Source organism: Dipodomys merriami, unplaced genomic scaffold, assembly GCF_024711535.1.
Source record: "Dipodomys merriami isolate MVZ:Mamm:240054 unplaced genomic scaffold, mDipMer1.0.p SCAF_57, whole genome shotgun sequence".
NCBI classification, from domain to species: domain Eukaryota; kingdom Metazoa; phylum Chordata; class Mammalia; order Rodentia; family Heteromyidae; genus Dipodomys; species Dipodomys merriami.
In genome coordinates this window covers 1186685-1460528 of record NW_027206146.1, presented here as the reverse complement: position 1 = coordinate 1460528, position 273844 = coordinate 1186685, and the positions used below count along the sequence as shown (strand labels likewise).

The window sequence follows — 273844 nt, the reverse complement described above, 5'->3', positions numbered from 1 at the left end:
CACTTGCCTTAAGCTGAAGAACTGAGGGATAGTGCCCAGGCCCAGAGTTCAAGCCCCACAACCGGAAAAAAAAAGAAAAAAGAAAAAAAATATTGCCTCTTTTTTTCTTTTTGAAGGATGACTGGATGGACAAAATGAGTGATGATCAGAGGAAGAATGGATGGATGGACAGATGATGATGATGATGATGGATGATGGATGGATGATGGATGGTGGGTGGTGATTGATAGGCAATGCATGTTTATGTATGCTAGATGGATAGATCATGGATGGATGGATGTCTGATGGGTGATGGATAAATGATGAATGGATAGATGAATACTTGTTGGGGGATGAATGATGGATGGATGATGGGTGGATGGATAAATGATTGATGGGTGATGGAAGGATAGATGATTGATGGGTGATAGATGAGTGATGGATGGAAGATGGATGGTGGATAATTGATGGAAGATGGATGGGTGGATGGATGGATGATTGATGGGTGATGGATGGATAGATGGATAGATGATGGATGGGTGATGAACGAATGAGAGATGGAGGATGGAAGATGGAAGGATTACAGATGAGGAGGATCTTCATTGTTACCAACCACTCTGATCTCATAGGACCTCGGGGCTGTGCAGTTGCTCCTGCACTCTAATGGAAGACTGCGTACACCTCCCGCTATGGGCAGTCATGCATTGGATGTGAAACTGCTGAGAGGAGGGGTTGATGGGTGAGCAGAGTGCTTTGTCCCACCTTATGGAGAGTGAAGAGGATGAAATGAGAAGAGAGACAGACAGACAGACACACACAGAAGCAATAGTCCCTATGTCCTATAGAACTGAAGCCAGGCATGAGGAGGCCTGTGGAGTTCCCTGCAGGGCAGGGGCCCAGTGGGCAGAGCTTCTTGAAGGGAGGCCATCCCACTCCTCTGCCCCTGACTCCTCTCCTTCCTGGACTCCAGGCCATGCTCCAGGCCCTGTGAAGGTGCATGCTGCACTGCATGCCCAGGCCTGTTCCGGGCCCTGGCTCTGGGAACGAGCCAGGGTCAGAGGCATTTGGAGCACAGCGAGCCACAGCCTGGGATTGGGGCTCAGTGAGCCTTAGCTCTCAGCTCTGACGATTGTGAATTTACTGGAATAAATATGAGAGAAGACCCGACAAGTCTAGCACAGTTGTCTCCAACACCAAGGACCTCATGAGAGGCAGGGGAGGGGGGAGGAAGGGTGGGGAGACCCCAGGGTGTGAGGCAGGGGAGGGGGGAGGAGGGGTCGGGAGACCCCAGGATGTGAGGCAGGGGAGGGGAAGAGAGTGGGGAGACCCCAGAGTGTGAGGCAGGGGAGGGGGGAGAAGGGCAGGGAGACCCCAGCGTGGAAGGCCAGGGTGCTGTGGCCATGCTTCAGAAATGGATCCAGGGGCTGGGAAGGTGGCTCAGAGGTAGAGCGCTTGCCTCGCAGAAATGGATCCAAAGCCTGGAAAATTCCAGCTTCCAGGGCCCCAGCCCCAAACTGCAGTTTCCATGGTGATAGTGGAGCCTGTCTCTGTTGCTGAGGAAGGGGAGATGCATGGCTCTGGGCCTGTCCTCCCCTTTCTGAGAGAGGGGGAGAGGGAGGACGGAGAGGGAGGGAGGGGGAGGGAGAGAAGGGAAGGAGGTGGATGGAGGGGAAAGGAGGGGGGAAGAGAGAAGAGGGTGGGAGGGAGGGGAGAGGAGGAGGAGGAGGGGGAGGAGCATGGGAGGGGGAGGGAGGCCTCAGTCTGCACCAGTGCTCCCCATGCTGCCCGTGAGAGGTGTGAGAGGCCTGAGTGGAGGTCTTGCAGGTGCTCTGGCGCAGCTTGGTACACAGTGCTTGTCTCTCACGCAAGGCCTTGGTTCCATCCCCAGCACCACAGTAAAATCATATGCATGTGGGAAGAACATTTACATCTTACTCCTTCACGCGCACACGTGCGCACACATGCACACAAACACTCCCCTGTGCTTGGCATCCCCTCTAGCCTGAGCCAACCCAGGAATCCATGTGATTTCGAGTTGGGCACAGACTGAGCCCTGGCAAAGCCTGCCACCAGCATGGGCAAATCCAGTCGGGGGGTTCCAGGGCATTCCTTCACATGTCCACTTGTCCAGTTCATGGAGATGCTGGGCTGGTGGCCTGCATGGCATTGCCTGTCCAGCTGTCTGTAAACACACACCGTGGTCCCTTGGGAACTTGTGGCTTTTCACTTATGACCTCCCCTGGGAACGCATGACAAGCCAGCATCGTGCCCGCAGTGGCTGGGGGCCATTATGAAGCGCAGTGGCTGTGGCGGTGTCGGACGAGGGGGGGGGAGAGTAGGGGAGGGCTGAGGCGGGTGAGGGTTGGGGTGGGCACAGGTGGCTTTCTGCAGGGGGCTGAGTGCTATGCACAATGCAAAATGAGGAAATTCTTCATTGCTGGGACTTTAACTCTCCTTGAGCTGAGCTGTGGCATTGGCCACAGGTCATGGACCCTCAGAGAGCACGGGCACTGGCAAGGGGGCTTCACCCGTGCTGATACAAATTGCATGTATTTGGTAAGTCAGGTGGCTGGGCGTGTCCCAGGCCAAGACTTGGGCCGGCACGTGTGGACAGCGTGTGCACAGGACCGGATGCTCTCGCTCTGGGGCGCGGGCAGCCTGGATGCCTGTTTGGCCAGCAGACGCCTGGCATGGGGGTCTGTGCCTTGGCAGATGGCAGCCCCATGTTCGTGGTAGGGGATTATAAACTGACATTCTGCATGCTCAGGTTTATTTTGTTTGTTTGGTCAGTCATGAGACTTGAACTTGGGGTCTGGGCGCTGTTCCCTCTTGGTACTCAAGGAGAGTGCTCTACCACTGGCTCTCACAGCGATCCTCTCAGATCTCAGTCTCCGGAGCAGCTAGGATGACAGGTGTGAGCCACTGGTGCCCAGCTTCAGGTTAAAGTTCAGACCATCAGCTGGGGATGGTAGACAGCAAATGGGACTTTGGATAAGAACGAGTGGGGAGGGAGGGGGGGCATGACCCTGGGCGGGGCTGGGGAAGAGACACCGGCCCACCAGTGGCTGGGATGAGTTGCGTTGTCAGAACAAGTCCTCCAGGCAACCCTGTTAGGTGGTCTGAGAGCCACCCTCAGCCTTGTGTGTCTGTAGGCCGAAGATAGACCCTGGGCTCAACCCTGAGTCTGCACGACTTTACCAGGCAGGCTGATCATGGGAGGTTTACGAAAAGTGCGATCCCACGAACGGGGATGCCTGCTCCAAGAGCCCATGCTTCCATTTTTTCAGAAACCATGGGTCATGAGAGGGACTCGAGGGTTTTCAGTCCATGTTCCACATCTGATGCACCATTCCAGAATATTCCTTCCATCCTTCGGGGCTCTCGGCTGACTTTCAGGCCCCTCCGCTTCCTCATCCTGGCAGAGGTTTCTGTGGCAACAGATTGAGCTTGCCTGGGTTGCTAGGCAACCAAAAAGCCCAGAGGAAGGACCAGGATGGAACCTCTGCCCTCAGTCTAGCCCAGCCCACTGCGGCTGCAGTATCCCAGCCATGGTCCACACGCCTTCATACTAAGAGTTATATTTTTATTATCTTTGAGCAGTTATACAAAGAGATTACATTAAACATATCAACATCACCCCTTTGTCATGCCTCCATTTATTTGGCGGGGGGGGGGGGGGTTAGTCCTGGGGCTTGAACTCAGGGCCTGGGTGCTGTCCCTGAGCTTTTGTGCTCTACTGTTTGAATCACAGTGCCACGTCTGGCTTTTCTAGTGAGTCATTGGAGATCAGAGTCTCATGGACTTTCCTGCCCATGCTGGCTTTGAACTACAAACCTCAGATCTCAGCCTCCTGAGTAGCTGGGATGACAAGAGTATAGTTTTCTGTGTCTCTGGCTCTGGTATACCTTGGTTAGAATGCTGCCAGGGCTTGCCTCTGCCTAAAATGTTGACGTTGTGTTTTTCATGTTTTTTTTTTTTTTATCACTCTGTGTGTGTGTGTGTGTGTGTGTGTGTGTGTGTTGGCATTGCATTAAAGCATGAGGTGAGGCTGTGATTCTGTCAGTTTAATCCCACACCAACCACAGCAGTCAGGTTTTCTTTTTTTTCCAAGGGATGGAGCCGTGGCTGGTGACTTGTGCATAGGCACGCACGATTCCACCGGGGCTGACCTCAGGCCGGACAGGGGGCCAAACAGCTTTTCTTCCCTTGTCCGGGTGCCTCAGGGAGCCGGTCACCCTACCCCGGAACCCGGTCACCTCACTTTAGGTATGCCTCAGGAGGGTGAAGACACCCTTTGGACTATGCCTGACCCTGACCAGACATCATAAAAATGCTTTGTTTTTTGACTATGAAAATGGCCATGGCCTGTCACCCCAAACTTGACCCTGTGTTTTTAAGATGAAGAGATGTGTTTTGTTTCTTCCCTATCTCAGTTAAATAGCTCTACTGTCCCAAACACATTCCTGCTGTCTCTCCTCAGGGCGCCCTCCCTCACTCCAGCCTCCTGATCTGCTCAGGGCCTCATGGTCACCTGGCCCCAGGGCCCTGAGAAGATGTTTCTCTGAGTTTGCTTCTGTGTGACTATCAGCTTATCTCTCTCTCTCTGGGGTTCTTTCTCTCTCCCAGGGGCTCCTGGTCTGCAAAACATCACAAGACTGGGCTGCCTCTGTGCCCTGGTTATCTCTTAGAATGTTCTGGGAAGCCTGGCTAGAATGAGCAGTCAGTTAATTTAGATGACAGCATCCATCTTGACAGTTCTAGTGACTGGATTCTAAATCTCCGAGCATGTTCTCTGGGCGCTGTGTGATCGGTCTGCCCTTCTTCGCCTCCTCGCCTGTTGTCCTGTCCCCCTAGCAATCAATAGCAGGAGGCTGGACGCGTGCATACCAATGCTCAAGGTCAAGCAGGCCGTTGGGGAAGTTTAACACACATGGCCAGGTTTCAGTAAAGATGGTTTTGTTTCCCAGGGCATGCGTTTATGGGGTGTGGAGTGGCCGCGCCTGAAGCCCCTCCTTCCCCCCCTCCCCACCCTGCATGTGCCCAGGTCAAACCCCCCAGCGTCTCCAATACTTCCACATGACTCTTTTCTTTGTGCTGGGAGTCTTGGACCTTTCCACCATGGCTGTCCCACCTCATCCTGGGTCTCTGCGGACTTCATGCCCAGCAGGGCAGCACTGGGCAGAGCCGCTGGGTAGCCGCTCGGCTGTTGCTATGGCAACCCCAGCTGACTATCTCCCATCCCCCCAGAGATTCAGCTCTGCAGGTGAGCAGCACCCAGTTCAAAGCGCCCAACACGCGAGCCCAGCACATTTGTCAGTTATCCTAGCTCCTCATGAGGCTGAGATCTGAGGGTGGGAGTTCGAAACCAGCTGGGGCACGAGATTCCACTTCCCCATTAAGCACCAAAAATGTGGACGTGAGCCATGGCTCTCATCATAGAGCGCTAACTAGCCCCGAGCACGAAAAGCTCAGGGATGGCACCCAGGCCCTGAGTTCAAGCCCCAGTGCCCGCAAACAAAACAAAACAAAAAGGCAGCAACGACAAAAGCACCCCACACTCAGGGCAGACAACAGGAGCTGTACCAGCCTGTCCCTCTGTCCCCATCTCCTCTCCAATCAACTCCAGACATGGACCTGTGGGAGTCTGAGAAATTACACCCTGGTCCTGGGGCTGGGAGGGTTGCAATGAGCAAAACTCAGCCCTGGAATCGCCAAGCTCTGAGAGTAAATACAGGAAATGACGTCCACTGCTCATGTACCCTGGGAAGAGACCAGGGCTGCCCCCGACTCAGAGGCCTCTGGACGTGGGGTGGTGTGTGTGTGTGTGTGTGTGTGTGTGTGTGTGTGTGTGTGTGTGTGTGTGTTAATTTTAGATGAATACAGGAAAGTAGACCCTGCAGGCTTCCTGTGGCCTCGTAAGGAGAGGCAGGGCCATCTGTCTCCCGCTCTTGGTCCACTGCCCCGCACCTCTGCCTCACTTTTTCCTGGGGTCCCGGGCAGTCACTGGCTGTCCTATGGGTCCCTGGGGAGACACAGCCCCCGGGGTCCCCTGCAGCTGGCATTCAGGGCTCTTAAGACAAGCGGTGGGGAAGCCACAAGGACACGATCGACAATCGGGGAGACGGAAGGAGGAGACCCTGGGGGGAGTGGGGGACAGAAAGGCGCAAGGCCTCCATGCTGCTGATGGTACAGCATGATATTTATGAACATCAACTCCGGGGAACGGACACAGGTCTTTTTCTTTGCCGTTTTCTTTCTGTCTTGTTTGCTAGTATGCCTGTCTCTGGTTGGGTAAGGGGAGGCACAGAAACGGAGGAACAGAGGGCAAAGAAATGCTAACGCGGTCTTCACTGGACACTGAGTGGGAAATGAACTCTACAGCTGGAGGCAGGGACGGGTGGGAGGAGTCGGGGCAGAGCGAGGAAGGGGCAACGCTGTGCCAAAAGACACACACTCCTTACCTGACTCAAGTAACGGCCACCCTCTGTGCATCACTTCTATAAAAACAACCAAAAACAATGTAAAAAGCCGGGCAGGCTGCTGTTCCTTCGCCTGAGAGCCAGCCCTGCGTTACTCACTCCTCCTGACCTTCAGCCCTGCTCTGGACCCAGGGCCGGCTGTAGGGCAGATTCCAGCACAGGAATTGCTGGGTCAAAGGATGAGCATGCTCCAGGCTTTGATACACAGGGCTGGGCCCAGTGTGAGGATGGGTGGGCACACCTCGGGCACACTGTGGGCATGAGGCCCCAGCCCTGCCTCAACCCACTGCACACGGCCCCACACTCATCCCGGCGCAGTTTTGCTCTCCAGCTCTTGGCATGCACAGAAGGGTCACGTGGCGCGATGTGGGGGCTTCTTACTTTATGAACAAGCTCCCTGCACTCCCCGTTTCCTCCCCTCTGCGTCCAGCCTTTCCCTCCCCAAAGTGAGTGGCATTCATGCCTTTGACTATCAGGCTTGTGGCCATAAATCCCCCAGTGGTTGTGTTTATTTCCCCCCAATCTTTTCAGACTTGAGTCTTTCTGCCCTGTGTGTGTGTGTGTGTGTGTGTGTGTGTGTGTGTGTGTGTGTGTATGTGCATGAGTGTGTGTGGGTGTGCCTGTGAGTGTGTGTTCAGATGCACAGCAGGATGGAGGAATGCCCCCTCTCCTCACCCCCGCCCCCCCCCCCCGTGCTTCTTTGCTGAAATTACACAAGAGCTGGGAGCAGGAGGAAGCCACAAGTCTGTTCATTTTACACTGGGGATTCACAGCACCGAGGTCAGGCGTGATGCTCACACCTTAGGCAGGGCACACACAGGGGCTGGGCCAGGCGGCCGGGAGTCCAGAGTTGAGCAGGGATGACCTCAGCCTCAGCCAGTGTTTCCTGGGGCTGCTGTGGCCCAGTTCCTGTGTCTGCGGTCATAGCTTCTCAGCTCTTGGGGTTCCTGTCTGGAGTCACGGCTCCCCAGCTCTTGGGGTTCCCTGTCTGGGGTCACGGCTCCCGGGTCTTGAGGTTCCCTGTCTGCGGTCACGGCTCCTGGCCTTGGGGTTCCCTGTCTGGGGTCATAGCTCCCGGCCTTGGGATTCCCCATCTGGAGTCACGGCTCCCACTCTGGGTTCCCTGTCTGGCATCATGGCTGTTGTCTACTGCACATAGCAGTCCCAGGCTCTCCTGCAGCCCAGGCCCTGCAATGGCTCAAGGCCATTGACATCTGACGTGGCGTGTCTGCCGCATTTTCACAGGTGGCGTTTACTCTGCCACCGGGCGCTCCCTGGTTAAGTGCACAAGTCTCCACACCTGCTCTCCTCCGGGTCACAAGACAACTCTACTAGAGGCAGGGTCTCAGGAGGTAGCCGGGCGGGTCTCGAATTCCCAGTCCTCCGGTCTCAGCCTCCCGAGTGCCGTGCCGGGATGACGGGCAGGAGCAGCGGCTCCCCACGGGTGTTTATTGGCACTCGTGAGGCGATCAGTTAGCAGAGCTGCCCCAGTGCCTCAATGTCTCTCTTGTGCTTGTGTGGCTTTGTGTCAAGCCCCTCCCCCGGAGCCAAACAAGCGGGGCAACCAGCAGCCCTCCCTCCCCACACTCTCCACGGGGCGCTGGACCCCCTCCAATGTGAAGGGCTCCTGTGGGGGAGAGGCCCCGTCCAGGCTCTTCTGGCCGCTCTGGGCTGGACACTGCACTCTGGCTGGGTGGCCGGGAGGAGGCCAGCGCCCATGCCTCGCCCACTTGGGAACGGGGAGGAAATGACTTTCTTGGAAGCAGTGGAACCTGGCAGGGCTTGGGAGTGGGAAACAGGCCTGGCACTGGCTGTGCTTGTTCCCCACGTGCTCCCGCGATCTTGTGGGTTCAGACACCACCGCCGCACTGACTGGAGCTGGGAATCCATGAAAACCAGTCGCCAAGTAAAGCCAGGGGCGTTGATTGCGGATGGTCACAACCCTCCCGCAGGTGGGGGGCTCGGGGTTCACAGCTGGGTACGGCCCCTGGGGAAGCTCCAGTCTTTTCCCATGAGGTCTGATGTCTGTGGGGATGGGGTCAGGGTGGGGGCCATGGGGGGTCAGCATGAAGTCATGTGGGGTGCTGAGCGGGGGGGGGGGTCGGCGTGGGCACACGAATGGTCACAGTGGCACCTACTAAGGTCTCCCTGATCCCCAGAGGGAGGAGTGGAGTGGGGTTCCAGAAGCTCCCCGCGGTGGGAGGAGGCGGGAGGCCTGCAGCCCTTCCTCCACTTTGGGTTGATTCATTATCTCGGTGCTGGAGTTGAATGCAAGGCCTGCCCTGGCCTGGCCCGCAGGGCCATCAGATCACAGGGAAAGTCAGCAGCCCCAGCAGCGGAGGGCTGATGGAGCTCTTGAGAAATCAGCCATGTGATGGTCTGAGGGAGGCTGTCCTGGGCAGGCCTCAGTCCGTGCAAAGGTCCTGGGGCTTGTGCAAGCATGGCGTGTGCACAGAGCAGGAAGAAGGGCAGAGGGGAGGGGAGGTGGTGGTGCGGGGCATAGGGGCTGAAGGGCTGTGAGGAGGGGGCTCACGTTTCATAGTTTGTGGGGTGTAAGGAGTTGCCTGGGTGTGGTTTGTGGGGCATGAGGGGTCTCCTGGGTGCACTGTTGAGGTCACAGTGAAGGTAAGTTGGGGTCAAGCACACCAGGACCATTGCCTGCACACTTAGCCATGAGCCCTCCCTTGGGGCCAGGCACCCACAGGCCTGGCACACACACACACACACACACACACACACACACACACACACACACACACAGAAAGCAAAAGTCAGCAGTTCTTTTTTACCACTTGTGAGATCAAGGCTTCTGTGCTACGGTGCAAGTCTTATTTATGCAACACGCTCTGTGTCTTCCGGCTTCCGGGCTGCTCACCAAGGCAGGTTCTGGCTCTACCCCGCCTCGGTGTCAGAGGCCCCATGGCGGAGGGTCTCGGTGGACATTTCTAGAAGGCGAATCAATGGGTCAGTGTGTGGATGGTGTTTGCTGGCATTCAGGCGCCTGCGTTATTTTTAACCAAGCGTTTGCTTGTGTAGCATTTCCCGGCACGCTCACCGCGCGTGCGGGGTGCTCACCACGGTGTCTGTTTACCTAACGCGAGCCGGGGTGGCCACCCTGGACAAGGAGTCTCTGTCTCTGGGCTGTAAAAATCCTGGAGTGGTGCAAGCCGTCTGTGTCCTGGGCCCACGTGCCCCAGCTCCCCCCGCCCCCAGCCAGGCTCGTGTGCGTGGCTGTGGGCAGAGGTTGGGGGGGGGGGTCAGAAGGCTGCTGTCCATCCCCGTCGCAGCTCTGGAAGGCTTCCCAGCCCTCACCGCAGCCCCGCAGACCAGTTTGATTTTCAAGTTCATTTCTTTGCAGGGGGTGGGGGGATCACAAGGAAAAGAGTTGGGGGCCATGGCTCCCATGGCTCACATACACGCCTAGCAGAGCAGAGTGCCTGAGTTCAAACCCCAGCACCACTGAGAGAAAGAAAGGCAGGAGCCACAAAGCATGGCTTCCAACATGTCTCTTGCCCCATATGTCCAGGAGCACCAGCCTCGCACACAAATCCTCCCCGGGGGGCCCAGACTACCTGAGACTGCATGGCAGCAGCAGGGAACCCCAGGCCCAGCAGCATCACTGCATCCCCACTAGACACGGGAGCGTTTTGTGTCTCCAGGCTTCCCGCGGGCCCAGCCTGACCCAGACGCCTCCATGAGACAGGAACGATCATCTTTGGTCCCCATGTTTCAGCTCAGAAGACATTTGGGAAAGTCATTTTAAAAAAATAATAATAAAATATTGCTCCAGGTGCTGGTAGCTCACATCTGTCATCTTAGCTACTCAGGAGGCTGAGATCTGAGGATCACAGTTCACAGCCAGCCCCGGCAGGAAAGTCCTTGAGTCTTTTTGATTGCTTGTTTGTTTTGCGGATCCTGGGTCTTGAACTCAGGGCCTGGGCATTGCTGTCCCTGAGAATCTTTGTCCCCAAGACGAGCGCTCCACTTGAGCCACAGCACCACTTCTGACTTTTTCCCAGTAGTTTATTGAGATAAGAGCCTCACAGACTTTCCTGCCCAGGCTGGCTTCAAACCATGATCCTCACCTCAGATCTCAGCCTCCTGAGTAACTGGGATGACAAGTGTGAGCCACCGGTGCCTGGCTCTGCAAGACTCTTATCTCTAATAAACTACTCTGAAAAAGCCAGAAGTGGTGCTGTGGCTCAAGTGGTAGAGCTCAAGCCTTGGGCACAAAGAGGCTCAGGGACAGCAGTGTCCAGGCCCTGAGTTCAAGCCCCAGGACCAGCAAAAATAAATAAATAAAAATAAAAATAACATTTTGCTTTCATGTCTACAAAGAATGGCATTCTCTCTCATGGTTGGGGAAACATGGCGTGGTTTATGACTGTTCATCCCAACCGGCACCCAGGGAAGTCCCAGCAAAAAGCTGGAGAGACCCCATTTCAATCACTCAGCCAGACCTACAACCCTGGCCACGGAGGTGGGGGGGGCACAGGAAGGAGGATCGAGGTTAGAGGCTGGGAGTGAGGCTCAAGAGGCAGCGTGCCCTCCTAGTGAGATAAAGGCCTGAGTTCAAGCCCCAGCTATGCCCCCCAGCTGCTGATCTTCCAGACAGGGTCTTAAACCATATAGCTCGGGTTGGTCTGGAGCTTGCAATGGGGGTGCTGGCTGCTGCTGCTACAGGGTGAGTCTGCCCCTCCTCCCCTCCTCCCTCCCTTCCCCCTGCTGCCTCCTTCTCTTCCTCCCTCCCGGGGCTGGTTTGTTTTCCGGGGAACCATTACCTGGTCTAGAAGATGGAAGGAGGTCCAGGCGGTTGTCATGGTAACAGCAGCTGGCTCAGAGTGTGGGTGGGTGGGCGCCCCCCCCCCACTGAAAGACTGGAATTTTCCAGGCCCTGACAGCTTCAGGGCTGGGGGAGAGGAGGTGCCAGCAAGCCGCCTAGGCCTCTGTGCTTCGTAAATGCTGAAGAAGGAATGAATGGCTTCATTCATTTGTTCTCCCAGCCTGTTTCTCCCCCCTCCCCCACCATGGCCACTTGTCCCAGAGGGAGATGTCCATTTCCCCGGGAGGGCTTTACGAAGAGAGCCGGGGGGGGGGGGGAGTGGGAGGGGGCTTGCTGCCAGCAGGCAGGCCTCGCCAGACACACGCCTTGTGAACTCAGAGAACGTTCTGGATGTGTCTGTTTGGGAGTAGGGGCAGGGGGGGACAGGATTTCGAAGCTGTCCCTCGAACCCCTGGTTCTTCCCTGGGGCGGGCATGGAGGGGGCGGGCACGGCCGCACCCCTGACCTCTGCCCTGGCCACCCTGGCCCAGTCCCCACGGGCAGCCACAGCTCCAAGTGTCACCAGACGTCCCCCGGGGACCTCATATGTGCCTGCCACGCAACGCCACCCGCAACTGCATTTCCTTGGTGTTTTTTTTACTTATTATTTTCATTTATTTATTCCTGGGGCTTGAATTCAGGGCCTCCTGCTTGCTGTACTGCTGAGTTACATCTCCAGTTCTGTGTGTTTTATTTTTGACACCGTTATTCTTGAGATTGCATCTAGGGAGCCTGGCACCTGTCATTGTCCTCAGCTACCTCGGCTGGGATGCGGGGCATGACCCCCCCCCCACTCACCACCCTCCCCTCCCCACCCACCCCCCTGTCAGTTCCGCCCGAGTCTGTTTCAGTGCAAAGGGCCTGTGGCCACATTCCTTCTCAAGGCTGATGGGGGCAGGGAAGCCGGTGCCCTGAGCAGAGGACCCCTGGCCAGAGGGACAGGGACCAATTGCTAAAGCCCATGGCGGGGATGGAGCAACTCTGGTTTCACAACCAGCCTGCAAGCATCCAAACCCTGCCCATTAAAAGAAAAAACTCTGTTTCTGTCTGAACGGTAGTGGACTGCTCTGCTCATCTGTTAGTTATGTATTCTGTCCATTCTTTTCTTTCCATTTTTACCTTGCCAGGGGTCGAACCCAGGGACTTGTGGGTGCTGGGCAGACACCACACCAGAGTTCGAGTGCCCAACCTCATCCTCAGGTCTCCTATTAAGCTTGTTTCGACAAGCCAAGTGTGGCTTGCTCCCGGAATCTCAGCTGCTCAGGAGGCAGGACTCAGAAGGATCAGGGTTTGGGGGTAGCTTGGAGGGGGAAACATCATTAAGATCCCATCTCAATCAATGCGCCAGGCATGGTGGGACACATCTGCAGCGGCAAATACTCAGGAGACAGGGCATAGTGATCCAGGACAGGTCCCAGGCCAGAAAGACCCTCGACCCCACTTGAAAAACAAGTGGCAAGGGTGAGGAGTGGCTCAAGTGGTGGAGTGCCTGCCTAGCAAGCGTATGAGGTCCTGAGTTCAAACCCCAGTCCCACAAAACAGAAAAACGTTTGGCCGTGAGCTGCATGCAGATCTTTGCATCTTCCCCCAGCTTCATTCCTCCTTCCATACCTGTCCATCACCAGCTCTCCTCTCCAGCCCCCATCCCTCCAACCTCTTGCTCTTTGTGTACCATTTCTGTACGCATTGACCGCTGTGCATCTGTGTATGTGATTTCCTGTTCTTGTGTGTGTGTGTGTGTATGTGTGTGTGACAATTTCCTTGTTTCCTGTATTTTTAGTACAACTATGGAGTCAAACCTCAGGTATTTCTTTTCTCGTTGATGGTACAGAGGTTTGAACTTAGGGATTTATGTGTGCCAGGCATGGCTCAAGTGAGGTGTGTCACCGGCCAGGCCCAAGGCCCCACCCCTATACCACCAGGAAGGAAGGAATGGAGGGAAAAGGGGAGAGAAGGAAGGAGGAAGGCAAGGAAGGAGGGAGGAAGAACAGAGTTCAAGAGAGGCTGAACAGCTCCTCAGATCTGGATAGGAGCTGCCAATGGGCATGCTCCGGGGTAGGCAGGGTGGGCACGCTCCATGGAGGTCCTCCCCGCATTGCCTATCCCAGGCCAACAAAGAGGCCGCATGGCAATGCATGTGTCTGGAGCTAACAAGCAGCCGCCTGGCTGGAGAAGTTCCAAGAGTGTCCACACATGGAGCAGACACAGTGTCCATCTGGAGGACAGCCAGACTGAGACCAGCAGCTCCTCCTGGCCTTCTGCAAGGCTGTCTCGGGAGAGGCGGGCTCTGCTGGCAGGAGCATGGGTCAGGCCTCTATGGGGTGGCCTTCCTGCCTCCCCTAAGTCGAGAGTCTCCAGGAAGTTTCATGTCCCACCTGTGAGAACCACAGAACTTGCCAGGGAGATGAGGATGGATGAATGGATGGGTGGATGGATGGGTAGATGAAGATGGATGGATAGATGGATGGATATGTGGATGGATGGGTAGATGAAGATGGATGGATAGATGGGTGGATGAGTAGATGGATAGATGGATGGGTGGATGGATGGGTAGATTGATGAATGGATGGATGGGTGGGTGGGTGGATGGAGAGATGGGTGGATGGGTGGATATATGTATGTATGTATGTATGGATGGATGGATATATGGATGATGGATGAATGAGGATGGATAGATGGATGCATGGATGGATGGATGATGGATGGATGAGGATGGACAGATGGATGGATGGATGGATGAGGATGGATGAGTGGGGAGGGTGGATGGTGAATGTGTTATGGAGGATCTGTGATAATGGACAGACAGGGGGGGTGGATGATGGTGTGGCTAGGGAATCATGGATCTTTGCATTGTGATATTTCATGTATCTGACACCGTCAGAGCCCCTGAACCAGCTGATCCTACCACAAGACCATGCCAGGGTGGTTTGCTGCCAAGGGGTGATTCCCGGTGTTCACGGTGGTGAAGAAGGTGGACAAAGCTCCTGGCGTATACTACATCATGACTTCCTGGGTCATGGTCTGGTCTCTTCAGGAATCCCAGTCCATGGACGGATTCTTGCAGAAGGCTCCCAGCCATGCTGACACCCACTGGAAACAAGGCCCCAAAATGCAGGGATCCCACACAAGACATGGGCAGCCTGCTGTGGTCAGGATCCGAGGACTGGTTCCTTAAGCTGATAGCGTGGCGGCGACCCCCACCACACACTCAAAGGTATCTCTGTGGGTGAGCTGCAGACGGGCGCAAGTACAAGCGCGGTGTGACAGTGTAAGTGAAGGTCAGCACGCCTGGGCCTTTGGTGGAAATCACTGTGGGAAATGGCGCAGCAGAAGAGAAGGCGCAGACACCTGCCTAACTTGGAATGGCCTCCTCTTGGACTCAGCTTCCCGGGTTCTTTCTAGGGAATCACCGGGATAGGGGCAGATGTGGACAGAGGTTGGGCATCTGTCTGCCTGAAACAGGGACACACACACACACACACACACACACACACACACACACACGAAAACCAAAGATTTGTAGGCACTTCAAAAATATAGAAATAAATAAAAAGCAAAATCATGGTGATGATAAGAAGTAGAATCGCAACATCCAAAAAAAGATAAAGAGAGAGGAAATGAAAACCACCATGGGAGGTCTTTTTTTTTTTTTTTGTAATGATAAGAGCCAGATCTTCTCCTAAATCGGAAATGAAAAGCAGAAGGGGCAGGAAGCAAGAGCCAGAGCACAGCAATGTCGGGGGCAATCTAGCGTGGCCGAGCATCCAGCGTGGCCGGGTGTCCAGCGTGGCCAGGTGTCCGGTAGGCCTGATGTCCAACATGGCCTGGTATCTGCAATCCCCTGCCAAGGGCCTCCCGCTGGTCCTGACTGGCCCAGGAAGATTTGCTATCCAAATACAAGTGCACTCGACCACACACAAAGAAATATTTGTTCTGGAGATAAGCAGAACAGAGTCGTGGGGACTCGAGTGTCACCAAGCAAGGGCACGCGGGAGAAAAAAAATAATCCAGGTGAGAAAACAGAAGTGAGCTGCGTGAACAGCACTGCTAAGGAGGTCTCACTCACCACCTGAGGGGAATATTCGCCAGGGAAGGGGTGACGGCTGTGCCCAGACTCCAGCTGCACTTGGCTTTGGGATCTGAGACTGAGCCACATGGAGCAGGCCCAGCCCAGGGGACTTTCTAGAAAAAAACCTGAAAAACCCATGGGAAGCTTAAAGGAGCTCTTCTGCATACCCAAGGCTTCTGTCTGAGATATTTCCCCTCAGTGTTAAATTCTGGGCTCCTGAAACCATTCAATCGTGTGTGTGTGTGTGTTTGTGTGTGTGTGTGTGTGTGTGTGTGTGCGTGTGTGTGTGTGTGTTGTTGTTGTTGTTAAATGTGAAGCAAAGTCATAACAGTGGCAAACTTTCCTAGACATCAAACAACTTGTGATAAACTCTTTTCTTTTCTTTTTTTTTTTTTTTTTTTTTTTTTTTGCGGTTGTGGGGCTTGGACTCAGAGGCTGGGCGCTATCTCTGAGCTCTTTGGCATAGGGCTAGCGCTCTACCATGTTGAACCACAGCGCCACTTCCAGTTTTTGAGTAGCTAATTAGAGATGAGAGTCTCACAAGGACTTCTCTTTCCTGGATGGCTTTGAACCATGATCCTCAGATCTCAGCCTCCTGAGTAGCTGGGATGACAGGTGTGAGCCACCGGTGCCTGGCAGGATGCATTTTCTTTTCCAGTTCATCCCCTGGATGGAGTACTACAATTGTTTGTTTGTTGGTTGGTTTGAGATAAGGTCTCACTCTATAGCCCTGGGTGGGCCCAAAACGCACAATCCTCCAGCCTCTACCTCCAGAGTTCTGAGATTACAGGTGAGCACCACCAGGTCCCAGTCGGGGGTGATTTAAATCTAGGAGATTAACCTAGGTGGTAAAGTACCTGCCTTCAGTCTTTCTGATGTGAGGCTGGAGAGAGGCAGGCAGAGCCACACTGTTGTGTGATTACTGGCAGGATCATCCAGTGTGCTCTCTCTCTCTCTCTCTCTCTCTCTCTCTCTCTCTCTCTCTCTCTCTGGTGTGTGTGTGTGTGTGTGTAAATATATAAAAAATTTTTGGCTTGCAAAGCTAAAAAAAATCTGTTCCCATGAAAGTCATTCCTGTCTCCTCCCCGCCCCACCAGGCCCCGAAACCCACCATTCTACTTTTCATGCTTCTGCCTCTGAAGGTGCTGGATACCCCCCCAAACTCCACCCCACCCCCCCAAGAGTGGAACCATACAGTCCCGTCTCCAAGTCCACCCTCCTGGCACCATGTCAGAATCTCAGCCCTTTTCAGGGCTGTGTAATGTTCAGTTGTGTGAACCGACACAACCTGTCCATCCATTTGCCCGTGGGTGGACACAGGCCACCTCCACCTTGGATGGCTCTGAAGCCGCCACGCTGTGCACTGCTTCAGTGCTGGTATCTGTATTTTTTCTTTCTTTCTTTTTTTAAAGAGTGATTAATTTCATCGAATTCCATTATGCCCGAAAGGATGTTCTCTGCCAAAGCTGGATGTCAGTCTGGAAGAAAGATTTGTGGGCGTTTCAAAACAGAAATACATAAAACATTGTTGCTCACAATCATGCTGATAAGAAGCAGCAGTGTGAACTCTGAAAAGAGAAAGAGAGAGGAAATGAAAAACACTGCAGGAGACTTCTCTCGGGAGGGGTTGGGGGCTCATGATAAGAACCGAGATTCTTCCAAGTAGGAAATGAAAAGCGCACAGCAGGCGCCTCCTCGGGAGCAGGGAGGCCGGTGAGCTTCAGCCCAGTGGAGCGGGCAGGGGCTGTGAGGGGCTGGGCCGGCCAGGCATGGCCACCCTGGCTGTGCCAGGACCTCGATTTCCCTGCTGTGTGAGAGAAAAGCGGATGGATGGATGATGAGCTGAGCACACAGTGGAGAGAAGCCCTGGGGCTCATAAACTTCTGAAAGTCATCATCATCATCATCATCATCATCTCAATGTCACCCACCACCCGGGAATGCAGATCCAGGCTACGCAGGCCCAGCACACAGGCCTCCCCTCCCACCAAAGGGCCACAGAAGATGCTAGACAGAAGGGCTGGACTCATCCCAGAGCCAGGACTGAGGTTTCTCACGCCACACACGGGGCTGGGCAGAGTCCGACATGGCATTTGGCATCAAGAGCACTTTCTCCGGAGCCAGCCGTGACCTCTCCCCCACTCAGGCTGGGCTCAGCTGTGGGGCCTGCGCCTCCCCAGGCAACCACGCCCGTGACCATGTCTGCCCTGGTGGCACAAGGTCTCCACATGCAGCTCAGCACGCAGGACAGGAAGGGCAGCCGGCTCCTCAAACGCTGAGACCACCATAGGAGAGACTTCACGTACCGCCATTCGGACACGCTGACGCCCACCCACAGTCCTCACTGCTCAAGAGGCCCAGGCAGGAGGACCAAGGCCCAAGGTCAGCCCAAGGCAAAAGCAGAGACTTATCCCACCAACCTTGAAAGCATAAAGGGCTGGGAGACTTGGTTCAAAAGGTAGAGTACCTCCCTGAAATGGTGAGGCCCTGAATTCAAATCCTGTTGCCCTCCTCTCTCTCTCTCTCTCTCACACACACACACACACAATTCAGTAAAAATATCACAGCAAGCATGCTCAGAAAAGGTCAGTGAAGGTCAGATACTAAACAAAGAGAGTGTGGAGAGCTCAAAATAGAGGGCTGGGAAGGTGGCTCAGTGGTAGAGTGCTCGCCTCACATGCACAAGGCCCTGGGTTCGATTCCTCAGCACCACATAAGCAGAAAAAGCTGGAAGTGGTGCTGTGGTAGAGTGCTCGCCTTGAGCAAAATAAAACACTCAGAGGGGTGGGGGGACTGTATGGGAAGGGATGAGAAGGGGATACAAAGGAGGAGGCAACAATGCTTGATAAGAAATGTGTTCATTATCTTGCCCAGGTAATTGTAACCCCTCTGTACGGTATTCTCACAATAAGAAAAAAATAACTTAATTAAAAAATAAAATAAAACACTCAGGGACAGTGCCCAAGCCCTGAGTTCAAGCCCCAGGACTGGCAAAAACTAAGCAAATAAAATAAGGATTCAGGCCAAGGCTATGTGTATGTGCACACGTGCACACACACACACACAGAGGAAGTGAGCAGCAAGAAGTAAGTTTCAAACCAGGTGCCAGTGGCTCAAACCTGTCATCCCAGCTACTCATGAGACTGAGATCTGAAGATCACAGTTCAAAGCCAGCCAGGCAGGAAAGTCCATGAGACTCTGATCTCCCATGAATCACCAGAAAACTGGAAGTGGTGCCATAGCTCAAGTGGTAGAGTGCTTGCCTTGAGCTGAAGAGCTGAGGGACAGCGCCCAGGCCCAGAGTTCAAGCCCTACAAATGACAAAACAAAAAACAAAAAGAAGTTTCAAGGGTGCCTGAACCAAGCCGGCAAAGAAGAGTGACCCCTGACAAGGAGCCCTCAGAGCTGGAGGAACGCACACACCACATGACACACACACACATGTGCATATGATACACACGTGACACATGTGACACATAATGCACATGTGCCACACACAACAAGATGTGTCACACACACACAGGACACACAGGACATGCACAGCAGTGACCCCTGACCCCACCAGGGGCTTTTGGGGAAGACCGAACACACCCTACTCTGATTTTTTAGTTGAAACAGCTCATGAGTCCAGCCGTCTGTCCTGCCATCCATCCAGCTGTGACTCAGAAATCTAACGCAAGCCACAGACTCGGCTGAACATTCTGTCGTGGTCACACCAAGGGACAGCGAAGGAGATGGGTCGGTGTAATGGCGTCTTTCACGGAGTCTGGCGTGTGGAAGGTGTTTGGTTTGGGGGGTTGCTTCCTGCTCACAGTGTGGTGTTTTTGGGACTCCTGAGCTGGGCCACAGGTGGCTGGCAACTAGCAGGTCAGCTGAGGGGGAAGCAGCTAGCAGGTCAGCTGGGGGGTGGGGACGGGAGCCCCGGGGTCTGCATAGCCCTCCCAACCCACCCCACCGCCCTGGGGCCATCTTGTGAAAACCAGCTCCACAGCCATGTTGAACTAAAGAGAAGAGTCTAGGACTCAAGTGTCTACACAGCGTCAACTGGCCTTGAATTAAAAAAAGGCTGCACGATTTTTTTTTTCTGGCCTTTTCCTCCACAGCTTCACATGGAATCTGTTAGCACAATTCCCTGGAGCCCCACACACTCAGCAACTCCAGAAGGATCCTCTCTCCCCCACCCTTACCCCACCCCCAGCCCCTGTCCCATCCAGGCCCAAAGGTCGCAGGAACCTGAGCCCAGAAAGGAGGCCCAAGAGCCCGAAAGCTAGCGGAAGGATTTCTCACTTGGGCAAGGCATGGCAGGAATGGGCGGAAGGAGTGGCTGAATTCATTGAATGGGGTTTCCTTCCCAGACTCCAAGGGCAAACCACCAGAGGGACAGACTCTAGCCCACTTGAGAAAACTGGAAACCGCCAGTCTCCTGAATGAAGAAGACCAAGCTAACGTTAACAGCCTGTTTTGGTTGTTAACAAACTGCACAATAAGTTCTCAGCACTCTGTCCTTGTGGCCCAGAGCAGAAGAAACTAAAGGGGGGGTCCTCTCCTCTCCATCCCGCTTCCCTGATATCATTCCCTCCCTCCCTCCCTCCCTCCCTCCCTCCCTCCATCCTTCCCTCCCTCCCCCCTTCCTTCCTCCCTCCTTCCCTCTTCTCTCCCTTCCTTCCCTCACCCCTCCCTCCCTCTCTCTCTCCTTTCCTCCCTCCCTCCCTTCCTCTTTCCTTCCTTCTGCTTGTGTGTTTATTCCTTTTGGTGAAAGCGCCCTGGGATTTGAACTCAGGTCCTCACATCTGGTAACAGGCTCTTTTCTCTCTTTTTCTGACTTCGTAGTGAGTCTCCTGGGGCCACTTCCCTGTGTGCGCCCCATGCGCTGCCACGTGCTCACCCCTCCTCCACCTTGGAGACCCAGAGCTTCACAGCATTAGTGCTTGAAGTTCCCCTACCAGACAGCACGGTGACCCCCCAAAATCCACTCACACGCAGAACTCAGAAAGGAGCACCATTTCCGTGCCCGGCATTGTGAGACGCCCTAACTAGCAAGGTCTTTCCCACCCTGTCCCTTACGGTCACCTGAGGTCCGAAAATTCTAGCCCCAGCCTGGCACAGCGGCTCATTCCTGTAATCCCACTATGTGGTACCTGATTTCAGACATCAATCTTGGCTGAGGGGGACAAGAAGGGAGGGGAAAAAATCAAGACTGTGTCTGAAAAAAACAACTAGAACAAAAAGGCACGGGGACATGGTTTCAGGAGCAAAGTGCAAGGCTCTGAGCACAAACTCAGATGTTGACAAGAAGACCAGGAAGGAAAAATATTAACTGGAAAAGTCCCAGACACGGTTCAGCTTTCAACCATCCTGAGGCCCACTGATGAGGGTCTGCAGCTCCATCTACAGTTCCACAGCGGCCTGTTCCGGCTCTGACTGTCTCTGGAGGGAGGGAGGAGGTCCACTGCCCCCCCCACCCCCCGCCCCCATCCGCCTCACGCCACTTCCTTTCAGAGGGAGGCTGGGGTCCAGCAGACAGGTCAAGCAAGCTGGGGTGTGAGTGGTGTGGAGCTGGCGGAAAGATGGTGGGGAAGGTGGGGGGTGCAGGGGAGAGATGGGGGTGCAGAGGGGACTGGCGTGGGCAGAGGACTCCTAGAACTGGCAGCACTCAGGCCGTGTGTGTGTGTCTGTGTGTGTCTGTGTGTGTGTGTGTGTGTGTGTGTGTGTGTGTGTGTGTGTACGCGTGCGCGCGCGCGCGTGTGCATGCGCTGACGGATCATCTGAGCCCTCCCACAAAACCAGATCAGTGTGCAAAAGGCCATGGCAGTCTACACACCCCAAGACCACCACTCCCCCCCACCCCAGACCTCTGTCTGCCCTCCATACCCAGGCCTGGCATGGGCTGCTCAACGGCTTGCCATGCCATGCTACGCTGCGCCGCCCACTGCTCCAGGGCATCATGGGAAGAAGCGGCACTTGAGCAGGAGCCCAAGGCACTATGGGAACAAAAGAGGCTGAGATCAGAGCATTTGCCTTTTTAAATCCTTTTTTTTTTAAATTGTGAAAATACTGTACAGAGGGGTTACAATTACATGGGCAAGATAATGAGTACATTTCTTATCAAGCATTGTAGCCTCCTCCTTTGTTTCCCCTTCCCATCCTCCCCCTCCACCCCGCAATCCTCCTCCCTCCCCCCAATCCTTTTTTTTTTTTTGGCCAGTCCTGGGGCTTGAACTCTGGGCCTGGGCGCTGTCCTTAAGCTTCTTGTGCTCAAAACTGGCGCTCTACCACTTGAGCCACAGCGCCACTGCCAGCTGTTTCTGAGTTGTTTATGGGAGATGAGAGTCTCACGGACTTTCCTGCCCTGGTTGTCTTCGAACCTCGATCCTCAGATCTCAGCCTCCTGGGATGAACAGGCATGAGCTGCCAGCACCTGGCTCCAACCTTTTTTTTTTCCTTTCCCCATTTTGCTTTCCAGGTGTGGTCTTTGCTTTGGGCCAGGCTTAGACCTCTGTCCTTGCACACTTCTTTCTCACGGGGATGGGTGTGGGAGACTCTTCTGTGTACCACACTTGGTTTGTCTGATGAAGTGGGGATAGCCTCATTCTTCCCCTAGCCTGGCCTGAACCCCCATGAGGCCTTCTGAGTCTCTGGGATGATGGGCGTGGGCTGTCAAACCTGCCGTCCCTCACCCAGTGTTTTCCCATTTCAAGTCAATGTCATTCACGTGGCCACCCCTGGCATGTCGAGTTCTACTCCATGCCCTTCTCTACATCAGTAGGACTGCTCATGGGAATGTGTGTGCTGCAGGTTCTGCAGAGCCCAGTGCACACTGTCCTACACACACACACACACACACACACACACACACACACACACACACACACACACACACACACACACACACACACACTTGTACAGAGGGCCGGGCCTTAATTTTCTCCCAGCACAGTGCCATGTGCCCACCCCACCCTCACCAATCTGGTCAGAGCCGGGCACCAGTGGCTCACACCTGTCATCCTAGCTACTCAGGAGGCTGAGATCTGAGGATCATGGTTCAAAGCCAGCCCGGGCAGGAAAGTCCGTGAGACGCTTATCTCCAATAAACCACTAGAAAACCAGAAGTGGTGCTGTGGCTCAAGTGGTAGAACATCAGCTTTGAGCAAACGAGCTAAGGGGCAGTGTCCAGGCCCTGGGTTCTAGCCCTAGAGCCCACACCAAACACACCAAGGGTCAGTCTGCAGGTGATGTGGACAGCCATGCAATGTGGACAGCCATGCAATGTGGGCAGCCATGCTGTCCTCCCCGGCCACTCGAGGGCCCAGCCTGTCTCCTTGCTTCCCGGGCCTCGCCTCTTCCCACCTGGTTTGCCCATCTGTCATCTCCGCTCTGGTGCTCTGGCACTGACCCCGGTGTGTCGGGTCTTCTCCGCAGACCCAGCATCACCAAAACAGGACGTGACAAGACGGCGGTCATGGAGGGACAGGCACGAGGTGTGCCAGGCTACAGAGCTGGGGCCCACGCCTCCTGTCCATCTGGACCCCGGTGGCCGGGAACACTAACCGCTTTGTGCTCCTTCCTGGAGCCCCGTGTTGCCGGGCGACGGGCAGTGTGTGTGGGGGCTTGGCAGGCCGCCCAGCCCTGGAGCGCGGAGGAAAATTCCAGGGTGGGATTCGAGCAGGGCGCAGGGTGGCCTGGTGCGGCCTGCGTGTTAACCCCTTCCTCCAGCCTGGCTGTGGGGGGCCCCTGGCTGCGCACTCCGGCCTCCGGCTCTCGGCTCTCGGCTCTGCAGACCACGTGCCCAGTATGGATGCAGAAGTCCTGGGCCTTGAGCCAGCCTCAGTGTTTCTGGACACTGGGATGCTCTGGTGTGGAGGCCTCGGGTGCTGGTTCCCCTCCTCCGATGGCAGAGAATGGGGTAGGGGGAAGGAGGGGTGACAGCAGCAAGGTCTGCTTGTGTAGACCATGCGGGGTATGGAGGAGGAGCAGGGAGAGCGGGGGATGGGAGGGAGGGGACAGAAGAGTAGATGGAGGATGGAGGACAGGGGGAGGAGAAGGGGATGAGGGATAGCCTATCAGGGAGATGGGGAATCCAGTGGGGACCCGGCTGGCTATGGAGGCCCATGTTGCCCAGTGTCGCCCAGCGTTGCCCAGCGTTGCCCAGTGTCACCCCATGTCACCCAGCATTGCCCCGTGTTCCCCCCACACCCTTGCATCACCCTATGTTGCACCACATCTCCCCATGTCACCCCACATTGTCCCACGTCCCCCCACATCTCCCTACACCTCCCCACATCTCCCCATGTCCCCCCACCTCTCCCCACATCTCCCCATGTCCCCCCACATCTCCCCACATCTCCCCACGTCCTCCCACATCTCCCCATGTCACCCCACATCGCCCCACATCCCCCTGCATCTCCCCACATCTCCCCATGTCCCCCCACATCTCCCCACATCTCCCTACATCCTCCCATATCCCCCACATCTCCCCATATCTCTCCACATCCCCCCACATCTCCCCGTGTCCCCCATATCTCCCCACCTCTCCCTTCATCTCCCTGCATCTCCCCACATCCCCCCACATTTCCCCAAGTCTCCCCACATCTCCCCACATCCCCCTGCATCTTCCTACATCCTCCCGCATCCCCCCACATCTCCCACATCTCCCCATGTCTCCCTATGTCCCCCCACATCTCCTCGCATCTCCCCACATCTCCCTGCATCCCCCCGCATTTCCCCACATCCTCCCGCTTCCCCCCGCATCCCCCCACATCTCCCCGTGTCTCCCCATGTCCCCCCACATCTCCCCATATCTCTCCAAGTCCCTCCACATCTCCCCACATCTCCCTGCATCTCCCCACGTCTCCCCACATCCCCCCACATCTCCCCACATCTCCCCGCGTCTCCCCACATCTCCCCCACGTCCTCCTGCATCTCCCCACATCTCCCCTCGTCTTCCCACATCCCCCTACATCTCTCCGTGTCCCCAACATCTCCCCGTGTCCCTCCACATCTCCCATATCTCCCCACGTCTCCCCACTCTGACAGCCATCAGGTTTGTGACCATGAATCACCCCAGTGGTTGTGTTTATTTTCTCCCAATATATTTAGACTTGAGTCTTTCTGCCCTGTGTGTGTGTGCGTGTGTGCGAGTGTGTGCTGTGTGTGCATGCGTGTGTGTGTGCATGTGAGTGTGTGTTCAGATGCACAGCAGGATAGAGGAATGCCCCCCACCCAAGCCTCCCCTCCCCACCCCATGCTTCTTTGCTGAAGTTACACAAGAGCTGGGGGTGGGAGGAAGCCACTTGTCTGTTCATTTTACACTGGGGATTCACAGCACCAAGGTCAGGCGTGATGCTCCCACCTCAGACAGGGCACACGCAGGGGCCGGGCCAGGTAGCCGGGAGTCCAGAGCTGAGCAGGGACAACGTCAGCTTAAGCCGGGGTTTCCTGGGGCTGCTGTGGCCCAGTTGCCATGTCTGGGGTCATGGCTCCCCAGCCTTGGAGTTCCCTGTCTGGGGTCATGGCTCCCCAGACTTGGGGTTCCCTGTTTGGGGTCACAGCTCCTTGGTCTTGGGGTTCCCTGTCTGGGGTCATGGCTCCCTGGCCTTGGGGTTCCCTGTCTGGGGTCACAGTTCCTTGGTCTTGGGGTCCCTGTGTCTGGGGTCACAGTTCCTCGGTCTTGGGGTCCCTGTGTCTGGGGTCACGGCTCTCCAGTCTTGGGGTCCCTGTGTCTGGGGTCACAGCTCCCGGCCTTGGGGTTCTCTGTCTGGGGTCACGGCTCCCCGGTCTTGGGGTCCCTGTGTCTGGGGTCACTGCTCCCGGCCTTGGGGTTCCCTTTCTGGGTTCACGGCTCTCCAGCTTTTGGGGTTCTCTGGGGTCACAGCTCCTGGCCTTGGGGGTTCCCTGTCTGGAGTCACGGCTCCCTGGCCTTAGGGTCCCTGTGTCTGGGGTCACAGCTCCCAGCTCTTGGAGTTCTGTGCCTGGGGTCATGGCTCCCGGCCTTGGTATGGAGGGTGTTCCCCCCTGAGGAATGTCTATGGCGGTGGCTGCACGTAGCAGGCCCAGCCCCAGGGCAGCCCGGCCCCGCCACGGCAGCTTGAGGCCATCCCCAAGCAGAGCAGTGCGCTCTGACCCAGCAGGACTTCAGCTTTTCCACCTTTGCACTTAAAATCTTTTAAGCCAGTTGCTGACAGCTCTCGGCTCACGCTTGTAATCCCAGCTACTTGCTCAGGAGGCTTCAATCTGAGGATTTCAGTTCAAAACCAGCCTGGGCAGGACTGTTCGAGAGACTCTTTATCTCCAATAAGCTATCAAAAAGCCAGAAGTAAGGCTGTGGATCAAGTGGTAGAGCACCAACCAACTTTGAATGAAAAAGCTCAGGGACAGAGCCCAGGACCAGCACACAAAAATATTAGATTCAAGGCAGGAGCCAGTGGCTCACACCTGTCATCCTAGCAACTCAGGAGGCTGAGATCTGAGGATCTTGGTTCAAAGCCAGCCCAGGCAGAAAAATCCGTGAGACTCTCTTATCTCCAATAAATCACCAGAAAACCAGAAGAGGTGCTATGGCTCAAGCAGTAGAGCACTCACCTTAAGCTGAAGAGCTGTGGGACAGCGCCCAGGCCCAGAGTTTAAGCCCCACGACTGACCAAAAAAAAAAGTTAGATTCAATGCATCCACTGTGTTGGCTCATGCCTCTAATCCTAGCTCCTGGCAAGGCAGAGCTGGGGAAGATCATGGTTCAAGGCCTGCTCATGCCAAAAACAAAACAAAACAAAACAGGGCCATTCCCCCTTCTCAACCAACAAATGGGTCTTGGTGGCAGATACCTGTAACCTGGCTATGTGGGAGCCTTATATAATAGGAGGCCCCTGATCCGAGGCCAGCGCCAGGCAAAAATGGTCAGAAAACAGAAGACACAGCATTGCAAGCCTTGTGGTCCTGTGGTTCTTTGGCCTGATGAACTCCGGTTGAACATGGCAGGTCATCCTCTGCCTCCCCCTGAACAACAGGGCTGGGCCGGCCCGCCCAGGCCTGGACAGCAGGAGCTCGGGGAGGGGGGGCGGGCCTCAGCCCTGGCTGTAAGAGGAGCGGGTGGATCCCTTTTCCAAGGCAAGGAATGGATCCTGCGACCTGCACTCTCCCCCTGGGCTGGGGCCTGCCTGCCGGCCTGCAGGGGTCCCAGGGATCCCTGTTCAAAGGTCACAGCCCCACACCCTTCAGACCCCCTGATTGATTTGGGAGCCTCGGGGCCTCTGGCCAGCACCAACTCCCTTGGGAGGTCGCTGGCAGCAGAGCCAGACTTGGGGACTCCAGGAGCCTCTTTGCCTTAATCCTTCCAGCTGCCGGCGGGAGGCCCCGGTGGGGGGCCAGGAAGCCAGCCAGCTCCCCTGACCCTCCTCCTCACTCCACCATGGGCGGGGAGGGGTGTGGGTGCAGGGTGCAGGAGCCCCGCGCCCCCCTCCCCCGGGATGGGGCCCCCAGGAGTTGTCTCTCCAGGGAAGGCCACTGGCCTGGAAATGGCAGCTCCCATGTCCCAAAGGGACAACGCAATGCCACTTAGGTGACACACAGCAAGGCAGACGGACAGGTTTCCTGAGGGCCTGGGGTCCCATGGCCAGTGGGGGCCCGGCTCCCCAGCGGGGTGTGCAAGGCCAGGCAGGGCCCCCTGGAAGATGCTCACCCACATCTCCACACATCTGCCGGTGGACACCCACAAACGTGGTTGCGTGGGCGTCTGCTGGCACAGCGTGGTCCTGGCGGCTCCAGCTCTTTTTCAGGGGCCCCATGCAGATCCCCACCGTGGCTGTGTGGGGTTTGGGGGGTGCCACCTGGGCCTGTGCAGGGCTTCCCACAGAGAACAAGGCTCCCCGGGCTGGGAAGGTGGCTCAGTGGTAGAGCACTTGCCTTGCATGCATGAGGCCCTGGGTTCAATTCCTCAGCACCACATAAGGAAAAAGAAAAAAGCCAGAAGTGGCGCTGTGGCTCAAGTGGTAGAGCGCTAGCCTTGAGCTGAAGAGCTGAGGGATAACACCCAGGCCCAGAGTTCAGGCCCCACAACCGGACCCAAAAAAAAAAAGAGAGAGAGAACAAGTCCCCCTTGTTGGCACCCAAGTAGATGGAATGAGAACCCTCTGTGGCACGAGCCACAGGCCAGGAGAAAGCTGAGAGCCACCTGTCTTCCTCTCACTCGTGGAATCTTGCCTGAGTGTGAATGGTGGGAATGCTCAACGGGTCCCATTGGGGCCCAGGCACCAGCAGTGGGAGGGGAAGACACACGGACCAGGAAAACAGTGACAAGGCTGCAGAAAGACTGTGGCTTGTATGCACAGAAGCACCAGTGTTCCGCGTGGACAGTGGACAGATACTAATACATAGACGAAAAAGCAAGCACTGAGCAGGGGGCACACACCTGTCATCCTAGCTGCTCAGGAGGCTGAGATCTAAGGATCGCAGTTCAAAGCCAGCCCAGCCCATGAAATGCTTGTGAACACAGCGTTGTCACAGTTGTATGAAGCAGTGGCTTCACCATGGCGTTTTCACCCTTGTTTGTGCTATGATCCATTCATGCCCCTCCCCCTCAGGACTTCCCCCTCCCCCCCCCCCACCTCCCTGGTCTCCCTGGTGACTTCCTCAGCTTTTACGTCTTTTTTTTTTTTTTTTTTTTGGGTCCGGTCATGGGGCCTGAACTCTGGGCCTGGCCGCTGTCCCTCAGCTCTTCAGCTCAAGGCTAGCGCTCTACCACTTGAGCCACAGTGCCACTTCTGGCTTTTTTCTTTTTGCTTATGTGGTGCTGAGGAATTGAACCCAGGGCCTCATGCATGCAAAGCAAGTGCTCTACCACTGAGCCACCTTCCCAGCCCCTTGTCTTTTTTTTTTTTTTAAAGTCTAGAGTTCACACATGAGAGAAAGCAGGCAACATTTGTCTTTTCCGTTTATTTACTCAACACAAGGATCTACCCACTCTCCTGAAAGTCATTTCTGCCTGGCTGGTCTTACGAGGTGCAGCCCAGTCCGGGTTCAGGTTCCATACATGTGAAGAGGTTCTGGCAAGAGAGGGTCCCCGTTTTGAAGGAGCTCAGTGAGGTTGTAACAGGATGGACGTTGTCCGGAAGCAGCAAGAAGAGCCAGCCTTGGCTGCAGACTTCAAACCTGGCTTCGGAGCTCCATGGCGGGCACAGCCCAGGGGCCATCCATCCCTGCCGGCTGGGTGTATGCCAAGGGGGAGAGCAAGGGCCCTGAGTTCAAACCGCAGTAGTGCCAAAGAGAGGGAGGGAAGGGAAGGAAGGGAGGGAGCACATTGCCCACTGACGTTGAGGGCATAGAAGGGGTGCTGGCCAGTCCTAAACCAGGGGTGTTGTGGTCAGATTTTGCTCTTGCAAAGACACCCCCTTTCCCTGGCTAGTAGTACAGAATGCACGGGACCTCACACCAGAGGAGGGGGGAAGGGAGGGGGAAACAATCGCAAAAACAGGGCGAGGAGCAGCAGAGGTCCCGGGCAGGGAGGAGCCACTGGACAGAACTCCGAGGGGGCTTCGCGCACCACATGGCTGAACCAGGGCCTTGGCCTGGCCCGGGCTGGAGCATGCGCAGATGAAAACGGTTGTCAGTTGCCGGGCAGATATCTCGGGGCCTGGCGGGGAGGGGGTGTGTGCACGAGTTCTCCTGTGTGCTGAGCCCGCAGATGTGTCTTGGATCACATGACAGCTGGGAGTGGAGGGGGGACGGGGGGGGGGGGGAGGACTGAGTCGGGAAGGGGCCTGGGGTAACTCATGCCGGCCCCTAATCCCACACAGGTGCTGCTGCCGGCAGAGACCTGAGACCCAGCCAGCTCCTGCTGCTCCCCTGCGATGTGGGCTGGCTTCATCCCTCTCCTGACTGTAGGAAGGAAGTAGGCATCCATTGTGGGTTCAGAAATCACAGAAGACACAACAGGGGGAGAAGGGTGAAAAGTCACCTACACACAGAGACACCCCGACCCCCGCCAGACAAGTGAGAGACATGGCGGAGGTTTCTTTGCACCCGCAGTTGTTCTGTTTTCAAGGCAGACCTAGTCCTAAAAGCCCGGGCCTGCCAGGAGGTGCCTGGGACCCAGCAGAGAAAAAAAGAAACAAATACCACAATCTCCCCTTTGCGGGCTTGTGCTAGGCCAACATGCACGTTTGCCTTCCGCTTTCCCTGTGGTGCCATTGTCCCCCACACCACTCCGAGCTCCCAACAGCCCCCTCTCAGAACACACCGTCCTGGAGCTGGACCCTGAGTTTATTTCTTCCTTGGTTACACTGGAAGAACTGGCACAGAGCTTTCCCCTAGGCCGAGTCTTGCCTGTCTGGAGGGGCTGACACGGGTTTTCATTTTAGAAAGGTCACCGGGGTGGCTGAAGGGTATGGATGCCCAGGAAAGCCAGGCCCAGCTCCCGGCAGCCCTCACCATATTGGATGCGATGAGGTTGAGTCTGATGAAGGAGCTATTTCAGGCAGCAGGACTGGCAGGTGGAAGAGGGGAGGTGCGGGGAGCAGCAGGGACAGCACCTCTAAGAAGAAGTGTGGCTGGGTGTGTGTTGATGGGGGGGGGGGCAGGGCCTTCTGCACTGCCAGGACCAGGGTTCTGAGGAGTTCTAGAAGCAGAAGAGCCAAGCTGGTGGGGGCAGGGAGGTGATTTCTTCATTAATTCCTGAAAACAAGGCTGGCTGCTGCGTCTGCAGGATCCTGGCCAAATCAGAATGCCTCCTAAAAGAGATGTGCACCCAAGGAGCTTAGGATTTTTTTTTTACTTATTTTGTTTTATTTTTTTTAACTTATTTTTATTGGTTGTGGGTCTTGAACGCTGGGCCTGGGCGCTGTCCCTGCGCTCTTCAGCTCAAGGCAAGCGCTCTACCACTTGAGCCACAATGCCACTTCTGGTTTTCTGGTGGTTTATTGGAGATAAGCGTCTCACAGACTTTCCTGCCCCAGCTGGCTTTGAACCAAGATCCTCAGATCTCAGCCTCCTAAGTCGCTAGGATGACCCGGCACACAGCTTTTTTTTTCCTTTCTTTCCACCAAAACCTAAGTCACCAGGAAAACAGACGTCAGACCTGTTTTGTTCACTACTGCATCCACTTGCTTGCCATCATACCTGGCCCGAGTAGCCGTTGAGGGTGGAGTTGCAGTGTTTCACTTGCACTCACACCCAGAGCCCCTTCCTGTTCATGGCTCCTTGAGTTGGGTAACATTTGAGGTGACATGTCACTAGAATTGACAGCAGCTATGGAGGACAGGAATGGGGAGGGTACCACGGGACCTGCAGAGTGACCTCACAGAAGGACCAGCTTTTTGTAGTTTTGTGGGTACCTCGCCCTCACCCACAGACAAATTCAACACGCACAGAATTCTTGCAGGAACGAGGAATGGAGGAGCCAGAGGCTTCTCCCATCCCCCAGCCCAGCCCAGCCCAGCGGGTCGATGTTCCTGGGCGGGCGGGCGGGCGGGGCCCCTTCCAGCATCAAGGGCCCCTTCCAGCATCAAGAGCTCTCAGTGCTGCCGGGCTGCAGCACGGCTGGGTCTGTTACCATGGAAACCACAGCTGGCGTGGGGAAAGGAAGAAAAGCGGAGGAGTGGGCAGAGATGGAAATCCTATGGCTCTGGAGGCCCAGCCAGGAACCAAAACCCCACCCGCTTGCCATCAGCTCCCACTCAGTATTTGGGGTGTGTGCGTGTGATTTGATGGAAATGTAAGAGAAAAAAAATTAATGATCACCATGAAGAGAGGTTTGGCGAAGAGGAAGCACAGTGCAGCCTTAGCCATCCCCCCTTTAACTGTGGCCTTCCTGTGGACGGGAGGGGGGACACATTTCAGGTGTTGTGTTCTTCCTCCCCTTCCTCACTGTCTGAGAGTGGCTGACAGAACACAGGACGGCGGGGGGCACCTAGGGGAGACACACATAATAGTAAAACGACAACCCCCTCCCACCACATTCAACAGCTTATTGGAAATTCAAGTTGGACCGGGTTCATCCTGTATTTCTTTTTAACCAAATCTGACAGCATTGGTTCTCCCACAAGGCTATCCAGTGGCAAATGCAAAGTCTGTTTTATCAAGTAATTCATCTATCAGCTAGCTCCATTTACAGTGACCCTCCCCATCCCGGGTGCCCCTTCGACTTCTGCCCGCCCAGTCACGTGACCCACCCCACAGGTGAAGGAGACCTGGTCCTCATGCGGGCCAGTGCCCGGGCCTCACTGCTTCACTTCCAGCTACACAACAGCCTATCTTATACACATTTGAATACACCTAACCACCGTTCAAAAGCAAAGACTCGGGGCTGGGAAGGTGGCTCAGTGGTAGAGCACTTGCCTTGCATGTATGAGGCCCTGGGTTCGATTCCTCAGCACCACATAAGCAAAATAGAAAAAAGCTGGACATGGCACTGTGGTGCAAGTGGTAGAGCACAAGCCTTGAGCTGAAGAGCTGAGGGACAGCGGTCAGGCCCAGAGTTCAGGCCCCACGACTAGACCCCCCCCCCAAAAAAAAAAACAGAGACTCTCCCTGAAGAGCTGATGATCTCATTGCTTCCATCACCATGTGAAAGCACTGTGAGCAGAAATACCCGGGCCCTGGGAATGGCTGAGGCGTGCCTACGGCTCTGGGATCCCACCCCGTCCAAGTTGAGGAGATGAGACTTGAAAGCCCCTGGGATGGTGAGGCTTAGAGCCAAAACATCAGCGGAGGGGATTGTTTCCTGACTTTGTGGAGGAACCAGCCACTGGCCACAGTGGTGGGAACTCAGTGAGGCCTGGCTGGGCCTACACTAGAAGCCAGGGCTGACCCCTGCACAAGGGCCATCTGCCCGGCCCCATCTGAACCCTGTGAGAGCAGACCAGGTGGGTGCACGTGGTGGGCCTTCTCATCCCCAGAGACACCCCCCCACCCGACCTCCTACCCCCCCCCCCCCCGTGCCGCCCTAGAGTCTGAGTCAGCCATTTTGCAGTCTCGATCACAACTGAGTCAGACATACTCTCTTTCCCCAAGTCTCGCCGCGGACCCCCACTCCCTGCCAAACCACCACGCAAGGGACCCAGCACCCCTCAAGGGTTTGTAACAGAGCAGAGGGCCTGCCAAGAGCAGGCAACACCTGGTGCGGCCCCCACCTGGCTCTCCTTTTCTACACCAGGTGTGGTGCTTTCTGATGGTCAGCCTCCACCTCAGCCTCAGTGATCGTCTGCTGGGCTCCTGCTGCTCTGAGCAACGTAGCTCACGTCCCCTGTACCCAGAGCATTCTAGCATGTGTGTGGAGCTGTGCAGCCTCCTCTTCCATCACTCCTTCACACACACACACACACACACACACACACACACACACACACACACCTGTTGGTGGTAGGTTGAGCCTCCCCACTCAGGCAACACCAAGCAGTCTCTTTAGATCTCCCTTCTCTGAATGTTTCATGAAAATGGAATCTCCGGATTTGTCTAATGCTTTTGAAGTTCATCTGTATTTTAGCATTTATCTGGAGTTTGGTCTCACCTTTCTTTCTTTCTTTCTTTCTTTCTTTCTTTCTTTCTTTCTTTCTTTCTTTCTTTCTTTCTTTCTTTCTTTCTTTCTTTCTTCTTTCTTTTTTGTCAACCATAGGGCTTGAACTCTGGGCCTGGGCACTGTCCCTTAGCTCTATGGCTCGAGCCACAGCGCCACTTCCTTTTCTGTGTGTGTGTTCACACGTGTGTGCTAGTCCTGGGGCTTGAACTCAGGCCCTGGGCACTGTGAGTTCTTTTAACTCAAGGCTAGTGCTCTACCATTTACACTACAGCTTTACTTCCAGGTTTTGATGGTTAATTGGAAACAAGAGTCTCACAGATTTCCCTACCTTAGGTTGGTTTTAAACCATGATTCTCAGATCTCAGCCTCCTGAGTAGCTGAGAGGATGGGCGTGAGCCATTGGTGCCTGGTTCGGGTCTTACCTCTTTTAAAGGTACTTTTGGCTGTGAACAGGGTTTGGGAGGTTTAGGGGAACCCTGCAGATAGCTGACTTTGGAGAGTGTAGGTTCGCCTCCCCCACCCCAGCCCTCACACCTGTTTCTCCCTATTTCACTTTTCCCTGGGGTTAAACGAGGTCTGGATTTTCGGCTGTTGAAATCTCCTGAGGATGCTGGTTTTGTGGACTGCGTGGTGTGGCCTTGGGTCTGAACCCTTTGGCTTGTCAGTTGAGTGACTGCACACACCTTAGAGTTTAGGGGCCTGGGTTCACTTCCTCTGCTCCTGCATGAAACACATTATTGCAAAGGGAGTGATCAGAACACGGAATAACAGCCAGAAAGGCAAGCTGGCCTCCCAGGGACCCTCAATCTGGGGAGAAGGAATGGTGGTTTGGAGAAAGAATCAAAGGCGCTGATGGCCTCCTAGCCTAGACTATTACAGTCTGCTAGGAAGCCCGTTTTTATGACCTGAATGAACCTGTGGCACATCCTTGCTTCTTGGGAGTCTCCAGGGCGTTTACGATCCGCCCCCTGCAGCACCAGCCTGGTTTCTGCTAGTTTTGGAACTTATACTTAGTCAGGAAACGATGCATTTCCTGAATATCCGCAGGTTTATTAGATTAAAATTAAACTGGTAGGGTGTGAAGGGCGGAAGCGCCGGTGGAGAGGCCTGGGTGCTTTCGCATGCCGCTTTACCTCCCCAGGTCCTGGCCTCACCCACGGAGAGGAACAGGGCACGGATGGCCCAACAGATGCCAGCGGCTCCCCCCTCCAGGGCTGCCAGAGGATGACATGGAAATCTCTCCTTCCTTTGCCCACACTGGCAGCATGGGGATAGCTCTGTCGGCTCTTTGTTAGTTTCATTACGCAGAGTTCTTTCCAAGAAAAACAGCCTGGGGATCGCAAACCCCTGAACCAGTTCGTGGAAATGGACTGGAGGCCTCCACTGATGTCCAGGCCCTGGCACACCTGCCAGAAAAGGGGAGAGAACACACACGTTCCTTGAAAGCCGGAAGCAGGTTTCCATTCCTGCCCATCACCCTTGAAAGCTGCACTTTTTCTCTTTTGTTGTTTTTTTTTTTTTGGGGGGGGGGGGAGAGTATATTTTTGTCAGTCGTGGGGCTTGAACTCTAGGCCTGGGCACTGTCCCTCAGCTCTTCAGCTCAAGGTGAGCAGTCTACAACTTGAGCCACAATGCCACTTCTGGTTTTCTGGTGGTTCATTGGAGATAAGAGTCTCATGGACTTTCTTTCCCAGGCTGGCTTTGAACCGCGATCCTCAAATCTCAGCCTCCTGAGTAGCTGGGATGACAGTATGAGCCGCTGGCTTCTGGCCCCACCATTTATTTCAATGAGGACTTTTGTTGGTGGTGGTGGTAGTCCGAGGGCTTGCACTCGGGGCCTGGGCACTGTCCCTGAGCTCTTTTGCTCAAGGCTAGTGCCCTACCATTTTGAGCCACAGCACTGCTGCTGGTTTTCTGGTGGTTTATTGGAGATAAGAGTCCCAAAGGGACTTGTCAGCCTGGGTTGTTTTGAACTGCAATCCTCAGATCTCAACCTCCTGAGTAGCTAGGATGACAGGTACGAGCCACTGGTGCTCAGCTCATATTGTTTTTTGAGAAGAGGTTTAGTTAGAGAGTGGAGCTGGATGAACTGGGTTTTTTGTTTTTTTGTTTTTTTGGGGGTCCGGTCGTGGGGCCTGAACTCTGGGCCTGGGCGCTGTCCCTCAGCTCTTCAGCTCAAGGCTAGCGCTCTACCACTTGAGCCACAGCACCACTTCTGGCTTTTTCCTTTTTGCTTATGTGGTACTGAGGAATTGAACCCAGGGCCTCAGGCATGCAAGGCAAGCTCTACCACTGAGCCACCTTCCCAGCCCTGAACTGGGTTTTAATCCTGGCCAATTACTAGCCCTTGTGCCCTTGGACCTGTCAACCATCCGGTCTGTGGGTCTCCTTGTCTGTAAAACAGGAATTATTATTACATGTCCCTTTCTTGGACCATTATTCCAAACATTTAATAAGCTAAAGTGAAAGTGCTTAGAAACATTCCTGGCACATGCATCTCTTCCATTAAAACTAGCTGTTCCTGCTTCAAAATGAGGTATATTTGGGGTTGGAAAAAAAAAGTGCTTTTCTCAAAACTTATAAAGCCACAAGGGTTACTGGTTAGATGCCTGAGGAAGCTGTCTGTAAATGGTGATGCATGTGGCAAAGGATCCAGTGGTTTCTGAGGAAAACACTCTCTTGACATTTGCCAAGTTTTATATTCCCTGCCTTCCTTTCAAGAATGATTCATTTCATTATGGCTTTCACAGTTAATAGCTGAGCAACGTTCCCCAGCAGCAGGGGTGGCTGAGAGCTTCTCGGGCACCTCCTGGCAGGTTTGGGTTTGATACGCAGAGCCGTCCACCACACTGGCTTAGGACCTGGACAGACGCAGTGCTGTCTGGCTCTCCTCTGGTCGGGCATGCACTGAAAGTTGCAGCAGCCACCTCTGTCACACCCTTATAATCTGCACGTCTTACATAAAACACCCTGCACCAGGCCCGGCTTACACATTGTAAAAGTTTTATGAGGGATAGATATTATTATTATTATTATTATTTGTTTTTTAGTATGCCTTGGGCACTCTCAAAGTCAAGAAAGACCCATATGAGATCAAAAGCCACTGGCTGAGTTCTTAAATGTCACCACGGCCCTTACTCTGGGGTTTGAAATAATAACGCCGTAGGAATTATTTGTTCTTAGGAGGTGGCTTTTATGAACTGGTTAGTCATGGTGGAGAGGAAGAAAGTAAATCTGCCTGGCACTGTCTCAGAAAGCCACAAGCCACCAGGCAGAGGCAAGGGACTATCTGAACCGATCTGTTCCCACTAGTGGTAGATTCTCTAGATTTTTTCTTTTTCTTTTCCTTGCCTTGTCTTTCCTTTTTTTTTTTTTTTTTTTTGTGCCATCCCCTCAGGCTTGAACTCAGGGCCACTGTCCTTGATCTTTTGTGCTCAAAGCTAGTGTGTTACCCCTTGAGCCATAGCTTGATTGTGTTACCCCTTGAGCCATAGTTCGACTTTGGGCTTTTTTTTTTTTTTTTTTGTACTTAATTGAAAATAAGAGTCTCATGGACTCTCCTCTTTGGGCTGTTTTTTATTTTTAATTTTAATTTTTTTTTTGTCAGTCATGGGGCTTGAACTCTGGGCCTAGGCACTGTCCTCAGCTCTAAGCCCAAGGCTAGTGCTCTACCACTTGAGCCACAATGACACTTCCTGTTTTCTGGTGGTTTACTGGAGATGAGAGTCTCATGGACTTTCCTGCCAGGCTGGCTTTGAACTGCAATCCTCAGATCTCAGCCTCCTGAGTAGCTGGGATGACAGGCTTGAGCCACCAGCACCTGGCCCAGATATTTACATCATCTCTCTATCTATGTATCTATCTATCTATTTACTTTCCAGTCCTGGGACTTGGACACAAGGCCTGGGCACTGTTCAAGGCTAGCACTCTACCACCTGAGCCACAGCACCACTTCTGGTTTTTTCTGTGTATGTGGTATTGAGAAATCGAACCCAGGGCCTCAAAAGCCTGCTAAGCAAGCACTCTACCACTGAGCCACCTTCCCAGCTTAATAACAACTTTCTCAAGGTATAATTCACTTACCTACAATGCGCCATGTAAAGTATGTGACTCGGTAGTATTTAGTATATTCCCACAGATGTCACATCACTGTGGATAATAATTTAAGGACTTTTCAGTACCTTGCAAAAGAAACCTTTGGCTAGGCTGGTCCTCACACCTGTCATCTTAGCTACTCAGGTGGCTGAGATCTGGGGATTGTGGTTCAAAGTCAGCCCAGACAGGAAAGTCCCTGTGAGATTCTTTTTTTTTTTAATTTTTTTAATTTTTATTTTTTGTGAACATACTGTACAGAGGGGCTACAATTACATGGGCAAGATAATGAGTACATTTCTTATCAAGCATTGCAGCCCCTGTGAGATTCTTATCTCCAATAAACCCCCAGAAAACTGGAAGTGGAGTTGTAGCTTAGGTGGTAGAGCACTAGCCTTGAATGAAAAAGCTCAGGCCTAGGTCCTGAGTTCAAGCCCTATAACTGACCAAAAAGGAAAGGAAAGGAAAGGAAGGAAGGAAGGAAGGAAAGAAACCTTCAGCTCTCCATTCCCCTACCCCCTGCTGTAAGTAGCCATTAATTCTAGCTTGTGTCCACTGATTTACTTATTCTGGGCATTTCATGTACATGGAATAATAGGGAATCATATAAGCTTTGGTGATTGTTTTTTTTTTTTTTTCACTTCTAAGTTCATCCATGCTGTATTTTTTATTGTCATATAGTATTCTGTTGTGTGGACGTACCACTTTGACTTAGCTCCTTATAGATTCCCATTTGGGGGTCGTGAAGAAGCCTGCTGCACCAGCACTCCCTCATATACGCTGGTGTTGACATATGTTTGCATGTCACCTAAGAGTGGAATGGCTCTGTCAGGTGGTGGCACTTATGTTTAACCTTTTGAAGAACAGCAGGACTATTTTCCAAGCACCACCAGTTCTTTTTTTAAAACCCTTACCCCAGAGCTTGGCACAGAATGGGTGCCTGGTACACGGTATTTATTCTCGGAGCATGGTTTCCTTGTAAGAAATATGTTCTCGAAAGCCACTATTCTAATTTTATTAAGTGAACTGGCAAGCTTTTCTGTCTGTTTCAATGCCCAGGAATGATTCGTGTGGACTGAGAATAATTTGTTCTTGGGCATTTGAAGGATATTTCCAATCACACTGAGATGTCAAGTTATTCTGCCTTCCCTAAAAATGTGTGTGCGTGCGTGCGTGCGTGCGTGTGTGTGTGTGTGTGTGTGTGTGTGTGTGTGTGTGTGTGTGTGTGTGTGTGTGTGTATGTATGTGATTAGGTTTCCCCAGTTTCCTAGTGCAGAAGTGTGTGTCTTCTACCTGGCGGAAGACCTGACCTCTCGAGTTCTTGTCAGGGGTCCTGACAAGGAGCACAGTGAGGCCCAGTTGCAAATCCATCCATAACTGCCTCTGAGTCAATGCACAAGCACATAAATGCTGGTTCTTAGCTCACAGACACTGTATCTGGGGAGCCTCTTGGGTGCTATGCACCTGTTCAGTCACCACGCTACTTTCCTAAAAGGCAGTGTATACATGAGTGCTTTTTTTGGGGGGGTGGGGAGGTCCAGTCATGGGGCCTGAACTCTGGGCCTGGGCGCTGTCCCTCAGCTCTTCAGCTCAAGGCTAGCGCTCTACCACTTGAGCCACAGTGCCACTTCCAGCTTTTTTCTTTTTTGCTTATGTGGTGCTGAGGAATCGAACCCAGGGCCTCGAGCATGCAAGGCAAGTGCTCTACCACTAAGCCACCTTCCCAGCCCTGTTTTTTGTTTTTCTGAGACAGGGTCCCACAAAGCAGCATGGCTGTCTTCAACTTGACATCCTGCTGAGTCAGCTGAGGCTAGCTAAGTGCTGAGATTACAGTAATGCACCACCACACCCAGCCTGCTTGCTTTCACTATTTTCTTTTTCTTTTCCTTTTTCCAGTGTTTATGAGGGTTTAAAATCAGAACCTGGCCCTTGCTTTGCTTGTTTGGTTAGTGCTCTACCATGAAGCCATGCCTCCAGGCCTGTTTTCTGCTAGTTATTTTAGAGATGGCGTCTCATGGCCTTTTCTTTTCTTTTTTTTGGTCAGTCATGGGGCTTGAACTCTGGGCCTGGGCGCTGTCCCTCAGCTCTTCAGCTCATGGCGAGCTCTCTACCACTTGAGCTACAGCGCCACTTCCAGTTTTCTAGTGGTTTATTGGAGATAGGAGTCTCACAGTCTTTCCTGCCTGGGCTGGCTTTGAACCTGGATCCTCAGATCTCAGCCTCCTGAGTAGCTAGGATTATAGGCATGAGCCACCAGTGCCCGGCTTGATGGGCTTTTCTGTCTGAGTTGGCCTTGACCCACGCTCCTCCACATGTCAGCCTCACTCCTGTGTATTTCGGGCCAATCAGTGCCTGATTTGTCTTGCTTTAATTCCCAACAGGCAGTGTTGTTCAGGAAGAGTGTGGGGTGAAAACTCCCTTCACGAGTCCCATCCCTTGGCCTCCAGAAGGAGACCCTTCCCCCGCCCCCCCCCCCCCACAATCTGCATGGGTATTTCTCCAAACTTGTTCCATGCCTATAGAAGCAAGTGTGACTATTACGCATTTCTTTTCATCTGATAAACAGTGTGTGGCAATTACTGCTCAGCGCCTTGGGTTTTCATTTAGCACTGTTTCTTGGAGATTATTCCATTTTCTTTTTTTTTTTTTTTCATTTCCTTCTGGTGGTCCTGCAATGCATGTGCCATATTTTATCCAGCTAGTCCTCTCTTGTTGACTATTTTGGTCATCCCGAGGATTATTTTTTTTAATCTATTTTTCTTATCTGCAGCTGTTTTTCTGCCTCTGACTCATGCTTTACTTCTGTCTCCCTGATTGTCTTTCCCCTACTCTCTTTAGATTTATCTATGGTGCAATCCGATAGGAATGTATTTTTCTCCTGGCCAGATCTGCATTGGGGAAGCCAGATTCTTCTGCTTATTCGCTATCGCTGGTATCCTGAGGCAGTGGCATGCCATGAGTCCCTTGTGACATTCCTCAAAGCCCTGGGTGAGATGTGGAAGCCATGGGGAAGGAACCCTGCAGTGTGCTAGAGGTTGCCTGAGAGCTTCAATCTACAAGCAACCTGCAGGGCCCAAGCCTCCCTCCTCTCTGGCCTTTATCTTATGCCCCTCTTGGCTGCCCAGGTCCCATGGTCCCTCTTTTCTTGTACCCCAAGTGCCCCGGACCCCGCTCACTGGCAGCAAAAAAACGTATCTCTCCTCATGTTTATTGTTGGCGACTTGGAGCTATTTCTGTGGTTGCCGAGTTTAACAAGTGCCATAGGCCAATCTGCATTCAAAGGATTCTTTCTACCTTCCTTCTTCCTTCCTTCTTCCTTCCTTCCTTCCTTTCTTCCTTTCTCTCTCTCGTTTTCTTTCTTTCTTTCTGTCTTTCTTTCTGTCTGTCTGTCTGTCTTTCTTTCTTTCTTTCTGTCTTTCTTTCTTTCTTTCTGTCTGTCTGCTGTCTTTCTTTCTTTCTTTCTTTCTTTCTCTCTCTTTCTTTCTTTCTTTCTCTCTCTTTCTTTCCTTCTTTCTTTCTTTCTTTCTTTCTTTCTTTCTTTCTTTCTTTCTTTCTTTCTTTCTTTCTCTCTTTCTTTCTTTCTTTCTTTCTAGCTTATAAGCTGGGGACCCTAAACACATTCCTTAATGCCACCACTAGACATACAGCACAGAACTGGAGTCCAGGGAAGTGTGTGGGGTATACTCCCAAGAGTCTTGGGAGGCAAATGTACAGCCTTAAATGCCTGTGTTAGACATTAAGAAAGAGCCGGGTGCCGGTGGCTTACTCCTGTCATCTTAGCTACTCAGGAGGCTGAGATCTGAGGGTCCAGGTTCAAAGCCAGCCAAAGCAGAAAAGTCCGTGAGACTCTTATCTGCAATAAATCACCAGAAAACTGGAAGTGGTGCTGTGGCTCAAGTAGTAGAGCGCTCGCTTTGAGCACAAAGAGGCTCAGGGACAGCGCCCAGGCCCTCAGTTCAATTCTCCCAATCACCACCAACAACAAAAAGAATAAAAAAAGAAATGAGATAAATATACAACTGAAGAATCTAGGAACAGCAACTCCCAGAAGTAGAAAGGAAGAATAAATTAAACAGAAAAGAAGAAACAAACAAACAACCATGTACTCAACACACTAAAAATTCACTTTAAAAAGATGTCATCAAAGTTATCAAATCTTTAGCAAAACTAAAGTGAGACACAATCCTCCCTGGAGGAATACACTGTGGGATAGCCATTCTTTTATAAGGCTAGTGTAACCTTGCTACCAAAACCAAACACAGATGACATAATTTTTTTTAAAAAAGTGAACAAAAGTAAAATGTAACTCTGGTATCCAGCTGCCGGATCACCAGCAAGGAAGGCTTAGGATTGCAAACAGGTTTCAACATCAGAAAATCAGCCCTAAATCCGGTGCTGGTGGCTCATGCCTATAATCCTAGCTACTCAGGAGGCTGAGATCTAATGATCTCGGTTCAAAGCCAGCCAGGCAGGAAAGTCCATGAGACTCTTCTCTCCAATGAACCACCAGAAAACTGGAAGTGGCACTTGGCTCAAGTAGTAGAGCACTAATCTTGAGCTGAAGAGCTGAGGACAGCTCCCAGGCCCAGAGTTCAAGCCTGGTGACTGACAAAAAAAAAAAAAATCTGCCCTAACTCACCTCCTTATCAGATGAGGTGCACAGGGCTGCAAAATGTCTTCTCCACAGATGAAGAGAGACAATGTTTTAATCTCTTCAATAACACACACACACACACACACACACACACACACACACACACACACACACACACACACACACACACACACACAAGCCTGCAGCGAGTTTTTGGGGTTCTAAACACTGCAAAAAGTGCAATTGTTACCTGGAGCTTTAAAATCCTGTCATTAATGAAGGTGTTAGCATGATTCAAAAAAAATTCCAGGAAAGCCAATTGCAAACTATTAGAATAAAAATCGCAAACTATTAGAATAACAAGGCAAGCCGGTAAATCAGTGTATAAAAAACAGCAAGAGTGGGCTGGGAAGGTAGCTCAGTGGTAGAGTGCTCGCCTAGCATGCATGAAGCCCTGGGTTCGATTCCTCAGTACCACATACACAGAAAAAGCCGGAAGTGGTGCTGTGGTCAAGTGGTAGAGCGCTTGCCTTGAGCAAAAAGAAGCTTAGCACCCAGGCCCTGAGTTCAAACTCTAGGACTAGCAAAATAAATAAATAGATCATCAAGACACTCTTCTCAAATACTCCTTGCCCAAGTCAGGTCATCAGAAAATCACAGAGCAACCCAAAATGCTTTACTTAAAACACACATACACACATACACAAAACCCTCCTTACTTCTGTACTACCCCTCAAAACCGCCAGTGTCACGGGAAACCAGGAATGCAGAGAGGCGCCTGGACCCCGGAGGCGGACATGCAATCGCTGGTGCAATGTCCTGTTCTAGATGGGACTTGATAGGAGGACATGTGTGGAAAGCAGGCGACACCTAAGTGGAATGTGCGCCTCAATACTTCCGGGCTGCTAGACATTCCTTTTGACAATGTTCCATCCCGAGGGCCTGCAAAATGTGAATGGCTGGCTGAGGAATCTCACAACCTTTGCAAATGTTGTTTAAATTGGAAATTATCTTTAAAATAGACAGTTATGCCAGGTGCCGGTGGCTCACGCCTGCCATCCTAGCTACTCAAGAGGCTGAGATCCGAGGATCACGGTTCAAAGCCAGCCCGGGCAGGAAAGTAAAGTCCACGAGACTCTTATCTCCAATAAACCATGAGAAAACCAGAAGTGGTGCTGTGGCTCAAGTGGTAGAGCACTAGCCTTGAGCAAAAGAAGCTCAGGGACAGTGCCCAGGACCTGAGTTCAAACCCCAGGACTGGCAAAACAAAAAACAAAAAAACCCCCAGAGATTATGATAGATACAATAAATAGGATAAAAAATACCCTAAGTTCAAATAAAAACTTTTTTTTGGCAGGGAGGAGGATATATGTTATATTGTTGTTGTCTGTAGGATTCAATACTGACACCCGATGTCCGAGGGGTCAAGTCTTGGCCTCAGATGCCTGCTTCTTTTCAATTGCTCTCTGGATTTAGTTAAAGACCCTGATGGAGATCTCAGTGGGCATTTCCGTCAAACATGACAAGTGGATTTGAAAAGTGATTCAAAAGCTAAGAAGAGTCAGACCCTTGAGGAGGAATAAAAAACAAACCCAAAACCAAGGTAAAGCAGTTTTCCTCCAGGGGCCAAGATGGCTGCAGGACCTGCCGGGCTGTGGTAGTAATTGCGCAATGTCAATGCAGAGAGAGTTGCAAAGGGACCAGTGGGACAGACCCGAGAACTCACCAAGAGTCCACTTGTGGACATCTCAGGGTTGGAGCAGGGGTTATATCCCCACCACAGGACAGACACAAGGATAAACGTTAAAAACTAAAACGCGCGATGATTGGAATTCGTGTGACCTTGTTGTGTGGAGGGCTTTTCTTCAGGAAGGCATGACATCCAGAGTCCTGAAGGAGGAGATGATAACATGTTATAGCACCATGATAACATATACATAAATACATGTATGTCCAAGACAAAAATATAACCATGGCTCTTGCTGACTCTGTGGTGTTCAGGGCTGAGGGAAGGAGGTAATCCATGCCGGAGCCTGACATCATTTTGGCCTTGGGAGCTCAGTCCCACACCATGAGGGGAATGTCAGGGCAAGGAGGGAGGAGTAGAAGGAGGTTATCTGGGGAGGATTATTGGGGGAAGGGAAAATATGGGACACATTCAGGGTGTGTCTTGGATGTAAAGTCAGCAAGCTGATATTGATGGAATTGGAATTGAGAAGCAAGCACAATTGTGAGAATTTTGCCTTCAGCAATGGGTGTCTGCTACAGAAAGGGAGGAAGGGGAAATGCATGTTTGTCTTAAACGTGTGAGTTGCTCATTAGACTTCCAACCGAGGAATCAAGGATCAGCTGTTAAGTGGATGGCTGCCTTCGTTCTGTGGCAGTGTTGGCAGAGGGGTGACTTGTGAGCCGTGAGCCTCCATGAGGAGGGGAGGCTACCTTAGGGGAGGAGGTTCACAGTGGAGGCCTTGGCATGCTTGTGTTGACTGCACACAGGAAGAGCAGGCCATGACAGAGAGCCTGCTAGGGGGAGGGGGACTCAGGAGGGAGGGAGGCCCAGAACCATGAAGCATTCCCACAAACAGGAGAAATTATCATGAGGTTTTGTTTTGAAGAGGTTTTAATTCAGATACCAACTGCCAGCATAGGCAAAGACATGTTTCCTAGTCACCAAAGGACTGGTGAAAATGGTCAGATTTCAGGGAGGCCGGTGTGTGTGTGTTTGTGTGTTAGCTAGAGGTGACATGCAAGCAGTCAGGGTCATGGCCGTGGGCTGGCTTGGAAGCTGTGTGGTGGGGACAGGTAGGTGGGTACTGAGCCACAGGGGTTCACAGGCCACGTGGGATTCACTGGGAAATGAGGTACCCAGGCATTGCAGACAGACACCTTTGGGGAAAGAAAGGGTTCCTACCTGTCCTTAAAACATGCTAAAATCACCCCCAAGACCTCCGCCAGACATTGGGATTTCTTGGGAGCTCCAAAACCAGAATTTCTCAGCAGAACCCAACTCAAAGCCACTCTGGGGGTCCTAGAAACCCCCCATTGTCTTAGCAGCTCCCAGGGAAGGCAAAACCTAATGAATAGCCAGATTCGAAACATTTTTGACACGAGCTAGTCATACATTCACCTCCAGTGTCCTGGCAGCCTGTTTTGAAGGTGTGTTTGTTCGCATACTTAGCACAGGGTTTCTATTCATATTTTATTTTTAAGTGGCATGGCTGGAATGTGTGGGTAGTGTGAAACTCACAACCTGCCTGGCACTGAGGCTTCTCAGGAGCAAGGACCCCCTTGGCAACTCGTTCCTTATTATAAATATAAAATGTAATTTGGGATATGGCATTCTGTGTGCTCTCCTAGGTAAACTGCTTCCCTCCTCCTCGACCCTCCCCCTAAAAAATCCATGTCTCAGGAATTTTTTCCCCTTTAAAATTAAAATCACAACTGTGACTTTTTGTGCCTGATAAAAACATTGTATTGTTTTCATTTCTAATAGACGACATTAAAAAAAAATCACAGCATATGGATTTTTTTTTTTCCAGAACACAATCCAGTTCTCTTCTAAGAAGTATGTTTCTGATGATGGCCAGAGATCGCACCCCAGGAGTCGATAGTGACCAGAGAGAGGTCGTACCCCAGGAGTCGGTGGTGACCAGAGAGGGGTTGCACCACAGAAACCCCAGGAGTCTGTAGTGGCCAGAGAGGGGTCGCACCCCAGAAGTCGATGGTGACCAGGGAGGGGTCGGCACCCCAGAAGTCGGTGGTGGCCAGAGAGAGGTCGCACCCCAGAGTCCCCAGTGGGCTCAACCTTATTCTCTGCCTTGAGTTCCGGTCCTTTTGCAGGAGTGGTTGGCCACCGGGATGAAGGTGAGCTCCTACCAAGTCACCCATTTCCTTTCTCTTTTTGTCCCAGCAGAAAAGAGCTGCGAAGATCATCTACAGTGGGACGGGAGGCCAGGGAGATGTTCTCCAGGGCCTCCTCTCTCTGGCCTCCATTCCCGGGCCTCCGTTCCGTGAGGGGATCAGCTTATAGGGTCGTGCATGGTGCGGCCGATGCCTGGCACGATCGCCGCCGCCGCCGCCGCCGCCGCCGCCGCCGCCGCCGCCGCCGCCGCCACCGCCACCGCCACTGCCGCCGCCGCTGTTCCGGCGGATCCTGCGCCCGCCCGGGTCTCCCCGGTGACCTGTGCCGTGACAGCAGTGGGAGGCTGGCGGCCGGCTACGCGTGGTGGGGCTGGCTGGCGTGTCCCCCCCCCCATGATCGGGCTGGCTGGGGTGTGCCCTCCACAATCGGGCTGACTGGGGTGTCCCCCCACCATCGGGCTGACTGAGGTGTCCCCCCAACGATCGGGCTGAGTGGGGTGTCCCCCCAACGATCGGGCTGACTGGGGTATGCCCCCCACGATTGGGCTGACTGGAGTGTGCCCCCCACCATCGGGCTGGCTTGGGTGTCCCCCCACCCCCCCGTAGATGGACCGGCAGCCCGTCTATTTCCCACACCCTATCCCGCTCGGACGGTCTCGCTGGGGCCCCGGGCACGTGGCGGGTGCGGACAGATGGAGTCGCCACGCGTGTCCGTCCTGTGTGCGCCTTCCCCAGGCTGGAGTTGTGAGGCGTCAATTCATGAAATGAAATCATTAAACATACGAATTAATGATTTCACTGCTCCCTTGGACAAGTGCACGCGCCCCGGTTATCGACCTGCGCGCCCCAGGGTTGTTCAGACAGGCCCTTCCCCATCCCGGCCCCGCGCCTCCGGGCTGTCACCCCTCACCCCCTTGTCCCCGCGCCCTCCCCCCGACCCTGCCCCAGGGCCCCCGGCGCGGGCTCCGCTGACGTCAGCCCCGGCCTCCGCGCCAAGCGGTTGGCATGGCAACGGCGGACTGATTGGCACCGTGTTGGGGGCCAGGCGGGGGTCCCGGGGGGGCGGGGTAGCCTCTGATTGGCCGACGCTCTGGCCCCGCCTCTGCAGAGGAGCCTGACAAGGAGGCGTCTCGCGGTGCTCGCCGCAGTCGCCGGAGCAGCGGGGAGGACCAGGCCGGAGCCGCTGGAGGACGGAGACAGGACGACCATGTCCACCCTGGGCTGGTAGCGCCACTAGGCGCTCAGTGCGGTGCGGGCTCACTAGACGGAGCGCGCTGCGGGGAGGTAAGTCGGCCACCCGCCCGCCGGCTGGCGCCCACCCTCGGCCTCTGCCCACGCTGCGCGGCAGTGTACAGGGAGCGCGCTGCGGGGCTGGGGTGGCCGCCGCAGGGGCCGCGTTGCTGCAGAGATGCAGCCAGACGAGGAGGCGCTGCGGCATGCGCCCAGTGTCCCGGCGACACAGCCGCGTTGTTGGGGGCCCCGTGTCACTCCCACTCTCGCCCCCGGGGTCCCCGTGTCTGGGTGGCGCGGCCGCGTTGCCGCGGGCCTTACGTCTCCCGTGTCCCCTCATGTTGAGGCGTCCCGGCCGCGTTGCCGCGGGTCCCCGCGTCCCCCGTGTCGGGGTGTCCCAAGCCCCTCATGGGCCTCCTCGTCTCCCCTGCCCGGTGTGGGCGGGGCGGGCGCTGGATGGCCACGCTTCCCGTCATCGCGAATCCACATAGGGCATGCCTGGCGCCGTCCCTGAGGGTGCTGTCACTGAGGCGTCCCTTCTCCTCAGCAGGGTCTGGGGGTGGTGGGAACGCGGGGCCCTGTCCTGGGGTGCTGGGCTGACCGGACCCCCGTTGCCCGCCGGGTGCCTCAGCGCCACCTCTGGGGGCGGGGCTGTTTTTGCCGCAGTGGCGGTGGGCGGGGCCAGGGCTGCAGTGGGGCAGGGCCAGGGCTGTCCTTCAAGCTCCGCCCAGCCCGCAGTACTTGGCTGGTTGCCATGGGGTTGCCGCGCAGGCGCCGCCCTGATTGGCTGTTGGAGGGCTGGGGCGGGGCCAGGGCTGTCTGTCAATCTCTGCCCGGCCTGCAGTACTTGGCTGGTTGCCATGGGGTTGCCGAGCAGACGCCGCCCTGATTGGCTGTTGGAGGGCGGGGGCGGGGCCAGGGCTGTCCGTCAAGCTCCGCCCGGTCTGCAGCACTTGGCTGGTTGCCATAGGGTTGCCGCGCAGGCGCCGCCCTGATTGGCTGTTGGAGGGCTGGGGCGGGACCAGGGCTGTCCGTCAAGCTCCGCCCAGTCCGCGGCACTTGCCTGGTTACCTTGGGGTTGCCGCTCAGGCACCGCCCTGATTGGCTGTCAGCGGGGAGGGGCGGGGCCAGGCTGTGTGATTGCTGCGCGGCTGGCCAGGGGCGGTCTTGTCAGGTCCTGCCTGACCAGCGCCATATTGGTGGCGCTTGTCGCGCAGGTGCGGCCCGGGCTGGCTGGCGCTTTGGTTGCCTGTGGCCTTGACCGAGAGGGGAGGTGGCGTGGCGCTCTCCCCTGTGCTCTTTCTTTGCTGGCCGGGCAGCAGCAGGGCTGCGCGGATGGTGTTTGCGGCCTCCGATGGAGCTGAGCGCAGGGTCGCGGGGCCCCCTTTGCGGCAAATGCGGCCACCACAGCATTCTCATCTGAAAATAGTGATTCAGTCTGTAACGACTGGGGCCGTAAGACCGCACCCTGCCATTGTCTAGCTTTTGTGCCATACGATGCACCTGGCCTAATTTTGTGGGGTGCCAGGCTGGGAGCGGATGAGACGTTTTCCAGGCACAGAGGGGTTGGGTTGGGGGCGGGGTTCCAAGAGTGACTGACAGGTAGAGCAGCAGGACCTCCCCCCGCCTCCCCGTGGTCTAGCGGCCGCTGCTTTCTGGTGAATGACAGTTGGGCTGGACAGGGGGAAGGAGGCAGGGGGAGGGCGGGGCGCCCATCCCCAGGGAGGGGGCGCTGAGTCCCGCCCACCCTGGCCGCGCAGTCAGTGCTGGCACCTGGGGGCGCCGGATGTACACTGCGCAGGCGCCATCGTGAATGACAGTGGCTCCCAGGGATTGGCCTGGGGGGAGGAGCTACCATCTTAGTGATTGGGCCAGAGCCCCGCCTACTTCGATGACATCTTTGCAGCTGTGGGGGGGGGAATGAAGAGGGGTGACATGTAGCTCAGGTGATGTCTGAATGGTAGTGGCTCTAAGGGATGGGCCGAGGGTGGGGCTGTCCTCCTGAGTGACAGGCCTTGAGCCCCGCCCACTGGCGCCATCTTTGCTGTTTGCTGTGAGCTATATGAATGACAGCACCGGCAGAGGGCGGGGCCAGGGCTCCTTATAGGGCCGGAAGCCCCGCCCCCCAGCGCCATCTTTGCAGGTTGCTGTACGAACTGCATGCATGACTGTGCCGGCAGAGGGTGGGGCCGGGCTCCTGTTGAGTGATAGGCCCATGAGCCCCGCCCTCTCTGGTGTAATACTTGCTGAGGGTGTGCTTGATATTCATTCTACATTCAGTAGATGAATGACAACTATAGAGGGGCAGACCCGAGGGCGGGGCGCCCTGTGTGACGTGATGGGCACTTCCGCCCTGTCGTCATCTTCGCTGTTCACCTACGGAGGTACGTCATGACGAAATGACACTGCTCGCGCTGTGGGGGGGGCAGGGGGCGGGCCCTGGGTGGGGCTGGCATGGTGACCAATGGGCCCTGGGCCCTGCCTATTGGCGCCATCTTCGCTGGGGAGCCAGGGAAGGTGGACCGGAGGTGGGCCTGACAAGGTGAGGGATGGGCCAGAGGCCCCACCCACCGACGCCATCTTTGCTGGGGAGCCACGGAGGGCGTGCCCGGGGCAGGGCTGACACGGTGAGCGATGGGTCCAAGGCCCCGCCCAGCGGTACTATCTTTGCGGAGGAGCCAAGGAGGGCGGGCCCAGGGTGGGGCTGACTTCTGTGGCTTGTGGCAGCTCGAGCCCTGATCATCCCCCTGGCGGCTGTGCGGGCACTGTGCAGGTGCCGTGTGGAGTGACAGCAAGCTTGGCTCTCGCTGTGGCCCGGGGCTGGGCCAGGAGTGTGGAAGGCGGCAGCGAGACCCTGCCTGTCACCCTCTGGGAGGCCGCAGCCCTGCTCGCCCTCTCAGTCGGAACCTGGGGACCCACGGGGGCCGCTGCCGTGCAGACAGCGGGCCTCATAGGTTCGGGGAATTGAGCTTACGTGTTCAGCTCGGGATTCCCCAGCCCAGGGAGATTCCCCAGCTCAGAGATCCGGACCTGGAGGCTGGAGCAAGGGGTGGGGCCCAGATGCACGGGGCGCATAGGCTTAGGGGAGAAGGCCAGAGCCGTCCTGGGGACCTGAGACGTGGGGTCTTCACGACCCGGAGAACATGGAAACATTAGAAACTTTACGCAAAATCCTACGTTTCAGAACAATCCCTAGACAGACCCGGGGGCGGGGCCTAGGCAGCGGGAGGGGCAAGGCCTGGGCCACTGGGGAGAGGGGCGGGGCCCAGACACAGATGACCGGATGCCATTCTCTTGGGGAAGCAGTGGCGCAGCTGTCAGTCTAGGGGAGGGGGCATGAGGACGCAGTTGTCAGTCTAGGGGAGAGAAGGGATTACACAGCTGTCAGTCTAGGGGAGAGGGGCGGGAGTACACAGCTGTCAGTCTAGGGGAGAGGCGGGATTACACAGCTGTCAGTCTAGAGGAGAGGGGCGGGAGTATGCAGCTGTCAGTCTAAGGGAAGGGGTGGGATTACATAGCTATCAGTCTAGGGAAGGGGGCGGGATTACACTGTCTAGGGGAGGGGGCGGGAAGATGCAGCTGTCAGTCTAGGGAAGGGGGCGGGAGTACACAGCTGTCAGTCTAGGGAAGGGGCGGGAGTATACAGCCGTCAGTCTAGGGGAGGGAGCGGGAGTACGCAGTTGTCTAGGGGAGGGGGCAGGATTACCCAGCTGTCAGTCTGAGGGAGGGGGCGGGAGGATGCAGCTGTCAGTCTAGGAGAGGGGGCAGGAGGACTCAGCTGTCAGTCTAGGGGAGCGGTTGGGAGTACACAGCTGTCTGAGGGAGGGGCGGGAATACACATCTGTCAGTCTAGGGGAGGGGGCAGGAATGCACATCTGTCAGTCTCGGGGTGGGGGGGGCGGGGTAAGCAGCTGTCAGTCTGAGGGAGGGGACAGGAGTACACAGCTGTCAGTCTAGGGAAAGGGGCAGGAGGACGCAGCTGTCAGTGGGGGGGGAGGAGCGAGCCCTCCCTCCTCACCTCCTCCCCCCTCCCCCCCCCAAGAACCCATATGTGCAGAACCACTAGAGGGCTGTGCAGCTGCAGAGGCCAAGGCTTGGGGCGAGGGAGGGGAGGGGAGGGGAGCAGGGAGGCCTGGAGGGAGGTGGAGATCTCTGCCCTGTCTCCACTAAGGGAAATTCTAAGGCCCTTTTTAATTTTTCCAGGCTGGGAAAGTAATGCACGGTAGTCGCGCTTGCTGCTTAGTACTAACTGAAGTGCACACTTGAGTGGCAGGCGGTAGCTTTAGCCATGGCTGATGCTTGCGCAGCATCAGTAATGGTGCAGACTCCCTAATGCATGAGCTGTTTAACCTGTCCAAAATGCACTCATCGACCCCAGGAGCAGAAAGAGTCATGCTCTTTAGATTATGTGCCCCAAGAACCTGCAGAGGCCTGACTGTTTGCTCTGGGGTCTAGTGTGCTGGTAGTCCACCAGGAGAATGCCAACAGTCGCCAAAGCACAGCACCTGTAATGAAAAGACTCATGGTCCTGGTCCAGCATGCCCTGGCAGAGCGGCTCCCACCACCCTCCATCTTGAGATGTCTCACATTCTCCTTTCCTCCCACAGCTCTGCCTTCTTGATTTTCACCCTTTTTGACCTTGATCTTCACCCTTCTTGACCTTCACCCTTCTTGGAGACAGACTGGCAAGAGGAGGAGGGACTTCGTCCAAACGCTAGGTGGCTGGGTCCAGGTGAGTTGCACTAACTCCTCATAGTTTCACAACTTGAGAGCAAACACTGTCCTTGTTCGCTTCAACACTGCCTTCCTGGACATGTGTCACACATGGCTGCAAGGGCACCGTTGGTGCTGCACTCACACTGACCTGCCTGGTGGCCAAGCAGTTGCTAGGGAGACCCTTCTTGGCTGCACCCCACCCTTCCCAGTCTCCCATGGCTCTTCTAACTCGCAGATACTCTCAGCCCTCTCTCTTTTTCTTACTGGGTGATTTAAGAAGCATTGAGATATTCAGCTGATCTGCTGATATTGACCAAGTGCTTACTTTGTGCCAGGTACTGGGAACATAGTCCCTAATGGCAAAGGAAGTATTTTTCTAACACGCATACAATCTTATGGGCAGATATAGTGTAGAAAACACAATTGTGTGATTTATGCCTTTGAAAGAGAGTATGTACTACAGGCAGCTAACGTAATCTCAGAGAGGACACACAGGACCTGCCTGAGGTCACTGGGGGCCTCGGAGGTGAGCCCCGAACCCTTGTGAGTGGGGATTGTAAGGGAAGAATAATCCCAGCAGAGGGGACAGAGATGTCCCAAGGGACATAGAAAGAAGAGCCACAGGAAGAGCCGGTGATAGCCGACTGAGGCGAGAAAAGGTAAGTTTTTTAATTCATTGTGAAATGTCCTCAAATTGCTGGTATTTGGGCTTCCTGAAGTGACACAAAGAATGTTCATGTAAAAGCCATGCGACAGTCACATCGATCATCTGGCTGCAAGATACAGGAGGCCAAGGGTACAGAGAGACACAGGGGGCTCTGGGAGATGATGGCTTGGCTGGGATGAAGTAGGGTGCTGAGAGGGAGACTGGGAAGACCCTGTCTGGTTTGTGTTTGCTGGTGGGTTCCGTTGGCACCATGAGTCACATGGTATGGGGAAGTGTGGGGACCAGGCAGACCTTGGTCCTGGGGAGCAGGCGGGGTCATCTCTGCCTCATTGTCTACTACATGAAGCGCAGACTCTGGGAGGCTTTTTTTTTAATACAGAAATACTTTCTTCTTATTTTATTTGGGTAGTCCTTAATTAAGTTATTTCAACATTTTGATTTCTTCCCTGGGATTGTATTTTCATCTTCCTGTACTATTTTCTTTCAAAATTTGTGGATTTTCTATCTGACTGTTGAAGATCATAGATCTTACAGTGTTCACCAAATGCGTCAAATACATACCTATTAGAGAGTGAAATTCATATCTATGATGAGATAAAAATCTTATAAAAGAGAATGATAGTCTTATCTCCTCTTTTTACTGTATCTTGGCTAGAACTCCATTGAATAATGTCCAATATTATCAGCCTGAAGGCTTTCATTTCTAGGGCCAGAGGTATAGCTTAATTGATAGAGCTTAGCAAGAGCAAGACCTGAGTTCAAATCCCAGTAGACTCAGTAAAAAGAAAAACACCAAAAAATAAAAAATAAAAAATTTAAAATAAAAATAAAAATAAAAAATTTAAAATAAAAATAAAAAAAATTAAAAAAAAAGAAAAACACCAGAACCATTCACTTCTGCCTTCCTGAATAAATTTGGTACATGAATTACCAGTGCTGACTTTGACTTGGGATTTGAAGTCAAGAGAACCGGAAGCCTTATTCCTCAGCCCTGGTTTGGTCTTGTGGCTTGGGAATGGCTTTTTCTGAAGATGGAGGAGGCCGAACTCCAGCACCCTCCCTGGTCCTGGACATGTGTGCGATGCTTCTCTAACACTTTTACATTTCTTCCATTTTTTCTTAGTGCACGTATCTCTTCCTTTAAACTGTTTGCAGGTGCCTACGATTTGACTTGGTTCCTGAGGTAGCTGCTTGGTCTGACGTTCCAGGAAGGATTCTATTCCCAGACAGGTGATTATACACCTGAGGGCATCTCTGTGCCAGCAAGGAGGGTCAGGGCTGTGCTGTTCTGGAGTGTGGAGGTTGAAGAGCAGGGTCTGGGGCCCATGCCCCGCCTGTCCCCCTCCTGGATGGAGGATGCTGCAGCCAGCTTGGGCACATGACACTGACCACATCTCCCCTTAAAGTGCTGCATGTAGCACGTCCCAGCACTTTTCCATCTTCCCGTCAGTGTACTGAGGTTCCCGAGCCCACCAGGGATGCATTCCAGTTAGCTCCCAACTCACTGGCTAGTCCTTAAGTTATTTTTTCAGTCATGGGGCTTGAACTCTGGGCCTGGGCGCTATCCCTCAGCTCTTCAGCTCAAGGTGAGTGTTCTACCACTTGAGCCACAGCCCCACTTCTGGTTTTCTGGTAGTTTATTGGAGATAAGAGTCTCACAGACTTTCCTGCCTGGGCTGGCTTTGAACCACAATCCTCAGATCTCAGCATCCTGAGTAGCTAGGAAGACAGGCGTGAGCCACCAGCGCCCGACTTTAGTCCTTAAAATATTAAGCACAATAAATTGTTATTAATTACATTGCTGTGCAAGAACTGAGGCAGGATGGGTACAGATACAAAGGGGAGAAGGTGAAGGGGAATTCATGCCCCAGAATGAATATTCTTACGGAATTTCAGTTGGAAAGATAATTTGAGGTAAGAAAGTTGAGCCCAAGATATTCTGTCTCCCTAGAAACAACCCATCCTGCTGTTGGCATTCACTGATACTCTCTCTGTGCATTCAAGCCCAGTTTGCAGTGTGTCACAGCAGTGCTAATGTCCCACTTTGTGTCAGACATTGCCACTGGGGAGTGCAGTGACAGGGAAACTCCCTGGTGCTTCTACACAAGGTCCCAGATGACCCCTGGGAGGCCAACAAATAACCCCAAATAAATAGACCCTTGAGAAGGGCACCCAGCCTCCCTGCAAGCCTGATCAGGCCAAGGGAGGTGAGCATGGGGATGTTCTTCACATCCCACCCGGTGGCCACCAGCCCCTGAACCTGCTGGGCACTTGCAGTGAACTTGTGCAGATGAGGAGCTAACTTTTCAGTTGATTGCCTTTCTAATGGCAATCGCAGCGTAGGGCCAGCACAGGACCATGGACGGCACAGGTCTGGAGAAATGGACGCTTGTGACCACAGCACTCCCAGCTGTCCATGCTTGCATTTGGATTCTGTTTTCCAGTAGTTATGTTGAGGAAATGAATGGCAGGACTCACTCCCACTCTCCGTGGCTTCCCTTCCCTTTGCCTACAAAAAGCCTCACACCCACTTTTTTTTTTTTTTTTTTTTTTTGGGTCCAGTCGTGGGGCCTGAACTCTGGGCCTGGGCGCTGTCCCTCAGCTCTTCAGCTCAAGGCTAGCGCTCTACCACTTGAGCCACAGTGCCACCTCTGGCTTTTTTCTTTTTGCTTATGTGGCGCTGAGGAATGGAACCCAGGGCCTCAGGCATGCAAGGCAAGCACTCTACCACTGAGCCATCTTCCCAGCCCTCACACCCACTTTTAGTAGGAACATGTTCCCCGTGCTTTGAGTTGGCAGGGGAACCACGGGGTTCCCTAGCTTCCTGGAGCTTCGTGGGTCTCAACAGAATGTGGGTGCCATGGTGCCCCTTCTGCAGGTTTCCAGGGTTGTCAGCGGAGTGGCCAGCTGTCACACTGCCATGTCAGAGCACAGGTCTGTGTGTGTCTGTGCAGCCCTCTGTGCAGAAGCCATCCTTGCATCCTGCATGTGCGTGTGCATGTGTGCATGTGTGTGTGTGTGTGTGTGTGTGTATGTGTGTGTTAGTGCACCTCTTATCCCAGAGTCTGTGGGCAGCCTGGGTAGGGCTGGTTCTTGACCTGTGGGCCATGTGTGAATCTCCTTACAATCCGCAGTTGCTCCAGTACTGACTGTCACAGGCTGCCTTGTCTTTCCTGTTGACTCATGTTTGGTTCCTCCAGTGGGGACCTTGCTTAGAGAAATGCTACCTCTAAATCACTCACTCACCACCTACCCTGAAAAGTACTGGGCCCCAAATCTCTATGAGCTAGACAGTGACCTGGCTAATGAGCCGGATGCCATCCTAGGAGAATTGTCTCACAGATTTCGGAACTTACTCTATGTGGATTCTGTTGGGCCTCAGAGGACCCTGGTCACACTCAGAAAACTCTGCCTTGATTGGTTATAGCCGGAGATCACACCAAGGAGATTATCAGGCTCTTGGTTCTTGAGCAGTACCTGAGAAGCTCAAGCCTTGGGTGCGAGCTCGACAGCCAGACAGCTGTGAGAAGCTGGTTGCACTGCTGGAGAATCCCAGGATGTACCAGCGCGAAGGTGAGACGCTCTCAATGCCCCAAACGTGTCTCAAAATGTGTTCAAAGGGCCCCTGATGGACAGAACACCCTTGGCTGAGAACTACACCTGAGCAGAAAGAAGAGATACTTACATTTAGAGGAGTGGGGTTGGCAGATGGCCCCCTGGGTGGGGTCCTGCCACCGACCAGGCAGTCAAGTGGCCAGAGTGGAGGGTCTGGAGGGAGGAGGGAGTTCCCGTCTGTGGGGGGAGCAGGGGTGAGGGAGAAGGGAGGTCCTGTCTCTCAGTTACTGGGGGGGGGTCAGAGAAGGGAGGTCCCATCTCTCTGTGGGAGGGATAGGGAATGGGGGGAGAAGGGAGGTCCTGTCTCTCCGTGATGGGGGGGGGGGTTGGTCTCAGGGTAGAGTGGAAGAGGCAGCTATAAGCCTGTATCTGCTGTCCACAGACGACGCCAACAGCAACGGCGACATGAGGTGGAACCGAGGAGGAACACCCCCGGCCCGCCCAGCGCCCTCCTTCAGCAGTGAGTAGCCCAGTCAACTGCCTTAACACACCCCACCGCAGAGCACTCTGCCCAAGAGCACCCCACCCTGCCCCAGAACACCCCGCCACACCACAGAGCACCACACCCCAAAGCACCCACTCCACCCCAGAGCACCCCACCACAGCTACCTCACCACAGACACCCCACCACAAACACCCCACTACAGACACCTCACCACAAACACCCTACCACAGACACCCCACCACAGACATCCCACCACAGACACCCCACCACAGACACCCTACCACAGACACCTCACCACAGACACCTCACCACAGGACACCCTACCACAGACACCTCACCACAGGACACCCCACCACAGCCACCCTACCACAGACACCCTACCACAGACACCCCACCACAGACACCTACCACAGACACCCCACCACAGGACACCCCACCACAGATACCTCACCACAGGACACCCCACCACAGATACCCCACCACAGAAACCCTACCACAGACACCCCACCACAGCTACCCTACCACAGACACCCTACCACAGACACCCCACCACAGACACCCCACCACAGACACCCCACCACAGACACCGCACCACAGAAACCCTACCACAGACACCTCACCACAGACACCCCACCACAGACATCCTACCACAGACACCCCACAACAGACACCCTACCACAGACACCCCACCACAGACACCCTACCACAGACACCCTACCACAGATACCTCACCACAGACACCTCACCACAGATACCTCACCACAGACACCCTACCACAGCCACCCCACCACAGACACCTCACCACAGCTACCCCACCACAGCCACCCTACCACAGACACCCCACCACAGACACCCTACCACAGCCACCCCACCACAGCTACCCCACCACAGACACCTCACCACAGCTACCCCACCACAGCCACCCTACCACAGACACCCCACCACAGGCACCCTACCACAGCCACCCCACCACAGCTACCCCACCACAGACACCTCACCACAGCTACCCCACCACAGCCACCCTACCACAGACACCCCACCACAGGCACCCCACCAGACACCCTACCACAGCCACCCCACCACAGCTACCCCACCACAGACACCTCACCACAGCTACCCCACCACAGACACCCCACCACAGGATACCTCACCATGGGATACCCCACTACAGGATACCCCACCACAGACACCCCACCACAGGATACCTCACCACAGGGCCATCTCCAGCTGCCTCCCAGGAGACCCCTATGCAAACTACTCTTCATGGTCAGCATCTCTGAGGTCTAAGGGAAAAATAAGTGAAAGGCAACTTTTTATATCAAACTGCACACTGGTTTCTGTGGTCTTTTACACAGCAAAATGTTTAAAGCTACTTGGTCTCTGCTCCAAGTTGTGCCAGCTTCCCGGGACAGTTTGTGGAAGGAACGTCCATAGAACCTTTCAGAGAGGGCAGTGTGTCCTTTCCTTAGGTCTGGTTCTTCACAATAGAATAATGTGTACTTGACGGCCCAAGGCCAACATGGAACTCAGGACTTGACCCTTAGGAATGGGAGGCAGTGGAGGCCCAGCAAAGGGAATAGGCTTTCCAGTCTGAGCAGGGAGGGTGTAGCCCTCAGATTCAGATCCCTTCTGGAGGAGACGTAACCAGCCTCAGTAAACCCCCACTAAACACAGGGCCTTCTGACTCTCCAGGCGACCGGGACCGGGACCGGGATCGGGACGGGGACTGGGACCGCAGGGGCAGAAGCAGGGACGTGGAGCCGCGTGACCGCTGGGCACACAGCAGGAGCCCCAGAGGCAGTAAGTCCATGGCTGCTGCCTCCCACACGTGCTGTGTACAGACTCGGGGGAAAAGTCCCCACTGCTCAGTCCACACAGTCCAGGTCCTCAAAGCATAGGCTGAAGCTCGGGCTTCATAGTCCTCAGTGGTGCTGCCTCAGCAGTGTGTGCCACAGACACTGTTTCCCCCGCGCTGCTGTGTGCTCCACATTTTTCTTAATTAGGCAGCGGGATGTCCTCAACTTATGGTCAAGAAAAGGCTTCAAGGGGCTGGGAAGGTGGCTCAGTGGTAGAGTGCTTACCTTGAATGCATGAGGCCCTGGGTTCGATTCCTCAGCACCAAATAAGCAGAAAAAGCCGGAAGTGGCTCTGTGGCTCAAGTGGTAGAGCGCTAGCCTTGAGCTGAAGAGCTGAGGGACAGCGCCCAGGCCCAGAGTTCAAGCCCCATGACTAACAAAAAAGAAAGAAAAGGCTTCGAAGACTCCCACCTAGTGATATTCACTGCTACTGTGTGGGCCGGGGCTGTTTGCCAGCTAAGCCAAACCTCAGTTTCCTCATCTGTAAAATGAGTGTGGTGACTGCTCCTAGGCCATTGTGAGACTCAGTGAGGTTCACATATGCATGCATGTATGCACACACTCAGATGCCTACCATGCTGCCCAGCACACAGAGGCACCCTGTGTTAATGGCTGTGTAGTCACTGATCAGTAGGTTGGTGAAGGGATTTGAGCTAGATACTGAGGAAGGGTGAAAGGAGAGCCCAGGACCTTAGTCCCAGCCTCAGTGCCTAGCGTCACGCTCCAGGGCCACACCTCTGGTCCCTGGTGAGAAAACCAATAAATAGGCCCAACTACTGCAGGAAAGAGGCTGGCGGGTGCTATGCTTGGGCTCAAGATGTGAGGTGTGACCCCACCCAGCTCTGAGATGAGGAGCCAGAGGCCAGAGCTGGGGCTGTCTCCATGCAGCCCCCAGACTAGCTACACCCTGACAAACCCAAGCCCCGCTGAGCCAGCCTGGGCCTCCGCTGCTCCTGATACCTTGTGTCTTCCCAGGGCTGCCTCATCGTGACCTTTCCCTGCCTGTGATGGCCAGGGCAAGTTTCCAGATGGAAAGAGAGGAGGACGGTGTCTCCATGGATTACGAGTCCCGATCCCAGGTATGCTCAGGTTCCCCCCTTTCCAGAAGACTGTCTCCATTTCTCCAACATGTGTTCATTTGCCCCCTAGAGGCCCATTTGTGGCCGGGAGCCCCTGCTCAGCCTCACCAGGAGTCAGGCCCCTCCCACTGGTGGCCAGTGGCTGAGTGGCTGCAGCCTGTTCCCCTGTGCCCCTGAGCATGTGGCATTTGGTCGCTGGGGAGCCGGGAGACACAGAAAGCAGAGCCAGGGAAGGTACACCTTGCAAAGCAGCCTGGCCAAAGAAGAAAGACAGGCTCTGAAGAAAACTGGGCTCCAGCCTGGCTCTGCCACCTGCTACTGTGTGGGGCTGGGCTGTTTACCAGCTAAGCCAAACCTCAGTTTCCTCATCTGTAAAATGAGTATGGTGACTGCTCTTAGGCCATTGTGAGACTTGGTGAGGTTCCCATATGCACACATGCATGTACACACACACACACACACACACATGTGCACACACAGTGCCTACCCTGCTTCCCAGCACACAGAGGCACCCTGTGTTAATGGCTGTATAGTCACTGATCAGTAGGTTGGTGGAGGGATTGGAGCTAGATACTGAGGAAGGGTGAAAGGAGAGCCCAGGACCTCAGCCCCAGCCTCAGACAGGGGAGAGGCACCAGTGGCTGAGCCTTCTTCTTCAGCCAAGTGCCTGCCCCTCAGCAGAGTGTGGGGAGGCCTTGGGAAGAGCAGTGTGAACCAAGATGGGCTCCCTACCCCAGCCCTGCAGGTGCAGGAACGGCCACACAAGCAGCACTATATGTAATCACCCAGTGTGGTGTCTTGGACACAGCACAGAACACTAACGAAGTTTGGATAGAAGGAACAAGTCCTAGAGGCATGACACTTCATCTGTTTGGGGGGGGGGATGGAGTGGCTCCATTGGAGGCTGCAGTGAAGGACCCCTGAGGGGCAGGGAAGTACAGTGAGGACAGATAGGGACCAGGAAGTAGTCAGGCAAAGGCCTGGATGCAGGAACTGTGTGAGAACTAGATAGCTACCCAATGGGGGAGCGTTGGGGGATGCCCAGAGGCACTCTGCGTGTGGGGACTGTAGTTGGACTTTGTCTAGTTTTTTTGCTTTTTGTCAGTTGTGGGGCTTGAACTCTGGGCCTGGGTGCTGTCCTTGAGCTCTTCAGCTCAAAGTGAGCACTCTATCACATGAGCCACAGTGCCACTTCTGGTTTTCTGGTGGTTTATCGAAAATAAGAGTCTCATGGGCTTTCCTGCCCAGGCTGGCTTTGAACCGAGATTCTCAGATCTCAGCCTCCTAAGTAGCTAGGATGACAGGTGTGAGCCACTAGTGTCCAGCTTTTTGTCTAGTTTTGTTTTTAAAACATCTTGACATGTGAAGAGTCTGAGAGCCTGGTCCTCACTGACTACAGTAGAGGCGAGAGCAGCAGGTTGTGTTTTAAAGGTGTACACCGACTGTTTCCTCTGCCAGCCTGCTTCGTTATGGGGTCGTGCAGTATTGGCAGCATTCTCGGGCCTCTTCTCTGGTCAAGCCTTAACTACAGCTCAAGGACAGTGAGGTGCCATTGCTGATGACAGGCCACAGTCTCAGGGCCACTACTGCCAGTGGCTGGTTTTTTTGGTCGGTCGTGGGTCTTGAACTGTGGGCCTGGGTGCTGTCCCTCAGCTCTTCAGCTCAAGGAAAGCACTCTACCACTTGAGCTACAGTGCTACTTCTGGTTTTCTGGTGGTTCATTGGAGATCAGTCTCACGGACTTTCCTGCCTGGGCTGGCTTCGAACCATGATCCTCAGATCTCAGCCTCTTTTTCTTTTTTTTTTCTTTCTTTCTTTCTTTCTTTCTTTTTTTTTTTTTTTTTTTTTTTTTGTCAGTCATAGGGCCTGAACTCTGGGCCTGGCACTGTCCCTCAGCTCTTCAGTTCAAGGCTAGCACTCTGCCACCTGAGCCTCAGCTGCACTTCTGGCTTTTTCTGTTTATGTGGTGCTGAGGAATCGAACCCAGGGCCCCATGCTTGCAAGGCAAGCACTCTACCACTGAGCCACCTTCCCAGCCCCGATCTCAGCCTCTTGAGTAGCTAGGATTACAGGCATGAGCCACTAGCACCCAGTTCCTTTTTGTTTTATAGGAGCAAAGTAGTTGAGAATTTTTTATTTTTATTTTTATTTGTTGTCAGTTGTGGGGCTTGAACTCTGGGCCTGGGTGCTGTCCCTCAGCTCTTCAGCTCAAGGCTAGTGCTCTACCACTTGAGCCACAGCACCACTTCTGGCTTTTTCTGCTTATGTGGTGCTGAGGAATCGAACCCAGGGCCTCATGCATGCAAGGCAAGCATGCTACCACTGCGCCACCTTCACAGCCCCAGTAGTTGAGAATTTAATATGCACTAATTTTTATTCAAACCAGGCAGGTAGATAAATAAATACGAGAAATTTCCCATCTGCCATTGGCTCTGGGCCCAAGATGGTGGCTCCCTAGCTCCAACCCTTCCTGAGGCCTGGATGCATCTGTCCTCTGCCACCCTGGCTTCCTTGGCCCTGGCTTCCTCAGCCACTGCAGGCCCTTCCAGGCACATACTCACTGCTGAGTTAAACAAGAGCCAAGGCCCCTTCCCAAACTTGATGAAGACAGAATTCCTGCCTGCCAGGAGCTTTGCTGTGTGGCAGGAAAAGATAGGCACCCAAGAAAAGCCAGCCTTAGGAAGGGCAATGTGCTAGTTCTGCCATACCTCCAGAATTTTATGATTACTTTCTTAACCACAAAAAGGTTTCCTGAAGCTCTGAGTCATTTCTCCACCTCGGTTGTTGTCCGCTTTAAAGGCCTGGACCTAGGCAGGGGCCTCGCTTGTCCTACATCTGCTCACACAGATGGCCTGTGCACTTCCTGAGGAACAGGAGCCTTTGACTTTGCAGAGCTCCTCTCCTTTACATTTTCCATGCTGCTATGGTGTCAGAACGAATAAATTTCCTTTCCATCCCTTTTCTTAATATTTAATCAACACATCCCACTGCAGAAATCCCACATGATAGTGTCTCAAGGCTCACAGGTGCCCTCCCTCCATTTCACAGTGAGGAACCTGAGGACCTGCCAGATTGCTGTGTCTGAGGCTGTGTCCGCCTGCCCATGGCGCAGTCCTCCCTGGATCCCGAGGTGCTCTCCAGCTCCACGAGGTGGAGCCCACGGCAGGGTCTCCCTCTTCTAGTACCTTTTCACACCTCAGGGTCATCCTCCCGGAGCCACACCTTGCCAAGGGGGTTGCAATTCTAGTTCAGCCCCAGCGACAGCACAATCCTTTAAGGATGCTACAATAGAACAGTCTCCTGAAAGGAGTTTTAAAGCTCTTTGGAGAAGTAGCTATTAAAACAAGTGGTAGTTGTAGATGAAAGCCTCTGATGCATGTAGTTATCCCATGCCATGTGGAAGGCCTCACACTGGAAGCCTCCATTTGGCCTTGCTGTGGAGTGGAGAAACAGGGATGGAGCGTGTAGCACACGCCTGGACCAGATACCTGCCTGGCACGACTGCTCCGTGGGTGCCCCGTGCATGTCCATACTTGGCCTGCTCACGCTTTCCTGCCAGTCCCTGCGGTGCACCCTCCCACCTGCCACCCAGAGCCCTCGGCAAAGCCTTTGCTCCTGCTCAGGACCACCCTGAACTCTCCTTCCACAAAGCCCATTTAGCATTGATTATCTGTATCCCCATTTACTGTTTACTGTTCTCTAATTGTTTCATGAGTCTTTTCTCTCCAACCAAATTATAAGCTGCATGAGGGCAAGGAATATGTGTCATGCGTCTTTGGGATCTGCCTCAGAGTGTAGCACCAAGGTAGGTACAACGTAGGCCCCTAGTCACATTTGGATCACTCAGACCCCAAACACTGTGAGCACTTCCTCTATGACTTCATGTATGTAGCCCCTTGCTGCCACCCTTGTTCTCTCTCTGGTCGTCCGTGGGACAGACACTCACTGAGCGCTCTGCATTTGCTGTTGCAGGATGCTGAGTCATACCGGAGTGTTATGGAGGCCAGCGAGGACAGGAAGTCTCAGAACCCGATCCAGGACAACATGGAGAACTACAGGAAGCTGCTGTCACTGGGTGAGTGACGGCCCCGAGGCTCGCAGCCATGGGAGGGTGCTCTCCCCCTACTTGTCCCGGGCGGAGGAAGGATGGGTCCATGTCATTGTGCCATGTCTTGATGGACACGAAAACGCCTGGGATGGTTTTTAAATAGGGAAGTGAGTGAGCAGACTTTTTTTTTTTTTTTTTTTAAAGAAACCTGTCTGGCTTTGGTTGAAGAATACATCATGCCTGGGCCTAGGTGAAACAGGCATAGCTCTAGCCAGAGTTGATACTTTTTCTAGAGTAATGAAAGCAGAGATTTTAAAGCACCTTTACAATGGGATCTTGTGTTCTAGGTAGACTCTTCCAGACGGCATGTAGTCTAGTTGTAACAAGCACCTGGGTGTGCAGGTCTATAGCTATGGGGCCATGCAAAGCTTTGGTGCTGAGGTAGATAAAGAATATCAAAGCTGGGCACTGGTGGCTCACAACTGTCATCCTAGCTACTCAGGAAGCTGAGATCTGAGGATCACAGTTCAAAGCCAGCCCAACCAGGAAGGTCTGTGACACTCTTATCTTCAATAAACCACTAGAAAACTGGAAGTGGCGCTATGGCTCAAGTAGTAGAATGCTGGTCTTGAGCTGATGAGCTGAGGGACAGCGCCCAGGCCCAGAGTTCAAGCCCCACAACTGACAAAAAAAAAAAAAAAAAAAAAAAAAGAATATTGAGGAGGAGAAAGAGAACGAGGAGGAGGAGAACGAGAAGGAGGAGGAGGAGGAGGAGGAAGAGGAGGAGGAGGAGGCTGGCATAGTGGCATATTCCTGAAATTTCAGTGTTCATCAAGCTGAGACAGGAGGATTGTAAGTTTGAGGACAGCCCAGGTCCATATTGAAACCCTGTCTCAAAAACATAAAAAAGTAAAATCAAAGCAAAAAAAAAGAATAGGAAAACCACAGAGGCCACTGAAAAAGAGGTTGCAGAAAAAGGCTAAAGGAGGGCTGGGAAGGTGGCTCAGTGGTAGAGTGCTTGCCTTGCATGCCGGAGGCCCTGGGTTCAATTCCTCAGCACCACATAAGCAAAAAGAAAAAAAGCCGGAAGTGGTGCTATGGCTCAGGTGGTAGAGCGCTAGCCTTGAGCTGAAGAGCTGAGGGATAGTGCCCAGGCCCAGAGTTCAGGCCCCACGACCGGACCCAAAAAAAAAAAAAGAAAGAAAGAAAAAGGCTAAAGGAGATGCTCTCCTGTGTGGCCTCCCAGGGAGGTTGACAAACTTGAGTGTATCAGCACGGAAAAGGATTAAAATGCAGATTGGAATGGGATGAAGAATGGATAGTGGGGAAATGAGATGAGTGAGAGACATCTGAAGAATGCCACTTCCTATTTAATGCCTCAGAGAAGGAGGGCACAAGTCCATCCTCCAGCCAAGTCTGAGCTGTGGTATTGTTCTTGTGAGCAGGGGTGCAGCTTGCTGAAGATGACCGCCACTCCCACATGACACAAGGCCACTCCTCCAGAGCCAAGCGAAGTGCCTACCCAAGCACCAGTCGCGGTGAGTACCTGGGCGACTCCCAGAGGCCCCCTCGGCCCTGGGCCACACATAGCGCACTCACACTTGACATTCCAACATTTCACAGACAAGTCCACCATTGTTTTGTGCAAGTGTGAAGGGCTAGGGAGTATTTACATTTAGGGTTTCTTTCCAGGTCTGAAAACTATGCCTGAAGCCAAAAAGCCAAGCCACCGTCGGGGGATCTGTGAGGATGAGTCTTCTCACGGAGTGATCATGGAAAAATTCATCAAGGATGCAGCACACGGCTCCCGGTCGGGAAGAGCCAGGGAGCCGAATGATCGGCTGCAGAGGTTCCCCAGAGTGCCAGATGACCACTGGAGGGACAGTTCGTTAAACCGCAGGGAACCACTGGCCCCTCAGAGGGGCTACGAGGGGAGCGCGTTTAGGGGAGGCTTCAGGTTCAACCCCAACCTGATCGCTAGAAGGAGGGCTCTGGAGAGGAAAAGGCGCTATCATTTTGACACAGAGGGGAAGAGCGGGGCTCATGAGCATAAGGGCAGTGCCAGGAAGAAGCCCTTTGAGTGTGGCAGTGAGATGAGAAGGGCCACGAGCACGAGCAGCCTGGCCTCAGCCTCCTCCTCAGAGTCACAGCCCAGTGACCTGGGGGCGACAGCCTACGTGTGTGACGAGTGTGGGCGCTCCTTCACCGTCATATCAGAGTTCGTGGAACACCAGATCATGCATACGAGGGAGAATCTCTATGAGTATGGCGAGTCCTTCGTTCAGAGCTCTACTCCCAGTGAGGGTCCGAGCCAGAGTCATCAGAGTGGAGGGAAACGCTTTGAGTGTAGAGAATGTGGAGAAGCCTTCACTAAGAGTGCCGCCCTGGCGGAGCACCGCAGAATCCATGCCAGAGAGTACCTGGCTGAGTGTAAGGATCAGGAGAGTGAGGAGCAGGCCCTGCCCAGCCCAACCTTCAGTGAGCTTCAGAAGATGTATGGCAAAGACAAATTCTATGAGTGTCGTGTGTGTAAGGAAACCTTCCTTCACAGTTCTGCCCTCATTGAGCACCAGAAAGTCCATGAGGTAGGGAGCTGTGGTGGAGATGAGGCCAGTGAGCGTGACTATGAGCCAGGGCGTGGGGCAGCCTTCATGCCCGGCGCAGCCCTGAGAGAATTTCAGAAAATGTATGGCAAAAACAAGATCTACGAGTGCAAGGTGTGTGGGGACTCCTTCCTCCACAGCTCCTCTCTGAAAGAGCACCTCAAAATCCATGCCAGGGGAAACCCATTCGAAAGCAAGAGTCCAGCCTGTGAGGGGGCCTTCACACCTAGCCCATCCCTCAAAAGACGTCAGAAAACTTATACCAAGGAGAAGTTCTTTGACGTTAAAGATGGCCGGGATCCCTTTATGCAAAATGCAGACCTCAGTGAGCAGCAGAAAATTCATTCTCGAAAGAACTTCTTCAATGGCCGTGGATATGAGAAGTCTGCTGTGCATAGCATGCCCTTCACTGAATCTCAGAAGAGTCACACCATCACAAGACCACCTGAGGATGAGGAAGAGGAGAAGGCATTCACCATCAGCTCTAACCCTGATGAAGCCCAGACACCTCCCACAAAGGAAAATGCCTATGAGGGGAAGTTCTATGAGAAATCTAATACTCACTGCTTAGGCTCTGCAGAAGCTCAGAAAAGTGTGGCTGGGTTCACTAAACCCACAGTGCCCGCAATGCCCGCCACGCATAGCTCAGAGGTCCCCAACTACATGAAAGCCCGTTTTGGAGAGAATTCCTCTGCAGGGAAGGAATACCTGGCTTCCATTACCCGTAGCCTGGCTATTCCCAGATCTCTGAAGCGTTACTATGTTAACAAAGAGGCAGGCTGTGATGAGAAGGGAGAGTCCTCCACTTACCTCTCAGACCTCCACAACAAGCGCCGGAAGATTCCTGCCAGAGAGAGCCCTTATGATGGGGATAGTAATGATTATAGAGATGCCACCATGCCAAGCACATCCTATGCAGAGCCTCAAAGAAGCCTTGCTGGAGACAGAGCATGTGAATTCAAACAAGATGGTGTCTTTTCAGTCCCCACCACCAGTGTCCGCAGCCACCAGAAAGCTCGTGCCAAGAAGAAGTACATTGAGCCCACTGTCTATCATTCCCTACCTTTTGGTGAGCTGCCAATAGTTCGCCCTAGAGAAAAGCTCTATGAATGCCAGGAGTGTGGCGAGTCCTTTTATCGTAGCTCTGACCTCATTGAGCACCAGAAGATTCATGACCGAGAAAAGCCCTCTGGAAGTGGGCTATCTATCAATCACAGCATGACCATTACTAGTCCTCAGACAAGTTATACCCAAGAGCAGTATGCTGAAGAACAAGCACATGACAAATCCAACAAGTCTGCTACCAACACCAGCCTACCTGTGCAATGGGACATCTGTACCCAAGAGAAGACTCCTGGGAAAGGAACCTATGCTGAGAAGACCCAACGTCAGACCCAGGAGCAGAAGATGGATGGTCAGGAGGCCCAGGAGCAGAAGATGGATGATCAGGAGACCCAGGAGCAGAAGATGGACAGTCATGAGATCCAGGATCAGAAGATGGACAGTCAGGAGATCCAGGATCAGGAGATAGATGGTCAGGAGATCCAGGATCAGAAGATGGATGATCAGGAGATCCAAGATCAGGAGATAGATGTTCAGGAGATATATGTTCAGGAGAGCCAGGATCAGGAGATAGATGTTCAGGAGATCCAAGATCAAGAGATAGATATTCAGGTGATCCAGGATCAGGAGATAGTTGTTCAGGAGATCCAGGATCAGGAGATGGATGCTCAGGAGACCCAGAGTCAGGAGATTGATGCTCAGGAGACCCACGGTGAAGACACCTGTGATCAGGGGATCAACAGTGAGGAAAGCCAGGGTCAGGAGATGGATGACCAGGAGAGCCAAGATCAGGAGACAGGCGAGGACACTATCAGCCAGGTGTCAAGCTCGGATGAGCAGAAGGATGAGCCTGAAGACACCATCTATGAATGTCAGGAGTGTGGGCTGGGCTTCGTGTACCTCACAGACCTCACAAGCCATCAGGACGTGCACAGCAGGAAGTGCCTCGTTGACAGCCGTGAATACGCGCTCTCAGATGTACACATGCATTCCCTCAGTGAGTACCAGAAGGAGTGCGCTGGAGAGCAGCTCTTTGAGTGCCCCAAGTGTGGTGAGTCTTTTATCCATAGCTCCTTCCTGTTTGAGCATCAGAGAGTCCATGAGCAAGATCAGTTGTATTCTGTGAAGGGTTGCGATGATGGTTTTATCTGCCTCTTGCCAGTGAAGTCGAGGAGGAGCCGAGCTGCTGAGAGGAACCCCGCCGTGGCGGGGGCGGCCATCCGCTGCCTGCAGTGTGGGCAGGGCTTCATCCACAGCTCAGCCCTCAACGAGCACCTGCGGCACCACAGGGATGAAGAGTTCCTGGAGCAAACGGAAGCAGGCGAGGAGATCTTTATCCAGACCCTGGCCCTCACCGAATTCCAGGGCAGTGAAACCGAGGAGAAGCTCTTCGAGTGCACTGTCTGTGGAGAGTGCTTCTTCACAGCCAAGCAGTTGGGGGACCACCACACCAAGGTGCACAAGGATGAGCCCTATGAGTACGGGGCCTCCTTCACCCATGCCTCATTCCTCACCGAGCCCCTCCGGCGGCCCGGGCCCTTCTATGAGTGCAGGGACTGTGGGCAGGCCTTCATGCATGACACAATCCTCACCAAGCACACGGTGTTTGACCCCGAAGATGAAGAAGATGACGACGAGGAGGAGGAGGAGGAAGAAGCGGCCACCGCACAGGAGGTTGAAGTCAACGTCCTCATTCCACAGGAAGTTCTGCGCATCCAAGGGTCAAATGTAGAAGCTGCTGAGCCAGAGGTGGAGGCGGCTGAGCCGGAAGTGGAGGCAGCCGAGCCAGACGTGGAGGCTGCAGAGCCAGATGGAGAGGCAGAAGGACCTGATGGAGAGGCGGCTGAGGCAGACGGGGAGGCTGAACAGCCCAACGGAGGGGCCGAGCACCCCAATGGGGATGCCGATGAGCCAGATGGTGTGGACATTGAAGACCCAGAAGAAAGGGTGGAGGAGCCTGAGGGGGATGCTGACGAGCCGGACGGGGCGGGCATCCAAGACCCCGAGGAGGAGGGTGAGGAGCAGGAGAGGCTTTACTACAACTGCCAGGAGTGCACTGAGACCTTCGCATCCAGCGCAGCCTTCGGGGAGCACCTGCGAGCCCACGCCAGCCTGGTCCTGCCCAGCAACGCCCCAGGAGAGGGCGCGGGCCCCAGTGCGGCCCAGTGGGTTGACCACCAGTACTTCAGATGTGACGTCTGCGGCCAGCTCTTCAACGACCGCCTGTCCCTTGCCAGACACCAGAACACCCACACCGGCTGAGCAGAAGGGGCCGCCACGCCTCCCTGCCCAGAGCTGGACCGTGCCAAAACACAGAGAACTGAACTTATTCCAATACCAAGAAACCACCTTAGGACATGCACACCCAAGGTAGCATAGACAACCCAGACTGGACCGTGAAGCCACCTTCCCTCCTAGCTGCTAAGGTGGCCACCGCTGCAGCTGGGGAAAGGTGCTGCACACAGCACAGCCTCACCCTCTACTGGAGGGACCAGACTAAAGACACACCTTAGCAAACTTCCAGTGTCACTCCCATCCCTGGAGCGACTTTTCCTGCCATGTACATAAATGAGCAAATCGTAGCCAAAATGGGATCATGTTTATTTGGATTTAATGTGATAAACGGTCACAGTTTACTGGGCAGAGGTACCCTTCCTGGTTCTCTGATTTTTATTTTCTTTCTTTTTTGGAGGAGGAAGAGAGCAACAAATTAGAATATATTTGTAAGTGTCTTAGATCCTGAAAAAGATTTACTGTGCTTGAACTGAACCCACTAGTTTCCCTTTTTGAGTGCTGTGTTTGATCTCTTGTCAATTGTCTTGTGAGGTGCAGACACGGGTGGGAAGGAGTCTCTTCTCTTTGTGTTTGAGAGAGAAGTAGTTTGAACTTCCTCCAGCAGCCGTCTATCTGCACCTAAACCACAGAGCCGCGAGCATTTCCTTGCTCCGACGGTCTTTGTCACCCAGGCCCACTTGTAGCCACATTGTACCTATCTTGCTGTGGTTCTCACACAAAAATATTAGTTGGGTTTTTACATGTGTTGTTTTGTTTTTAATAGCTAACTCGGTGTGTGTTAAGTAGTGAATCAAGGCTTTTCCCTGTAAATGTTTTATCGCTGCCTTTAAAGAATGGGTTGTAACCATGGCTAGATCACAGCAGTGCCTGAGGAGCTGGCCAGCCTGGAGCGGCTCCCCACCGTCCTGGCAGCGTCAGCCCCAGTGGCTTCATTCCATGCTGCCACAAGTCGGCTTACCCCTGGATGCCCAGGGGCCAGCCTCTAGACTTTTCTATTGCTCAGTTCTCCTGTTCTTTACCTGTCTGAGTCTGTAACCCTGTGTCTAACTTGCATTTTTTTTAAAAAAATTTTTAAAGCAAAAACACACACAAAAAAAGCTTTCTTTGTAGTCAACCCAAGCTTGTGCTATGGACTTAGCTCCCCAGCAGCCTTGATTTGCTTTGCTGCCTTCGATCCTTCTCTTTCAAGCTTCCTGCGCATTTCTGAGCTGTCAATTTTGTGTCGTGTTGTCTGACCTGATTTTTCCTTTTAATCACAAATTGGCCTCAGAGCTTGGGGTCCCTATGTCCTCCTTTGCTCCTTTGCTTCCCCTCCCCTCGCGTAATGGCTAGATAAACAAAAAAATGTTGGCCTTGAGTTGGCTGGGGAAAAAAAAAATTTAAAATTTAAAAAATTCAAAAAAAAAAAAAGGAAAGAGATCTGTGGAGAAGAGTACAGACGTGAGTGCAGGCGTCTGACAAGTGCAACATGTCGGGCTCTTCCTCCTCCAGGTCTGTAGGCGAGGCAAGGTGTGTGGGAAGTGTGAGGATGAGGGAGTGCCAGAGCCCAGGGAGGTGGGAGAGCTGAGCTCCAGGAACAAGAACGCCAAAGAGGGGGCTCCTCACACACACGCTTGCACGCCCGGGGCCTGGGAGGGGAAGGAGCGGGCTGGAGGCCGGGGTGGCAAGAACGAATTGAGCAGTGTCCTGGGCAGTTTGGAAGAGTTTGGAAGAAGTTGAAGGTTGTCAGCATAGAAAGACACAAGGTTGGAACTGACACCCAGGGAAACTGAGGAGCAGTAGGTACGCTGCATTGGTATGAATTTGGGGGTTCGTTATTGCTGGCTTTCAGAAAGAAACTTGCCAAGAAGTTAGGGTGTCCATTCCAATTTTGAGTGGAAGTGCAGGAACAGTATCAATGCCAAACAGCAGAACGATTAAGTAAATGTACCCTTCAACTCTTGCAGCTGTTTAAGAATGATAATCACAAAGAGTTATGTAGCAATGGAAATATATTTACAGAATAGTACGTGGAGAAAGCAGGACACAAAATTATATTTATACTACAATTATAACTGTTTAAAGAGGTATGCTTATAGTCAAAAGCTATTGTGTTGTAGGCATATAGTCAAACATTATTTTCTTAACTTTCTTGAATGTCCTTTCATGGTAGTGTTAGTACAAAGTTAATGGTCCTATTTCCATTGTGAACATGATTTGAACTCACTATAAATCATTTGGAAAACAGAAAAGTGGAGGAAAAACTATCCATCCCCTGACCATCCAAAGACAGATATATTCTTCAATATCATTCTTGTCTCTGTGCACGTTTATGATTATAACTGTCAAAATGTGTATTCAAGATACCTGTTAAATTACTTGTGGAATTATGACTAAATACCTTCATCACTATTTTCTCCTTTAAAATAATGTCCTGGTAACAGCAATTGTTCTATATGTCACTATTTCAAGCATCATACACACCCTGAGGAGAAATTGGAAAATGGAGAAAATTTAGGAAAGGGAAAAAAAATCAATCCATATTCCCCAACATCCAACAACTATCATTAAGATCATTATATTTCCTCCATCTTGTATCCGTGCACAATCTTGTGACTAGAACAGTGTTAAATATGTCTACATAAAGTCTAAAATGAAAAGAAATGTGGAAAATAATTAAAATCGTGTCGTGGGATTATGGTTAAATATTTTGTTCCAAATTTCTAGAATAATCTTTGGCCTTTTGGTAATAAGCTTTATGTACGTATTTTTCCATGACAAACTCAATACATGCTCATAGAAAACTGGGCAATTCAGTAAAGTAGAAGGAAATCCACTTGTGCTCCCAACAATTAGCGTTACCACCTTGATCTGTGATAAGATGCACAAGTGTGAAAGACAGGAAGAAATCTGGAGACAAATCAAGAGCTAGCTCTGTGGTTGTTGTGGAATTGCCCTTTGCTGTACTGCCTCAGTTTTTCTGAGTGATCTTTCTCATAGTGTTTGGGTAGTTTGCTTCTATTATCATATATCTCATTATATATGCAGTATCTGTTCATTATAGAAACCTTGAAGCTGTGGCAATGTAGAAGAAACTCGCCATATTTTCACCATCCAAAGGCCGTGGCTAACATCTTGACGTATTCATCTTGTCTCTGTGCACAAGCTTTTGGTTCGTTAATATGGTTGTAGTTGTTCTACCTGTAATAGTGTCATCAATAAAAATAAAGTTAAAAATAAGGTATTTCTCAGTCTTTTGTCCATTTAAAGTGTTTGGAGTTAAATATGTGTGAGTGAGTGTATGTGGGGGAGATTGTTCGTCAAAATTGTAAGTCCAAAAACTTAATATCTCCTTAACATCCAAGAACTTGGCATTTCCTTGAGCCTAAAATGTTTGGCTTACATATCTCATTCAGCTTTTATGTCAGTCATGGGACTTGAACTCAAGGCTTGGACGCTGACCCTGAGCTCTTTTACTCAAGGCTAGTGCTCTACCACATTGAGCCACAGCACCACTTCTAGTTTTCTGGTGGTTAGTTGAAGATAAAAATCTCACAGATCTTCTTGCACAGCTTTGAACCTTGATTCTCAGATCTTAGTCTCCTGAGTAGTTGACAGGTGTGAGCCATGGGTGCCTGGCATTCATTGTGCTTTGAGTAGAAGAGTGATGGCAATTTGGGACTCATAGCATGTGCTGGGCTCCTACTTGCTGCAGGCACTGCTGACCTACACTGCCAGCAGTGTTGTGGGGAGGTATTTTTTAGATAGGGTCGTCTCCCCCCTTTCTTCCTGGATGCACACCTGGACCTAAGTCTGTGCGTTTAGGTTTACTGTCACGGTGAAAGGCACACAACACAGCACCCAGCTATCAGTGGGGAAGAGGCCTCCTATGTATGCCTTGACTGGACTAAAACTGTGATCCTCCAGATCTCAGCCTCCTAGGCAGCTAGGATTACAGGTGCAAGCCACCACTGGGCCTCTACATCTAGCCTTTTCTGTTGGGGTGGGAGGTCTCACAAGTTTTTGCCTGGATTGACCTTGAACCAAGATCCTCCCAATCTCCATCCTACTGAGGCTAAAGGTGTGGCCTAAGTGATAAAGCACCAGCCCAGCAAACAGGAAGCTCGAGTTCAATCCTCAGTACCACAAAAACAAACAACCCAATGACCTCAGCCAGGACTCAAACATATAATATCTGCTTAAGAAAAATTCTATGCATGAGTCATCGTGTCCAGCTGTGCTCTTTTTCCTACTACCTAACTCCCCATTGGCTCCTTTATGCTGTCTTCAGACACAGTTGCAGTGTTTCGAAATTGCCTTTCCAACAGCGTCTCTCCTTATTAGGCCAGCCTACCCAGGCTGCCATACTCACCTAGCAGTGATGACACATGGCACTATCAAACCCAGCTTTGTAAGTGGAGATGGGGCTCTCACAAATTTTTTCCTCAAACCATCCTCAAGAATCAGTCCTCCTATCTCTACCTCCCAAGTAGCTGGGATTACAGGTGTGAGTCACCACACAACCAGATAAACTGGTGACTCTCCAAGTTAACTGAGAGAGACTCAAAGCTGCAGCTGGGGGCTGGAATCAGGTCTCGCCGGGTGCAGTGTCCCCTCAGGAGGACATTTCAAAGCCAGAGTTCTTAACTGCATTCAGGAGAGGGGGAGGTAATGAGAAAACCAGTCAATGAAGCACAAGTGGCAGAAGGCAGTTTCCATCTAGCCAAATCACACAAGGCATTGAACTTCAGGGAAACCACAGTACTCAGGCCCCAGACCCGGACACCAGACCACTGGAAGCCCCATGCAGGCCCCAGGCCATGGCCCACAGTAGGCCCCTGCCCAGAGCAGGCTCCAGCCCACAGCAGGCCCTACAGCAGGCCCCACACATGCCCCACACAGCCCCCACATAGGCCCCAGGCCCCACACAGCCCCCACATAGGCCCCAGGCCATGGCCCACAGTAGGCCCCTGCCCAGAGCAGGCTCCAGCCCACAGCAGGCCCTACAGCAGGCCCCACACAGGTCCCACACAGCCCCCACATAGGTCCCAGGCCCCACACAGCCCCCACATAGGCCCCAGGCCCCACACAGCCCCCACATAGGCCCCAGGCCCCACACAGCCCCCACACAGGCCCCAGGCCCACACAGCCCTCACACAGGCCCAGGCCCACACAGGCCCCTGGCCCCCAGCAGGCCCACAGGCCGTGCCCAGGTCCACCCTTCCGGCGGAAGGGACCACGGATTGGCGCAGACACCACCACACGCGCAGTGGCAAAGCCTGCGCATGCGTCCCAAGGTTTAACGGCATTTGTCCTCATCCGCCATCCATCAGTCAGGCGAGAGCGTCGTCCTGTCGTGAGGCCGAGCGAACGCCAGCCAGGGGCACAGGTGAGGCCTGGCTAACAGCCTTGTGAGAGGTCAGGCCTGGCCCGGAGCATAGTGAGCCCAAGGCAAGGCCTGGTCCTGGGGGCCGCGTGGGTGTGGATGAGGCCCGGCCGCGGCCAGTGAGGGAGTGAGGCCGGGACCTGAGGCAAGGCCCGACTCAGACTGAGGCGAGGCCCTGACTGGGACTGAGAAGAGGCCTAGACCTGGACTGAGGCGAAGCCACACTGGGCTGAGGCGAGGCCTGGGCTGCAGAGCAGGATTGTGGCGAGGCCTGGGCGGGGCTGAGGGGAGGGATGGGCGGGACCGAGATGAGGTCTGGGCGTGGCCAAGGGGAGGGATAGGCGGGGTGGGGCGGAAGCAAGGCCTGGGCAGGATGGGCGGGACTGAGGGAGGCCTGGGTAGGGTGGAGGGGAGGGATGGGCGGGGCTGTGGGAGGGTGGGGTGCGGACCTCGGTGGGGCCGAGAGGAGGGATGGGCTGGGCTGGGGGCGGGGCCCAGGTAAGGCCTGGGTGAACTGGAGCTGGTCTGAGCAGGCCTAGGTGAAGCCAGTACCTCTGGGAGCAAAGGGCAGAGTGGCCTGGCCGTGGGACTGGGGTCTGAAAGACCTGGGGAGGGGCCAGGCCCCAGGCCCAGTGGGAAGGGTTCAAGCCTTTCCAAGTAGGGAGCACATAGGGTCCGGCGCTGTAAGTCAGTGGACTCTGCCTAAGTCAGCCCTGAGCGAGAGCCCAATACGGCAGTCAACCCTCCACCCCTGCTGGGGGTCGGGGTACAGTGGGCACAGTGACCCCAATCCTGTGAGCCTCCCTTTTCTGCTCCCCACCCATCCTCTACTCTTGGTCCTCCCCTCTGTGCTCCCAGCCTCTACCCTCAGGGCCTCTTCCTCTGTGCTCCCCACCCAACCTCTACCCTCAGGCCTCCTCCTCTGTGCTCCCACCCAGCCTCTACCCTCAACACTCTATACCAGCCTTTCTCCTCAGCCAGACCCCACCTTCTCTCTCAGCCCTGTTCATTCTCTTCCCCACGCCTCCCCTTGCTGCTCACCATTCCTGACCTTCCTCCTGTACCTCAGATCCATCCCACTCCTCAAAGCTCCTTCTCTCTGTCCTTCTTCCTCATTTGGACCCCACTTTCTTCAGCTCTGTAGCCCCACCTACCTCCAGTACTCCCCACATCCTCCATCACCTCACCCTGCCCTTCCTCCCCATTCCCCCACCTCCACTGTGGTTCTGTCCCTCCCTGCTCAGCACTTCTTTTTTCAGTCACAGTCCTCAGTGATTACAGCTTTGATTTCTAAGACCTTCTGTTTATTTTGCCTGTTTGGGATAAACTGAACCATGTAATTGGGGAGGTGTTTTGGGCCTCTTTTCTTTCATTCAACAAATAATCGTGCTCTTTTCTTTTTAGAATTGCAGTTTGTTAATATCTCTGCTATTGTGATCCCATTTTTGCAGTCGTTTTGGATCTCTTAGAAGGTACATAATTGTCTCCCATTAGTGATTTCACTGTACATCTCTTTAGACCAAAAGAGTTGAGCCATACTTTGTTAATTGGTCATATAACTATCAACTTTTGTATAATGCCAATTCACATCATTTTACCATTTTTGCTTTTTGTATATATGTCCTGTTTTTTTGTAGTACTTTAGAGGATATACATACATACACATATATTGCTTTTTTTCTCATCCTGCATAATGTATTTGTTTTAACTCATTTGTGTCTTTAAATGAAACAATTTCTTTTTTTTTTTTTTTTTGGTCAGTCATGGGGCTTAAACTATGGGCCTAGGTGCTGTCCCTGAGCTCTTCAGCTCAAGGTGAGCACTCTACCATTTGAACCACAGCACCACTTCTGGTTTTCCAGTGGTTAATTGGAGATAAGAGTCTCATGGTCTTTCTTGCCTGGACAGCTTTGAACCATGATCCTCAAACCTCAGCCTACTGAGTAGCTAGGATTACAGCATGAGCCATCAGCATCCGGCTTTGAAAACAATTTCTTTGTTATTAAATTAGTTTTATTCATTGTGGCTAACAGTGCAAGTCTTTCTTCCTCTTAGTGCCATTTCTGACATACCTCCAACCTTTCCAAAGATTTTCCAGACTTGAGAATAGAACTAAAGCAACATCTCTGTGAGTACACAAATATCCATCAATGTGTATTTAGGCATTTGTATGACACTAGTTAACTCTCTTTACTTCAGACCACCTCTATCCTGCTGTCCAGTCTAAGCCATTTGTAAGTGTCTCTATGTAATATCTGCAAGTCCTTGAGGTCTTGCTGTCCTTTTATCTCATACAGGTCTGCTCATTATCTTCCAGAATATGTGTTGTGGAGCCCCCTTCCTCTGAGAATACCTCCTTCCCATAGAGAGGGTCAAGTTGTAATGATGCTACGCACATCAGAGCTTTCAGATACTACAACAAATCCATGTATTGATCATCAACATGGCCAAGAAGAAAATCTTGAAGCCATCCATAAAAGAACTGTAGAGGCTTTGATAGCTTTTCAGTCAAACTTTAGGCATTTTCAGTGTTGTTTAGTGACTAGACTGTACCAAGTTGTGAGCCAATTCCAGGCTTGTTGGCAATGGTTGAGGCCAGGAATCAGCGTCATAGAACAGCCATCAGAGCAACTGCTGACGGAGCAGGCGCCGAACACTCTGCCAGAATTGGTCCGAAGGTCAGAACAGCCCCAAAGCAGCAGCACAGCAAGCACCCGGGTGCCAGGCTCCACCCAGGCATATGCCAGCACAGGTAAGCCAGGGAGAAAGCCAGTGGTTTCTGATCATTGAATGCCTTTTTTTAATGCCTGGCTTGTAATAGGAGCTAAATAAAATTTATTGACTGGAAGAATGAACTTTATCCAGTTTATTTTGCTTGATGTTGTATGAAATGGAAGAAATTTTGAATTTAGTTTTTATCATGTCTTTTTTACTCTTGAGAGTATCAGCTTTGGGCCCTCTCCCACACTTACTATCTAGCCTAAACTTTGGTATCAACATAAAATAAACAATATTTACTATGAAAATTAATATATGGGTACATTAATATAGTAAGGATGATTTTTATAGAATTTTTGTATATTCTAATTTTAATGTATTTTTTATTTTTATTTTTAATTTTATTGTAAAGGTGATGTACAGAGGGGTCATAGTTATATACATAAGGTAATGAGTACACTTCCTGTTGAACCTGTTACCCCTTTGTTTTTCTCCCACTTTCTTCTCCCCAGCACTCCCCCTTGGTAAAAATTTTTAGACTTTTCATTGAAGGACAAGAAATTTTCAAAAAATATGAATGAGTGGTGCTGTAGCTCAAGTGGTAGAGCGCTCGCTTGAGCTGAAGAGCTGAGGGACAGTGCCCAGGCCCAGAGTTCAAGCACCATGACTGACAAAAAAAAAATATATGAATGACTAAATTTTAGACTCAAGTGGGCTTAAAATATGGGAGATATAAAGTCTAGTTCAACCTGCTAAAATTTGCTGGTCTCAGAAACTCAAGTTATTAGATTAACTTAAGGATTGAATTAAGGAGGGCATTTCAAGTATAGGATAAGAACACCACTCAGTCCCCACAGTTCCTTGAGCAAAAACAATACTAACTACAAATGAAATGTTAGAGTATTGATAGGGTGAGAGAACAATAAATAAAATCCACCTCTGTACAACACAATAATATTATATTAAAAAATTTAAGATGGGTGCCAGTGACTCATGCCTGTAATCTTAGCTACTCAGGAGGATGAGATCTGAGGATTGTGGTTCGAAGCCAGCCTGGGCAGAAAAGTCCTCATGAGATTCTTATCTCCAAATAACCACTCAAAACCTGGAAATGGTGCTGTGAGTCAAAGTGATAGAGTGCTAGCCTTGAGCAAAAGAACTCAGGGACAGCCCACAGCTGACAAAAAATATTTTTAATAAAATCCCAAAATATAGCTACCTCTGCAGGAAAGGCTGGAGCATGGACAGAAAAGAAATCGTAGGTTGATGTGAGTTACTAGAAATATTCTAGTTTGGGGATGAGATGATATATTAACAGTCCTTAATTGTACTTAAGTGTAAATGGCACAAATAGGGGGACATAGGGTGAACAGATGCAGCCATGGTTCTCACTAGACACTATGCCGAAAATGAACTATACAACTTGTGGGTGGGGACGGGAGGAAAAGACTGGGAGGCAAAAGGAAATGCACTCATTACCTGACTTGAGTAACTGTAACTGCTCTGTATAGTACCTTTATAGTAGCAACAGAATGTTTTATTGTAAATGAGCTGAGCATGTTGGCACAGGCTGAAATCCCAGCACTTGGGAGATGGAGGAAGGTTTAGAATCACTATATAGTGAGAACCTCTCAGAAAAAAGTGAATGAATGAATTTTCAATAAGGATGAGGACCCATATGTGGCTCAATACTGATACCATATCTTGAGTAGAGGATTGTGATTAATCCTGTGTGTACGTGCATTTCTTTTTTTTTTTTTTTTTGGTCCAGTTGTGGGGCCTGAACTCTGGGCCTGAGCACTGTCCCTCAGCTCTTCAGCTCAAGGCTATCACTCTACCACTTGAGCCACAGCGCCACTTCCGGCTTTTTTCTTTTTGCTTATGTGGTGCTGAGGAATCGAACCCAGGGCCTCAGGCATGCAAGGCAAGCGCTCTACCACTGAGCCAACTTACCAGCCCCTGTATGTGCATTTCTTAAAACAGGTTTTTAAGATGCTCATAATGAACATGTTAAATACAATGTGCTATTGTGGGTGCTTTTTATATTCATTTGTTTCTGTTATCATTGTAAATTATAAAGTGCAGAGAACAGAATCACAGAATTGAATGGTTTGTCTCTGGTGCCATAGTTCTGAATTGGCACTCAGGGTCTGGTCCTGAGCTGCCTGCTCTTGGATCTGTAGTCTATTTGTGTGTGTGCCAGTCCTGGGACTTAAACTTAAGGCTTGGGCACTGTCCCTGAGACTTTTTTGCTCAAGGCTAGCACTCTAACACTTGAGCCACAGCTTTACTTCCAGCTTTTTGGTACTTAATTGTAGATAAGAGTCTCACAGACTCTCCTGCCTAGGCTAGTTTTGAATTGTATCTTCAGATCTCAGCATCTGGAGTAGTTGGGATTACTAGTGTGAGCCACCAGCACCCAGCAGAGATCTCTTAATCACAGTGTCACACTGATTTTTAAACTCATCTACTGTGTGCCTTACTTTTGTAGCACTAACCTGAGCACTTGGAGATTTATTTCTGTTTTATAGTTGAGAGACCCAGTGATTTTGACTGGATAGTGAAACCAGAAATCACTGATACAAAAAGAACCTTCCTTTGGAAAGCAGTTGGAGAAGCCCTGAGAAATGACAGAAGCTGTCTTTTAGAGCTTGCTATCTGGGATAAATGATTTCTACGGATTTTACCATAGGAAGCCCAGGACTACTGCTTATTGCCATAGTAGGACTGGGTGGTATGAGAGTAGCAGGTTGCATTGCTCTGTTTGTTGTTTGTTTCTTTAGAAGACAGCCATCTGTATTTTTTTAAACTTTTTGTAAGACTTTCATTTTTGAAATATGTAACTTTTACAGAACACACACAGCATTTGCATTTCAAGTTTTTTTAACAAAATATGTGTGCCATTTTGAAGAATATTATTGAGATGATGATCTAAAATACCTGTCAGAATTCAAAAGGGACTCATGGAATGTACTACATAATGATATAACAAAACATGGTTAAACAGAGGGTTTACTCATACATAAAAATGATGCTAGCTCTTAGTGCCCTGCCAATGATGGCCTGTGAATCAAATCCAGCTGATAGCCCATTTTGGTAGAGGCAAGCCAAACATAGGTTTTGTATTTGTATACCATTGTTAAAAAAAAAAACAACACCAGAGAATATGTGACAGAGACATATGTGTTCTGCAAGGATTTTGGCCTTTTATAGTTTGCTGACTTGAGGTCTGTACAAAGCCAGTCGGGCAGGAGGTGGCCTGCCAGGGCGTACACCACTAAAGCATGTGGATTGGTATTACAGTAGACAGAAGGTTTTGTGCCAGTGCCATGAGCACTACTCATTTCTAAAATGAGGCATTTCTGTTTGAATCTCACAAACATAATTACATCTGGTAAGTAGTATGGCTACTTTAGCCCTTTGAAATTAGGCCTGCAGACAAAATCACAGTATTCTTAGGGACTAACATAAGCAAGTACAAAGTATTCCTAATGTCAGTCACTGAGCTCTTTGGTAATTATTAATGATTCAAGGCAACTCAACTGTTAATAAACCAATTTAGATATTGCCAAAAGGAGGTGACATTACAGCATTATTTAGATAACATCTATAAAAACATTATTTTCAGAAGCAAGAAAACTACTTATTTTTAAAATGAGAAATGGAAAGAAAAAAAAAAAACAAAGAGAGATGCTACAGAAAAAGGTTTTGGAATGCAAAGACTAGCAATTGCTCCCAATCTGGCCTGGGCTTCTATTAGTATGCAATGGTGGCAACAGGAAAGTAGCAGGTAAGCAGTGTGGCTTTTTAGAAACAGAATAACAAGCCCATTGGCAAACGCCTTACAAGTAACATCATTTCAGGACTTCCCACATGAGTTTTCAGTGTGTTAATTTGGTACTTTGGGGACAATGGGCTTGTCTGTGCCACAGAAGGGCACTGTTCTAGATGTTTGCCTTCTTCAGACCAAGCATCACAGCACAAAGTCATCCCTGTGGTGCTGAGTTTTAGGATGCTCAGTAAATGTTGAGGTAGATGACTTTCAAATGAGGATGGTCTATACCCTGATTTGCTTAGAACTAGCTTCCATATGTATCCTCCCCCTGGGAAATAACTTCCACTCAAGAGCAGTCAACTGTTCAGCAAAAAAAAGAGACTATAGTAAATAGAATCAATGCTGCTAGTACACAGCGGGTCTAGAACTTGAGTTTGTCTGGGTATCCCCTCCATTCCTGCAGTTCATGCATGGGAAGGAAACAGTTCAGATACTCTCTCGGCAGCTCAAACACGGATTCATAGAAGTCCCTGGGAACTGTCTCAGCATCCTTATGATTATGGTCAATGTTATCATGAGGCAAACTTCTTGGGGTTTTTCCTTTTGTCATCCAGCTGGCCAACCACATGAGAGACAGAGCCAATCATTTTGAAAGCAATTTCTTCTCCCATGATTTCAAACCTGTAGTTGTTCGTGTCCTTGTAAGCTTGTGGATTTTGCCGGTTACTATTTTACAGTTGATAACTAGACTTTTAGTGACTGGTGGCAGATTAGGATTATGGTATGGTTCCTGAGTGGGAGGGATATTGTTTAGATGGGTGACATTAGCAGGAAGCATTTTTGAGCAGTTTATTAACATGTGCTCCAGACCTGTCAGATCCTGTAAACCAAAAGGCAGGCCATGAATTCTGGTAGCCAGTCTGCCTAGCCATCAGTATTTTTTGAGTGGTGCTTTCTTCCCACCCTAAGGAGTGGGGAACAGTGTTGGGAGGGGTTGCAGGTGTCTGGATAATTTGGGCCAGTGGTGTTCCCTGTGATAGGATGAGAAGAAATGGGTTGGGGAATATGATATGGAGAGGGGAAGAGGAGTTTCAGGGTCAGGAATGGGGCTGGAGGGCCTCTGGGGTTGAGAATGAATTTCTGAGTGCAGCTGTCCCTGTCCGTGGTGCTGGGATGGGGTTGAGGCATGCATCTGGACATGTGCATGAGGTTCAGGGCTGTCCCTGGACCAGCAGGACCCACTTCTCAGGCCCTGGTTTGGGGGTGGAGGTTGTGGACAGGGTGCTTGCTGGCTTACCTCTGATGGGCTAGTAAGGAAATCCCCTGGGTGTCTTCCTGTTCTGTCTCCTGGTCCTCAGTGTGTATGGTGGTCTGGGGTTGGCTCCAGGTCTCTGACTTCCTTCTGATCTTGGACCTGTGGTACCATCTGCAGGGTCACAGGCCCTCCCCCAACTCCTCACCCTGCCTTTCTCCTGCTGCTCACTTCTCCCAGCACCCCAGTTACGGTGACCCCGCCCAGGGCAGCCTCCACTGAGCTGCCCAACTCCAGAGCCCATGTAGATGTTCCCTAGTTGGCTGCATTGTGTGTGTGGCTGCTGCCAAACAGGACCTAATGCCATGGTGATTCTTCTGTTCCTTCTAGATTGTTTTGCTCAAGACTCTATCCTTGAAGAAAAGCGAGAAACAGAAGAACAAGAAAAGAACAAAGGAAATATGTCAAACAGTCAACTAGCTATCTCCCAGGTGACTTGGTTTTCAAATATGGGAATCTTCCTAATTACTAGACTTTCCCTATTAATTCACATCCTTATTTTAATGAAGCTGTTACATGAATACAAGGTGTTGGACATGGACCTTTGTCATTGGAAGTTTTTCTGCTGTTTCAGTGTTTGGTGACTTTTGAAGATATATGTGTGGTGTTCACTCCAGAGGAGCTGAGCTGCCTTACTCCCGAGCAGAGGACCCTCTACCGGGAGGTAATGCTAGAGAACTACCAGAACCTCATCTCTATAGGTAAGGATGCTCTCTCCATAAACCTAGTTCAGTAACTTCCCATATTTGTGTTTGCCCGTTGGTAGGAGTAGTTTGCCATGTCTGGGGCAATAATAAATCACCAACACTTACTGCTCTAAGCACTCGCCTCCTCTTGCCTCCATGCTTGTTAGTGTAGGAGCAGCCGTGCTTCCGGTGATAGCTTCCCGGGATGCGGGAACTAGCTGTTTAAATCAGGGATTTGACAGTGAGTGGTATGACTCTAAAATCTGCTCCCCGAGGCTCTGGTGTGTGCCCGAACGATAATGCTTCTATTCCAATTTTCTTTTAAACCACGTGGGTCAGTCAGTAGGGATGGTCCACTTAGTGTTAGCATGTTTCTGCTTCTTGTCGATTGACCGCTTTAGCAAAGACAGTAGAGCTCAGGCCTGAACCTGACTTAGGCAACAAAGCTACTTCAGTTTCTGCTGTTTTATTACCTCTAGGATTTGTTTTGTTTTGTTTTTGCAAATGACTCTGATTTCCTTTTACAGGGTCGGCATAAAGCTTCCACGTAAGTGCATTTTGAGTTAAAAAGGAAAGTGAATTAAAGACAAACGTTAAGGGGCTGGGAAGTTGGCTCAGTGGTAGAGCGCTTGCCTTGCATGCCTGAGGCCCTGGGTTCGATTCCTCAGCACCACATAAGAAAAAAGCCGGAAGTGGCGCTGTGGCTCAAGTGGTAGAGCGCTAGCCTTGAGCTGAAGAGCTGAAGTACAGCGCCCAAGCCCAGAGTTTAGGCCCCACGACCGGACCCAAAAAAAAAAAAAAAAAAAAAAGACAAACGTTAAATACATTTTAATGCGAAAATATGAAAGGCATTTAGATATGACCAGTAATTTGTTCAGTAATTTGTCAGTGAAGTGGCAATGTCCTCAGCCTGGTATTATTTGGGGTCACAAGATAGAATTCTTGTTATCTTGGACACTATATTTGAATGGGAAGAGACAGGTCATAAGTAAATAGTAAGGTGCTACCTAAATGGGTTGCAGGGAATGGAGGTTGTCACAGGAGGGGAGGAACTGGAGTTTCCCCCTTTGAATAGACATATCAAACTCTGTGCTCAAGCACAGAGCCAGCACTCTACCCTTAGTCTTCCTTTCCAGTTTTTACTCACTAGCAGAGTTTTGAACTTTGCACTGTTAATGTAAGGAGCCAGATAGCTCTTTGTCATGAGGGCTGTTTGTGCAGAATATGGAGGAGCACCCCTGCCCCCTGCCTTCCCCTCCCCCGCCAGATGCCAGATGGGGCAGCACCTCATTTCCATAGGTATGGCTGCAGAAGAGAGTCCATGCATTGCCAGATGTCTGCTGGAGGCAGGGGGGTCATTGAGAGCCATTGCTCTCAATGTATTCCTGGGAGATTTTCTTTAACCTAGAGTCTTCAGGACTCAGGATTAGGAGTTACTGAACCCCCAAGTTACAAGTCTTCTTCAACAGGATGCCAGTTCCCTAAACCTGACATTATCTCACGTCTGGAAGAAGAGGCACAAGCAGTGAAGCAACAAAGCAGTGAGTGATATGTCAAAGTGGTGAGGAGGAAACCGTGGAGAGTGAGATTGTGGGAAGAAATAGCCCTGCCCAATGAGTGATGGGCTGGGCATGGGAGCATGGCAGCAACGCTAGTCAGGAAACAGTCCTCAGCCAGGGTACAAAGAAGGCCAAGCAGTGTTCTTACCTTGGGGGCTCGCTCTCCTTGGTGCTTTTCTGCATCTCCTTTCTGAAGCCTTCTCTTCCTGCAGCAGTTCCTCTCTTGCCTGGCCCAGGGCAGTCAGTGCTTATTCTCATGTTCCAATACTTCCACTCATTTGTGCCTTTCTCCTTGGAGCTAGAATCATAGGTCTTATCATTTAATTTCTTCCCATTTCAGCCAGAAATTCACTTCTTTGCTTTATCTCCCATAGACTTTCCAACTAACATCTCATGTCTGGCTTCCTGGGGCTGTGTGTTTCCACGATCCAGTGTCTGCCAAGCCACTTTCCAGTCTTTATGCCCTCTGCACCACTTACAGAGCCTAAATGCTGTCCCTCTCACTAATGGCTGTATGCAACCATTCACCTGCTTCTGCTCCTCCGTCATCTTAGTCTGACTACAGTCCTCTAAAGACTTGTGATGACAATCTGGTTTTGGAATGCCTAGTGCAGAACAGACATTTAATAAACGTTGAAGAGCTTAGTTATCTGGCAGTAGAGGTTGGGTAAAAATGAGAGCTGAGGTCCAAGAAAAAAGAATCCTTTGCTTTATACTGAGCAAGAGATTTTTGTTCTCTTCTTTCCAGTGTTTCCTCAACGATCCTAAATAATCATATTTATAGGTGTCTTTTCAAATGTCCCGTGGTAAAGCCAGTTTTAGAGTGCTGCATTCTGTGTGTTCTCTCTTTGGAAGCATCACTGGATTTGCATTCAGGACCCTGTGTTTGTTGGAAGATGCTCTACTACTTCAGCCACATCCCTGGCTCCCCTTCTTTTCCTTTTTCAGGCAAGGTCTTGCATTTTTGTCCTAGGCCAGCCTCATACTCTAATCTTCCTATCCACAGCCTTGTACACTAGGCTGGCTCACAGATCCATGCCCACACACGTGGGCCTACACCTTTCCTCTTGGAGATTTGAACTGCATATTTACAGCTCTGATAGTCCAGCATGGAATGGAGCCCTTTCTGGACATTTCTGCTAGTTTTTCAGAATGTCAGTGGTCTGTCAAGCATGATTTGAAGATGTGAATAAACCCAGTATCAGATCTCTTTCTGATTTCCTTATCACTCCATTCTCTATCTCTGTCTAGCAGTGTGAAGTCTACCTGATTGTCTCTTTCCTTGCTTGCTTGGCCTTATTTTTTCCTTAGTTGTGTTCTTAGAAAACTCTCAAAATGCCATAAGACCAGTTCCCATATCACTAGCCTCTTTCTTCTGTTTCTACTATAAAGTTGAATCTCTGAGTAAAAAAAAAAAAAGTACAGGTACTTTAAATTTCTTTTAGACAGATAGAAGAGACCAGAGAACTGACCAAAGCTATATTTAGAGAAATTGCCCCTGGGGTCAAGAATGGGGTCTGGCAATAAGTAAGTAGCTTCTGCTTGTCTCGTAGGAGAGGCTTCTGCTGACAACCCACCAGCACTGCCTCAGCACAGCCAGAAACAACCCATGCTGAGTGCTGGGACCATGAGTGGCCCCAAGGCCTTTGCTCAAGAAAGAAGCCATGGCACTGATGAGTCTGAGAGAGCCTCTGATGTTACCCAGCAGTCAGCGAGCCTCCCAAGAAAGGGTCTGCAGGAGTGTGCTCCTCCTGTAATTAGTGCCAGGCCCCCGCCCTCGGAACACAGATGTAAAGTGTGCAAGCGAACTTTCAACTCCCGGGTGGCTCTTGTAAGACATGAGCCGATCCATACTGGGGTGAAGCCCTTCAAGTGCAAGCAGTGTGACAAGGCCTTCTTCCTCATGCCACACCTCACTAGACATCAGAAGACTCACTCTACAGGCAGCAAGAGGGGAAATCTTCACATCCCACGCATGGAGCTCTCTGAACCTGGAAGAGCTAACAGCCAGGAGGACTACCACGAATGTCCACAGTGTGGCAAAGCTTTCGTCCAGGAGACCCATCTTGTCCAACATCTTGAAGCTCACGAGAAGGCAAAGGCTCAGCCTCCTGCATTGCCCTGCTACAAGGCATATTTAATTCACTATCAGCCGAAGAAGAAGCCTGCAAAAGACCAAGTCCACAAGTGCTGTGACTGTGGCAAAGTCTTCAGTCGACGTTCCCACCTCATCCAGCACTACCAGACTCACAAGGACGACCGGGTCTACCAGTGCCGGCTCTGTGGACGGTGCTTCAGCCTGGCCTCCTTCCTCACGCAACACTATTTGCTCCATTTTGAAGAGGAAACGCTTAGTTGTGATCACAGTTGAATACCTTCCATTCAGAAAGCAAACTTTTCTATCCTTGGCTTTATCCTACAGAGATCTTTGGAGTGTCCTGCATTTGAGTAGCCCTTATATATGTCTTCTTACACTTTGATTATAACCTAAAATTGTATTATGGTATGATCAGAAAGTTAAAAGAATATAGGAAAACATTTTGCAAGAGGAAATTCAGTACACATGTTAGCAGTCACACAGGCCAAACAGTGTATTTTTATTGCATAAGAAAGCAGCTGATAGATCTTGTCTGTCTTGGGAGGGGATGGAGCTTAGTGGTAAAGCATTCGCCTGGCCTGTGGGAGGGCCTGGGCTTCATCCCTAGCAGCAACTCCCCCTCCCACCAAGAAACTGGCCTTCAGTGCTATCCATGAACTGGAGAGCCTTGCTTTTGGCTTTGTGGCAATTGTAATTAGCAATTGGGCTTCACACTGACCCAATCTGTGTGGCCTAGGTTCACGTAGAAGAGTTAACATACACTATCTTCACATCACATAGACTATACCAGAAAGGCAATTTTTTTTGGGGGGGGGGTGCAGTCATGGGGCTTGAACTCTGGGCCTGGGTACTGTCTCTGCACTCTTCAGCTCAAGGCAAGAGCGCTACCACTTGAGCCACAGCACCACTTCTGGTTTTCTGGTGGTTTACTGGAGATAAGAGTCTCACAGACTTTTCTGCCCGGCCTGGCTTTGAGATCCTTAGATCTCAGCCTCCTGAGTAGCTAGGATGACAGGCATGAGCCACCGGCGCCCGGCCAGTAAAAATATTTTATAGGTGTTATTAAGCTGATTTTGTGGCAAGCTGGTGTAATGTATAATATATTTACATAGTACCTCATAGTTTACACAATGTTGTCTTACTTGCTTCTTGAAAGAATGTACAAGGCATTGAGCGCTCATGTTCACTATTTACAGACAAGGCAGGCATACTTGGAACTCCGGGTTGTCAGTTGGTTGACCAAGGTTGATGCTGACCATGTAAGATGTGAACCTGAGCCTTTGTCTCTGCTATAGCTCATCTGCTCTGAAGATCAGGTGCAGTGCTGTACTGCCTGAGGCCAGCTTCCTGCTCTGAGTCCCAGCCTCACTTCCTGCTAAAGCAGATAAGGTGGCTTGCAGTTTTCAGGGGTTCAGAAGGCTCCCTTAGAGTGAAATTCTGATAGTTATAGTGACTTTTTGGGACATGAATTTAAGAAGTACTTCCTTGTAACTGTTTTTAGATTGTAAAGCTGTTACTACTGATCAAAGATAAAAAGTTTTTTAGTAGCTGAGAATTTTTACTTTATTTTTTCCTACCTCATTAAAAAAATAATACTTAAAAGTATTTCTGCTGCTTTCTTGAACTCTGTTATCATCAACAGGCCAACTTCAGGAAAACTATTTCTTTTCTAGGCATACTTCACTCTTTGGTACTAAGAATCTTTCATACCATATTATTAAGATGTCACTGACTTGAACAACAGTCAAATGAAACAATGCACAGTAACCAACGGTACCCAGAGCCTGGAACCTGGTTCTCCTCTTGGAAAGAGCGACCTGTTGCTACTACTATTGTTATATAGGAATTCGATCTCAAGATACCAAGAAGCCGCATTTTGAGAAGTCAAATCAGGAGTCTTTATTAGAAATAGAAAGCCAGCGAGTGACTGCGGACACATGTCCCCAAAATCCTGCAGCCTCAAACACCCTTAACACTGCTAGGAAACTGAGCCATGAGGGTAGGAGTACAGAAAAAGCAGAAAAAGTCTCCACAAATAAGATGGACTGAGAGATGAATAGGGACAACATGGTGACCTGAAGAGAGTCAGGAGGAGTAAGGCATGGTACAAAATGGCAGCACCTGGAGGTGGGCCTTCACCTTCATCCACCACCTTACCAAGATGGCGCCAGTTATTTTTATATTTTGTAGTTGAATATAACCTTTAATGTGAGGAAGAGTTAGCCAGGCCCTGGTGGCTCACACCTGTCATCCTAGTTACCCAGGAGGCTGAGATAGGAGGATCGTGGTTCAAAGCTGGTCCAGGCAGGAAAGTGTGAGGTTCTTATCTCCAATTAACCACTAGAAAACCAAAAGTGGTGCTGTGGCTCAAGTGGGAATGCCAGCCTTAAGCTGAAGAACCAAGGGACAATGCCCAGGCCCAGAGTTCACGACCCACCACCGACAAAAAAAAAGTGAGGAAGGGTTGTCCTCATTTCTGTTTTCAAAATGTATGTTAGTGGGACTCTGTGGTGGGATCTTATTCTTTGTGTATCAGTGTGACTCTGTGGTGGGATCTTATTGTGTACCAGTGTGACTCTGTGGTGCGATCTTACTTGTGTATCACTGTGACTCTGTGGTGCGATCTTATTCTTTGTGTATCACTGACTCTGTGGTAGGCTCTTGCTCTTTGGCACAGTCAGGTACTATCATCATTTCATTGTTCAAATGGTTGTAGCTTTCAAGTTGGCTGCTGCACCCTTTCCCTAGTTTTCCACCATCGTTTCCACCTCTTCTCCAGCCTCGCTCATTTCCCTCCTATCTGGGAAGGGTCTCCTTCACCAGGTCCTCAGCAACCTGGGTCACTTTGCAAACTTCGTGTTCCATCTCCACTGCTGTCATGCGCTTGTCCTGTCAACTTGGGACCACAGGAATGCGCCCCATGCCCAGACAGAGAGTTCTACAACAGGTCCTAGAAATAAGATATTTCTGTGGAGCAGAGATCACACAGGAAAAGCCGGCTCCTTCTCGGAAGACCCTCTCACCAGGCCCAGGCAGTCAGGGACGCTGGCACCGGAAGGCCGGTCCGTCGTGGGGCCTGAACTCTGGGCCTGGGCGCTGTCCCTCAGTTCTTCAGCTCAAGGCAAGCGCTCTACCACTTGAGCCACAGCTCGTGGCTTCGGTGTGGTGTGCCCGGATCTCGTGCTTGGCCGGCGGCTGGCCAGGCAGGGCTCCGGGTCCGCGGCGGGCCGAGCAGCGCGGATTCAATGAGGTGGAAGCCGGTCCTCCGCTCACATGGACACGGAGGCGCCGCGCGCGCCGTCCTCCCCGTCCCCTGCGGTGCGTCCAGCGTCCCCAGCCATGCAGTGCCTCATCCCCAGCCTTGCCTCGTCCCCGCTGCGGACTCTTCTTGGCCTGTCCCGCCCGGTGGCCGTCGGCCATGGCCGCCTTTCGTTCTTTAATGTCGGGTTTGACCTCAGGCCTACGAGGGTCGGGCTGGGCAGCCGCGAGCCCCCGCCAGCCCCCCCCAACCCCGCCAGCCCCGCCAGCCCCCCCGCAGCCCCGCCAGCCCCCCCCAGCCCCGCCAGCCCCCGCCAGCCCCGCCAGCCCCGCCAGCCCCCCCCAACCCCGCCAGCCCCGCCAGCCCCCCCACCCCAGCCCCGCCAGCCCCGCCAGCCCCCCCCAACCCCGCCAGCCCCCCCGCAGCCCCGCCAGCCCCCCCCAGCCCCGCCAGCCCCCGCCAGCCCCGCCAGCCCCGCCAGCCCCCCCAACCCCGCCAGCCCCGCCAGCCCCCCCCCAGCCCCGCCAGCCCCCCCCCAACCCCGCCAGCCCCGCCAGCCCCCCCACCCCAGCCCCGCCAGCCCCACCAGCCCCGCCTCGGTTTGCCCGGCCGCCATCCCCGCGTGCGGCTCCGGGCGTCGCTGCCCCTCACGGTCTTCCGTTGTCTTGGTTCTGACCCGGGCTCTTCATCCCCCGGATTGCAGTTGGGTTTCTTTTTCCCTCCGATCCCGGGCCTCGACCCGGGCGCTGTCCCTGAGCCACAGCGCCACTTCCGGCCTGGTCTGTGTGGTGCTGGGGAATCGAGCCCGGATTCCCCACGGAGCCACGCTCCCAGCCCGCGAACTCCTCGCGGCGTCTGCGTCTTCCCCGGGCCAGTGCTGGCGGCGGCCGGGCCCAGCACTGCGGTCTTGCCCGGGGTGGCCCAGGCGCGTCCGCCGCGCGGTCGGGGGAGGAGAGCAAGGCCCGCGGGGGAGGGGAGACGTCCGGGGAGAGCAGGACGCGGGGGAGGGGGGTCCGAGGAGAGCGGGACGCGGGGGAGGGGGGTCCCGGGAGAGCGGGACGCGGGGGAGGGGGGATCCGGGGAGAGCGGGGCCCCGGGGGAGGGAGGGGTCCCGGGAGAGAGGGACGCGGGGGAGGGGAGGGGTCCGGGGAGAGCGGGGCCGCGGGGGAGGGGGCGTCCCCCCGGGAGCTGGGATCGACCTCACGGCGGCGCCGGCCGGGCCAGGCCGCGGAGGCCGTCGTCACCCCCGTCACGGCCGCGCCGCCCTGCCCACCGGACGCCCCGGGGCCGGGTGAGCAGCCTCCGGCCCCCGGGAGGCCGGGCCCCTGGCCCCGGCTTGGGGCTCGTTAGCAGCGCCGGCCCCGCGAGGAAACTGCGCCTCGTTAGCGAAGAAGCTGCGTCCCCGCGGCCGCCGCTCTGTCTCTGAGCCAGGAAGCCGCCCCGGGAACGTCGGGGGCGTCGGGCAGCCGCGGCCTGGCGCGGGGGAGAGGCCGGGCGCGGGGGGGGGGGGGAGGGGGGAGGGGAAGGACGGGCGCGGGGGGGGGAGGCCGGGCGCGGGGGGGGGAGGCCGGGCGCGGGTGGTGGGGGAGGGCCGGCGCGGGGGGGTGGATGGACACACACACACCCCGTCTCGCTGCTGCCCCCTCCCCCGGGTCCCTCCGTGCACGTTCATGCACGCAGGTCCGGCCCGGAGCTGCAGACCCCGGAGGAGGAGCGGCCAGCGGTTCCCTGCGCAGCGGCCCCTCTCAGGCCTGGGCCGGGCCACCGCTCCCCGGCGAGCAGGGGGACAGGGTCAGCAGACCACGGGGTCTGAGTTCGAGCCCTGGCACCGGCATCTTCAAGGCGGCTTTCCAGCGTCCTTCCTGTCCTCCCTGACCTTTCACACCGCATCCCAGCATCCTCCCTGACCTTTCACACCAGCTTCCCAATGTCCTCCCTGCCCTCCCTGACCTTTCACACCAGCTTCCCAGTGTCCTCCCTGCCCTCCCTGCCCTTTCACACCGGCTTCCCAGTGTCCTCCCTGACCTTTCACACCAGCTTCCCAGCATCCTCCCTGACCTTTCACACCAGCTTCCCAGCATCCTCCCTGACCTTTCACACCAGCTTCCCAGTGTCCTCCCTGACCTTTCACACTTAGTAAGCATTTTCTCAAAGTTGAAGCCAATGCCCATGCCACCAGTGGTCACAGCAATGCCGAACAACGCCAGGACACAGAGCGCACTCAGGCCAGTATGGGGACAACGTTGGAAATGTCCCAGAAAACCAGCAAGTGTGGCGGCTCACACTTGTAATCCCAGCTGTGCACTGGGCAGAGGCCAGGGCACCTCAGAAACCGTGTAAGACTACTCGAAAGCAAAATAACTCAAGCAAAAAAGGGCCAGGATGGTCTCAAGTGGCAGATCGCCAGCAGATGCCAGGTCCTGAGCTTAAACCCCAGTACTGCACAATACAGGGAAATAATAAAAATGACCTGTCATCTCAGCTACTCAGGAAGCTGAGATATGAGGATCAGGGTTCAAAGCCAGCCTGGGCAGGAAAGACCGTGAGATCTTATCTTCAATAAACCACCAGAAAAACCACTGTGTTTCAAGTGGTAGAGCGCTCACCTTGAGCTGAAGAGCTCAGGGACAGCACCCAGGCCCAGAGTTCAAGCAAACATAACAACAACAATAATAATATAAAAATTAACAAAGAGACATGTATTTCTCCCCCTGCCCGGCCACCCCTGTCAGGCCTTTCAAAGGAGGGTGGTTAAGACTAAGAGAACGATGTATTTGGGGCAAAGTAGGAGTGAGTAGTTCAGCACCTAATGTACTCGTGAGACTGTGAGTCAGGGTTTGCTGAGCAGCTACTATGGGCAGCACCGAGACAAATCTGGAGGCCCTGGTGTTGACCCACAGTGGACTGACAGAATCAGTCAGAGCCTCTCGAGGTGTGGTGACAGAGGTCCATGAGGGGAAGGAGAGGAAGGAGAGGGTCCAGGCCAGGGAAAGCGTGTGGCTGCTCCCGCTCCTCCTCCAGTACAGACACCTGCACTAAGTGCAGTACTCACTCCCAGCAGGGGGTTCTGCCTCAGTGCAGAGTGCTAGGTGCTGGGGTTCAGGAGTGTGGACTAGGGGCCTTGTGCTTGCTAAGTGAGCCCTTCACCCACTTGAGCCATTTTTGCCATAGTCACCTCCCCCAGACTGGCTGCCTCCTGCAGAACTGTGGTGCTGATCTAGGCTTCTTCCTTAAGATGCAGCCTGGATTGGCCCGCTGCCGGGACTCCCTCCGCCCCCACCACAGCTGAGATTGTACACAGTGGCTGCAGTCTGCTGCCTGCTCCCCTCTCATCTTCCCAAGCAGAAACTCCCACAGAATGCCTGAAACTGCCCCACAGACAGGCCGTCTCCCAGCCCCCGCCTCGCTCCACACACACCCGGAGCACACTTCCCTCGCCTCCACACACTGTCCTGGGTGGTGCTTGTGGGGCTCCTGGAATCCACTCTCCGCAGATCCTGCGCCCTCCATCCAGGCTCAGGGAGGGAGCACTTTCTGCCTTGGCCAGTTAGGAGCAGAGACTAGCAGCTGGGCACATGACCTCAACCTCAGCCAATCAGAGTCAGAGAGCTGAGATGGGGTGGAGCATTCTTTGCCATTGATAAACATCAGCAAATTCCCCTGCTCTTTTACTCACCCATTCATCCTGTGTATGAGTGTGAGTTTGTGTGCACGTGTGCATGCATGCTGGTCCAGGGTCTTGAACTTGGAGTCTGGTCACTGACCCTGAGCTTTTCTACCCTGAGCTTTTCTACTCAAGGCCACAGCTCCACTTCTGGCTTTCTGGTAGTCAATTGGGAATAAGAGTCTTATGGACTTTGCAACCCAGGCTGGCTTTGCACCAGATCCCAGCCTCCTGAGTAGCTGGGATGACAGGCATGAGCTGCCAGCACCCCCATCCACTTTTGCTTTGCGCGTGGGAGCAAGCTGTGTCCACAGACGGTGCACAGTGGACTGTGTATCTGCAGCATGGGCTGCAGCTTGCACAGCGTGCGTGGTCTCACAGATATGGCAGCGTGCGCCGGGCCACACCAGATGCCCCATAAACACTCCCCATCCCCCTCCAGCAGATGCTACACCGCTACTCACTGCAGCTGCCACGTGCTGCACCTGCTGCGTGAGCTTGCTCCTCCTGCCCATCTGGGTGCCCTGCCCTTCAGCTCACACACCCCCACACACCCCTCCCTGGATCCCTGCCCCAGCCTCGGGCTCCTCAGTGCTGCTTTCTGAGTCTGCAGGCCTGGCAGTTTCGGATTCTCCATGTGTAAGAGGGATGTCGCAACATTTGTCCTGCTCCTGGCTTACTCCACCCAACACATGAGTACATCCATGGCCTGAGCCATGGCCTTCACTGGCCAAGGCTGTGTATTTGTCACTGGGCAGAGGAAGGACTGATTTGGGTCCATGGTTCTCACATCATTGTAGATGGCTGCATTTGTCCAGGGCAGTGGTGAGGAGGTGGAGCCTGGTGGCCATGGGGGCCTGTGGAGGCGGAGTTTGTCTCCTTGCAAACAGGAAGCGGGGGGGGGGGGGGGGGGGGGAGCAAGGCTGGTGTTAGGTTTTTAAAAAGAGGTGACCCAAGTAAGAACAGCACCACGCACATGTTATTCAGGTAAGGGGTAGGTTTATTCAGTAGACCTGCTGGGACCAGGCCAGGTTGGCACTCCACGCGGCTGGCAAAGAGGGCATCTGAGAAAGAGCTGGGAAAGAGAGTTGGGAAAGAGCTGGGAAAGAGAGAGAGCTGGGAAAGACAGCTAGAAAAGAGCTGGGGAAAAGGGGGCTTCTGGGCTTGGGCTAGGCCTTGTCTAGGGTATGGGCGGAGAAAGGTGTGGCCACATCAAATTCAGATGTGACCTCTTCCAGGTGTGCCAGTTGCCTAGGTAACCTAGGTACTGGGCGGAGACTTTGCTGCAAGGAGGGTGGAGTCTGCTCGCCATCCAGGAGCAGACCTTATAGCCAGCCTGACCCCAAGGACCACCTCCCCTGGTTCCGACCCCTTCCCCTCATGGTGCAGCCAGCAGTGCGATCACATGCTCTGCACGAAAGTATATGGGAGCCGCTTGCTTTCCTGACTTGTTTATTTCACTTGGCGTGTCCTTGCTTCTACAGTGGCATGACTGCTCGTATCCTCATGATCGACCAATACTCCATTGTGGGCACATCCAATACTTCCTCCACCAGCTCATCAGCTGCCGGGCACTGTGGCCAATTTGTGGAATGGATGTTATAAATATAAGTAGCAGCATTTCTTACTTTTTTCTTCTTCCACGCTGGGGATTGAACCCAGGTCCTCACACTTGCTAAGCCAGTGCTTTTTTTTTTTTTTTTTGGGTCTGGTCGTGGAGCCTGAACTCTGGGCCTGGGTGCTGTCCCTCAGCTCTTCAGCTCAAGGCTAGCACTCTACCACTTGAGCCACAGCGCCACTTCCGGCTTTTTTCTTATGTGGTGCTGAGGAATCGAACCCAGGGCCTTGAGCATGCAAGGCAAGCGCTCTACCACAGAGCCACCTTCGCAGCCCCTAAGCCAGTGCTTTGACCCCAAGATCTATTCCGGCCCAATCTGTGTGCCTTCTGCCTACTGTGAACATCTCTCCTCCAGCCCTCCATGCCCCTGATGTCTCACAACCACGCGAGGTACTGTGCCACACTCGGCAGTGACCGCTGGCCGCTGGTGCCAACCTCCAAGCCTGGAGTTCAGCCAAAGCTCACCTGGGAGGAGGCTGTTGGGGCCTCCCTTCCTCCCTCCCACCCCCCTCCAGAAGCCAGAGCCACCTCCCCACCCCTCCTGGGGTCCACAGGGAGACAGAACTCTCCCAGGTCCAGGGCTCAGCCTTAAGCTCGCCTCTCAGTCTCCTTCCCACAGTGTGTACCAGCCACTCAGCGGGCAGAGGACTGGGCCAGAGGGCAGGAGGGCGGGTGGGCACACAGGCAGTGCCCTCGAGCCTGCGTGAGAGGCCGGCCCGCCCCCTGCATCTCCTCCACAGGTGGGAGCTGAATCTATCTGGTCAGGGGCAGCAGGAAGGACCCCCGCCCAGTCCCCTCCACCTTCCCCCGCAAAGGAGGGGTACAGGGACACAGGGACACCGGCCAGGGGCAGCAGGGAGAAAAGAAGTTCTTCACTGGACAGCCCCAGCCCACCAGGTATGGAATCTGAATGCTACAGAGACAGTAACGGGTCTAACCCTTGAGAGGAGCAGCCCTCCCCCTCTGTCTGTCTCTCTTTGTCTGTCTCTCTCTCTCTTTCTCTGTCTGTCTCTCTCTCTCTGTCACTTTCACTTTCTCTTGCTCTCAATGTATACTTGATATATTGATAGGTATATATCATATAGCTATATGATAGTGATATAGATGTATGTCATATATGTCAATAAACAGGTAAAGATGAGTGAAGTAGGTCCAGAGATGCATTAGTTGATAGATAGGTAGATGAGATGTAGACAGGCAGGCAGGCAGGCAGGCAGGGTAGCTTTGGAGCCTTGTGGGGTTAGGAAAAGGGATTCCTGCATTCAACTGTCTGTCTGGCTCCTGGCGTCTGGCCGTACCACTTCCCCAGCCGTGGAGGCCGTCCACGCAGCCGTCCTGTCCTGTCACCCACCCACCTGTATGACTCGGGGACAAAGCCACCCTGTCATTGAGGAGCCACGCCAGGGGCTCCGGCTGACAAAGAGGCTTTCCTGAGACACGGTCCCAGCCCCCCAAGCCCCCAGATCAACCCCAGCCCCCAACCCCAGGGCCACCCCTGCATCTCTGCCTCCTCTGCACAAATGCCATCCCAGGAAGTGTGTGAGGGACCAGCTGTGGCCACTGGGCAGGGGAAGGGGAGAGGAGAGGAGGGATGAGGGCAAGGAGAGGGAGAAGAGAGGAGAAAGGAGAGGAGAGAGAGAAGGGTGAGAAGAGAGGAGAGAAGAGAGGGAGGAGAGAGAAGAGAAGAGGTGGAGAAAGGAGAGAGAGAGAGAGAGAGAGAGAGAGAGAGAGAGAGAAAGAGAGAGAGAGAGAGAGAGGGAGGGGGAGAGAGAGAGAGAGAGAGAGAGAGAGAGAGAGAGAGAGAGAGAGAGAGAGAGAGATGGGGGAGGTCGATCTGATCCCTGGATTGCAGGGATGTGAGCTGTGCAGGGGTCTCGAGTCTGGAGCTGGAGTTCTGGCTGTGTCAGTCTGGAGGGCAAAGCTGCTGCTCCAAGCAGTGCTGGTTCTGGGAGGGGCCGTGGCCCAATCCTTGGGAGGCGGAGGTGCTGGGGATGCTACCTGGAGCCGAGGCTATAGTAAGACGTCAGAATAAAAATGTGGACTTCCATGTGTGGGTTTCCATGTGGTGATGAAGGGGGCGCCCCCTCTCCTCCGTTACCCTCTCCCTGGCCCTCCCCTCCCCTCAGCCACCCCTTCCCCCATCCCCATGGATGGGGCTCAGCCCCTGTCGCCACCCTCCCTTTGGCAGAAGTCATTTTCAACTCATCACCTTGAAGTGATGGAGTGTTCATCAGTTCAAGGTTCACTGTCCCCACTTCTGAGGAGCCAGCCCTCCACCCCACATTGTGTCCACACAGATGGATGCCAGCCCAGTGAGCAGCTGGATGTCGGTAGCTATGGCTGAGCAAGCACCCCACAACAGCAGCAGGCAGGACCCCAGGGGGGCATCGGCCTGCTGTCCAGGTCTCAGGTGTTTCAGGGAGACCCATGCAGCTCCTGACTCTAGGGAGGCTGTGTGGAGCCCATTCCAAGCCAGGGCCCAGCACGAGGAGCCTGGGCTGGGTGTGAGGGAGACCTGCCAGACCCCACACAGGACATCTCTCCACCCGAGAAACACAGCCACAGGCCAAGCTCCAGACATGGAGAAGACCTTGGACAGAGCCTGGACGGCAACTCAGGCCTTGGCAATTAAATATATATGTGTATATATATATATATATATATATATATATGATATATGATATATGATTTCTGATTTAGCGTGGTACATTTCATGCTGTTCTTCCACTTGGTTTAAGGGATGTGAATGACTCTCTGGAACTCTCCAACAGCTCCTTTCCCTCCCCGAGGGGGTCCCAAACCCAAAGGCTGCTGTACCAACCCTGCGGCATCTCCCCAACTGCCCATGCCCAGCAGGGCATGTCTCTAATGTCTCTAATAACCGTGATGGTCCTTGCAATCATTACTCTTGTTCAACCTGTCTGTGCCTACAGGAGAGACAACAATGATTCTCTTTTTCTCCTACAGATGGAGAAGTCCCCAGAGCTGGCCAACTCAACCCGGGTCCAGTACTTCGTCCTCCTGGGCCTGTCCACCCGACTGGGCATCAGAGCCGCCCTGTTCTTTGTCTTCCTCGCCCTCTATCTGCTGACACTGCTGGAGAACGCGCTCATTGTCTACCTGGTCAGCACCCACAGCGAGCTCCGCAAGCCCATGTACTTCTTCCTGGCCAACCTCAGCTGCCTGGAGATGAGCTACGTGTCTGTCACCATGCCCACGCTGCTGCTGGGGCTGTGGGCTGGGCCCTACCGCATCCCCTTCACCACCTGCATGACTCAGCTCTACTTCTTCATCCTCCTCATTGGCACCGAGTGCTTGCTTCTGGCATCCATGGCCTATGACCGCTATGTAGCCATCTGCCGGCCCCTGCACTATCCCCTGCTCATGCGGCCCCGGGTCTGCATGGCCTTGGCCATGGCCTCCTGGCTGGGGGGACTGGTAGTCTCTGTGGCAAAGACCACCTGCATCGCCAGCTTGTCCTATTGTGGCCCCAACATCATCAACCACTTCTTCTGTGACGTCTCCCCACTGCTCAACCTGTCCTGCACCCACGTGGCACTCACAGAGCTGGTGGACTTCATCTCCGCCATTGTCATCTTCTGTGGAACTCTCCTGGTGGCCTTGGCCTCCTACATGGCCATTGGCAGGGCGGTACTGCGCATGCCGTCGGCCGCTGCCCGACGCAAGGCCTTCTCCACCTGTGCCTCGCACCTGGTGGTGGTGGGCATCTTCTATTCAGTCGCCCTCTTCATATATGCCCGGCCCAGCCGCATCAAGTCCATGGATCTGAGCAAGGTGCTGTCAGTGATCTACACGGTGGCCACGCCCATGTGCAACCCCATCATCTATTGTCTGCGCAACAAGGAGGTGCATGGTGCGGTGCGCAAGACCTTAGGCCGGTCCTGACCCTGCCCAGCCTCAAGCTCCAGTGTCCAAAAACACAACAGCCTCAGAAAACTCCTTCCCTTTGCTCAGCTCAAGCCCATCAGCCACCGCCTCTGACCCAACCAGGTCTTGGCAGAGGCCGGCCCTGTTCCTCTGCAGCTTGTGTCTTCTCTGTGGCTGTGCTGTGTGGATTCCAGAAATGTGAGGTCAGCCACCACCGCTCTGCACCTTCATTTGTCATCTCTGTGCCTTTGCACGGGGCGGAGGTTGATGTGCACAGATCACCTTCCTTTACCCCACCTGTGGCTGCTCATGGAGAACCTGCGCCAGACTTCTCATCTGGAGAAGCTGTGGGGTCCAGCAGGCTGGCCAGGCACATCCTCCCAGGGCCCCACAGTCTGGCTCCACCGCCCCCTCCGCCATTTCACCATCCACAGCCCAACAGGCTTTGTCTTTCTGCCATGACCCACTCCAGCCTCCTGAATGCCCCAGACCCCGAGTGCAGATCGCCGCTCACCATGCCCAGGGACAGGCACGCGCTGGCGGCCACGTGAAGGCCAGGACAGAGGGCATGTGAGGGGGGAAGAGGGGCCTGGGGAAGGGGAAGGAAGGGAGAGGGAGGGAAGAGAGAGGGAAAATGCAGTCCTTATGCTCAATGTGATCCACCTGGATAATGAGCAGTGTGGGACAGTGGAAACCGGGCCAAGGGGGAGGGTGTGGGGGACAGGGATGGGGGAGGAAGGAGGTGTCACTGACCATGGAACTTCTGCACTGAATCACAACAATAAAAAGATCCCAGCCCCTTGGGTTCCTGTCAGGATTGCCTTCTTTCTCCACTGCTTCTTTTCCCACTGCGCAGCCCCTGGACACCGCTCTGCCCTGCTACCCTCACCAGCCGGCCTGCAACACTGTGTGCTGGGTCGGGGAAAGGCTAACATGGGAAAGCACCTGCCTGACAGGGCAAGTCCTGAGTTCCCAGCTCAGGAAAGCCATACGGAGGACAGCAGATCTGTCTTTCCTGAGACTGGGCCCAGCCAGAGAGCCGCCTGGGGGTCCCGAGCTGCATGCCAGTACCTCTGGGACAGCAGAGCTGCCTGCCCATCATACCCCATGATGCCCTGCGCCAGTCCACCCTAGAGGCCACCCTCCCTCATCCCTGTCCCCTGAACCCAGACAGGAGTCCAGACAGGGCAGAGGTCTGCCTGTGGAAGCTCCTCTCCTCCAGCCTCCCTCCTCCACAGAGGTCAGAGAAGAGATTTCCCCCCCACTTCCCCTCATCCTCCCTCTCCTGTTTCCCCCTCCCCTGCTTTCCCACCCCTCCTACATTTTCCCCTCTTTCCTCTCCCTTACCACCCTCCTCCCTCCCCTCTTCCACCCTCCTCCTCCACTCCTTGCACCTCCTCCTCCCCTGCAGTGCACAGGGACTTGGCTGGTCTCCTGGGCAGGACAGACCTCTGGCTTAAGCTCTGCTCTCTGTCTGCCTGTCACAGTTGGTCTTGGGCATCACAAATCAGAGCCTGGCCAGACCAAGTTGGGTGCTGGTTCAGGACAGAGCAGCCCAGCAGGGTGGACTGAAGGCTGTGGCTGTTCTCTCAGCAGAAGCAGAGTGCACAGGGCTGCTCGGGCTGCTTGGGCAGGAGAGAAGCTGCACCTGTCTACCTTACCCCTGAGCTGAGGGAAGACTCTGGGTGCTGGGGACAGGGAACAGCAGAGAGGAAAGGGTTTGCATCTTTCTCTCTTGGAGACAGGTGCTTCCTAGGGAGCCCAGGGTGCACTCGACTTGCAGTCCTCCTGCCCCAACCTCAGGAGCTGGGATTACAAGAGTGAGCCATCACTCCTGCCTGCACACAAAGCTTTCTTTTTGGTGACCCTGACGGGGGTTTAATTTGGGGCCTCTTGGTGCCTGAGTAGGCGTTCGACCACATAAATCATCCCACCAGCCCGATTGTTGATTTACTTCAGTGTTGTTTTAGCGGTGATCTGCGCAGCGTAACTTCACAGGAGTCAGGCGGTGAGCACACTTCTTTCTTCTGGTGTCACCTGTTCCTCCTTCTCCCCCTCCCCTGTCCCCCTGAGAGGTGCCCAGTTCACTGCCATCCATGTCCCCTGCGCCCCACGGCTGTACTTTTTACCCTTTTTCCTGGAATTCTGTGCCTCCCACCCTCCCACAGCTGTGAGGGGAGTGCACTATACATGAGGAAAGAATACAGACTCCTCAGAGAAAGAGAGCAATTCAGGAAACAAGTCCTCTGTTTCCTTGTCTCTGGAGCTTGTTTCAGTTTGTATCTTGTTTTCATACATATGTCTTGGGGCTCAGGCACAACACCTTTGTGATTCCCTCCTGATGCTATCCTGGCTGGGTCTCCTGGTGTGTGAGAATTGAGAATACTGTGTACTTTGTCACTTCTCAGATCTAACTTCTGCATGTCAGAGAGAACATGCTCCATTAGTCTCTAAACTTGGTTTAATTCCCTTCACATGATTTGTTCTAGTTCCATCCATTTCCTGAAAATGATATTACTTTTATCTACTGAATGTATAAAATTCCATTGTATGTAGGCACCCCATTTTGTGGGTCCACTCATCTACTGTGGGGCATCTGGGTTGTCTCCATATCTTGGCTATTGTGAATGGTGTGGCAGTGAACATGGGTATGCAGGTGTCCTTGTCATATCCTGGCTCGTGATGCTCAGGGTAGATGCCCAAGAGTGGTATGGCTGGGTGGTAGGGAAGGTCTGTGTTTAGTATTTGTAGGAACCTGCAGATTGCTGTCCTGAGTGGCTGTACTAGTTCACATTCCCACCAACAGCACAGTAGGGTGCCTTTCCCCACATCTTCAACCAACATTGGTTCTTGTCTTTGTTTTTGTTTATTTTGTCAGTCATGGGGCTTCACCTCTGGGTCTGGGCACTGTCCCTGCACTCTGCAGCTCAAGATGAGTACTCTACCACTTGAACCACAGTGTCACTTCTGGTTTCCTGGTGTTTTATTGAAGATAAGAGTCTCAGGGACTTTCTTGCCCAGGCTGGCTTTGAACTGGGATCCTCAGATCTCAACCTCCTGAAATAGCTAGGATTACAGGTGTGAGCCACTGGTCCCTGGCTTGTTCTTGTCTTAATTTGGAATATTGGACAGTGGAACTTGGATAAGATGGAATCTGTTTTGATTTGCATTTCCTTCATGGCCAGGGATGGAGAGCATTTCCTCCTGTGTTTCTGTGCCATTCTCCCCTCTCCTGAGAAGTCTCTCCTTAGCTCCTTGCCCATTTAGTGATTAGTATGTTGGGTTCAGGAGGTGCAGTGTCTTGATCTCCTTGTGTGTGTTGGATTTCAGACCTTTGTGGGAGGTGTTGCACATCCCGTTTTTGTGTTTGAGATGGGGTGGTGTTTCCTGCTGGGCCAGCCCAGGCCTCGATCCTCCCGTCCCTGCTGCCCTTCTTGCCGCAGAGCAGGCATGCCCCCTGCGCCCACCATTGGGAGTCTGGAATGCTCTGAGTCTGGTTCCCTGCGCTGAACAAGGTGTCCTCCTGCCTGGCCCTCCTCCTGAGGAGGACCTGAGTTATTCTCTCTTTATGATTGAATGAGACTTGGGGAGCGTGGGTCACACATTGTCTCTGTGCTTTCACGGGTGGCTGAGTCTAGGCTGTGGGTGGAGCTGGGTGGGAGCCTGGCTCTCTCGGACTGTTCCCTCAGCCCTGTGTCCATTACAGCTCCCTCCAGCAACGTCAGGGATGTTGGAGGTTCAGGGAACTGGAGTGGGGAAAGAGGAGACTGACCTGGACAGCCGCATTGGCCACTGCATCCTCTCCTCACCCCACACAGAGCCTGCCCATCGCCCCGCCCATCCCCAGGAGACTTGCCTCAGAATCCTGCTTCTTGCAGCTCCAACTGGCTCAGCTCCTACCCACTTGGTTTTGGGGAGTCACCTTTATGTGTGACTCCCTGCATCTTCCTTGTAGAGCCAGGGTGGGGTGGGATTTTTGCAGTGAGGGAAAAGGAAATACAAGAGGGCATCCCCATGTACACCTCGTGTGGCTTGTTTCCTGCATCACGTGCAGTGGGTAGGAATTGATATTCCAAGAAATAGAACTGCAGATCTCAATCTGTGCGCAGAAGATACAAAGGAAGCTAGACCAGAAAGGGCCAGGCTTTGTTCCCACCCACAGAACCATTTCCTGTGTTCATTTCTCCTTTAGAGCCACGGTGAACGCTTGGAGCACTGTTCTCTGGCCTTCAGATCAGTGGTGTGCCCACCATCCCCAATTTATTGAGAAGAGGAGCAAGCTCTGGACCCGTGGCTGAGGGGAATCCCCGTGTGACAAGATTTCCCACAGACCTTGCCCTGCCATGGGGTCCCAGTGTTCTCAATACACTCCCACCAAAATAAACTTTGTGGTTTTCAATGTGGGATTTGAACTCAGAACCTTGAATTTGCTGGGCGGGCACTCTCCCATGTGAGCAAAACCCCAGTGCTTTCCCAATTGTCCAGGACCGGAGAGCGGCAGACACTTCTCTATCTACTGTTTCCTTTTCCTTCTCCCCACGGATGGAGGTGGCCAACTCGACCCGGGTCCAGTACTTCGTCCTCCTGGGCCTGTCCACCAGGCCAGGCGTCAGAGCCTCCCTGTTCTTTGTCTTCCTCGCCCTCTATCTGCTGACACTGCTGGAGAACGCGCTCATCGTCTACCTGGTCAGCACCCACAGCGAGCTCCGCAAGCCCATGTACTTCTTCCTGGCCAACCTCAGCTGCCTGGAGATGAGCTACGTGTCTGTCACCATGCCCACGCTGCTGCTGGGGCTGTGGGCTGGGCCCTACCGCATCCCCTTCACCACCTGCATGACCCAGCTCTTCTTCTTCATCATCCTTGTTGGAACGGAGTGCTTGCTCCTGGCGTCCATGGCCTACGACCGCTATGTGGCCATCTGCCGGCCCCTGCACTACCCCTTGCTCATGCGGCCCCAGGTCTGCATGGCCTTGGCCACAGCCTCCTGGCTGGGGGCGCTGGTGGTCTCCGTGGCCAAGACCACCTGCATCGCCAGCTTGTCCTACTGCGGCCCCAACATCATCAATCAATTCTTCTGTGACGTCTCCCCGCTGCTCAACCTGTCCTGTACCCACGTGGCACTCACGGAGCTGGTGGACTTCATCTCTGCCATTGTCATCCTCTGTGGAACTCTTCTGTTGACCTTGGCCTCTTATGTGGCTATTGGCAGGGCGGTGCTGCGCATGCCGTCGGCCACTGCCCGGCGCAAGGCCTTCTCCACCTGTGCCTCGCACTTGGTGGTAGTGGGCATCTTCTACTCAGCCACCCTCTTCATCTACTGCCGGCCCAGCCGCATCAAGTCCATGGACCTGAACAAGATGCTGTCGGTGATCTACACGGTGGCCACGCCCATGTGCAACCCCATCATCTACTGTCTGCGCAACAAGGAGGTGCATGACGCTGTGCGCAAGACCTTGGGCTGGTCCTGATCCCGCGTAGGCCCAAGGCCCAGCGCCCCCAAACACACAACGTCAACTGCAGAGAAAACTTTCCATTCCCACATCACCTCCGACCCAGCTAGAGGCAAGAGTACAAATCCCTAAGGTTGCAGCTGGTGACCCACGTGGAACCGTGTCCCACTCACGAGCCCTGCAGTGGGTTACCACACTCCCTTTGTACTAGGCAGCCGAGGTGTGTGTGTGTGTGTGTGTGTGTGTGTGTGTGTGTGTGTGCACAAGCGTGTGTGCGTCTGTCTGTCTGTCTGTGTACCAATCCTCATTTTAAAACCCCCAGGAGGAACACGGTTCATGGCTGGACACCCGTAGTTTTGTGATGTCACTGCCCACGTCCTGGGGTCACACCAAGTTGGTGCGCAGTCACATGGTTCCGTCCAGCATTTGGGGAGCAGAGAATCACCCCGATCATGAAAGACCTTGGTGTGTGGAAGAGGAGGGGTGGGCACACAAGAAGGGCTCTGCTCTCCTCTGCAGGGCAGGGGGAAGGCGACCAACGCATTTCCCTTTGAGGCAGTCCAGGGTGGGGATGCTGCCCACAGTCCCAGCGGCTCAAGAGGCCGAAGCCAGAGGACCACAGACTGAGGCTAGCTCAGAGGTTGCACAGACCCTATCACAGAAAAATCTATCAAATCAAATCAATAACCAAAACACCAAACACAAAGAGGGCTGGGGGCTCAGGAGAGCAGCACCAGCCGGGTCCCGGGAAAGGCCAGCCCTGTTCCTGTGCTGCTTGTGTCTTCTCTGTGTCTGTGTTGTATGGATTCCAGAAATGTGAAGTCAGGGGCTGGGAATGTGGCTCAGTGGCAGAGCGTTTGCCTTGCAAGCATGAGGCCCTGGGTTCGATTCCTCAGCACCACATAAGCAAAAAGCAAAAAGCTGTAAGTGGCGCTGTGGCTCAGGTGGTACAGCGCTAGCCTTGAGCTGAAGAGCTGAGGGACAGCGCCCAGGCCCAGAGTTCAGGTCCCACAACCGGACCCCCCCCCTCCAAAAAAAGAAAGAAATGTGAAGTCAGTGGCCCCTGCTCTGCCATTTGGCGTCTCTGTGCCTTTGCACGGGGCAGAGGTTGAATGCACAGATCACCTTCCTTAACCCTCCTGCAGCTGCTCATGGAGAACCCGTGCCAGACTTCTCATCTGGAGAAGCTGTGGAGTCCAGCCGGCCAGGCCCATCCTTCCGGGGCCCCACAGCCTGGCTCCGCCACCGCCTCCACCATTTCACCACCCACAGCCCAACAGGCTTTGTCTTTCTGCCACGACCCACTCCAGCCTCCTGAATGCCCTAGATCCCGAGTGGGGATCACCGCCCACCACGCCCAGGGACAGGCACACACTAGCGGCCACATGAAGGCCAGGACAGGGGACCTGTGAGGGGGGAAGAGGAGTCTGGGGAGGGGGGAGGGAGGGAGGGAGGGATGTAGGGAGGGAAATGCAGTCCTTGTACTCAATGTGCTCCACCTGGAAAATAAGCAGTGTGGGGCGGTGGGGACTGAGTGGGGGGAAAGGGACTGGGGAGGGGGAGGAAGGAGGTGTCACTGACCATGGAACCTCTGCACTGAATCACAACAATAAAAAGGTCCCAGCCCCTTGGGTTCCTGTCAGGATTGCCTTCTTTCTCCACTGCATCTGTTCCTACTGCGCAGGCCCTGGACCCTGCTATGCCCTACTCTCCTCACTAGCCCGCCAGTGACACTGTGTGCAGGGTCAGGGCAAGGCTGACATGGGAAAGCACCTGCCTGGCAGGGCGAGGCCTGAGTTCCCAGCTCAGGAAAGCCATGCAGAAGATAGCAGATCTGTCCTTCCTGAGACTGGGCCCAGCCACAGAGCCACCTGGGGGTTCCGAGCTGCATGCCAGTGCCTCCCAGGACGGCAGAGCTGCCTGCCCATCCTGTCCCACCGTGCCCTGCGCCCGTCCATCCTAGAGGCAGCCCTCCCTCATCCCTGTCCCCTGAACCCAGACAGGAGGCCAGACAGGGCAGAGTCCTGCCTGTGGAAGCTGCTCTCTTCTACTTTCCTCCATCCCTGTTCAGAGGTCAGAGAAGAAAGAGATTCCCCCCTTCCCCTCATCCTCCCTCTCCTGCTTCCCCCTCACCTATTTTCCCACCCCTCCTGCATTCTCTCCTCCTCCCTCCCCTCTTTCCATCCTCCTCTCTCTCCTCTTCCACCCTCCTCCTCCCCTGCAGTGCACAGGGACTTGGCTGGTCTCCTGGGCAGGACAGACCTCTGGCTTAAGCTCTGCTCTCTGTCTGCCTGTCACAGTTGGTCTTGGGCATTCCAAATCAGAGCCTGGCCAGACCAAGCTGGGTGCTGGTTCAGGACAGAGCAGCCCAGCAGGGTGGACTGAAGGCTGTGACTGTTCTCCTCCTCTCAGCAGAAGTAGAGTGCACAGGGCTGGGCACTCACCTCTACTCAGGCTGCTCAGCAAGGAGAGGATACGTACCAGTTACCTTCTGCCTAAGCTGAGGGAAGACTCAGGGTGCTGGGGACAGGGGACAGCAGAGAGGAAAGGGTTTGCATTTTTCTCTCTTGGAGACAGGTGCTTCCTAGGGAGCCCAGGGTGCACTCGACTTGCAGTCCTCCTGCCCCAACCTCAGGAACTAGGATTACAAGAGTGAGCCATCACTCCTGCCTGCACACAAAGCTTTCTTTTTGGTGACCCTGACAAGGGTGTAATTCGGGGCCTCTTGGTGACTGAACAAGCACTGGACTACGTGAATCGTCCCACCAGCCCGATTGTTGATTTACCTCAGTGTTGTTTTAGAGGTGATCTGCGCAGCATACCTTCACAGGAGTTAAGCGGTGAGCACACTTCCTTTCCCCCAGTGTCACCTGTTCCTCCTTCTCCCCCTCCCCTGTCCCCCTGAGAGGTGCCCAGTTCACTGCCATCTATGTTCCCTGCACCCCATGGCTGCACTTTCCGTCCTTTATCCTGGAATTCTGTGCCCCAACCCTCCCACTGCTGGGAGGGGAATGCACTATACATGAGGAAAGAATACAGACTCCTCAGAGAAAGAGAGCAATTCAGGAAACAAGTCCTCTGTTTCCTTGTCTCTGGAGCTTGTTTCAGTTTGTATCTTGTTTCATACATATGACTTGAGGCTCAGGCAGAACACCTTTGTGATTCTCTCCTGATGCTATCCTGGCTGGGTCTCCCAGTGTGTGAGAATTGAGAATACTGTGTACTTTGTCACCTCTCAGATCTAACTTCTGCATGTCAGAGAACATGCTCCATTAGTCTCTCTAACCTTGGCTTACCTCCCTTCACATGATTTGTTCTAGTTCCATCCATTTCCTGAAAATGATATTACTTTTATCTACTGAATGTATAAAATTCCATTGTATGTAGGCACCCCATTTTGTGGGTCCACTCATCTACTGTGGGGCATCTGGGTTGTCTCCATATCTTGGCTATTGTGAATGGTGCGGCAGTGAACATGGGTGTGCAGGTGTCCTTGTCATATCCTGGCTCGTGATGCTCAGGGTAGATATCCAGGAGTGGTACGGCTGGGTGGTAGGGAAAGTCTGTGTTTAGTATTTGGAGGAACCTGCAGACTGCTGTCCTGAGTGGCTGTACTAGTTCACAATCCCACCAGCAGCACAGTAGGGCTCCTTTTCTCCACTTCCCTGCCAGCATTTGTTCAAAGTCATAATGTTGTTAAGTTTAACTCGGGTGAGATGGAATATGGTGGAATCTGTTTTGATTTGCATTTCCTTCATGCCCAGAGATGGAGAACATTTCCTCATGTGTTTCTGTGCCATTTTCCTCTCTTCTTCTGAGAAGTTTCTCCTTAGTTCCCTGCCCATTAGTAATTGATGTGTTGGGTTCGGAAAGGGCAGTGTCTTGAGCTTCTTGTGTGTGTTAGATTTCAGGCCTTTGTGGGAGGTGTTGCACAGCCCTTTTTTGTGTTTGAGATGGGGTGTTGTTTCCTGCCGGGCCAGCCCAGGCTGTGGTCCTCCCATCCCTCTGCCCTTCTTGCTGGAGAGCAGGCGTGCCTCCTGCACCCACCACTGGGAGTCTGGAATGTTCTGAGTCTGGTTCCCTGCACTGTACATGGTGGCCTCCGGCCCGGCCTTCCTCCTGAGGAGGTCCTGAGTTATTCTCTCTTTATGACTGAATGAGACTTGGGGTGCGTGGGTCACACATTGTCTCTGTGCTTTCATGGGTGGCCGCGTCTAGGCTGTTGGAGGTGGAGCTAGGTAGGAGCCTGGCTCAAGTCCTGGGTCTCAGGTGGTCCCCTTGCCCCGTGTCCATTTTAGCTCTCTCCAGCAACGTCCAGGATGATGGAGGTGCCAGGGAACAGGTGTAGGGAAAGAGGAGATTGACGCCAACAGCCTCATTGGCTGCGTCCTCTCCTCACTGCCCTCCCCTACAGCACCTGCTCATCGCCCCGCCGGTCCCAGGCGGCTTGCATCATATCCAGTTCACTAAACTCTGTTCAGTTTTCCCAGTTGGTGGTCCTGTGGTTTGGGAGTCACCTCTGCGTGTGACTCCCAGCATCATCCTTGTAGAGCCAGGGTGGGATGGATCTTCGCAGTGAGGGGAGAAGAATGGGGAGAGGGTGAGAGAGGGAGATGGAGAAGCAGGGGCAAGGCGTGGGGGAGAGAGAGATGGAGAGACAAACAGACAGAGGCAGACAGACAGACATGAACAATGTCCTCTCTGAGTGTCCCTCCTGCACGCCCCAGGGATCAGGCAGCACATGCCGGCAGGGACTCAGATCGTGTGACACAAGGACTTTCCTGAACTCTGCTGGAGGTGGGGCTGCAGCTGGCCATTGCGTGGGTCAGGCCCTCTGTCCTCCCGGAGCACCCCAGTGTTTCCTGTCGGGTGACACACAGCTGTGACAAGGGCTCAGGCACAGAGGCTCTCGTCTGATGTCCCACCCTGGGCAGGGACAGAGGCTCCCGGTGGAAGCCTGGGGACTCATCAGCAGACCCCAGGTCACGAACAAGCCGGCGTGAGAAGCACATCCACCATGCCTGCACGGGCGGCTAGAGGGGAAGGAGTATAGAAACTTCTCTGATCTTCTCTGAAACACTAACAAAGAAACAAAAAAGTGAAGCCAAAATCATTTTTGGAAAAGGTCGTGTGTGCATAATGAGCTGCTGCCTGGGAGGCATGGAGTCCTGGAGCCAACCCTGATCCTGCCTGGAAGACAGGAGGAGGTAGAGGAGGAGCAGGAGGAGGAAGAGGGGGAGGATGAGAAAAGAAGGACAGGAATGAGGAGGAGGAAGTAGGAGGAGGAGGAAGTAGGAAGAGGAGGAGAGTAAGGGAGGATGGAGGAGGAAGAAAAGCAAGGAAGAAGGGGAAGAGAAAGAGGGGATGGAGGAAGAGGAGAAAGAGAAGGAAAAAGAGGAGGAGGAGAGGGAAGAGGAGGAGGAAGAAGGGGAGGAGGGAGGAGAATCCTGGAGGAGCAGGAAGAGGAGGAGAGGAAGGATGAGGAGGAGAAAGAGGAGGAGGTGGGGCAAGAAGAAGAGGAAGAGGAGGATGAGGAAGATAAGGAGAAGGAGAAAGGAGGAAGAGGAGGAAAAGGGAGAGGAGGCAGAATAGGAGGAGAAGAGGAGGAAGAAAAGGAGGAAAAGGAAGAGGAGGCAGAGGAAAAAGGAAGAGGGGGGAGGAATGAGGGGGAGGAAGAGGAAGGGGAGGAGGAGGGAGGAGGAGAAAGGAGAAGGAGAGGAAAGAAGAGGAAGAAGGGGAGGAGAAGAGGAGGAAGAAGGGGAGGAGGAGGAGAAGGAAGGAGGAGAGGAAGGAGGAGGGGAGGAGGGAAGAGAGGAAGGATGAGGAGGAGGAAGAGAGGAGGGAGGAGGAGGAAGGAGGAGGAAGGAGGAGGAAGAGGAAGAAGAGGAAAGAGGAGGAAGAGGGGGAGGAAGAAGGGGAGGAGGGAGGAGGAGGAGAATCCTGGAGGAGGAGGAAGAGGAGGAGAAGGAGGAGGAGGGGAGGAGAGGAAGGATGAGGAGGCGAAAGAGGAGGAGGAAAAGGAGGATGTGGGGCAAGAGGAAGAGGAAGAAGAGGAAGAGGAGGATGAGGAAAATAAGGAGAAGGAGAAAGGAGGAAGAGGAGGAAAAAGGAGAGGAGACAGAGGAGGCAGGAGAGGGAGAGGAAGGAGGGGGAGGAAGAGGAAGGGGAGGAGGAGGGAGGAGGAGAAAGGAGAAGGAGAGGAAAGAGGAGGAAGAGGGGGAGGAAGAAGGGGAGGAGGAGAGGAGGAGGAAGGGGAGGAAGAGGAGAAGGAAGGAGAGGAAGGAGGGGGAGGAGGGAAGAGAGGAAAAATTAGGAAGAGGAAGAGAGGAGGGAGGAGGAGGAGGAAGAGGAGAAGGAGGGAGAGGAAGGAGGAGGAAGAGCAGGAGCAGGAGGAGGAGCTACTATTTTTTCTCATTTCTGTTGTCATTGCAGAGGTGATGCACAGAGCTCAGTCGCATGGTCAGGCACAGTGTCTTTTTGGACAACGCCCGTCCCTCACGCTCCCCCGCCTCCCTCCCGTCCCCACACACACCTCATGTGGCTTCTTTCCCCCATGGCATCCAGGGAGTGGGAATTGCCTTTCCAAGAAATGAAACTGCAGATCTCAGTCTGTGGCTGATGATGAAAAGGAAGAGTAACCGGAAAGGGCCACGTTCTGCTCCCGCCCACAGAGCCATTGACCGAGCTCATTTCTCCTGCAGAGCCTCTGGGAACACTGGGAGCTGCAGTCACTCAACCCACTCTCCCCAAAACATCTCTGGTTTTCCATCCTGGGATTTGAACTCCCAGCTTTGCCCTAGCTGGGTGGGCACGCTCCCATGTGAGCCTCACCCCAGTCCTTTCCCAATCACCCGAGACTGGGCACTCCCAGTCACCGCCCTATCAACCGTTTCCTTTGTCTCCCACAGATGGAGAAGTCCCCAGAGCTGGCCAACTCAACCCGGGTCCAGTACTTCGTCCTCCTGGGCCTGTCCACCCGGCCGGGTGTCAGAGCCGTCCTGTTCTTCGTCTTCTTCACCCTCTACCTGCTGACGCTGCTAGAGAACGCGCTCATTGTCTACCTGGTCAGCGCCCACAGCGAGCTCCGCAAGCCCATGTACTTCTTCCTGGCCAACCTCAGCTGCCTGGAGATGGGCTATGTGTCTGTCACCATGCCCACCCTGTTGCTGGGGCTGTGGGCTGGGCCCTACCGCATCCCCTTCACCACCTGCATGACCCAGCTCTACTTCTTCATTGCCTTCATCTGCACCAAGTGCTTGCTCCTGGCATCCATGGCCTACGACCGCTATGTAGCCATCTGCCGGCCCCTGCACTACCCCCAGCTCATGCGGCCCCAGGTCTGCATGGCCTTGGCCACAGCCTCCTGGCTGGGGGCACCAGTGGTCTCGATGATCAAGACCACGTGCATCGCTAGCTTGTCCTACTGTGGCCCCAACATCCTCAACCACTTCTTCTGTGACGTCTCCCCGCTGCTCAACCTGTCCTGCACCCACGTGGCACTCGCAGAGCTGGTGGACTTCATCTCTGCCATTTTCATCCTCTGGGGGTCCCTTCTTGTTGCCGTGGCCTCCTACGTGGCCATCGGCAGAGCGGTGCTGCACATGCCATCGGCCACTGCCTGGCGCAAGGCCTTCTCTACCTGCGCCTCGCACCTGACTGTCATGGGCACCTTCTACTCTGTGGTGCTCCTCGTGTACTCCTGGTCCGGCCCTAGGTTGGCCACAGAGCACAGCAAGGTGCTGTCCGTGTTGTACGCAGTGATCACACCTGCGTGCAGCCCAGTGGTCTACGGCCTGCGTAGCCGGGAAGTCCAGGCAGCGCTGCGAGGGGCCTCTGGGCACTGAGCCCGCAGCCAGGGACAGCAGAGAACATTCTAGATGCCCCCTATGGAGACTTGTGAATGAGAAGACAGGAGTCCTCCACTGGGAGATGAAGCTGGCCAGAGGGGGCAGCAGCTTCCCAGTGACCAGCAAGGCAGTGTCCACCTCTACCACTGGGGAGTCTGCACAGAGAGCTGGCATTTGACCCCCACACCACCGTGTGTTTGGTACATGTGTGTGGCTGTGTGCTCAGCACAGAGGCACAAAAACGAATGATGGAAAGTTGTGACATTTGGGGATCAATGTTGCTTTGGGGAGATGACTGGAGAAGTTAGTCAAGTATCCACGGAAGGCAAACATGGCTCAAGTGGCTAGGCCCGTGGCTCCTAGCACAGAGAGAACCCACAACAAGACTGGACACATGGGGAGATGAGCTCTTGTGAGACAATGGCGGTAGTTATCATAACAATAAACCCATCATCACAACGATAAACCCATCATCACAACGATAAACCCATCATCACAACGATAAACACATCATCACAACTATACGGTGTCCAGAACAGTGCTGCCTGTGACCTCCACACCACGGAGTCCCCAGAGTTGAGTGGACTCGCCGTGGTGTGTGCATGCAGGGTGCAAGAGCAAAAAGATGAGATCACAGCCGATGGATGCCACTGAAAGATGTCATGGGAGACAAGGCCAAGACCCAAACACCAAGTCTTGTTGTGTTCATTCTCGTGTGGAAGCTAGACCCAAAAGATATACACATGTAGGAGCGTGTACATATGCTAGTATAAACCCAGCTGCATCATTATTTACGTGGACTGACATGGGAAGTGAAGCAGACAGAGGGATGGGCACAGGGGAAGGCGAGGAGGAAGGGAGAGTGGGGAGCCTGCACTGCATGACACATGTACACGGGCAGGCGCTGGGCAAGTTTACTCGGAGGAGGGGGTCAAGGCAGACGGCTGGCAGCTTTGAAAACAGAACAAGGGTGAGGGATGTGCTCATCTGCGAAGGGAAAGAAAGCATGGGAATGTAGTATATTTTGTCTATTGCAACCCTGACTGGCATGTGTGGTGTCTTGTGTTGAATGCATGCACTATAATGAACTCTGGAGGATGACCTGCTAGAAATGACTCGGTCGTCCTACTGTAAGGATTTTCAGTTCCTCTTCAGAGTCATGAGAGGTTCCCTGCCGGAGAAAGGAGTGTGTTACCAAAAAAATAAAAATAAAGAGACGCCTCAGCCATGCTGTTGCCACGGCTCCTGGTTGACTTCAGATCCCTGATTCCAGAGCTGCCACTGCTCAAGCACTGCATTTCCCAGGAGTTCTGGGTAGCAGTGGCAGCCACGTGGGGGCCGTGATAGCCTGGGGACTTGGAAGGGGCAGGGGGACTCCAGAGACTCCCAGGTGCCCGAGGCAGACGGACAGCTGAGAGCAGGAGGGAATGGTGGGCAACTCCTTCTTCTCCTTTTGCATCCCTGATCTTTGAGCACGGCTTCATCCACTCTGTACAGAGCAAAGCTGATGGCTGGAGAAACATCCTGTGCAGACACAGACTTCATGCCGAGCACGCAGAGCGGATGCGGTATAGTTCACAGAGGTAGCACAGTGTGAATACAGATAGCATAGAGTGAATACAACTTACACACACACACACACACACACACACACACACACACACACACACACACACACACACACACACACACACACCTGGGGAGGAGAGCAGGAAGGTGGTACAGAACTCTCGGGCTCAGGGTCCCACCCTGCCTCTGACTCACCTCAGGCCTGCAGAGCTCCCACACCTCCACGCTCTGGTCCTTCTCTCTCAGATCCTAACTGGTTGCTCAGACACATCTGGCATGAGCTCCTACCCAAGCTAGGCAGTGGGGCGGGTGGAGCAGGGGAAGTTTTAGAAGGGTAACCATTAGCACATGCAGGAAGCTATGGGCTTCTGAATTCCTGGGCACCTGTCTGATGAACTCTGGAAGTTTATTCTGAAGATACGTCCACATGCACGCACACGTGTGTGTGTGTGCATGCACATTCCACAGAGGAAATACTGCATGACTGAGATCTCCACCCACAGCTGCTTTTGCAGGGTAGTCCACACATCCAGGAAACCGTGTATGACAACCGTGTATGTCCCCTACTGGGGACCCCAACATCCTCACAATGCAAAAAGGTTTGGTTATTTAAAAAAAGAAGAAGAAAAAAAATGAAGCTGCTAGGTGCTGGGCACTTACATCTGTAATCCTAGCTACTCCAGAGACTGAGGCCTGAGGATAATGGTTTGAGGCCAGCCAGGGGAGGAAAGTCCATGAGACACTTTACCCCAATTAACCAGTGGGAGGCAGGGTCAGAAGTGGATCTGTGGCACAAAAGCTTAGGGACGGAGCCAAGGCTCTGAGTTCAAGCCCCACAACACACACAAAAGCACACAAACCAATAATGTCCTGACAAACATAACAGAATGCACAAAACTGAAAATATCATGCCCTGCAAAGAAGCCCATCGCACACAGCCTGCGCGATCCTACCTCTACCAAACACCCAAACAGGACATTCTTTATTTTTATATTTTATTGTCTTCAAGTACTGGTGCAAAGAGGTGTCAGTCAACTCATTTGTGAGCGCAGTACAATTGTGACCAAAGTAACCCTTCCATTGTCCAAACGGGAAATCCTACAGCACAGAGAGGAGAGTCCTTTCTCATGTCTGGGGATATAAGAGACCTATTAGAATGACCTCTAATTTAACCTCTAATTTTTTTTCTGGGTGTCATGAAATGTCTGGAATTTCCTCATGGTGACAATTGCACAGCTCTGTGAACATACTGGAAAAAAAACCCAAGTCACTGAATTTGATATTTTTAACAGGTGAAAACCTGTGGAATATGAATCATGTCTCAATAAAAGGTTTGATACTGGGAACCAAGCCTGCAATCCTGGTGGGGGTGCATAGCCTGTGTGCCTCCTCCCAAGCAACCTAGAAACACAAGTAGGAGGAGCAAAGCAGAACCCCAGATGGCTGAGATGTGGCTCAGGCACAGAGCCCAAAGCCCAGTATCTGTCATCGGAGGTCCTTATCTGAGGTCCTCAACCTCAGCCGGCTGTCAACCCAAGGCCCTGCGCAGAGTCGCATGGAACACGAACTGCACCTCCTTGTTGCGCAGACAGTAGATGATGGGGTTGCACATGGGCGTGGCCACCGTGTAGATCACCGACAGCATCTTGTTTAGGTCCATGGACTTGATGCGGCTGGGCCGGGCATAGATGAAGATGGTGGCAGAGTAGAAGATGCCCACTACCACCAGGTGCGAGGCGCAGGTGGAGAAGGCCTTGCGCCGGGCAGCGGCTGATGGCATGCGCAGCACAGCCCTGCTGATGGCCACGTAGGAGGCCACAGCAACAAGAAGGGACCCCCAAAGGATGACAATGGCAGAGATGAAGTCCACCAGTTCTGTGAGCGCGACGTGGGTGCAGGACAGGTTGAGCAGTGGGGAGACGTCGCAGAAGAAGTGGTTGATGATGTTGGGGCCACAGTAGGACAGGCTGGCAATGCACGTGGTCTTGGCCACGGAAACCATTAGCGCCCCCAGCCAGGAGGCTGTGGCCAAGGCCATGCAGACCTGGGGCCGCATGAGCAGGGGGTAGTGCAGGGGCCGGCAGATGGCCACATAGCGGTCATAGGCCATGGACGCCAGGAGTGTACACTCGGTGCAGATGAGGGAGATGAAGAAGAAGAGCTGGGTCATGCAGGTGGTGAAGGGGATGCGGTAGGGCCCAGCCCACAGCCCCAGCAGCAGCGTGGGCATGGTGACAGACACGTAGCTCATCTCCAGGCAGCTGAGGTTGGCCAGGAAGAAGTACATGGGCTTGCGGAGCTCGCTGTGGGTGCTGACCAGGTAGACAATGAGCGCGTTCTCCAGCAGCGTCAGCAGGTAGAGGGTGAGGAAGACAAAGAACAGGGTGGCTCTGACACCCGGCCAGGTGGACAGGCCCAGGAGGACGAAGTACTGGACCCGGGTCGAGTTGGCCACCTCCATCTGTGGGAAGAAAAAGGAAATGCTTGACAGGGAGTCTCTGGGGAGAGATTGGGAAAGGACTGGGGTGGGGCTCACAGCAAGTTCAAAGCTCTGAGTTCAAATCCCAGGATGGAAACCAGAGATCATCTATCAGGGAGTGGGGTCCTCTAACAGGGCAAGGTCTTGTCTTACAGGGACACCCCTCGGCCACGGGTCCAGAGCCTGCTCCTCTTCTCACTAAATCGGGGATGGTGGGCACACCACTGATTTGAAGGCCAGCGAACAGTGCTCTGAGCATTCACGGTGGCTCTAAAGGAGAAATGAGCACAGGAAATGGTACTGTGGGTGGGAACAAAACCTGGCCCTTTCCAGTAACACTTCCTTTGTATTTTTTTTGGGGGGGGGTTCAAGTCATCGGACCTGAACTATGGGTCTGGGCACTGTCCCTCAGCTTTTCAGCTCAAGGCTAGCGCTCTACCATTTGAGCCACAGCACCACTTCCAGCTTTTTTCTTTTTGCTTATGTGATGCTGAGGAATCGAACCCAGGGCCTCAGGCATGCAAGACAAGCGCTCTACCACTGAACCACCTTCCCAGCCCATTCCTTTGTATCTTCTGCACACAGATTGAGATCTGCAGTTCTATTTCTTGGAATATCAATTCCTACCACTGCACGTGATGCAGGAAACGAGCCACACAAAGTGTGTGGGGGGACGTATATCCTCTCCCCTCACTGCGAAGATCCCACCCCTGGCTCTACAAGGAAGATGCAGGGAGTCACACATAAAGGTGACTCCCCAAAACCAAGTGGGTAGGAGCTGAGCCAGTTGGAGCTGCACGAAGCAGGATTCTGAGGCAAGTCTCCCGGGGATGGGCGGGGTGATGGGCAGGCGCTGTGTGGGGGTGAGGAGAGGATGCAGTGGCCAATGCGGCTGTCCAGGTCAGTATCCTCTTTCCCCACTCCAGTTCCCTGACACCTCCACAAACCCCAATGTTGCTGGAGGGAGCTGTAATGGACACAGGGCTGAGGGAACAGTCCGAGAGAGCCAGGCTCCCACCCAGCTCCACCCACAGCCTAGACTCAGCCACCCGTGAAAGCACAGAGACAATGTGTGGCCCACGCTCCCCGAGTCTCATTCAGTCATAAAGAGAGAATAACTCAGGTCCTCCTCAGGAGGAAGGCCGGGCTGGAGGCCACTGTGTACAGTGCAGGGAACCAGACTCAGAACATTCCAGACTCCCAGTGGTGGGTGCAGGGGGCACACCTGCTCTCCAGCAAAAAGGGGACCAGAGCCTGGGCTGCCCCAGCAGGAAACACCACCCCATCTCAAACACAAAAACAGGTTGTGCAGGTTGGGAAGGTGGCTCAGTGGTAGAGTGCTTACCTTGCATGCATGAGACACTGGGTTCAATTCCACAGCACCACATAAGCAGAAAAAAACAGAAGTGGTGCTGTGGCTCAAGTGGTAGAGCGCTTACCTTGAGCTGAAGGGCTGAGCAACATTGACAGGCCCAGAGTTCAAGATCCACCACAGACATAAAAAGGCGTGGGGGGGGGAGCTGGGCAACACCTCCCAAAAAGGCCTGAAAACCAACACACAAAAGTAGCTCAGGACACTGCCCCTCCCAAAACCAATACACCAATCACTAAATGGGCAGGAGCTAAGGAGAGAAGAGGGGAGAATGGCATAAAAAACACAGGAGGAAATGTTCTCCATCCGTGGCCATGAAGGAAATGCAAATCAAAACAGATTCCATCTCATCCAGTTCCACTGGCCAATATTCCAAATTAAGACAAGAACAAGCCAGGATTACAGGTGGCTTATACCTGTAATCCTAGCTACTCAGAAGCCTGAGATCTGAGGATCACAGTTCAAAGCCAGTCTGGGCAGGAAAGTCCCTGAGACTCATCTCCAATAAACCACCAGAAAACTGGAAATGAGGGGCTGGGAAGGTGGCTCAGTGGTAGAGTGCTTACCTTGTATGCATGAGATTCCACAGCACCACATAAGCAGAAAAGGCTAGAAGTGGCACTTTGGCTCAAGTGGTAGGGCACTAGCCTTGAGCTGAAGAGCTGAGGGACAGTGCTCAGGCCCAGAGTTCAGGCCCCATGACAGACAAAAAAAAAAACTGGAAGTGACGCAGTGGCTCAAGTGGTAGAGTGCTGAAGAGGTGAGGGACAGCGCCCAGGCCCAAGTTCAAGCCTCATGACCAACAACAACAACAAAAAAAGACAAGAAAAAGTGCTGGAGGGGAGGTGGGGAACATGGAAACCTACTGTGCTGCGGGTGGGAAAGTGAACTAGTGCAGCCACTCAGGACAGCAGTCTACAGGTTCCTCCAAATACTAAACACAGACCTTTCCTACCACCCAGCCATACCACTCCTGGGCATCTACCCTGAGCATCATGAGCCAGGATATGACAAGGACACCTGCACACCCATGTTCACTGCCGCACCACTCACAATAGCCAAGATATGGAAACAGCCCAGATGCCCCACAGTAGATGAGTGGACCCACAAAATGGGGTGCCTACATACAATGGAATTTTACACAGTCAGTAGATAAAAATAATGTCATTTTCAGGAAATGGATGGAACTAGAACAAATCATGTGAAGGGAGGTAAGCCAAGATTAGAGAGACTAATGGAGCATGTTCTCTGACATTCAGAAGTTAAATCTGAGAGGAGACAAACTACACAGGATTCTCAGTTCTCACACACAGGGAGACCCAGCTAGGATAGCATCAGGAGAGAATCACAAGTCATTTGTATGAAAACAAGATATAAACTGAAACAAGCCCCAAAGACAAGGAAACAGAGGACTTGTTTCCTGAATTGCTCTCTTTCTCTGAGGAGTCTGTATTCTTTCCTCATGTATAGTGCATTCCCCTCACAGCTGTGGGAGGGTGGAGGGCACAGAATTCCAGGAAAAAGGATGGAAAGTGCAGCCATGGGGTGCAGGGAACATGGATGGCAGTGAACTGGGCACCTCTGGGGTGGAGATGGGAGGGAGAGAAGGAAGAACAGGTGACACCGGGAGAAAGGAAGTGTGCTCACCACCTGACTCCTGTGAAGGTAAGATGCGCAGATCACCTCTAAAACAACACTGAAGTAAATCAACAACGGGGCCCCTGGGGCAATTCACATGGTCAAATGCCTGCTCAGGCACGAAAAGGCCCCAAATTAAACCCCTGTCAGGGTCACCAAAAAGAAAGCTTTGTGTGCAGGCAGAAGTGATGGTGCACTGGTGTAATCCCAGCTCTGGAGGCTGGGGCAGGAGGACTGCAAATGCAGCCTGGACTCCCTAGGAAGCACCTGTCTCCAAGACGCAAAGATCCAAACCCTTTCCTCTCTGCTCTTCCTTGTCCCCAGCACCCAGAGTCCCCCATCAGCTCAGGGGGAAGATAGACAGGTGCGGATCCTCTCCTGCCCAAGCTGTCCCGAGCAGAGGTGAGCGCTCAGCCCTGTGCATTCTGCTTCTGCCTCGAGGAGGAGAGCAGCCACAGCCTTCAGTCCACCCTGCAGCACTGCTCCATCCCTAACTCACACCCAGCCTGGCCTGGCCTGGCTCTGTTTTGGGATGCCCAAGACCAACTGTGACAGGCAGACAGAGAGCAGAGCTTAAGCCAGAGGTCTGTCCTGCCCAGGAGACCAGCCAAGTCCCTGTGCACTGCAGGGAAGGAGGAGGGTGGAAGGAGGGGAGGAGGAGGGTGGAAGAGGAGAGGGAGGAGGGTGGAAGGAGGAGGGGAAATGCAGGAGGGGTGGGAAAGCAGGGGAGGGGGAAACAGGAGGGGGAGGATGAGGGGAAGGGGGGAATCTCTTCTCTGACCTCTGTGGAGGAAGGAGGAGACTGGAGGAGAGGAGCTTCCACAGGCCGACCTCTGCCCTGTCTGGCCTTCTTTCTGGGTTCAGGGGACAGGGATGAGGGAAGGCGGCCTCGAGGGTGGACAGATGCAGGGCATCGTGGGGCAGGATGGGCAGGCAGTTCTGCTGTCCTGGGAGGCACTGGCATGCAGCTGGGGACCACCAGGCGGCTCTGTGGCTGGGCCCAGGCTCAGGAAGGACAGATCTGCTGTCCTCTGCATGGCTTTCCTGAGCTGGGAACTCAGGCATTACCCTGCCAGGCAGGTGCTTTCCCATGTCAGCCTCAGCCTGACCCCACACACAGTGTCACAGGCCGGCCCATGAGGGGAACAGGGCAGAGCGGGGTCCAGGGCCTGCCCAGTGGGAACAGACACAGTGGAGAAAGAATGCAATTCTGACAGGAACCCAAGGGGCTGGGACCTTTTTATTGTTGTGATTCAGTGCAGAGGTTCCATGGTCAGTGACACCTTCTTCCTCCCCCTCCCCATTCCCCCTCTCCCCCCACCTCCATCCCCACTGCCCCACATTGCTTATTTTCCAGGTGGATCACATTGAGCAAAAGGACTACATTTTCTCTCCCTTCTTCCTCCCTCCCTCCCCCTCCCCAGGTCCCTCTTCTCCCCTCACAGGTCCCCTGTCCTGGCCTTCATGTGGCCGCTAGTGTGTGCCTGTCCCTGGGCGTGGTGGGCGGTGATCCCCACTCGGGATCTAGGGCATTCAGGAGGCTGGAGTGGGTCGTGGCAGAAAGACAAAGCCTGTTGGGCTGTGGGTGGTGAAATGGTGGAGGCGGTGGCGGAGCCAGGCTGCGGGGCCCCGGAAGGATGGGCCTGGCCGGCTGGACTCCACAGCTTCTCCAGATGAGAAGTCTGGCATGGGTTCTCCATGAGCAGCTGCAGGTGGAGTGAAGGAAGGTGAATTGCGCACATCAACCTCCGCCACATGCAAAGGCACAGAGCCGCCAAATGGAGGCACAGAGTGAAGGCCACTGACCTCACAGGGACCCAGGCTAGTGCTGCTCTCCTGAGCCATGTCCTCAGCCCTCTTTGTGCTTAGTGTTTTTATTTTTTGTTTTTATTATTCTGTTTGTGTAGCTTGGACTCTGGGCCTGAGCACTGACCCTCAGCTCTTCAGCTCAGGCTAGTGCTCTACCACTTGAGCCACAGCACCACTTCCAGTTTTCTGGTGGTTGGAGATAAGAGTCTTATGGACTTTCCAGGCCAGACTGGCTTTGAACTGGGATCCTCAGATCCCAACCTCCTGAATAGGTAGGATTACAGGTGTGAGCCATCAACGCTGGGCTTCGGTTTTTTTTTTTTTTTTTTCTTTCACTTTTTAAAGGTTAATTTATTCCATTGCCCTCCTTAGGAAAATTCACATAAGAAAGTCAAATGAGTAAGCGGCTAACCCCACCACCCAGGCTCAAAGAAGAACAGGCGTATTGGAAACAAATGCTAAGACCAGAAACTCCTTCTCTGGGCACCCCTCCCCCCTGCCTCCAGCCACAGAACACTGCCCTCTTCCTCACCTGCTAACCCAGCACCCAGAAAAGCCACAGAGCACAAGGGAAGTCGACAGGACAGCCAAGAGCCTGGCTTCCGGGCAGAGGCACTGGCACCACTTCCCAGCAAAGCAAAACTAAAGAGATAATGTCCAGTTTCATAATGCTGCCATCCCCCTGGCCTTCGGTGTCACAGAAAAGGAATAGGCCTGAACATGGCGTGTCACTCTGCGTGGAGTCAGGTGGTGTGGCAGGCAGTCACTCCAAGGCATTCATCTGCTCAGTGGCGTTGTGGACTTTCTCCGCAGCTTCTCCAAATTCTTTTAGCTTGTTGTTAGCTTCCTTGGCAATTTTGTTCTTGGCCATTTCTCTGTCCAGCTTCAAAAATTCACCCAGGGATGGGGCTGGGAAGGTGGCTCAGTGGTAGAGCGCTTGCCTTGCATGCCTGAGGCCCTGGGTTCAATTCCTCAGCACCACATAAGCAAAAAGAAAAAAGCCGGAAGTGGCTCTGTGGCTCAAGTGGTAGAGCGTTAGCCTTGAGCTGAAGAGCTGAGGGACAGTGCCCAGGCCCAGAGTTCAGGCCCCACAACCGGACCCAAAAAAAATAATTAAAAAAAAATTCACCCAGGGTTAATTCTTCAAACTGCTTCTTGACAGAAAGGAATGCACACCCAGATGAATGCTTCTTATGCTCCTCTCCACTCCGGGGTACAGGAGCAGCCCTCCAGGAAGGGCCATACTTGAACGTGGAGAGGCAGTGGTCCTTGAGGTACAGCTGCCAGGCCGGAGGCAACGACGGAGCTCCCATGGCGCCGCCGCGACGTTCAAATCCGGCGGGTTTTATATTTAATTTGATTGATTTTTCTTTTGTGGGTTCTTGTGCTCCCTCTTAGCTAGCCTCAGTCTGTGGTCCTCCGGCCTCGGCCTCTTGAGCGGCTGGGACTGTGGGCAGTGTCCCTACCCTGGACGGCCTCAAAGGGAAATGTATTGGTCGCCTTCCCCTGCCCTGCAGAGGAGAGCAGAGCCCTTCTCACGTGCCCACCCCTCCTCTTCCACACACCAAGGTCTTTCCTGATCGGGGTGATTCTCTGCTCCCCAAATGCTGGACAGAGCCATGTGACTGCGCACCACCTTGGTGCGACCCCAGGACGTGGGCAGTGACATCACGAAACCAGGGGCGACCAGCGATGAACTGCGATCCTTCTACAGGTTTCAAGCAGAGGATTGGTGCACACACACACACACACACACACACACACACACACACACTGACCACCTAGCACAAAAGTTCCTGAGCAAGAAGGACATGGTTCCACGTGGGTAACCAGCTGTGGGAGACTTGACTACTGGCCTCTGGTTGGGTTGGAGGTAGAGGCTGATGGGCTTGAGCTGGGCAAAGGGAAGGAGTTTTCTGAGGCTGCTGTGTTTTGGGGGCACTGGGCTTGGGCCTGCGCGGGGTCAGGACCGGCCCAGGGTCTTGCGCACGACATCGTGCACCTCCTTGTTGCGCAGACAGTAGATGATGGGGTTGCACATGGGCGTGGCCACCGTGTAGATCACCGACAGCACCTTGTTCAGGTCCATGGACTTGATGCGGCTGGGCCGGCAGTAGATGAAGAGGGCAGCCGAGTAGAAGATGCCCACCACTACCAGGTGTGAGGCGCAGGTAGAGAAGGCCTTGTGCCGGGCAGCGGCCGACGGCATGCGCAGTACCGCCCTGCCGATGGCCACATAGGAGGCCAAGGCCACCAGGAGAGTTCCACAGAAGATGACAATGGCAGAGATGAAGTCCACCAGCTCTGTGAGTGCCACGTGGGTGCAGGACAGGTTGAGCAGCGGAGAGACGTCACAGAAGAATTGGTTGAGGAGGTTGGGGCCACAGTAGGACAAGCTGGCAATGCAGGTGGTCTTGGCCACAGAAACCACCAGTGCCCCCAGCCAGGAAGCCGTGGCCAAGGCCATGCAGACCTGGGGCCGCATGAGCAGGGGATAGTGCAGGGGCCGGCAGATGGCCACATAGCGGTCGTAGGCCATGGACGCAAGGAGTGTACACTCGGTGCAGATGAGGACAATGAAGAAAAAGAGCTGGGTCATGCAGGTGGTGAAGGGGATGCGGTAGGGCCCAGCCCACAGCCCCAGCAGCAGCGTGGGCATGGTGACAGACACGTAGCTCATCTCCAGGCAGCTGAGGTTGGCCAGGAAGAAGTACATGGGCTTGCGGAGCTCGCTGTGGGCGCTGACCAGGTAGACGATGAGCGCGTTCTCTAGCAGCGTCAGCAGATAGAGGGCGAGGAAGACAAAGAACAGGACGGCTCTGACACCCGGCCGGGTGGACAGGCCCAGGAGGACGAAGTACTGGACCCGGGTTGAGTTGGCCAGCTCTGGGGACTTCTCCATCTGTGGGAGACAAAGGAAACGGTTGATAGGGCGGTGACTGGGAGTGCCCAGTCTCGGGTGATTGGGAAAGGACTGGGGTGAGGCTCACATGGGAGCGTGCCTGCCCAGCTAGGTCAAGGCTGGGAGTTCAAATCCCAGGATGGAAAACAAGAGATGTTTTGGGGAGAGTGGGTTGAGTGACTGCAGCTCCCAGTGTTCCCAGAGGCTCTGCAGGAGAAATGAGCTTGGTCAATGGCTCTGTGGGTGGGAGCAGAACATGGCCCTTTCCGGTTACTCTTCCTTTTCATCATCAGCCACAGACTGAGATCTGCAGTTTCATTTCTTGGAAAGGCAATTCCCACTCCCTTGATGCCATGGGGGAAAGAAGCCACATGAGGTGTGTGTGGGGACGGGAGGGAGGCGGGGGAGCGTGAGGGATGGGGTGTTGTCCAAAAAGACACTGTGCCATGCGACTGAGCTCTGTGCATCACCTCTGCAATGACAACAGAAATGAGAAAAAATAGTAGCTCCTCCTCCTGCTCCTGCTCTTCCTCCTCCTTCCTCCCCTCCTTTCTTCCTCTTCCTCCTCTTCCTCCTCTTCCTCCTCCTCCTCCCCTCCTACTCCTTCCTCCTCTGCCTCCTCTCCCTTTTCCTCCTCCCCCTCTTCCTTCTTCTCCTTTCTCCTGTTCCTTCCTCCTCCTCTTCCTCCTTCATCCTCCTCCTCTTTTTTTTCTCTGACTCCTATTCCCTCCTCTTCCTCCTTTCTCCTTCTCCTTCTCTTCCTCATCCTCCTCTTCCTCCTCCTCTTGCGCCACCTCCTCCTTTTCCTCCTCCTCTTTCTCCTCTCCATCCTTCCTTCCTCTCCTCCTCCTTCTCATCCTTCTCCTCTTCCTAGATTCTCCTCCTCCCTCCTCCTCTTCTTCCTGATCTTCCACCTCCCTTCTCATCTTCCTCCTCCTCTTTTCCTTCTTCTCCTCTTTCTCCTCTTCCTCCATCCCCTCTTCTTCTTCCTTGCTCTTGTTCCTCCTCCATCCTCTCTTACTCCTCCTCCTCCTACTACTTCCTCCTCCTCATTCCTCCTTTTCCCTGTCCTCCTGGTCTCCTACTGTTCCCCCTCCTCCCCCTCCCCCTCCTCCCCCTCCCCCTCCTCCTCCTCTTCCTCCTCCTCCTCCTCCTCCTCCTCCTCCTCCTCCTCCTCCTCCTCCTCCTCCTCCTCCACCTCCTCCTCCTCTACCTCCTACACCTCCTCCTTTCTTGCAGGCAGGATGGGGTAGATTCCAGGACTCCATACCTCCTGGGCAGTGGCTCATTATACTCATGATCTTTTCCAAAAATGATTTTGGCTTCACATTTTTTTTGGTCTGTTGTGGGGCGTGAACTCTGGGTCTGGGCGCTGTCCCTGAACTCTTCAGCTCAAGGAATGCACTCTACCACTTGAGCCACAGCACCACTTCCGGTTTTCCAGTCGTTTATTGGAGATAGGAGTCTCACAGTCTTTCATGCCCAGGATGGCTTTGAACCTGGATCCTCAGATCTCAGCCTCCTGAGTATCTAGGATTACAAGAGTGAGCCACTGGCACCCGGTGGCTTCACATTTTTGTTTCTTTGTTTGTCTTTCAGAAAAAATTAGGGACGATTCCATACTCTTTCTCCCCTAGCCACCCATGCAGACATGGTGGATGTGCTCCTCACACCGGCTTATTCGTGACCTGGGGTCTGCTGATGAGTCTCCAGGCTTCCACCGGAAGCCTCTGGTCCTGCCTGGGGAGGGACATCAGGCGAGAGCCTCTGTACCCATGCCCTTGTCCACAGCTGTGTGTCACCCGACATACCCAGGGCGGTGCTCCGGGAGGACAGAGGGCCTAACCCACGCAATGGCCCCACCTCCAGCGGAGCAGCTGAACAGAGTTTAGCAAACTGGATATGTATGATGCAAGCCACCTGCGGCCAGCAGGGCAATGGGCAGGTGTGGGGCGGGGCGGGGGGGGGGCGGTGAGGAGAGGATGCAGCCAATGAGGCTGTTGGCATCAGTCTCCTCTTTCCCCACACCTGTTCCCTGGCACCTCCTCCACCCTGGATGCTGCTGGAGAGAACTGAAATGAACACAGGGGCGGAGGGGGAGCCAACAGCCCGAGCCTGAAGACCGGAGCCAGGCTCCCACCCAGCTCCACCTCCCACAGCCTAGACTCGGCCACCCATGAAAGCACAGAGACAATGTGTGACCCACACTCCCCGAGTCTCATTCAGTCATAAAGAGAGAATAACTCAGGACCTCCTCAGGAGGAAGGCCGGGCCAGAGGCCACTGTGTACAGTGCAGGGAACCAGACTCAGAACATTCCAGACTCCCAGTGGTGGGTGCAGGGGGCACACCTGCTCTCCAGCAAGAAGGGCAGAGGGATGGGGGAACCAGAGCCTGGGCTGGCCTGTCAGGAAACACCACCCCATCTCAAACACAAAAACGGGATGTGCAAAGGCCTCCCACAAAGGCCTGAAATCTAACACACACAAGAAGCTCAAGACACTGCCCTTCCCAAACCCAACACAGCAATCACTAAATGGGCAGGGAGCTAAGGAGAGACTTCTCAGAAGAAGAGGGGAAAATGGCACAGAAACACATGAGGAAATGTTCTCCATCTCTGGGCATGAAGGAAATGCAAATCAAAACAGATTCCACCAGATTCCATCTCACCCGAGTTAAACTAAACAACATTATGACTTTGAACAAATGCTGGCAGGGAAGTGGAGAAAAGGAGCCCTACTGTGCTGCTGGTGGGAATGTGAACTAGTACAGCCACTCAGGACAGCAGTCTGCAGGTTCCTCCAAATACTAAACACAGACCTTTCCTACCACCCAGCCATACCACTCCTGGGCATCTACCCTGAGCATCACGAGCCAGGATATGACAAGAACACCTGCACACCCATGTTCACTGCCACACCATTCATAATATGGAAACAGCCCAGATGCCCCACAGTAGATGAGTGGACCCACAAAATGGGATGCCTACATACAATGGAATTTTACACAGTCAGTAGAAGTAAAAATAATGTCATTTGCAGGAAATGGATGTAACTAGAACAAATCATGTGAAGGGAGGTAAGCCAAGGTTAGAGAGACTAATAGAGCATGTTCTCTGAATGCAGAAGTTAGATCTGAGAGATGACAAACTACACAGGATTCTCAGTTCTCACACACAGGGAGACCCAGCCAGGATAGCATCAGGAGAGAATCACAAGTCATATGTATGAAAACAAGATATAAACTGAAACAAGCTCCAGAGACAAGGAAACAGAGGACTTGTTTCCTGAATTGCTCTCTTTCTCTGAGGAGTCTGTATTCTTTCCTCATGTATAGTGCATTCCCCTCACAGCTGTGGGAGGGTGGAGGGCACAGAATTCCAGGAAAAAGGATGGAAAGTGCAGCCATGGGGTGCAGGGAACATGGATGGCAGTGAACTGGGCACCTCTGGGGTGGAGATGGGAGGGAGAGAAGGAAGAACAGGTGACACCGGGAGAAAGGAAGTGTGCTCACTGCCTGACTCCTGTGCAGATCACCTCTAAAACAACACTGAAGTAAATCAACAGGGGCTGGTGGGGGTGATTCATGTGGTCGAGCACCTACTCAGGCACGAAGAGGCCCCAAATTAAACCCCTGTCAGGGTCACCAAAAAAGAAAGCTTTATGTGCAGGCAGATATGATGGCGCACTTGTGTAACCCCAGTTCCCGAGGTTGGGGCAGGAGGACTGCAAGTCGAGTGCAGCCTGGGCTCCCTAGGAAGCACCTGTCTCCAAGAGAGAAAAATGCAAACCCTTTCCTCTCTCCTGTTCCCTGTCCCCAGCGCCCAAAGTCTTCCCTCACCTCAGGCGGAAAGTAGACAGGTGCAGATCCTCTCCTGCCAAAGCCGCCCGAGCAGAGGTGAACACCCAGCCCTGTGCACTCTGCTTCTGCTGAAAGGAGGAGAACAGCTGCAGCCTTTAGTCCACCCTGCAGCGCAGTTCCATCCCAAACTCGCACCCGCCTGGCCTGGCTCTAATTTGGGATGCCCAAAGACCAACTGTGACAGGCAGAGCAGAGCTTAAGCCAGAGGTCTGTCCTCCCCAGGAGACCAGCCAAATCCCTGTGCACTGTAGAGGAGGAGGAGGGTGGAAGGAGGGAAGGGAGGAGGTGGAAAGAGGGGAGGAGTAGGGTGGAAGGAAAGGAGGAGGAGGATGGTAGGAGTGGAGGAAGGAGGGGAAAATGCAGGAGGGGTGGAAAAACAGGCGAGGGGGAAGCAGGAGAGGGAAGATGAGAGGGTGGGGGGAATCTCTTTCTTCCCTGACCTCTGAGCAAGTATGGAGGAGAGGAGAGGAGAGGAGCTTCCATAGGCAGGCCTCTGCCCTGTCTGGCCTCCTGTCTGGGTTCAGGGGACAGGGATGAGGGAGGGCAGCCTCTAGGGTGGACGGGAGCAGGGCACGGTGGGGCAGGATAGGCAGGCAGCTCTGCTGTCCCGGGAAGCACTAGCGTGCAGCTCGGGACCACCAGGTGGCTCTGTGGCTGGGCCCAGTCTCAGGAAGGACAGATCTGCTGTCTTCTGTATGGCTTTCCTGAGCTGGGAACTCAGGCCTCGCCCTGCCAGGCAGGTGCTTTCCCATGTCAGCCTTGCCCTCACGCCACACACAGTGTCACAGGCCGGCCCATGAGGGGAGCAGGGCAGAGCGGGGTCCAGGACCTGCCCAGTGGGAACAGACACAGTGGAGACAGAAGGCAATCCTGACAGGAACCCAAGGGGCTGGGACGTTTTTATTGTTGTGATTCAGTGCAGAGGTTCCATGTCAGTGACACCTCCTTCCTCCCCCACCCCATTCCGACTCTCCCCCCGCCCACCTCCGTCCTCACCGCCACATACTGCTTATTTCCAGGTGGAGCACATTGAGTACAAGGACTGCATTTTCCCTCCCTCTGTCCCCCCCCCCTAGATCCTTCTCTCCCCCCACAGGTGCCCTGTCCAGGCCTTCATGTGGCTGCCAGCGCATGCCTGGCCCTGGGCATGGTGGGTGGTGATCCCCACTTGGGGTCTGGGGCATTCAGGAGGCTGGAGTGGGTCATGGCAGAAAGACAAAGCCTGTTGGGCTGTAGGTAGTGAAATGGCGGAGGGGGCGGGGGAGCCGGACTGCGGGGCACCAGGAGGCCGGGCCGGCTGACTGCCGCAGCTTGTCCAGATGAGAAGTCTGGAGCCGGTTCTCCATGTGCAGCTGCAGATGGGGTGAAGGAAGGTGATCTGCGCATTCAACCTCCGCCACGTGCAAAGGCACAGAGATGACAAATGGAGGCGTAGAGTGAGGGTGGCTGACCTCATTTCTGGAATCCACACAATACAGACAAAGAGAAGACACAAGCAGCACAGGAACAGGGCCGGCCTCTCCCGAATCCAGCCGGTGCTGCTCTCCTGAGCCCCCAGCCCTCTTTGTGTTTATTGTTTTGGTTAATTATTGGATTTGATTGATTGTTCTAATATGGGGTCTGTTCTCCTTCTGGGCTATCTTCTATGGTCCTCTGGCCTTGGAGTCTTGAGCGGCGGGGACTGTGGGCAGCATCCCCACCCTGGATGGCCTCAAAGGGAAATGGGTTAGTTGCTTTCCCCCTGCCCTGTAGAGGAGAGCAGAGCCCTTCTTGTGGGCCCTCCCCTCCTCTTCCGCACACCAAGGTCTTTCCTGACCGGGGCGATTCTCTGCTTCCCAAAGGCTGCACAGAGCCATGTGACTGCGGACCACCTTAGTGTGACCTCAGTACGTGGGCAGTGACATCACAAAACCACAGGTGACCAGCGATGAACAGTGTTCCTTCTGGAGGTTTCAAAGAGAGGATCAGTACCCTCACGCGCGTGCGCTCTCTCTCTCTCTCTCTCTCTCTCTCTCTCTCTCTCTCTCTCTCTCTCTCTCTCTCTCTCTCTCTCTCTCTCTCTCTCCTTTCTCTCCTTTCTCTCTCTCTCTCTCTCTCTCTCTCTCTCTCTCTCTCTCTCTCTCTCTCTCTCTCTCTCTCCTCTCTCTCTCCTCTCTCTCTCTCTGACCACCTAGCACAGAAGTTCGTGAGCAAGAAGGACATGGTTCCACATGTATCACCAGCTGCCACCTCGAGGATTTGCACACTGGCCTCTGGTTGGGTTGGAGGTAGAGGCTGATGGGCTTGAGCTGGGCAAAGGGAAGGAGTCTTCTGAGGCTGCTGTGTTTTGGGGGCACTGGGCTTGGGCCTGCGCGGGGTCAGGACCGGCCCAGGGTCTTGCGCACGACATCGTGCACCTCCTTGTTGCGCAGACAGTAGATGATGGGGTTGCACATGGGCGTGGCCACCGTGTAGATCACCGACAGCACCTTGTTCAGGTCCATGGACTTGATGCGGCTGGGCCGGCAGTAGATGAAGAGGGCGGCCGAGTAGAAGATGCCCACTACCACCAGGTGCGAGGCGCAGGTGGAGAAGGCCTTGTGCCGGGCAGCGACCGACGGCATGCGCAGCACTGTCCTTCCAATGGCCATGTAGGAGGCCAAGGCCACCAGGAGAGTTCCACAGAAGATGACAATGGCAGAAATGAAGTCCACCAGCTCTGCGAGTGCCACGTGGGTGCAGGACAGGTTGAGCAGTGGGGAGACGTCACAGAAGAATTGGTTGAGGACATTGGGGCCACAATAGAACAGGCTGGCAATGCATGTGGTCTTGATCATGGAGACCACCAGTGCCCCCAGCCAGGAGATCAAGGCCAAGGCCATGCAGACCTGGGGCCTCATGAGCAAGGGGTAGTGCAGGGGTTGGCAGATGGCCACATAGCGGTCGTAGGCCATGCACGCAAGGAGCATACACTCGGTGCAGATGAGGGAGATGAAGAAGAAGAGCTGGGTCATGCAGGTGGTGAAGGGGATGTGGTAGGGCCCAGCCCACAGCCCCAGCAGCAGCGTGGGCATGGTGACAGACACGTAGCTCATCTCCAGGCAGCTGAGGTTGGCTAGGAAGAAGTACATGGGCTTGCGGAGCTCGCTGTGGGTGCTGACCAGGTAGACGATGAGCGCGTTCTCCAGCAGCGTCAGCAGATAGAGGGCGAGGAAGATGAAGAACAGGGAGGCTCTGACTCCTGGCCTGGTGGACAGGCCCAGGAGGATGAAGTACTGGACCCGGGTTGCATTGGCCAGCTCCAGGGACTTCTCCATCTAAAAAGAAAGCATGGCCAGGAAACCATTTTGTAAATATGTCTATTTTGGCCACTGTGGGCAAAGGTCACAGTCCCCTGAAGGAAGGAAGCCAACTTTCATGGAGTCTATCTGCCTCCACATGTATCCTGTATAGCACCTGGGGCTGTGGCGACAAGGGGTCCCCCAGATCCAGTTCCTCCCTTCTCCCTGCCCGGACTCATCCTGCACAGCCAGTCCTGTGAGGAGCCAGAGGGTTCTTTTTGGTTTTGTTCATTCAATTGGGAGTTTGGGGTGAAGAATGGGGCACATGGGGTGTTTGGCCCAGGGATTGTCTGCCCAGCAGCAACAACCGTGTGGACAAGACCTGGCTGATCAGAGGCCCCATGCCCGCTTCCTCTCAGCCACACAGCGGCATGAGGGGGATGCCATCCCTGCAGGTGCTCCATGCTCCAGCCCTCTCACCCGGGAAAGACAGCTGCTTCCAAAGGCCGGCTCCTCCCTTTACGAACTTGGAGCCCCAGGAGAGGCCTTGCTCCCTTGCAGGCTCTGCATGGGCTGGACAGTGGCCGCTGCAGGGCTACTTTCCCAGCACAAAGCAAACAATAAACATTGCCCAATAGTATCAAATAATATGCAGCCCACATACAAACATCATCTTATATTTGTGCCTGTCCTCTGTGTGTCATGTGGGTCTGGGTCACAAACTACTGTGAGTGAAGAACTACCTTTCGCATTTTGTAGGAGGAAGGACTATAAAGCTCATGGAGAGTATGGCACTGGACAAGGTCATGGGGAAGAAAGGACACTGAACAAGGTCACGAGGAGGACACTGGACAAGGTCATAGGGGATGACACCGGACAAGGTCACAGGGAGGGGAGGACACTGGACAAGGTCACAAAGGGGAGGACACTGGACAAGATCATGGAGGGGAGGACACTGGACAAGGTCACAGGGGAGGACACTGGACAAGGTCACAGGGAGGGGAGGACACTGGACAAGGTCACAGGGACACTGGACAAGGTCGTGGAGGACACTGGACAAGGTCATAGGGGAGGACACTAGACAAGGTCACAGGGTAGGACACTAGACAAGGTCACAGAGGGGAGGACACTGGACAAGGTCATGGGGTAGGACACTGGACAAGGTCACAGGGAGAGGACACTGGACAAGGTCATGGGGGAGGACACTAGACAAGGTCTTGGAGGAGGACACTGGACAAGGTCATAGAGATGGGAGGACACTGGACAAGGTCACAGAGGGGAAGGCACTGGACAAGATCATGGAGGGGAGGACACTGGACAAGGTCATGGGCGAGGACACTGGACAAGGTCACAGGGGGAGGACACTGGACAAGGTCATGGGGGAGGACACTAGACAAGGTCTTGGAGGAGGACACTGAACAAAGTCACAGGAGAGGACACTGGACAAAGTTACACCACTAGAAAACAACAAAGGTGGCGATGGTGCCTGGGCCCTTCCTGTGTAGACTACACTGCTTGTAAATCACATCACAAACATTCTCCTAGTCTCCAAACCAGATCCCCAAGCCCCAGCCACCTCTGCTTAGAGGTAGACAGGGAGGGAGTGTCAGGGAAGAAGTTCTTCCTGGAAGCAGGAAGACCAGGAAACGCCATGCAGGAAGCTTGGAAAGATTTGTGGACCCTGCATGTTGGAAGTGGGCAGAGCCATGGCATGGGGCGGGGGGCGCACTCAGAGGCCAGCTAAGCTGGCCTGGCTCCCAGATCACCCGTGCATTCTCAGTCATCCCTGAGAGAAATCTTGGTGCAATAGAAGAAAAGACCAACCCCGCTGACAGGTGCAGGGAAACAAGCATTTTTACCCAGCCTTGCAGTTTGGTCTCTGTCTGTACAAGGTTGCCAAGTTGTGTCACCATACAGCAGGATTTGGGGGCGAGAAAGCAGGGAAAACTCACAAAGGCATTGAGCAGACCAGGTGGGTTTCAAACGCCTGTCCGCATCACCGTCCTCCCTTTATCCTCTCTGTCTGCCCCAGACTCCAGTCTCCTTACCTGAGTATCTCAAGGAAGCAGTCTGTGAGGATGGATGGAGGTCGTGCTTTTCTTCTCTGGCCCTGAGCACCGGCTCAGTGCAGAATCTTCAGGAATTAAGCTGGAGGGCCCAGCTGCCAGAGGACCAGGGCTCTGTCTTGAACTCCCCCTGGCCTGGGAGGAGCTGGCCTGGGTTCTGACCCCCTCCACCTCCACCCCTGCGTGTCTGGGCTCCTTGTCTGGGCACTGCAGAGAGGCCGGCTTAAACTACCCAGCTGTCGGCCCCCCAGGGACTTTCCCTGGTCCCTCCCTTGCCCCTGTGGAGCGCAGGGTCAGGTAGGATGGTGGTGTGCTGAGTCATGAATGGGCTGAGGGAGCAAGAATCTCCTTTAGACTATTTTAAGAAGCGTGCATCAACAGACATGAATTCGCACATAGAGGCAGGAGGATTGAGGGTTCAATGCCTGCCTGGCCCACCTCCTGAGACCTTAACCTCAATCCCCAGCAACCATTCATTCTTGCTTCTTTCTCCTCTTATTGTGGCTGTTCTAATGATCAGAAATCTAAAGTATCTGTCTCCTGTGACTGGATCATTCTTTCACACACTGTACTTAGATGGCAGCTTTGAGGCTGGAGGATATTCTGTCCCAATGGAAATCGCAGTAAACCTTCCTTGTGCAACTAATATATGCTAACAAAAAAAATATTTTTTTTTAGCTAAGAAACTTTGGTGGGCGGGCGGGTGGGAAATGCCTGTGTAGTTTTCTGTAGCTCACGACTGCCATCTAGTGGTGACAAAAGCAACTGATGAGCTCAGAGCGCTTCCATCAAATCAGAAAAAGGGAAAAAATTAAGGTACTTGGGGTGTTTTTTGTTTGTTTGTTTGTTACTGAGAATCCTCCCAGATTGTGCTGATTTCACCTGTGCACATGGTAGAGGGCTCAGGTAGGTGGCGTGGTGGTCTCATGAGACCTTTTTGGCATCAACATGTAGTAGAATTTGGCGTCCTACTCAGAGCCTTGGGTAGGACCACAGTAAAACTCCCACAACTGGCCATTGCCCTTGCCAGCAGCCCTGGCTGTGAGCCAGGCTGTGGGATCTGTGTTGTGCACAGATCACCAGGCTTGGCTGGGAGAGGACTGAGCTCCAGCGAGCTCAGGTGTGGCTCAATGGCGCAGCACCTACCCAGCAAGCACGCACCTCCATTCGCCTCAATTCCACCTCCAGAACAACAAAAACTAGGCAAAAAGGCAATACTGTTCTGTTTTTGTAATACATATTAAAGTGGAAACAAGAACTGCCATTGCTGATTACTTACATCTGCTATTGTGTCAGGACTTTTCAGTTAAGGCTGAGTCCCATGTTTATGATGCATGGGGTGCTGGGGACACACTGAGGTGTGCGTGCACCCTCGCCAGGAGGAGCTCCACCGTCTGAGCCACTCCAGGCCTTCGGGTCTGACCAGTCTCCCTAACTCAAGTCTTTTTTCAGTGCAAGCGTAGCCACAATGCTAACGCTTAACAAAGATGGCCCAAATCTGATCTCACACTCAAGGACCGTGCGCAGATCCTGCATGGAGAGTGAGGAAGGAGGAAAGCTAGGAGCGAGCGTGGGGGTCTAATAAGAGGCACTCCACCAGATCTTGCTGATCCTGATTCACACATTTTTTTCCCGCTGTCTCTGAAGTTAGGCAGGGTCTTTAAGCTGGTGGTGTCTCACCACTAACTTGCATTCCTCTCAATGGTGCATTAAATAATACATACTGTACAACTAGTGATATCTTACTTTCATACTAAAAAGGTTGTTTTTTTCTTTAAAGCATCTCAGCGGATATTTGGAAGACATCCGATGTTACTTGATGCCCATCTGGACTAGGCAGATTATGCATTTTACAGACGGGAGCTACTGTTGCTGTTAAATGTAATGTGTTACAGGCAAACCCACCAGCACCAAGGACCAAACTGCACACAAGACAATACAATGTCCATGTGCTGTGGCCCACCGGTCCACAGAGCTCTGATACAAAAGCAAAAAGCTAGAAAAGAGGGGACTTGTGGGTTGCGGAGAGGCCGACTTCGATCCCTAGCTGGCTCACACCAGGTCAGCCAACATCCACCAAGGACGACATTCCGTCTCAGTATGCTTCCCACGAGAACCAGAGCAGAGGCCACTATAGAACTGGGCCATGACTGCCGGGCCGCCCCAAGCCATGAGGGCCCCCAAACCACGCCGAACGAACCTAGTCGGTGGGTGCTGCCCATCCTCCTGGACCCAGTCCTCCTCTGTGACTTCTGTGACCCCAGTGCCCTCTGTAACTTCTCAGCCAGCGGCCCCACCCTCCATCCAGCCATCGAGGCTTTCTCCTCCTTACCCTCCCTACATCTACCACCAAGAACCAGTTCTCCCTCCCCCCCCCCCCGCCAACTCCCTGCTTAGCCCCGCGGTTCATCCGGACCAGGGGCCCTGCAAGGTGCTGTCCTCGCAGCTGGACCGCACAGCGGAGGCATCGTCCGGCGCTGTCCGCGGTGCTGGAACACGGCGCGGTCTCTGTGTGGTGCTGTCCGAGGTGCTGAAACCAAGCGCACAGCGCTAGGCGTGCGGCTGTCCGAGGTGCTGAAACCAAGTGCACAGCTCTAGGCGTGCGGCTGTCCGTGGTGCTGAACCTCCAGGCCGCGGCGGTGCTGGACTGCGGGACCCGAGGCCCGGCGGCAGCCTGGTGCTGTCCGTGGTGCTGAACCTCAGTTGGTGGGGAGCTTCAAGTGGTGCTGTCCGCGGTTCTGAACCGCTACGAGCGCGGCAGGAATGTCCGCAATACTGAACTCGCGCGGGGGGGGGGGGGGAAAGGGTTGGGGCGCTGTCCGCGGTGCTGAGCCGCTGGGCCGCGGCGCGCGGCACTGTCCGTAGTGCTGAACCTCGGGGGCCGCGGCGCGCGGCACTGTCCGTAGTGCTGAACCTCGGGGGCCGCGGCGCGTGGCACTGTCCGCAGTGCTGAACCTCCAGGGCCGCGGCGCGCGGCTCTGTCCGCAGTTCTGGGCCTCTGTGCTGGGTACCAGGAAGGACCCCCAACCCGCCCACCTGGGAAAAGCCCCACTGTGCCTGGAAGCAAAGCTCTCTGGAGGCCAGAGAGCGCGGGATGACAGCGACTGAGAAAGCGCAGGGCTGTTCTTAGGTGGTCACTTTGGCTCTCGGGACAAGGGTCCGGAACTGATGGGCAGATTTGACAGTTTCTAGAACTGCGGAGGGGCATTTGCGAGGACGTGAGAGACGGACCGGCCCAGGACTCCGGCCACTGCTTCCAGGGTCAAGCCGGGTGAGGGAGGGCAGGGAGCCACAGAGGCCCGTGTGTGTTCCTGGGTTTTGTGGGTGTGATGTCCGGAGGTGGGGCCACTGGACAGAGACGTGCATCCGACCGTGTCTCACTGTGTGCATTTGGAAGCCTGAGCTTTTTTTAAATGAAATGTGCGATTGTTTTAAGATGTGCAATTTGTTTTTTTAAGATATTCAATTTTTTTTGTGTGTCGGTCGTGGGGCTTGAACTCTGGGCCTGGGCGCTGTCCCTCAGCTCTTCAGCTCAAGGCAAGCGCTCTACCACTTGAGCCACAGTGCCACTTCCAGTTTTCTGGTGGTTTATTGGAGATAGGAGTCTCACAGTCTCTCCTGCCCGGGCTGGCTTTGAACCGCGATCCTCAGATCTCAGCCTCCTGAGTAGCTAGGATTACAGGCGTGAGCCACCAGCCCCCGGCAAGATATTCAATTTTTAAGCCCCTGGAAAATCCATACACAAAAGACAACTAAAAGATCACTGGACAAGGGGCTGGGAAGTTGGTTCAGTGGTAGAGTGCTTGCCTTGCATGCCTGAGGCCCTGGGTTTGATTCCTCAGCACCACATAAGCAAAAAGAAAAAAGCCGGAAGTGGCACTGTGGCTCAAGTGGTAGAGCACTAGCCTTGAGCTGAAGAGCTGAGGGACAGTGCCCAGGCCTAGTTCAGGCCCCACGACCGGACCCAAAAAAAAAAAAGAATCATGAGGGCTCTTCAAGAATGACTGCCCGGTGGAAAATCCACCCCACAATAAATGGCTGGATGAACGCGTGTGCACATGCACAAATGAAAAGCTTTGTTCTCTACAAATACCTGGTCACCAGGAGACCGCAGCTGCCCAAACAGGAGTTATCCCTCACCAGGGGCCAGGCATCACCTGGTGGCCATAGGCACACAGCAGATCCCCCGTCCCTAACTCTGACACCCAGATTGGAGCCACTCACACCTGTAACCCTAGCCATTTGAGAGGTTGGAAACCGAGGCATCAGTCCAGGCAGAAATGTCGTTTGCTTCTCAACCCATAGCTGGTGCAAAGGCCCCTGTTGTCCTAAGCTAGGTGCAAGCCCAAGAATGGGAGGATTTCCACCCTGGGCCAAAAAAAAAAAGTCTGAGACTCTCCATAAAGAAGATGAGTTTGGGAGGAGGCGCCGAGCACGTCTCGCGGGCCGGTCGCCCGGGCGGCGCCGGCCCCGGGGCCTGGTGGAGGCCGCCGGTTCCAGGCCGCGCCGGCCGGCCGTGGGGCCCCGGACCCAGAAACAGCTGGAACTGAAGGTGGTGGAGCTGGTGCAGTTCCTGCTGGTGAAGGACCAGAAGATCCCGATCAAGCGGACCGACATCCTGAAGTACGTGGTCGGGGACTACAAGGACGTGTTCCCGGAGCTGCTGCGCCTGGCGGTCGGGTGCCTGCGCGACATGTTTGGCTACGAGCTAGTGGAGCTGGAGCTGCGCAGCAATGCCTACATCCTGGTCAACACGCTGGAGCCCGTGGAGGAGGACGCCGAAGTGCGCGGCGACCAGGGCACGCCCGCCGCCGGCCTGCTCATGATCGTGCTGGGCCTCATCTTCATGAAGGGTAACACCATCACTGAGACGGAGGTCTGGGACTTCCTGCGGCGCCTGGGGGTGTACCCCAGCAAGCGGCACCTCATCTTCGGGGACCCCAAGAAACTCATCACCGAGGACTTCGTGCGGCAGCGGTAGCTGGAGTACCGGCGTATCCCCCACACGGATCCCGTGGATTACAAACTGCAGTGGGGTCCCCGCACCAACCTGGAGACGAGCAAAATGAAAGTGTTGAAGTTCGTGGCCAAAATCCACAACCAGGACCCCAAGGACTGGCCCGTGCAGTACTGCGAGGCTTTGATGGATGAAGAGAACCGGGCTAGACCCCCGTCCAGCGCCCCGGCCCGTCCTCCTGACTCCGGGGAAAGAAAGGGGGGGTGGAGACATGGAGATGGGGACCACCCTCCCCACACTCCCTCTAATGTGTCATACACTGAAAGAATTCGGGGGAAGGGGTGGGAAGGATGTAGCTCGCAAAATCCCAGTCTTTGGAGGAGCGTTGTTTTATTTGTTTCCAACATTTTCACTTGTGAACAGATTGAAAGAACAGTTTTGCTTATTTTACTGTTTTTCTTTTGTATGTATATATGTATGTATAAAATGTATACTAACTTTAAAAAAAAATAGATGTTTGATTACATGCACCCATCACCCAAACTAGGGCAGGATGCCTAAAATCAGCAGGCCATGGCCCAGAGTGTACACCTGGGCATGAAGCAAGACCCCATCTCACAGGAACTGGTGGAGGCATGACTTGGTGGAATAGGGCCTACCCAGCAAATGCAAGGCCTCAAGTTCAAATCCCAGTAGCAGGCAGCCCTCAGGCATTACCCAGCTCACACAGCTGGTAAGTGGCAAAGTGGTGATTCAAATGGCCCCAGGGGGCAGCTGCCTTTGAGAGGAAAGACTCCTCTTTCCCAGCCTCACTTCCAGGACTTGGGAATCTACCAGGAGGGGCTGAGGAAGGCAGGGCCCTGTCTGTCTCCACAGGAGCTCCCTTCCTCCAGACAATATCTCAGCTCTGTTGCAGGGTGGCCAACCTGTCTTCCCTCCTACAAATGGTTTATTTAAAATGGTTGTTTATTCATGTACACCAGGCCAAAGGGTGAGGAACACTTAGAAATGCCAGAATATAAACAGCCAGTAGTATCACACATCCAAACTAAAAGAATGGCCAAAAAAAAAAAACAAACAAAACAGAGAACCTGATGGCAGTACTCACACCTGTAATCCTAGCTACTTGGAAGGATGTGAGGTGAGGATCAGAGTTCAAAGCCAGCCTGGGCATGAAAGTTCATGAGATTCTTTTTTTGGGGGGTCTGGTAGTGGGGCCTGAACTCTGGGCCTGGGCGCTGTCCCTCAGCTCTTCACCTCAAGGCTAGCGCTCTAGCACTTGAGCCACAGCGCCACTTCCAGCTTTTTTCTTATGTGGTGCTGAGGAATCGAACCCAGGGCCTCGAGCATGCAAGGCAAGTGCTCTACCACTGAGCAACCTTCCCAGCCCCATTCATGAGATTCTTATCTCCAATTAACCACCTGAAACCCAGAAGTGATGATATGGCTCAAAGTGGTAGAACACAGCCTGGAAGGAAAAAGCTCAGAGACAGTGCCCAGGCCCTGAGTTTAAGACCCACAACTCACACACACACACACAAATCCCCAGAGAAAGCAGACTGGTGGGTGTGGGGAGGTCCACGTGTGAACTCTGGGCAGGGAGAGGTCCTCGTGTGAACAGATCTTCAAATCTCCCTCAGCCCACTTGAGTCTGGTCTGGTTGTCTGAGTGCTGCTAGAAACCCAGCCCCGCCAGAGCAGAGCTGTGTGGCGTAGGCCGAGACCAGCAGGCCTGAGCCCATGGCGGGTGTGTGCCTCCACAGAAGAGGTGGACGGCACTGCCAGGCGCTGTGAGGAATGGGGCCTCATGAGACCTGGTGACCCCTCATGGGTCAGGAGACATGGGGGGAGGGGTCCCCAGTGAGATACCGATGTCCCCTCCCGGAGGCCTTCCTGTCCGCACTTCCACCAGAAGCCTCCCATGTCTGGTTCCCAACCCAGGTATGGACAAGATTTCCTTCACGTGTTAACTGCAGAAACTCGGGACAGCGGCCTGTGGAGGGGAAGGGCGGACCATGATGTGGCTAATGACTTCCATAAGAAACCTGGGCACACAAAGCAGCTGCTTGGCCAGGCGCCAGTGGCTCACGCCTGTAATCCTAGCTACTCAGGAGGCTGAGATATGAGGATCACAGTTCAAAGCCAGCCTGGGCAGGAAAGGCTGTGAAACTCTTATCTCCAATAAGCCACTCAGAAAACCAGAAGTGGCACTGTGGCTCAAGTGGTAGAGTGCTTGCCTTGAGCTGAAGAGCTGAGGGACAGTGCTCAGGCCCAAAGTTCAAGACCCACAGCCAACAACAACAACAAAAAACACCTCATGGACTTTTCTGCCTCGTCTGGTTTCAAATGATGATTCTTGTGATCTCAGCCTCCTGAGTAGCTGAGTAGCCAACAGTGCCCAGCTGAGAGCTGAGTTTGTTAGGGGATTTTTGGTTGGTTGTTTTGGTGGTTCTGGGAGTCAAACCTGCCTAGCATTTCTAGGCAGGCACTTCACCACTGAGCCACATCCCAGGCCAAAAGGTGAGTTTTTAAGTGACTGCAGTGTCATGGGATGGCAATGTCCCCAGACTAGAGGAGAGTCAAGAGGATGGGCTCCAGACACACCCGGCCACGTGGCAGATGGCTAGCCACGAGCGGGCCTGTTGCTGGGTCTTAGGCATGAACTCGGTGGCAGCAGGAGGAGCGTGCAGTTGGCCTGAAGGTTTTCCTGCTTCTCCCGCACCGCCGGCCTGGTCTGCAGTATGCACCCACAGGTGCTGGTTGAAGCATCCTATCTGGACGAAGGTCTTCCTGCACTCATGTGGCTTCTCCCCATTGTGGATCTGCCAGTGGACCATGAGCAAGGAACTCTGGGCAAACATCTTCTCACACTCACTATATCCGAAAAGCTCTCTCCCCCTTCCTCCCCCGCCCCCGCCCCCCAGGAGATCCTGGTGCGCTTCACAGCCATGGGGTCTCCGCAGCCAGCCCAAAGGGCACCACAGCCCCAGCTCCTCTGGGTGCCCAGCATCCGCTTGCTCTTTCCTGCATGGCCTGCATGGCCCAGCCCCTCAGCTCCCCTCCACCTGCACACATGGAGCCCCAGCTTCTGCTGCCAGCCGAGCAGCCACGCATGGGACCAACAGCTCTGGCCACCGCCCGCTCCGCAAGTGAGTCCTACTGGGGAAACCACTCCTGGCTGTCCCGCACAGACGGCCATGCTGAGAGAAACCAAGCACACACATGGCTCTATCACGGTAAGAGTGAGGCAAGTGGAAAGCCTTGTCCCTGCACTGACCACTGCAAAGGCCGTCGCGTGTTTAAACGCACTGTCTACTGTGCACATAGGAAGATTCCAGACCAGCTAGGTCCAGCCACTGAGGCAATATGCATGTGTGGCTCCATTTCCACACCAGGACAGGAAGGACATGGTGGACGGCAATCCCACCCGTCCTCTCTTGCTCCGTCTTCTCTGCTCGTGTGCCTGGGCAAAACAAAAATACTCCCCTCTCTGCCCTTTTATTCTGTTCCTCTCAAGTGTGTTCTAAACATCATGCTCAGATGTTTTAGAAGTGTATTTTATTCACTTACATAAAACCTGTGTTGCAATCATCTTGATTGCTAGTGCAGGTGCATTAGCACGGCCTCATGGAGCTCAGTAGTGTCACAGGCTTGGGGCCCCGGTGCTGCTCTATCCCCTTCTCGTGACCATCCCACACCCTACCCGCCCTGTGCTCTCCCTAGATTGTGTACTGAGCTGCCTGGCAGTCCGTGCTAGATTATGTGAGGGGAGAAAACATCTATATTCAGTCAGCGGATAAAGCAGCTGTTTTGTTTTTTTTTTGTCAGTCCTGTGGACTGCCCCGGAGGGCGGTTCGGACAGTCGTGCAGCTCCTGATACGCACGAGAGAGAGTGTAAGGACCCAAGCCGTCCTTCCACACCAGAGGACACTGTCTCTAGCCCCGTCTGTGACTCAATGCATCTGAACACCAGCCGCCTTCTGAGGGACCGCACAAGCTCAGCGTTCGCACAAAATCACAGCTTGCAAATGCCCCTCACTTCTCTGGCATTCTCATTTCTCTCTCCCTCTCCCCCCACCCCCTTTGGTGCTAGGGATTGCATGGCTAAGTGGCAATGTGCTTCAAGTATGAGGGCCCAAGTTCAACCGCCAGGACTGCCAAAACTAAATAAGCAAAGAAAACAAGAAAGATGAAGTGTTCCATTCTCAATACCAAGAGGCGTGCTGACTGTGTGGGTGCGCCAAGTGACATGTCTGTGAGAACTCCATGCTGGATCCCCGGCAGGACTTACTTCATGACCAGCACATGCTGACCACCGTGGCCAAGCTTCAACACAGCAGGCCATATCCTCTCCTTTCCTCCTCTCCTGAACTGGTTATGGAGTTACACTTCTACAAACCACTATTTTCAAAGGGAGCTTTGTTTCCTTCTGTTGGGTACAGGAGAGACTTCACCACCACCACCTCCCCCCCTTCAGACCCCCCCCTTTCTCCATACCCCCTGCAGACCTCCCCCCCCCCGTTGGCCTCCCCCCAGACCTCCTGCAGACCTCCCCCTTCCCCCATACGCCCCGCAGACCTCCTCCCCCCCCCCGCAGACCTCCCCCCAGACTTCCTGCAGAACTCCCCCCCCAAAAAAAACCTCCCTCCTTCCCCCCCCAAAGACCTCCCAGGGGCCCCTCCCTCCGCTCCGGGGATGAGACCCAGCCGAGCTCCGAACCACCGCGCGCGCTGGAGCGGAGGGGATGTGCCCCGCTGCCCCTGGCCTGTTCCTGCGGACAGTTCAGCAGGAGAATCAGAGACACGCAGTTTTGAGCGGTGACCGCGTGGAATGAGGAGACCCGCACCCTGCACCCCGCGGAGGCCCCTCCCCTCTCCGTGTACTCGAAGGCAGCAGCCTTCATCTCCGCGGCCCGGCTCCGTCCCCACGGCCCCGGTCTCCCGGGGGCAGGACAGGCACGGGCTGCCAGGGCCCCCGCAGAGTCTCCGCCAGGCCCAGGCGTTGTGCGGGGGACGCTCCGCCCCGGGGAACCCCGCGTTCGCCCATCCCTGCGTGTCACCGTGGGAGCGCACGGGCGCCGGGGCCTCAGGGTCACCCCGGGGCATCCCCCCCCACCCCCCAGACGCCCCGCCCGGCCTCCAGACCAGCCCCACCTTGCCGGTCCTTGTCATTCACGCCACTAAGCGGTGCCTGCGGTGGGCGTGGCTTCGACGCAATGGCCGCCGGGAAACGTAGTCCCAAGACGAAAGGCGGCGACGCCGAAAGGTAATCATGGCTTCCGGGAGTCAGAGCCGACTCAAGAGCACGCAGAGGGCTGGGAAGGTGGCTCAGTGGTAGAGCGCTTGCCTTGCATGCCTGAGACCCTGGGTTCGATTCCTCAGTACCACATAAGCAAAAAGAAAAAAGCTGGAAGTGGCGCTGTGGCTCAAGTGATAGAGCTCTAGCCCAGGCCCAGAGTTCAGGCCCCATGACCACCCCCCCCCCCCATAAAAAGCATGCAGACACAGTGGTAGTGTGGGAGGGTGAGTGGGTGGGTATGTAGGTATGTAAGTAGGTGAGTGGGTAGGTAGGTAGGTAGGTAGGTATATGGGTGGGTGGGTGGGTAGGTATGTATGTAGGTGAGTGGATGGGTAGGAGGGTAGGTAGGTATGTAGGAGGTAGGTGGGTGGGTAAGGCCACCAGCGCAGCTGGGCGGTGCCAAGCAGGAAGAGCCACCGCAGACTTCACAACTTGTGCTGAGGTTCTTACCCAGGGCGAGGAGGTACAGGTGGCTTGGGGGCTTGGGTTGGGGACACAGTCTCCTCTGCCCCCCAGAGCTTGCAATTCAGAGGTATCCCCGTCTGGAAGACCCTGATCTCTAATTAATCACCAAAAGCCAGAAGTCGAGCAGTGGTAGAGCACTCGCCTTGAGCTGAAGAGCGCAGGGACAGCGCCCAAGCCCAGAGTTCAAGCCCCACGACCGACCAAAAAAAAAAGAAAGAAAGAAAGAAAGAAAATCACCTGAGATTCATAAGCCGATGACATTTTGGTGACTCTAAGGATTCTCTGCATTCTACTGAACAGACTCTTCAGGATTATAGGTGTGAGATGCCAGGGACCCCTGCTAACAATTACATTTTTTTTTTTGGTCGGCCGTGGGGCTTGAACTCTGGGCCTGGGCACTGTCCCTCAGCTCTTCAGCTCAAGGTGAGCGCTCTACCACTTGAGCTACAGCGCCACTTCCGGTTTTCTGGTGGTTTATTGGAGATAGGAGTCTCACAGTCTCTCCTGCCGGGGCTGGCTTTGAACCGCGATCCTCAGATCTCAGCCTCCTGAGTAGCTAGGATTACAGGCGTGAGCCACCAGCGCCCAGCCAACAATTACATTTTTAAAGGCCCCTGTGGCTGTGACATGAAGAATGAATTTGAAGACACAAAGAGTTCAGAGGATTGGGAAATTTCCAGGAGAAACAACTGTTTTGAACGAGGCCCATGGGAACTGAAGCTGTGGATGAATTCCAAAAATACTTGGCAGATATAACCACAGAACCTGGCACCACAGAAAGTAGCAATGCCTGAGACGATACCAGGAGATGCAAAACAAACTCACTGATCAGAAATGTACACGTCTGCGGCTTCCATGTTCCTCACACATTCCTAAGAACTCTCTCTCCAGCAGGACTCTTTCCGTGAGGACTAAGGTATCCCATTTTAATTTGAAATTTCTCCCACATTCCTTGTATTTGTGTTTATCTTCAGGCTGAGTTCTCTGATGAGGAGTAAGGGGTTGGCAAGGTGTGAAGGCCCTGTCATGTGTGTATGCTTAAGGCTTCTCTCCTGAGTGACATCGCTGGTGACAGTTAAGAGATGACTTGGTTCTGAATGCCTTCCCACATGTAGCACACACATAGGGCTTCTGGCCAGTATGAAGCCTCTGATGCTGAGTCCGGCTTGACCCGTCACCAAAGGCCTTCCCACACTCCATGCACTTGTAAGGTCTCTCTCCAGTATGAACTCTCTTGTGTCGAATAAGGTAGGCAGCATGGCTGAAGGCTTTACCACATTCATGACACTCATAGGGCTTCTCTCCCGTATGAACTTTCTGATGTCTGACCAGATACGGCCTTCTTTTGAAAGCTTTACCACACTGCTTACATTCAAAAGGCTTCTCTCCCGTGTGCGTTCTCTGATGAGTGTTCAGCTGCGAATTTTCTCGGAAGGCTCTGCCACACTGCTTGCATTCATAGGGTTTCTCACCGGTATGGATTCTCAAATGAACAGCTAGGTGTACACTCTGCCTGAATGCTTTCCCACATTCCTTACACTCATAGGGTTTTTCCCCAGAATGTATTCTTTGATGCCCAGTGAGTGACAAACGATGACTAAAAGCTTTCCCACAAACACCACATTCATACGGTTTCTCTCCTGTGTGGATTCTCTGGTGGACAGTCAGGGATGAACCACTGCGGAAGGTTTTTCCACACACGTGACATTTGTAGGGTTTCTCTCCGGTATGAACTCTCCTGTGCAGAGTGAGTCCTATATGGACACTGAAGGCTTTTCCACAATCGAGGCAGTCAAAAGGCCTCTCTCCCGTATGATCACGTCTAAAGTGCCGAGTTAGGGACATGTTATACCGGAAGGCTTTCCCACACTCACTACACTCATAGGGTCGTTGGTCACTGTGACACTTCTGGTGTTGAACAAACGTGGAGCTGTCCCTGAAGGCTTTCCCACATTCCTTACACTTATAGGGCTTCTCTCCGGTGTGAATTCTCTGATGCTGAGCCAGGTGTGAAGGCTGCCTGAAGGTTTTCCTACAGTCCTTACATTTGTAAGGTTTCTCCCCAGTGTGAATTCTCTGGTGTACAATAAGGTATGCATTCTGGCTGAAAGCTTTCCTGCACTGCTTACACTCAAAGAGTTTCTCCCGGGTGTGAGTTCGGTGGTGCTGAGCCAGGTGGTGACTCTGCTTGAAAGCTTTCCCACATTCCTTACATTCATATGGTTTCTCTCCCGTGTGAATTCTCTGGTGAACGGTAACCGATGAGCTATGGGTGAAGGTTTTATCACACTCATTACATTTAAAAAGTTTCTTTCCTGTATAGATTTTCTTGTATTTCCATGCCTTGGAATGTGTGGAGAAGCTTTTCTTATCAGACGTGTAGTTATAAATATTCTCTTCCACTAATTTCCCAGGTTTGGTACATTTGTGGCCTGTTTCCTTAGTGAGGGTGTCTTCACAAGTTTCTGACCTGCTCGATGGCTCTTGCACTACCCTCTGCTTCTCAAAAATGCCTTTACATTTCCAATCTTTTTCAAGAGTGGAAAACTCAAATCCAAAGCTGGCAAATCTGTCCACTGACATGTCATTACACATGAACTGCTTCAGAGGTAAATCCTGTCCCTCATACACAGGCTCTCCATCTGAAAGATGCCCAAGAACAAGGAGTCTTTATCATGGGCTGTTCACAAATGAAACAATTAAAATAAGAAAGGTAATTAAAAACCAGTATGTCCCACAGAATCCATCCTGTACAAGCATCTCAAGTGGAAAATATAAAAGGAAGCCCCAACATGGTGTTGGTTCACCTGAATTGTCAACTTGATTGGGAATACCTCTGGGCAGGTTTGAAAGAGCCAAAGTAAATCTTCCTTCCCCGAAGTTATTTATACTAGGTTTGTTTGTTTGTTTTAATCACGGTTAAGAAATACTGACCACAAACACACAAAGGAGTATATAAAAATGACTGGGTAAACTGAGGATGGCTGTAATGTCCTAGAGAAGAGGTCAGCAGTGATCATCAGATGTGCCTTGACCTTATCCTTGACCTCTCTCATTTGGAATCAATTTACATATGCAGGCCAAATTTTTTTAATATCAGTACTTCTGCTCAAAAATTCTCTAAAGAAGCTGGCCACCCGGCTCACACCAGTGGCTCAGGCCTGTAATCCTAGCTACTCAGGAGGCTGAGATCTGAGGATCACAGTTCAAAGCTAGCCTTGGCAGGAAAAGTCCATGAGACTCTTATCTCCAATAAACCACTCAGAAAACCTGAAGTGGTGCTGTGGCCCAAGTGGTAGAGTGCTTGCCTTGAGCCAAAGAGCTGAGGGACAGCCCCCAGACCCAGAGTTCAAGCCCCACAACTGACCAAAAAAAAAAAAAACACCATAATCCTCCAAATCTCATCTAAGTAGCTAAGATTACAGTCATGAGTCACTGGCATCTGACCACTATGATCCATCCTTTACATATTTGTGTTTCAGTGAATCAAAAATCTTCAGGTCCCACAGAGCTCTGGATTTGGGGTTGCATACTAAGGAACTTTCCCACTCATGTTCTATATCTAACAACCTAGGAAAAGTGTCACTTCTTAGAGGGGTTTCATTGTTTTACTCTTTGAAAAAGAACTTATTAGAAAGAAGACCATAAAGTAGAAAAGAAAATATTTGGGGGCACACGCCAAGTACAAAAACTAGCTTTTACTCTGGCCTGTAAGGCTGGAGAAGCTGCTGGAGCCGGGTGTGGTGGCCCATGCCTGTCATTCCAGCGGGGGAAGGAGGATCATAAGTTCAAAGTGGGGGCTGGGAAGGTGGCTCAGTGGTGGAGTGCTTGCCTTGCATGAATGAGGCCCTGGGTTCAATTCCTCAGCACCACCTAAGCAGAAAAGGCCAGAAGTGGCACTGTGGCTCAAGTAGTAGAGTGCTAGCCTTGAGCTAAAGAGCTAAGGGACAGCTCCCAGGCCCAGAGTTCAGGCCCCTCAACTAACCAAATAAATAAATAAATAAATAAATAAATAAATAAATAAATAAATAAATCAGGGCTGGGAAGGTAGCTCAGTGCCCAGGACCCAAGTTCAGGCCCCATGCCCGGATCCAAAAAAAATCAAAAAACAAATAAATTCAAAGTGAACTAGGCAAAGTTAGGAAACCCTCTCTCAAAAGCAAAATGAAGCTGGGCACCGGTAGCTCACACCTGTAATCCTAGTTACTCAGGAGGCTGAGATCTGAGGATAGAGGTTCAAAGCCAACCCAGGCAGGAAAGTTCATGAGACTCTTATCTCCAATAAACCACTAGAAAACCAGAAGTGGTGCTGTGGCTCAAGCGGTAGAGTGCTCGCCTTGAGCTGAAGAGTGCAGGAACAGTGCTGAAGCCCAGAATTCAAGCCCCACAGCCAACCAAAAAAAAAAAAAAAAAGCAAAATGAGGGTTGTAGCTAAAAGGGCAGAGTGCTTACCTAGCAAGTGTGAGGCCCCGAGCTCAATCCAGGTATTAAAAAGAAGCTTCTGAAGAAAGAAGGATACTCTCTAGAAAGGACTTCCCTGCCTGGTTCTCCAAGACTCACCTGGCAGTAGGCTCCTTGTCATTGTGCTCGTCTCCCAGGGTTCCTTCCCTTGCTCCAATAAGGAGATTACATAAGGCTTAGAAATGCAAATTCCTGTGTATGAAAAGACATTAATGTAGGCTATGATTTGGGTCATTTCAGGGCTACAATTTCCCTAATTTTGATACAACTACATCATGGAATGAAAGAGAAAGCATAAAATACATTGGAAGGATGAACTACGTGAAACTCCAACATGTTCCAGTAAGAGTGCCAACATCAGCTCTAGACATGGTCAAGTATTTTCTTAGGGGTGTGGGAGGGCAAAAATTTAGCCCAGTCCTGTTTTATTTACAATGTCCGTGAGGAAAGTCAAAACTTCTAAACATAGGAGGGGGAAAAAATGCAATCATACACAGAAGTCACGTCAAAGATAATCAGTGGAAATTATTTATCTTGGTTTTTTTTTTTTTTTTTTTTGGTCCGGTCATGGGGCCTGAACTCTGGGCCTGGGTGCTGTCCCTCAGCTTTTCAGCTCAAGGCTAGCGCTCTGCCACTTGAGCTACAGCACCACTTCCAGCTTTTTACTTTTTGCTTATGTGGTGCTAAGGAATCAAACCCAGGGCCTCATGCATGCCAGGCAAGCGCTCTACCACTGAGCCACCTTCCCAGCCCCATCAGTGGAAATTATTTAATCTTTTGACTGTTCCAAATGAGGAGATCTATGTACAACAGCAAAGGCTCCCATTTGGGTGTAACTGAACTTCCAAAAGAAGATATTTTTAAAAACCCATAAACATTTCAATAAAATGTTTCAAACTTTGCAAATTTGGCTAAAGACATAGATTTCATTCCAAGAAGTGCAACAGGTTGGGGGATAGGCTCTGGAGAACAGAAAGCCAGCTGGAGGTGGTCATGAGGCTTGGAATGGGCTGCACGAGTTTCCCTAAGGGTGAGCATCTAATGTTCTTTTCATAGTTTGTGTTTCCCCGATTTATCATAGATTAATAAAAAGACAGATAAAGTGATATTATGCACTTATAACGATCAAGCTATATTCTTGGTGAACCTCATTACCATGTAGTGGTGAGGGTAATTATCCTGTAGGGCAGAGACAACACTGGAGCAGAGGAGCCTGGGTAGAGCTGTATGGTGTTATGAGTCCCTGACTGCTCATAGGTGTACTCATACATAGAGAATCTGATTTACCAAATTCACCAAAACTTTTTTTTCCTTACCAGTCCTGAGGCTTGAACTCAGGGCCTGGGCACTATCCCTGAGCTTCTTTCGCTCAAGGCCAGTGCTCTACCCCTTAAGCCACAGCACCACTTCCAGCTTTTTCTGTGTATGTGGTCCTGAAGACTTGAACCCAGGGCTTCATGCATGCTAGGCAAGCACTCTACCACTGAGCCACCCTCCCAGCCTTCACCAAAACTTTCATCAGACCTGATTATTGTTTCCCAAATTCCATGCTGACCTGCACACAACATAGTACCAATAATAAAAAAGCACAGGATCCTTAAGGGTAGACTCTGGGCTTTATAGGAGAGAAGGAGCCTCACCCACTGATAGCAGGTTCTGGTAGTTCTCCAACACCACAGTCCTGTACAGATTCCTCTGAGCAGGACTCAGCCATCCCCACTCATCCAGGGAGAAGTCTACTGCCACATCTCTGAATGTCACCATGGCCTGAAATGACACAAATGCATTTCTGACCACCCAATGCTCATGTTCATGCAGAGTTCCAAGTCATGACGCTTTCCTATACACATATGGCGAGATTTTTCAAACGTCACTGTGAACTCCTGGTATCCTGAATTCTAGCTTTACCTTCTAGTTAGTTGAGAAGTAATGAGGACTGGACCGCCATTGCACATCTTTAAACTTAAATAAGGCAAGTTCATCTTTGAAAGCAAAAGGTGGTCAAATATTTGACATAATTCAGCCACTACTGAGGAATAGATTTGGAGAGCAGTTCTGACAGAAAAAAAAAAGATTGCGTTTGCTCCTGTTTCTCATGGTTTTCTATGGACTTTCCCCAGTGTTTACACTTATTATATGTGTGTATTCATGTATATGAACTCATTTAATTCATACTAAAACATATGTATACACTTATACACATGCATTCAATATTTAATTTATAATGAATATATGTGTACACACGTACATACAGTGGGTACAGTTTTGTTTTTATTGATGAAGTCAAGTCTCATTGGTAGTTTTTGGAAAACATGCAATTCCTTTTGAAGAAAAACATTCATTCATAGCAACTTACCAGGTAAACATGGGATGTATGGGAGAACTGAGGATTAGATGCCGTACAATCAGAAAAGGTGTTCAGTAATAGAATAAGGCTTTCTTTTTCTAATACTGTTGTGTTTGTTTGCTTGCATCCTATCTCTGGAGATCAGATTTCTCAAAAACAGAAACATGGTGTTCTCCATCATCATTTGCCCCTCACAGGCCAGGGGCACTGATTGGACGAGTGGGGTCTAGCCCGAGCAGCCTGGGGGGTAAACCTCTCTGCCCTCATGCTGACCATGAAACACTGTGTCTGCCCAACCTCTGCTTCATGTTTCCTAATCCTCTCTTCCACATCTCACACTGGATTTTTCTAGTTGGAGCAACATAAATCCAGCAAGTCCTAGATTGCTATGTCAAAAGGCTGGAGACACTTTTCACCCGATAACTTATCTTTCCAGGCAGCTAGACTCCATTTTCATTGGCATCCTGGCTACAGCATCTGTCCTTATTCACAGTCCCCTTAACATTATGTCTTCCCATTCTATTAAGGACCCACTCAGTCATAAAGCCTTCCTATCTCTACCCTCATCCCGACTGCAACTGCTTCATGCCACCCTTTCAGCCCCTTAAGTTTCTTTCCATCAGTGCAAGACCCTCAACCCTGCCCCGCTTCGCCCTGCCAACCAGTCACGGGATAAACTTCACATATCTGCGCTGAGGCTGTGGATTTGACCCTCAACCCATTCAGGCATATCCTGGATGTTTATCTTTCTGAAGCTCCTGCCTGGTTTAGAGATGGAAGCTCACAAGAAAAACTGACTGGTTATGTCATCATCAAAGGTTATCATGAGCAGCCCTGCTTTCCTGCAAGGTCATTGAAGCAGTTTCTCTGCCACCACCACCACCCCCCCCCCCCCGCCCACAAAACAACAACAAAAACTTCATCTAAATAGGTTGAACTGATTGCTTTAACAAGTGCCTTACTCTAGCATGGGAAAGAGAAGTTAATATAAATACTGATTCAAAATATGCCCACAATATAATTCACTCCAGTGCTCTAATCTGGAGGGAAAGGAGCTTTCTGACTTGACAGGATACTCCACTGTCAATGGGGTCTCACTAAAAAGCTCTCAGACAACACTGCTCCCATCTAAGGTGGCTATAATCCACTGCAAGGGGCACCCACAGGATGGTCTCAACATCACCCAAGCCCATAATCAGGCTGGTAAACTGGCTAAGGAGGAAGCCCAGGGCCTCTCCATGCCCCAGTATATCTTTCTACTCCAATTCTCCCTCCCCTTCAGCCCTCCTATACCCTGGAGGAGGAGAAGGAGGAAAAGGAGGAGCAGGAGGAGAAAGAAGAGCAGGAAGAGGAGGAGGAGCAGGAGCAGGAGGAGAAGGAGGAAGAACATGATTGGCCACAGCAATCTTCCTCCTCGTCCTGTCCTCATACATTTATATGGCCTGTTCATCCTAATCTGCACTCTAGAACTTCCTTCCTAAAGACCCAGGTCCTTCTGAGCCCCACAGATAATAACGTGTTGGAAGAATTAACTAAATTTTACTCTGTCAAAAATCTCACCACCATTCCATTCTAAAGCCTCCTTCTTTCCCCATTCCCCAGGCCAGGGGCTCCTGCCCTATTGCAGATTGGCAGCGTGACTTTATTCATGCCCCCAACCCTGGAAAGGGTTTAAATATATATTGGTCCAGGTGGACACCTTTTCAGAATGGGTGGAGACATTCCCCACCACCCACCACACAGCCTCCACCATGGCTTCTACCCTAATGAAGGAAACCCTGAGGTTGGCCTCCCAACCTCTCTGCAAGTGGACAATGGGCTCAAATTCACTCACCCCATAACTCAGGGAGTGGCCCAGTGGTCCCACCCTCTGGAAAGGTTTCATGAGTCAAATGGTCCCTAAAGTCTACTCTTACCAAACTAGCCATCCAAGTCCACCAGGATTGGACCCAACTCCTCCCCTTTGACCTTCTCCATGGGCAACCTCTCCTTCTACCTGGGTTACCATCAGTCCCTTCCTCTAACCCTACCCATCCACCACTGGTTCCCCTTCATCACATTTCCTCAACTCACTTTGGGACTACCCAACTCTTTCCTCCCTAAGCCTCTGCCCTCTGGATTCCATATGTCCCCTATATAGATGGGGGACCACGTAGATTTGTCGTCATTCAGCAGACATCTTCTCTCCTCTCCAACCTAAATGGCCAGGCCCCTTCAGGGTCATTTTAAGCACTCCCACTGCAGCAAAGCTCAAAGGACATCCCTCCTGGGCCCACATCCAGACTTGAGCTCTCAAATTCAGAAAAACTCTGCTCTGCTCCCACAGCACCTATATTCCTGAAGATTTCCAGACTCTTCTCCCATAGTAGTCCAAGAACAGTCAGGCACCTAGATGCTCTCCTTCTGCACTCTTCACACCTGCTCAATCACTCTATTAGAAGATCTCCAGTGACCACCCACACCTGTCCTTAACCTTTCCCTTTCTCAAACACTAGAGCTCCTCCAGGACTTGTGGCTCCTTGGGAATCTCACCAACCACACTGCAAACCAAATACCATTCTTCTTCTTCTGTCTCTTCTTCATATTATTATCCTAAAAGTCCCATGCACTCTATAATTGCTGGTCTCCTCATTTCCTTTACCGGCCTCCTGCTGAGTATCAGCTTGAGAACAGCAGCTCTGCCAGAGTGGACTCTCTGTCAGCAGGTCACCTAAGTTTAGGATACTTCTGTTTCTGCATTTTTTCTTCTTTTTCATATTGTTTCTAGAATACCCGTGGACTCTGGACCTAGACCAATTATTTTTCTCCTTCCATCTCACTCCTTGACAGTCCTCCAAACAGTGATGTGGATCATATATCTCAGTGTAACACTTTTCTATGGGTTCTCTCCCCCGGGAAGGTTCTCGGTGGGAACCTTCCCCGTGTATAGAGATCCAGGTAGCAAATATATAACCAAAGTTTCTGGAAATCAGACCCTCTCTGCCTAGTCCTCTTAGCAAAGGGCCTGTTACATGGGTACATGTACTCCTGCTGTTTTTCAGCATTCAGGTAAGAAGTACTGAAGAGTCAAAGCAAAGGAAACCCTGCGGAGTGTATCTGCCATGGTCAGAGGGGAGAATGGGTCTGTTGGACATATCTCCCACTGCTGGGAGTATCTGATGGAGGTGGGGTCCAAGATAAAGACCTTAACAAACTTCTTAAAACCCAAATCCCCCAAATACTCTACCCTCCCACACAGGCTCCCCTAAAACGTCCTTCTGCTCCATCTCCAGCTACAACTGCTCTCAGAAACTCATCACCTTCTAAATATGTCTAACCTTCAACTTGGAAGTGACTGTTGGCTTTACTTACACCCAGGACCCCTCCAATACATCACAAGCCCCATCAATATTTCTAATTTAGCCTATATTGCTTCCAAGTCCTCTAACACAAGCCCCAAATCACAGGGAATCCAATGATTTCAAGCATCCAGGATCAGGGAGGAACAACACCAGTAGGAGAACTTTCCCTCAAAGAGATTTTTTTTTTTTTTGTAAAGATACTATACAGAGGGTTACAGTTACATGAGTGAGGTAATGAGTACACTTCCTCTTGAACATTGTTACCCCCTCCATTGTTTTCCCCCTACCATCCCCTCCCTCCCTCCCTTCCCCAAGGTTCTTTTTTTTTTTTTTTTGATTGTGATTAAGTGATTACTTAATTTCCGGAAATTCACAGTATTGTGGAATAATGATGCTCATTTAAAGTCACAAGTTCATTCTAACTTTCCTGGAGCAAATTGTCTATCACAGTCTGTAATATATAACGGTGCTCACATGTTATATACCATATATGTGATCAGCAGCATGGGGATATTTGGTAGTGGTTCAACCAGATGAGTGGGAGTTCTTTGTTTCTTAAGTCCTGTTGGTTTTGTCATATCACCTAATATTTTGGATTTATGATTTCAAGCATCCAGGATCAGGGAGGAACAACACCAGTAGGAGAACTTTCCCTCAAAGAGATTTTGTAAAAAAAAAAAAAAAAAAAAAAGAGAGAGAGAGATTTTGTAAAAACTATAAAAGCCCAAGACCCTCAGTGCTCTCCCAGCTTTGTAGTGAGTAAATGAGAGGACTGAGTAGTACCAGGCCTGCCTAGGCTGAGAAGCAGCAAGATCCTATCTTCAAATAACTAAGGCAAAGGGGGCTGCAGACATGGTTTAATGCTAGTGCCCCTGTCTAGCAAGTGTGAGGCCTTGAATTCAATCTCCAGTACTACCAAAAAAAATGATGTAAGAAGAGGTTCGCCCTAGTCAGCTATGACCACCAGACAGTTAAGTTAGGGGCAGTGTCCCCTAGACATGGTGGGACCGAGGGTGGAAGAAGATGCTAATCAGAACACAAATTAAATCCTGATCAACAGGACTGACTTGCGTGGAGGAGAAAGTAGACGCGCACTGACCTGGGCCGTGGCCTTCACCAGCTCACCAGTCATGTTGGCCTCGCCTCCAGGTTTCTCTTGAGAGCTGGGCTGAGGTAGGAGGACGGCGGGCTGAGGTAGGAGGACGGCGGGCTGAGGATGTGGGCTGGGCTGCGCCTCCCAGTGTGTGTCACTGCGGGCAGCTGCGGGGACCTCACGGAGGGAACGGAGTGTTCAGGGAGCACGCCTCTCGATTCCATCCGCACGTGCTGATTCAAAAGCTATTAATGCACGCTCATTAAAACCCAAAGCAGGGACCGCAGTGCTGCGATCCCCGGGCTCCCTCCAGGAGCCGTGCACAGGCGTTGCGGGGTTCTCACGGCCGAGGTGACCAGGGCACGGGGCCGGTCACACGCGGGACACCGCCGCACACGGACACGCCACGTCCGCCTCGGCCCACTTGCAGGAGCCCCGGGTCGGCCTCGGTTCCACGGAGCCCTGGGAGGTGAAGGCCGGCGGGAGCCCGGCCGCAGCCCGGGACCGGCGGGGAGCCGCGCCGGCCTGGACACCGCATCTCAGCAGCCGGAGACCAAGGGCTCCCCGCGCCGGGCTCGAGCTCGAGCGCCCGCCCCGCGCCCGTCACCTGCTCCCTCAGCCTCGGCCCCTCCGCTCACACCTCCTCCCGCACAGCTCCGCAGCCCCCAGCCCCGGCCCCACCTCGGCCCTGACCCCACCCAGGCCCTCGGGGAAGCGCGCGCCCACACCGCCGCTGGGAAGGCTCACCAGCCTCGCTCGCGCCGGAGGCTGTCAACCACCGGCAGCCTAGCAGACACGGGAGACCCCAGTACGCACGCGCCTTCCCGCCCACGCCGGAGGGGACAGAGCTAGACCCTGGGGGCGGAGCTTAGTGGAGACCCTCCGCTGCAAGCGTGGGTGGCTGCGTGTTTACGCAGGAGGGCGCGGCCGGTGGGGGGGAAACTGAAAGTTATGCGCAGGCGCACAGGATATGCATGCCCACTTCCCTGCCTGGAGACCAGGGCATCCCTAGTTACCCACTTATTTCACCTCCAAAATAACCAACAAAAAGCACAACTGGAGGTGTGGCTCATGTGCCCGAGCGCTAGCCAGGCAAACACGAAGCCTCTGTCCAGACTCCAGTGTACTAACACAAATAAAATTAATCAGTGTGGGCCTGGCCTGGTGGTTCTCACCTGTAATCCCAGCCCTGGGAAGTTGAGCCTGGAGGGCCGCGCTTACCTTACAAAAGAAGAAGAAGAAAAAAAAAAAAAAACCAAACAAACCTAAATAACAACAACAACAAAATCTGGTGGAATTGGTGTGTAAAGTGGTGGGGAAAGCCGGGCGCTGGTGGCTCACACCTGTAATCCTAGCTACTCAGGAGGCTGAGATCTGAGGATCGCGGTTCAAAGCCAGCCCGGGCAGGAGAGACCGTGAGACTCCTATCTCCAATAAACCACCAGAAAACCGGAAGTGGCGCTGTAGTTCAAGTGGTAGAGCGCTTGCCTTGAGCTGAAGAGCTGAGGGACAGCGCCCAGGCCCAGAGTTCAAGCCCCACGACCGACAAAAAAAAAAAAAAAAAAAAATGGTGGGGAAGGGAACAGTTGTTTCCAGTCAGGGGTTGCTGCATGGAGAGGAGTTCCTACAGGATGACCCCGAGAGGAAAAAAAAATCCCCAGGTAAAAGCGTTAGAAATAATGATTTAGGTTCAAAACAAACTGGGGAGCCAGATGCTCCCAGGTGGGGTCAAGTGGGGCCACTTGTCATGGCACCTGCTGAGGCACCTGGCCAAGCATACCGCTTTTGTTTTTTGTTTTCCTATATTTTGGGGATTGAACTCATGACCTTCAGCAAGCCAGGTAAGTGCTCTTCCACTTGAGCTATACCGCCAAACACAGCCCCCTCTTTTCTGAAGTGGAGTCTGTGTTGCCTAGAACTCCTAAGCTCCAGAGAGCTCCTGCCCATCTCCAGTACCTGGGAATACAGGTGTGGGCCACAGTACTAGGCCACCCAGGGGACCAGTTATTGGGCCATTACAGAGTGGCTTCCTTACAACTTGAAAGCTTTCCCATGGGGACTTCGTGGTTTCCCCTCCAGACAACCACATTCTGGCACAAGTCAGCCCAGACGATTCTAACGCCTTGCGAGCAGGGACTCCTCAATCCACTGAAATGTGTTCAAAGGTGCAGTGTTCCTGGGTGGAGTGGCAGCCAGCTCTCCAGCCTGCCTCTCTCTCCACCTCCTTAAAAGCACTAGCTCAGCCGGGTGCTGGTGGCTCACGCCTGTAATCCTAGCTATTCAGGAGGCTGAGATCTGAGGATCGCGGTTCAAAGCCAGCCCCGGCAGGAGAGACCGTGAGACTCCTATCTCCAATAAACCACCAGAAAACCGGAAGTGGTGCTGTAGCTCAAGTGGTAGAGCGCTTGCCTTGAGCTGAAGAGCTGAGGGACAGCGCCCAGGCCCAGAGTTCAAGCCCCACGACCGACAAAAAAAAAAAAAAAGCACTAGCTGAGTACCTTGATTCAACTTCCCTAGAGGCCAGGACCCAATTCACGGATATTTCAGCCAAGATTACAGCAGGTGATGTCAGCTGTCAGACCTGACAGGCTGCAGCAACTGTGCAATCGAGGCATCAACAGCCAACAGCCAGATCTCTATCCAGATAAGACAAAAGATGCTCTGAAGACTTTTTTATATTCCCCACACACACACCAAGTCCTGGGTCTTGAACTCAGGGCCTGGGCACTGTCCCTGAGCTTCTTTTGCTCAAAGCTAATGCTCTGCCACTTGAGCCACGGTGCCACTTCCAGCTTGTGTGTGTGAGTAGTTTATTGGAGATAGAGTCTCACATGCTTTCTTGCCAGGCTTTGAACCACAGTCTGCAGATCTTAGCCTTCTGAGTAGATAGAATTATAGGCATGAGCCATTGGCGCCCAGCTCAGCAAACAACCAACCTGAATGTTCACCAACAAAGAAATGGAGACACAAGCTGGTGGCTCACACCTGTCATCAGAGAAGATGTGAGATCCTCACCTAAGCAAAAGATTCACATGGTAAATTCTGAATCTATTTCATAAGGCATAACTGAAACACCAAGGCATAGTGGCACAGGTCTATGATCTCAGTGCTCAGGAACTGGACACAGCTGGAGGCAGGAGGCTGGGCCGGTATAGTGGCATCTGCCTTTGATCTCAGCACTGAGATGATAGATGGAGGCATCGGAGGCAAGAGGATGACAGTTGGAGGTCAGCCTGTGCTGTGCAGCAAGACCATTTCAAATATACAACAGCAAACAAGCACTGATGGAAGACACCTGAATGAACGGCACATGACTGAACGCAAGGGAAACACGGGGAGAAAACCAAGATAAACCATTGCTTTACTGCAGCAAAACGTGAAAATAAACTGCAGAAGGGCCTCCTGGAGCGAGGAGGGAGCAACTTCCTATCCAGGGCACCTGAGGGTAGACACAGGTTTGTTGTTTCCAAATAAGCAGGCTCAGCAGCAACCGCTCTGCAGTCACAACACAGAGAGGAGTACAACGAGGCTCTCATGGGATTTCCTCTGTGCAGTGGGCAGTGGGCCCCTCGGGCAGGCAAACCCAGTAGCAGGTAACGGCAGAGGTAGCTGACTTTTTAGAGGAGGGCTGGTGAGGTCCTTTTAGGCTGGTACAATATAAATCAAAAGGTGAAACTCTCAAGCCAGAGGCGGTAACTCATGCCTCTAATCCTTGTTACCCAGGAGGATGAGATCTGAGGATCACAGTTCAAAGCCAACCCTGACAGGAAAGTCCGTGAGACTCTTAAACTCTCATTAACCACCAAGCAGACAGAAGTGGAGCTGTGGCTCACATGGTAGAGCACCAGCCTTGAATGTAAAAAGCCAAGTGCTGCGCATGCAAGGCCCTGAGTTCAAGTCCTAGAACTGGCACCATATACTCCTGTACTGAGCCTAATGTCAAATTCAAAATGTGTTTTTTAGGCTGCGCTGACCGATCATCATAAAATACAACTTGAAGTACTACTTTAGATTTCATACACAGGAGGCATCAGAGGCAGTTCTGGAGTCAGCCGACTGCTGGACATGCTGAGGGCTTACAGCCAGCTTCTCCTGGAGCTCCAAGCCAGCCACAGGAACTCTGCTCTCACCAAGCACTTCCAGGCACCAGGGTCAAGTGGTCAATCCTGAGACTCCCTGAGCAGGAGGCCGGTGGAAGAGGAGACTGACCAGTTCTGATGCTAAAGCTAGATGCGATGCTGTCAGGATGGAAAGCGGGCAACCAAAGTAGGGACCACGCCAACTTAGGTTGCCTCTGCAAAGGGAAGAAATAAGGACTGCGGTTAAGACGGGGCTGAGGCTAGGAAGACCTTTACACCTTCAGGTTATGGCCGTGAGTATGTATGGACTGTTCGTTCCAGGTGCTGAAGTTACAAAATAGAAATTCAGCTGCTAACTAGAAAACATGTAGAAATACTCACCTGCAGTCCCCCTGGTATGTTGTTTTGATTCATGCTTCTATGGCTCAGACCTGGGAGCTCTGAGCACCTGGTATAGCTAAGGGTTCCATTTATAAAGAGACCGTTGAGTCCTGCCCTGCATCTTCCCTCCCCTGGCACCGGAAACTCAGTGCATCCCTTCATTCCCACTCAGGGAATCTGTAGGATTTCCTTCCTTGTGAACCCAAGAGTAACTGGGCTTTTTATTTATTTTACTTTTTCAAGAAAACACAAAGTAACTCTTGTAAGAATTAGTAAATGGTGACTAGAAAACATGGTTCTGCAATGTGTTAGACAATGTCTTCCCATTGTCTCCCTGTCTAGCATCTCCACACCAGGTTCACATGGCTGTGCCAGTGTGGGTGAAGGAGCCCTGCCAGGAGGCATCCAACCTCAGCATTTCCCCAAACACACTGGGGGCCACACTGGCCTAAGCCATGTGGCTCTTCCCAGTGACTCCATTCCTATGGTTGCCTGTCAATGTGAGTTCTCTGAGGATCAGCAGAGGGTGAACACTGAAGGGCGGGTTTCTCTATGCCCACTACATTCACACGTGCCTCTCTAGTGCGCAGTCTCTGATGCTGAGTGGTGGCAGAATCCTGACTCGAGGGCCTTCCGCACTCCTCATATTTGTGGCATGCCTCCTCGTCAGGAGTTGGCTGAGGCTGAAGCAGCATAAAGTGATGATCGGATGCCTTCCCCCCACTCCTGGAATGCGTGCCGCTTCTCGCCTGTGTGGAGTCTGGAATGTACCGTAAGGTGAGAGACATGTGAGAAGGTCCGGCTGCACAGCTGGCACTGGTAGGAGCTCTCTCCGATGTGGATTCCCTAGTGTTGGATGAACATGGAGCCCTGGCTGAAAGCCTTCCTGCACTCCCTGCCCTCGTGAGGCTTCTTGCCTATGGGTACAGTCTGGTGCAGCATCAGCTGGGACCGGGAAGCGAAGGTCTTCCCGCACTCCTGGCACTTGTAGGGCTTCTCTTCGGTGTGAACCCACCGGTGCACCTGCAGGTGTGAGATGTGGTTGAAGGCCTTGGCACACGCCATGCACACATAGGGCTTCTCCCCCGTGTGAATCCGCCGGTGCTTCAGCAACTGTGAGCTGCAGCTGAAGGCCTTGGCACACGATGTGCACACGTAGAGCTTCCCCCCAGTGTGAACTTGCAGGTGATGTACAAAGTCCAAGCCAGAATTGAAGGCTTTGTCACACTCCTTGCATTCACAGGGCTTCTTGACAGAGTGGATGTTCTCATGCTGAATTAATCACGAGCTGTGCTTAAAGGCTTTCCCACATTCCTTGCACTTATAGGATTTTCTACCACAATGAATTCCTTGAGGATCCAGGAGGAACTCATCTCCCCAGAAGTCTTTCCTGAATTCACTGTATCCAGAGGGTTTTCCTCCGATGTGAGTTTTCAGATAAAAAGCAAGGGTTGCTGGTGGTGTAAAAGCAGGCATATCTTCATGTTTGGGTGCTATCTGGCTGAAAGGTCTGTCTGGATTTCCTGGCTGGCTTTCACATGGGCTTCAACATTCCCAGTCATCCTGGAAATGTGGGAACTCCATGCTGAAACTCGTAAAGCTTTCCATTATGTCCCACTGGGGCGGAGCAACTGCACAAATAGGATGCTTTGGAAATGAGACTTTGATACCACAGCCCAACTCTAACACTGAAATGCAACGAAAAGGAGAGGATGGGGAGAGGGAGCAACTGCTTAGCAAGTAGTAGGCCCTAAGGTAAAACCTCATTATGAGAGGGGAGGGAAGAAGGGAGGGAGGAAAGGAGGATAGAAAGCAGAGAGGGAGGAGAGGCAGGCTGCTCTCTGCACAGATGCCTCACTCACCTGGGCCCAGGCCTCCTGTGGCTGCCCATTCCTCTGTCCAGGTCACCCTACCTTGCTCCAGGAAGATCACATCAGGCTTGAAGATTGTAAGGCCTGGGGATGACAAGACACAGACCCCAATCCAGAGCTTAGTCATGGAGAAGGACAGAGGAAAACACAGTTAGGACCTGAGAGTCAGAAAAGACAAAGCTTTGGCCAGTGGCCAGCTCTTAATTCCTTCAAAAATGACCAGCTGGAGGCTGGGAAGGTGGCTCAGTGGTAGAGCTCTTGCCTTGCATGCATGAGGCCCTGGGTTTAATTCCTCAGCACCACATAAGAAAAAAGAAAAAAGCCGGAAGTGGCACTGTGGCTCAAGTGGTAGAGCACTAGTCTTGAGCTGAAGAACTGAGGGACAGTGCCCAGGCCCAGAGCTCAGGCCCCACGACCGAACCGAAAAAAAAAAAAAGACCAGCTGGTTACAAACTGAAAATCAGCCACTAACTGGCCAGAGGAAATGCCCAGCGATATGAGCAGAGCACCCCATCCAGAGAAATCAGGTTCCTGTAGGTCTCCCTGTACAAACCCGCTGAGGCAGCTCTGGACACTCCCATTCTTCCTGGGAAGAAATGATGGCCATATCCCTGAACAGTTCAGCACCCTGAAACAGCAGCACAGAATACCACAAGTTCAGGACAAGGCTGGCAGAGGGAAGAGGGAAGAGGCTGGGGAGGGCACTACAGGAAGGGGCATTGTGCCAAAGAGAACAAACGAGCCATACATGAGCAAGCAGCAAAGGAGAGGGCCAGGTACGTGGTCATCTTGCTTCTCTTTTACTCTTTCCTGAAGACCCAACTCATGCCCAGCTCTAGGATAAAAATTTTAAAGCTAAATGAACACCAGGTGCCAGTGGCTCATACACATCTGTAGTCCTAACAACTCAGAAGGCTGAGATCTGAGGTATGCAATTCAAGCCAGCTCAGGCAAGCAAAGTCAGAGAGGTTCTATCTCCAAAATAACCAGCAAAAAGCCAAGCCGGAGATGTGGCCTTGAACCTAAAGCACCACAGAGCAAGCTGAGCACTGAGTTCAAAGCTTGGTACTGGCAAATAAATTAACAAAATAAATGAAATTGTCCTGACTGTTAAGAATGGTATATAGTAAAACGTGCTGCCCATCCTGCTTGTCACACAGCACATTCCTAACTAAGGTAACACCTGTTGTTTCTAACTTTATGGACTAATAACAAAATATATTGGATGCACCTTACCCAAATTGTTTAAAATTTTATAATAAATGAAGCTGGTGTCGGTGGCTCACACCTGTAATCCTAGCTCAGTAGGCTGAGATCTCAGGAGGCTGAGGTCTGAGGATTGCGGTTCGAAGCTAGCCCTGGCAGGAAAGTCTGTGAGACTCTTTTATCTCCAATTAACCCCCAGAAAAAGGCAGAAGTGTCACTGTGGCTCTAGTGGTAGAGCACTAGCCTTGAGCAAAAGCAGCTCTGGGGCAGCGTCAATGCCGAGTTCAAGCCCCATGACCGACCAGAAAAATAAAACCCAAAAAGCTCATGAGGGAAGTGACTTGCAGAATCTCAAGTATGGACGGGCGCTCCCCTCTTGGGGAAGAGCTCCAGAGGGCAGGGCAGCTGGGGGAGGGACGAGCACAGTGGGTGGTGCGGTCAGCACTAGGAGATACCCCTTCCAGAGACACAGCGGGATCTGCTCAAGAAAGCAGAAGTCAGTGGAAGTAGGCAAGACCACAAGCAAGCAAGTCAGGAGAATCACTTTTGCCAAAGCCCTATAACACTGGGAGCCCTATGACACTGGGAGCTGGGCGCCAGCAGGGGGCGCCAGCCAGGGCGCCGCGGGGGTCGACGGGAAGTGTAGTTCGCGCTCGGAAAAGCCACCGAGCGACGCCGAAGCCAACTGTCCTTTCCGATCCGAGATGCCCGACCGTGGACCTCTGTCGGAGCTCAGGCAAACCTCCGGAGCCCCTCACCTGCCGCCGCCTCGGTCCCGGTGCCTGCGTGGCCCCGACACCCAGCCCAGGCGGCGCCGCCACCTGAAGCAGCCGGAAGACGTTGTAGGGCTCATGCCGGCGGCACGCCATGATTGGTCTGGAGCCGCGGTGGCTTCTGGGTAACGCAGTTTCTGGGCAAGCCTCCTCACTGGAAGGCTCGTCGGTGGGTCTCGCGATGTTTTGGGGGGGCGAGGCTCGGAGCAGGTGTTCTGGCTCCTAAGAGTTCTGTATTGCGTGGCGCTGTTTTCTAGAGGTGGAAAACCTTGTCGCCGGCTCCAAAACATCTAGGACAGTCTTGACGGAAATCAGGGTACACAATCCTACCCCATGCCGAGGCCTCCTTATAGCCGAGGTAATCAATGCGATATTGACAGAAGGAAAGCTACGCGAAAACGCCTTCATTGAGATATAGTTTCCTTAACATACAAGTGTGTTTTTACGGACTGCATAAGCGTCACCACACTCAAGTTATAGGATATTTTCTCGCAAAGAAACCCTGTAGCTTTATTAACGGCCACGAGCGAGGCGTTGCTACTCATCCTCTTGTACCGGCCCTAAAGGAATCACTCAGCTACCTTCTGCCCCGAAATCACCTCTTTGGGGTATTTCACATAGACTCTTTCTAAATATAAATTTTGGATTGTCCCCACGCTTTGGTTATTGTGGTGGTGATGCAATAAAGAATTATGTACTAGTTTTTGCATTCCATCGTGTTTCTACTTTTCCTAGATGTACACTTACAGCGGAATTCCTGTATCGCAGGGGTTACGGGTTGAATTGTGTGTCCACACACACACACGCATACACACATCCCAACCTCGTTCTTCAGAATGCTACCGTTCTTGTAACTAAGGTCTTCCATGTAGAGCTGAGGCCGTCCCTGGGTGGTGGAGCACCTGCCTTGTGTGAATGAGGCCCTGGGTTCAAGCTCAGCGCTGCAGAAAGTCAGAGATGTGGTGGTGAAGCTGCAAGGAGGCTGTTAGACTCGAGTCCTGCTCCTTCCAGCTCCCCACCCCGCGCCCCTCAGGAAACCAGCAGCTATGACCGGCGCGGCCGGCACTGCGCATGAGCGGCTCCTGGAGGGTGGGGGGGGGGGAAACGTGACAGTTCCCAGCAGTCTCTGCAAGGTGTTGCCGCCGCTGGACTCCATTTCCCGGCAGTCCTTGCGCGGAGCCCGGCCGCCGGTGGGACCCCCCCGGGGGCGCCTTTGTGAGCCCGGCTGGCGGCGGGAGATCCAGCCCCGGGGCGGCCGGGCCCGCAAGACCACGCCCGAGGACCCGGCCCGACCTGACCGCGGGGCGGTGAGGAGTGCGGGAGCGGAGGGCATCCCGGGATGAGCGTCGGCTCCGGGCCGTGTGCGTGGCCATGGAAGACACGTGTGACGGAGTGGGAATGTGTGCAACAGCGTGGGGGGGTAGTGTGACAGCGTGACAGCATGTGACAGTGTGTGACAGTGACAGTGTGACAGTGTGAAAATAACAGCGTGTGTGACAGTGACAGCGTGACAGTGTGTGACTGTCATAGTGTGGGAAGACTGTGTCTGTCACAGCGTGGGGGGACAGTGACAGTGTCACAGCGTGGGGAGGACAGTGTGACAGCGTGACAGCATGGGAGGGACAGAGTAGTGACTGTGTGTGACTGTGGTAGTGTGTGACAGCATGGGGGAAAGTGTGTGACAGCGTGACAGTGTGTGACAGCATGACAGCGTGGGGGGACAGTGACAGCGTGACAGTGGTGACTGTCACAGCAAGGGGAACAGTGAGTGTCACAGCGTGGGGAGGACAGTGTGACAGCATGGGAGGGACCGAGTAGTGACTGTGTGTGCCTGTGGTAGTTGTGACAGCATGGGGGACAGTGTGTGTCAGCATGACAGTGTGTGACAGCATGACTGCGGGGGGGGGGGGACAGTGACAGCGTGACAGTGTGTGACAGTGTGACGGCATAGGGGAGTGACTGTTCAGCATGGGGGGGTGGCTGAGGCTGTGTGTGACAGTATGGGGTGAGTGACTGTGTGACAGCATGTGGATGGCTGTGTGAAAGTGTGTGTCACAGCATGTGTGACAGCATTGGGGAGTGGCTGTGGCTGACAGTGATAGGTGTGTGACTGACAGTATGACAGTGACACTGTGTGACTGACAGTGTGACTGGCTGTGTGACTGTGTGATGGTGACAGTGACAGCATGACTGTGGCTGTGACTGACAGGTGTGTGACTGACAGCATGTGACTGTGACACTGTGTGATGGTGACAGTGACAGCATGTGATTGTGTGACAGTGTGTGTGGTGGACAGTGGGACAGTGTGGGGGCCGTGGCAGTGTGAGACCACACCTGTGTTGGCAGGCAGGCCTGTGACAGTGACACCGTGGGGAGGACCATGTGACACTAACAGTGAGTCCCTGTCATCATGTAATGGGCCTGTGACTGAGATCATGCCAGTGTGAGGCTGTGTGGCCCTCTGAAGACTGTGACAGCATTTGAGGGTGTGACCATATGAGCCTGATGGCAGCTGTGTGAACAGTAACTGGAGTGGATGGTGGACTGGAGGGTTGAACTTAGGCATTTAGGTTCTTAGATTCAGAGCTTTTTTTTCCCTTCTGTTTCTGTCAGTAGTGGGGCTTCAACTCAGGGGGTGGGTGGGGTCCCTGAGCTCTTTTGCTCAAAGCTAACACTGTACTACTCTGTGCCACAGCTCTACTTCCAGGTTTGAAGTCGTTTATTGGAGACCAATCTTATAGGGACCTTTCCTGCCAGGGGCAGCTTTGAACTGCAACCCTCAGATCTCAGCCTCCTGAGCAGCCAGGACTCAGAGCTTCTTGACACCAAGCCGCACCACTCAGTGTGCGTGTGTGACAAAAGAGCTGGAGCCAGGGGCTGGGAAGGTGGTTCAGTGGTAGAGTGCTTGCATTGCATGCATGAGGCCCTGGGTTCGATTCCTCAGCACCACATAATCAAAAAAACAAAAACAAAAAACCAGAAGTGGCGCTGTGGCTCAAGAGTTAGAACACTGGCCTTGAGCTCTTCAGTTCAAGAACAGCTCCCAGGCCGAGTTCAGGCCCCACAATCGCAAAAAAAAAAAAAAAAAAAAAAAAAAAAAAAAAAAAAAAAAAGAGTTGGAGCCTGAACTCTGGGCCTTTCATCTCTGAGCCACATCACCAGTCCTTTTTTGCTTTTCTTATTTTTCAGATACAGGCTCTTGAGTTTTGGCCTGTCCTGCCTGTAGCTGTGATCCCACTACCTATCCCTCCTTTATAGGTGGGGTCACTGCCATGTTCCACCATGCCCAGCTTGTTCACTGGAAGAGAATCTAGCCAACTTGGAGCTGGGAAGGTGGCTCAGTGGTAGAGCGCTTGCCTTGCATGCATGAGGCCCTGGGTTCGATTCCCCAGCACCACATAAGCAAAAAGAAAAAAAAGCCAGAAGTGGCACTGTGGCTCAAGTGGTAGAGTGCTAGCCTTAAGCTGAAGAGCTGAAGGACAGCACCCAGGCCCAGAGTTCAGGCCCCACAACCGGACCCCCCCAAAAAAAAAATCTAGCTAACTTTTTTTTGTTTGCTTAGTCCTCAAACTGTCCAAGTCCCTGTGTCGACAGGTGTGAGCATGGTACTCTGCATACGGTGTGTAATTGCTTTTTACTTCAAGATAGTGAAACCTAGTAGGGGAAAAATTCACAACTGAGCCATTCCAGTGACCATTCACACCCAGCCCGTGCTTCCTCACTGCTCCTCTCCCAAGGGAATTGCTTAGAAAAGTCCAGACATTTTCTTTTTTTTTTTTTTCTATCTTTTTTTTTTTTTGGGGGGGGGGTCTGGTTGTGGGGCCTGAACTCTGGGCCTGGGCGCTATCCCTCAGCTCTTCAGTTCAAGGCTAGCGCTCTACCACTTGAGCCACAGCGCCACTTCTGGCTTTTTTTTTCTTTTTGCTTATGTGGTGCTGAGGAATCAAACCCAGGGCCTCATGCATCAAGGCAAGAGCTCTGCCACTGAGCCATCTTCCCAGCCCCAAGTCCAGACATTTTCAAGTGCAGTAGTTGGTCTTCTTGATCTGCCCTGTGCCCCCAGGCCTCCTGGCTACTCTGGTACCCATGTTGGTTCCTCAGAGAAAGCGGCTGGGCAGCCTGTGCCCTCATCTGTTAGAGGAACGGGGAACTGGCTTTCAAAAGCCATCAGGTAGAAAGACGAAAGATCCAGCTCTGATTTCTAGTTGAGTTCAGTGATTTATTATCCTGATCTCATTCTTTTTTTTTTTTTTTTGGGGGGGGGGTCCAGTCATGGGGCCTGAACTCTGGGTCTGGGCGCTGTCCCTCAGCTCTTCAGCTCAAGGCTAGCGCTCTACCACTTGAGCCACAGCGCCACTTCCAGCTTTTTTCTTTTTGCTTATGTGGTGCTGAGGAATCAAACCCAGGGCCTCAGGCATGCAAGGCAAGCACTCTACCACAGAGCCACCTTCCCAGCCCCGCATATTGTATTCTTGAGATATAAAGCACATGGGAAACGCACTGTAAAATCCCTCAGTGACTTCGTTCAGTGCTACCTCCGGTCTACCTGGCTGGCACAGGGAAGGCAGGTTCCTGGGCTGGTGGTGAACATGCTGTGCTGTGTGGCGGGCGGCATGGTTGGTTTCTCTCTCCTTACTCGGCTGTTTCCTCAGGACACGGCCCTTCTCCTGGAGAGGAGCTTAAAGGGGTGCAGGAGAGCTGCCACACATAGTCAGTCTTCAAGCCATGTCCAAGGTAATGAAGTACTGTCGCCTTGTTCACATTTAAACAAACAGTTATGGGTTTTTTCCCACAATTCTGTATTGACTTGCTCCTCGTGTTCTCCATGCCAGGAAAAAAAAAAAAAAAACTCCCCAAAGCCTCCCTTTCCCTAGACAGTAGTTTTCATCTTTTCCCCTCCTGTGGGCTGGGCATTCTGTTAGTTCTTAAGAATGGCTCCCATGGTAGGATAGATGATAGGAGTTGCCTTCGTTGAACTGAGCAAGATTGGTGTGGGCAGTGTTAGTCACTGAATGCCTGTGGCCAGCACTCCTGGACAGGGGGTCTTGAGCCATTTCCAGTCAGCTAAGGGGGAGAGAGGGGTGTTCCTAAACATGCTGTGTGCCAGGAGACCTGGCAGGGACCATGAGGTCTCACTATGTCTGTCCTGACTGGATAGCAGGCCCCAGCTAGGCTATTCTGATTAATCAAGGTGAGATTAGTGAAATAATGTGGAAAAGTAGGAGGCTTTTTGAAAAGGAAAGTAATGAAGCATTTGAATCTATACTTAAAAAATCTACAAAGATCTTGCCAGGTGCTGGTGTCTCACGCCTGTCACCCCAGCTACTCAGGAGGCTGAGATCAGAGAATCATGGTTTAAAGCCAGCCTGGGCAGGAAAGTCCCTGAGACTCTTTTTTTTTTTTTGGGGTCCGGTTGTGGGGCCTGACTGGGCCTGGGCGCTGTCCCTCAGCTCTTCAGCTCAAGGCTAGCACTCTACCGCTTGAGCCACAGCGCCACTTCCGCTTTTTTCTTTTTGCTTATATGGTGCTGAGGAATCAAACCCAGGGCTTCAGGCATGCAAGGCAAGCACTCTACCACTGAGCCACCTTCCCAGCCCTCCCTGAGACTTTTATCTCCAATGAACCACCAGAAAACTGGAAGTGGTGCTGTGGCTCAAGTGGTAGAGCACTAGCCTTGAGCTGAAGAACTGAGGGACAGCACCCAGGCCCAGAGTTCAAGAACCATGACCAACCAAAAACAACAACTACTACAAATGTCTCTAATAACTAAAATGGTAAACAGTGTGAAATGGGAGCCAGAGGGAACAAATGAAAAGCTTAAGAATTCCCTAAGAATGGAACACATTGCCCCATTCATTGAAGTCTTTGCTAAGCACTGCAGTATATAAACATGGAGTCTCTTTCCTCTTCAAAGGCTTGCTTCCTTTATGATTGTGTATTGGTACAGCTTAAAATCAGTCAGGAAAAGATGGACTAGTTACTCAGAAAAACATTTTCCTCACACTTAAGAGATTTTCTGTGGGTTAAATGTACAGACCATAAAGTGCTAGATTAAGCGCAAAGAGGGAGGGAGCCAGATTCAGGAACCTGACACTGGCTCCTGTCTCTGCCAGTGTGCATTGTGCGTTGTGCAATGGTGGCTGACAGAGAAGCTGGATTTGAATGCTGACCGGTCCGTTTGCACGGCCACGTGTGTACCTAATCTCACACTGGAGAACGCAGGTCTAGGCTCATACAGTGCTAATGGCACGAAGATGATGGTATCTTGTCCTAGCTGCTCACCCTCCACATCACACAGGACAGGTGACATAGATGCTGTAGGTGCTGGTGGTGGGGAGGTGGGAGTGTCTCACCTTTGGTCTGAATAGCTGTTATTTCTATTTGCTGGGTTGTGAGTTAGGGCGTGACATGGTTTGCTGTGTGTAGATGTGTTGTTCATCTTTTCTCCACTGGTGGAGATTGTCTCCACCACCACACTTTCCATGCTGGGATGTCAGAGCAGTTGCTGCACTGGCAGCTCTCAGTCTGTCATGCATGCAGGGCCTGGTAAGATGGTCCCCGTCTATAATTCCAGCCCTCGGGAGGATGCAGCACGCAACAGAAGGACTGTAAGCTCAAGACACGTTTGGGATAGATAGAAGGGCCCGTCTCAAAACCAAACAAAAAAATGTTGCCGGAAACGTGTGCTGCGCACAGCCTTTTTCTGGTGAAGAGTAGACAAGCTGACCCTAATTTGTAACCGAGGTCCCCTTGAGGGTGGGAACACCAGCTGAGCAAGAATGGGCTCTGTCATTTCAGGACTTGGTGACGTTTGGGGATGTATCTGTGAGCTTCACCCAAGCGGAGTGGGAATGTCTGAACCCCACGCAGAGGAGCCTGTACCGGAAGGTGATGCTGGACAACTACAGGAGCCTGGTGTCCCTGGGTGAGGAAGGCCCTGCCCTGCTCTCCCCCACCTCTGCCAGACTGAGGAGCTTTCCCCCCGCCCCACTTTGTCCAGGCATCCCTGGATGAGGGAAGCCCCATGACCTACCACCTGTGTTCCAGTCAAATGCTGGTGACTTCTAATGGGCATCACTAAATTTCTCTTACTTAAGCCTGGTGTAGTGGCACATGCCTGTAATCCCATCTACTCAGAAAGTTGTGGCAGGATTGCTTGAATCCAGGAGTTCAGGGTCAGCCTGGGCAATACAACAATATCCCGTCTCAAACACATTTAAAAACATCTTTCTGTGTTCTCTCAAATCGATGGAGCTTTGCCGAATCTGTCTTCCTTGGGTGAGTCCCGCTCCTTTGTCCTCCATTCGTCCCTCACCCTCCCAGCACCCTTCCCTGTCTCCAGGGCTCCAACCTCTGGGGGCCCAGGCACTTGACACCCTTGCAAGCTGTGCCAGGCTGAGTTCTCTTTTATTTCTTGCCAGCAGGAATTTCTGTTCATAAGCCTGATGTGATCACACTATTGGAACAAGGAAAAGAGCCCTGGAAGTCAAGGAAGGAGGCGCCCAGGGGCGCAAGCCATGGTGAGTGACAGGGCGGGGAGGGGACCCTGTAACGGATGGGCTGAGCCACACTATGCTCGCACTCAGTGCTTTTTCCTGGGGGAGGAGGAAGGAGCCAGAAAGAGGAAGGAAAGCACTTCCTGTTATTTTTCCTATCTGGGCAACTGGAAAGGGACAAGATTCAATAGAAATAAAAGAAAATAATTTGGCAGGAGGAAAGATAAACTTTACTGTGGATAGGAGAAACCTGTTTTTATGAGCTGTGAAGAACACCAGGAGTAGCAATGCATCCTGCAATTGGATTGGCAGACAGATGCTCTGGAGAAAGTCTGACCCGGAGGGGTAGCTGTGGTTGGGTGAGGTGCCTATCTTAAGCCATTGAGCAGTTAAAACCAGTGCTGAGGCATTTGTGCAGAAATAGACAACGTTGTTGGGCACTGGTGGCTCATGCCTGTAATCCTAGCTACTCAGGAGGCTGAGATCTGAGGATCGTGGTTCAAAGCCAGCCTAGGTAGGAAAGTCCATGAGACGCTAATTAACCTCCAGAAAATTAGAAGTGGCACTGTGTTCAAGTGGTAGCATGCAAGCCTTGAGCCATAAAGCTGGGGGGACAGTGGCCAGGCCCTGAATTCAAGCTCCACAACCAAAAAAAAAAAAAAAAAAGCAAAGAAGCCAAAAGAAGATAAAAGGGAAAAGAGGAGCGATCAAATCATGAGTATACCAGTCTAAGCGACAAAGTGAGAAAAAACTAAGAACCAGGTGATGTGATTTAGATGGGAAAGAGGTACACAGACCACATGTAGACTATGTTAATGAGTACAAGCAGTTTGGTTCAGTCTTGTTTCAGAGCTGGAGATGTGATTCAAGGGGTAAAGCCCCCATCTAGTGAGCATAGGACTCTGAGTTCAAATGCCAGCACCTTCAAAAAAACTATTTTTGTTGTTGTTCATGACGCCATTGTAGTTTCTGAGATCAACTGAGAAATGACATTTGCCTATTTTCTTATTTTTGTTTTGGAAGTTTTGGGTTTTTTTTTTTTTTTGCCAGTTCTGGATTTGAACTCAGGGCCTGGCCACTGTCCCTGAGCCTCTTATGCTCAAAGCTAGCACTCTACCACTTAAGCCACAGCACCACTTTTAACTTTTTCTGTTAATGTGGTACTAAGGAATCAAACCCAGGGCTTCATGGGTGCTAGGCAAGCACTCTACCACTAAGCCACATTCCTAGTCCCTGGAAGTTACTTATGACAAATAAATACAAGTGGCATTGTTTCCTTGGTATCTTTTAGATTGGGAGTACGTACTTAAAAACAGCGAATTCTCATCAAAGCAAGACATCTATGAAGAATCCGCTAAGGTAATCGTCCCAATGGGAAGGAGCCAGCTTCATCACAGCCTGCATTATCCCAACTTGAAAGATGGCTGTGACAGGCAGGACTTGTTCCAGCACAAGCTGAGGACCCGGGAGGTACATTTTAGCCCGTTGATGGTCACTCATAAAGAGATTCTCCGGGAAGATGGAAGTACAGGGCGTAATCCAGCTTGGCAAGCATTCCGTCAGGGTGCAGTTCTAGACCTACAACAGCACTTCCCCAGGAAACAAAGAGCACACCAGCACCAGCCACAAAAGAGAAGTTCTCGAAAAAGGTCCAGTGACAGGAAACTAAAGAACATCTGTATGGAAAGGCGACTTCTGAAGTGCACCGAATGTGACAAAGTCTTCAACCAGAGCTCCTCGCTCACTCTGCACCAGAGAATCCACACTGGAGAGAAGCCCTATGCGTGTGTCGAATGTGGGAAATCCTTCAGCCAGAGTGCAAACCTGGCACAGCATAAGAGAACACACACGGGGGAGAAGCCCTACGAGTGTAAGGAATGTAGGAAGGCCTTCAGCCAGAATGCACACCTCGCTCAGCATCAGAGAGTTCACACTGGAGAGAAACCTTACCAGTGCACTGAGTGTAAAAAGGCCTTCAGCCAGGTCGCACACCTGACTCAGCACCAGCGGGTCCACACCGGAGAGAGGCCATTCGAATGCATCCAATGCGGAAAGGCCTTTAGTAACGGCTCATTTCTCGCTCAGCATCAGCGAATTCACACGGGAGAGAAACCGTATGTGTGCAATGTGTGTGCAAAAGCCTTTAGCCATCGTGGATATCTAATTGTGCATCAAAGAATTCATACTGGGGAGAGGCCATATGAGTGTAAGGAATGTCAGAAATCCTTCAGCCAGTATGCGCACCTCGCCCAGCATCACCGAGTTCACACAGGAGAGAAACCATATGAGTGCAATGTGTGCAGGAAGGCCTTCAGCCAGGTTGCATACCTTGATCAACACCAGAGGGTCCACACCGGGGAGAAGCCCTATGAATGCACCCAGTGTGGGAAAGCCTTCAGCAACAGCTCATCACTCACACAACATCAGAGAAGTCACACTGGAGAAAAACCTTTTATGTGCAAGGAATGTAGGAAAACATTTAGCCAGAATGCAGGTCTAGCCCAACACCAGAGAATCCATACTGGAGAGAAGCCATATGAATGCAACGTGTGTGGGAAAGCCTTCAGCTACAGTGGCTCCCTGACCCTGCACCAGAGAATCCACACTGGAGAAAAACCTTACGAATGTAAGGACTGCAGGAAATCTTTCCGGCAGCGTGCACACCTTGCTCATCATGAGAAAATTCATTCGATGGAGTCATTCTTGGTCCTCTCTTCTCCCTTGCCCTCTACATCCAGCCAGTTGCCAAGGGCTGTAAGCTTTATCTCTTAACTGGAATCCCACCCATCAATCCATTTCATCATCTTTGTGCAACACACATTCACCTGTTCAACAGGAATGTAGAACAGCTTCAGAACAGGTGTCCCTGGCCGGGCGCTAGTGGCTCACACCTGTAATCCTAGCTACTCAGGAGGATGAGATCTGAGGATCACGGTTCAAAGCCAGCCCGGGCAGAAAAGTCAGTGAGACTCTCATCTCCAATAAACCACTAGAAAACCGGAAATGGTGCTGAGACTTAAGCGGTAGAATGCTCACCTTGAGCTGAAGAGTGCAGGAAAAGCGCCCAAGCCCAGAGTTCAAGCCCCATGACCACCAAAAAACAAAAAAGCAAACAGAACGGGTGTCCCTGCATTCACCATTGCCTCTGTCAGCTGCCCACACTTAAACCAAACTCACATTTTGGTACTATCATTTTCCCCTCATTAAAACTCCTCAGCTGACAACAAGAGTTCTTAGGCTGAAGCACGTATCCTCAAAAGCCCTGGAAGGTTCCATACCCACGAAAGGCCTGGCTCCGGCCGCTTCCCAAGGCCTTCCTGTCATTTCCCATCTCACTGTCTGCATGATTACCCAGAACCAACAGCTTATTCCAGCATCAAATAGACGTGGGTGCCAGTCCTCACTCTACCACTTTATAAAAGTGAGTCTTATTTATATTATGGGAACAGTAATGGTACTACCTCAAAAGTTAATGGGAAAAAAAATAAAAACAGTGCATGTAAATTACTCAGCAGAGTGCCTACATTAAGTAATAACTCAGATATTAATGTAAAATAAGATCACACCACATTCAGAGGACCACAAAGAAGCAGGCACACAGAAAGTCGCCCATCTGAAAGCACAAAGGGGCACCTTAACTAGTGAGTATGCCCGGGCTGGAGCTACAATTCAGGGCCTCACCCTCTGGCTTAGCTTTATTGCTTAAGGCCAGCGCTAGATCACTTCAGCCTCTTCTGGCTTTTTGCTGGTTTCTTGGAGACAGGAGTTTCTGGGATTTGTCTTCCCAGGTTTTTTGTTTTTGTTTTTTCTTATAGTGCTGTGAATAACAGCACTAAGAACGGAGTTAGGAAGGCCCCAGGACGTTCTGAGCTCTTTGAATCTAAAGAAAGATTTATCATTCAAGCTTAAGCACTTAGGTGGGTCTTTAGATAAGAATGCTGGCCCAAAGCAAGGGGGAGGGGCATAACCAGATTAGGAAAGGGCATGACCTTCCCAGATTAAGGTAACTGCCAAGGACAACCCCAAAGGAGGGACTTGTTGGGAGACGCCGGCCCTGACATACAGAAATCCTCTTTACCAAAACTGAACTATGGGAAGAACGGGTACAGCATCTTGGAGGGTGACATGGTATCACCTCATATCGATCGCAGGACTGGAGCGGGAGCTCCGAGGTCGAGTACTCTGCCCAAGTACTCTCAAACTCTAGCCCTTAGAGGCATGCAGAAAACAAATAAAGCCAAGTGCTGGTGGTTCACACCTATAATCCTCACTATTCCATCTGAGGATGGACTTCTGAAACCAGCAGGGGCAGGGAAGTCTGTGAGTGCTTATCTCCAAGTAATTGGCAAAAAGCCAGAAGTGGATCTAGTGGCTGAGAGCTAGCCTTAAACAAGAAAATTAAGGGAGGGTACCAAGGTCCTGAGTTCAAGACCTAGTACTGGCATGCACATGTGCGCACCACCAATCCTAGAACCACAGTGATTCTTTTTTCTTTTGGGTCCGTCGTGGGGCCTGAACTCTGGGCCTGGGCACTGTCTGTCCCTCAGCTCTTCAGCTCAAGGATAGCACTCTACTACTTGAGCCACAGCGCCATTTCTGGCCTTTTCTGCTTATGTGGTGCTGTGGAATCGAACCCAGGGCCTCATGCATGCAAGGCAAGCACTCTACCACTGAGCCACCTTCCCAGCCCTCGCAAAAGGAGCCTTTTGAGGAAAACTTATATGAGCCGGTACCGCCCATCCCACGGGAGCTCTGACTTTAACCCGTGCGGCGAACAGACAGCCAGGGTGCGGGGATCACCGGCCATCGGCAGGAGGGGGCGCGGAGGTCACCGGCCGTCGGTGGGGGGGGGGGGGCGCTCGGGGTCTCGAGCAGCCAACGCTTCTGCTCGACGGCCACGGACGCGGAGCAGCGTCGAGCCTCCGGAGGCTGCGGGTCCATGGCGAGGGCGCAGACCCGGCAGGGGCCGGCAAGACCGCCCGCCGGCGAGCGCGCGTCGCCATCCCAATACTACCCCGACCGACCGCCCGGCCCGGCCTCGGGGCTCCCGCCGATGACTTCTGGGGTGGCGCAAGCGTCCAGGCCACACATCACACGCCACACGTTTATTCAGGTAAATATAAGACATATGCACGCAGGTAAAAAAGCCAGTCCTCCCCGCCCTGCGCTCAAGGACGTCCACGAGCGCGCCTGGTGCCCGCGGCTCACCCGTGCTCCGCAGAACCGAGCAGCCCTCTTGCGTCACAGACCGACAGAGAGGAAGCCATACCGCCGCGCCTCGGGCTCCAACCTCACCCAGCGGCGCGGCCGGCCCGGCCCGCCCGCCGCATACGCGTTCCGTCCCAGAGCCCCAGCTCAGGCCCGCCCCTCTGCTGGCGGCGTGCGCGCCCTGGCGGCTCTGTGCCGGAGCCCCGCCCCGCCTCAGGCCCGCTTTGCCGCGTGCGCACTCTGGTGGCGGGCCAGGGACGAACTGCGGCTGTAGGCCTTGCCACAGGCGCCGCACGCGTAGGGCTTCTCCGCCGAGTGGCTCCGCTGGTGGCGGATGAGGTCGGAGCCGCTGCTGAAGGCCTTCCCGCACTCGCGGCACGCGTAGGGTCGCTCGCCGGTGTGGCTGCGCTCGTGCAGGACGAGGGAGGTGCGCTGGCCGAAGGCCTTCCCGCACGCCGGGCACGCATACGGCCGCTCCCCAGTATGGATGCGCTCGTGCTGCGCCAGGTGCGCGCGCTGGCCAAAGGCCTTGCCGCAGCGCGCGCACGCGTAGGGCCTGTCCTCCGTGTGGGTCCGCCGGTGGCGGGAGAGGGAGATGCGGTGGCTGAACGCCTTCCCGCACTGCTCACACCGGTATGGCTTCTCCCCGGTGTGGATTCGCTGGTGCTCCACGAGGAAGGCCTGGCGCCCAAACGCCTTGCAGCACTTAGTGCACTTGAAGGGCTTCTCCTCCGAGTGGACGTTCCGGTGGATCTTCAGGTTCGCGGGTCTGGAGAACGCCTTCCCGCAGTCCTTGCATTCTAGCCGCTTCCTGGTCTCACCGTGGACCCCGGGGTGCGGCGCCCAGGCGGCGGCTCTCGCACTCGCATCCCTGCCTCGCCCCCGCCCCCCTGTGGCTTGCACCCGCGCGCGCACCTTGAGGGCCGGGGACCTCCCGGAGCCAGTCCTGCGCGGGCCCCACTTGCGCGGCCTTCCCGAGGCGTGCGCTCTCTGGTGGAGCACCAGGGCCGAGACGCCCCCGAAAAGCCGCCCACACCTCCCGCACGCGAAGGGATTCTCTGATATGCGCGGGCTGCCAGGCCCCTCGGCAGGGGTCCGCGCGCGCACCCTTCGCAGGCCCAGGGGCGCGGTCCGGTGGAGGAGGGCACGGAGCGGCGGGCGCGAGGGGGCCGCCCTCCGGTGGCCTCTCGCGTGCAGGAGAAGCGTGGTTCTCCGGGTGAAGCGTGCCCCGCAGGTGTCACACCGCCAGCCCGGCTGCCCGCGGTGGCGCCCGCGGTGGAGCAGCAGGGACACGAGCCGGCCAAAGCCCCTCCCGCAGGCCCCGCACCGAAGAGGGCCCCGGCGCCCAGGCACGCCTTTCCCTGCGGGCCACGGCCGGGGTTTCCCTGCGGGCACGCGGTGGCTGGCGTGCTGACTCCTGGTGGGCTCTGGTGGCCGTGGTGGCGGCAGCAGGGAGCCCAGCTTCCCACGGAGGCAGCGCCTGTCCGGTGGTAACTTCCTCCTCACGCATTGAGACCCTGAGTCTGAAAAACACCAAGAAGTTCAGGGTTTGTCCCCCGCGCGGGGAGAGCGGAGCAAAGTGCTGGGCATGGCAGGCGGCCAGAGGATGGAGGAGGACGCGGGGCAAAGCCCTGACCTCAACGGACGTGCAGGCCGAAATGCTGTGTGCAACAACTTAAAAAAGAAACATAGGGCTGGGAAGGTGGCTCAGTGGTAGAGTGCTTGCCTTGCATGCATGAGGCCCTAGGTTCGATTCCTCAGCACCACATAAACAGAAAAAAAAAAAAGCCGGAAGTGGCGCTGCTCAAGAGGTAGAGCTCTGGCCTTGAGCTGAATCACTGAGGGACAGGGCTCAGGCCCAGAGTTCAGGCCCACGACCGGACCCCCCCCCCCAAAAAAAAGAAACATAACCAAGAAAAAGCACAGTCATCATCACTGCTACTCAAGAACAGTACCATTGGGGCGGGGACTCTCAGTGCATTATGGTGGCTCTAATGTAAAAGGCTTTGCACAAGTATTTAATAACTGGAATTGAAGAGGTCCTGCAGCTGGAAGTCGTTTGTATTTAGAATAAAGAATAAATCTTATACATTATATCACCATAAAGTCCATAGATTATCACTGGTTACACATGTGATACAAAATGTGCACAGATACAAATTTGCACAGAAGACAAATGTAGAGAGATGAGCAGTTTCTGGGCCTCCAGGTGGGAATGGGGGTTAATCATGCATGATCACCAGGACACCGACTGGGGCGATAAAACCATCCCAGCAAAAACACTGGTCCCACTAGCACACATCCATCATCCCAGCAAGTATGCAGGGCCTAAAGCAGGTGGATCACAGACCACAAACACCCTGGGGCAGGACGGGCTGGACTGACTGGAAACCCAATCCTGAAAATATAGGCCTGGATCTGTGGTGGTATGGTGAGTGCAGGCTGAGTTCAAACCCTGGAAGGGGGTTGGGGGGTCTATGGGAGACCAGGGAGCATGAACATCTGGACAGAGAAGGCTGGCTCTTCAAAGCTGGCTCTGCCACCACCCCATAGTCCCATGGCACCCAGTGGGGCCTCACGAAAGGAATCAGCACCCTAATAAAAGGCCCCACAGGACCGGGGCACTGGTGGCTCATGCCTGTAATCCTAGCTACTCAAGAGGCTGAGATCTGAGGATCACGATTCAAAGTGAGACTCTTATCTCCAATAAAAACCACTAGAAAACTGGAAGTGGCCCTGGGGCTCAAGTGGTAGAGCGCTCGCCTTGAGCTGAAGAACGCAGGGACAGCACCCAGGCCCAGAGTTCAAGCCCCACGACTGACAAAAAAAAAAAAAAAAAAAAGGCCCCACAGGCTGCCCACCCCTCCCGAGACCCAGGAAGGGCTATGTCAACCCGTCCATGGGGCTGGCCCATCTCTGAGAGGTGTGAGGTGAACTTCTGTGCACTAAACAACACAACAGACATTGCATGGCTGCAGCCCCAAGGACTAGACTCACCAGGGCCCCGGCAGCATTTCGGCTCCACCATCCAGGGCGCCTTTCCCATCTCCAGTAAGGTGATCACATTTGGCCTCCGACAGCACAGACCTGCATGAAGCACAACACCAAAGCCCAAGGTGACTGTGACTACGTGCCTCAGAAGCTGAGACAAGCTCGTGTCACCAGGACACACCATGGGCAGGAGAGGAGCCCACATGCCCTGGAGGGCAGCTGAGGTGACACTGTGTATGACAAACCAACATGCCACATCCTGGACCCTCCCAAGTGCTGCCTGTGTGCCCGCAAGAGGACTCGCAGCCAGGTGAACACTGGGTTCTTACCCTCCCCCCCCAAGCACAGTGGGGGGCCTCGGGTTGGCCAAGCTCACCATCTCCAAATCCCAATCTCCCAGGCAGTGTTGCATGGGCTATGAAGGCCCTGCAGTACCCCCGCACCCACCCGCAGGCTGCTCCATCCCCTGCTCCCCAGAACTGGTCTCATTTCTGCCTCAGAGGTATAAACAAGGCAGGCAGTCCACTCAATCCCCCACCTCCCACCCCCATCCCCCACTCCACCCCATCTCCCACCCACTCCACCCCTACCCCCCAGACCCCCACTCCCACCCCCACTTCTCTAATCCCCATCCCAAACTGCAGACTCAAACTTTTGGCTCTTTCTGTACATCCTAACAACTCCAACCCATCCCTCTCCTAGCTGCCCCTAGGTGCCACCTGTCACACTGGTACCCACAATTCTCCCTTAAACACTACCTTTTCAATCCTCTCAAAACTTGGGTGTCCTCAAAAAAATTACATATTTTCCATATTCTCACTCATACACCCGAGACATGTGCACAAATGTCTACACAAAGTGTGAGTGTTCACAGCAGCAGTTCCTAAGAATGGAAAACCAATGTCCATCAATTAATGAAAGAGTAAACGAGGGCAGTTATATGCACACATGGAATAGTACTCAGCGATGAAGATGAATGAAGTACTAGTAGGTGCTATGACATGAATGAACCTTAAACACATGCTTGAGCACAAGAAGCCCCCTGTGTATGAATCCTTAGTATGCAAATCCAGAGGGTGAGCGAAAGAGGCCTAGTGGACCTGATGTGGGTGAGGCGCAGGGGAAGTGAAGATGGCTGACAATGGCACGGGGTCTTCTAGGCTCTGAGGCAGATGGTGGGGCAAAGGGCACAGCACAGCGGAGGACACTCAGCCATGCTCTTTTTGTGGATGACTTGTCCAGTGTGTCAAAGGCAGGCACACTGGACAAAGGTATGAACCATTAAAAAGAAAGGCACACTGGAGTGGCTTCCACTCCCTTGATGGTGGGAGTGGACGGGGAGGAGGGCCTTACCCAGAGAGACCAGGTTCTGGAAGTTCTCCAACATGACGTCTTCGTACAGATCCTTCTGTGTGGGGCTCAGCCACTCCCACTCCTCCCGGGAGAAGTGAACAGCCAAGTCTCCAAACGTCACTGGCGCCTGAAACGCACAATCACACGTCATCTCACCATGAGCGATGCCTCCCGCCTGGAGGTGACACACAGGAAACCCATGTGACAGGCAAGGGCAGTGCATTCACCTGTAACATGCGTGTCAGGGCTGTTCTGAAACACTGTGTTGCATAAAACCAGAGCAAGCTGGATCTCCGGTATTTCCTGAGCACCTGACTGGAGGGGCTTGTGCCAATGGGGGTCACAGCAACAATGCAGAAGGGACAAGGGCCCAGGGGGTGAAGGGACTTACTTCAGGCCATAGCTGCTTACCAGAGGAGTGAGCCCAGCCTGGCAGCCTGGCTCCCAGCAGGCCCTGCAGAGGGCCCAGGAGTGTCACATCTGGCATGGGCATGCCTCACGGGTGTCACTGAGGCAACACCCCAGCTGACCCTCACGTAACAAGACTTTAAAATAGGGACCACCTAGATGGGTGCTAGTTGCTCATGCCTGTAATCCTAGCTACTCAGGAGGCTGAGATCTGAGGATCGTGGTTAAAAGCCAGCCCAGGCAGGAAAGTCCATGAGATGCTTATCTCCAACTGACCACCAGAAAACCAGAAGTGGTGCTGTGGCTCAAAGTGGTAGGGGGCTAACCTTGAGCAGAAAAGCCATGAGTTCAAGCCCTGTGACCAAAAAAAAAAAAAACAAATCAACAACATAAGGACCACACGGAGGTCTTGGGCTGGCTGGCTTGGCTGTTGTCTCTGTCCTGAAGATGGAGATCTGAGACCAAAATGAGTAACTGGTAAACCTGGAAGAACACCTACTCCCACACAAGATGTAAGCCAGCCATGCCTTGACTCTGGCTCTAGGAGACCCATGCTGAGGACCCAGCTAAGCCACTCGGGGCCTGGTGTACGGCAGCCCGCCTGGGTACAGGACAAAAGGTATGCTGTTCTAAGCTGACCAGTTGTGGAGGACTTACTGTGGCAGGAAGAAGGAATTAAAAGCACAACTCTCTAGGGGAAGTGCGTCCCAGGGGTTTCTATGACAATTGTTTGATGAACTCCAAGGGGTGGAACATGCTGGAATAGCAAGCTAGTGCACCTCACGGCTTGGCCTCTGTGGCTTTGGTCTCCCATGGGCAGGAAGTTTCTGGAAGCAGAGCAAATGGGCCCCACTGTATGAGAATGGGATGTTCCCAAAGCCAGGGGAATGGCCACCCACCTTGGATCGGGACTTCCTGCGCAAGACAGCCATCCTGTCCTCCTGACGCTCCACTCAGGGGGACGGAGCATGGGCAGGCCAGGCTGGAGAGAAGAACATCATGAGGGCAGCTGGCCTTGGGAGGGGTCCCCAAGGCCCCTTGGGAGGGGTACCCAAGGAAGTCAGGGCTTCTGGAACACCTGCCTGGCAGGACGGGAAGGAGCCCAGCCAATACCACCCTGCCAAGGCTGTGGCAAGCATCTGGCAGGGGACAGAAATGGTGCTATCCAAGTGGGGGCTAGGGAAGGCAGTGAGTTCACAGCAGGAATGTACCTGCTCCCTGCCATCCAGGCAGGAGAAACAGGCCACATGGGGCCAAGACAGCTTGGGTTATGACTAAGAAGGAAAACAAGGACCAGCCTGGGGGCTGGGGAGCTGGGTGGAGGTTGGGGAAGGCTTCTCTTTCCAACAAGGTCTGACTGTTGTGAGAGCATAAACCACAAGAATGTGGGAAGGAGAGGGTGTCAGGTAGATACAGCAGGTGCAAAGGCTCTGGGTAGGTTTGGACTTGCTATGCAAAGAGGAGCTTCAATCTGGTCCAAAGAGTGATGATATATTTCTGGGGGAAGGAGCAGGCAGATGGGTGCCTGGCCCAACTTTAAATTAACAAGTTGGAAGGGGGGAGGCAAGGTGAAGCAGAGGTCACCAGACAGCAACTCAACAATGCAGAAGACATGTGGGCAGTGTGGACTGGGTGGGAGGATGGAGGCAAGATGCTTAAGCCACTCCTAAGATTACAGGTGTGAGCCAATGGTGGTAGCTACGCTTCGTTGCTTGCAGGTCAGAGCAGTGCTTAAGAAATAGTGATCACCTAATCACAGTCAGACACCAACTGCTCACGCCTGTCATTCCAGTTACTCAAGAGGCTGAGATCTGAGGGTCGAGATTGGAAACCATCCTGGGCAGGAAAGTCCATGAGACTCTGATCTCCAATAAACCACTCAGAAAACCAGAAGTGGCGCTGTGGCTTTAGTGGTAGGGCACTAGCTTTGAGCACAAAGAGGCTCCAAGACTTGGGTAGGCAAAAAGGAAGGGAGAGAGGGAGGAAGGAAGGGTAATCACCAAACAACAGTAAGGTGAATTACCAGGAGGATTCACGGGTGTTGAAGGCTCACGCGAGCGGTCTGGCGCCAAGGAATCTGGCGATCTGTCCGGCCACAAAGGGACAGCAGCGCAGTCACCTTCCATTGCTGGCTCCGGCCAGGGGCTTGGTCCACAGGCAGCTTCTGCGGCAGGGAACCTGATGGGGAGGTTCAGGGGGACCCTGAGGGCCGCTGGAGGAGGAGCAGGGTGAGCTGAGGGTGCATGCGCGGGTGCTGCCCCGGCTAGACGGCAGGGTGACCGAACAGGCGGGCCTGGGGCGGGGGGGGGGGGGAGGGGGGACCGGGGCGGGGGTTGCTGCAATCCGCACCCCCAGGGCACCCCGCTAGTAGAGCACGACCCGGGGTCAGAGGCCAGGCCAGGCTGGGCCGCCTTCCTGCTCATGCACACTACGCATCCAGGTGAGGCAGGAGCTTGGCTGGGGGTCCGGGATGGACACCCCAGCTCCAGGACGCCCTGCCCGCGGGTCTCCGCCGCTCAGGCTTTCCGGGGGCGGGGGGAGGGGGGGGCATCTGCCGTCCTCTCTTCCTGATGACGTCGGTCGGAGATGACGTCTCACGGGTGACGTCTCACCGTCCCGCCGACGCCCCCCAGCCCCTCCCCGGAGCAGGTGCGGACCACTTCACCTCCCGTCCACCTGAGCAGCTCCAGCCACAGAAAATCTGGAGCCGCAGCCCCGCACCGCCTTCCGGGCCGGCCAGCCTGCACAGGGCCCCGGACGCGAGCCGCGGGCGGCCTGACAGGCGTCACTGTGCCCACGCACCGACCACCTAACCAACTCGGGGCCCGCCGGCCCCGCGTAGCCACGCACCCCCTGTCCCCGTCACCTGCGTCCCCGCGAGGCAGATCCACGCAACACCTCCGGCCGCAGCTGCGCCACCACCCGGCCTCCACAGCGCAACCCACGACCCCCGCGCCTGCGCACTGGTCTCCAAGACCCCGGAGCTCTGCGAGGGCCACGCCCCTCATACGCAATACGTCACGTAGGCAGGCACGGTCCCGCCCCCAGGGCTTTCCCGGAAGCGCAAGGTCACGCCACCCACCCACCCACAGCACGCTCACCCAATCGGAGTCTGAGCCCCCGCACGAGGCCCCGCACGCCCCTGCGCCCTCCCGCGCACAAGGGTCTCGCGCCGTTATTCGGCCTGGCTGCCGGCAGCCCGGACGTGCTCCCGCGCGAAGGCGCCTTCCCGGGCGGCTCGGGCGGTTCGGCCGGAGGCAGACCCGGAGCCGCAGCCTTCGGCAACCATGCGGCATGTTCCCGTCCGAAGGGCCCGCGACCGGGGCTCTGTGGAGTTTGACTGGCTCGTTGCGCGTGTGGGCGGAGCGAACTCGGCCTACCACTCACAGAAGCCAGCGCGACCCGAGCCGCCGCGCCCCTAACCGGAAGCGAAGGGGTGTGAGGGCCTTGGCTAGGATCTGCCTGACCACCTAGGGGCCGTTCTTTGCCCAAGACCCTTTGTGTGTGGTGTGTGTGGGATGGGGTGGGGTGGGGTGGGTGTGGGAGTGGTCTGGGGTGGGTGTGGTCTGGGTAGGTGTGGCTTGGTGGGCGTGGTGTATGGTGTGTGGTGTGGTGGGTGGCTTGGTGGGGGTGATCTGGGGTGGGTGGTGTGGGGTTTGATCTCAGGCCAGTGCTCTCCACTGAAGCCAGGCCCCCAGCCCTCTTGGCCTTTGTGTTTTAGATGACTTGGCCTGGTCTTCACCCTCCATCCTCCCATCTCTGCTTCCTGACCATCTGGGATTACAGGCATGAACCACCATGCCTAACCTGACCCATGAGCTTTCTAAGGCAAGACACTGAGGCATTTACCACAGGGTGGGCACCCAGGTGCCCGGGGAGGAGAGGGTGTGCAACCAGAGTCTCTAGGGAAGGGTGTGGGGGGGGGGTGGTAAGAGCTGCACACACACAGGAAGGCACACCAGTTCATTTTGGGCTCAGGCCTGTGTGGTCTGTGGAACTGGGACCCAGGAGACTGGCTGTGCAGGCCCCGTGGTATTCCTGTCTGGAGTTGAAGGAAGAACCCCAGGGGCTCAGAGTTATGGCTGCTTCTATACCTTCATTTGTTTAATAATGTCGGGCACTGGTGGCTCACACCTGCAATCCCAGCTACTCCAAGGCTGAGATCAGAGGATGCTGGTTCAAAGCCAGCCCAGGCAGAAAAGTCTGTAAGACTCTAATCTACAGTTAACCACCAAAAAGCTGGAAGTGGAATTGTGGCTTAAGTAGTGGAAAAAAAGCTCAGTGACAGCACCCACACCCTGAGTTCAAGCCTCAGGACCAACACACACACACACACACACACACACACACACACACACACACACGGGGCAGGGCTGAAGAGCTGAGACGGCCCACTCCAGGACAGCCAGGTCTCTACTTTTATGTCCTCAGTGCTGGCCCCCAACATCGACGCCAGAGAATAGAGACAGACCTGGCTGAGCTCCAGCTTCCCACATGCGATGCACACACATTCCAGAGCTGCTGGCCCTGCCACCGGGGCCGGACGGCGTCCAGTGCTTGGCAACCCTGCCACTCTGCTGAATGGAAGGACCAGGCACTCGGCCATTCATGGAGCACGAATTTAATGTCAGCAGCAGAGCAGGATGGAGATGTGGGGGGGGGGGGGAGATGATTATGAGGACAGATGGCTTCTCCCTGCCCGCCATGCAGGAGGTAGGAGGGGGGGCAGTTCATGCTCCCTGTCACCCTCCACTCAGGGCCACAGCTCTCTGGGGACACGGGAAGGCGGGGGTCCTCAGAAAGCACAGCAGGGGTCGCGTCTGAGGGAGGAAAGAACAGAAAGAAATGTATGTGTATTTCTTCACATCATGCATTCTCCAACTCCTTGCCCGCCCACTCTTGGAGCCCACATTCACCCCCACCTCTCGTCCTACACACACCAGTCTCAGCATCTAGTTCAAGGTGTGATGCCTCAGTTCCACCCCCTCCCCCCACCTCCACTAGAGGAAGCTACTCTGCACCTCAACAGGGTGCTCTGTGCGCCTGAGCCCTGGGGGGGGGGGGACAGTCTTTCTGGTTCATTGCAGATAAGAAAGTCTTGGACTTTCCTGCTAGCTGGCTTTGAACCATCATCCTCAGATCTCAGCCTCCTGAGTAGCTAGGATGACAGACCTGAGCCACCGGCGCCTGTCAACCCCCACATTTGTTGCTCAGGACAGGAAGCAGCTTGAAGTTCACAGTGATAAACTCGCAGTATTGGGAGTGGACCACCCCATGGGACCACAGGCGGGAAGCCTGGCCCTTCCGCTGCACCATACCTGAAGTCCAGCTCTAGGCTACAATAGTGGCAGTAGCACTGGGAAGACAAGGGGAAGACACAGTGAGCTTCCTTTCCCCTATTGTCCCCCATTTTCCTCCTTCCCCCTGCCTTCCTCCCTGCTGCAGAATCCTGTCTAACTGCCCTGTCCTACCTCAGCCACCCCGGTCTATGCCCACCTCTCATTTTCAGGTTCTCTGTCCCCATAAGTGGCTTCTGTGACACCTGTGTGTTCGTGCAGTGTGTGTGTGTGCATCGGCAGGTCCTGGGACTTGAACTCAGGGCCTGGGCACTATCCCTGAGCTTTTTTGCCCTGAAGGCCAGCACTTTACCACTTGAGCCACAGCGCTTCTTCTGGTTTTCTGTGGTTTATTGGAGATAAGAGTCTCACAGGGGCTGGGAAGGTAGCTCAGTGGTAGAGTGCTTGCCTTGAATGCATGAGGCCCTGGGTTCAATTCCTCAGCACCCCATAAGCAGAAAAAGCCGGAAGTGGCGCTGTGGCTCAAGTGGTAGAATGCTCGCCTTGAGCTGAAGAGCTGGGGACAGCGCCCAGGCCCAGAGTTAGGACCCATGACCAGGAAAAAAAAAAAAGAGTCTCTCAGATTTTCCTGCCCAGGCTGGCTTCAAACCTCTATTCTCAGATCTCAGCCTCTTGGGTAGCAAGGATGACAGGCATGAACCAGTGATGTCCAGCCTGTGACTCCTTCCTTTCTCTAACTCCCTCCCTTCCGCCCAGCATCCATGGTGTCCTGGCTTAGAGGCCTTACCCAGTCCCCTCTGTTGTAGGACACGAAGATAAAGGTGACCATCATGTAGGCACACCTCAGGAAGTTCCATCCCGGCCGCCTCCGGGTGGATCTCAGGGGCTGGATGGTGGCTGGCACGATCCTCACTGGATGCACTGGGTTCTCTGGATTTGCTGGGTACACTGGGTTTGCTGGGTACACTGGGTTCGCTGGGTACACTGGGTTTGCTGGGTACACTGGGTTTGCTGGGTACACTGGGTTCACTGGGTACACTGGGTTCACTGGATTCACTGAATTTATTGGGTTCGCTGGGTTCACTGGATCTGCTGTGTTCACTGGGTTCACTGAGTCCACTGGGTGTGCTGGGTTCGCTGGGTCCTCTGGGTTCGCTGGATTTGCTGGGGACAAGTGAAGGCATGAGGCCTGGCTCATCCGCTCCCTCCTGGAAGCCAGCCCTTCCTGCCTGTGCCCACTGCCTGCACTGGCGGCTCCATGCTCAGCCGCACCAGCCCGGCCCAGACAAGCAAACCTCTCCTCTCACCACTGGCATCACCATCACCTTATTTTAAACAGCGGGGCCACTACCACCACCCAGCCTTCTTTTCATCATCTGTTTTAAAAGAAAACTTGAAACTCATGAGCAGACATACCAGTTTACATATAAAATCCCAGGTCAAAATCATGCTGCCAGTGTGAACGTAAACTCAGGAGAGACGAAGACATGTTCTCGGTAGGAATTTAGGAAGCCATGTTCTCCCTCCCAGCAGAGACTTCCAGTGTTTGGAATACTTTGGTAAGTTTAGAAACTTACTCACATGTAAGCATTTGTGTTGTTGACATGGGTATGAATCTGTTTTGGGCAGTACTGGGATTTGAACTCAGAGCTTTGTGTGGCCAGGTAGGTACTCAACCACTGAGCCACACACCTGGCCTCTTGTGTTGGTGTGTGTGTGTGTGTGTGTGTGTGTGATGCCTTTACCCACTTTGGTCTCAACTGTATTCTCTGTCCTGGTAGCTGGAAATACAGGTTGTCAGAAACGGAATTCTTAATTTCTGTTTTCTATTTTCAATTCTAGAGTTATTAATGTTTGTAATTTATAAAACTAGTGAGACCCACTGATGTTTCTCCTTCCTTCCTTCCTTCCTTCCTTCCATCCAAATTAGAACTCAGGGCCTCAGGCTTTCAGGCAGGTGCTTTACCACTGAGCCACGCACCAGCCCTGTGTGCCCTGTGTGCCGTCTCTCCTGAGCTGCCCCCATCACCTGAATCACAGGGAGCCTTGTTTGTGTGGTTTTCTTTCAAACACTCCACCGGAAAGAAGGGCACAGGTCAATGTGAGCCCCTGGATGAGCTGCTGGTGTAGGCGGAGCTCCTGGCTCATCTTGTGTGTGTGGGGGGGGGGAGGTAACTGGGGGGAAGGCATACTGGGGATTGTGGCTCCTTCCGGAGGACACTGGGATGGGGACCTTGACACCCAGGCTCTTTCTCAGTGTGTCTACTCCCTGCCCCCCACGCAAAGGCTGTCACCAGCCCTCACCTTCTTCCTTGCAGTCCTTGCTTGTCTCTTCTGAGAAGGAAGAGGAGGAGGAAGGAGCGGGGAAGAGGAAGACAAAGAAAAGACAAAAATTACCTGTACAGCGTGGAGTGGATGCTTCCCAACCACGGGGTGGCTGGCATTTCCCCTCAGGGCCCTTGCACAAGCCTCCCACCCCAGGCTACACATGTGTCCACCCCTCCTGCAACCCCCCTTTCCTGTCCCCGCTCTATCCCCGACACCAGGCAAGCCTGGTGGGCTGGCAAAGTATCCCAGCGCCCCCCTCCCATCTGCACAGGAGATGCGTGTGCACAGCCACGTACCGCTCACCACCTGAAGGCTCAGCAAACCTGCAATGGAGAAGGGCCAGGAGCAGTCACATACGGGTGGTCCCAACCTGCAGCCCTGCAGCCTGGCCCCCTCCTATCCCAGCCAGTCCTGGCCCTGTAACGCTAGCCACTGGCTGCACACACACCCCCCCCAGCCCTGCAGACCAAGAGTGTGTGCAAAGGGTAGAGCCCCCCCACATCTAGGCCAGGGAGGGGACCGCTGGGGGAGGGGCGCCCGACCCCCAGGCGGGGTGTAGGAACTCACCTAGAATCTCTGGTTCATCCGGAAGGAAGGCAGCCCATGCCAGGTCAGAGAGAGGAGGCCGAGACACAGAGGCCAGGTAGGACATGGGGTGGTGAGAGAGGGGGTCCCTAAGCACAAAGCCCAGGCACGAGGCACAGGCCTGGGGTGCACAGCAGGCTCAAGGCATCCCAGGAGCCACGCTGCCCGGGTCCCATGGTTCCCGCGGGCGCCGTGGGTTGGTCATGGCCCCTGGCCTGGCTGGCGGGGGGGGGGGGGGGGGGGGGAGGGGCCAGGCACTGTCCCCGAGCTTTATTCTTTGTTTTTTTTTTTTTTAATTTTTTATTGTAAAGGTACTATACAGAAGGTTACAGTTACATGAACAAGGTAATGAGTACACTTCCTATTGAGCATTGTTCCCCCCCCCCCAATTGTATTCTTTGTTTTTGCTCAAGGCTGGTGCTCTACCCCCTGAGCCACAGGGCCACTTCTGGCCTGTTCTGGTCAGGCTGGCCTTGAACTATGTTTCTCTCTTCTCAGCCTCATGAGAAGCTAGGATGTCAGGGGTGAGCCGCCATCTGACCCAGCTTTAAATAAAGTTTTATTGGAAACAGCCACTACCGGCCGCAGGAAACCCTGCAGCTGCTGGGGAAAGAACTGGCTGCCCGCCCCTCGCTGGACATCCAGACAGAAGATGGCGTCTCCCCCAGGCAGGCAGGAGAGGGAGCTGAGGGTCTGGGGGGTTGGCTCAGGCCAAGTTAGTGACATGGCAAGCAGATCTTCACCCAGGCCCGACCAAGCGCCAGGCTTCTCAGGAGCCCAGAGCCCCCACTAAGTGGGGCAGGGTTCACAGAGCCGTGCACGCACCCCAGGGGCCTGCCCTGCCAGCACAGGCAGGAAAGTCCATGAGACTCATCTCTAATGAATCACCAAAAAGCCAGAAGTGGAGCTGTGGCTCAAGTGATAGAGTGCCAGCTTTGGGTAAAAAAGCTCAGAAACAGTGCCCATGCACATGCACACACACACACACACACACACACACACACACACTCACGCACACGCACACACCCCAAAAGAGGGGAGAAGACAGAAGGGTGAACTCACGTGTCAGTGCTGTGGAGCCCGCAGGCAGGGCAGAGGTGAGAAGAGTAGAGTCGGTGTTAACATCCCATCCCTCCCCCGCCCCCCCAGGGGCAGTGGGGTGCTTCAGATGGTGGGGCAGGAGGGCGAGGGGGGGTGCCAGCTCCCTGGACCCCCCTGACTCTCACAGGTACTGCCACTTCCTGGTCCAGACTCCCTGGGATTCAGTTTCCCCCAAGACTGCCCTCCAGAGGGGAGGAGACAGCAGAGCCCCCCTCAGCACCCTCCAGGCTGTGGTGAGAGGACGGGGAGGGGGGTATGCCTCTCTTCCTTCCTCTTGGCGCCCTCCTGACTCCTTCCCTTTTGTGTTTATTTTTTCTCTTTTTGAGACAGTCTTGCTGTGTAGTAGCCCAGGTTGGCCTCAAATTTGAAATCTATTCTTCCCTCCCTCCCTCCCTCCCTCCCTCCCTCCCTCCCTCCCTCCCTCCCTTCCTTCCTTCCTTCCTTCCTTCCTTCCTTCCTTCCTTCCTTCCTTCCTTCCTCCCTTCCTCCCTTCCTCCCTTTCTTCCTCTCAGCTTCTGGAAATACCCATGTGGCCCCAGGAAAGGAAAAATAAACGCATGACTTACTTGTTGCTGGAGAGCAGTGTGGGGAAGTGGGAAGGGAGGAGGAAAAGAATGGGGTGCATTAGCCTCATGGGGGGCATCCATGCCTTCTTCATTTAGGTGTTTTCAAGGCTATTATTTTTGGGGAGTGGGGGGTGCTGGGCTTGAACTCAGGGCTGGCGATGCCGGGTGGGTTTTTTTTTGTTTTTGTTTTTGTTTTTGGTGGTGGTGAGGCCTGAATTCTGGGCCTGGGCGCTTTCCCTCAGCTCTTCAGCTCAAAGCGAGTGCTCTACCACTTGAGCCACAGCGCCACTCCAGCTTTTTCTGCTTATGTGGTACTGAGGAATCGAACCCAGGGCCTCGTGCATGCAAGGCAAGCACTCTACCTCTGAGCCACCTTCCCAGTCCAGCCCAGCCCAGCCCTGCAGGTTTTCTCTAGCTTTAAGTCTAATTTGGGGGAATGAACCCCTGCCTCCAAACCTCATCCTCCCGGCCAGCTCTAAGCCACACTGGCCCAGGGCTTGCAGGGAGCCAGGGGCTGGAGTATTGGTGCATGAGAACTGGCAGCATCTTCAGGTCATGGCCGCTTCCCTGGCACCTGTAGAGATGCCGGGCAGAGACCCTCCATGCCCCCTGCCGGGGCAGTGGGGGAGTCCTGGAGGGCCTCATCATCATCCCCCATGCCAATGGCCTAATACTGGGCACGATCCAACCTTCCTAGAGGTGTTTTTGGCAACCTGGGATTTGAACTCAGGGCCTTTAGCTTACTAGGCAGGTGCTCTATCAACCGAGCCATGTCCCCAGCCCTTTTTGCTTACAGATTTTTTTCTTTTTTAGGTTCTCATGTTTTTGTCCAAGGCCAACCTCAGACTGTGATCCTATTTCTGCTTCCCGATTAGCTGGGATTATAAGAGTGCACTACTACCCACATAGCCCAGGGTTTATTTTTAAAAACCATGGAGGGAGTTGTGAGAAGCTTGGTTCAGAGGCATGGCTGGCGCCACACTCACCTTCGTCATCTGTCCTGTCTGCAGGGATAGCGAGGCCCACCAGGCGCCAGTAGGGAGAGAGAGAGGGGGGGAAGCACATGTTCACAGGGGGTCCTGACAGGCAGGATGGAGGGGGCTCCAGGCAGCAGCCTCCCTTCCCGGGACCAGAAATGTGTGGGCAACCAGCAGGCAGCACGCAGCCATGCCTACCCCTCCCCCTCCTGCCACAGAGGGCACTATGGGGGCAGCAGGGGCCAACCTTGTAGGGCGGGGGAGGGGGGTGGCAGGGGGATCATCGAGGAGGGAGTCATGTTTTGTCTGAGACCTGCAAGACCAGGGGGGTGAGCCAGTGAGGAAGTCTGGCCAGGGCAGAGGGCGGCCAGCAGGCAGGGAAGGGCCACAAGACTCCATCTCAAACAAGAAAAGGCTGATTGCTGTAACATGCACCATGCCTGCCATCCATGCCCACTGGGGAGTGGATGGCAGGATGATGGTGGCGGAAGCAGGCCCTGGCTTCACTCTAGAACCCTATTAGAAAAATAGCCAGGGCTGGGAATGTGGCCCAGTGGTAGAGTGCTTGCCTCGCATGCATGAGGCCCTGGGTTTGATTCCTCAGCACCACATAAGCAGAAAAAAGCCGAAAGTGGCACTGTGGCTCAAGTGATAGAGTGCTAGCCTTGAGCTGAAGAGCTAAGGGACAGTGCCTAGGCCCAGAGTTCAGCCCCCACAACTGAAAAAATAAAAAAAGAAAGAAAAATAGCCAAAGCAAGAAGGACTGGAGATGTGGCTCAAGTGGTAGAGCACCTTCCTGATCAATGTAAGGCCCTGAATTCAACCCTCAGGACAATCAAGATAGATAGATAGATAGATAGATAGATAGATAGATAGATAGATAGATAGATAGATAAATACACTGTCACGGGCAGCTGGTGGAATATAAATTTGCTCCACCTCTGTCTAAAACTAAAGCACAATATTTGATTGGACTATTTCCCTCTTAGGGACTTAACAGGCACATATTTGGGAAAAGAAGAAAAGCAATGATTTCATAAACATGTTCCTTATCCCACTGTTCATTAAGGCACAAAAACAAACCCAAACAAGGTGAAATTAAAAAAAAAAAAATGTCAGTGGTGGTGGCAGCGCCTGTAATCCCAGCTCTAGGAGGCTGATGTGGGAAGATCTCTGTCTGAGACAAGATGAGCTTCCAGGCTGTACTGAGACACCGAGGAAGACCTTGTCTCAGAGCTAAGCCTCAGGGGCTGGGAAGGTGGCTCAGTGATAGAATGTTCACCTAGCATGCATGAGGCCCTGGGTTCAATTCTCCAGCACCACATACACAGAAAAAAAATAAAATTATTTAGAATAACCTAAGGGCTGGGCAGGCAGCTAGAGAGCCTAGAACCTACCCAGGGACAGTGTATTTCCTGTGTGTGTGTAAGCAAGTGTGTACATACATATACTTACATGTACACACATGCACATGTGTGTATTCTGCATACTACATTCCACATTCAAGAATATGTTCTGTGTAGGTGTGCATATCTATACACATGTGGACATGTGCAAGTTGAGGACACACAGGCATCTCACGAATGCATGCATGCCAGTCCTGGGGCTTGAAGTCAGGGCCTAGGTGCTGTCCCTTAGCTTTTCTGCTGGCGCTGTACCACTTTGAGCCACAGCTCCATCTCCAGCCAGGCGGTGGTGAACTGGAGATAAGAGGCCCCTGGGACTTTCCTGCCTGGACTGTCCTCTGACCACGATCCTCAGATCTCAGCCTCCTGAGTAGCTGGGATGACAAGCATGAGCACCAGTGCCTGGCCCTTCTCATCCGCAGAACTGGGAGTGAGAGGAAGCGGCTGGTTCTGAGTTTTATTTTCCCTTCCTGCATTCGTGAGGGGAGGGGGGGCGGGGCGAGAAGCTCTGGCCCAGACCTGCCTCCATCCCCCGCACTACAAACCTGGAAGGGTGGAAATAAAGAAGGCCCAGGCAGTGTTGGCCATGTGGAAACTCCAGTGGATGAATGAACACAAGCCCCTTCCCCCCCCCCCCGTGGGCAGGCAGGGTAGCGCCCACACTCACCTTCGGGGGTCAGTCTGTCCATCATCCCTGCGGGAGGAGAGGGCACACACAGTGACAAGCCCCTCTCCTTCCCCGCCACCCCTCACGGCCCCTGCCATGCTGGGCTGAGTCCCTGCTCCCACTGGAGTCTGAGTTTCTGAAGTGTCCACCTTCCAGATGCTTCTCTGGGTCTGAGTCACCCAAGCAGGAGCCCAGACACCCGCGAGAAGCCTCCAAGTGAGTCCTCAAAACCGCACTTACCCAGGATCCCTGGAGGGAGACAGGGCCGAGGTTAAGGACTCGAAGTTACAGACGGTGCAGGACCAGGAGGGGGGGAGCCCGAGGGGCCGGGTGTGCCAGGACACAGCAATTAGAAAAACAAAGCCAAGGTTATTGCTGGGGGCTGGGGAGGGGCAGAGGCTCCCAAGGGCTGTGTTGGATGGTTAGGGAGCAGGGTGCTGAGTGGTTAGGAATGGGGACCAAGGCCAGACCCTAGGAGATAACCCAGATCCCCCCCCACCCCCGCCCTGGGGCTGGGGAGAGGCTGGGGAGAGCATTGCTTTAGAAAGAACCGTGTGTGTGTGTCTGTGTGTGTGTGTCTGTGTCTGTGTGAATATGTGCACGTGCATGTATCCTTGAACTCAGAACCTGGGCACTGTCCCTGAGTTTTTTTGCTCAAAGCTGACGCTCTGTCCCTTGAGCCACAGCTCCATTTTTGGCTGTGTGTGTGTGTGTGTGTGTGTGTGTGTGTGTGTGTGTGTGTGTGTGTGTGTGTGTGTGTGTGTGTGTTTGTGAGTAGGGGGAAGGAGGTAATTAATTGGAGGTAAAGAACTGTGACCTTCCCGTCTCAGCCTCCTGAGTAGCTGGGATTATAGGCGTGAGCCACCTGCGCGAGGCCTGGCTGCCTCATTTCTTAGCCGTGCTTGCTTTGTGAACCTAGTATGTGTAATAACAGGGGACCAAGCCTGGATTTTGGGTGCAGGGGGGACACTCCGGTTCTGGAGTAGAAGCTGGGCTGTGGGAGTTGGGAGAGGAGCCAGGAGCCCAGGTCAGAGCCGCTGAGGGGCCAGCTGGCCCCCATCTCACCTCTCAGCACTGGTGTGTGGACAGCCGGAGGCCCGCAGGTTCCCAGGCAAGAGGAGGCCCGCAGGTTCCCAGGCAAGCCGGAGAGAACAGGAAATGAATGAAGTCATCGGAGGGCTGGCTGCGAGTGTGGCTGAGCCCCGCAGGTCCGGGAACAGATCAGGGACCCAGCTGGCTCTGTGCCCCCCCCCCCAGTCCCCAACCCCGCTGGAGTTGAGTCACATTTGTCCTGCAGCTGCCCAGGGCACCAAAGGTTGAAGCTGGGGGGGAGGGACTCCACAACAAACCCCCAACCCTGGCCGACCCCGCCATATTAATCCTCAAATAATAATAATAATGAGACCCAACCTAATCTTCTGTGCATTTCTGGTTCTGTGTGTGTATGTATGTGTGTGTGAGTGTGTGTGACAGAGAAAGAGAGAGAGAGAGAGAGTGTGTGTCCTGGGGCTTGAACTCAGGACCTGGGTGCGGTCCCTGAGCTTTCCCACTCAATGCTGGTGCTCTACTACTTGAACCACAGCCCCCTTCTGGATTTTTGCTGGTTAATTGGAGATAAGAATCTCAGTGATTGGGCTGGGCACCAGTGGCTCACGCCTGTCATCCTAGCTACTACTCAGAAGGCTGAGATCTGAGGATCACAGTTCAAAGCCAGCCCAGGCAGGAAAGTCTGTGAGACTCTTAGCTCCAATGAACCACCAGAAAATGGAAGTGGTGCTGTGGCTCAAGTTGTAGCCTTGAGCTGAAGAGCTGAGGCACAGTGCCCAAGCCCAGAGTTCAAGCCCCATGACCGACAAAAAAGAAAAAGAAAAAAAAGTCACAGACTTTTCTGCCCAAGCTGACTTCTGCCCTGATCCTCAAATCTCAGCCTGTTGAGTAGCTGGGAAACCACGGCACTTGGCTTCTCCTCTCTCTCCCTCTCTCCCTCTTCCTATCTCCCTCCCTCTCTCACTCTCTTCTGCTCGCTCTCTCTCCCCCCTTCCCCTCCTCTCTTTATTTCTGTATCTCTCTCCCTATCTCTCCCTCTTCCCATCTCTGCCTCAGTCTTTCTCCTCCTATCTCTTTCTCCCATCTCTCTTGCTGTCTCCCTCACTTCCCTCTCTCTTGGTCTCTGTCTCTGTTTCCTCTGTCTCTGACTCTGTCTCTGTCCCTGTCTGTCTCTGTCTCTGTCTCTCTGACTCTGTCTTTGTCTCTGTCTATCTCTCTGCCTCTGTCTGTCTCTGTTTCCTCTCTGTCTTTGTCTTTCTCGTCTCTCTCTGTCTCTGTCTCTATCTCTCTGACTCTGTCTGTCTCTGTCTTTGTCTCTGTCTGTCTCTGTCTTTGTCTCTCTCTGTCTCTGTCTATGACTGTCTCACACACACAGTTTCACAGGGTCACAGAATACCATCAACCTCCACAAAGTCCCTCTGTTTGTCCCCCTATCCAGCAGTGCCTGCAGCCTTGGGATGAGGCTGTGTTCTAGGTGGGGGTCTTGTGGGGGGGGGTCGGTGGCCTCCCCTTCCGTCCCGCTGGGCAGGGAGCCCCCAATTGTGTGGAGGGGCCTGAGACTTACGCTTGACTGGAAGGGACAGCAGGGTGGAAGGGGAGGCGGCGGTCCAAGTGGAAACAGAGATGGAGACACGGGAGACGGGGCGGGGGGGTTAGAGGTGGAGACATGGGAGACGGGGGGGGGGGGTTAGCGCCAGGGCCCTGGCCCTCACTCCACTCCCACCTCCGCCACCCCTGCTCCCAGGCTGGGACCCTCCCCCCCTCATTATTCAAGCTTGTCTCGAATAATTTGACCAAGGTTAACACAGGGCTGGCCAGCCTGGTCAGAGCAGTGGAGAACCTTCCCCCACTCCCTGGGCGATGCTCTTCCACTCGTCCACAAGGGCACAGTTGAGATGGAGTTGCGCACAACCTTTTTGTGTTTGTGTTTTTGTTTTTGTTTCCTGAGCTGGCCTTAAGCCACAGTAATCAAGTTGCTAGGATTACAAAGGCGAGGTGTTGAGCCAACTTCCTCTTGCACACATATTTTAAAAGTAAATGTCTAATACTGGAAGTGGAGCCTTGAGCAGAAAAGCCGAAAATGCTTTTCTAATATCACTGTGATCCTGAGGTTTGGACTCAGGGCCCCATGGCTGAGCAGGTGCCCTTCCACATGAGGCATGCTACCAGATCTTCACCCTTTAGATATTTTCCCAATTGTGTCTCGAGCATTTTCACTCAGGCCGGACTGGATCATGACCCTCCGATTTATGTCTGCCACATTGCCAGGATTACATGCCAGAATTACCACACCTGGCTGCTTCTTTGAGATGGGTTCTCACTAAATTCTTTTTGCCTAGACTGGCTTCAAACCACAACCCTCGGACCCTGTCTCCCTCCCCTCTGGCCAGAGCTCTTGTCCCTTCCCAGCCTCTCTTCCTGGGCCTCTCTTCCCCAGCTTCTGTCTTAGCTGTGGGTGTGCAGCAGCTGACTTCGAATCATCACCCCAACCAGGGCTAGGCCCAGCCCGGCATCCCCAGGGTCCCCAGATGGCAGGACTGGCGGGGGCAGGGAGGGGTAGGGAGACGGGGTAGGGGGTCCCACAACGCTTACGCTTCTCTTCAGATGCATCTGCAGGCAGGAGTTCGGGCCAGCAGGACAGAGGGACCGGGCAGGGGAGAGCGAAGGTCAGACTCAAAGCAACTGGTGGGGGAGGGTTGCAGCCACGAACTTGGGGCGGAGGCCGGCCAGCATCGCCAGGTCAGTGCAGACCATCCTCCTCCAGCCCAGCCTCCAGCCTCCGTCCTCACCTTTCTGGGGGGTGCAGGTCCCGGCAAGGCCCAGGAAGAGCAGCAGCAGCAGCAGCAGCGACGACCACTGTGGACGGGGCCCCCACCAGCCCATGGCAGAGGACTCGGCTCAGGCTCTGCAGACGGCAGATGGGGCTCACGGCCACCCTGCTGCCCGGCCTCGGCTCACTGCCCACACCCGCCCCGCGGCCATCACTGCCCACACCGGCCTCCGCCCCAGGGCCTGGCTCTTCCTTTGCGTCTGACTGATCTTAAAGCCAGGGTAGGAGCCGAGCCATGCTGTGCCTGGGGCTGGCCAGCCTCTGAACTGTGGCCTCACCTGTGTGAGAGACCGTAGCCAACTGAGTCCCAGACCCTCCGTTAGCACAGGAAACTCCATACAAACGGTTGGAGTTGAGCACCATGGCTCACACCTGCAATCCCAGCCACTCAGGAGGCTGAGAGCTGAGGATCCCAATTGGAAGCCAGCCCAAGCAGCAAAGTCGGAGACACTGAAAAGCCAGGAATGGAGCTATGGCTCAAGGGGTAGAGCACAGCCTTGAGCACAAAAGCTAGTCAGGGACAGCCCCCAGGCCCTGAGTTTCAGCCCCAAGACAGGCACACAGCTGACTACTTTTATCACCTCTGCCCAGCAAGGTGACATGTCCACACAGGTTCCAAGGGCCAAGACAGGCTGGGGCCGGGGCCCAGCTGGGGTGTGAAGGGGTCTCTGTCCCCACTGTTCCCATTGTCCCCACCCACACAGCAGCGTGGACTTGCTTGCGTCTGCAACTTTATCTGTCTGAGCCTCAGTTTCCCCAAATAGTGACTCAGGAAAAAGCTCATGGAAGTGATTCCATCCAGGGAAGAAGGAGGAGGAGGACAGCAAGGAGGACAGGGAAGAAGAAGAGGAAGAGGGGGATGGAACATAGGTTGGAGGGGGAGGAGGAAGAGGACAGGGAGGAAGAGGGGGATTGTGAGGAGGGGGAGGAGGAGAGGAGGGGAGGAGGGGGAGGGAGGAAGAGCCAGGGCCCGCAGTGGTCTTGGGTCCCTCACCTGTCACCTGAGGTTCCTCAGAAGTGCAGCCAGAGGCCGGCGCCATCCCTCTTGTAGGAGGGTCTCAGTATTTGGCTCAAAGACAGAGCCAGTCACCAGAAAGTTCTGGAAGTCTGCCCGGGGCTTGCAGGTGGCAGTGCTGCTGAAAAGCCCAGAGTTCTGTGGGGCGTGTGTGTGTGGCACAGGGCCGGCCGAGGAGGGGTGTGGATGTGGGCCTATGGGCAGAATGCCTGCCCTGCCGACCCCGCCCAGCCCCAGATCCAGCACTTGGGGTTCATCTTGACCCCCGGCCCTGTCCATCTGTCTGGCTCCACTCTACCCACATCATCCAGTCTCGACTTCCCTCCAGTCTCCCCACAGCCTGGGCCTCCCCCCACTCCTCATCCAGGGCTACCCCAGAGGCTGAGGTCTGAGGATCCCAGTTCAAAGCCAGCCCAGGCCATGCCCGACAAGAACAAAACAAAACACCCGTGACTCCACTTCTGAACACGCTGGGCATTTTTTTCTTCTCCTTCTTCTTTTTTTCTTTTTGTCTGTCATGGGGCTTGAACTCTGGGCCTGGGCGCTGTCCCTCAGCTCTTCAGCTCAAGGCGAGCGCTCTACCACTTGAGCCACAGCGCCACTTCCAGTTTTCTGGTGGATATCAGAGTGTCACAGACTTTCCTGCCCAGGCTGGCTTTGAATCTCAGTCCTCAGATCTCTGCCTCCTGAGTAGCGAGGATGACAGGCGTGAGCCACCAGGACCCTGCTCTTTTCATTTCTGAGGGATGCAGTATGTCCCGTGGCGTGGGAGACGTGTAGGTGTCACAGCTCCTGGCAGGCACAGGCAGGTTCAGAGTGAGCAGGGATCAGGATTAGGAGTGTGTGACTTGGGGTTCTAGCCCTCCCCCCATCGATACTGAGGCACAGCTGTGCCTGTGATTCTCAACATGGCTTTTACAGCCCCCTCACAGCAAGCTGGGGCCCTGAGTTTAGTACCAGGCCCCCACTGCCGCACGATCCACACCGGGTGCCCGGCCATGCGCGAGGATAGGGCAGGGCGGGAGGAGGAGACCCAGTGTGCAGTTTCCAGGCATGCCAGGCAGGGCCACATGCTCCTCTCCTTGAAGATCAGAGCATGGGAGGTGCTGCAGGCCCAGGGGACACAGGCCCCGGGCAGCCGTGGGAGAAACGGCTTTCCAGACCCCAGTGAACTTTCTGATGCGGGAACGGAGCCTCGCCAGCCCTGCCGCCCAGGGCTCATTAGAAGTTGGCAGTAACGAACCCCACAGGGGCCCTGAAAGTCTGGGACACCTGCGACCTCGGGGCTGTGGAATTCATTAGGGCGCTGAACCAGCTGGGCCCAAGGAGATCAGGCTGGCCTCGGGGAGTCAATTATAAGGGACAGCAGGAGGGCACGGAGGGCTCCATTAGCAGGGCTCTGTGCTCCCGGGGCTGGGGCCTTGTTGTTTTGTCTGATGACAGCGTGGAAAGTTTCCAGGTCTCTGGGAATGGCTAGGCCGACTTCACTCCTGTCAGCTCTCAGCCCGGGCCCCAGGAGCCTGTGAGTCCCAGCGGAGAGACAACTTTGTGAACTTTTCCCACTGTAAGAATTCACCCAAATGGTGAATTTAATTCAAACTCAAGTCTCCAATGCTAGAGGCTTTCAGGAGCAGAGAGCACAGCTCATGGGGGCAAAGTGTCTTGCTTAGCAAGCCCAAGGTCCTGAGTTCAAATCCCATTAGTGCCCAAATATATGTCAGCATATGAATAATGGAGAGCTGGGTGCCCATAGCTCATACCTGTAATCCTAGCTACTCAGAAGGCTGAGTTGAGGATCAGATTTAAAGTCAGCCCCGGGCAGGAAAGTCTTATCTCCAATAAACTACTTAAGAAGGAGTCAGAAGTAGGGCTGTGGCTCCAGTGGTAGAGCGCTAACCTTGAGCACAAAGAAGCTCACGGACAGCACCTAAGCCCCAGGATTGGGGAAAAAAAAAAAAAAAAGCTAAGTGCCAGCACCCAAGCCCTAAATTCAAGCCCCCTGAGAAAATAATAGGGTCGAATTTAATCAATTACACAAATGGTGCTGGGAAGGTGTCTCAGTGGTAGAGTGCTTGCCTTGCATGCATGAGGCCCTGGGTTTGATTTCTCAGCACCGCATAAACAGAAAAAGCCACAAGCGGCCCTGTGGCTCAAGTGGTAGAGCGCTAGCCTTGAGCTGAAGAGTTCAGGAACAGAGCCTAGGCCCAGAGTTCAGGCCCCACGACTGACCAAAAAAAAAAAAAAAAGGAAACCCCTTTGTATGATTAATCTACTCTATTTTTTTTCTTTGAAGGAGACTTCCAAGTAGACTTTATTAATCTGCTTCTAAAGTTTATGTGGAAGCAAAAGCATATACACAGCCACACCACACATGAGTGATTGTTTGAAAGCGTTTTATTTGGGCAGAGGTAGGGTAACAGATCACTGCCATTGTTGCTGGAGAGGGTGGCATTTGTCCCTTGGCACACACTAAGCATGGTCTCTGTAGCACAAGAACAAGGACATGGGCTGCAGGCCTAGGGTGAGGCAGGGTGACCTAAGTCAAAGTCAGGAGGGAGGCTCCCACTGGGGTCTCCTCCTGGGCTGGCCCCAGACCACAGGTGGAGTTCTTGGGCCTGGACAGCTGTCAAAACCCAGCCTTCGGCAACCCAGTGACATCAAAAATGGACTCAGGGCTCAGACAGACTTTTTTTTTTGTTGGTGGTGGTCATGGGGCTTGAACTCTGGGTCTGGGCACTGTCCCTCAGCTCTTCAGCTTTAGCACTCTACCACTTGAGTCCACACTGCTACTATTAGTTTTCTGACTACAATCCTCAGAACCCAGCCTCCTGAGTAGCTAGGATGACAAGGCATGAGCCACCAGTGCCTGGCTGTCTGACAGACATTTTCATTCTCCCAGGCCAGCAAGTCTGTGAGAAGATGCTCAGGGTGGCTGATTTCCTGGGGTTGGGGGGGGGGGGGGGGGGAAGGTGTGTCCCTGACCTCAGGTCACTGGGGCCTCTCATGCCACCTGCTGGGCATTTCTAGAATCATTGGCAAAGGGCCTTATTGATTAATGAATTAATGAACCTTTTCTTTTTTCAAGCCTGGGTGTAGAATTCAAGACCTGGGCACTTGTCCACAAGCTTTTTCTTCTCAGAGCTTGCACTCTACCACCTGAGCCGCAGTTCCAACTCCAGCTTTGGTGGTAGCTCATTGGAGCTGGAGAGTATCTGGGCTGGCTTCAAACTGCGATCCTCAGATCCCAGCCTCCTTGAGTAGCTGGGATGGCTGGCGTGAGCCACGGGTGCCCAGCTCCCCACAGAATCTTGCATTCCAGGAACCCAGGCTCACCAGCAGAACGGCAGTGTGAGCAAAGGAACTAAGAGAGGAGAAGATGCAGGCCGGGTGTGGTGGCACCTGCCTGTAGTACCAGCACTGAGAGGGGGAGTCCTGAGTCCTTGCTCCACCCATGCCAGCCCAGGGCTCGCCCCGGCAGGCTGGTCACTGTGCAGCACCAGGCCCCCGGCTCCCCGCATCCCCCCGCAAGGGGGCCTGAGGTGGGTTGGGGGCCGGGGCGGCCGCCCCCTTCCCATGACGCCGCTCGTGGCGCCGGCAGGTGCCAAGCTGGCGGAAGCGAAGCGCACAGTGGCGGCAGGCATAGGGCTTCTCTCCGGTGTGGATGCGCATGTGGACGTTGAGGTTGCCACGGTGGCTGAAGGCCGCACCGCAGTCTGCGCAGCGGAAGGGCGTCTCGCGGGTGTGCACACGCCGGTGGCCCAGCAGCGTGGACTCGTGAGTGAAGCGCTTGAGGCAGATGCGGCACTGGTAGGGCTTCTCGCCGGTGTGGATGCGCAGGTGCACACGCAGGTCCGAGGGCTGCATGAAGCCCTTGCCACACGTGTGGCAGAGGAACGGCCGCTCCCCCGAATGCGTGCGCTGGTGGATCACGAACTGCGACTTGTACTGGAAGCACTTCCCGCACTCCCTGCACTGGTGCTGCCGGCCTCCAGGGGCCTCAGGCCGGCCCCCTGGCCCCCCCGGGCTTGGGGACTCTTCCGGGGACCCCGGTGAGTGGCTGGGCCTCCTCTCGGATCTCCCGGCCTCAGCCAAATCTCTCTGGTGGCTGGCGGCTGCAGGGGTGCCGGCCTCTTCGTGGGGGCTCCTCGGCTCCCCCTCTCCTGCATCTGCCAGAAGAAGGTGTGGGGCCACGTGTAAACCAAGAGCATTTCAACAGCCGGGTGCCACTGCTCACGCCTGTAATCGTAGCCACCAAGGAGGCTGAGATCCGAAGATCACAGTTCAGAGCTAGCCCCATCCAGAAGACTCTTGTCTCTGATGAACCAGCCAAAAGCCAGTAGTGGCACTGTGGCTCAAGAGGTAGAGCACTTGGGAGCCTTTAAAGCTAAGGGAGAGCCCCAGCTGAGTTCAGGTCCCAGGTGAGGACAAGAAAAAAAATAAAATGGGGGCTGGGAAGGTGGCTTAGTGGTAGAGTGCTTGCATCGCATGCATGAGGTCCTGGGTTCGATTCCTCAACATCACATTCGCAGAAAAAGCCGGAAGTGGTGCTGTGGCTCAAGTGGTAGAGCGCTCGCCTTGAGCTGAAGAGCTGAGGGACAGTGCCCAGACCATGAGTTCAAGCCCCAGGACAAAACCAAAAATAAAATACAATAAAATACAATGAAGTAAAAGGTGTTGGGATTAGGCCCGAGGAAGAGTGTGCAGGACCATGCAGGAAGTTGGGATGACATGCTGAGAAATGGGGATCTGCCTCCCGGGGCTAAGACTCACCAGGGCCCTGCAGAGACAGAGGCTGAGGGGATGGGCCCGGCGCCCCGGTCCAGTCTCCCCCCGCGTCATCCTCCTCCATGGCTATGTTCATGGCCTCCGCCTTGTCCACGTTCTTGCTCTGTGGGTGCTGCTGGCCCCCGCTGCTCCCCGCCATGACCTCCGCTGGGATGCTGTCCTCCTGCAAAAGCTGATGCTTGGGTTACAATGTGGGGGGGGGGCCCACGAGGTGACTCCCAAACCCAAGCCCTCACTTCGCTTCCCAGCCCTGTGCCCAGCTGTGCTGCACAGGCCTTTCCACTCAGCTCCACCTCCTGGAGGCTAGGACTTGGTCTCCCCACGACTCTCCAGTTCTGACTAGAGGACGAGGCATGGGTGTGCGGGGGTTCGCTGACACCCCGGGAGCCAGGCAGGGCAGCGCCCCCTGCACCAGCCCGCCTGACACCCGGAACCCCAACTGCCAGCGGGAACAGTGGCTCCTGGCTGAGCTCTGGGGAATCACAGTTCAAATCCAGCCTGAGCAGGAAAGTCTGGGAGACTCTAATCTCCAATCAGCCATCCAAAAAAAAAAAAAAAAAGCCAGCAAGTGAGTGCCTCAAGCAGTGAAGTGACAGCCTTGAACAGAGAAGACCAAGGGACAGAGCCCAGGCCCTGAGTTCAAGTCCCGACACCAGCGCACACACAAAACCAAACCTGCCACCGCCACCACCCATGGCAAAGCGCGCTTACGGGCTTCTAGGGTGGAGTGAATGAAGCTCCTTCGGGATTTAAGTCGCTCTGTCCTGAGCCTGTGCTGGAGGACTCGGCCTCTATGTGGGGTACCTGTGGCCCGGTCCCACCCCAGATCAACCCCCTCCCTCCAGCTTCTGGGCAGCTCACCGGCTCCTGGTTGCGGGGCGGCCGGGGCTTGGCCGTCAGGTCGATGGCACCGTCCTCCTCCTTGGCCTCATCGGCCTCATCCTCCTGGTCCTCCACCTCAGCTCTGCCCTCCTGCAGCTGGGACACGGGCTCCAGGCACTGCTGCCCCTCCACATCCACAACCACCTGTGGATCCACGCAAAGCCGTCAGCCCCGACGCTTTGGGGAATCCATCCGGAGGTTCTCGGTTGCCCTCCTCCCACCAGGCCTGCGACTTACCCACTTGGTGGGCTCCCAGCTGTGCCTCAGTAGCTTCTCCAGGTCTCGGCAGCGGCGCACGCCGCTCTCCTTCACCAGCACCTGCAGGTGCTCGGGCACGGAGAGGAGGAACTGCTCGATCACCAGCCGGTCCAGCATTTCCTCCTTGCTGTACAGGTCGGGGCGCAGCCAGAGGTGGCACAGCTCCCACAGCTGCCACAGCACCTGCACAGGGTGGGCACCCACGGGGGCGCTGAACAGCCGGAACGACAGGTGCCATCTCTCGGTGTCTGGGTCATGCGGCTCTGGGGGGCAGGGGCTGTCGTGCTGGGCCTCGCTGGGCCCCGCAGGGCCGTCCGCATCACCGGGAGGGAGCACCATCCGCCCCTCCTCACGCTGCGCCTCACCAGGCATGCTTGTGGCCCCGAGCTCCAGCTCCAGCCTGCAAAGACCAAGACAACACCGCTCAGGACAGGGCAGAGTGGAGTCAGCACCGAGCTGTTCCCTGGCCTTGCAGGCCGGGCAGGGCCTCGCGTCCCCCTCCCCCCCCCCAGTGAGACCCAGGGCCCCCAGGGCGGCTCCTTGGGGGCAGGAGGTACCCACCCTGGACCGGATGCTCAACTCCATCCAAGAGAAAGACAATCCCAGCTACTCAGGAGGCAGAGAGCTGAGGATCCAGGTTCAAAGCCAACCTGGGGCAGACAAATCCCAGAGACTCTGTGCCCAATCAACCACTACCACCACCACCACCACCCCACCACCACCACACCAGGGGTGGAGCTGTGACTCATGTGGCACAGCACCAGCCCTGAGCGCAGAAGCTCCAGGACAGTGCCCAGGCCCCAAGTTCAAGCCCCAGGACTGGTAAGCATATGCACACACACACACACACACACACACACACACACACACACACACACACACACACACACACACACACACACATTCACTCACTCTCTCTCTCTCTCTGATCTAGAGAACTGGTAGAAAAGAAAAGGGAAGGGCTGGGAAGGTGGCTCAGTGGTAGAATGTTTGCCTTGCATGCATGAGACCCTGGATTCGATTCCTCAGCACCACATAAGCAGAAAAGGCCGGAAGTGGCACTGTGGCTCAAGTGGTAGAGTGCTAGCCTTGAGCTGAAGAGCTGAGGGGCAGCGCCCAGGCCCAGAGTTCAAGCCCCACAACCAACCAAAAGAAAAAGGAAAAGGGTGAAGTGAGGGCCGGTTATGTGGGGTGGGTGGGCATGCCCTCGGGGGGTTGTGTTTGGGGGCAGGGGCACAGTGGGTGGCAGGGAGTGCTGGGCCTGAGAGGGGACGCTGCCCTGCGCCGTGACTCATGACCCCCTGTCACACAGAAAACATGGAGGGCTGGGGTCACCAGGGTTCCCCGGACCTGTGAAGGGCAACGCCTGGGGCTAGAGCTCCGGGTGGGGGACACAGGTGGGGACCACAGAGAGCTAAGGCCCCCTACGGGAGCCAGTCCCACACAAGAGCCCTCCCTTCCCCCACAAGAGCCAGGCCCAGGCCATGGTTCCACCAGTGGATCCCGCCCAAGGCCGTGTGACACAACGCCCTCCTCGCCCTCCTCCTCCTCCTCTTCCTCCTCTGCCTCCTCTGCCTCCTCTGCCTCCGCCTCCTCCAATTCCTCCTCCTCTTCTTCCCGGGGCAGTGTTCTGGTAATCCCATCACGGTGGGACCAGGCAACACCCGCCTGTAATCCCGGCCAGAGAGGTTTAGGAACTAGGCGCAGGGTGGGGGTGGGGGAATCATAATAATGATGATGATGATGATAGTGATGATGGGGATGATAATGACTTATCCCTTGTGCTGACAAGCACAGGCGTCGCCAGGTCAATGTGGCAAACCCAACCCCGTCCCTCAGACACCAGACCCGGTGAACCCCCCCCACACACACACACCCGGCGCTGGTTCTGGTCCCCCGAGCGCCAGCTTGGAACCTTCTAGAACGGCAGACGGCGCACAGGGCTCAGTGCAGGCAGAGGGCTCAGTGCAGGCACAGGGCTCAGTGCAGGCACAGGGCTCGAACTCAGGTCCCGGCCATGTCCCTGGCCCAGCTCCATGGGAACCCCTCCCCCATCCCCCTGGCCAGAGCCCCAACCTGGAGATTGGGACCTACCTGTCAGGCCTTCGCCGCTCTGGTCTCGATCCACGGCCCCCACCTGGACCCAGCCTTGATCTCAGCCTCCGCCTCAAACACCAGCCTTGACCCTGGGCCTAGACCCTCGCCTCAATCTACAGCCTCCACCAGGACCCTGGCCCTCCGACCTCCACCTCAGCTCTGCTGCCTGCCCTGCCACACCCTCCTTTAATACCCTCCGCCCAGGCCCACTTCCGGCCCACCCACCCTGCCAGGCCTCAAGCGGCACCGGCCGACCTTCCAGACACAGGGCCCATGTCTGTCTGTCTGCCTATCTGTGTCTGTCCGTCTTGGTCTATCTTCTATCTCCGTCTGTCTGTGTCAGTCATGGGGCTTGAACTCTGGGCCTGGGTGCTGTCCCTGAGCTCTTCAGCTCAAGGCTAGCACTCTAACACTTGAGCCACAGCACTCACAACTTGCAGTTTTCTGAGTGGTTTATTGGAGATGAGAGAGTCTTATGGACTTTCCTGCCCAGGCTGGCTTTGAACTGTGATCCTCAGATCTCAGCCTCCTGAGTAGCTAGGATTACAGGCGTGAGCCACTGGTGCCCAGCAAGCTTATGCCATTTGTATCTGAGCTTCTTGGCCCTTTGACTTTGTGTGTGTGTGTGTGTACATATATGGTGTGCATGTAGGTGTGTGCCAGTCTTGGGGCTTGAACTCAGGGCCTGGGCACTGTCCCTGAGCTTTTTCTCTCAAAGCTGGCTCTACCACTTGAGCCACAGCACCACTTCCAGCTTTTTTGGTGGTTCACTGAAGGTAAGCGTCTCACAGACTTTCCTTCTCAGGCTGGCTTCAAACTGCTATCCTCAGACCTCAGCCTCCTGAGTAGTTGGGACTATTGGCATGAGCCACCAGGGCCTGGCTTCTAGGAATCTCGGGTGCATCTTCCCCCTGAACCACCCCACAAAGCCACGAGTCCGCAAGACCCCTCAGCTTCATGGAGGGAAGCATTCGTGTAGGATGGAGGGAGGCTCGGGCAGAGCCCAGGAAGGAAGCAAGACCTGATCTAAATATCTGTTCTGCCTGGCCCTGAGTTCAAATCCAGCATGGCAAGAATGAGAATTCTCAGCCCCCCCCACCACCACAGGGGGGAGAGGGGAGGGGGACATGCAGGGTGCTGCAGGGGCACTGTTTCTCCATCAGGGAGCAAGCATTGAGTCTGGAGGAGGCTAGCATGTAACCCCTGACCTTCACCACAGATGCTACCATGGGAACCTGACTCTAGTGGGTAAGCGGCTGGACGCCTTTGAGAACTGACAAGCCAGACTCTGTCTTCCGTGCAGCTGACGGAGGTGTGGGGCCCTCGTGAGGATGAGGAGCCACTCGTGCAAATTGGCCAGCCAAGCTCTGGGGCTGTACAGGAGAACTGGGGGTGAGGATGTGTGCCCCACATAGAGGAGAAAGGATTTAAAGGTAGGGTGAGCGATGGCCTTGGGGCCTGGGGTTGAGCCCAGCTGCTGGTGCATGCTGAAACTTCCTCCAGGCTCCCGGGGGCGAACGCCAGCACCCGTCAGTTTCATAGAAAAAGGCACAGAGAGATCTCTCATCTGGCCAAGGGCCCCAGGCTGGGCAGCTGAGTAGCAACAAGGCTTTTCTGACTGGTTCTGTGCCAGTCCTGGGGGCTTGAACTCAAGGTCCGGCTGCTGTCCTTGGGCTTTTTCATTTGAGGTTGATGCTCCACCACCCACTTCTGGCCTTTTGCTAGATCCTTGGAGATGAAGAGTCTCACAGACTTTCCTGCTGGGGCTGGCTTTGAACTGTGATCCTCAGATCTCAGCCTCCTGAGCAGCTGGGACCACAGGCATGAGACACCATGCTAGAAAAGGCCTACAGCTGACCTGTTGTCCTTCTGCCAGCTCCTGGCCCTGGGTATGCCCCCCATCTCTCTCTTCCCAGGGCCCCATCTCTCCCTCCCCAGCCCCTTCTCTCCAAGGCCACAGGCTGGGCACTGTGGAGCCTATCACCAGAGATGGAGAATGTGAGGTCCTTCAAAACCATCTTCAAATCTGGGGGTACCCCACACCCTGCATGAGCCTCAGAGGAGGCTCCATAACCCTATGTGGAGGAGGCCCCAACAGCAGGGCCACCTGCTGTGCTCCTGGGACTTGAACTCAGGCCTGCTGGCAGCCTGGTGTCCCATGATTTGGGTGGTGCCCTCAGCTCGGTGGCAGCTTGAGGGGTTTTGTTCTGCTGTGGCTGTCCCCCAGGCATGGTCCCCTACACCTCCTGCCCAGTAGCCAGGACACAGATGGCACCCAGGGACATGCTTGCTGCTGGAGACAGCTTCTTGCCTCCACCTTTCCGGTGGCTGGGATGTGAGCCATTGTCTGGCCAGGGCTTTGTAGCTGAGGATGGGGTCACACCTTGATCAGCTAACCCCTCCTTCTCAGAGTGGCCACTGTGTGGGATTCCCAGAGGAAACTTGGGTCGGTGTTCCTCAGAAGAGAAATGCAAAGACAGGCACTGGTGGCTCATCCTATAAACCTACTCAGGAGGCTGAGATCTGTGGTCCAAGTTCAAAGCCAGCCCAGGAAGAAAGTCTGTGAGATGCTTTTTTTGGGGGGTCCGGTCATGGGGCCTGAACTCTGGGCCTGCCCGCTGTCCCTCAGCTCTTCAGCTCAAGGCTAGCACTCTACCACTTGAGCCACAGTGCCACTTCCAGCTTTTTCTTTTTGCTTATGTGGTATGGAGGACTTGAACCTCATGCATGCAAGGCAAGTGCTCTAACACTGAGCCACCTTCCCAGCCCCAAGTCTGTGAGACTCTTATCTCCAACAAACCACCAGTGAGGTGGCGCTGTGGCTCAGGGAGTAGAGTGACTGTGTTGAGCTGAAGAGCTGAGGGGCAGTGCCAGGCTCTGGGCTCAAGGCTTACAAATGAGAGAGAGAGAGAGAGAGAGAGAGAGAGAGAGAGAGAGAGAGAGAGAGAGAGAGAGAGAAAGAGGAGAGAGAAACTCAGCTGAGTGGCCAGGATGGCAGTGTGACCCCAGAATGGCACCTGGGTGACCCGAGTGCAGGCCTGTGATACGGCTGCAGCTGTGACCCCAGGGCCGGTGACTGTGGGGTCACTGAGGAAGCGCCCAGGCTATTAGAGGGGACTCAAGGTGCTCATCGGGTCCCCTTCATTCTCCAGGGAACCCCGGCCCCACCCACGCCTCTGTGAGTATCCGGTGGGCAGGTGCCTACCACGTGGCCTTCTGCACCCATATACACGCATGTGCACATTCACACAGGCCTGTACACAAATGCACCGCAGTCCCACGCCCATATGCACACATATGCACACTCCATCACGCCCATATGCATGTATGCCCTCATGTCGTCACATGCCCCTATACACGCATGTGCCTGCAGGCACATGCCCCTATAATATGCATGCACAGGCACACGCCACATACACGCATGCGCAATCACGCTCCCACGTGTGCACATGCGCACATGCAATCACATGCCCATATGTACGCAAGCGCCCATATAGTCTCACGCCCCCTATGCACGCAGGCGCACAGCACACATGCCTATATGCACGGTTACAAGCCTATATGCACGGGAAGTGCCCATGTAGTCACACGCCCCCTTAGCAGGCAGGCGCACCTGTAGGCACAAGCCGGAATGCACGCTTATGCCTACGTAGTCACATGCTCCCTATGCACGCATGCGCAATGCACAGATGCAGTCACGCCTTTTACAGGCCTGTGAACCTACAGGCCCACGCCCATATGCACGCATGCGCACAGGCAGTGGCGCACAGTCCTATAGCCTCAGGACTTGCTGTGGTATGGCGCCTGCCTGTGCGGGGAAGGCCGGTCCAGGACCCCAGACGCAGGCCCACACCGCCCTCCCCTCCTGGGGCCAGGCGTGGCCTAGCAGAGCTGGCCGGAACCACGGATGCTGCTGCCTCCCGGTGGCCGCGGGTGAGTGCGGGGCGCGGGGCGCGGGCCGGCAGCCTCCGAGCGGGGCTCAGGACAACCATGACCACGGCCGTGTGCTTGTGGTGGTAGCCACTTTATTACGGTCGGTGCCGGGGAGCCGGGGAGCCTGGGGGCCGGGCCGGGCCGGGCGCGCCGGACTAGCCCAGGGGCCAGGGCGGGAAGGCGCCGCCGCCCTCGGGGCCTGGCGCCACCGCCGCCCCCTGCGCGCGGGCAGCCGCGCGCCCATGAATGCGCTGGTGGCGCAGCACGTGCTCGCGGCGCCCGAAGCCCTTCCCGCACTCCCAGCAGGCAAAGGGCCGCGCGCCAGAGTGCGTCTTGCGGTGCCGCACCAGGTGCTCCCGCCAGTAGAAGGTCTTCCCGCACTCGCAGCAGGCGTGCGGCTTCTCGCGCGCGGGCAGCGGACGCAGCGCGGGCCCCGGCCCGCCGGGGTGCGTGCCGCGGTGGCGCCGCAGGTGCTCCTTGCGCCGGAAGGCCTTGCCGCACTCCGGGCACGCGTGCGGCTTCTCGGCTGAGTGACTCTGCCGGTGGCGCAGCAGGTGCGCGGGCTTCAGGGGCGCCTTCCCACACTCAGGGCATGCCACGCCGCCCGGGGCCAGGAAGGCGGGCAGGCCAGGCGCCAGCGGGGCTGGCTGGGGGCTGCCTGGCTCCTGCTTGTAGGGGCGCACGGCGCGGGTCTCACCGGGACCCGGGGGCTCAGCCGCAGGGCCTGCGAGAGAGATAGAGACACGGGGTTACCATGGTCACGGGGTCACGAGGAGGGCGGGCAGGGCCCGTGCATACTGATGCACTGTGTGCGGGGGTGATATGGGGACGTGTCCGCGCATGCGCCCGGGGCAGCAGGCGGCCACGTGGCCATTACCAGGCCTACGCGGGGAGAATGGTGCGCGAGGTGGGAGGAGGGGTGGCCTGGGACTGGGGGTCGGCTGAGCTGGACCCGAGCCCTCCTCCTGCCTGACCCGAAGGCCAGGCCCCCAGCCCTCCTCTCTGCGCGGCCATCTCCCTGCGCACTCAGCACCCAAGCCGGCCCGCACTCCCTGGGCCAGAGCCTAGGTCGGAAGCCCGAGGCTCCTCTTCAGCTGGCCTGGGAGGCTCTGGGTGTGGGGGATCCCGCCTTGTAGAAGACTGACGGCCAGACCCCCAAACAGGGCAGACGGAGGCTGCTGGGCCCGGCCCTGGCCTGGGGGAGTCCCGTGCTGCAGGATCTGCAGCAACAACTTCAGGTTTATGCCACATATTTCCGGGCATGGTAGTGCATGTCTGTGATTCCAGCACCGAGGGCACTCGGGCAGGAGGACCCCAGGTTCGAGGCCAGCCTGAGTTACAGGCAGCGTCCCTATCTCCAAGGACCACATCCGCAAGGGTGGCTGTGGGGGTTTGATCGGCTAGAAGTGGCACCTGCCACACTTCAATAGATAGTGCTCCCACCTGACCTGTGCTGGCCTCCAAGGCAGGGCATCTGAGTGGCTCGCTGACCGAGGACAGGCACACAGCAGGCTGGGCCCTGCCACGGCCTGGATGCCGGGGATCAGCCCAAGGATGGGGCAGGAGGAGGACCAGCTGCTCACCTTGGGTTATCACCCCACTATCCTCCTTCGCAGCACTGGCCCCGGAGCCTTCTGCCAGCTCACGGGGGATCTTCACTGCGGACGGCTGGTCTGGGGAGGTGGCTGGGCCCTGCAGTGAGAAGTAGGGTTCAGATGAAGAAACCGCAGCCTTGGGCCCTAGTTCTTTCCCCTCCCATGCGGCCAGCAAGCAGGGCATGCTGTGCTCAGGAAGCAGGCTGTCTCTTGGGGGGGAGCTCAAGCCACCCTGCAGGGAGGCCACACCCCCGGCCAGTCCTGATGTTCCCAGGGAGCCAGTTGGGAGCCATAGGTGTTGGCTCAGTGCAAGAGGCAGCTTGGCCGGCTCCCGGCTGACCTGTCCTTCACACCCTGGCCGCCATCTCACTCTGCTCAGCCAGAGTTGATATTTGGGGCTTTGCAGGTTCTGTCTGAGGCAGCCACAGAAGGAAGGCGGTGTCCAGTGCCAACGAGTTTCCCAAGTCAGGTTGGGTTTGCGTACAGATTTCTACCTTGCCTGGCCAGGGTGTTACCAACTCTACCTAGCTAAGCCCCGTAACACCCTGGGCACCACAAGGCGGGCAGGGCGTCCCCCACACCCTCATGGCCCACGGCTTACCCAGAGCTCCTCCAGCAGGGCCACAGCCTCCTCGCCGCTCTGGGGCTGCCGGCTGCACACCCAGGCCTGGGTGTCGGCCGGCAGCGCGCTCAGGAACTGCTCAAGCACCAGCAACTCCAGCATCTGCTCCTTTGTGTGCACCTCAGGGCGCAGCCACTCGCGGCACAGGGCGCGGAGCAGCCCCAGGGCCTCGCGCAGGCCGGGCGCATCGCCCAGGTGGAAGTGGCGGAAGCGGTGCCAGGGCGAGTCTGGCGTCAGGGCCTCGGTAGCGGGGCCCTCCTGCTTCACCGGCTGTGGCACCAGGGCCTCCATGGGGCCTCAGGGTTGTCTGTGGTGCCTGCAGGAGGGAGCGGGGAGGTGAGGCCTAGAGCCAGCGGGGCACAGCTTCAAGTTGCCCACGTCTCAGCTGGGAACCTGGCATGCCACTGGCCCTGGCCATCAAGAAAACTCAAAAAGGCCATGGGACATAGCTCAAGCAGTACAGTACTTGTCCACCAAACTTAAGGACCCAAGTTCAAGTCTCAGTGCTGTCAAAAACAAAATACTTGGAAGTTTTAGCCAAGCATTAGTGGCTCACACCTGCAATCCTAGCTAAGGAGTCTTAGATCTGAAGATCGTGGTTCGAAGCCAGCACGTGAAAAGAAAGTCCATGAAACTCTTAACTCCAAATAACCACCAGAAAACCAGAAGTGGCGCTATGGCTCAAATGGTAGAGCACCACCCTTGAGCAAATGAGATCAGAGACAGCGCCCAGGCTCTGATTTCAAGCCCCACAACTGCCCCCCACCCTTCAGACAAAAAGAACAAAACAAAAACAGGTACACAGGACCTGGGAAATGACAAGCATTTATCATGTGCCATCTGCCTGCACCCCAGAGCAGCTGCTGCAGCTGCCACAGCCAGCACCATGCCCCTCAAACTCACAGTGAATGCCTAGCCTCACTGCAACTGGAGGAGAGGTTTCTCCCTGCCAGGAGAGGATGAGGAGGCCCAGATGTCAGCCCTGGCCTCGATGGTACCCTGACCTCACACTTCCAGCCTCCAGAGCTGGAGGTGAGGAGCCGAGGCCAGGGTGCAACCCCCTCCTTCCCCCATGGCAGAGGTGGCCTTGGGTTTCCTGCTGTGGAGGAGACGGAGCTAGCCTGCTCCCTTGGGGGCACTGGTCCCAAAATGGAGACATGGCGACACCATGCCTGCCTAGCCACCTCTGCTGTGGCATCAGAGTTTCACCCCCAGTGTGGCCAGAGTGCCAGTGTGTCCTGGTCACCTGTGGGAACTGGCAAGGGGGAGGTACATCACCACGGCTGGCATTGCCTGTGGAAGCTTATGGGGGGTGGGGGAGGACTGGAGACATGGTGATGGTGGTATGGTAGGTGCTGCTCCCAGCTCGGAGCAGAGGCCCTCAGATGCCCTCCTACCAGGGATTCTGCAAGGTCAGACTGCTGTTATGGTAACGCTACCAGGCGAGACTCTGCTCTTGTTAGGTCAAAGCAAAGAAACTGGTTTGGGCACTCTGTACCAGGGCAATGCCCTCTGCACCTCTGTCCTCAGGCACAATCCATAAAGTGAAGAGTTAGCTTACTGCCAGCCATGAAATGGCACACACTGGCACTGGCCTGCTTACCTCCATCTCTTACTACCACATATTGCAGTCAGTCTCCCTTTTTATTCTCAGATGGAGGATTAGCTCCTACTCAGGGCCTTTGCACCTGCCACTTCCACCTGCAATACCTGCCTCCCCTCCCGCCCCCCGCCCCTTGCTCGGTGGTCTCCTGAGCTGTCAGGGGCTCCCAGGCTGTCCACCCTAACTCAGCAGCTATGTGTCCTTCCTTTATCATTTATGTGTGTGTCAGTCTTAGACTTGAACTTGGGGCCTGGGCACTACACTGCTTCTTCACTAAAGGCTAGTGCTCTATCAACCTGAGCCACAGCTCCACTTCTGCTTTGGATTGTTAATTGGAGATAAGAGTCTCACTTCCCTGTCCAGGCTGGGCTTGGAAATATAATTCTCAGATCTCGGCCTCTCAAGTAGCTAGGATGCCTGGCACACTGTTCTTACTGTGTCTTCTTTTAGCATCTCTCCAGGACTGGGGACCAGCCATACTTGTGTGCTACCTTCTTCCACGAGGCTAACAGACCTCCACGAGGGGAAGCTCAGGATTTTGGTGCTCCCTGGGACATTACGTGAGGTTGGTGTCAGTGCCCCCTTTTGCTGGGAGAGAAACTGTCACTCTGAAGTCCTTCAGGTAGGCCCAGCCAGGACGCATCCCAGGCACATAGCAAGCAACGGCACCACGTCCATCAGTCCGTGTCTAAAGAGTGCTCCAAGCAACTGCAGGGCAGCCAGCCTCTCCCCCCCCCCCCCCCAGTCCTGGGTGGGAGACCTGCAGCTGCTGCAGAGGGAAACATGCACACTCGAGTGTGGAGCTGGGAGCCAAGCCCAGTGCCAGGGCAGCCTGGGTTGGTATCGTGGCTCTGCTGCTTACTGGCATTATAGCTGACACGTGCCGTGTCCGGGGCTTATTGTGTGCACCTGCAGCACAGGATGGCTGACAGCCTCTCTCTCCTGCCGCCCAGTGCCCAGTGAAGATCTGCTTCCACTCTGAGTGAAGGGCGGGGGCTGGAGGAGCCACCCAGCACGGCAGTGCCTGCCTGCACACCCTGTGGTGTCAGCGTGACCACAGCACACATCTGCAGCTAGGGCCAGGTACACCAGACAGACCGCTCGGGCGCTAGGCAGATGTTTACTGGAGGGCCGGGCCCGGGGCTGTCACGGGCCTGCCTCTGCCTCCTGCCCGGCGCCCAGCTCAAGTAGGCGTTTGCTGCCGTCACAACGTCGCGGAGGTGCAGGACAGGCCACCCTGGGGCCGGCGTTAGCACGGGAGGAGAAGGTGGCAAGCGGTCGGTGAACGTGTCGAGCGGTGGCTGGCTGGCCATCCGTCTGTGTGTCCGGCTCCCGCTCTCACGAGCTGAGGGGGAAATCCTCAACCTCCACCTCTCCCCAGCGGTGGCTGCCTTTCCCCTGAGCCTTCCGGAGGCCATTGCCGGCCCCAGGCCCCGGCCTGGCCCTGAGCCCGGCTCTCCTGCCTCGCTTTCCCCCGCAGCGCCTCGGGGCCCCGCGCCCCCTCCCCCACAGCGCCCCCTTTCCCCCCTCGCTCGCCCCCTCCCCACCCGCTCCCGCACCTCCAGGGCCCGCCCCCCCCCGTTCCCACGCCTTCCCGGGGTCTCAGGCTTTCTCCCCCCGGCCCGCGAGCCCCGAGGCCCTCGGTGTCTCCCACCCCCCAGCTGTCTTCCTCCGCACCTCACCCCCGGCTGCCGCCCCCGACCCCCTCCTCTCCCGCCGGCTTACCTCACTCTCCAGGGCGAGGCCCCCCAAGCCCCTCAGCTTCCCGCACATGCGCACAAAGCTCACCGGGACTCCATGCCCCGGCAGGCTTTGCGCCAAACTCACCCGTTCCCTCCCCCATCCTCCCTCCTTGACCTGCCGTTCTACCCAGCAATTCTCCTCTGTTGAGTCTCTCTTGGAACTACATTTCCCAGGAAGGATTTCGGCAAACGCAGTCTCTCATTGGCCCTGGCCTGTAGCACCAGCTCCAGAACTACATTTCCCAAGGTTCATCAAGCGCGGCGCACTCCCCATTGGCCTTCGCTGGCGCAAACAGCGCCGGGCTTCTGAGCATGTGCAGAAGCACCAGGGGAGAAAGCGAAGGCGGGGTTGTCGTGGAGACCGAGGATGCCCGCACTGCCCGGAGTCGGGTAGATGATGGCCGGAGGAAAAGGAGACCGCGCTCCCTGCCCAGGCCGATCCGAACTGGGGCGCAGAGCGGTGGTCGAGAGAGCTGGCTTGGGGACCCCGGTTTGACCCCGCCTGTATGAGCCTGAACCGGTGCCCAGTGCTCCCTGCCTCAGTCTCCCCTCTTGTGAACTTCGGGAGAGAGGACGGCCCAGAATGCCGTCTCCACCTCTTCACCTGGCAGAGTCCCCAGTGATCATATGTCTCCTCCAGGGAGCCTTCCCAGACGGCCTGCCAAAGCCTGGTCCACGCCGAGAGTGCGGGAAGGGGGGGACCCACCAGCCCCCCCCCGTCCACGGACCCCGGGGAGCGCGGGAGACCCGCCACGCCCCTCCCCCCCCCCACGCTGTACTAGCTGCGACTCTTCTCAGGGCACCTACGGCACGCGCCCGGCCACGGAGAGCAGCTCTTTCAACCCTCCCTCTCCTGCTCCCGCCCGGCCTCTGAGGGGGGCAGGAAAAAGCGGCTCTCCCGCTCCCCCCCCCCCCCCCCCCCCGCCACGGGTGAGGATTTCCTTGGCTGTAAATGTCGCTCGCACCCTCTGGGAAGCTCGAGCCTTTTGTAGCAATGCTATAATTATTACTCAAAATAATAATTAGCGTTTTCTGTTTGTGTGGTGCTTTGAAGCCGGAGATCCTCAAGGGCAGAGAAGGGGTTTGGTTCTTCCCGGGTCGCAGCCCGGGGCGCCCTAATGCTCAGGTTTTGCTAATTGGACAAGTGGAGGAGCTCCCTCCCTCCCCGCATAGCGGGACTCAGGCGTGGGGTGGCCAGGCTTGAGACTGGACAATTAAATTAATAAAGTAATTGCTTAATGATGGGCTTCCTCCCCCCCTTTTTTTTCACTTAGGTGAATATATAGGTTGTGAAGTGCTGGAAACTATCTTGCCACCATCAGACTCCCCTAGAGTGAAGACGGAATTGGAGTAAGCAGGCTGGGCATCGGTGGTTCACGCCTGCAATCCTAACTACTACTGATGCTGAGGATCACGGTTCAAAGCCAGCCCCGACAGGAAAGACCATGGCACTCTCGTCTCCAGTGAACCACCAGAAAACTGGAAGTGGCGCTGTGGCTCAAGTGGTACAGCCCTAGCTTTGAGCTGAAGAGCTGAGGGATAGCGCCCAGGCCCAGAGTTCAAGACCCACAACCGACCAAAAAACAAACAAACAAAAGAATTGGAGTAAGCATAGTCAAAAACTAGCGAGAGATTGTTTGCAGCCCTGAATCAAGCCATACCTGGTGTCTAGAGTTAGCTCTTGGGTTTGCTTTGTACACTCAAGCCAACACAGTATCACTTCCCCTTGGCTTTTTACCTTGAACCTGCTCCGGCTGCATTTAGGCCTCAGTGGCCTGAGCTCTAACTTTGGGCTTCCTGGTTGGTGACTGGATTCCAGGGCCTTGGAATCCTCAGGCCTGGCCCTTGAAGTTCTAAGATCTTCAAGCTACTAGGAGGTAAAAGGAAGCTGCAGGCCAGGACGAGTGTCCGGGAGCCAGTCAGCCCTGGGGCCGGGGCCTGGCCTGGCCTCTCTGGCTGAGGGCCTGGGATAGTACGGGCGCGGGGCCATGTGGACTTTCCTAGGCCTGACCTGGCCGAGTCCGGAGCAGCCGCCGGACAGAGGGGCTGGCGGATCCCGGACCTTCCAGGCACAGGCCCTGGGCCTTGAGCCCCAGTGCTGACATCCTCCTACCTTGTATTGGAAAGTTTACAACATCTCTAAAGCTAGGACACAGACGTCTCTTTATTTTGTGCCCCCTGGGAAGATGTTAGGTTGGCAGCTCCCGTCTTGGCCTCCAGGCCGACCCAGGAAAGTACGACTCCTAAGCCAGGTCGCTCCCTCGGACCTGGAGTTTTCGGTCGGTCGGGTCTGGGCGTGCCTCCACACAGCTCACCCACACCGGCGACCGTGGGGGCGGAGGAGGGATTAGCGCTCGACTTCCCACGAGCCGAGCGGCTATAACTATAATCCCAGGCTCAGGTGGGACTAGGTGATGGAGCGAAGTGCGGAGCAGGCCTGCCGTCCCGGCCGTTCGGGAGGCTGACCCGGGGACCGGCGATCGGAAGGCAGCCCGGGCTGCAGGGGCCGGGAGTGCTAGACTTCAACCAACCACCCCAGAGCCGCACGGGGAGCTGCGGCTGCAAGAGCGGAGTGCCAGGCTTCATCCCCAAACCCAACGCGCGCGCCGAGCCCCGGTACCGTGCAGAGGGCGCGGGGCCGGCGCGGGGGAGGGGGCGGGGGAGGCGCGGCGCGCAGGCGCGGCAGGCCGGGCGGGGCCCCGGCACCCGGAAGCCTGCGCCTAACGGGCCGCGGGGCCGTGGGCGCCATAGAGCGGGGCGGAGGACCCGCGTCCTAGACGCGCCCGGAAGTGGCGCCCTGAGGGCACCACCGAGCGGGGGACGGTGGGGGTCTCCGCTCGCTGCCTAGAGCGGCCGGGCCGGAGGGTGGGGGTGGGGGGGACATTGGGGGGAATTGCGGCGCGGGCGGAAGCGGCCTGGAAGGTCACTTCCGGCCTGGGCGCCCGTCCCCCTGACCCCAGGGTCTGAGTCGCCGCCGCCGCCACCGTCCTCGAGGCAGGCGAGAGGAGGAGGAGTGCGGCGCGGCGGGCCTGGAGCCGAGGAGGTGGGCGCGGGCGCGGGGGGCGGGCGCGGGGCACGGAGGTGGACGCGCGTCGGGACACCGGGCTTTGGACTGGGGTGGGTGGGGAGGCGGGAGGGCGAGCGCGGCTGGGCGGGCGAGTGCGCGTGCGCGCCGTGGGGGGGGCGTGAGCGAGCGCGCGGCCGGCCGGGAGTGCGCGTGCGCGCCGTGGGAGGCGGGAGCGCGCGCGACCGCCGGGAGCGCGCCTGCGCTGAGCGTCGCGGCCCTGCTGCGAGTGCGCGTAGGCTTTGGGGCGCGCGAGCGCTGCCGGCGCCAGGGGTCCGGGCAGTCCGGGGCCGTCCCCGGCCAGCTCGTCAGTGCCGCTGTCGGCTCCAGCGGTGAGCCGCGGCCGGAAGTGCTAGCTACTCCTGGGGGAAGTTGAGGCCCGGTGGTGGGAGGGCTCTGCCTACTAGGCCGGAAGCTCTGGCCCGAGGACGGCCAGCCCGGACCCCGGGCTTCCCCCGGCCCTTCCTTCCCCTTTACAGTCGCCCGTCCCGTTGTTGCCCCGGGCGAGCCGCGCTGGCCTTTGATCCGGCGGGCGATTAGGGGTTCCGGAGGCGGCGGGAGGCCCATTCATTCGCCCGCGGGCGCCCGGAAGCGCGTGGGGGCAGCGCCCGGCCAAGGTCAGCGCCGCGTGGGTCTCGGGGCCCGGCCGGGGTCGCCGCCTTGCCGCTGCCCGGGCGGCGCCGAGTCCGGTCCCTGTCCGTGCCCCCGCCCCGCCTATGGCCAGGCGAGTCCGTGTTGCGGAGGTGATCGTTCTGGACGTGCGGGTTAAGCCTCGGCCACAGGCGGGAGAGGCGGGGTGTGACCCAGGCCTTCCTCCGTGCAGGCCCGCACCGGGCCCCGCGTCCCGGCGTCCCCGGCCCAGTGAGGGGTCAGGGCTGTCAGAGGGGACAGCTCCATTTCTCTTCCCTCGTGGCTTCCTGCTTCCACCGTGGGCAACGCTGAGGCCTGGAGAGATCCAGCCTCTGCTCCCGGCGAGTGTGGGTTCCAGCAGATTCCTGGGTGGGAGTGTCCACTGACTCCAGCTGTTGGCTGACCCCGGCTGTGGGCTGGCCCTGGAAGACGGCACAGCCGCTGGGCCCTGCCATGCTCCCCAGAGCTCCCCCCCCAATTCTGCTGTGGTTTTGTTTCCACCTCCACGGAGGGGGATAGGGGAAATGTGACTAAGTCGACCTGGGTGTGAGGTTCCAGATGCTTTCCTTTCAGAGCCACCTGTGCTAGTCCCCAGCGTGGGTCTCCGTGATCCAGTCCATGACCTTGGATGTCACTTCCCTTTCCCCAGGCGGTTGCCTCTTCAGTCTTGAAAGTGGAGACGGTGGTCAAAAAGTGGAGACGGTGGTCACAAGGCTGTACTAGTCACACAAGGGGTTCTGATGCGCTGCTGTTGTGCGAACCCACCTGGGTGGGAGTGGTCCCCCGGAGCCAGAATCGTCAGTGAGCTGTGCTAGACACCTCAGCATGCCTCATACAGGCCCCTCCTGGAGTCACTGAGGCAGTAAGGGAGACCAGCAGGGGCCTGGGGAGATGGGCCAGGAAGGCCAGTATGTCATGGAGCGTGGGGGGATGGGCCATGTGGCCACCGCACATTCCAAGCCTGTTGTGGGGTACATGGAGATGCATGAGCTATGGGGGGGGCAGGTGGGACACATAGTCCAAGACCACTGTCTGTGCCTCTAGGATACTCAGCTTGGGGCCCCAGATCTCTCCTACCTCTCCGGTGCTGCCCTGTGCTGTGCCAGGCATCGAGCCCCCAGTTGGGACAGCCCGAGCCTGGTGAAGCGTGCTGAGCATGGCTGGTGCTGGGCCTGTCCTGACCGCCCTCCGATCTCCCAGGTGTGATGCTTTATGAAGATGGGAGTGACACTTGGACAGGGACTGGGGTCAGGCAGGCAAGTCCAGAGCTGACCCTCCCCAGTCCCACCGCCCCCGGCTGGCTTGTTTTCTGGACAGGGTTGGCACTGCGTATACAGGCCTGTTCTGAGGGTGTCTTGGTGTATTCCCTTGAGCCAGGAGTGTTGGCCCCTGACTCAGTGTGTCTGTTGTATTCGGGGCTGCTGGCCCCTCAACTCTAGGGACCCACAGCAGTACAGCAGGAAGGGCAGGGGCGATGCCACAGATGGTCATGACATGTGGGCATGCTGGCTAGCCAGGTGGGTGGGAGCAGGGACACCCTGCTGTGGGAGTGCAGAGCCCTGCCCCACACAGTGGGCTGGGTGTTCATTCTCCACCGGGGCTGGGTGGCCTCCAGCGATTCCTGGTTCTCCTTGGGCTGACAGAGTGGCGGTGTCACGTCTGTGTCGGCCACCTCCTGGGTGTCGTGGCCGCGCCGGGCACCCAGCAGCTCGTCAGCTTCTGAGCTGGGGTAAGGTGCTCCCGCAGCGCCCTTGTGCAGAGCCTGCATGGGTAGGAGTCCCTGCCTCCCCACGGCAGTCTGCTGGATGCCCAGTGGCACGTGTGGGGACCACAGGAGGCTGTGGGTGGTGCCCCCTGGGGGGGGACTCAGCCCTGTCCACAGGAAGGGTGGATTTTACACATGCTCTAGACAGACTGGCCTACGGTTTGGGCTCTGCTTCATGGTGGCATCTGCCACTCACTTTGTCTTTGTCCTGGCTTCCTCGTCATAAACAGGGCAGCAGTGGAGTGCCAGGAGAGCCCTCCGTGGTGTCTGCTGGCTTCTTGCAGTCTCACTGAGTCCAGATGCAGACTCCACGGAGTTGAGAGACGAGGAGTGGTGTACCCTCCCCGCCTGGGTCACACAGCTGGTCCATTCCTGGGCCTAGATGTACTGCCCCGCCTCCTAGCCCCCCCTGCCAGCTTAGGGGATCAGGCCTGGAGCTTATATGCTTACAGCGCCCTGTGCCCACAGGCTGGGCTTTGACCCATTCTTGGCAGGTGCGTGGTGCTTGGGTAAGGAGAGTGGCTGGAGCCCAGGGGAGGTGTCGGGTGGGTGGCAGTGGCCAGAACCCAGGGGCTCTCCCTTCCTCAGTGGAGTTGCAGCCTCTGGATGTCCAAGTGTGCATGGTCTTTGGGGCACAGCAGCTTTCCACCCCGGGGTCCTCAGTGTGCTGGTGTGGTGTGCCCACACCTGGACAATGTTGTGTATCTGGAACATTGACATACAGATCTGCATCATGTGCTTACTTCTCAGGCCTGGGCCTTCCTCCTGGCTGGGTGTTTGTACACATTAATCTGTGCATGTGTATGTACGTGTTATGTGCATATGTGCACATGTGCTCAGCTTTGTCTCTCTGGCCCTCCTCTTGTAGAGCTGGGGTGTGGGAAGTGGACCCCCCAGCTTGTGTCTGATGGCTGATGTACACTACTTGGTGGACGCTTAGGGCCACTGGAGGAATAACCAGCAGACCCTTCACCTGGTCTTAATCAGGCTGAAGGACATGGTGAAGCTGAGCTGTTGGGGAGGGGAGGGAGGTATCAGGTAGATCCCAGACTGGGACAGTTGCTGGGATGTGCTGGTGGAAGGGGAGAGAGAAAATCAAGGGGGTTGTGTCCTGGCTCCTGCAGAAAGGGGAGACTGCTGTAACGGTGCTGCAGGGGTGCAGGGCAGTTGGGGAGAAGAAGGCCTAGGACCTGGAAGCCGGGACGACCAGTGGGAAGTACACCAGTGGGAAGTGGACGTGTGGGCGGTGAGCTCCGAGTGCTGAGTGGAGGTGAGGGTCAGGCAGGGACTGTGCAGCCCTAAGCAGCACTGTGAGGAGGGGGGATGAGATTGGCAGAGGAAGAAAGGGAATAATTGGCAGGCAGACATCCAGGAGGTTGGGGGGGGGGGGTGGCTAATGACAACAATGATGATAATTTGTCTGGGCCTTAATAGCCTTGTCAGATCCGTGCTAATTGGATCGCTCAGGGGCCCCGCTCCAGGGAGGGTGGAGGTGGAGCGGGAAGCATCTTCAGCGGCCCAGCGGACACCAAGGGGCTGGGCGGAGCTGGGCCCCAGGGCTCTTTCTGGAAGGTGCTCAGTGCCTCACTCTGGTTCCTCCAGTGGCTGCCTAGTGCTCCCCCCCCCCTTCTTTCTGCAAAGAGGTGCTGAATGAGTGCTTGGGGGTGTGACCGGAAACTGCCTTCCCAAGCCCTTCGCAATAGTGGCTCCTCCACACAACTTGCCGGCACCTGGTATCCTGTCCTGGGTAGGTGCAGCTCTAGTCGCAGCCTAGCAGCCAGGGGCACTTGTGCCCAGGCTGGGGCTGGCCCCACCTGCCTCTCTGCTTAGGCCTTGGAAGTGCCGCAGGAGTCTCAATAAAGATTTGCCTCCTCGCAGATGACACCAGACCCCTGTGCTAGGGCCTGTCACCTCCGGCATGCCTCCCTCCCCGCAGATGACACCAGACTCCTGTGCTAGGGCCTGTCGTGTGCTGCACACCTCCTGCCACCCCGGCTTGCCAGTAGAGGCCCATGCCAGCTGGAGATTCAGGAATGTGCAGAAGGGCAGCGGAAAGCCTGTGCTCCCTCCGAAGCCTCATGGGTCTGAGCAGGGCTGTGTGGCATGCACTGTGCCATGGTGCCTGGGTTAGAACTTACCTGTGCTCCCCCCTGGCTCCCCAACTCAGAAGCACAGAGAGATGCAGGATGTGAGGACCAAGCCTCTCAGCCTGGGCCCAAGCTGGTCCTTTTGCCCACTGTCTGCCCCCTGGTTGCCTCCCAGATTCCTGGGTTGGAACCGAGGCGTGGAGTGGCGTCAGACACCCTGTGGTAGCCGCCGCGTCCATGGCTAGCACCGGCCTTAAGGACCTTCGTCCCGTGCGACATCCTGTGAGCCCCGCTTTCCCTTTCTAACAGGGCTCAGCATGGAGCTTCGGGAAGAGGCCTGGTCTCCGGGGCCGCTGGACTCGGAGGACCAGCAGATGGCCAGCCATGAAAACCCAGGTGAGGCTCGCAGCTGGCTGCCCTGCCTCGGCCTGGCTCCGCCCCCAGCCTGGCCCCACCCTCAGCCAGCCCTGCCCCTCCACGTTCAGGGTCTCATGAGTGTGTCCTGGGTGAGTGTGCCCTGGGCTTTCTGTCTAACTTTTCTGGGACCCCAGTGGGGCCCGCACTCCTCTTCCCTGCCCCCTACCTGCTCTGGCTCTAGGGCCCGGGCTCCCCGCTGGACAGCCATTCACACTGCCAGGAGGTGACCTCAGTAGAGGGCCGGGTGCCCTGTGGAGACCTCGCCTTCCCGAGGGTTAGGGTGGAAGTCAGAGGTCAGCCTCTTGCCTGGACGTGTTACTGAGGCCAGGAAGGGGTGCAGAGGTGAGCTGACCACCCAGGAAAGACCAGCCCGCAGGCCCGGAATGCAGTGCTGGGAAGGCCGAGCCACCAGCCCTGGCCAGTATGTGGTGCTTGGTGGAGCCACTACCTCTGACCTCTCGTTTTCCATCTGACCTCTTCTCTGACCTCTCCAATCTCCCCCTCCTCCGGCCTCCCTCTGATCTCCGGCCATGACCTGCTCTCGACTCCAGTGGACATCCTCATCATGGATGATGACGACGCTCCGAGCTGGCCCCCAACCAAGCTGTCCCCGTCCCCGTCCGCACCGCCCGCCGGGCCCCCACCGCGGCCCAGGCCCCCCGCGCCCTACATCTGCAACGAGTGTGGCAAGAGCTTCAGCCACTGGTCAAAGCTGACGCGGCACCAGCGCACGCACACAGGCGAGCGGCCCAACGCCTGCGGCGACTGCGGGAAGACGTTCTCGCAGAGCTCGCACCTGGTACAGCACCGCCGCATCCACACCGGCGAGAAGCCCTACGCCTGTGCCGAGTGCGGCAAGCGCTTCAGCTGGAGCTCCAACCTCATGCAGCACCAGCGCATCCACACCGGCGAGAAGCCCTACGCCTGCCCCGACTGTGGCCGCAGCTTCACGCAGAGCAAGAGCCTGGCCAAGCACCGGCGCTCGCACAGCGGCCTCAAGCCCTTCGCCTGCCCTCGCTGCGGCCGCGGCTTCGGCCAGCCCAAGAGCCTGGCGCGGCACCTGCGGCTGCACCCGGAGCTGGCGGGGCCCGGCGTGGCGGCACGGGTGCTGGCGGCCAGCGTGAGGCGTGCGCAGGCGCCCGAGGCGGCGGCGGCGGGCGGCGAGCTGGCCATCCCGGTGGGCGACGGCGAGGGCATCCTCGTGGTGGGCGCACCGGGTGACGGTGTGGTGGCGGGGGCCGCGGCGGGCACGGGCCCGCGGGGCACGGCGTCCCGGCCGCGGCGCGCCCCGGCGCCCAAGCCCTATGTGTGCGTGGAGTGCGGGAAGGGCTTCGGGCAGGGCGCAGCGCTGCTGGCGCACCAGCGTGCACAGCATGGAGACGGGGACGCGCCAGCGCCCGGGCCCGGCGAGGAGCCCGCGCACATCTGTGTGGAGTGTGGTGAGGCCTTCGCGCAGGGCGCCGCGCTGCGCCGCCACAAGCGGGAGCATGCCGTGGGCGCGCCCGCCATCTGCGGGGCCTGCGGGCGCGGCTTCCTCCGGGTGGCCGAGGCCGCGGACGGCGAGCCCCGGGACGCGGAGCACCGCTGCGCCCAGTGCCGTGCCACCGAGGCCCGGTAGGGGCGGGCGCCCGGGGGGGCGGGGCCCCTCGGGCTGGGCGGGACCGGAGACCGGGCCGCGCCCCACCGCATCGCAGCAATGCACCAGGCGACCGCGGCAGCAGAGACTGCGACAGCGTGGCCCCTTCTGGACTGGGTGAGGGGCGCGGCCGCGGGGCCGGGCGGGGCGGGCAATAAACGCGCTGTCCAACCGTCCCCACCTCAGCGTGGTTTGTCCCCAAGGCGGGGCTCCGGCCTGGGCCTGGAGGGAGTAGCCTGGCCCTCGCAGGTTCGAGTCCAGCCCGAGCTAGAGCGGAGTGTAAATACAGAGTAGGGCGCAGACCCCTAGCTCCGACAAGCACCAGTCAGCAAGGGGAGGTAGGCAGCCCTGCCCCAGGCCGACCATCCGGGTGAGTCCCAATGCCGGGTTCTCGCATCCCAGGGCCTGATCTCAGGCCCCCCGCCGGGGATAAGTTTTGGCCCTAGGGGAGCCCAACAGCGCCCCGACTCTTCTACCACCCAGGCAGTGCACCCCACCAACCCGCGTGGGGAGGACTCGGGGGTGCCCCGATGCAGAGCAGACCCTCCAGCTGGCAGGGTCAGTGCTGTCGGGGAAGCCCAAGAGGCTGAGGGGCTGCGTGACTTGGGTGCAGAAGCTGCCATGTGGTTCTATCACGCATTGCAGACTTGCAGGAGCATGGACGGCGGGGGTGGCCCGGACTCTGGGGCTCAGGCTTGCCGAGCCCGTCAGGACTGTTAGAAGTCCAAAGCCCGCCGTGGAGCCTGCCTTGGCGGCCCTGGGCCTGAGGTTCCTCCGCGCTTGGCACGCACCTTGTGGGGTCCGCCCGGCCCACCGCCAGGTGGGCAGAGCCCGTGCACGGGCATCCTCCTCGGCGCGCAGCCCGTGGGCCCGGCACGGTGGACACCAGACACCCCGACCCTTCCCGCACCTCGGGGGTGAGCACCGGGCCCCTGGTGTCCACCCCAGGAACAGTGGCACGAGCGCTCACTCCGGTGCACACCCCAGGAGCGTCGGGAGCAGCTCCTCACCGAGGTCTTGTGCTGCTGCTGTTCCAGCTGTGGGGACCCGGGGCGGGCGGGGCAGCTGCGCCTTGGCCCCTTGCACAGCACAGCACCTGCTGCGAGGAAAGGCAAGGGGAAGCCTGGCGATGTGCGTGCGCTTCCTGGCCAGGCCCAGCCCCTGGCGCTGCCCTGGGCCTGGCCTATCCCTGGCCGCCCCTCACAGGGCGCTGACCACGGGGAGTTCGCACGTGGGCCCCAGCACCCCGCGCGCCGCGGCCGGGACCAGCTGCGGCGGGGTTTCCTGCCTCAGGGATGTGGTCAGGCCAGGCCAGCCCCCCCCCCCCAATCTCCTGGACCTAGGCTGGGAAGGGCATGGGGTACTAGAGCCCTTAGCCCTTGGTGGTTAGTAGCACGAACTCGGTGGGTCTCCTCTAATCCCAGCCATATGAAGATAGAGCGAGGCCTCTGATTGGCCAACATTCTTGAGATCCTTCCAGAAAGCCAGGACAGCCTGAGCCCCAGGTTTGGGGGGGGCAGGTCTCAGCTCTAAACCAGCACCACTGATCTCCCTCAGGACAAAACTGTGCATAAGAGGGGGCGCTTTCAGCCCCTACTGTGAGCATAGTCGCCTGTCACCTACCTCAAGCATCAGCAGTGCTGCCACTTGTCCCCTGCTGGTGACCCAAGTGCCAGGCCTGACCGTCAGCCACAGCCCTGTCTCCAGAATAAGCAGGTTACCACGCCATCCTCCCTGGATTTGTTATGAGTCCAGCATACACAAGTGTCATTATTGCCCTCTGGTATTCCCTGGAAGCACCGGCCTGCACCTGCTGTCCCCAGTGTGGCAGTTATGGAGGGGTACATTCACAAATCCACTGCCTCCAGGACCAGCCCTGCCTCCAGAACCAGCTGCTGGGAAGGGCAAGGGGCTGGGCTTCAGGTCCGACTAGGAGATGCTTCAGTCCCCTAGAGGATCCAAGACAGATGCAGTCCTGCCTCCATGCAGGCCCAGTGGAATGGGTCCTACCAGCTCTCTGTGCCCCTTCCTGGGCACTCATGGCCAGGCCTGCTTCCCGCCAGTAGGGGGCACCTGTGACTGCTCTAGACAAACGCAGCCTGGTGAGGACCTGTTCCAAACCTGAGGTAAAGTACGTGTAGCTAAGAATGGAACCCATCCCTCAGCCCAGCAGCCTTGGAAGCAATGGTCCTGTGGGACCTGGGAGTGGCACAGGCCTCAGTGGCACCTGGGTCCTTGTAAGTTCCTGAGGCAGAGGACTTGCCCAGCTCATACCTGGACTCCAGAATTGGAAGACAGATGGGCACTGGGAGCTCAGGCCTATAGTCCCAGCTACTCAGGAGGCTGAGTGAGATCTGAGGATTGTGGCTCCATGCCAGCCCAGGCAGGAAAGTCCATGAGACTCTTATCTCCATTGAACCACCAGAAAAACAGAATTGGTGCTGTGGCCCAAGTGATAGAGCGCTTGCCTTGAGCTGAAGAGCTGAGTGACAGTGCCCAGGCAGAGTTCAAGCCCCACAACCAACAAAAAACAACAACAAAAAAAACCCAAGAGCTGCAGTCAGGACCTCACACTGCCCCTCCCTGCAAGCTCTCGGGTGGGAACGTGGCTCAGTGGTAGTGCTGGCTTACCACGCATGAGGACCTGGTTTCAATTCTTCAGCTCCACATATACAGAAAAAGCCAGAAGTGGTGCTGTGGTTCAAGTGGTAGAGTGCTAGCCTTGAGCAAAAGAAGCTCAGGTACAGCACCCAGGCCCTGAGTTCAAGACCCACGACTGGCAAAAAGAAAAAAAAAAGAAAAAGAGTTGTGCTTAGTGGAAGGCTGGGCTGTTGGGGGTGTGGCCTTCAGGCACTGCAGGCTCTGCCCCATCTTTGTTCACCAGAGGCTGAGCGGGCTTGCTGTGTCCTGTGATTCCGTCATGCCAACTTCCTTGCCAATGTGGGGCCAACCATGGGCTGAAACCGCCGCAGTGACACCACAGCCCTTTTTTTTTTTTTTTGCAAAGTAATTATCCGTTAGAGAAACAGAAGACAGACACCCCTCCTCCACAAATTGTATGAAAATCTAACACCCCATCCCCAAGACTAATGGTTCCAAAGCCCCAGAAACCAGAATCTACCCAACAGCCTGAGCTGATCAGTGAGCTCAGTTTGCCCTTCACCCATGAGGAAGGGGTCACCAAGCAGCTGGCCTCGCCCATGTGAGCCTCCAGTCCTGAGCTATATGTACCCCCTTCCCCCCACCATGGCAAGCCCCAGCCCCAGAACTCCAGCCTGTTCATGGAGACCCAGAGATCAGCTCTCCATCCCACTTAGAAGTTCAGCTTTGTGTTAAGACATGGAGCCAGGGTGCCATTTTGCATTCAGACCTGAGCAGTGTCATCTGATTTAGGGTCACTTTTGAGGAGCTAAGCCAGCTTTTCCTTTCCTGTTAACCCCCGCCCCAAGAGGACCACGGGGCTGTTCAGATGCTCAGTGTTTATTCCCCCACCCCGGCCCCCAGCTCTGTGTGCTGAAGGGTCACTGCACATACATCCAGGTCCTGGGCGGGGAAAGGTCGCAGACTTCGGGTGCAATGACCAGGTTGCAGGGATCCGTGTGGGCCAGGGAAGAGCCAGAGACTGCCGTTCCCCTGGAGGTGTTCTTGTACTGCCATTGTGTGCGTGCGTGCGTGTGTGTGTGTGCCTCCAAGCCTTCAGTTTTTCCACCAATACCGGTCGTCTTCCTCAAGGGAATACCAGTCATCCCTGATGGTCAATTGGGGTTTTTGCTGCTGTGTCTCCTCCAGCAGCTTTCTGACCAGAGGGGGGTACTGCTGCTTCCACAAGCTGTGGAGAGAGGAGCCGGTCAGGCTGAGATCTTGCTTTCATCAAGGACTGCGAATCTCAGCTCGAGCACTTCAAGAGAACGTTTTCCTCAAGCAACAAAGTCCCTGAGTGCAAAGGAATCCTGGAGCAGCCATGGAGAAACAGTGTCTCTCTCCTCCCCCCCCCCCCCCCCCCCCCAGTGACCAGGGAAGGCTGCATGATACTTGGCCCTCTGAGCTCCTTCATGGACTTGAGGGGCGGAGGGCCACCGTCCCCACCTGCAGTGTGGACTTGGGCCAGCAAAGTCCAGTTCCTGGAGTCCAGGGTGGGGTTCCGTGCCACCCCTCTTGGTGCCTTGCTGACCCCTCATTGCCAAAGGCTGGGCCATGGACACACGTGCTGTCTCCCCCATGGGGTGCTTTTCCAGCCAGCTTGTGCTATCATCTTTGTTTTTGTTTTTTGGTTAGTGTGGATCTTGAACTTTGGGCCTAGGTGCTGTCCCTCTGCTCTTCAGCTCAAGGCTAGCGCTCTACCACTTGAGCCACAACACCACTTCCAGTTTTCTGGTGGTTCATGGGAGATCACAGTCTCACAGACTTTCCTGCCCAGGCTGGCTCTGAACCGCAATCCTCAGAGCTCAGCCTCCTGAGTAGGTTTACTGGCATGAGCCACTAGAGCCCGGCCACTATCATTTTATAACACACATCAAGATAACCACATCCAGCCCTGTGTGGTGAAGCATGCCTGTCATCCCAGCACTCTGGAAGCTGAGGCAGGAGAACCATGTGTTCTAGACCACCCTGGACTGAATGGTGGGACCTGGTCTCCCACTGAGCCCCAGGTTCCAGCCTGCCTTCCTCTCCTGCCATCCTCATGTCTACCCTCCATGACAGCGTGCCTGGCCTGGCCTGGTTCCACCACAGCCAAAAGAAAACCCTGGATTCATACCACAGCTCCAATACGACCCTCACAGGACAGCGAGGCCATGCAAGTTCCGGGCAGGGCCGTACCTCAGCCATTCCCTGGCCCACACCTTGGTCGAGCCCAAAGGCTAGGTTTGCCTCCTGTAGCATCTTGGGGACTCACCCAATCACGTGCAGGCCACAGGAGGGGTGTGCAAAGGCAGAGCAGAGTGTGGCCACCCCCGAGGGGCTGAAGTCATTGCGCAGCAGGTTCAGGCTAGTCAGGTACTGGTTGCAGGACAAGGTGGATGACAGCACAGCACAGCACTCCGAGGTCAGACCACACGCCTCCAACCTGCAGCACAGCAGCCGAACCCCAGAGCCCAGGCTCACCTCCATCCCAGGGCTGGCACACAATGCTCAGTCATGCAGTCAGGGACACTGCCCGCAGGGCAGCCTCCTCCATCTCCTCCATCTCCTCCCTCTGGATTCCCACCTCCCTCACCCATGGGTCTGACCATTTGAATGTTTACTGCAAACGCTGTCACAGCACCCATGACTGGAACCTGGCCCCATTCCTGGTGTGCTCACTTCCCCTGGTTCCACACTGTTGTGCATGTACAAGTGCCACCCCCATACAGCCCATTCAGCTCTGCTGGTGTGGGTGCTGGGAGTCTCCGCTGTCCTTGGCTTCCTGACTGTCCCTCATGCTGGGTGGTTTTGGTCACCACACCCCACCATGTCCCCCACTGTGGGCCTCCACCTGGCTGCACGCCGGGCACACAGGGCACTGGAGCAGTCCGCCCTGACCTGCCCCTCCTGCTGCCCGCTCTTCCTCTGGCCTCTCGAGAAGCAGCGGCCTCCCTGCTCTATTGCCGTTCTAGTCTGAGAGTTGGAGCAGATCCCCCAGCTGCCTCCCAGGAGCCCTCCTGCCTCAGGGTGCAGGCCTCAGGGTGGGGCCCCAGGACGTCACCCGAGTCTCCGCAGGGAACCGTACTCCAGCTTCAGCCCCTTGCACAGCTTGGCCACCCCGAGGTCCCCCAGGGCATTGGCGGCGAGGTCCAGGCTCTGCAACTGCTGGCTTTGGGCCAGCACGCAGGCCAGGTGCAGGCCAGAGGCCTGGGTGAGGCTGCAGCTTGCCAGCCTGCAAGACACATGTCCATATCCTCCTTTGGGGGGGTGGGTGGAGGAAGGGACTCGGATGACAAAAGGTTCCTGACAGGGGGAGTGGGGCAGGCGGGTGGCCGTACTCACTCCAGGTCCTGGATGCGGCAGACCGGCACTTGGAGGGCCTCACACAGCAGCCGTAGCCCGCCATCCCCCAGGGGGTTCGCACACAGGCTCAGGTGTGTCAGGCTGGAGTTGCTCATCAGCGCCAACATCAGGAGCCCGCAGCTGGTCACGTCCAGGTGACAGTGGTTCAGTCTGGAGGGGCGACGCGGGAGGCATCACACACGCACGACCTGCTGTGTCTCCCCTGCGGGCACCACACCCCAGTCCACTGCAGTGCAGGGAGGGGGTTCGTGTCCCACCGCTGCCATCTCCATGTGACCCCAGAGCTCCACTCAAAGCCTGAACCTACTGTCATAGGGTTCTGAGCTCAGAGTCCAACCTGACCCCGGGGGTGAGAGCTGGGGGTGGACTGGGGACTCCAGGACAGACTCCATTTCCTCCATATCACAGTGTTAACTTTTTTGGGGGTGGCAGGCCTGGGGTTTGAACCCACAGCTTTTACATTTGTGAGACAGGCAGGTGCTCACAGCCATAGCCACACCCCACCCCACACCCTGCTGCCTTGTTTTCCAGGTAGGGTCTTGTGCTTTTGCCCAGGGCAGACCTGGCACGGAAGCCCATGCCCATGTCTCCCGAGTGGTTGGGACAGCAGGCACCCAACGCCTTGCTCGGATTCATTCTTTGCCATGGGGTCTCAGGCTGTCTCAAACCTTGATCCCCTGTTCCCTGCCTTCTGTGTAACAGGCTACAGACATGAGCCTCTGCACCTCCCTGCCACACTTCCAACCTCAGCATCACAGACAGCAGTCACTGCCCTGTTCCCCTCCTCCTCTCCCTCTCAGGACCTTTGCACTTACATCAGGGTCCTGAGTAGCCAGCCAGGGGAGCCCGGGGGCACTTATCCCACACCCACAGAGCCCATCTGCTCTGGGACGTGTGGACTGGGATCCCGACGTCAGTGGGGCACCACTCTGTCCCCAGTCACAATGCACGGTGGCACGCATGCATGAAGATTCCAGTCCCCACTTCTCCCTGAAACTACCAACCCTCCATCCCCAGCCCCAGGGTGCCGTGTTCCAGGCAGTCACCACATGCCTGGCTAAGATGCCACCTGGACACACTCCACAGGGGTACCAGTTATGGGCAGATCCACTGGTCACGGGGAAGGATGGCAAGATGGGAACCCCAGGACCAGTCCCACAAGAGCCTGAGCAGCTCAAGGCTCTGGATCCAAGCTCTGGGGCTGCTGCGATCACTACTACTACTAAGTGAATACAAGTGAGCTGGAAAACGGCCAAGCATGCAGGAGGAGAGTCACAGGCGAAGTGAGCAGCAGAGCTTTCTATGCCAAGAATTCAAGTACCTGGGCTAGATGTGGGGACCCCCTATGGGTACAGGGGACCCCGCATGTCTCAAGTCCCTTCCTTGGAGGAGCCAAGCCCCACCCCCCGCTGCTCTGCTTCCCATGGGAAACTCACACAAGCCGCTGGAGCGTGCTGCCGGGCAGCCGCAGCGGGCGGCACAGGGGGTGCAGCCCGTCAGTGCCCAGCGCGTTGTCCGCCAGGCACAGGTGGGTCAGGCAGCAGTTGCTCATGAGCGTCAAGGCCAGCAGCCGGCAGGCGGCGTCTGTAAGGCCACAGCTGGCCAGTCTGTGGGAAAGAGCCCTCAGGGGAAGGGGGGTGCTCGGGTTGGCCATCTCCATACCCCCTCTCCAGGCCCAAGTGGGGGACAGACTGGCTTGTAGCGGGAGCTTCTGTGTGCCCTGAGCTTGCGGTACTGAGCTGCACCTCTCCAGCCCCCTGTGACAAAGTCCTGACTGGGCAGGACTCGGGGACAGGAGGCTGCTGGCTGCTGCTAGGATCCGAACCCTCGGCCATTAAGAGGCCACAGGTGCTAAACAGCACCTAAGCCACCCGTCCCCTGTCCCCGGCTCCCTCACTTGGTTAGATCAGAGCTACTGCCCCCCCCCCCCACCATGTGTGCCTCGAGCACACAGCACGGCCAGGTGGCTCAGGAGCACGCATGGACTGGCTTTCCCAGCCACGGGGACAACTCGGGCAAGGCAGCCCCGTGAGCCTCCCACCCTTCCCTTCACCCTGGGAAGCGAGGCTGCCGGGTGGTCTTCCCTAAGCTTCGCTCCGGCGTGCCCTGGTCCCCATGCGGCCTCAGCTCAGAATCCATGCCGCTGCCTTGCCAGCCTGGGGCTGCGGCTTTGGGGATCCTCAGAACCCCCTCCACTCCCCCGGGCATCCCTCAGCCCTGCTGCCCCACACCGAAGGGCTCCCCCCACCCAGGTCCTAGAGAGGGAGGGCAGGGACTCACATCAGCCTCCTCAGGGAGCACTCAGGGCTCCTCAAGGCGTCACAGATGGGCTGCAGGGTCTGTGCCGCTAGCTTGTTTCTTGCCAGGCTGAGTGAGGTCAGGCTGGTGCAGGAACTGAGGGCCTGGGACAGGGTGCGGGCTCCCGCGAGGCTCAGCGCACAGGAATCCAGCCTGCAAAGACAGCACCACCATGCAGAGCATCTTCCCACCCCACAGAGAACTCCCACACTGCACTGCACGCTTGCCAACCCCCCATAAAGAGTGCTCACCATGCAGCGCATCCTCCCTGCAAACAGCTCCACAATGCAGTGCGTTCTCATTCCCCATGGAACAGTTCCCACAATACAATGCATACTCCCTGCATACAGCTCCCACAATGCAGTGCATTCTCATTCCCCCATAGAGATAGCTCCCACAATGCAGTGCGCTCTCATTTCCCCCACAGAGACTGTTCCCACAATGCAGTGCGTTCTCTTTCCCATAGAGATGGCTCCCACAATGCAGTGTGCTGTCCCATCCCATAGCCATGGGCCCCACAGGTTCTTGCTCAAACGCCCCCCCCCCCCAACTCTGGCCTCTGCTCATTCCAGTTCTTCCAGGTGGGGTGGACTGGCTGTGTGCACACCTCTCCACTCCACTCCCCCTTTGTCTGGGATCATCTAGGCCCTGTGCAAGCTCCCTGACCCTGGGAGAGCTGAGCCCACACTGCCCAGCCACCTCTCTGAATCCTCCCTGCCTCCTTTCACAGCTTTGTGACAGCATTTGCACACTGGGAGTTGTAGTGCATGCCTATAATCCCAGCTACTTGGAAAGATCAGTTTAATGCCAGCTGAGACATAAAATTAGCAAGACCCCATTCTGAACAAACAACCCCAGCATGGTAGCACATGCCTGTGATCCTAGCTACATGGGAAGTGGTAGCTGTGGATCGAGGTCTAGGGTGGCGCAAGCAAAAGACAGCAAGATCTTACCTGAAATGAAAGCAAAAAGTGGCTGAAGTGGTAGAGCACCTGCCTCTTGGGCGTGAGGCCTGGAGTTCAATCCTCAGGACCCTCCCCAAAGTAAACATCAATGTGACACATGGAGATGGGACCGTAGACTCACCGCAGAGAAGTCAGTGAGCAGTGGGGGTGCTTCAGGGCCTCGCGGGCAGACTCCAGGTCCCGGTCGCACAGTGCGGTGCTGGCCAGGTCCACCTGCCGCCAGTGCTGCTGGGTGGCAAGGACCGGCCACAGGTGCCGCAGGCCGGAGACCTCGGCATCCTTCAGTCTGCAGAGAGAAGTGGTAATGCAGGCGCCAGGTGTGGCTGGACCCCACCCTTCCCACTCACCGTTCTCTAAGCTCTAATTTTCTTTTCTTTTTTTTGGGGTGGGGGGCTGAACTCTGGGCCTGGGCTCTGTCCTTCAGCTCTTCAGCTCAAGGCTAGTGACCTACCACTTGAGCCACAGCACTACTTCTGGCTTTTTTTCTGCTTATGTAGTGCTGAGGACTTGAACCCAGGGCCTCTTGCATACAAGGCAAGCACTCTACCACTGAGCCAACTTCCCAGCCCCCAAGCTCTAATTTTCTATCCAATTAGTGGTCTGGATTTTTTTGGTGGTACTTGGTAGAATGTCGGCCTGACAAGGGTGACACCTGAGCCACGTCTTAAACCCTAGTTCACATTGGGTCAGTGTATTAGGATCTCATGCTCTGTCTCACGCTGTGGCCTAGATCACCATCCTGTCTACACCTCCCTAGTGGCTGGGACCCCAGGCATCCACCACCGCACCCAACCATCACTTGAGATGGAATCTTTTTTTTTTTTTTTTTTGGCGGTTGTGGAGCTTGAACTCTGGGCCTGGGTGCTTGTCCCTCAGTTCTTCAGCTCAAGGCGAGCGCTCTACCACTTGAGCTACAGTGCCACTTCCGGTTTTCCAGTGGTTTATTGGAGATAGGATCTCATGGTCTCTCCTGCCCGGGCTGGCTTTGAACTGCGATCCTCAGATCTCAGCCTCCTGAGTAGCTAGGATTACAGGCGTGAGCCACCGGCGCCCGGCTTGAGATCAAATCTTATGTGCCTGTTGCCCTGGCTAGACTCAAAACCATGATCCTCGTGATCCCTGCCTTTGAAGTAGCTGGGATGACAGCTGTGAGCTACCACGCCAAGTCTGTGTTAATAGCAGCAAATGTTAGGTGTCAGAGGACCACTGTGACCTCTGCCCTCCCATGGCTGTGAGTAGATGGACACGGGAGAGGGCAGGTATGGGTCGAGGGACTTGTTGACTCCTCTTGTCCTGCAGCTCTGAAGAGAGGTGTTGCTATTAGGAACAACAAAGATGTGCTGGGTGCTGTTGGCTCACGCCTGTCATCCTAGCTACTCAGGATGCTGAGATCTGAGGATCAAGGTTCAAAGCCAGCCTAGGCAGGAAAGTCTGTGAGACTCTTATCTTTAATAAACCACCAGAAAACTGAAGTGGTGCTGTGGCTCAAGTGTTAGAGTACTTGCCTTGAGCTGAAGAGCTGAGGGACAGTGCCCAGGCCCAGAGTTCAAGCCCCATGACTGATGAAAAATAAAACAACAACCAAAAAGAACCCAGCAAAGACATGAGGGGTGGGAAATTTCAGAGTGGCAGAGCCAGCCATGGGAGAAGGAGGGGAGAAGAACTGGAGATCATCCAGGCAGGGAGCTGGATGCAGTGGCTCATGCCTGGCACCCTAGCTACTCAAGAGGTAGTGATCAGAACAACAGTTCCAGGCCAGCCCAGCCAAATGTGAGTGAGACCCCCTCTGCCATCTCCCCCCCAGGAAGTTTAACTAGCAAAATTCAGGACAGGTCTGTGGGGCAGAGCAGTATGGAGCTCTACTAGAGAAATAGTTGAAGAGAGCTGGGAGTGTGGTTCACCTGTGTAGCAAGTGGGAGGCCCTGAGTTCAAGTCCCAGTGCTGCAGGGGTGGAGGGGGAAAGTGGGCTGTTTCCTCAGATGTGCATGGAGGGGGGGTGTCCCTGGGGCAGGACCCCCACAGAGCCTGCTCCCCACAGTAAGAGCCTCCTGCCTGGACAGGGCAGGGCAAACTCACATCAGCCCCTCCAGGCTGCAGGCCTGGTGCCTCAGCTGTACACACAGCGTCTTGGTGGCCCACTCGCTCAGGACGCTGCTGCCCAGGTGGAGCTGGAGCAGGCTGTGGTGGGTGCTGAGCATGGAGCAAAAGTTCTCCCACTGTGCCCTCAGGTTGGCCATGGTCCCCGGCCCGCTATGGAAAGAGGAATAAATGAGGTTGCCACCAGCAGCTGCCATGGCAAGCACAGAGCCACCGCCTCCTGCCCTCCATCCAGCCTGGCAAGGCACAGCATGCACAGGGGAATGGCCAGGACCCCCAGATGTGCAGAAAATGGAGCTAACATGAGCTACCCCAGACCAAGGGCCCTGGGTCTTAGGGAGGCTGAGATTGGAGGATCACAGGTCGAGGCCAGCCTTTCACGGTGGCATGGGCTACTCCAGAGATGGACCCCGAGCAGGGGTCACCCGGGAACGCATCCCTGACACTCCCAGCCGAATGTTGTCAGTGGGCCCCAATTCCAGCAGAGGCCCCGAGTGCACAGCGGGTGGCGCCAGTACTTACCAGGGGCTGGCCAGGCTAGGCTCCGGCAGCTCATCCGGCAAGAAGAGATGTCGGATGTTGATGTGGAGGCTGCGCAGCTCCGGGCAGGACTGGAGGCAGAAGGTGGACACCAGCAAGTCTGCCCCACGGCCAATTGAGAGCCGCACGTGCTGGACACCGCTCAGTGCCCTGCGCACAAACGCCGTGTCCTGCGTCTCGAAGAGGAGGTGGAAGGCGTCCAGGGCGTTGGCCGGGGCAGTGCAAAGCCCCGAGACCCAGCGCCGCAGGAGCGGCTGCAGTGCTGGGCTGACTGGGCTGCCCAGCTGGGCCTCCAAGACACTGGCCACGCCTGGGCTCAGGAAGCCGAACAGGAAGCGCCTCACCCAGGGCAGGAGCGAGGCCAGGCCAGGCTGCGGGGCCAGCGTGGGCCTGAGTCGGCCATGGGGACCCTGGCCCTGAGGCCCCAGCGCCTCTACTGCGTAGAACAGGGCAGCGCAGAAGGCGTGGAAGCTGGAGTGGAGGAATGTGTAGCCTCCCTCCTGCTTGGAGAGGAGGCCAGAGTGCACCAGGGCCTCTGCCTCGGCCTCCAGCAGCCCATGGGCCTGCAGCTGCTGGCCAGGGAACAGGCTCTTCTTGCCCCACAGGCCATGGACGGCCAGGCTGCACAGGACCCTCAGGGTGGCCAGCTTCCCCGGGGCCAGCTGGCGGAGCAGGAAGGCAGCGTAGCGGCCAGTGAGAGTCTGGTCAGCCGGCTCGGTCCCACTCTCCATGGATAGCCCCCCAACCACCAGGTATCGGGGTGACACCACCACGCACTTGAGCTGCCGGACGCCCGCGTCGGTGGTGGTGATGAGGAGCGAGCACTCAGGGAGCAGCACCCTCCGCAGCAGGCTGTGCACCAGGGCGGGCGTGGGGCGCCGCTCCCCACCATCCACGCAGAGCCCTGCACGCTCCTCGCACCAGCCCTCACCCAGCTCCTCCAGCCCTTCCATCACGAACAGCAGCCGCTGTGGCTGGGACAGGATCTTGGCCACAGGGACCCGGTAGTCTGGCCAGGCCCGGGCTATCAGGTCCCCCAGGCTCTGCTCCCCCAGCCCCCGCAGCTCCCCAGCTGAGAGGAGGAAGACATAGGAGAACAGGTTGTGGAAGAGCGTGTCCTGTGCCCAGCATTTCAGGACCCTGCGGGACAGGTCCCACCTTGCGGGGCCTGATGGGGCGTGCAGAACCACCGTGCCAGGCTGGAAGCCCTGCAAGTCGGGGTCGAAGGCTCCGGCCAGCGCCTGCATGTCCAGGCCTCCCATGGGGTCAGCTTCAGCAGGCCCCGCCAGCTCCTGGGAGAATCTGGTCAGCACATGGTCTTTGTAGCCTGAGTTCCCATCTCCATGGCATGAGGTCAGATGGAAGAGAGCAGAAGGAAAGCAGGAACTGAGTTTGAGGAAGGTCTTGGGTTTAAGCTAATGCCCCTAGGGTACTGATTATATATTATAACCATAAAACATGTACTATATAATTATATATAACTTAGAATGATCATATAAATAACATAATTACATAGATATAATTATATGTATCATTTCTATTGTATGATATATAATTAAGTATGTGATTATAATTGAACACCTAACTACAGATTCTGAGCAGCACTGTACACACCAACCCCAGCGGGAAACACCCAGACCCAGCAACTGACGAGTGGACAGAAAAGGCACTGTGACTGTGCAATGGAATACTATGCAGTGAAGATAAACGAAGTGCCGACCAACACTGCCGCGCAGACCAACTCTGACAGCGAACTGTTTAGCCACTACCAGCCACACCATGGTCCTTGACGCCTGGTATAGAAGAGGCTCAGAGGGGTCAGTGCACAGGTGTGGGCTGTGGGGCTTGGTGAGGCCTGGCGTGCACCACTCATGGGTCTTGGGGACAGGAAAGGTTCTGGGACTTGGGGTGAAGGTTGGCTAAGTGTTACCATCACACAAGCATGGAGCTGGGCTCTTTGGAAGCATGAGCTTTATCAAAAGGGACAAAACAGGAGAGAACCCACGCAGCCATGGGACTCCCACAGTGAAACCCAGCATACTGTTTATGTATGGCTATTACAGATCAAATTTTAGCCAAGCCCCAGTGGCTCATGCCCATCATCCTAGCTACTCAGCAGCCTGAAATCCGAGGATTGTGGTTCAAAGCCAGCGCAGGCAGGAAAATCCATGAAACTCTTATCTCCAATGAACCACTAGAAAACTGGAAGTGGCACAGTGGCTCAGAGTGGTAGAGTGCTAGCCTGGAACACAAAAGCTCAGGGACAGCACCCAGGTCCAGAGTTCAAGCCCCACAACTGACAAACATAAATAAATAAAAATTTCACAAAATGTAGCTGAGCTGGGCGCTGGTGACTCACACCTGTAATCCTAGCTACTGAGGAGGCTGAGATCTGAGGACTGCTGTTCAAAGCCAGCCTGGGTAGGAAAGTCCATGAGACTCTTATCTCCAATAAACTGCCAGAAAACTGGAAGTGGCGCTGTGGCTCAAGTGGTAGAGTGCTTTCCATGAGCTGAAGAGCACAGGGACAGTGCCCAGGCCCTGAGTTCAAGCCCCATGACCGACAAAAAAAAAAGTGTAGCTGAGTGCTGGTGGCTTGTGCCTATAATCCTAGCTTCTCAGGAGGCTGAGATCTGAGGATCTTGGTTTGAGGGCAGCCTGAGCAGGACCACAAAGTGCCAGAAGTGGTGCAGTGGCTCAAGTGGTAGAGCTCAGGAAAGGGCTCAGGCACAGCATCAGGGCCCCAAGTCCAAGCCCCAGGACGGACACACACAAAATGAATGAATCAAAATGGCCAAGTGCAAACTTCTGCAGAACATGTGTTCTCTGAAGCAGCTTTTCCCAAGATCTCCACGGTGGGCTCCCACGGTCCCTACCACCCAGTTCTGAAGGCTGAGACATCAGCGCCATTTCTTCAGTTTAGTTCACGTAGATCCCTGGACTAGAAAACAGAGCCCAGAGGCATGCTGCCCTTGCCACACATCCCACTGGGTTTTACTCAGAAAAGAACGTAAGCTCTCAGCTCACGGACTTTCCTGCCCAGACTGGCTTTGAACCGTGACCCTCAGATCTCAGCCTCCTGAGTAGCTAGGATGACAGGCATGAGCCACCAGCTCCCAGTTCTTCAAGGAATTTTGAATGAAGCACTGGATTACCCTGGGATAGATGTCCTGAGGTCAGCTGAGCTGGTACTGGGCCCCAGACATCCTGGAGGCTCTGGCTTCTGACCAGAGAGACCCCGGGACTCACAGCCCCATGCTCCATGCCGAGTGACCAATCTCTCAGGGATTGGGGCCGGCAGACCCCCCCCCACATACTACCTGAACCCCACGCTCTTCCCTGCCCCAAGTGGGCAGCATGGGGGTCCTTAGCCCTCACCTTGCTCTTCATGTCCTGACGGGGTGTCCTCAGCGCCAGAAGTGTCTGTGGAGGGGAGAAGAGGAAACTCCAATGTTCAGGACTCAAGTCAGATATGCCAGCCGCCTCGGGATCTCCCTTGCACAGGGAGATCAGTGCCTCGCCCCCGTGTCCAGGAACAAGGTGCTGAGTTGACTCATTTACCAGCAGCCCCAAATGCAAGGGAAAGAAAGCAGACTCTAGGTAGTCTCGAGGTACCCAGAGCTGCCAGCCTGGGAGACTCCACAATGTCGCTGGGGACCGATCTAACCATCATGCACTCCATTGAGGGACATCCCCGCCAGAGTCTCTGCTCGCCTCTCTTCCTCCCCTCCACCAGAACCTGAGAGTTTCATCCTAAAATTCAACCACAAAGGCCAGACACAGAAACCTAGCACACAGGTCTGAGCGCCACATCTCCTGGTTTCCCAGCTTACCGTACACAAGCTGGGCTGGGCCTGCACACCCCTGCAGCCCCAGCTCTGCTGGAAGGGAAGTGAGGGCACAGAGGGCCAGGCTGAATAACAAAAAATGAGACCCTAGCCGGGTGCTGGTGACTCATGCCTTGTCATCCCAGTTACTGAGGAGGCTGAGATCTGAGGATCACAGTTCAAGGTCAGATCAGGCAGGAAAAGCTATGAGATTTTTTTTTTTTTTTGGGTCGGGTTGTGGGACTGAACTCTGGGCCTGTGCGCTGTCCCTCAGCTCTTCAGCTCAAGGCTAACGCTCTACCACTTGAGCCACAATGCCACTTCCGGCTTTTTTTTCTGTTTATGTGGTGCCAAGGAATCGAACCCAAGGCCTCATGCATGCAAGGCAAGCGCTCTACCACTGAGCCACCTTCCCAGCCCCAGGCTATGAGATTCTCATCTCCAGTGAACCACCAGAAAACTGGAGCTGTGGCTCAAAGTGGTAGAGTGCTCGCCTTGAACAAAAAAGCTCAGGGACAACGCCCAGGCCTTGAGTTCAAGCCCCAGGTCCAACAAAAAAAAAAAAAAAAAAAAAAAAAAGGAAAAAGAAAGGAAGAAAAAAAAAGTCAAGAGGCCAGTCTCCACATGGAACTACTGGCCAGGCATCTGAACACATCCATCTTTAACCCCCTCCCTCCCAGCACACACCTGACGTCTCTTTCTCCTCTGGTCCTTGCTCAGTATTTACTTTTCTGGAATCTTCTACTTGAAGCAGTGAATATCCTGCGGCCGAGAGAACAAAGCGGGAGCCATCACCAAGAGGTGGAGAGTCATACTGGGGAGATGGAGTGTGGCATGGAAGGGTACCCCCTCCCCGTGGGACCCCAGGCTGCTGCCCCCCCCAGTCCCCCCACCCCCTCCCCGCCACTGGACGCACCCTGCGCCTCGCGTCTCATCTCCTGCTGCACCATGAGAGCCAGCACCGGCAGCCCCATGTCCTCCAGGACGCGGCCGGTGATGCCCCAGACCACGGGCGCCACGCAGGACTCGTGCAAGAGGAGGACCAGCTGGGAGCGGCTAGCCCGCTGCAGCTCCCCTAGCGGCAGTGCACAGTGGGTCAGCTCCTGGTACCTCTCCCCCAGCATCGCCTTGAACACCTGGAACTCCTCCTTGTCCAGCTCCCACAGCAGCCGGTACAGCCGGAAGCCCGAGAGCACGGGCAGCCTGCCAGCCTCCATGCCCATGCCGTGCCCAAGGGGGCCCTGTGGGAAGCACAGGACTCAGCAGGGCGCCCAGAAAGCAAGCAAGGTGCTCTCGGTCATGGAGGTCAGGCCCGAAGACCGAACCGGAACACTGTTTTCCAATCAGCACCCGACACAGAACACGACCCAGTACCCTGGTGTCAGAGTGTGCCAGGCACAGCCTAGCCAGTTTCCCGATCAGCCCAGTCCACATTCCCAGCGGTTCCTGGGTTTGAACCCACCATCCCGCCATGCCTCTGTTCTGCTGTGGCCTGGCTTGTTTTGAGATTAGGTCTGGCTTTCCGCCTGGGCTCTGGACTGGACTGACCTCAGCAGGTGACCGTGCGCACTGTCATGCCCAGCTCCTTCCCCAAGATGAGGTCTTGTGGACTTTTGGGCTGGGCAGGGCAGGGGGTGCAGGCAGGAGGCACTGCCACTGTGGGAGGGGCACCCCTGGAATGAACTCATCCATCACCTGAAGGCACCAAGCTGGTGACAAGGCTGACATGAAGTCCACCCCAAGAGGAATAACCATAGAACATATGTGAAGAACTAAAATTTAAGGCTAAAAATGTGTGCAATAGGCCAGGCGCCGGTGGCTCACACCTGTCATCCTAGCTACTCAGGAGGCTGAGATCTGAGGATCATGGTTCAAAGCCAGCTGGGGCAGAAAAGTCCAGGAGACTCTCATCTCCAATGAACCATCAAAAAGCCAGAAGTGGGGCTGTGGCTCAAGTGGTAGAACACTAGCCTTGAACAAAAGGTCTGAGGGACAGTGCCCAGCCCCTGAGTTCAAGCCCCACAACCAGCACACATACCTATACACACTTGTGTGCACTGTGCAAATGGTGGACTATGTTGAAAACTCTACAATACTCCTGGCAAAAATCTTGGTGGCAGGGCTGGGAATGTGGCTCAGTGGTAGAGTGCCTGCCTAGCATGCATGAAGCCCTGGGTTCCATTCCTCAGCATCACATATGCAGAAAAAGCCAAAAGTGGGCTGGGAAGGTGGCTCAGTGGTAGAGTGCTTGCCTTCCATGCATGAGGCCCTGGGTTTGATTCCTCAGCACCACATACACAGAAAAAGCTGGAAGTGGCACTGTGGCTCAAGTGGTAGAGCACTATCCTTGAGCTGAAGAGCTGAGGGATAGCACCCAGGCCCTAAGTTCAAGCCCCACGACCTATTTATTTGTTTGTTTGTTTATTTTGGGTCTGGTCACGGGGCCTGAACTCTGGGCCTGGGCGCTGTCCCTCAGCTCTTCAGCTCAAGGCTAGCACTCTACCACTTGAGCTACAGTGCCACTTCCGGCTTTTTTCTTTTTGCTTATGTGGTGCTGAGGAATCAAACTCAGGGCCTCATGCATGCAAGGCAAGCGCTCTACCACTGAGCCACCTTCCTAGCCCCCCACAACCAATAGAAAGAAAGAAAGAAAGAAAGAAAGAAAGAAAGAAAGAAAGAAAGAAAGAAAGAAAGAAAGAAAGAAAGAAAGAAAAGAAAGAAAAAGAAAGAAAGAAAGAAAGAAAGAAAGAAAGAAAGAAAGAAAGAAAGAAAGAAAGAAAGAAAGAGACAAAAGTGGTGCTGTGACTCAAGTGGTAGAGTGCTAATCTTGAGCAAAAAGAATCTTAGGGACAGTGTCCAGGCCCTGAGTTCAAACCCCAGGACTGGCAAAAAATAAATGAATAAATTCTCTCTCTCTCTCTCTAACACACACACACACACACACACACACACACACACACACACACACACACACACACACACACACACACACACACACACACACACACACACACACACACACACACACACACACACACACACACACACACACACACACACACACACACACACACACACACACACACACACACACCTCTTGGTGGCTCAAGACAAAGGTTTATTATTTTTTTTAATCTCTCCTAAGCTCTGTGCTGGGACTGGAAAAACCACAAACCCCAAATCAACAACATGGAAGAAAATTCTGAAAACAAACAACAACAACAAAATCCAGGACTGGCAAAAAATAAATGAATAAATTCTCTCTCTCTCTAACACACACACACACACACACACACACACACACACACACACACACACACACACACACACACACACACACACACACACACACACACACACACACACACACACACACACACACACACACACACACACACACACACACACACACACACACACACACACACACACACACACACACACACACACCTTGGTGGCTCAAGACAAAGGTTCATTATTTTTTTAAATCTCTCCTAAGCTCTGTGCTGGGACTGGAAAAACCACAAACCCCAAATCAACAACATGGAAGAAAATTCTGAAAACAAACAAACAACAAAACCCAAACCTTGTGCTCAATGTGTTAAAGTCTGGTCTTGACTGTAACCTTCATGAAGGAATGGTCGTAGGCCCATCTCCTCAGGCCCAAGTCAGAGTTGCTGAAGTTTGAAATCCCCCTGCTCCCCGAGCCCTCGTTCACATTTGATCCCAGGCGACTGAGACCACCACACTCACTCAGCACAAGAGCAGAAACAAGACAACAAAATCCAGCCAGGCACCACGGCTCACGCCTGTCACTCCAGCTACTTGGGAGGCCGAGACTGGAGGATCTCAATTTGAAGCCAGCCTGGGCAGGAAAGTCCATGAGACTCTCATTTCCAATGAACCATCAAAAAAGCCAGACGTGGAGCTGTGGCTCACATGGTAGAGCACTAACCTTGAGTTGAAAAGCTCAAGGACAACATCCAGCCAGGGCCCGAGTTCAAACCCCAGGACCGAAACACACACACACATCCATTCAACGCTGTCCCCTCAAACTCCTCCCCCCCCATAGAACAAAGCCCAGACTTTAAATCTACCTCCCCCAACAAAGGGACGGTCTCGGACAAATAGGAAGCACATGTTGCTTACTCGATACAATTAGCTCTTCGACCAGGACCAATAACCAGTAGCTGTCAGGAAAACTCACAAAGGAGTACCCGTGGTGGGTTCTGATGCAATCCATGTGCTTTGGGGCAGGAAGCTGCGTGACAGGGCTGGCAGGATGTGAGGGGTGAGACGCAGGTGGGCAGCACCCTGCACACAGCACCAGCTGCCACGTGTTCGAGTCCCCAGCCTAGGGCTCAGCACAGCGTCAGGGGCTCGGCAGTCACGGTGGGTGTGCGGCTGGGCCCAGTGCCCAGCGCTGCCTTCCCAAAACACAGCCGCCGCACGGAGACACCAAGACACTGGGGAGCCTAATGTCCCACACCGGCCATGCGGGCCACACCAGCCAGTCCAGCTCCGTCCACCGCAGGGACGGGCAGAGGGCAGAGGCCAGGGCCCGGGCATGGGCGCGTGGGTCTGTCTGCAACGGAAAATCTTGTCTCCTCTGCCCCACCCAGGCTGGATCCTTTGTGGGATGTGGCTAGGCACTCATGGTGGTGGTGGCTGTGGCCTGGGGCCACCGGGGGGACTGAGGGAGCCCCCTCCCCGGGACAGCACTGAAATCAAGCAGCTCTCTTGCTGCCCCAGACAAGGCCTGGCCAGGAGCCTCAGTTTCCTCACTCGACCAACAGAACCAACCCTCCTCCGCTTTCACTTCGCCTCCCCATGACCAGAGAACACCTCACCAAACACAACCATCAATGCACGCCCAACCCAGTAGCCGCCCCAGCTGCTGCCACACGAACACCGCACACCACATACCCACACGCACACACATACCGCACCCCCGTGCTGCCAGCCTGGGACCTGGTGCTGGGCACCAGGTGGCACTCCTGGAAGCTGAGTATTCAGCAAAATTGGATGCTTTCTACTTTGTTCTTCCAAGAGATCCATGGGCCCCTGTGCTCTGAGCAGCTCAGGAGAACGAAGTGCACTGGAGAAAGGAGAGAAGGAGGGAGAGAAAGGGAGAGGAAAGGGGAGAGAGAAGAAAGAGGAGAGGGAGGAAACGCCAAGAGAAGGAGGACTAGGAGAAAAGTGGAGAGGCAGGGAAGGAGGGAAGGATAGAGGGAGGGAGGAGGGGGAGAGACAGAGGGAGAAACACCAGGACACCTCCCTCCCCCACAGGCCTCTCACCTCCAAGATCAGCTCCCACCCTAGGCTGACTGAAAACTACAGCAAAAATAGGCGGCCGGCGCCCCGCCCATGCACCCCCCAGTCCCCTGTGGCCAGGCATGCGTGTGGCCGCTGCCCATTGGTTGGGAGGCCTCGACGGGCAGCACCTGTGCCAGCACCTGCCCACCCTTATCCCCCCTCCCCCCACACACACCCAAGGCCTGAGGTGGGGCAGCCCAGCCCCAGCGGCCCCCAGCCACATGCACTCAGCTGCAGGCTTCCCGCTGGTCCCAGTGGTCAACTCCATGAGGTGAACACTTTTGTTTTATTGTCTTGAGACACAGTCTTCCTCCCTAGCCAAGATTGGCCTCCTTGGGGGGGGGGGCGGCTGGGATTACAGGCATGAGCCACCACACCTGACTGGGGTTGAGTGCGTTTTCAGCATTCCAATGATTGAGTATTAGTATTAATGAAGGCTTTTGCACTTACCGCAGAACAAGGTGGGGAATGTGGGAAGCACGTGGAGATAAACTTGCCTCACTATGCACAGAGTGACGAAACCTCGAAGCTATAAACCTCAGAGGTTCACCAAGGCAAAGCACACTCAGGGAACAGAATACGGGGGCCCAGCAGAACTCCAAACAGCACAGCTGCCCTAAGCAGGAGGAAAGATGAGCTTTCCACAACCAAGCTCAGCCGGCCGCACACCCACAACAGACAGCCTCTTCCCCGTGTGCAAACCCAGCTCCGGGAATTCTGTAAATCCAAACAGGGAAGACTAGACTCGCTTCTCATGCAAGAGAAGTTTATCCTCACGTGGAGAGTGGGACACATGACCCACAGTGCCACGGCAGGGGTTTATATACTGCGTGGAAATGTCTCTAATGTATGCCAGTGAAAATCAGAAAGAAAACCAGGCACCAGTGGCCCATGCCTGTCATCCTAGCTATTTAGAAGGCTGGGATCTGAGGATTGCGGTTCAAAGCCAGCCCAGGCAGGAAAGTCCGTGAGATCTGATCTCCACTAAACCAACAGAAAACCGGAAGTGGCGCTGTGGCTCAAGTGGTAGAACACTTGCCTTGAGCTGAAGAGCTGAGGGACAGTGCCCAGGCCTAGAGTTCAAGCCCCAGGACTGACAAAAAAAAAAAAAAAATCATTAAAATCTCACCCATGCTGACTGCAGGCACTTGTGTGCAAGCCTAGTGTTGGGACTGAGATTTCCCAGGGTGAGCACCCCTAGCCCTGCTGGTATTGGCTCCCAAGTATCCCCAGGTGGGGCTCATGTAGAGTCCCAGGAAATCCCCTGGTCTCTGGCTGGGTTCCAGGACACAGGACCTCATCGCTTTGCATTGATAACTTCATGAAGCACACCTCGAACACCGGGTGCAGAGCCTTCTTCTCCCTCCCTCCTTCCTTCCAACTGAACCAAGGCCTCACACTTCCTACGCAGGCAGTTCATCTCTTTGGCCCTATTTCTTACGTGACTTGCTTTTCATATAGGGTCTGGTATTTTGCCCAGGTCAACTTAAACCACAGTCCTCTTATCTACCTTCACCTGCATACACATGTGCCACCATACTGGGCTTGCTGGCCAAGGTGAGCTCTTGTTCACTTGGTTTGCTTTGAACCATCATCTTTCCAATTTCCACCTCTTGAGTAGCTGGGATTACAGGTGTGAGCCACCACAGCCATCCTTCAACAGCTTTTTTTTTTTTTTTTTTGTCTGTTATGGGGCTTGAAATTGGGGCCTAGACCCTGTGCCTGAGGTTTTTTCACTCAGGGCTAGAGTGCTACCACTTGAACCACAGTGCTACTTCTGGCTTTTTGAGATTCTTGGGAGATAAAGAATCTCACAGACTTTCCTGCCCTGGCTGTTTTTTTTGTTGTTGTTGTTGTTGTCATCGTCGTCATCGGGCCTGAACTCTGGGCCTAGGCGCTATCCCTCAGCTCTTCAGCTCAAGGCTAGCGCTCTACCACTTGAGCCACAATGCCACTTCTGGCTTTTTTCTTTTTGCTTATGTGGTGCTGAGGAATCGAACCCAGAGCCTCAGGCATGCAAGGCAAGCGCTCTACCACTGAGCCACCTTCCCAGCTCCCCGTCCCCCCCCCCCCCCCCCCCGGCTGACTTTGAACCACAATCCTCAGGTCTCAGTCTCTGGAGTAGATAGGATGACAGGCGTGAGCCATCGGTGCCTGGTGTTAGAATCCCGTGTGTGCCAGAGCGAGGGGCCAGGACCACAGCCTCCAGCTCTGTTCTCCAAGCATGCAGGCAGCTTCTTGAGCACATGCTTTGCCTGCTCAGCCAAGTCGGGGCTCCCTATGCCCTTTTGGGGGGCTGGGCCCTGGGCAGGGGTGTGTGGCTTTCTGCAGCCCTCCCCAGCCTGCTGACCCCATGCATAGAGCCTCTAGAGACCACATCCTTCCCAGGGCATGGGGTTTTTAACCTCCTTCAGATGGGAGAGGGAAGAGGGGGCCTGGGACACAAAACGTCCTCAGGGTGGAAGTGCGGGGTGCTGGTTAGACGCTGAGTTCTCTTAGGGGCACCAGCTCCCAGGGGCCACACAGAGCCAGCTTCTCCTGGACGCCCCACACTTCCCCTGGGAGTGTCTGGACGGGCCGGGAAGCAGGGTGTGGGGTATGGGACACGTCCAGACAAGCCAGGGTGCAGGGCACGGGGCACAGGACTTCCCTACACGCTGTGCCTGATGAAGTCAGCAGGCCACGAATGACTCCTGGAGACAGCAGCTGTGTTGCCTGCATGCACTGACGTAATACTCCTAGCACCCCATGAGCCAGGAATCCTGCGCCCACGTGCAGACCCGGCAGGCACTCTGTGGTGTCCCCGCGGGCAGTGGGTGTCAACGCTCCCACCCCGGGGTCGTTCTGCAGTACCAGCTGAGCACACAGCACGTGGGGGGTGGTCAGGACCAGGGGAGGGTCAGCCCCGCTCCAGGACATCATGGCCACATGGCAAAAGTCCATCATAGCTGGACACTGGTGGCCCACGCCTGTGATGCATTTGGGAAATAGCTGTGAGCCTGGTAGGCAGCTCATGCCTGCAATCCCAGCCACTGGGAAGCGGAAGCAGGAAGGTGGAGCAGCTGAGTCAGCTCAGACAGGCAGCAAGACCCCACTCTGGAGCAAAACAAAAACAAATGGGGCCTGGGACAGTGGCTGGCACCCAAATCCTCGCTGCCTGGGGCGGGGATGGAATCCTGCCCTGGGAGGCCTATTAACTCTTGGTGATGGAACTCCAGCAAACGATCGTGTAGGGCTTTTAGGATCCACACAGGACTGGATGATCCCACCTATGCCCCCAAGTATCAGGAAATACAGGTGTGTACCACTACTCTCAGCCCAGTAATAATCCTATGAATCCAATCTTAAGAGTGGAATTGTTTCACATCACCCATGAGGAACTTGCAATCCATTGAACGACTTGAGTGTTCTATGCACCCCTGTTCTCTCACTGTTAAAGAAAGCAGCATGGCGGAGAGGTCATCTTCCACCATGTCACAGGGTTCCTGATGAGGCCCAGGCAAGGGCTCGAGACAGGCTTGGTGGTCAAAGGCTCTGCTTTTGTCTGATCTGTATGAGTGATTTGCATGAAATGAGAAAGAGTCTCAGTGAGACTGCTAGGAGAACAGGAAGAAGGCAAACCATCAGCCTCCTTTCACAGCCAGCCCCTGGCAGGTGAAGGTGGAGAAGGTCTTTCAACTCCCACCTCTCCTCAGTCCCATCAACTGCTTCCCAAAACTCATCCAGATATATAGCTTTATTGGGGGTTAAAAGGCCAGTTTGAGAAAAGACAGAAATGGTGTCATGGTGAACATCATTCAGTGGCTTGTCCAGGACCTCGGAATCCATTAAAACCAGGATAACCACAGGGGGCTGGGGTGGCAGGGACTTTACCTTCCTGAACAAATGGGTGAAGAGGCCTGTCCCACCCCATGTTCTCCAATCCAGAGGCATCCTGCCCCATCCTTGTGTTGTCCAATCAGGAGGCTCCCCACTCCAGTGTTTGCCAATCAGGAGGCACCTTGACCCTCAACATTCTCCAATCAGGAGGTGCCCTGTTCTACCCTGCCCAGCCCCAGTGTTCTCCAATTGAGAGGCTCCCCTGCTGCTGGGGTAGCTCAGGCCATGCCCCTATCCTCCATGGCTCTCAGGCACTCACAATGTGCAGCTCTGGGTCTCTTTCCTCCACCGTCCTCAGAAGGGCCCATGATTCCTCATCCAAGTCACCCTTTCCCATCCTGCAAAGATCCAGATGGAAAAGCTCGATTAACTCAGGTATGGGTTTGTTTTTCTGCATGCCCTGTGTCTGCATGACTTGTTCCCAGGATGAGTCTGGGAGGGCCAGCAATGGAACCCGTGGTGTGCTGCGCTGTGCCCACTCTCCTCCCTCCTCACAGATAGATAAAGGCCCTGGGCTCTGCCCATTTCCGTGGTGTAAAATCTGCTAAACAATGGGGATCGATCTCAAGATATTGTTTTCATGCCACTGAGGCCACACACCTGTAGGTGTGTGTGTGTGCACGCACGCACGCGTGCATGCGTGCTCACGCATGCACATGTATGTATGTCTAGGACCTTACCATGTAAGCCCAGCTGAAGATGACAGACGTGTGCCATTGCATCCAGCTATGAGTTAAGATGAGGTCTCACAAACTATTCTGTATGAGCTGGCCTTTCAATCTGTCATCTTTCTATTCTTAGCCTCCTGAGTAACTATGATTACAGATGTAAGTCCCTGGTACCTGGCTCAAAGGCTCAGTTTAAGATGGGTGACAGCCTGACTAACCTACTGTAAGCTGAAAATACTTTTAAAGTCACCAGCGCAATTGAGTCATGAAACACCACACCCGGCTAAGATTTGAGAGTAGGTCCTGCTGACTGTTTTGCCCAGGGGTCTCAAACCATGATCTTCCCACCTACTCAGGAGCTGGGATTACAGGTGTGAGCCACTGTGCCATCCTGAATGGTGCTCTGTGGCTGAGTTGCAGCCCCAGCCCTATTCTGTAACAAATAAGATCTCATGTACTGAAGGGGAAATAGTAACTGTTGTATGGGTACACCTCCTCATCATCAAATCCAGAAAGCTGAACTCAGGGCTCTCTGCACGAACAGAAGTTATATTTCCAGACATTATGGAGCATAATTTGAGTTATAGAAGTGACAAGTGCCACCAGCGCTCTCCACTGGGTTTTCTTCTTAGAGTCTTACTCTCAAAATTAACCAGGCTAAGAAAGGGCAGATTGTGTAGGTTTTAAGGGGGATGAGATCGTCCTGTCCTGTGAAGCTGCCTGCCCCAGGACCCCTTCTTAGCCCCCAGCCCTCCCCCAGCCTAGCCCAACTCCGACTCACCAGAGGACCTTCAGGGAACACTGGGGGTGTTGTAGGGCCTTGCACAGCAGGGCTACCCCACTGTAGTCCAGGGAGTTGCTGCTCAAGTTTAGCCCCTCCAGAGTCTTGCTGTGGGTAAGAACACCCCACAGGTCCCTACAGCAAGCGCTGGTTAAGCCACATCCCTGCAGCCTGGAACACAATTAGGGAGTAAGCGCAGCCTGCAGGCTTCCCCGTGCCCCCCGCCTGCAAACCCAGCTCTGCACAGACCCCACTGACACCCTAACTCAGTGGAAGTTGGTCTTGAGTGTACACCCCATGCCTTGAACACATCTTGAGCTATTGAATCATGAGTAGAATGTGCCCCCCCTCCCAATTCATCCACGGAAGTCCTAATCCCCAGTTCCTCAGAATCTGACTGTATTCCAAGACAGGTCACTATGGAGTCGGTGGCAGTTGAAACAAGGGCGTGAAGGTGGAAAGAGCCTGCTCAGGTATCCTTTTAAAAATAGGGAATGTATTGGGTTTTTTTGGGGGGGAGCGGGGGAGAGGGGACACAAGAATGGAGGGGGAAGAAGGATGAGCAAATACAGTCATGGTATTCAGTAGACACTATGTAAAAAGTGAACTATGCAACTTGTGGGTGGTATGGGGAAAGAGAAGAAAAGGGTGACATTGCCCCCCCCAAATTTTGTACTCATCACCTGACTTATGGAACTGTAACCCCTTTGTACAACTCCTCATAACACATTTAAAAAATAAAAATGAGGAAATTTTAAGCTGGGTCTGGTGGTGCACACCTGTAATCCTAGCATACTTGGAGACAGCCCCCAGCCCCAACCCCCCCCCAGAGACAGGGCACACCCACCCAAGGGTCTGTATGCGACAGTGGGGATACACCAGAGCTTCACACAGCAACTTGACGCCAGCATCTCCCAGCGCATTGAGTCCAATCTGCAAATGTCTCAGGTTCTGGTTGTACATGAGGACTGGAACGAGGTAGTGGCAGCCATGGGTGGAGAAGCCACACTCAGTTATGCTGCAAGAGGTCAGGTGTGGTGAGACAGAGCCACCATTCCTCCAGCAAGGCCCAAGCCACCATGGCTCTAACCTACTCGGGCTGCACTTTCACTGATATGTGCAAGCCACAAGAAAGGCTTCCCATCTGAATCCTCATGTATTAAAGTGCACAGAGTAAAAGGCTTCATTATGACACTTATACAAGCACACCATGTACCATGATCATTAATATTCACCCCTCTGCTATGTTTTTTGTTTTTGGTGGTGGTGGTGGTGGTGGTGGTGGTGGTGGTGGTGGTGGTGGTGGTGGTGGTGGTGGTGGTGGTGGTGGTGGTGGTGGTGGTGTGTGTGTGTGTGTGTGTGTGTGTGTGTATGTGTGTGTGTGTGTGTATGTGTTTGTGTGCGTGTATACTGGGACTGAACTCAAGGGCCTGATCACTGTCCCAGCTTTTTCACACAAGGCTGGTGCTCTGCCACTTGAGACACACAGCTCCACTTCTGGCTTTTTGGTAGTTAATTAGAAGTTAAGAGTCTCATGGATAATCCTGCCTAAACTGGCTTTGAACTCTGATTATCAGATCTCACCCTCCTGAATAGCTAGGATTATAGGCATAAGCCACTGGCACCCAGCTTACACCGCTTTGTGTTTGCTGGAGACAGGGTCTCACTGTGCAGCCCCATCTGACCTGGAACTTGCTATGAGGCCCAGGCTGGCCCTGACCTTAGGAGGCTGTGGCCTCTACTTCCTGAGTCCTGGGATTACAGGCATGCATTACCATGCTCACCTTTTTTTTTTTTTTTTTGATCAGTTGTAGGGCTTGAACTCTGGGCTTGGGCACTGTCCCTGGGCTCTTCAGCTCAAGGCAAGAGCTCTACCGCTTGAACCACAGCACCACTTCCGGTTTTCTATTGGTTTATTGGAGATAAGAGTCTCCCAGACTTTCTTGCTCGGGCTGGCTTTGAACCTTGATCCTCAGATCTCAGCCTCCTGAGTAGCTAGGATTACAGGTGTGAGCCACCAGCGCCCGGCTCCAAGCTCACCTTTTAATCTGTAAAACTATGGAGAGTGAGGCCTTCTGCTTTATTTTTTCATTCTTCAGGTGTTTTGTAGGTACTTTTGGGCTTCCTATAAATTCCATACACGTTTTTAAATTTACTTTTTCAGCTCAACTTAACAACGAAACAAAAATGTTTCATTTCTACTGGTGTTTGCTCAGAATCGGTACATATGCCCTTACTTGCCTTGTTTTCTCACATAAATTCTCACATGTATTTCTGGGTCCCTATACCCACGTTTTTATATAACCTTCCACCAGAAAGTCTGCTCCTATCTTTCTATGTAGCACCATTTCCTCGTTTTGTGGCACACAGGCTGAAGTCTTGGCCATAGACATCTACCTGGCCTGTCATAGCTCCACTGTAGCCCAGTCCTATATGATACACACACACACACACACATTCTGGGTGATGACAGACTATGCACTAGGCCTGTGAGCCAGCCGCCCAGGCACCAGCCTGCCCTGAGGGACAGCTCCATGGAGTATGTGCTAGGTGGAAGGCCACACAATAACTACACATTGGCCTTCCTGCACAGACAGGCTCAGCTCCAGCACTGACCACAGGAAAACCTACCACAGGGACCTCAGGCTGCAATACGGGAGCTGCAGAGCCTCACAGAGAATCTCCAGGCCTTCATCCTTCAGGATGTTCAAGCTCAGGTCCAGATGTCTCAGGGTGCTGTTCCTCACAAGCATCTCTGAGAGAGCCGGGCAACACTGCTGGCTGATGTAGCAGCATGCCAGCCTGTGGGGCAGAGTGGGGGACACAGAGGGGTGAACTGGGACCCGCACCCGCAGGGCCTCCTGACGCGCACACCATGATGAGCACCTCCACCAAGGGTGGCGGCTCACGCCTCTAAGCCAAGCACCCTGGAGGCTGAGATCTGAGGATCATAGTTCAAACCCAGCCCTGGCAGAAAAATCCAGGAGATTTTTTTTTATCTCCAATTAACCAGCAAAAAGCCAGAAGCGTGGGTGTGGCCAGAGTGGTAGAGCACCAGACTTGCGTGAAAAAGCCAAGCAAGCGCACAGATCTCCGGGTTCAAACCCTAGCACCGACACAACGGTCAATTGGTGAGGTTTGGGCCAGCAGCCCCGGAACCCCCCCCCCCCCCACCTCTGCTCTCCCAGCAGCCCCACCCTGCCACTCACTCCAGAAAGTCCAGGACGGCTTCGGGGCAGCTCAAGGCCGCACACAGTTGGCCCACGCCAGTGTCCAGGTAGTTGCAGGTCAGGCTCAGCTGCCTCAGCTTCTTGTTGTGGGTCAGGACCCAGGCCATGTCATTGCAGTGGTCGGCAGAGAGGCTGCAGTCCTCCAGGCTGGAGAGAGAAGGCGTGGTGTTCCCACTGAACCCCACACACCTCGCCCCAGGGCCCCACAGATTGTCCACCCTCGTCACCATCACCAAGGTATGGCCACGAGACCATAGGCACAGGTGGGCACAGGCGTACGTGACGTCACCCATTGTATGTACCCTGGTAGGTGACGTCACCTCCCTAAAAGGTCTGTTCCTTCCCCCCCCGCCCCCCGCCCACATCTTCCACCTGCCCCGGCCGCACCCCAGCCACACTGTGGCGGCCTACCAAAGCTGTCGCCACTGCACCCCACCTGGGCCTTGGGTGAGCAGGCCCTCATCATTCTGGTTCTGTACAGTGACACCTCAAAGGGCACCTCCACCAAGAGGCCTTGAGGCAGAATTCAGCAGGGCTGTGTTCAGAGGTGCCAGGCTAGTGATGGCGATTCTCTACCACAGCAGTCACTGGCTGTGTGTGTGTGTGTGTGTGTGAGAGAGAGAGAGAGAGAGAGAGAGAGAGAGAGAGAGAGAGAGAGAGACACCATCTAAACCCAGAGACATTTGAATAAAGATGGAAACAATTAGAACTGGTGTCTAGAAATTAAGTCACCGTGGCAAATCACCCAGTTCACGGCCCCCTACCAGTCTCTGGGATGGTTGTGTGGCAATACACAGAAGGATTGAAATTTGAAACCTTGGAAAAAGTGTGAAAAAGAATCCAAAAGGATGAGTGGTTCAAGTGACATGCTGGCCTAGCAAAGCTAACACCCTAGGTTCTGCAGTATGGGGGAGGGGGGAGCAGAGAGAGAGGCAGGAAGGAAAGAAAGAGGGTAGAAGAAAGGGAGGGAGACTGGGAGGGGAAATAATCCACAGAAGAATAATCCACAGAAAGAATCCACAGAAGCTGAATGGAACAGAATCTTCCAGAGTGGCTAGGCCTATCAAGACACTATGATCTGTGTCTCAGGAGGCAGAATTTACATGTGGATAACATGCAGATAATATATGGATATTAGAAAACAGGACAGAGGGGCTGGGAAGGTGACTCAGTGGTAGAGCACTTGCCTTGCATGCTCAAGGCCCTGGGTTCGATTCCTCAGCACCACATAAGCAAAAAGAAAAAAAGCCGGAAGTGGCAGTGTGGCTCAAGTGGTAGAATGCTAGCCTTGAGCTGAAGAGCTGAGGGACAGCACCCAGGCCCAGAGTTCAGGCCCCACGACCGGATCCAAAAAAAAAAAGAAAAGAAAAGAAAAGAAAACAGGACAGAGGGGCAGTAGAGATATCCCCCACCCCCTGCCCTCTCTGGAGCAGGCTGGGCCTGGCATGTGTGGAGACTCACTTCAGGCTTTCGATGTTGCAGATTGGGTGGTCCAGGGCTTCACAGAGCAGGTACACATCTTCACAGGACAGTTTCATGCTGCTGATGCTTAGGTGTCTTATATTTGGGTTCTGAATGAATATATCAAAGAAAAGCCGCATCTCACCATTTAAGACCACACCCTTCATCCTGCAAAGCAGAGGAAAGTGCTGATGAGTTTCACCTAACAACCTGAAAGCACCGCTGGAGGTGGGGCCTGGACCATCTTGTACAACCCAGAATCAACCCAGATGCTACAGCTGCACAACTAAGTGCTCGCTTCGTCCTCTACACACAGGGACATGGAGAAGTGTCTAGAAACCTTGTGTATTGTCCTAGTACAGGAAGTTACTGGAATCTGAACACAGAGGCAGGCTCCCCAGCTTTTTGCCATACCCTAGAAAGCCCCCCACTGCAAAGAATGGCTTCAGCAGCCCTCAGTGATGTTGAGCGTGAGAGATTCTGCTCAGACAACTCAGAGAGCATGTAAAACTTCATCTCCACTGGAAGCCATCAGTGAGACTCTGTGCAGGACTCTGTGTGGGTATTGAGCTTACTTGAGGCTTTGGAGGAGACAATGGGGCTCCCTCAGATGGCTGTACAAGGCTACACATGCTGACTCATTCAGAATGCTGTCTTTCATCTGGAGATCAAAGAGGTATTCATTTCTCCTGAATACTGAGCATATTTGGTCCCAGCAGACAAGATTGGAATCCAACCTGTCATGGTGGAGAAAAGAAGGCCTCCTGTGGTTGAGGAGTCAAATTCAGCCATCCACAGCACAGAAGAAGAATAAATGAGAAAGTGGGAATGTTGCTTAGTGCTAGAGTGCTTGCCTAGCATGCACGATGCCCTGGGTTCAATTCCTTGGCACCATGTAAACAAAAAGCTGGAAGTGGCACTGTGGCACAAGTAGTAGAATGCTAGACTTTAGCAAAAAGAATCTCAGGGACAATGCCCAGGCCCTGAGTTCAAGCCCCAGGACTGGCATATTATTATTAATAATAATTATTATTAATAATAATATAAATTAATCAGGTGCTGGTGCTTCATGCCTGTTACTCCAGCTACTCAGGAAGCTGAGATCTGGAGGATTGCTGTTTGGAGCCAGTCTGGATAGACAAATCCAAGAGACTCTTTAGCTTTAACTAAGTAGCAGAAAACTGGAACTGAAGGCAAGCAATAACCTTTCATGAAAATGCCAAGCGAGAGCACAAGGCCCTGAGTTGAATCCACAGTGCTGGCATACAGAAGGAACTGAATAGAAGAAACAGATCTTTCCTTGGGAAAGAGTGCTGATGGCTCCGGTCTGTAATCTTAGATACTCAAGAGGCTGAAATCTGAGGATCATAGTTCAAAGCCAGCCCTGGGAAAAAAAAAAAGTCTGTGAGACTCTTATCTCCAATTAGCCAGCAAAAAAGCCAGAAGTAGAGCTGTGGCTCAAGCAGTAGAATACCAGCCAGACTTGAGTGATACAGAACTCAGGCCCTGAGTTCAAACCCTATACTGTCTCTCACACACACACCAGGTGAGCATCTGTGCCAATCATGTCCCCACTTAACACCCACTGAGCACTTGGCCAGACCCTGAAAACAGAAGAGAAAGGAAGCCAGTAGAAGGACTCACACAGGTCTGTGTGGTTGCTTTGCCCAGATATTTTCGATGCAGAGACTCAATTTCCTCAAGCTACGACAGAATTTTAAGCAGTACGAGAAGATGATCAAGTCTATATTGTCCAGGATTAAGCAGTTCACTTTCTTGATGGGCTCCATCACCTTCCTGACAAAATCATCATTCTGCATTTCAAACAGACAGTAAGACAGTTTGGAGAAGTCCACCTGACTCTGGAGATCTTCGTTCTCGTTGACTCTCCTCAGGCTCTGGTGACACAGCTGCTTCACTTCCTGGCTGGGTTGAAAGCCAAAAAACGCATCCAGCTTTCGTTGCTCATTTTCGTGTAGAAGGCCCATGAGAAAACAACCCAGAAAAACCCAGTTTTTTTTTGTTCTTTCTAAGTAGGTCATCAGGAGCACATCTACACTGGCCACAGCAGGGTGAGGGTGCTCACTAGGGTTCTTCAGCACATGAAACAAGGCAGCACAGAACTCTTGGACAGACAAGTGGAGGAAGGAGTAGCAGTCCGCATGCTCCTTGAGCAGGATCTTGGTGTCCAGCAGCGTGGCAATGTCAGAGGTGGCAATCCCGTTTCTCCCCAGCATGTCCTCAGGAAACACAAAAGTGTTGGTCCACATGCCCTCTGCAGCCAGGGCGCACAGGCCCTGCAGCTGCCCTCGGCCTTGTGGACTGGGACCATGGGCACCCCTGGGGGTGAACGCGTGAAGGATAAAGGAGGTATACAGGGTGGTGGTGCACCGGCAGACCTCGGCAGGCTCTTGCCCCCTTTCCATCTCCTGTTTCAGGCACGTGCATACAAGCCAGCAGAGCAGCGGCATTTCGCACAGCATGGAGAGCTGTTTGTTCTCCTGAACGGCATTGAAGGCCTGCACAGCTTGGCCCCAGTTGGGGAGTATGGATGAGAAATAGAGCTTCTTACTGTAGTCATCGAAGCCCATCATTACCCGCACCTGGACATCCTTCAGATTTTTCTCCAGCTCCTGGGAGAGATCTGGTGTGGTGGCGATGATCAAGGAGGATTCTGGGAACATTTTCTTCCTCAGTAAACTGCTCACCAGCACAGGGACTGGCTGCTGCTCCTCCCAGTCACTGCACAGCTCTGATTCAGGTTGGTTCAAGTCACATTTTAGTTTTTCGAAGCTGTCGATGATGAACAAGAGTCTCTCTGGCTGGGCTGTGATTTCTATACCGGGGACAGAGGGCTCATGCCATTCTCTGGAGATGAGTTCAGCCAGGCTTGTGGCCGGAAGCTTTTTCAGCTCTCCACAGCAGAAGTAGAAGATATAGGAGAACCGGTCCTGCCCGATGATGCCGTCTGACCAGGCTAGAATAATCTTCATTAGAAGCATCGTCTTCCCAATTTTCTGGACCCCTTGGAGGACCACTGTGTACGACTGTTTCTCAGTGGCCTCTGGCCTCAGAAACAACTCTAAGTACTGACGCTCTTCCTGAGTGATTTTCTGGTGGAAGAACTCGGCCACGTCTGTGATCGTGTTCCTGCGCCACATGTCGCTGAACTTCTCCTTCACGTGAGCTCGGTACTTCCTTGTGTGGCCTGTGTCAGCAAGCATCAAGGAAAAGAAAAACACAGTTTATCAACAGTCAAAGAAATGTACGTGTTTTCAACACTGGCCAGCTGCATCTGTTGGTCATGTCAACAGAACTTGAGGACATTCTTATTTCTTTTTCCCACAGGGAAATCACAGCAAAGCGGAATGGTTGTGGCTGTGTCTACAAAGTCTAAAATGTCAGTGCTGGCATTACCCCTGCCTTCTACAGCAAGTTTGCCAACCCCTCCACAGATGGACATGTGAATGCATGTGCGTGCATGTGCACGCGGGCATGCACGCGTGTACACCCCCCCACTGGACTAACTGTAACCAAAATCTGTACCATGATAGAGGACAACACCCATCCATGCTGGACCACCTATAACCACCTGTACTAAATGCAACCCACAGTAGACCACCTACCCATACTGGACCACCTATAATAACCTGTACTAAATACAACCCATGGTAGAACACCTACTTGTACTGGCCTGCCCACAACCACCGGTAACTAAGTGAAGTTGTTTCTTACATGCAGTGATAATATATTCCCACAGGAAATACCATCTGACCCCACGAGAGAAAGCTGCAGAAGCCGCTGACTGACATGAACACTGACAATGCTGCCTATGAGCAGCATTGTGCCCATGCCCCGTGCCCTTACCTGTGCTCTCCCTCAGGGCCTTGACACAGAGGTCCTTCCTGTTGATTTTGAGGAAGACCCTGCCGGTCACAGCCCAGGCCTGTGGCCCATCATAGTGCTTGGTGAGAAGGTTGGCCAGGCCTTCCTTGGACGCTCTCTTCACCTCAGACCAGGGAATTTGCTTGAGTCCAAGCTCCTCAGCTTCCTGCTTGAGGAGCTCCTTGAATTTCACCAACTCTTTCCTGCTGAGCTCCTCTAGGTACCACATAAGGCCAAAGTCAGAGAAGAAAGACGACGCCATTTCATCCAGAGAAGAACAGTCTTCTTGAGAGACAGCCACCAGGAACAAGACATTAATGGAATCTATGGAGAAAAAAATAATCATGGCCGGGCGCTGGTGGCTCACGCCTGTAATCCTAGCTACTCAGGAGGCTGAGATCTGAGGATCGAGGTTCAAAGCCAGCCCGGGCAGGAGAGACCGTGAGACTCCTATCTCCAATAAAACCACCAGAAAAACCGGAAGTGGCGCTGTAGCTCAAGTGGTAGAGCGCTTGCCTTGAGCTGAAGAGCTAAGGGACAACGCCCAGGCCCAGAGTTCAAGCCCCATGACCGACAAAAAAAAAAAATAATAATCATGGTAGCAGCAAATGATTCAAGCCCCAGTACAAGCACAAGAAAGTTACGAATGGTGCTGGAAAAACTGAAATCCCACATGCCAAAATAAATAAATGAATAGACCTAAAGACCCCAACTCTTACACAGAAATAAGCAGTAAAGAAAAAAGCCAGGGGGAGGGATCCAGACATAGTGGCTCATGCTTGTAATCCTAGCTCCTTAGAAGGCTGAGATTGGAAAGTTTATGTTCAGAACCATCCTGGGCAAAAGTTCAATGAACTACCCCCAACCAGCGTTTGCCAGGTGTTCACTGTTTCCCAGCTATCATGGGAGGCTGAAACTGGAGGACTGTGCTTCCAGGTTAGCCTGGGAAAACAATATTTATGAGTCCACATCTCAATAGAAGAACTTGGCCAGGTGCCAGTGGCTCACACCTGTAATCCTAGCTACACAAAGGCTGAGATCTGAGGATCATGGTTCAAAGCCAGCCTGGTCAGGAAACTCCATGAGACTCTGTATCTCCAATAAATCACCAGAAAACCAGAGTGGTGCTATGGCTCAAATGGTAGAGTGCTTGCCTTGAGCTGAAGAGCTGAGGGACAGTGCCCAGGCCCAGAGTTCAAACCTCCCCTCCCCCCAAAAAAGGAACTTGGGCATGCTGCCAAGGTCCCTAAAATAGGATTGTGGGCTGTGCTGACCTGGACAAAAAGCAAGATCCTGTCTCAAAAACAAGCAGAGCAGAAGGCGCTGGAGGCTCTGAGCACATGGTTGGTGGCTGGTTAGGGAGGTATTTGGTTGGTGATCTCTGCCATTCTGTGGCTCAAAACTACAGAACGCAGGTCTCTGACAGCTCATGTGATACTCTCCCTGTGAGTGTCTCCACACGGGCACCTGCTCCAAGGGCAGTGGTCATTAGAGCAAGGTCCACTTACTCCACATACATCCTCATCTTAGTCAAGAAAATCTACAGTAACCTTCCACTGCCACATTCTGAGATACCAGGGGACAGAACTTGAACATACCAGTGTAGAAGGCACAGTTCAGTCCTTAGAGAACACAGAACCCTGCTCCCATGGATCTAGAAGACTCTGTATATACTTTCTCTTTTCCTTCAGTCCTAGGGTGTGAACTCACAGCCTGGTGCTTACTAGGCAGGCACTCTACTACTGGAGTCACACCTCCAGTGCTAGATATGTTTGTTTTTTTTTTTTGGTCAGTCGTGGGGCGTGAACTCTGGGCTTGGGTGCTGTCCTTGTGCTCTTCAGCTCAAGGTGAGCGCTCTGCTGCTTGAGCCACAGCACCACTTCCGGTTTTCTAGCAGTTTGTTGGAGATAAGAGTCTCACGAACTTTCCTGCCCGGGCTGGCTTTGAACTGGGATCCTCAGATCTCAGCCTCCTGAGTAGCTAGGATTACAGGCATGAGCCACCGGTGCCCGGCTAGATATGTTTTATATACTTAAAATCAATGCACTATAAAAGTACATGAATCTGAGCTGGGGAGGTGTCTCAGTGGTAGAGTGCTTGCCTTGCATACATGAGGTCGTGGTTTGATTCCTCAGCACCACATAAGCAGAAAAAGCCAGAAGTGCTGCTGTGGCTCATGTGGTAGAGCACTGGCCTTGAGCTGAGAGTTGAGGGACAGCACCCAGGCCCAGAGTTCAGGCCCCACGACCGACAAAAAAAAAAAGAGTAAATGAATCCTTGATGTATGACATTTTAGACTCACATCTTAGACTCTCTGCCCTGTAGGTCAGCTAACAAGCTCACAATCCATACAGTTGACTGACTTTGCTTTCTTGCCTTCTCTGTCACTCCATGTTCAGGTCCCTGAATCAAATGTAAAAACATCCATCCTCTTAATTTCCAAGGCCCCTGACTCTGAGGATACCTTACAGCTGTTACTTTTCTCTCTGCATTTTCTCCATACTTCTTATGGCGGCCTGGCTTAGCCAACAAGCCTTTGTGCTTCATGTTCACTGGCTTTACAACAGGGGCTTAGCTGGGTTCAGGGCAGGAGCAAGCTCATAGGATTTAGTGTAGTAGTCTTTTCCTACAAACAAGGGGGCTAACCACAGCACTGCATATTGTGTTTAAACTGTTAAAAGCCAAGCACTGGCGGCCTGCACCTGGCATCCTAGCTACTCAGGAGGCTGAGATCTGAAGATGGCAGCTTGAAGCCAGCTGGGGTAGGAAAGCCCATGAAACCTCTTTTATCTCCAATAAACGACTCAGAAAAGGCCAGAAGTGATGCTGTGGCTGAAGTGGTAGAACTCTAGCCTTGAGGAGGCTCAGGGACAGCGCCCAGGCCCTGAGTTTAAGCCCCCAGGACTGCCCTCCCCCCCCCAAAAAGTCTAAATATTGGGCCAAGGAATAAGGATACAACAAACTCTTTCTGGGTGGTCAAGAAAGGAGGTAGACAAGGGGGAAAATGGAGATGCCAAGCAACATAGGATATAAGCACACAGAATGGAGATGAGGGCCTGACTCACCACTCCAGGCTTCCTGTTTGGTCCTTAATGGACAGCAGTTGGAAGGGGAAGAAAAAGTCCTCAGTGCCAGTTGATTGGCCAATGAGTCTCTCAGTTCACATTGGTTGGGAAGGCTGGGGAGGGATTTCTGAGACCCAGAGCTCATTGGCTTAGAGGGCTTCTAGAAAAGAGACCCAGAAAGATAGGCACTGGTGGCTCACACCTGTAATCCTAGCTACTCAGGAGTCTGGGATCTGAGGATCGCAGTTCAAAGTCCATGAAACTGTTATCTCCAGTGAACCACCAGAAAACTGGAAGTGGCGCTGTGGCTCAAGTGGTAGAGCTCCAGCCTTGAGCTGAATTGCTGAGGGATAGTGCCCAGGCCCAGAGTTCAAGACCAATGACAGACAAGGAAGGAAGGAAGGAAAGAAGGAAGGAGTGAGTTAGGGAGGGAGGGAGGGAAGAAAAAGGAAAGAAAGAAAGAGAAAGACAGAAAGCAAAAAAGAAAGAAGGAAGGAAGGAAAGAAAGAAGGAAAGAAAGAAAGAAAGAAAGAAAGAAAGAAAGAAAGAAAGAAAGAAAGAAAGAAAGAAAGAAAGAAAGAAAGAAAGGAAGGAAGGAAGGAAGGAAGGAAGGAAGGAGGCCCAGAGAGGATGGGATCTTCCCCTAATTGGGTGCTAGTGCACTCCTTTTCTCCTTGTATCCTGAAGAGAGCAAATGACTAATTTAGGGGTCTAGGGGGGCAACTCTACACGCTCATGTTCTCTATCTTCAGCAAGGTTCAATGTGTGGTCATCTGATTTCTGCATCACTGTCTGGCATGGAAGAGGAACCCTGTGAGGGTTGGCTGGTGTGTTCACTGGGTGTGAGGTCATCAAGCAGAGCTTCCCCTCTGCCTCAGCCATCACCTCTGTCTCTGACCTTCATCAAGAATGTCCTCATTCCAAGAGGTGTACATTTTGTGTGTGTGTGTGTGTGTGTGTGTGTGGTCCTCAGACTTGAACTCAAGGCCTAGGCACTGTCCCTGAGATTTTTCACTCAAGGGTGGTGCTCTACTTCTTAAGCTACAGCTCCACTTCTGGCTTTTTGCTGGTTAATTGGAGATAAGAGTCTCACAGACTTTCCTGCCTGGGCTGGCTTCAAATGGTGATCCTCAGATCTCAACCTCCTGAGTAGCTAGGATAACAGGTGTAAGCCACTGGCACCCAGCTGAGGCAGTATCCCTTTACAACCCCACCGTTGCTTCCTCCTTCCAAATACATTGGTTGTCAGATATTTTGTGCATTTGAAGGAATGAAGACAGCATCATGAGAAAAGTAAGAAATGCAAGGAAAAACTCCTCAAACACAAACGTGTTTGCTCAAGAACTAGCTGGAGATTTTGCAAACCCAGCCCGAACTCCAGCCCACTCCAGCCCCAGTTGTTGCCTCTGAATTTTATGTTATGTAGTAAATTTTATTCCCTCTGAATTTTCTTGTTCCTTTTTCTCACTGAAATATTGTCTCCTAAAAAAGGCAAGTTTCAGCATGGTGCTAGTGGTTCACACTTGTAATCAATTCTAGCTACTCAGGAGGCTGAGATCTGAGGATCACAGTTCAAAGCCGGCCTGGGCAGGAAAGCCTGTGAGACTCTGATCTCCAATAAACTACTCAGAAAAAGCCAGAAGTGGTGCCATGGCTCAAGTGATAGAGCACTAGCCTTGAGCAAAAGAAGCTCAGGGATAATGCCCAGGCCCTGGGTTCAAGCCCCAGGACCAGCAGGGGAAAAAAGTGTGATTCCTGTTCTCTATTTTTAAATTGGACTTACTATGATTCTATCAAGTTAATTTTTTGCTAAAATACATTTGTATTTAATTCTCTGTAATGATCTATTCTAGGGATGGCATGTGGTTGGTGGATTCTCAGTGTTTGCTCATCTACTTTGAACAAATCTGCTGCAAACCTCCCTGTGGACATTGCTTCACACAATAGGTTGTCAGACCCCTTGAGCAGAAGGAATGACCCACAAGTGGTTTCACCAAATACAAGAGTGTCAAGTGTAAGCCAGTGTCCTCGATGGGAGTGCATCACCTGAGCACTGTGGATGGAGTCTTTGGGGGAAAGCATTTATCCTTGCTTTCCATTTGCTATTGCAGGATTATCAATATGATTGAGTGGATTTTTTTCTCCTCTTCACAAGCCTTTTTTTTTTGGGGGGGGGGCTTTTTTGTAGAATTGCTTTTCATTATTTTGCTTGTGTTTCTCTATTCTCTCCCTCCCTCCCTCCCTCCTTCCCTCCCTCCCTCTCTCCCTTCCTTCCTTCCTTTTCTTCCTTTATTTCTTTGCTAGTCCTGGGGCTTAAACTCAGGGCCTGGGCAATGTCCCTGAGGCTCTTTGTGCTCAAGGATAGCACTCCACCACTTGAGCCACAGCGTCACTTTCAGCTTTTTATGAGTAGTTTATTGGAGATAAGAATCTCATGGACTTTTCTGCCTGGGCTGGCTTTGAACCATGATCCTCAGATCTCAGCCTCCTGAGTAGCTAGGATGACAGGTGTGAGCTGCCAGTGCCTGGCTATTATTTTTTGTGTGTATGTGATACCAAGGAATCGAACCCCAGAGCGTAATACATGCTATGGCAAACACTTTGCCACTAAGCCACATTCCCAGCCCAAATTTTTATTTCCTTATAGTAAGTTCATTCAAAATCCTTTTCTAGCGATTTGGAGTCATTGATGCTTTATCACCAACTGCATTCACCATGAAGCTCTAGACCATCAGGACTCACTCTTCCTGGATGTGACGTCTCTCCCCTCCTCCCCTCTCATCTCCTCTCAGCTTCTGCTCTCTCACTGCTGTTATCCTCCATCTGAGCTGTTGTTTCTTGAGTGTTCTTTAAAACACATTGGGTGTCAATGCAGTGTTTGCGTTGATGATCAGTGTCAGCCCTTCCTTCACTCACCCATCCATCTACCTTTCACACTTCGTATTCTACCTCAACACCTTCTCCTGATACACACTTTAGTAGTAGTAGTAGTAGTAGTAGTAGTAGTAGTAGTAGTACAAAGAGGTTTCAATTCAGCGTGCCAATTTATGAGTACAATGCATCTTGGCCAATGTCATCCCTTTCATTGTCCCCTCCCCCTAAAAAAAAAACCCTTGAGACTGGTTTGCTAGTGTTGCCTGGTGTTCTTCCTCTGCTCACAAGTTTGCACATGTCTGACAGGGTGAAAGAAACTCCTCAGAGCGGAGAAGAATGAGAATTGGATAAGGTCCAGAAAACTCTCTCTCTTTGTTCATTTTTCCAGACGCAGTCTCACCCTCTAACCTGCAGCGTAGCTCAGACTGGCCTTCACCTCCCGAGCCTCCTGTCTCAGCCACATAAATGCTGAGGTGATAGGTGTGTGGCGCTGCACCCAGCTATACTTTTTTGCCTTTGAGTCTTTCTTTCAAGCAAAATGGTTGTGGATTGAATTGAATTTTGTACACACTTGGAAGGCACAAATGTGGAAACATTTCAGCTGCTCCTGAAGAAAGAGTATTCTTTAGCACTTCTCAGGATGCTTTGATCTCCAGTCACATGAGAGATATTTTATTCTGAGCTCATCATTTCATCTACTGACTGTCAGAACTCTTGGGAGGCACTGGGAATTAAATTGACTTTCCAAGCTCATTGCTGATTTTTATGTAAAATACTGATACTCTGAATGGTTATTAAACACGGCCACTTTTTTCCACAGGTTTTGGTATACACCTAGGATTCTGTTAACCATTCAAAAGCTCAAACTAAGCATTCTAGGGTCTCGGAGGAGGAGAAGCATAGGAGAGAAAGTAGGAAAACACGAATTCAAAATGTAAGACACATATATCACCCACAGGCGAAAGCTCATATAAGAAGTGATATAAGAAGTAAAAGCAGAGTTAAGCACATGAAAAAAGACGAAGGTGACAACCAGCATCAAGACAGTGTAGGCTGCCCTGGTCTCTGGGGAGCCTCTGTGGCAGTGGCTGGAGGTGTGAATCTGCTGCTGTCTCTTGTGGTGTCTATGCAGGAGAAGAATCACGGACCCACTGGCCCAGCCCACGAGGCCAATAAATATGGCATTGGAGGCAAACAACAAGAAAACAAAGCCCACAGTACTACCTAACGATGAGCAGAACCACTGGTCATGGGGATGGGTGTGGTTGTGCTTGTACTGTGGACCTGTGAGTCTACTGGGAAGGTAGGTGCTTATTAGGGCGCTGTACACCCAGCAGGCACAGCAGGAATGACCAGTCGACCCCAGGACTTGTCTCCCTATCATAACCACCCTTCTCCCACTCCCAGGGACGAGTGTGACTGCCTGATAGGCGCTCAGAACACAGGTGGAGCACAGCACGGCACTCTGAGCAACATGGTTAATGTAGTAGACCACCTGACATCCAAGACTAGACAAGGGATGTCTTGAAACGAAAGCCACCATGATGAGAGGAATCCCGGTGGTGAGAAGTAAGACATTGGCCACAGCCAAGTGACAGAAAATCACTTGTGTGGGCCTCGGTCTAGACATTTTGTAGAAGAAGAGAAGGACATTGGCCAGAGTCCCAACTATAATCTGAAAAAGCAAGATGGCAATTACAGCCATGTCCGCTGCCTGTTCTCAGGGCTTCATGTGGAAGTGACGGCAGCAAAGGCCTGAGCTGAAGAGTGAGCTGAGCCAACACTGTCAAGAATGTTCCTAAGTTGTCTGGCCTTGTGGAAGATTTGGGAGACATACCAGAGTCAGTCTAACATGGGAGCCCCCACTGATAGCCATCACAGAGTTCACGTTCATAACTTTCCAGTCTTCTTTTTCTTTCTGATTTATTTTTCTGTGTATAGTGGTATGGAGGGCCTCATGCATGATAGGACAATACTCTACTACTAGGCCACATTCCAAAGTTCCCACCAGACTGTAACATCCGTGTACTTGAGAGCCTTGTTCGACAGCATGGCTGAAATAGAAGAGATGTTTGAAAAGGATGCACTGAGTAAATGCATCAGGAAAGGGGACTCAAGCTGGTGTGTTGTGAAACTCTTGTATTCCCAGTCCTGAATTGCTTGTGGCAATCTTTAGTCAAGATGATGAAATGCAAATCCATGTGACTTCTAACTTTTAAAGTTAGCAAACTGAAGCCGGGCGCTGGTGGCTCACGCCTGTAATCCTAGCTACTCAGGAGGCTGAGATCTGAGGATCGCGGTTCAAAGCCAGCCCGGGCAGGAGAGACCGTGAGACTCCTATCTCCAATAAACCACCAGAAAACCGGAAGTGGCGCTGTAGCTCAAGTGGTAGAGCGCTCGCCTTGAGCTGAAGAGCTGAGGGACAGCGCCCAGGCCCAGAGTTCAAGCCCCACGACCGACAAAAAAAAAAAAAAAAGATGGATAAAGTTAGCAAACTGGTTTGATCCTACAGTTACAGAGCCAACATTTTGAATGTCATGGTCTTAGAGAATCAGAGACTTTGGAAACAAATACCATTAGGGGGAGAAAACAAGCACAGATTATAATGTTATATTGAAAAACTAATTTTAGCTTATCTGGCCATTTTTCTTTAGAATGCTTACTTTTTTTTTTGTTTGTTTTTTTGGGTTTCATCATGGGGCCTGAACTCTGGGCCTGGGCGCTGTCCCTCAGCTCTTCAGCTCAAGGCTAGTGCTCTACCACTTGAGCCACAGTGCCACTTCCGGCTTTTTTCTTTTTGCTTATGTGGTGCTGAGGAATTGAACCCAGGGCCTCGAGCATGCAAGGCAAGTGCTCTACCACTGAGCCACCTTCCCAGCCCCCGGCTTTTTTCTTTTTGCTGAGCCACCTTCTCAGCCCCTAGAACGCTTACTTTTTAAACATTTGTTTTTTATTACTTGTATGATTAATATAAAAATGACAATAATTCTAATATGTAATATACATTATATTGTATTACAATGTACATAAGATAATTCTATTTTACCTATTATGTCATATACATTATGCATTTTATATTATATATATGTATTAGTGAGCTTCATTTTAATGTTTCCACCACATCTCAGGCAGCATTCTGTGGAGTTGGTAACTCTCAGAATACACAAGGAAACCCTTTCAGGTTTTCTCATTCTAATTAACTGAATCTTAACAGTTTCCTGATCTTCTGTGAGGCACAACGCTGGAGTCCCTCACAGTCTGTGCTGCACTGTCCTAAGACCACAAAAACAATATACTGTCCTGTGAGTCTGGGCTTTCCTCTCCCGCTCCTCCCTGCCTTCTGCGTGTGGCTGTGATGCTGACTGCTAGGGGTTAAGAAGGCTCCACTCCCCCTTTGAGGACCTATTTGCCGCTTGGCATCTGTGTGCTCAAGAAGTGACTCAGCCCAGTCACTGTTTACAATCTCTTCTCATGTGTCAAAGTTGGGTCTGATTCTTTGTTTGACCCTGAAATTTACCATTCAAAGCAGTCTAGTTACCAGACTCACAATGCTCTCCTACAGTAGAGCTTCATGTGAGACGGTTCTTTAAGAAATAATGAGAACAGACTCACTCATTGTGGGAGGAGTAAAAGCTTCAGAGGGAGAGAGGGAGTCTTTCTTCTTCACCTGTAGTGTTCAGCATGGCCACATGCAAATACTGAAATGCCTTCCTCTGGGAAATGTCCTGTGCCCTGCGTCCTGCTCCCTTGATCTAGCCACGCTGTATTTATTTCTGCTTCCTATCTCCCCATTCCTGTGGGGGAAGGGGGGGATGTTCACCTGTCTCTCTTGTTCTCCAAGCCCAGAGCCTTTCACCTGCTCCTGTGCACCTTGTAATCATCCTCTCTGCAAATTAAGGTTTTGTTTTGCTTTGCTTTTAAAAAATCTTTCTTTTCATCTCTCCTCCCTGGACCCCGATGGACGGGGGAGGCAGTGCTGTCCTCCTTTTCAGCCTGTGTCTGGCCACCGTTCCTCCTTTGGGCGCCCCTGCTGCTGTTTCGCCTCCACCTCTAAGAACAGCAGGAAAGAGATGTGGACCTGCAGACTCCCGTCCTCTCTGCATTGCACAAACTCACCTCCCAGCGTCGCCAGCCAACGTGCACATGCCAGGATGCACGTCCTGACTCCTCCATTTCTGATGAGACACTTCGCTGTCAAGAAAGGGAGAACAAACATATTAAAGCTAGGTGTGTCTGACTCTTCCCTGAGGCCTTGCTGCTCCAACAGCAAGCCCCAGGAACTCCTTCTCCCCACTCTTCTTGGATCAGCACGGGAGTCAAGCTGACTCTGAGCCCTGTGCGGGTAGAACGTGAAATTGCTTGGAGCACTGTGGCCTGGGAGCTGAGGCCCGCATGCACACAGGGAGGCTGAGGATGGGTGCAAGGGCCTCAGCAGGAAGCCTACATCAACCAGGGCTGACAAGACAGAGAAAACTCATTTGAAACACAGAGGCAGGTTCGGTGGCTGTGGACATTCAAAGCATGACTCATGTTCTAAGGAGACTACGGCCTTTCTTTTGTTGTGTTTTCAGGATGCAGTGATTTGCAGGGAGCTTTCATTGGCTGATCCCAGATCCTGGCTTCCTTTCCCTGCCCAGTAAGACACGAATGAGGATGCTCAGAGTGAGGTAGGTCTCGCATTTGTCCTGCACCTGACTGCTACACAACCACAGTTCTGATTCCTCCCCAGCTGCACTAAACATAAGAAAGCTCTTGCCTAGCAGGCCTGGGCTGCCAGAGCTCTGTAGCCCAAAATGCTTCATACGATTGTTCTGGGGCAGCTGCTACTGTAGTTATACAGACAGAATTCCCAGATCTGCCCCCCCACCTCCCAGGTGCCATTAACCTGTCACCTCTGGTGTCAGGGACATTGTCCATGGAGAGGCAGAGACATCTTCCATGAGGAGCAAAGTTCCTCCCAGTGCGAAAATATGAGCTGCCTCTTCTGCGCCTAACTTTTGCAATTAGTGAGAAGATCCTAATGAGCAGCTGAGCCAAAATCAGAAAGAAGAGGCTTGAGTCCTTGAAAAAGAGTCTTAAATATGCGGAATCAAAAGTCACTGCAGGTCTGGAAGGAGTATGTCCATGCAAAGCTCAAAGGAGAGACAGTGTCTTTCCACTAAAGCAACAACCATGTAGTCAAAATCTCTGAGGCTCTACCCTTTAGATTTCTGTTCTAATTCTATAATTTTTTCCCATCTCCTTGTTTTAAGAATGGCTCTTTCCAGAGTAGGAGAGACACTTGAACTAATAGGCACAGGAAGGAACTTCCTGAACAGAGTCCGAGGGTCACAACAAGTTGGAGAGAGACTCGACAAATGGGACTACCTTAAAATAAAAAGCTTCTGCACAGATAAAGCTATCGTAACCAAGCTAGAAAGACAACCAACTAATTGGGAAAAAATATTTACCAGCAATATATCAGACAAGGGGTTAACATCCTGTATATACAGGGAACTCAAGAAACTAATCCCTCCCAAACCTAACAACCAATTACTAAATGGGCAAGGGAACTAAAGAGGGACTTCTCAAATGAAGAAATAAAAATGGTAAAGAAACACATGAGGAAATGTTCATCATCCCTGGTGGTGAAGGAAATGCAAATAAAGACAACCCTGAGATACCACCTTACCCTAGTCAGAATGTCCCACATCCACAAATCAGCCAACGACAAATGCTGGAGGGGATGTGGAGAACGAGGAACGCTATTACACTGCTGGTGGGAATGTACACTTATACAACCACTTTGGAAAGCAATCTGGAGGGTCCTTAGAAAGCTAAAGATTGACCTCCCTTACGACCCAGTCATACCACTTCTAGGCATCTACCCTGAACAACAGGAACCAATATACAAGGACACGTGCACCTCCATGTTTATTGCAGCACTGTTCGCAATAGCTAGGATATGGAAACAACCTAGATGCCCCACCACAGATGAATGGATCCAAAAATTGTGGTATCTATACACAATGGAATATTATGCAGCCATTAGAAATGACAAAATAATGGCATTTGCAGGGAAATGGATGGAGCTAGAAGGAATCATGTTGAGCGAGGTAAGCCAAGAACGAAGAGACAAACAGTACATGGTCTCCCTGATAAGTGGATGCTAAATCCAAAATGTTAGGTGATATGACAAAACTAACAGGACTTAAGAAACAAAGAACTCCCACTCATCTGGTTGAACCACTACCAAATATCCCCATGCTGCTGATCACATATATGGTATATAACATGTGAGCACCGTTATATATTACAGACTGTGATAGACAATTTGCTCCAGAAAAGTTAGAATGAACTTGTGACTTTAAATGAGCATCATTATTCCACAATACTGTGAATTTCCGGAAATTAAGTAATCACTTAATCACAATCAAAAAAAAAAAAAAAAGAACCTCGGGGAAGGGAGGGAGGGAGGGGATGGTAAGGGGAAAACAATGGAGGGGGTAACAATGTTCAAGAGGAAGTGTACTCATTACCTCACTCATGTAACTGTAACCCTCTGTATAGTATCTTTACAATAAAAAATTAAAAAAAAAAGAATGGCTCTTTCTTGTTTTCCTGAGAGCTCATGAGTATGTTTATTGAGAATTACTCTGATCTTCTGATGAAGGCACTTAGAGCTATAAATTTCACTCTCAGCACTACCTTTGTTGGGTCCTGTAGATTTTGATAAGCCATATTTCATTGTCACTTGAGTCTATGCCATTTTTAAATTTTCATTCCTAATTTCCACAGTGAAGCACTGATTTTCAGAAGTGTGTTTCAGCCCCCATGTGTTTGAATCATTTTTATAGTTTTCCTTGCTAACAGTTTCTAATTTTATTCTGTTATGATCTGTTAGGATGCAGGAAATTATTCTGATCTTCCTTTTGGTACTTTCTGAGACTTGCCTTATGGTCTCAGATATTATCTGTTTTGGAGAAATTTCCAAAGGCTTCGGAGAAGAGTGTGTGATCTTCTGTATGGTGGAATATTCTGGAAGAATGTATGGTCTTCTCTCAAGAGGAACATTCTAGAAAAATATGTAATCATCTGCTCTAGAGTGGCACATTCTATACAT

The 273844-nt window shown here is 54.1% G+C and overlaps 15 protein-coding genes, 3 long non-coding RNA genes and 2 pseudogenes across 40 annotated transcripts; 7 read left to right on the top strand and 13 right to left on the bottom strand.

The window, feature by feature from the left end:
• The first annotated feature begins 46562 nt into the window (after positions 1-46562).
• Peg3 (paternally expressed 3) lies at positions 46563-72233 on the top strand. Of its 2 annotated transcripts, none has more exons than XM_070000662.1 (10): positions 46563-46682; positions 51236-51360; positions 53167-53241; positions 55439-55584; positions 56009-56086; positions 57764-57871; positions 58903-59006; positions 62979-63081; positions 64500-64592; positions 64747-72233. In XM_070000662.1, exons 4-10 carry the CDS (start codon positions 55569-55571, stop codon positions 68979-68981), a joined length of 4737 nt encoding a protein of 1578 aa, XP_069856763.1. In that variant the 5' UTR covers positions 46563-46682; positions 51236-51360; positions 53167-53241; positions 55439-55568; the 3' UTR covers positions 68982-72233. The 2 variants fall into 2 exon arrangements, with proteins under 2 accessions (XP_069856763.1, XP_069856765.1); XM_070000664.1 differs by lacking the exon at positions 46563-46682 and adding an exon at positions 48797-49012.
• A 2079-nt stretch (positions 72234-74312) lies between these two features.
• Zim2 (zinc finger imprinted 2) lies at positions 74313-88050 on the top strand. Of its 3 annotated transcripts, none has more exons than XM_070000682.1 (8): positions 74313-74382; positions 75784-75851; positions 76435-76507; positions 76697-77131; positions 82515-82615; positions 82759-82885; positions 84340-84411; positions 85983-88050. In XM_070000682.1, exons 4-8 carry the CDS (start codon positions 76762-76764, stop codon positions 86798-86800), a joined length of 1488 nt encoding a protein of 495 aa, XP_069856783.1. In that variant the 5' UTR covers positions 74313-74382; positions 75784-75851; positions 76435-76507; positions 76697-76761; the 3' UTR covers positions 86801-88050. The 3 variants fall into 3 exon arrangements, with proteins under 3 accessions (XP_069856783.1, XP_069856782.1, XP_069856784.1); XM_070000681.1 differs by having other exon boundaries at positions 76677-77131; XM_070000683.1 differs by lacking the exons at positions 74313-74382; positions 75784-75851; positions 76435-76507; positions 76697-77131 and adding an exon at positions 80746-80887.
• Positions 88051-98035: 9985 nt separating this feature from the next.
• On the top strand, positions 98036-98974 carry LOC138812645 (olfactory receptor 6Z7-like). The gene has a single exon (XM_070000701.1). The coding sequence runs from the start codon at positions 98036-98038 to the stop codon at positions 98972-98974; it is 939 nt and encodes a 312-aa protein (XP_069856802.1).
• A 4524-nt stretch (positions 98975-103498) lies between these two features.
• On the top strand, positions 103499-104425 carry LOC138812647 (olfactory receptor 6Z7-like). The gene has a single exon (XM_070000703.1). The coding sequence runs from the start codon at positions 103499-103501 to the stop codon at positions 104423-104425; it is 927 nt and encodes a 308-aa protein (XP_069856804.1).
• Positions 104426-111977: 7552 nt separating this feature from the next.
• LOC138812395 (olfactory receptor 6Z7-like) lies at positions 111978-116284 on the bottom strand. The gene is made up of 2 exons (XM_070000348.1): positions 115397-116284; positions 111978-112046 (listed from the first exon to the last, which is right to left on the bottom strand). Exons 1-2 carry the CDS (start codon positions 116282-116284, stop codon positions 111978-111980), a joined length of 957 nt encoding a protein of 318 aa, XP_069856449.1.
• Positions 116285-121720: 5436 nt separating this feature from the next.
• Positions 121721-122434, bottom strand: LOC138812648 (baculoviral IAP repeat-containing protein 5-like; annotated as a pseudogene).
• A 650-nt stretch (positions 122435-123084) lies between these two features.
• Positions 123085-124023, bottom strand: LOC138812394 (olfactory receptor 6Z7-like). Its single transcript, XM_070000347.1, has one exon. The coding sequence runs from the start codon at positions 124021-124023 to the stop codon at positions 123085-123087; it is 939 nt and encodes a 312-aa protein (XP_069856448.1).
• A 6078-nt stretch (positions 124024-130101) lies between these two features.
• On the bottom strand, positions 130102-131179 carry LOC138812646 (olfactory receptor 6Z7-like). Its single transcript, XM_070000702.1, has one exon. It carries the CDS (start codon positions 131177-131179, stop codon positions 130241-130243), a length of 939 nt encoding a protein of 312 aa, XP_069856803.1. The 3' UTR covers positions 130102-130240.
• Positions 131180-135309: 4130 nt separating this feature from the next.
• On the top strand, positions 135310-141900 carry LOC138812393 (non-structural maintenance of chromosomes element 3 homolog; annotated as a pseudogene).
• On the bottom strand, positions 138201-155970 carry LOC138812636 (zinc finger protein 471-like). 5 transcript variants are annotated; one of them, XR_011367612.1, is made up of 5 exons: positions 155177-155554; positions 150030-150156; positions 148489-148581; positions 144754-146570; positions 138201-138259 (listed from the first exon to the last, which is right to left on the bottom strand). XR_011367612.1 is itself a non-coding variant. In XM_070000666.1 (5 exons), exons 2-5 carry the CDS (start codon positions 155207-155209, stop codon positions 144967-144969), a joined length of 1857 nt encoding a protein of 618 aa, XP_069856767.1. In that variant the 5' UTR covers positions 155210-155415; positions 155918-155970; the 3' UTR covers positions 144187-144966. The 5 variants fall into 5 exon arrangements, 4 of the variants coding, with proteins under 4 accessions (XP_069856767.1, XP_069856766.1, XP_069856768.1 ...); XM_070000666.1 differs by lacking the exon at positions 138201-138259 and adding an exon at positions 155918-155970 and having other exon boundaries at positions 144187-146570; positions 155177-155415; XM_070000665.1 differs by lacking the exon at positions 138201-138259 and having other exon boundaries at positions 144187-146570.
• An 8741-nt stretch (positions 155971-164711) lies between these two features.
• On the top strand, positions 164712-174803 carry Znf583 (zinc finger protein 583). Of its 5 annotated transcripts, none has more exons than XM_070000675.1 (5): positions 164712-164787; positions 168133-168214; positions 170279-170405; positions 170905-171000; positions 172268-174803. In XM_070000675.1, the coding sequence occupies exons 2-5, from the start codon at positions 168206-168208 to the stop codon at positions 173746-173748; spliced, it is 1713 nt and encodes a 570-aa protein (XP_069856776.1). In that variant the 5' UTR covers positions 164712-164787; positions 168133-168205; the 3' UTR covers positions 173749-174803. The 5 variants fall into 5 exon arrangements, with proteins under 5 accessions (XP_069856776.1, XP_069856774.1, XP_069856775.1 ...); XM_070000673.1 differs by having other exon boundaries at positions 170902-171000; XM_070000674.1 differs by lacking the exon at positions 164712-164787 and adding an exon at positions 164807-164841 and having other exon boundaries at positions 170902-171000.
• A 1263-nt stretch (positions 174804-176066) lies between these two features.
• Znf667 (zinc finger protein 667) lies at positions 176067-183924 on the bottom strand. 2 transcript variants are annotated; one of them, XM_070000679.1, is made up of 6 exons: positions 183803-183924; positions 182960-183114; positions 181836-181918; positions 180529-180655; positions 179182-179271; positions 176067-177707 (listed from the first exon to the last, which is right to left on the bottom strand). In XM_070000679.1, the coding sequence occupies exons 3-6, from the start codon at positions 181866-181868 to the stop codon at positions 176398-176400; spliced, it is 1560 nt and encodes a 519-aa protein (XP_069856780.1). In that variant the 5' UTR covers positions 181869-181918; positions 182960-183114; positions 183803-183924; the 3' UTR covers positions 176067-176397. The 2 variants fall into 2 exon arrangements, with proteins under 2 accessions (XP_069856780.1, XP_069856781.1); XM_070000680.1 differs by lacking the exons at positions 181836-181918; positions 182960-183114; positions 183803-183924 and adding an exon at positions 179934-180058 and having other exon boundaries at positions 180529-180611.
• A 1617-nt stretch (positions 183925-185541) lies between these two features.
• Positions 185542-188934, bottom strand: LOC138812649 (uncharacterized). The gene is made up of 5 exons (XR_011367613.1): positions 188858-188934; positions 188538-188567; positions 187021-187397; positions 186255-186292; positions 185542-185756 (listed from the first exon to the last, which is right to left on the bottom strand). It is a non-coding gene; the product is annotated as an uncharacterized lncRNA (long non-coding RNA).
• A 1764-nt stretch (positions 188935-190698) lies between these two features.
• LOC138812651 (uncharacterized) lies at positions 190699-194091 on the bottom strand. The gene is made up of 3 exons (XR_011367615.1): positions 193864-194091; positions 191800-191817; positions 190699-190819 (listed from the first exon to the last, which is right to left on the bottom strand). It is a non-coding gene; the product is annotated as an uncharacterized lncRNA (long non-coding RNA).
• An 836-nt stretch (positions 194092-194927) lies between these two features.
• On the bottom strand, positions 194928-198832 carry LOC138812650 (uncharacterized). The gene is made up of 4 exons (XR_011367614.1): positions 198735-198832; positions 197700-197815; positions 197503-197520; positions 194928-194937 (listed from the first exon to the last, which is right to left on the bottom strand). It is a non-coding gene; the product is annotated as an uncharacterized lncRNA (long non-coding RNA).
• Positions 198833-202238: 3406 nt separating this feature from the next.
• Zscan5b (zinc finger and SCAN domain containing 5B) lies at positions 202239-206718 on the bottom strand. The gene is made up of 6 exons (XM_070000345.1): positions 206620-206718; positions 206203-206348; positions 204660-205080; positions 204402-204566; positions 203526-203703; positions 202239-202921 (listed from the first exon to the last, which is right to left on the bottom strand). Exons 1-6 carry the CDS (start codon positions 206716-206718, stop codon positions 202239-202241), a joined length of 1692 nt encoding a protein of 563 aa, XP_069856446.1.
• Positions 206719-210785: 4067 nt separating this feature from the next.
• Znf444 (zinc finger protein 444) lies at positions 210786-216983 on the bottom strand. Of its 2 annotated transcripts, none has more exons than XM_070000700.1 (4): positions 216877-216983; positions 212907-213243; positions 212294-212402; positions 210786-211434 (listed from the first exon to the last, which is right to left on the bottom strand). In XM_070000700.1, exons 2-4 carry the CDS (start codon positions 213216-213218, stop codon positions 210866-210868), a joined length of 990 nt encoding a protein of 329 aa, XP_069856801.1. In that variant the 5' UTR covers positions 213219-213243; positions 216877-216983; the 3' UTR covers positions 210786-210865. The 2 variants fall into 2 exon arrangements, with proteins under 2 accessions (XP_069856801.1, XP_069856800.1); XM_070000699.1 differs by lacking the exon at positions 216877-216983 and adding an exon at positions 216256-216374.
• Positions 216596-226047, top strand: Znf787 (zinc finger protein 787). 10 transcript variants are annotated; one of them, XM_070000690.1, is made up of 4 exons: positions 216596-216776; positions 217547-218149; positions 224128-224214; positions 224787-226047. In XM_070000690.1, the coding sequence occupies exons 3-4, from the start codon at positions 224136-224138 to the stop codon at positions 225851-225853; spliced, it is 1146 nt and encodes a 381-aa protein (XP_069856791.1). In that variant the 5' UTR covers positions 216596-216776; positions 217547-218149; positions 224128-224135; the 3' UTR covers positions 225854-226047. The 10 variants fall into 10 exon arrangements, with proteins under 10 accessions (XP_069856791.1, XP_069856797.1, XP_069856790.1 ...); XM_070000691.1 differs by lacking the exons at positions 216596-216776; positions 217547-218149 and adding exons at positions 220086-220828; positions 221011-221166; XM_070000687.1 differs by lacking the exons at positions 216596-216776; positions 217547-218149 and adding exons at positions 222164-223001; positions 223334-223478.
• A 3301-nt stretch (positions 226048-229348) lies between these two features.
• Nlrp5 (NLR family pyrin domain containing 5) lies at positions 229349-242806 on the bottom strand. Its single transcript, XM_070000344.1, has 11 exons — positions 242500-242806; positions 242271-242345; positions 237739-239083; positions 237196-237369; positions 235241-235405; positions 234137-234307; positions 233293-233463; positions 231836-232006; positions 231555-231725; positions 230766-230936; positions 229349-229700 (listed from the first exon to the last, which is right to left on the bottom strand). The coding sequence occupies exons 1-11, from the start codon at positions 242804-242806 to the stop codon at positions 229568-229570; spliced, it is 3054 nt and encodes a 1017-aa protein (XP_069856445.1). The 3' UTR covers positions 229349-229567.
• A 7879-nt stretch (positions 242807-250685) lies between these two features.
• Nlrp4 (NLR family pyrin domain containing 4) lies at positions 250686-261065 on the bottom strand. The gene is made up of 9 exons (XM_070000442.1): positions 260786-261065; positions 258563-260126; positions 257494-257655; positions 256919-257086; positions 255437-255604; positions 254859-255029; positions 253075-253245; positions 252228-252398; positions 250686-251116 (listed from the first exon to the last, which is right to left on the bottom strand). Exons 1-9 carry the CDS (start codon positions 261063-261065, stop codon positions 251026-251028), a joined length of 2946 nt encoding a protein of 981 aa, XP_069856543.1. The 3' UTR covers positions 250686-251025.
• Between the last annotated feature and the right edge of the window lie 12779 nt (positions 261066-273844).

Bases quoted from the DNA above. Each gene is read 5' to 3' on its own strand.
- Peg3 (XM_070000662.1), top strand. The intron at 57,872-58,902 runs GTAAGTCCATGG...GTGTCTTCCCAG, and splicing joins CAGCAGGAGCCCCAGAGGCA to GGCTGCCTCATCGTGACCTT. The intron at 64,593-64,746 runs GTGAGTACCTGG...GTTTCTTTCCAG, and splicing joins CTACCCAAGCACCAGTCGCG to GTCTGAAAACTATGCCTGAA.
- LOC138812645 (XM_070000701.1), top strand. From the start codon at position 98,036: ATGGAGAAGTCCCCAGAGCTGGCCAACTCAACCCGGGTCCAGTACTTC.
- LOC138812394 (XM_070000347.1), bottom strand. From the start codon at position 124,023: ATGGAGAAGTCCCCAGAGCTGGCCAACTCAACCCGGGTCCAGTACTTC.
- LOC138812647 (XM_070000703.1), top strand. From the start codon at position 103,499: ATGGAGGTGGCCAACTCGACCCGGGTCCAGTACTTCGTCCTCCTGGGC.
- Znf583 (XM_070000673.1), top strand. The intron at 170,406-170,901 runs GTGAGGAAGGCC...ATTTCTTGCCAG, and splicing joins CAGGAGCCTGGTGTCCCTGG to CAGGAATTTCTGTTCATAAG. The intron at 171,001-172,267 runs GTGAGTGACAGG...GGTATCTTTTAG, and splicing joins GCCCAGGGGCGCAAGCCATG to ATTGGGAGTACGTACTTAAA.
- Zim2 (XM_070000682.1), top strand. From the start codon at position 76,762: ATGATGCTACGCACATCAGAGCTTTCAGATACTACAACAAATCCATGT. The intron at 77,132-82,514 runs GTAAGCCAGGGA...TGTTCCTTCTAG, and splicing joins CCAGGCATATGCCAGCACAG to ATTGTTTTGCTCAAGACTCT. The intron at 82,616-82,758 runs GTGACTTGGTTT...CTGCTGTTTCAG, and splicing joins GTCAACTAGCTATCTCCCAG to TGTTTGGTGACTTTTGAAGA.
- LOC138812636 (XM_070000666.1), bottom strand. From the start codon at position 155,209: ATGACTGGTGAGCTGGTGAAGGCCACGGCCCAG. The intron at 148,582-150,029 runs GTGAGGCTCCTT...TTTCATACACAG, and splicing joins CCAGAACCTGCTATCAGTGG to GAATTTGCATTTCTAAGCCT. The intron at 146,571-148,488 runs GTGAGTCTTGGA...GGCATCTTTCAG, and splicing joins GACAAGGAGCCTACTGCCAG to ATGGAGAGCCTGTGTATGAG.
- Nlrp5 (XM_070000344.1), bottom strand. From the start codon at position 242,806: ATGGGCATGGAGGCTGGCAGGCTGCCCGTGCTCTCGGGCTTCCGGCTG. The intron at 237,370-237,738 runs GTAAGTACTGGC...CTCTTTCCATAG, and splicing joins CCTAGCCTGGCCAGCCCCTG to CGGGCCGGGGACCATGGCCA. The intron at 233,464-234,136 runs GTGAGTCCCTGC...TCTTTCCCACAG, and splicing joins TGCTCCCTGAGGAGGCTGAT to ACTGGCCAGCTGTGGCCTTA.
- Znf787 (XM_070000687.1), top strand. From the start codon at position 223,382: ATGAGTGCTTGGGGGTGTGACCGGAAACTGCCTTCCCAAGCCCTTCGC. The intron at 223,479-224,127 runs GTAGGTGCAGCT...CCTTTCTAACAG, and splicing joins CACCTGGTATCCTGTCCTGG to GGCTCAGCATGGAGCTTCGG. The intron at 224,215-224,786 runs GTGAGGCTCGCA...TCTCGACTCCAG, and splicing joins GGCCAGCCATGAAAACCCAG to TGGACATCCTCATCATGGAT.
- Znf444 (XM_070000700.1), bottom strand. From the start codon at position 213,218: ATGGAGGCCCTGGTGCCACAGCCGGTGAAGCAGGAGGGCCCCGCTACC. The intron at 212,403-212,906 runs GTAAGCCGTGGG...TTCTCACTGCAG, and splicing joins CCCTGCTGGAGGAGCTCTGG to GGCCCAGCCACCTCCCCAGA. The intron at 211,435-212,293 runs GTGAGCAGCTGG...TCTCTCTCGCAG, and splicing joins TAGTGGGGTGATAACCCAAG to GCCCTGCGGCTGAGCCCCCG.
- Nlrp4 (XM_070000442.1), bottom strand. From the start codon at position 261,065: ATGGCGTCGTCTTTCTTCTCTGACTTTGGCCTTATGTGGTACCTAGAG. The intron at 257,087-257,493 runs GTAAGCTCAATA...TCTGCTTTGCAG, and splicing joins TGTCTCCTCCAAAGCCTCAA to GATGAAGGGTGTGGTCTTAA. The intron at 253,246-254,858 runs GTAGGTTTTCCT...GACCTCTTGCAG, and splicing joins TGCAGCCTGAGGTCCCTGTG to CATAACTGAGTGTGGCTTCT.
- Zscan5b (XM_070000345.1), bottom strand. From the start codon at position 206,718: ATGGAGCTGGGCCAGGGACATGGCCGGGACCTGAGTTCGAGCCCTGTG. The intron at 205,081-206,202 runs GTCACACGGCCT...TGGTCTTTGCAG, and splicing joins GAGGGCGAGGAGGGCGTTGT to GCTGGAGCTGGAGCTCGGGG. The intron at 202,922-203,525 runs GTGAGTCTTAGC...TTCTTCTGGCAG, and splicing joins TCTGTCTCTGCAGGGCCCTG to ATGCAGGAGAGGGGGAGCCG.
- LOC138812395 (XM_070000348.1), bottom strand. From the start codon at position 116,284: ATGGAGGTGGCCAACTCGACCCGGGTCCAGTACTTCGTCCTCCTGGGC. The intron at 112,047-115,396 runs GTGCAGTTCGTG...TGCGAGGCGCAG, and splicing joins ACTGTCTGCGCAACAAGGAG to GTAGAGAAGGCCTTGCGCCA.
- Znf667 (XM_070000679.1), bottom strand. From the start codon at position 181,868: ATGGCTGTCTTGCGCAGGAAGTCCCGATCCAAG. The intron at 179,272-180,528 runs GTAAGGCCCTCC...TGCTTCATGCAG, and splicing joins CCAGAACCTGGTCTCTCTGG to GTCTGTGCTGTCGGAGGCCA. The intron at 177,708-179,181 runs GTGAGTCTAGTC...GGTGTTTTTCAG, and splicing joins GAAATGCTGCCGGGGCCCTG to ACTCAGGGTCTCAATGCGTG.
- LOC138812646 (XM_070000702.1), bottom strand. From the start codon at position 131,179: ATGGAGAAGTCCCTGGAGCTGGCCAATGCAACCCGGGTCCAGTACTTC.